General features: G+C 38.0%; 8 protein-coding genes across 8 annotated transcripts in view; 2 read left to right on the top strand and 6 right to left on the bottom strand.

Annotated features, from left to right (window-relative positions):
- Positions 1-1,538: 1,538 nt before the first annotated feature.
- Positions 1,539-7,063, bottom strand: LOC140232673 (nuclear transport factor 2-like). Its single transcript, XM_072312779.1, has 4 exons — positions 6,913-7,063; positions 5,225-5,296; positions 3,081-3,176; positions 1,539-2,174 (listed from the first exon to the last, which is right to left on the bottom strand). Exons 1-4 carry the CDS (start codon positions 6,997-6,999, stop codon positions 2,064-2,066), a joined length of 366 nt encoding a protein of 121 aa, XP_072168880.1. The 5' UTR covers positions 7,000-7,063; the 3' UTR covers positions 1,539-2,063.
- Positions 7,064-36,742: 29,679 nt separating this feature from the next.
- Positions 36,743-42,320, bottom strand: LOC140232827 (uncharacterized). Its single transcript, XM_072312942.1, has 3 exons — positions 42,075-42,320; positions 37,166-37,408; positions 36,743-36,940 (listed from the first exon to the last, which is right to left on the bottom strand). Exons 1-3 carry the CDS (start codon positions 42,318-42,320, stop codon positions 36,743-36,745), a joined length of 687 nt encoding a protein of 228 aa, XP_072169043.1.
- Positions 42,321-139,803: 97,483 nt separating this feature from the next.
- LOC140232555 (dynein axonemal heavy chain 5-like) lies at positions 139,804-228,985 on the bottom strand. The gene is made up of 75 exons (XM_072312651.1): positions 228,707-228,985; positions 218,694-218,828; positions 217,179-217,260; positions 216,451-216,483; positions 214,482-214,639; positions 213,243-213,383; positions 212,360-212,575; positions 211,552-211,728; positions 210,887-211,000; positions 210,305-210,412; positions 209,256-209,565; positions 208,828-208,964; positions 207,914-207,999; positions 207,243-207,564; positions 206,430-206,636; positions 205,575-205,746; positions 205,098-205,243; positions 204,457-204,616; positions 196,122-196,385; positions 195,268-195,452; positions 194,220-194,340; positions 193,606-193,742; positions 192,910-193,111; positions 192,185-192,420; positions 191,729-191,947; positions 191,183-191,484; positions 186,152-186,392; positions 185,296-185,495; positions 184,424-184,577; positions 183,736-183,899; positions 182,801-183,008; positions 181,793-181,954; positions 180,935-181,159; positions 180,464-180,636; positions 179,936-180,114; positions 178,950-179,137; positions 178,169-178,363; positions 177,587-177,721; positions 176,744-176,905; positions 175,957-176,203; positions 175,200-175,441; positions 174,526-174,666; positions 173,708-173,954; positions 172,837-172,979; positions 172,184-172,318; positions 171,514-171,636; positions 170,781-170,994; positions 170,150-170,259; positions 169,067-169,353; positions 168,334-168,526; positions 167,723-167,853; positions 167,090-167,243; positions 166,483-166,647; positions 165,812-166,038; positions 164,961-165,183; positions 158,526-158,627; positions 157,512-157,754; positions 156,885-157,013; positions 156,036-156,122; positions 155,119-155,256; positions 154,342-154,469; positions 153,417-153,585; positions 152,705-152,860; positions 151,789-151,944; positions 149,949-150,131; positions 149,008-149,251; positions 148,378-148,492; positions 147,835-148,025; positions 146,881-147,168; positions 146,022-146,251; positions 145,194-145,346; positions 144,513-144,755; positions 143,766-144,058; positions 142,809-143,331; positions 139,804-142,045 (listed from the first exon to the last, which is right to left on the bottom strand). The coding sequence occupies exons 1-75, from the start codon at positions 228,848-228,850 to the stop codon at positions 141,659-141,661; spliced, it is 14,040 nt and encodes a 4,679-aa protein (XP_072168752.1). The 5' UTR covers positions 228,851-228,985; the 3' UTR covers positions 139,804-141,658.
- A 7,054-nt stretch (positions 228,986-236,039) lies between these two features.
- On the bottom strand, positions 236,040-244,677 carry LOC140233020 (cytosolic iron-sulfur assembly component 2B-like). Its single transcript, XM_072313126.1, has 5 exons — positions 244,317-244,677; positions 243,285-243,364; positions 240,480-240,605; positions 239,906-239,951; positions 236,040-237,878 (listed from the first exon to the last, which is right to left on the bottom strand). Exons 1-5 carry the CDS (start codon positions 244,441-244,443, stop codon positions 237,781-237,783), a joined length of 477 nt encoding a protein of 158 aa, XP_072169227.1. The 5' UTR covers positions 244,444-244,677; the 3' UTR covers positions 236,040-237,780.
- An 8-nt stretch (positions 244,678-244,685) lies between these two features.
- On the top strand, positions 244,686-251,146 carry LOC140233019 (mediator of RNA polymerase II transcription subunit 10-like). Its single transcript, XM_072313125.1, has 4 exons — positions 244,686-244,961; positions 246,558-246,644; positions 247,530-247,632; positions 248,592-251,146. Exons 1-4 carry the CDS (start codon positions 244,702-244,704, stop codon positions 248,679-248,681), a joined length of 540 nt encoding a protein of 179 aa, XP_072169226.1. The 5' UTR covers positions 244,686-244,701; the 3' UTR covers positions 248,682-251,146.
- A 1,112-nt stretch (positions 251,147-252,258) lies between these two features.
- Positions 252,259-263,650, bottom strand: LOC140233017 (exosome complex component RRP42-like). Its single transcript, XM_072313124.1, has 7 exons — positions 263,475-263,650; positions 259,468-259,581; positions 258,511-258,690; positions 257,691-257,830; positions 256,365-256,488; positions 253,689-253,844; positions 252,259-252,983 (listed from the first exon to the last, which is right to left on the bottom strand). Exons 1-7 carry the CDS (start codon positions 263,529-263,531, stop codon positions 252,888-252,890), a joined length of 867 nt encoding a protein of 288 aa, XP_072169225.1. The 5' UTR covers positions 263,532-263,650; the 3' UTR covers positions 252,259-252,887.
- A 4,117-nt stretch (positions 263,651-267,767) lies between these two features.
- Positions 267,768-279,074, top strand: LOC140232873 (vesicle-associated membrane protein-associated protein A-like). Its single transcript, XM_072312985.1, has 6 exons — positions 267,768-267,971; positions 269,832-269,984; positions 270,453-270,556; positions 271,425-271,523; positions 273,375-273,521; positions 277,906-279,074. Exons 1-6 carry the CDS (start codon positions 267,914-267,916, stop codon positions 278,056-278,058), a joined length of 714 nt encoding a protein of 237 aa, XP_072169086.1. The 5' UTR covers positions 267,768-267,913; the 3' UTR covers positions 278,059-279,074.
- An 8,839-nt stretch (positions 279,075-287,913) lies between these two features.
- LOC140233154 (uncharacterized) overlaps positions 287,914-288,358 on the bottom strand; it is a 1,683-nt gene continuing 1,238 nt past the window's right edge. The window contains exon 2 of the mRNA XM_072313270.1: positions 287,914-288,358. This exon is cut by the window's right edge and continues 381 nt beyond it. Within this exon, the coding sequence (XP_072169371.1) occupies positions 288,147-288,358 (212 nt within the window). The 3' untranslated portion in view covers positions 287,914-288,146.

The following is a 288,358-nucleotide window of genomic DNA, read 5'->3' as shown; positions in this document are numbered from 1 at the left end:
TGGAAAGAATGAAATGCATGCATCATGCAATGATTTTATTTATGGTCTGGACATTAGCTAGCCAGGCAATGGAACAGTTGTATGCCGACTGGAAAAATACAAGAATTAGGTGCTCCAAAACATTTTGAGTAAAAGTGAATTTTGTAGTTGGTCTAATGTGCAAACTAGGAAAATACCGTTTCATACACCAACCAGCAATGACATCCACAGGACTAGTTACGTGTTACCCAACAAAGAAGCAAAATACCAACACATAGTTATCTATCTACAACACAAATTAAGCACAACGAAAGTAAAGTGTTTCATGTGCTTGAGGGTGTGGAATATGTCTGCATTTACAGATAAAGGTGGAGGGTTCAGGAAGAATTGAGCTCTTCGGACGACAGTATACCATATGTCCAGTAGATTCACACACAATATTAGAAAGTTGCCTAAATACATTGCCGGAAATGTCCACACATCTTTGCTTCCAACTGAGGCTTCTGAGGCGTTCAGCCGATTTCTGTACACCATCTCTTCATTTGAGAGCTGTTTAAATTTGTAAACAGCTCAAATTTGTAAACAGCTCTCAAATGCACTCTCTTTATAAAAGTGCATTACAAATTTCACACAGCTTTTTAAACAGCCCTAAATGAAAGTCTGCATCATACACTACAGGTGACATGTAACAGATGTCCAATAAAAATGCAGCAATATAGTAGAAATTCCCTTTATACATTCCACTGACACAAATAAAAATTTGCAAGACCATGGTATGCAAGTGCTTCAAATACTCATTCATTGTACGTACAGCAGGGTCAAATGTATCACAAGCAATGAGACTCTTGCTCATTACCATGTGTACTAGTGTGACATCATCAAGCAATTGAGAAATATGGTTTCAACATGGTGTTAAATCAGCGACAGGGTGCAATACCTTATTCAGTGTCCCTATCTTACCAAACACAAAAGAAAAGTTCCTGTAAACAGCCTATTATCTTGCTAACATGTCCACCCATCCATGATGCACTGAAATTTAATATCTTATACATAACCCTTGCAATAGTTGCGTGCTTGCTTTTTTTAATAGCAGTAATGAAGTGCAATATTAAACACATTACAATGATAGAACTGGTAACAGTCCTTTTTTTTTTCTTCTTTTTCTTCTTCCTCTTTTTTCAAAAGGAATATTAACAAAGGCCATTCAAATCTATACAAAACAAACATGCAGAAAAAGCTCTAAAGCCTGCTATAGATTACAACCACTTGATTTGGGACAACCTGTGCTTCAGATTATTATGTTTGTTTGGTTTTTCCTTTCAACATTTTTTTTTTTTTTTTGGGGGGGGGGGTGCAATTAGTGAATTCACATATACAATGTATGACTGTGTAGCACAACTAAAATAACTTGTAAATTTGTAAGGCAGGAAAGTAGTGATCGAGGAAGCAAAATGGGAGTATAGAATATGCCATTTCCTCAGACTCAAGATCAGTTTGATAATCGGGACTTTTCATAATATTTTTCTTCATCACACGGGTTGCATAAATGTACAATTTGTATATTAAACAGTAAATATCAATCCAGCAGATTAGATACATTTTCATCATTACCATGTATAATGTTGAGCAGGGGATTAATTTCTTCACATGCCATTCAATACTTAATATGTCTAAAGCACTGAAATGCACATTTGACCTGCTTTCTTTTCAATTCCAGCAAAAGGAAATGCACATAAAGAGAAGTCTTGCAATGTGCTGATGACTTAGATATAGCAAACTTCAAAACCAGTCCACTTCTGGGCTATAATTTCATTTTGCGTGCATGTGTTGTTTGTCCTGAGTGGACTGAGCAAAGTGTAATCTACTGAGCTGTGTATTTGTTATGATGCCAAATCAATGGCTGACATGAAAATCAGTGGAAATACTGCAGATACTGTCCCTTTCCAAATTCAACCAAACTTGCAGTAGCCGATGACACATTCATATCCAGATATTTAGGGAGAGCTGGAAAAAACAGAAATTAACCGATATATCACAATGTACATAAAAGTTTTACACATACAGCAGAGCAGAATGGGGCAGCTTTATACATTGTGAATCACTAGCCTGAAAATGTCATTCAGTACCACCAGCGTTTCGCCACTTTGCACCAGGACAAATGTCTGGAAGAAACTGTGTGGTGGATCGTCATCCGTCTGGACAGAAAATAGGAAAAGAAGTACAAAGGATACACAGTTTAGTGACTCTCCTCCTTTGTGTCAGACAAGTAGATACACAAACATCTTAAAATAAGTCATTGCTGCAGCTATTACTATTCAGTTGGAAAAAGTTGTCCTTTCATGGGCTTGTAAAAAAGAAAAATAATAATAATGAGCCTGTTTGCAGTGACATTTTGTGTACATATAGGAAAAGCACTTGCATACCAATGTGTTAAATGGCCTTTTATTTCCCCAAGCCGGTACCAATTTTTTGAGCCTAGACCAAGAAAAGGAATTCTCTGAACGCTCGTTGAGGTACACTTTGTGGTGATCACAGAAATTAATACAAGTTTGAAATCGACATTTGCCCTGGTTTCAAACACGTCGAGGTAAGGGACCACTGCAACAAAGTGTTCCTTCATATTTTACATCACTACCAAATTTTAGTGAATACTTGTACCATCACTGCCTGCAAAACTAAACCCTGACCTCTGTTGATACCCCAGACATACTACTTTCTCTTACAAGGGGTCGTTGCTCTCTGGCTCCCGAAACAATTTTACAACATGCAGTTTCCTTTAAATAATTTAAAACCAGATTTTGGAGGAAGGCAAAAAGCATGATGTAACACATCAAAATAGTTGAGGCAACTATGTAGGATACATTATCATCATCGTCACAAATGTAATCATTGTTATTAAATCACAGTTGTAATCACTACTGATTTTTGTTGACCTACACTGTATTTGTTCTGGCAAGCTTAATTCACCCAAGGTGGCCTTTTATCAGTGACTAAGCATGGTTTCACAATATCAGAAGAAGAAGAAAAAATGTTTACCTCTTTAAGATTGTAAGATTTAAAAAATGAAGCAAAACACTTTGCATATTTGTAAATGCTCTCACCTTCAACTGGCCAAGAACAGACACGAGGAGGGACTGTCCAGATACGTGGGAATCCACTGTTGTGATGACATGTTGAACTGCTTTGAATGGCAAACTCTGAATATAAAAAAAAAAAGGAGGGGTGAGCAGATATAAAAGGATAATAAGAGCAATCGTGACAACTGCTCTTCATGCGGCGCCTTTTCAGGATATTGCTGTGCCTTATTACAGGAAGCCAAAAAGTAAACCCTCACATCATATTTCCTGTGTCAAGTCATGGATATGTAAATGAATCAGCGAAAGTTTGAGCAAACCCAGAAAGGTTTGTAGAGCTGCATAACACAAATTATAATAAGCAGTACTGTAAAAGTGGAAATTTTCGCCGTGTTGAAATTTTTGTGCATTTCGCCAACCAGAAACTAGCGCGAAAATAAAAGCACGCGAATATTTTTGCTTGCCATATGTTCCTGTGCGTCATGTCTCGATTCCGCGGAATTAAAAACACACGAAACTCTTCTTACCCGGCCAAGCGCGAAAATATCCACTTTTACAGCACTTAGCATCAAACACACTATGGGAACCTAGAATGACCAACCATTCATATCTGTTACAAGTTTGAATGAAATCCACTGAGTAACACCCAACTTATTGCATTCCCAGGAATTCTTACACCATACAGTCCATGATGATATTTCAATCTGGTCAAACTGCAGGGCAACTAACACCTGTGTCTTTGTCTACCCACATTACGCCTCACCCTGTATGCAAAATTTTCAAGAAAATATGTTCAACAATGTCAATTGTTGACTCTGTAGACACTTCTGTAAGTGAACTTTACAAAGTTTAGTCACCTTCTTGCTTGCAAACGTCAGAACACTGAGCTCTGCCCCCAAAAGCTGTAGACTTTGCCACACTACATATTTTGTACTCCTCTGATACATTCCGAATGAAATCCACTAAGGAAAGAAGATGGATCTACATACAAGATATGTGAGGCCATGGCGAGGGCAAAAGTATTTATAAATAAATGCTATTTCCTTTCAAGAATACATGTTGTGAATGCTACAATTAAGCAGAGAATAAGGAAGTTACAGCTTTTTGAAATAAAGTGATCATTAGAGAGCAGTAGTTCGATTGGAAGAACTTGTGAACAACACGATATGCTAGAGGTCAATGAAAATTTTGGCTTTTCCACTCTCCATAAAGCCGACACAAATTTTCTCCCTTGAATCAAAATATGCGATGTTGAAACACATTCAATTGACATGTTTGAAATTGGGCTACTTCATACAAGTCAGTATCAAGAAAATCTATTCATAAATTCACAGAAATTTTGTGCATAAAACAGATCTCAGAGAATCATCACAACTTGTCCCAAATCAGACTATCATCCTTGATCGATTGTTACTCAGTACATCAAAAAATGAAAACTCTCCCCCCCCCCCTTTATTCCTCACCAAATTTCAATAACATTTTTACCACTTCATTAAAAAATTTAAGCAACAGTTTCATGCTAGTAACCCATAAGTGAGCTTTTTGGTTCTGTTCAAGTAATTTACATACAATGTATGTAGGTCCTACATTTGAGGGGGAAAAAATCACTGTTTTGGTTCATACAATAAGCCTACAACCCTCATGATCTTACCTCCACACTTCAGGGAGTATTCCAGCAAGGCAACCACAGCCTTAAATTGATGTCTTGTACAGATATCTCACAAGCATCATAGTGCTGTTCATGTGTCTTGCTCAAAATTTCTTATCTAATCTAGAGGTGGAGTATGACTGATTTTATACTTAAATAGCAGAGACAATGTCTTCATGTCTTGCTAACAACATGCGTTGGGCATATCACTTACAAAAGTATATATCCCACACGTTTTGAAACTGGCCAATCTAATTCTCTAGGCATAAAAGCAATCTGCAATTTTGAAACACAAATCAAATAAAAGGAGTATGATTTTGAGATTCTGATTCGCATGTGAATGTATGCTGGGCATACCTTCCTCCACATCTCCCAAAGACATACAGCCACACACCTCTCAACACAAGTGCAAACACAATGAATTATATTACTCGAATGACAACACACAGAAATCTTTGCAGTAGCATTTTGAAAAGCTCACATTGATTTCACCTCCAAAATGCACTTTACAAGTTTTTCTTACCTCAAGCTTGCTTACAATTGCGTCAGGCCCTACAAATTCTTGTCCCTCAAATGACAGCCTACTGTCTGCCATCTAAATTTTCATAAAAGAGAGAAGAGTAAAAGAGCAACAAAAAAAAAAAAAAATGATACAAGCCAAACATTATATGGACGCAAACAGAAGAGAGAAAAATATTGTTAGACTAATTAGACATGATTACACGACAGAGAAAACATCAACACAATTCACAGATACCTTGCATGACATTCTGTTGTGAAGTCTTGTAATGATATGCGATTGCCTTCTTGATGAATCTGTTACTACTTTGTAGTATACAACAGGAAAGACTGTATTTGGTATTGTGGTTCTGTTGAGATGGCAATATCAATTAACACCACATGGTTATCCATGATCTAATTAGTGCAGGGTGATGACCATGAGAAGTGGCCATCTCTCATGTCATAAAAGATTCTGCCATTACTCGTAGGAGATGTGTCTGTCTGGAATGAATGTCATTCACATACATTGTACAAATGTACTTGTACCTGGCAGGGAAAGACTTGAACATATCTGCTACAGTTGTAAAGATGAAGAAAGGGATTATAATTATAATTTCTAGTCATCCATATGTATGGTAGCCCTACTACATATCGACCACCCTTATTAAAACCGACCGCGCATAATTTGCGCACTGAACACTTAGTACGCACTTCTCTGCGCGCAAAGCACTGGCTTTGAATGTAGACGAGGATGGTGTGGGAAAACGCGATAATTCACTGTTCATTAATGGTTTTAATCAAGGACAAAATTTCGAATGAATATTTTCACCGAATCGTAATGACAGCACAATGTAAAGTTTCTAAAAGGCTTCTAAAAAGCTTCGTACAACACGGTGTTCAATACAACTCGGTTTGCGTGCATTGTCAATGCAAAAACAGCGGTCGATCCTAATAACGCGATTTACCGCGGGGAGCTGAAACGAGGCCACGCAAGTTCGTCGGCGATATTTTTGCACTGAAACTTCGAATCGAAAAGGGAACAACGGCATTTGATAGAGCTGGATTTTCTCAATCACGTAGGTCAAGTTTTTTACGTGAATTTCAGTGTTAAATATTCTTATCAAGCAAATAAACATTAGGCGGTCGATTAGTAGTAGGTCCAACCATACAACATAAATTCTGACTTCCTATGGTTTTCACTTTAGGCCTATATAAGAGTAAATAGTACTTAATACAATAGGCCAATGTCGAGGCTGCCTATTCTCTGTAGGTCTACCAGTAAATTCAATAAATTGATAGACCCTAAAATAAAATAAAATTCATGAAGAGATTCCCACACTCTCTGACCATGCTGACTATTAATATTATTATGGTCTGACATTTCCCGACGACAAGATACAGACCGATCTTTGGTGGAGTACAGTTAATTCTGAGTATACCGACGGAGCCGGAACAGAAACAGAAACAGAAACCAGAAACTGTTAGGCCTACAAGTACAAGCTCTTGATCACCGGGCTAGGCCAGACTGACCGACCCCGACCGTCCTGAACCAGCTCAGCTGCCGGTCGGTGCGGTGGTAGCCGCTATGAAACAGCAGCACCACGCCGAATTCTCCTAGTCCCACATGTGTGTATTTTGATGGTATGTAAATGTCCGGATAGTTTCACCACAATTCTTAAATGGATCAACTAAAAGTATCCACATACTTACATAAAGGGTTTTCAAGTTGGCTCTGTTTGAGTCAAATGTGTTGTAATAGTGCTGAACAAATTGAGTGGCGATAGCCCTTGGATCCATGTTCGGAAACTTTGGTTATAAGGTTGAAGAATTTGAACGTCGCTCCGCCGCGGCAGGACTGTACACGATAGCTTCCTTTACATTTGAGATCAAACTGAACACAGCATGATACACGAATATGTCCGTGTTTTACTCTGTGTGCGTGTGTGTACGTGTGTGTGTGCTGTGAGCGCGCGATTGATTGCGTTTGAACCTTACACGCACTTTTTACACAGACGTAGGCACTGAAGAGATTTTACAGGGTGTAAAATACCCCTAAAATCTCTATGGGTAGAACCTTCGTTGAAATTCTACACACGATCCTATTACGCTCACTAGCTCTTTCTCCTGTGTGAACGCACACGGAAGCAGTCAATCTTATGTGCAAGTAGAAAACTGGTTTTGTCGAGTATACTCATAGAGCTCCTATGCGATATGTAAATACAGCTCTATGAGTATACTATAGTACACCTATGATGTATTGCTTTATAACAAGTAATTCAGAAGCGTATGCACAAACTATCCTTGTCTGTCTGCTTTTGATGTCATTCAGGGCCTATTTCATACTCCCATCTTCTCCATTGCACAAGATTAAAGGGACTGTACAGTAGTGGTTGAGGTGGGGATTCATGTTTTGAACATTTCTAAGTGAGATAATGAGAAACCTCTTATGAAATATGAAAGAGCATGTGATTTTAAGAAGGATTCAACGTTTATTTGATGAAAATTGGTTTTGAAATGGCTGAGATATCCCCCAAAGTGATAATAATAAAAGGCGACATGCCCCACCTTTATTAGGATCTCTTTGTTTCACCTTGTTTTTGGATATCTCAGCCATTTCAAAACTGATTTTCATCAAATAAACTTTTGATACCCCTTAGAATTGCATGCTCTTTGACATCTCATAGAGTGGTTTCTGAATATCTCGCAAAACGTTAAAAGCTAAATCCTCACCCCGACCAGAACTGTACACACCCTTTAACTTTTGAAACTAAAAGTTTAATAAACAGCAACAAATAAGGTCTGTACAATATGAATGAAAATGGTTGACATTTCGATGTGGACCACCGAACTCTACTCCATAGAGATCAGTGATGTAGACTACTACCGCTCTGAGAGTGAATATAGAGCTCCATGAACCTACCTAGGTCGCGACTGTGCCTCTCGATCAGTCACCTTGACATGATACAATGAAGTGCATCAGTTCGACTCCAAAATCTTCTGTCACGGTCATGATAGCTACACTTCTGATTGATTTAAAGAAAAAAGAAAATATGCAAATATAGGCCCGCCTCCCGTTAGACAGATTGTGGCTGGTCAAAGTTGACTCAAGTTTAAAAAATATCCATCAACAAAACAATAGGGGCCTAAAATTAGAGCCTATAGATAATCCTTAGACAAGAATACAAAAAACAAACAAACAAACAAACAACCAAACGCACCTAATCTGTTCCAGCATAGAATATAAAATTATTATAGGTTGGCATATTGTGTGAAGGTTTGTTGTTGTTGTTGTTTTTTCTTGGGGCGGGGGGAGTTCTTTAGACATTGATGGGAACAAAAACATTTTACATACTTTCATGACTTTTGTTTTATGATAATGTTTAACTTTTTTATTATTATCGAAGGCTATAAATTAAACATACCATCCGCCTGTAGGCATCAGGTAATTCTGAATTCTGTATGGGGACGGTAAACAAGGATTTTTTCTTTTCTTTAACGGCTGGTCTTCTAATGGAAAAAGTTACTACGTTAGAGTTATACCGTATCCCCTAAACCAAATTCAATTCAAAATTCAAAATATCACTAGGTTACAATAGTGTGATTTTCTTGAAATTATTAATGACTATATACTGCTGCGGATATCAATAAGAATTAACGTTTATGATGATAATCATAATTCCACTTGTTATTTAAAAAAAAAAGATAGTAGTTAATCAATACGCAATCCAGACAGTAAATAATAGAAGTATATTTACAATACAAGTTTGAGTATCACGGGGCACGTCGATTTTTTCAACTTGTCAATCATGAGAAGTCGATAATTATAATGACTAATTTAAAAAGAAAAGTCAAAAGAACATCATAATGGGCAAATCTTAAGTCACCAGTTTCTCTTTGGATAACTTGTTTTTTCATTGTCATTGTTTCTTTGCTCGTGGAAAGCCTGAATAAGATTTTGAATCATACATTATACACAATTAAATCATGGTCACACAAAAAAAAAAAAAAAAAAAAAAACTTGACAAAATAATGGTCAAGCGTTTAGTTGTCTTCGTTTATTTCAATTCAAAGATAGCTTTTTACGATTTCATGTTTTAGAATTTAAGTTTCAGTTTCAGATTCAGATTCTGAACGTGTATTATTTTATTGTAAGAACTAAGTTTCCATATTGGTTCAGTGACTTGAAATGCACTTTCTAAGGGCACAACGTTCATATCAAAAGAAAAAAAAAAACAAACAAAATAGCTTGCATCGATGACGATAAAACATAGCTCCACGATTACAATGAAAGAGATTAACTTGCATATATCGCATCAACACAACAATGAAGAGCATACCTTGCAGAGTCCTAAGTGCAGAATGATTTCCTTTCTTTGCTGCTTCTTTTCTAAAGATGATATTCCCAGAAAATGTCTTTTCAGCATTTATTATTAGTTTTCACCCAGTCTATTTCATGAGTACCACGATACTTTTTTTTTGTTGGTCATTCATCGATCTCTTTCAAAAGGACTATCCACATAATGCTTAGACCTTCAAAGGTCGTTCGAGGTAGATCAGTTGGAGATAGTGACCGAAATGGACTCGAATTCCTGAATGCAGATGTTGTCATGGCTACAACATTTCAATAGTGGCGGTCTAAAAAGGGGACAAAGTTATTTTCTCCCCGAAGTTAGACGAAAATCTACCTGTTAATGTGCAAACTTACTTTGAATGAAGGCAGTGAAAGAAAAGAAAATCGAGGAGAAATGACCATTTGTTATCGTATGCTTTTTATTGCAGAAATGGTTTACAATGCATGGTTTTCTGACTGATGAGCTCGTATTTCTTGAACAAGCTAGAGTTTATTCGTTATGGTGTCAGATATTTTTTGAACATAAGCCATTTAGCGTTTAATTCATCATCCGTTGGGACCCCCTAAACCAGAGACCTCCTGTCTTGTTTACATTAGTTTTGTTTGTTTGTTTGTTTTTATTTCTCATGACTGATGACAGTGGGAACGAAATGGATAGTTATTTTGGAAACTAGTTTATCTTTGCAAGGGATTTCTTTACCAATGCTTACCTGAGTTTTTGTTTTACTATCTCTTGCATTACTGTTAGAGACAACGAATCTCACCGATGATAGCACAACTGAATAAGCTGGTATCTGTTTCCTTAATTGTTTTAGCAGGTTTAGTTGATTTTTATTCACCTGTATTGGTGTATCATTGCTTTATACCCAATAATCATTAGACAAGTCATTGGGAGTATTACGTGATTATTTGCCGACACTTATATATCCACACATAACTATAATACGCACATACCATATACGCACATGATGTATAGCATAGCTTCCGTAGAAAACAATCCATTTTCGTTTTATTTCAACCTTCCCTTTTTTTTTACTTGGACAAAATCAGAATGGCTTTACTGATACATTATCAATCAAAACATGCATACATAATGGTAATATAGTGCTTGAAAAACATAAAAGTTATTTATGTATACAGGCCTTTTTTCGATGAGCAATCTAACGTTCTTTTATAGTACAACAAAGTTACGCTTGTCTATTCTGCTTATTGTTCGTGACTTCAATATTCCTCTATAATAGCTGGACTCCTCCACGTCAGCCGCTAAATATTTCACTAACCTTTGGAAGGTATGCAAATCAGTCCAGTATGTTACAGAACAAACTCACAATCGTGGTCAGATGGTTAATTGATTTGCTCATATTCCAGAAGGATAATGTCATTCAACTTTTCAACATCAATATCTTTTCAATATCAATATCATTCTGCAACAATTTTACGTGAACTTCACAACCACTAAAGATAATCTACGAAGCAGTTTATATTAACAGGAAATTTGAAATTGATTAATATACAAGACTTTTGTCAATTATTCGTGTTAGCTCTCTTGAACGATTCTGTTCTCTTGCAAACTGTTCCATTGAAGCTTTGTTAACATTATTATACTCATCTTTTTTCTCAGCATTTGACAAGTTTGTTCCTGATTCCATAATAGGTATATGAGCGAGTCTCTGTCACAATCCATCCGAACATTTATTTTTATGGTTCGATTAAGAAATCTCAAAAATCTAAGTTAGATCGTTGACAGTTTAATAGAGTGAAGATGGACACCCATAAAAGCTTGAGATTTACAGACAAATCTTCTGTACTGAAAACAGTTCGTTAAGCATTAATTAAGGAGGTATAAAGACAAATCATCGCTCACGACAAGTTGAAGAATGTGGAAAGAGATGCTTATAAATTTGTTATTACTCTTCTAAACAGAAAATAATCATCTCCTCTGCCTGATGCAGCTGACAGACAGACTTGCTAACAAATTCAACCCATTTTTGTCATTGAAAAAAAAAATGTTTGGCAGCCGTGACAGTTGTAGGCTATTGCTGTCTTATGATTCTGACACTTGCCTTGACTTGATACAGTTACATCCAAAGCAGTTATATGGCCGGATAAGCGAGATTATTATGCCCAAGCACAACGCTCTTTAACGTCTTCTGTTAGACACTAGCCTTTGTCAATTTAGAATTACGATGATTATCTTCATTATATTTGCATGTTGTTATGATGTGGAAATAAAACGCAAACAAAGCAAATACACAAAATCACATTTCGATTTTTTTTAAATCACGCTGCGAAGTGCAGAATTACACACAAAATGTCTAACATATCTGTCAACGTACCCGTGTTAACCGTATTTGATTTAATATTCTTAAGTATTCATATTCAAAGTGAACGCTTGGATGTTGTCATGTATGCTTGATGAGATGTTTATATTAATTTTGTAAGATACTTGTCAGGAAACTCTTACTCCAACAAATAGCTCATGATTCATCTATCTATTTACCTACCTATTTATCTATCTATTTATATGTTTACTGGGGTAATACCCATCCGTATGTACTGCTTCTTCTGGGATCCTTAAGCAACCACATCACAGTTCTTTAAATAATATGCATTGTTCCTTTCATATTTTGAAATATGAACTAATGTTCCTTTAAACATTAAAGTATCATTTTCCTCTAGTCCTTGCACGTGCGGACATACTGCGAGCTAACAACCACCACCGGCGCTGTTTGAGATTGTTCGTACGCTCCGGCAGGCCTGAAACATTTCCCGAGCTGACGACGGAACTCCGTTAGACGAAGCCAGTAAATGGTTGGATTCAAGACACCATTAAATGAAAGCAAAAAGGTTGCAGTTTCAGCAAATGGTTCATACCACCCACCTGTGATGTACGGTGCGTAGTAAGATAGCAAGAGCACCACAAGCCACAAAGCCCAGCACGCAAATGTTGACGCGATCACCATCCCAAATGTGGTAAGCACTTTCTTTTGGTTCTTTGCACGGCGTCGAAGAGATATATCGGATAAGCCGATACCTTGAGCTATCGAGGTTACTCTTCTATATATTGCAATGTAGCAGAAAACTGCGATACTGACGGACATGATATTTACGATTGGGACTAATCCTAACGAAGCTATGATGTTTTCGACAAATCTAAACACCAGAGTGTAAGAGGCGATGACGACAATCCACATAGCCACGCAAAATGCGATTGATCGTTTAGCAGTCACGAGTCGCTGATTACGGAACGTATCGATTCTGAGGACGATCAGACGATGCACAGCTATGGCTAACGTACTGAGAAGCGACAACATCATCGAAGGGGGCAGCAAGTAGTAGAAGAAGATGGATGTGAGCTGAGGAGAAACCGTTAAGAAAGGGAGAGAAAGTACAGGGTGATGTTTGTTGTTCTTAGGGTCAACGCTGGATGTATTAAAAGATTGCACTGTTGAGCGTTATTTCAGAATGAACTAATATTGCCCGAGAAGATAACAGGACAGCAGTCAGTCTGTCTGTCTGTCTGTCTGTCTGTCTATCTATCTATCTATCTATCTACTTTATCTACATCCGTAAATACATTTATCGTGTTTATAAAGATATGTATGTATTTAAAGCATAAAATTATACAAATGCATATCGGTGATTGTAAAGTATAAGATATACACTACATCACACAATCACTATCTCTTTAACTTCATATGATGTGCTTGCATCATTACGATACGTGTTCAAAATCTTCCACTATTGAAATGTACAGTAAATGTTCTACAGGTTTACGGATTTGTGGCTACTGCTTTGCCTATTCATTTCCTCTTGAAAATCTATTTCATTTCTTTTAAAAGGCAAACATCAACTATTCCAAACTGCAAAGGATATGCATGTAACCTATATGCATATGAAATCAACTTAATAAAAATTGTAGCATTATACAAAGCATTAAAAACGCCAAATAAGATTTTGACATCAGAAAATTCTGGTCAAAGAATATTGAGGAAAATAGGTTAAAATCTTATTCAACTACGGTCATCGTGTGTGCTACATCTGAGAATGGAATACCCACCGAATTCCGCAAGAAATCGAGAAGCCCAACTGCATAGCAAAGAGCCAAGATGAGGTCCGATAGTGCTAGACTGAAAGTGAAGATATTTTGAGATTTCCTGAGGGCGGGAATCGCGAGAATGGCACACAGCGTAAGAAAATTTACGAACACCGCGATTGTGTGCAAGGCCAAGGCCGTCCCGTAGATAACTGTGACTCGTAGGGACAGGGATAGCGAACTGTCGGTATGGTTACCATCCATGTCTCCTCACAGATTGATTTGACAGTAAAGACCCGTATAGCGCTTTATTTCTACCCACCTGTTGGTAGAGCTGTGATAGCAGGAACATAAATGATGCAGTTTCTAAATGCAAGATGAAAACTTTTCGCATGATCCCAGTAATGCTCATGAAATATATTTCTCCTCGACGGGCAATGAGATTTCCAAACTGAATTTCCAAACAACACCGTTCGTATATATTTTACCTTTTCCACAATGAATATGTCATTTTCCCCAGCGCCGAAGTTGATCGCATCAGAGTGAGGGACAATAAAAATCTACCATTGTAACTGTTATTCCCGACCTGAAGAAGGCCCATCTAGCGCTCCTTTACTCTTATGGTGAATAATTCATTTACAATTATGTCATTTCGACCAATGAATTTGCTCTATTCGCCAATCGGCAGTCAGTGCCGAGCATACCTACATTGTATTGTCAATGAGTTTCTTTGGACGACGCTCTCTTGATTGGTTGCATGTGAGTTTTCTGACGCTGGGAGGAAAACTTGGAGTAACAGAAGGGTGTAAGATAGGAAATTACTACAAATCTCCGTAAACCCTGTCGCTAGGTCTCGACTCTCCTACAATTTAAAATTCTTGACTATAGTCTCAAGTATCGACCCTCTGCTTACTCCTCGTGCAATCACTATAGGGCTCACACGGGTAAATACTCCCCACAGAGACGTGTGTTAAAATTCAAATTTCAAAAAAAAAATAAAAAATCTGTAAAGCAGCTGGGAGAAATGAGGTGTTTCATCTTCACTAACCTGGACAAGTGAGCTATACCCTGTCATCCATCAAATTTCCAAGGCAGGTTCTTCGGATCAAACTCTGTCCAAGGGTCCGCAAAGCCAGACTACGAGTTCTTGTCACTCAAAAAAATCACCTATTTTCCGTACACGCATCCAATGAAATATAGTCCCTTCAAATTCCATGAGAAAAGCTTTCATCTTCAAACCAAAATGCAGTTTGTAGAGGAATTCATACTCAATATCTGCAGCTATTCAGTTTTATGCCAAACTGCATTAATAATTTTTAATTATTTTTTTTCTTCATTTATTTTGGTATCTTTGGTGCGAATTTGTGTCGGGGTCTGGGACATTCCATTTTATTTACAGGTGTGAGCCCTATAGCGGCATTCCTATGGCAAAAATGAAATGAGACATGTGATGGTGCCCTCTTTAGCGGTAAGTAGATCAGCGCCACTTACGACATTGGTAAAGAGAGACGTTTTAATAGTATGAATGCATCTTTTTTTCTGCACAGCGTTTTGTGTTTCAATATTCTTATCATGGTTAGCTTGAGAAGCCACTGATGCGACAAATATTTACTGAATACCGCTGCACTGACTTTTCTCGTAATTGTCTGCTTGGCCAGAAGGGTGTAAGTTAGGAAATTACTACAAATCTCCGTAAGCCCTGTCGCTAGGTCTCGACTCTCCTACAATGTAAAATTCTTGACTATATAGTCTCGAGTATCGACCCTCTGCTTACTCCTCGTGCAATCACCATAGGGCTCACACGGGTAAATAATTCCCCATAGAGACGTGTGTTAAAATTCAAATTTCAAAAAATTCTGTGTAACAGCTGGGAGAAATAAGTGTTTTATCTTCACTAACCTGGACAAGTGAGCTATACCCTGTCATCCATCAAATTCCAAGGCAGGTTCTTCGGCTCAAACTCTGTCCAAGGGTCCGCAAAGCCAGACTACGAGTTCTTGTCACTCAAAAAATCACCTATTTTCCGTACACGCATCCAATGATATAGTCCCTTCAAATTCCATGAGAAAAGCTTTCATCTTCAAACCAAAATGCAGTTTGTAGAGGAATTCATACTCAATATCTGCAGCTATTCAGTTTTATGCCAAAATGCATTAATAATTTTTAATTATTTTTTTTTCTTCATTTATTTTGGTATCTTTGGTACGATTTGTGTCGGGGTCTGGGACATTCCATTTTATTTACAGGTGTGAGCCCTATAGCGGCATTTCCTATGGCAAAAATGAGATGAGACATGTGATGGTGCCCTATTTAGCGGCTAGTAGATCAGCGCCACTTACGACATTGGTAAAGAGAGACGTTTTAATAGTGTGAATGCCTCTTTCTTCTGCTCAGCGTTTTGTGTTTCAATATTCTTATCATGGTATAGCTTGAGAAGCCACTGCGACAAATATTTACTGAATACCACTGCACTGACTTTTCTCGTAATTGTCTGCTTGGTCAGCCTTTATTTTCGCTTCTGCCTGAATTAATCTTATTGTTGCGTTTTTACTATAGCGAAAGATGTCTTTGAAATACAGTCTTTTTGCAATTTACTGGTAAAACTCGTCAACATTATTAATATCTCTACATATGGCAATATGAATAAAAATGCAAGATACCTGATCTAAAAATCTGAACAAGATGTGATACTATTAAACGAAGTACAATAGTATCGCTGAATTCAGCGAGGTGTACGTAATGCTTGAAAGCTATGAGTCTCATAAATACCTGTACTTCAAATCTAACGTTATTTCATTTGAAGACATAGTCATGAAACTACTACTCAGTATCACTCGCGTGGCAGCTTGCGAGGATGCAGTCCGCTCATGGAAAGATAGTAAATAGGTCTAATACCTCCCATTCCACAGAAATTTTTTTCTCATCGGAAGCAAAGATTGTTCCTTGGGGCCACCCCCACCGAAGTGTATTGGATCGTAGTCTGATGAATCCGACTTGGTTGGTCGAGTATCAGGTCAGAGTCAGACATGTCGGGAGGTGATCCGATGAGGCAAAATAATATTGTCCGATGAGGATCACGCGCGTCATTTCTGACACTCACCTGATACTCGACCAACCAAGCGATAGATTTTATCTTCCGGTGAGTAACCGATGAGAGAAAATCTCTGTGGAATGGGGATATTACAATACAAAATAGAGGGTTGCAGAGTTTGCTATGGGGTAGTCAGTGAACGGGGTAAAATCTTTGTGTGGAGGGGAGTAGTAAAAAGGTATACCACGGAGATGGCAGATACAAAGTACACAGTATTTGTTTTATCATTTACAGGTGGTCATACCCAGTGTTCCATTGTTGGCCTTTTGCTGTTTGTTTTGGAGTTTTGTTTTGCTCTGGGATTTTCGTTGTTGTTGTTTTGTTATTTTGTTTGTTTGTTTGTTGTTGTTATTGTTGTCGCTGTTGTTGTTGTTTATGAATGGCTACACAGTTCATATACAGATTCTACAGTTCCATAGGTAATTGCTCCATGAGGTTGCTACTCCACGTCTGAACTTTTATCCTTCTCTAACTGGCAGTCTTGTTCAAAAAAACAAACAAAAACAAAAACAAAAACAAAAACAACAACACCCCAAAAATGAAGTTCATCTGAAGCACGCATGCTACTGTACCAAACATAATAAGACGGCCGCCCCAGAGTGAAATTAAATGAAAATTTGCATTGCGTCGGATACATCGGCCTATATTGTTTGGTTTATTCTAGAAACAATATTATTATAACTATTTTTCACACTTTGTATATTTACCATTACTAAACATTGATTACACTGATTCACATTTTTACGCTGGTTGCTTCTATCCCTAACTCACATTTTAGAACTATTTTGAAGCACTAATGCTGTTTTGTTTTTGTTTTTTTTTTTTTGGGGGGGGGACTTGGGGGTGGTTGTTGGTAATACAATTTGTAGTTGGTAAATAATGCCTTTAATGTATTATGCATTAATTCACTTGCCTCTCTATCTATTTTCATTTCGTTTTTATAACAATAAAATTTTCTAAACTTCCACTGTACAGGAGATGAAATTACGTATATGATATTCTTTCACGAGTTTTACAAACTTTGAAGATATTATAGTCATAGGCACGATGTAATAATATCAAGAACAAAAACAAAATAGTCCACCAAAGTTATTTTTCTGCAAAGGAATAGCAGTCAGGAAATAAATAAATAAAAAAAAGCTCTGATCGAACAGAAGTAACACCACAGATATCAGCAGATTGTCGTGGGAGAATATCATGGAAAGAACAAAAAGTGTATTGATATTGTGCATGTTTTCACTGCCATATTCGCATGAATTGCGAACAGTAAGGTCCTATAATCTTATAGAAGCCGTCGTTGCGAGTTTAATACATGCATGCTTTACAATGTAATAGCACTGCGACAACATGGTGGCTACTTACAATGCATAAAACTTCCTCAAATTTTCCCAAAATGTAGATTACCTTGCTAAGGCCTATACTATACCTATTCTTAATCGACGATATTTTGATGCAATTATTTTTTTTTCCTCAAGTTCTGCTAAAAGGATTTTTTTTTTCAGATGTCACAACGCTACACATATATGGCGATGATATTCATAAACAAGAAAAAGGAAGGTATATAGACTTATCAAAACATGGATATCCAATTATTTTCCTTTACTTGTAGGATTCAATGCAATGGCTGCCATCGAAAAGGTTTAATTGTGTAAAAGATGCATACAAGAAGAGATGCGTTCAATCAAAGGAGAGAGGGATGAGGGGAGAAGAGAGGAGATGCTATTAGAGAGGGGAGGATGGGATATGAAAGAGAGAGAGGGAGAAGAGAACAAGTAAATGGCAGATAGGGAAAGCGACTGTGCCTACACAAATCATTGATGACTGTTAGATGTCATTTCCCTGGTATTGTACTTCAGTGAATGATCTGTTCGGTTCCCTCAAGCTGCTTTACCCTCACGCACTGACATATTTCACGAAAACACAAACAAACAGCTTCCATCGAAACCTTACCCACTCCATTAAAATCGGTAAAAATCAATTAAAAAAAATGCCCTGAACTTCCCATTCATTAATCGTGTAATCTATACATGTATATCAAAACACGCAATTCTGGAGTAAAGATAGTGTAATGGTGCCACATGAGTTTCTATAACACCTCTGACATCATGCTACAAACTATTCGTTTTGATTTTTCTGTGTCTGGTTGTATATAATAGTCATATTTTAAACTTATATGGGTCTGTACGATTTCAGTCTGCCATAACTACAGCCAATGGCAAAGTGTAAAGTTATCAGTGTCTCTATGCCTCGCTTTTGAGTTAAGTGTAATAAACACAGTGCAAAATCACTATGATGGGGTTTAACAGGGAGATTGTCATATTTTTCCCTTTCCTGATATTTCATTGGTATTGTTTGATTACCAAAACAAAATATAAGTGCTAGAAGAAAGTTTCACAGTTTTACTAGCTATAAGGATAGATTCAGGGTTGGAAAACTATAGGTTGTTAAACATTTTGTGAGAGGTACATAGTAACCACAGTGTGCTTCTCTTTAAATGCGTTCTACCTAAAACAGAGTTAATGGATATTATTGCCTCTAGAGAATACTCTCTCTTTAAAGAGGCAAACCCACCATTCTGAGAAAGCATGCAGATCAGCTTTTTTTTTTTTGTGAAATCATGCACAAGACCTAGTTGCAGACGTGTTGTTGCCAGGTATACACTGTCACAGGGGACTTTCCTCTGAATGTGGGGAACGAAAGTCCTCCCTGCGACTGGGATCTTTTCTATATAGTCAAAGGTTGACTCTCTCAAATGCAGCAGATTGTTAGCAGACCATTCATTCAATCAACTCTTTCGACTTGTGCAACTACAGTGCCTCGAAATAAGTAGCCAATCACACAGTATTCTTACAATATAACAATCAATGAGATTTATTATACTGGTCTCAAATTGGGGTCGTTTACAATAGTAACATAGTACAAACTTGAGTACAGATATCCAATTTCGCTTGATCTTGAGCTTGGTTGCTCTGCTCGTTGGTTTATTCTAGAAGCTCCCTTGCTTGGTTGCTCTAGGCTGTCGACGATGCCCTGCCTGAAGTAGCGGGTCGTCTCCCCTTTCTGGTCGTTTCGTTGGCTTCCCAACTTCTGGTCCTCTCTGGAACCCCAAACTGTGGTCCTCTCTGGAACCCTAAACTTGGTCCTCGCTGGAACCCTAAACGGTGGCTCTCTCCCTGGAACCCTAAACACCCTGTTAATTTAATAACATGATACGATACTTCCCTTATAATTTGTGGTCTTTGGTTATTCCTGATTCTATTCATATAACTTAAACAAAACACATTTATATTCCTACACATTACCACTGATTAGCCACACATAATTTTCATGATAATGTGTCACAATGCATCATTATCTCTCAATGTTGAGTAAGGGATGATTAATCAGCCCATTAAAATCTAAGCGTTGTTCTAGGTCTCTATTTATTTCACATGCAATTAAAATTCGGTTTCACATACAAACATTACACATACAATGCATATCGAAAATTACATAGCAACTTACAATGCACAAACAACTTTCAATGAAATGGTCAGGTACTTACAACAGTTGTTGGTGTTTAAACTCGAATCCTCTAGATTCTCTTCTGGACGGTCAGGCTGTCCAAACCGAAATGCAACCCTGAATCACACTGATTCCAATTAACACTCTGCTACTCTCTAACTTCGCAATCTCGAAGTACCGTAGCCTGGTCCTGAGTGTTCCGCAAATCATGTGGCATCTGAATTTTGTGCCTAAACTTTGCATATTTATACATTTGTTGGACCATAGGTCTCCATGTAAAATAGATTAAATGAAGTGACTTCCTAGAAAGTTTTTACAAAAGTCCTGCCCCTTTTCTTATTGGTTGGTGTGTTCTGTCTGTCAAAACTTTCCTGAGTATCTCATTTTACATTGGTCAAGCCTCTGCTTGACGTCATCATTTCCTGTCCACGGAAACCAAAATTCTTTGAAGTGGTCCTGTTTTGACCTTGCTAGAAACTTGTGTTCGACGTCGTGAATGACGTCCACATACCAGATAGTATGAGGCATACTACCAGGGATACCCTTTCTTCGTATTTTGACGTCATGTAGGGTTTAGTCATCCCCAAAACATTTAATTCCAAATCACTCTCTTTTACTTTGATTGTGCACCGCAAAATCTCCTTATATGGTTATTTTGATGCACGCTTTTGTCTTTAAAGCTGCACTTCTTTTGTAACCATTACGATAACATCAATTTCTTACATGAGCTACATAATAAACAGTAGTACAATGAGACAAATTATTACGTGACAAATACAAAATATGTCATATCATGACATACACTTTCGTCCAACATAGTTCTGAAGGACGCATCGACAATGGTGTCATGGCACCCGAAGTGATATGAATGGAGTTGATGACAAAATGAAAGAGATGTATTCGACCAAACAAAATACTCCCGAGTATACGATTTCGTTTACTTCACTACTGCGAGTTTAAAATTTATTATCAACGTGCATAAATCATTAGGCCTATACCTACGTGACCACAGCGTTAGACACTGCGTCAGTCACACAGGCAAAATCCCACACGGGCACACACGCATATTATATATATATATATATATATATATATATATATATATATATATATATATATATATATATATATATATATATATATAAAATATGAATCATCAATGTAATCAGGTATAAGTCACGTACAAAACAAGCAATTACTCATTTTATAGTAGCGAAAAGATTTGCACTAAAAAATCCAAGTGATTTTCACTGTGCTGTTCAATTAATGTGCAAAAGTTGCTTACCACTTTTTTTTTATTATAAATATCAAACGTAGTTTCATTATTTGATATGGCATGTTAACAATGCCTCAAATTGCATTGTTTTAAAAAATGCCTTAGATAATTGAATAAGATCATTTTACTTGTACAATAGAGTAATGCAGTATACTATAATCATTAACAACTTTCTCTCGAGTGCTACAACATGAACATTCGCGGATAATTGAATCAACCTTCAAATTGTAGGTTTTCCCGGCCAATTTCGCACTTTTGTCAGTCCATTTGATAGATGGTTCATTCAATTTAACAAAAACCCTCGTTAGCGCACATGCAGTCGGTCTTTACAAATTGCAACTTGTTCGTTCAATTTAGCATTTCGATCAGTGAAATTTGCACATGAGGCTTTCGAATTCGTAAAAAGGGTATTCAAATTGGTAGGTACTCTAGGTTCATTCAAATTCGCCATCAGTTGCCGAGACGGGTATTCGAGTCATTCAATTTCGCAAATGGCAGTCAAATTCCAAACATATTCATTCAAATTTACGTCATGTTATTCCTATTTTGAAAAGGTGAGAACATTTAAACATGTATTTCAATGTGACTTTTTGTACCATTACTAGAGATTAACTTCATCTTCTTACAGTCATGACAGCACAAGTTAGATATAAAAGTATATCTCAAGAAGACAGAGAAAGAATTATAGAAACATTTGACATGTTTGAGGATCATAAACTTGACTACCTCGAACTGGCCAACATACTTGCAATAAAGCGCTCAACGGCCAGATAAGTTGTTTCCACATGGGAGACTCAATAAGCACATTGAAAAAAAAACTGTTGCCAAAATCTCTAAAATGAGTACGAAAATGTGAAATGTTATGATGCTTATAAAACAGTAATTATGATGAAAGAAAGCAGAGAAAGAACCTAAGCGTAAACATATCTGCTAAATTGACTGTAGAACATGTTAAACTGGATGCCCAAAAATGAATTTGAATGAACGAGTACAGCATATACGTGATCACGTGACTATATCATTCTAAACTGAATGAACGAATCGCGAACTGGTGCTTGTTTTACGAATTTCAGTACAAAAAGTATTGATTAGAATGACGTTAAAAGTAATTCGAATGCTCCAAAATGAATTTGAATGAAGAGATCATAAAATTAAAATACCGACCATGTCATCTGTAGGGTAAATTGTGCCAAACTGAATGCAGCAATAAAGAATTGGACTGAAAGAGGGGCGAAAGTGGCCGGGAAAACCTATAACACCGCGATGTAAGATTCGTGATTCTTCTCCGAGTGTTATGAAGTAAAAGTGATGTACAATTCATTCAAAAAGACAGTCCGCTGCCAGCAGTCATGAATTATGTCTCAATTCATGTCTAACCAAAGAAGATTTTTTTTTTAAATGTCAGATTTCTTCTTGCATTATCCTACAATCAGCAAATATTTCATTTTTCTTAAATGCACGCTACACTCATAAAAGAATTAAATCACGTGTTTACCCTGCTTCTTTACTGAGTACTTATCACATGATATATGAACTATAATTGCCGTATCATTCTGACTACAGTTTATACAGTCCTTTATACCAACAAACTGGTTTCAAAAGGAACCGCAAGTTATCCTCTCTATGCTTTGGTACGTGCGGATATTTTCGATTCAACAGCCTCGACTGATGTCATGTGAGTTTCTTGGTCCTCTGCAGCCAAACTCCAACATTTCGTCAGCTGACGACGAAACTCCGTGAGACGAAGCCAGTAGATGGCGGGATTTAAGACGCCATTCAGTGAAAGCAGCAACGTGGCACTTTCGACCAATGGCAAAAACCACATGCCTGTCTTGTGCGGTGCGTAATGAGAAAAAATCAGAGCAACAAGCCACAAAGCCCAGCACACGAATGTAGACCCGATCACCATGGCGAATGTGATAAGAACTTTCTTCTGGTTCTTTACATGACGTTTAAGAGATAAATTGGAAAGACCGATACCTCGAGATATCGAGGTAATTCTCATGTATATCGCAAAATAGCAGAAAGTTGTGATAGTGAGGGATACAAGGTTTACGATCGGTATTAATCCATATGAAGCTTTGGTGTTATCGACGTATCGAAACATTAACGTGAAAGAAGCGATGACTATGAACCACATCGCCACACAAACTGCGATCAAGCGTCTAGCCGTCACCAGTCTCTGGCTACCGAAAGTATCGATTCGGAGGACGATCAGACGATGCACAGCGATCGCCAGAGTGCTTAGAAGTGATAGCATCCACGAGGGAGGTAACAGTTCGTAGGAGAATGGTGTGACCTGAAAAAAAAAGGAAAAAAAGTGCATGTTTAGTAAAGAAAAGATGTGAAAAGGGAAAATGTTTATGACAGAAAAGACGAGGGAAAGACATAAAAAGACTGAAAGCCGAAGAAGAACAAAATGTTTTGGAAAGAAAACAACAACTTTGAAACGCTTCCACACCGAACAAGATGTTCTATAAACCGGTCTTTTAGAAAGGAGGTATCTGGCAAAAGTTTCAGAGGCAGCAAATTAGGGTAGAATTAACATTGATCAGCAAAATGTGGAGAAAAAAACCCCAGAAGTGAAAATGATTCCAGTAGAAAACCAAGTTTAACAAGTCTGAATGTGTGACTGTTTAATATCCATGATTATGGCGAACGGTTGAGATATTAATTTCGGTCTTCCACAGCATATACTGCATTCTCTCTCCTCCTCCCCACCCCACATTCCCAGCTCCCTAAAATAAGGAAAGGACTAAATTTCTGCTGTCTGGTTCTACACTGAATGAATAAATGCGTGTAATTACATAATGTCAGTGATATGAATTTTGCTTGTCAGAAGGAACATAATACGATATGGGCGGCATCAAGCTTTGCTTACGCTGTACAGCCTCTCTGTTTGTCTTGTGTATCGCTTTAGCTTATTTCGCATTATCATCTTACACAAAAGAATTATGTTTCTACGATCACACGATGCATTTTGCATTAATTTTAGGTATGTATAATGATGCAGAAATCAATAAATCAAATCAAATCTAATCAAATATGAGCATAAGAGTGCACAAGTATGGGGTCACATTGGTATGATCCAATGATTATTCAAATACTCGCCCTGACTCCACATCAGTTCAATTTGATAATTACGTTATGTGGTCACACTATACTCTGCCAAAAAGGGTTGTAGAAAAACTGCTGAAAATCCACTTTCTCATTCACTTTATGATTTCAAACTCAAGAATAATGTAGGGGAAGAGTAGCTCTTTTAGAAAGTATGGAAAACTCAAATTGACTTGGTTGACCCGTTTCACCTTTTTTTAAGTCCTCACGTAAACTCAAGGGGTGCGACCTTTTTGTTGGTTTTGTGATGCACGTTCACATATGAACAAAAATGGTAGAAATCTGAAATGTTATTTCAAATTAAGAAAATTGAAAATTATATTTGGTTTTTGCATTTGTCTCATGAATTCGAAAATTCCTAAATTAAAAGAATGAAATACAGAAATTCTTTCCATTTTATCACCTTTGCGACTTACTCCCTATGTCCCTTGAATTTGAGTTGACAAAAAATTTCCTCTTTAGCTTCCCACTTTGCTTTCGTTTAAGGGTATAAAGAGAAACGAAGGAACAAAAACTTATTTTTTTTTTTTGCTATTCATTCATGTCTCGCATTGTGTTAAATGTTACCAATGCTATCGTGAAGGGCATTTGCAAATGAATGAAAAAAAATGTTAATTTGTGCTTTTACTGTTACTTTTGTGCCTTGGAAGACAAAAACGAATGTGTTCACTCATGCGTAAAATTTCCCCTTGTACTAACCTACTGGGTCGATAGCCAATTAAATAACCTTTAATATTGTATATATATAACAAAGATTTTTACCAAAATCCTTTTTACGAAAAATATGTAACGGAAAAGTGTTTACTTTTTTTTTTTTTTTTTGCTGAGCTGGTATATATATGTATATATTATATGCAAAATATGACATCAGGCAAGCACAGTATATCAACATTATTTGTAGATACCGGGTGTGAAATGTGTGCTAAGCTTATGAAGAAGAACAATTTGTGCACTGTCAGGAGATGATATTATACTCACCGTGTTCCACAAGAAATCGCTGAGTCCAATCGCATTGCACAAGGCCAGGATGAAGTCCGCTAGTGCTAGACTGAAAGTGAAGATATTCTGAGATTTTCTGAGGGCGGGAATCACTAGAATTGCACACAGCGTGACAAAATTCATGAATATCGCCAGTGCGTGCACAGCCAGAGCCGTCCCGTAGACGATTGTAATCCGTAGTGGCAAAGAGAATGACCCCCAATTCTCGGTGTAATTATAATCCATGATTCGATATCAGAATTGACCACGTTGGGGGAAAAGAGCTATAGCACTCTTTATTTGAACCCGGGTAGTTGTGATGCTCTGCCCCCAGAAGTGTAGACGGTACAATTTATACAGATATAAGATGCAAAGAGTTTTCCCATAATTCCATGCCAGTCAAGTAAATTTTTCTTCTAGACCAGCGAGAAGGTTTAAGAATAAATATTGCATACCTCCATTAGCTTTCAGTTATTTTTTCTCTCATCCAAAATGAGATACTATCAAATCCATTAGGAACTCGATAGCGCCGCATACGACAATGATAAATAAAGCACAGGCGTATCAATAGCTAGAGTACCCTGCACCTTCATATTTACTGAGTTAGTGCTTTCATGGTACAAACTTGCACGGAAGGCCGCAATATTTTCTCGTAGATCATTTCTATGCCAAACTATACCAGTGCTTACCGTGAACAACTTCTTTTACATTCATATCAGTGTAGCGTGTGTTTTTTTCCTTTTGTGGCAAAAAAAATGCATATATGGACATACAAGTTCGTAATGCCTTTCAAAATGGTCACCACAGTGGAAGGAATATTTATTCTACTGAATGGACGTAGGCCGAAAAAGAACTTATTGAAGGGACCAACTAAAAAGCAATGCTTCTAATACACATGTCCTTCAAATGAAATTGGTGTCACTATACTAAACTTAAAACTATATAAGGAATATCAAAAAGAGGACATTTTAAGGCGAAAAGACCCAAAACGACCCACTGACAGCTACAGAACAGTCATAATTATACAATAAAATATGCAGCGAACAAACTGTTGAACATTTCAAGAAGGATGGCCACGGAGACTGCAGGTAGGACAAAATAATTCTTAAATTATCTGTCCCCAAAACTTTAAGTGTCTTTAGAGTCTTTAAATGTCTTTAGATATGCTCTTCCAAAATCTAATCAAAGCCAATTTTTATTGCATGTTTCGAAATCGTTAAATACAAGAACAAAACAAGGTGCAAATGGCAGAAATGGCAGAAATCAAATTCTGAACAACTTTTGCACGCGAAAATGCATTTTAGTAAGCTCCTTTATAACACATACTTAGCCTTCCATATACAACGTTTCCATACATGTGAATGGGTAGGAAATTTTAACGTTGCATCACTTTTTTTGGTGTGTCAAATCCTAATCAATGTTAATGTTCTCTCTCTCTGCCTCACTCGTCTCTCTCTCTCTCTCTCTCTCTCTCTCTCTCTCTCGCCTTTGTAGGGGTCTTTGAAATATTCATGCTGTTGCTGTTTTATCATCCATCCTTGAACCTCCTCCCCATCACACCTATCCTGACACTTTTCATTTTTCTTTACGTTTATGTAAGCACAATTATGGGCGAAATGCCTATGCCCAACCCTCCTTTATCTGCAAAATTTCGTTCAGTTTGTTGAAAGGGATATCAGATAATGTAACCAATTATATACATGTAGGGGCTTCCATGTACTGCACATGTCGTGTGAACATAACACGTATCAGATACTGTAACCAATAATTACATGTACCATGTACAGCACATGTCGTGTGAACATATCAAGGAGTCGTGTTGTGGTTGAGTGTGCACACTGTGAGTGAAAATGAAGCAAGAAAGGGGGCCAAACAACTGATGATGAATTAGCAACAGCGCTTAAACATTCATCGGAAATCAAATGTTTCACAGACCCTCAGAATGACTTTTGTGACTATCGAAAAAGTGACCATGTTAGTCGTCTTTGATGTGCTCATTCATGCATGACTCAACAAATCTCACGCATTTTCAAGTGAGTGTAGGACTACTCCTACCAAATAACTTTGATCAAAATGTATTCGTTCCAAATCATAATATAATGTTGTTCTGATTATATGGGAGAGCTACTTTTGTGTGTGCATATATAATACATATATGCACACAAAAAAGTAAATCATATATATATATATATATATATATATATATATATATATATATATTATGTATATTATGATGTATATCATAATATACATGATAGAGTGACGGAGGTCGACCCTTATATATATATATATATATATATATATATATATATATATATAAAAGGGTCGACCTCCGTCACTCTATCATAGGTATATTTTGTATATACATATCATAATATACATGATAGAGTGACGGAGGTCGACCCTTATATATATATATATATATAAAAGGGTCGACCTCCGTCACTCTATCATGTATATTATGATATGTATATACAAAATATACCTAATTGATCCATCGGACCTTATGCATGCCTTGTGTCATGAGATTGGACTTATTTCGCAAAATCAATGGGTAAGCTATCATGAGATGTAAGACACGATTATGACAATCATTGATGATTAATATGATAATCATTCTAAAACATTCGTTTTCAAACATCTCATTCACCAATAGCGTCAGGTGTATCACAAGTTTGACTCTACTGTGAGGTTTGTGTACTGTTTATAAGGTAAGTACAGTTGTGATTTGTTATGTCATACATCGAATTGTAATGTTATCACTGCTATCATATCATTTTAATTCACAGGAAATATCTTTTGGAATTTGGAAAAGTTTAAGATCTACCAAAGATTTGCTTTCCGAAGGAAATGATATGACGACTTCAGTTTTTAGCGCAAAGGAAATGTGCATGCCAAAAGCAGCGACTGCGAAATCCTTTAAACATTTACTCTACATAGTAACATAGTGGACATTTTTCTGAAAACATTGCTATTTTGCATTCATGATAAAGCGATATTGATTGTGTAATCACGAATGTATATACAAAATAAGCCTGATATACCTAAAAAATGACAAGAAACCGAATCAATTTTGTTAGATTTTTTGAGAAAAATAAGAGTTAAATTTGCAGAGGCTTTCAGGAGAGTGATGAATAAATCTCACGAAACCGTCTGCTAAAGATGCGGAAAACTGTTTGCTGGAGAAGTGAAAATGGAGGGGTTTTTCATTGTAATTATACACAAATTGTCCTAAAATGAAACAGATTGCAAAGTCTTTGTCTGTTAAAACTTTGTATTTTGAGAACATAATAAGAAGTATATACAGCTGGGGTGTATTTCTTGGCTTTTTTTACGTGTTTTACAGGGTGTTTTTTTTTTTATTCCTCTACATTATCCAGCCATCTTGAAGATGAGTTACCATATCTCGAAATTCGGTAAGTAACAAATCAACAAACATAGTCATTATGAAGATGTAATCGGTTTCCATGTTCATATCACAAGAATAGTTAAAGTAAACAAGATTAAACATCACACGCACTGTCTTAAAGTTTTGAATCACAAGATTAGAAAATTTAACACTTGTATTATCACAGTATATTGTTATTACTACTGCACTTGTCGTCGATATGAGACGATGTTGAAAAACACAATCATAACTACAGCAAAATGGTGACGAGGATGGTGACCACTCGGGAGAGGAGCATACTAAATCAGAAAATTTCGCCAGCATTTTTATTTCGTGGATTTTGCGAGAGCCAAGAATCGCGAAATTAAAATGCGCAGCAAAGTTCTTGTCTACACCATATGCATTGAACAGAGGAATTCGCGAAAATTTCATGCCGCGAAAAAGGTCGTCGGCTCCATTTCGCGAAAAAAAAAACTCATGCCGCGAATATTTCTGATTTTAGAGAAAATGACAGAAGAAAATTGGAGTCAGAGTGGTTACATAGTTTACAAGTGCGATATGTCAAGACTTGCACATAGGTGTGTACAGTTTTTATACAACAGGGTAAAGCGACTTTCACAAGATCACAATATTTGAGGATCATCAAGGATAGGTGCTGCGTGATCCGTCTCCTGTATACTGGAGCATTTCACGCTTCATCAAGTATTTTGGATAGAGTCAAGTTTCTTTTTTTGTGACGTCGAAACAGCATGACATCCAACTGCGATAAAAAAAAAAAGAAAAGTGAACCATGCTGCTGCCTGGGAACTGCGTGGATTTCTTGTTTTGTCTTTTATTTTGCATGGGAGAACACGTTCGAGCTAACAGTCACTTGAGATTGTTTTTCATTCGCTCCAGCTCGACTGCAACATTTCGTCAGCTGACGACGAAACTCCGTGAGACGAAGCCAGTAGATAGTGGGATTCAAAACACCATTCAATGAGAGCAGCAACGTGGCACTTTTGACCAAGGGCGTAAACCACGTACCTTTCTTGTGCGGTGCGAAAAGGGAAAAAATCAGAACAATAAGCCACAAAGCCCAGCACACAAATGTAGACCCGATCACCATGGCGAATGTGATAAGCACTTTCTTCTGGTTCTTTATATGACGTGTAAGAGATAAATCGGAAAGGCCGATACCTCGAGATATCGAGGTAACTCTCATGTATATAGCAAAATAGCAGAAAGTGGTGATAGTGACGGATACAAGGTTTACGATCGGTATTAATCCATATGAAGCTATGGTGCTGTCGACGTATCGAAACACTAAAGTGAAAGAAGTGATGACTACAAACCACATTGCCATACAAACTGCGATCAAGCGTTTAGCAGTCACCAGTCTCTGACTACCAAAAGTATCGATTCGGAGGACAATCAGACGATGCACAGCTATCGCCAGCGTACTTAAAAGTGATAGCATCCACGAGGAAGGTAACAGCTCTATGGAAAATGGTGTGACCTGAAAAGGAAAGAAAAAGTGCATGTTTAGAAAAGGACAGAAAAGTAAAATGTTTAGCAGAAAAAAAAGACGAGGGAAAGACATAAAAAGACTGAAAGCCTAAGAAGAAGGAAAAAATATTTTAGAAAGAAACAAACGTTGAAAATACATGGAAGCTAACATCAACTTTGAAATGCTACTACACCAAACAAGATGTCCAATATTATAAATAACCGGTCTTTTAGAAAGGAGGTATCAGCAAAAATTTCAGAGGCAGCAAATTAGGGTAGAATTAACATTATCAGCAAAATGTGAAAAAAAAAAAAAACACCAACAGAAATTGGTAAAATGATTCCAGTATAGATAACCAAGTTTAATGAGTCTGAATGTGTGGCTGTTTTATATCCATGATTATGGCGAACGGTTGCGATCTTAATTTTGGTCTTCCACAGCATATACTGCATTCTCTCTCCTCCTCCCCCACCTCATATTTTTTCTTTTTTTTTTCTTTGTCGTCTGTTCAGCTGGTTCTATCCGCCATTTAGCAGGTTCATGGATGAAAGTTGCACTCTTCGATATTATATATGATTGTTCAGTGAGAAATACCTCTGTCAAAATTACAATTCCGATATCTTGATGCTTTCTAATTCATTCATGATCAGTTGACAGTCATTGTCACATTCTTGGCTTTTCCCGGACCCCCCCCCCCCAACAAACAAACAGAAAAGAAAATCCTTTTCGAAAACAGAATTCATTATATTCTAGTTCGTAAATGATTTCAGTAAGATGAAAAAGAGATTGGTCTTGGGGTTGCTAAGGATTTATTTTTCTGTTAGAAAACAGAGAGCAAATATTGAAAGTTCTTTGTATATAATATTATCTACAATGTTGCTCTGATTACTTTCTTGTGCATTACTTTCTTTGATCGTTTTTTAAAATCTCATCTGATTTAGTTGAAATCATAAATCGCAACAATTTCCCTACCGATTTAAACCCAATGAGACAGTTTATCAACCTTTGACTGTTGGGAAATTTACAGTAATACTATATCGACTCTCGATTCACGTGAAATGAATGTTTTCAATAAAGTAAACTCGATCATTTTTAAGACTTTACCCTAGATTACAGTTTATCCTAACATATATACATGTATTGATAACATAAGTCACATCATATCCGGGAATATTCGAATTATCTACAAAAAAAAGTACATCTTTCCTTGCTAAATGCTTGTCATGTCATACTCAACCTTGGTTTTTCCTTTAATGAACAAAGGTATTTCTCGCTCCTTTTTGTTATTGTTGTTGTTATTTTTGTTATTGTTTTAAAGAAAAAGATTCCGAGTATCATCATAAGTTTTGATTTTTTTTTTTGCCGACTGTACAGCCCGTTGCTATATGAAAATAAAAAGCTCATAAGGTTAAAGATTTACATGATTGCTTTTTAGGTCACTGCATAACATGATAACGCTCCTGTTATAATGGGCCTGAACGCTTGCAATCAGTAGATCAAACATTACAGAAAAAACAACAACATTTGAAACATTCAAACTGTGGATTCATATTGTGACTTGCTCACCCTTACTGTCTACCTATAGCTACATACACGTCAACCTATTCTTCACTTTTCCTCCTCTTTCATCTTATTTTTTCTGCCAAGTATTGTCTCATTTTACTTTTTTCCGTGTTTCTCTTTCTGTTCTGTCTGTCCTTTGTTTATATGCTGAGAGCACCTGTAGTTACCGTATTCTGCTAGCCACAAACTTTTCCCTTTCATCATTATCAAGATGAGTAGGATAGTAAATTAGTTTAAGTACACTGAAAACGCCACTGGTAATATAATCTTAGTCACGTTATCGTAAAACAGTAGTCTTTATTTCACCACATATTTAGAATCCCTGCAGTTAGCAACAAAACTGATTGATGTACAGTGATGCTCTGATGCCAGTTGAATATCTACACTCAGCAAAAAAAAAAAAAAAAAAGTAAACACCTTTTCACGCTCATGTTTTTATTAGAATATTTGGGTAAATATTGATGTCTTATAGACCATGTTAAAAGTAACTTAATTGACTATCAACCTGGAAGATCATCAAAAACGGAAACGTTAAGCTTGAATGAGTACATGCGTTTCTAGGAAAAAGTGTTCACTCTTTTTTTCTCTTCTTTTTATGCCGAGCGGGTAAATAATAATTGTATATATATACTTGCATATGTATGCAAAATATGACATCAGACAAGTACAGTGTTTCAACAAATTTTGTAGATACCGTGTGTGAAATTATGTGCTAAGCTAATGAAGAAGAACACTTGATGCATTGTCAGAAGATGGTAATTTATACTCACCGTGTTCCACAAGAAATCGATGAGTGCAATAACATTGCACAAGGCCACAAGGAAATCAGCTAGAGCGAGACTGAAAGTGAAGATATTCTGAGATTTTCTGAGAGCGGGAATAGCTAAAATTGCACATAGCGTGACAAAATTCACGAATACTCCCACTGCGTGCACTGCCAGAGTTGTCCCGTGGACGATTATGTCCTGTACCGGCAAAGAGGATGACGCCGAATTTTCGGTGTAGTTATAATCCATGATTCGAAATCAGAATTAATCACGTTGGGGGGAAAGAGCTAGCACTCTTTATTTGAACCCGTATAGTTGTGATGCTCTGCCCCCAGAAGTGTAGACGGTGCAATTTATATAGATATTAGATGCAAAGAGTTTTCCCATAATTCCATGACCGTCGTGTCATTTTTCTTCTCGACCAGCGAGAAGGCTTAAGAATAAATATTGCATATCGCCATTGGCGCTCAGTTATTTTTTTTTCTCAACCAAGAATGAGATACTATTCCATCAATTAGGAACTCGATAGCGCCGCATACGACGATGATAGCACAGGCGTATCAATAGCTAGAGTACCCTGCGCCTTCATATTTCCTGTGTTAGTGCTTTCATGGTACAAAGTTGCACGGAAGGCCGCAATATTTTCTCGTAGATCATTAAAATCTATGCCAAACTATACCATTGCTACTGTGCACAACTTCTTTTACATTCATTTCAATTAAGAGGGTTTTTTTCCTTTTGTGACAGAAAAAAAAGTATATATGGACATCCAAAATTCGTAGGCCCTTTTAAAATGGTCACCACAGTGCAAGGAATATTCACTAATTTTCAAACAATTCTACATTTCTTCTGCTGAAAAAGTCGAAAAAGGAATTATGGAAGGGACCAACTAAACAGCAATGCTTGTAATACACATGTCCTTCAAATAAGATTGGTGTCACTACTAAACTGAAAACTAAGGAATCTCAAAAAGAGGACATTATAAAGCGAAAAGACCCAATAGAACAGTCATACACAATAAAATATGCAGTGAACAAACTGTTGAACATTTCAAGAAGAATGGCCACGAAGACTGAAGGCGAGTCAAAATAATGCTTAAAATATCTGTCTCGAAAATTTTAAGTGTTTTTAGAGCCTTTAAATGTCTTAAGATATATTCTTCAAAAAAGTAATGTGAAGCCAAAATTTTATTGTATGTTCCAAAATCGTTAAATACAAGAACAAAACAAGGTGCAAATGGCAGAAATGGCAGAAATCAAATTGCAACTTTGCAACTTTGCATGTGAAAATGCATTTTAGTAAGCTCCGTTAGACCACATACTTAGCCTTCCAAATACAACGTTTCCATACATGTAAATGGGTAGGAAATTTTAACGTTGCTTTACTTTTTTGTGTCAAATCCTAATCAATGTTAATGTTCTCTCTCTGCCTCACTCCTCACACCTATCCTGACACTTTTCATTTTTCTTTACGTTTATGTAAGCACAATTATGGGCGAAATGCCTATGCCCAACCCTCCTTTATCTGCAAAATTTCGTTCAGTTTGTTGAAAGGGATATCAGATAATGTAACCAATTATATACATGTAGGGCCTTCCATGTACTGCACATGTCGTGTGAACATAACACGTATCAGATACTGTAACCAATAATTACATGTACCATGTACAGCACAACATGTCGTGTGAACATAACAAGGAGTCGTGTTGTGGTTGAGTGAGCTCACTGTGAGTGAAAATGAAGCAAGAAAGGGGACCAAACAATTGATGATGAATTAACAACAGCGCTTAAACATTCATCGGAAACAAAATGTTTCACAGACCATCAGAATGACTTTTGTGATTATCGAAAAAGTGACCATTTTAGTCGTCTTTAATATGTGCTCATTCATGCATGACTCAGCAAATCTCTCGCATTTTCAAGTGAGTGTAGGACTACTCCTACCAAATAACTTTGATCAAAATGTATTCGTTCCAAATCATAATATAATTTTGTTCTGATTATATGGGAGAGTTACTTTTTTTTTGTATATATATATATATTATATGTAAGGGTCGACCTCCGTCTCTCTATCATGTATATTATGATATGTATATACAAAATATACCTAATTGATCCATCGGACCTCATGCATGCCTTGTGTCATGAGATTGGACTTATTTCGCAAGTCGATGGGTATGCTATCCTGAGATGTAAGGCACGATTATGACAATCATTGATGATTAGTATGATAATTATTCTAAAACATTCGTTTTCAAACATCTCATTCACCAATAACGTCAGGTATAAAACAAGTTTGACTCTGCTGTAAGGTTTGTGTACTGTTTATAAGGTAAGTACAGTTGTGATTTGTTGTGTCATACATGGAATTGTAATGTTATCATTGCTATCATATTATTTCAATTCACAAGAAATATCTTTTGGAATTTGGAAAAGTTTTAAGATCTACCAAAGATTTGCTTTCCGAAAGAAATTATATGATGACTTCAGTTTTTAGCACAAAGGAAATGTTCACGCCAAAAGCAGTGACTGCGAAATCTTTTAAACATTTACTCTACATAGTACGAACATAGTGGACATTTTTCTAAAAACATCGTTATTTTGCATTCATGATATAGCGATATTGATTGTGTAATCACGAATGTATATACAAAATAAGCCTGATATACCTAAAGAATGACAAGAAACCGAATCATTTTTGTTAGAGTTTTAGAGGAAAATAAGAGTTTATGTGCAGAGGCTTTCAGGAGAGTGGTGAACAAATCTCACGAAACCGTCTGGTAAAGATGCGGAAAAACTGTTTGCTTGAGAAGTGAAAATGGAGGCTGTTTTTATTGTAATTATACACAAATTGTCCTAAAATGAAACAGATTGCAAAATCTTTATCTGTTAAAACTTTGTATTTTGAGAACATGATAAGAAGTGTATACAGCTGGGGTGTATTTCTTGGATATTTTTACGTGTTTTACAGGTTTTTTTTTAATTCTTCTACATTATCCAGCCATCTTGAAGATATGTTAGCATATCTCGAAATTCGGTAAGTAACATATCAACAAACAAAGTCATTGAGAAGATGTAGTGGGTTTCCATGTTCATGTCACGAGAACAGTTCGAAGAAAACAAGATCATACGTCACACGAATTGTCTTACAGTTTTGAGTCACGAGATCAGGAAATCTAAAACTTGCATTGTCACATTTATTCAAATTCATGAAATTCTTCCGTCGGGATGTTTTCATTGCAACTGACTAACAACACGTCGATGTAGGGCTGTTTGTCAATCAGTTGCATTGTCACAGTTGTTGTTGCCGCTGCAGTTGTCGTTGATGTTGTAGACGTATAGCGATGTGAGACGATACGGAATAACACAACCATACCAGAAGGAAAATGGCGATGAGGATGACGACCACTCGGGAGAGGAGCATATTCTCGTGTATTTGAATTCTCGAATTTTTCGTGAGCCATGAATCGCGAAATTAAAATGCACACCAAAGTTCTTGTCTACACGCGGCATGAAATTTTCGCGAATCGCCACTTGCATTCAATGCATATGGTGTAGACTCTACACCATATGCATTGAATGCAAGTGGCAATTCGCGAAAATTTCATGCCGCGAGAAAGGTTGTCGGCTCCAATTCGCGAAAAACTCATGCCGCAAATATTTCTGATTTTAGAGTGAAATGACAGAAGAAAATCACAAGTGCGATATGTCAAGAGGTGCACAAAGGTGTGTACAGTTTTTATACAATAGGGTAACGGAAAGCGGCTTTCACAGGATCACAATATTTGAGGATCATCAAGGATCGGTGCTGCGTGATGCTTCTCGTGTATATTGCAGCATTTCGTGCTTCGTCAAGTATTACGGATAGAGTCATTTTTTTTTCACTTTTGTGAAGTCGAAACAGCATGACATCCAATTGCGTTAAAAAAATGAAAAGTCAATGCTGCTGCCTGGGACTGCGTGAATTTGTTGTTTTGTCTTTTATTTTGCATGGGAGAACACGTTCGAGCTAACAGTCACTTGAGATTTTTTTTCATTCGCTCCAGCTCGACTGCAACATTTCGTCAGCTGACGACGAAACTCCGTGAGACGAAGCCAGTAGATAGCGGGATTCAAGACACCATTCAATGAAAGCAGCAACATGGCACTTTCGACCAATGGGAAAAACCACATACCCATCTTGTGCGGTGCGTAATGAGAAAAAATCAGAGCAACAAGCCACAAAGCCCAGCACACGAATGTAGACCCGATCACCATGGCGAATGTGATAAGTACTTTCTTCTGGTTCTTTACATGACGTTTAAGAGATAGATCGGAAAGGCCGATACCTCGAGATATCGAGGTAATTCTCATGTAAATAGCAAAATAGCAGAAAGTTGTGATAGTGAGGGATACAAGGTTTACGATCGGTATTAATCCATATGAAGCTATGGTGTTATCGACGTATCGAAACATTAAAGTGAAAGAAGCGATGACTATGAACCACATTGCCACACAAACTGCGATCAAGCGTTTAGCAGTTACCAGTCTCTGACTACCGAAAGTATCGATTCGGAGGACGATCAGACGATGCACAGCGATCGCCAGCGTGCTTAAAAGTGATAGCATTATCGAGGGGGGTAGCAGTTCGTAGGAGAATGGTGTCACCTGAAAAGAAAAAAAAAATCATATTGAGAAAATGAAATGACAAAATGAAAATTTTTTAGAGCAGTAAAGATGAGGGAAAGACTTAACAAGAAAATCCGTAGACACAAAATTGTGGAGAAATTACATAGGAAAAAAAGTTTTGGAAAGAGAAAAAAACATGGAAAAGATACGGAAGCTAACAACAACTTTTAAATGCTACGCCATGCGCCTAGCAAAATATTCTATGTATATAGGTTTTCCCGGTCAATTTCACACCTTTTGTCATTCAAGTTCCTTTTCGGAGCATTCAGTTTCACGCATTCCACGCTCGAAGCACTGAATCAGCAATCAAATTCAAAATCCGGTCATTCGAATTCATTATCGGAACATTTGAATTCACTGTCGGAGCATTCAAATTCACTGTCGGAGCATTCACATTCACTGTCGGAGCATTCAAATTAAAGAGAGGAGCAAGCATTTCAACAATGAGCATTCAAATTCATGTCAAGCTGGCGACGAAATCTCGTCGGTCATTCAAATTCGTGTATAGGCGACCAAGTTCCAAATAGTTGTATTCAATTTAAAAGAAGGCCTGAATTTAGTTAGTCTAGGGTTGTGTATGTGTGTCTTTTTCATTTAGCTTTGAATATATCGGGATTTATGATGAATATTGTTCATTTTGCAGTAGAGATACACCTGTACATTGACACATATGAGCTCGGGCTTCACGAAAAAGAATATACAGGCACATGTCCCTCTGATAGGACGTAAAATGGAGGTCCCATGTGTGACAAAGTCACAACTCATGTACACATAAGATTCCACTTCATTTATCTATCACAAAGAGCAGGGGGTTAAGTGGTCCCACCTTACATCCACTTACAGAACTAGACCCCATAGAAGACCAGATATATATTTCAGCCATCTTCTTAGATGGAAAATGGAACAAACAAACAAACAAACAAACAAACAAACAAACATGAGGTATTGTATATGCCTACAGACGAGCATGATACGGAAGATTGGTTGACTCCTTCAGAAAAAAAAAATGCAATTTTGACAAGGCCTACATTGAAACTTATAACATGAATATTGTATACGTCTTATTTCCCGTTTATCGCTATCTTATTGGTTTACTTTTGGGGACTATGCGAGGTCATTGTGTGTCAGTTTGTCTTTAAATTGATGCATTACCATTATGTGTTTGGACGTTGTCAGCATGCGTGCAGTATCATCAAGAAATATGATTAGATTGTCGTTGTGTTGTTTGGAGGCACTGTTGATTGGACCTTATTTAGATTTTTGTTTTTTTGGAAACAAAGAACACATGAACAGAGAACAATGTAGAACCTTTAAACAATAATAATTACACTATATGCAAGCATTCATGGGTTGTAAATGTCATTTCTCCTTTCTTAAAAAAGTCAACTCGTTAAATTGATCGCACGAAGCAGGAACTTGATAGCCTGAAAATGAAACTGAACGCTCCAAACAAGCTCATCGGGACTATCACATGAATATCGCGTGAATTTGAATGCACGAGTAGGAAATGCAATGCTCGCGTTTGGAAATTGGACGCCCAATCGTTAATTTAATTTCACAAAAACGAAATAGAATGCTCATAAATGAAATTGATTGCTCGGACTTTGAAATTGAATGCCCGAATATTTTCGCGTGCGTACGCTGTGTGAATTTGAATGCATATTAATCAATTGGAATGACAGGCTAATTGAAATTGACCGGCTAAACCTTTGTGCAAATTTTGCTCTGACTACTTTATTGTATATTGCTTGATTCATATATTGCTTCCTTATCTGATCATATTCTGACCTAAATTGTGATTTAGTTAAAATTATCAATCATGACCGCTTCCCACTGATTAAATCCCATCGAGACAATTTATTCATCCCTGACCGTAAAGTACCGTAATATAGGTTTTCCCGGTCAATTTCATACTTTTGTCATTCAGGTTCCTATTCCGAGCATTCGATTTCACGCATTCCACCCTAGCATCACTGAATCAGCAATCAAATTCAAAATCCGGTCATTCGAATTCACTATCCGAGCATTCAAATTCACTGTCGGATCGTTCAAATTCACTATCGGAACATTCAAATTCACTATCGGAACATTCAAGTTCACTATCAGAGCATTCAAATTTAAGAGAGGAGCACGTATGTCATCAATGAGCATTTAAATTCATGTCAAGCTGGCGACGGAATCTCGTCGGTCATTCAAATTCGTGAATAGGCAACCATGTTCCAAATAACTGCATTCAATTTAAAAGAAGTCCTGAATTTAGTTAGTTTGGGACCGTGTATGCATGTGTTTCTCATTTGGCCTTGAATATATTGGGATATGGAAGGCCAGCTATTGCAGCTGAATATGGGTTATCCAGCCATCTTCTTTGATGGAAAATGAAGCAAACAAACAAACATTAGGCACTGTATAGGCCTACAGACGAGCGTATAAAAAATACGGTGGGTTGGTTGACACCTTCGAGAAAAAAAAAAATCGACTATATTGAAATTGATACATGAAAATTTTATCCGTCTTGTTTGTGTGTATTGCTGTCTTATTGATTTACTTTTGCGGGACTATGTCAGATTATTGTGTGTCAGTTTGTCATTAAATTGATGAATTGTCATTATGTGGTTGGTGTTGGGGCGTTGTCAGCATGCAGTATATCATCAAGAAATATGATTAACTTGTCGTTGTGTTGTTTGGATGCACTGCTGATTGGACATAACAATTTAAAATTTATTGAGATGAAAAACAAGGAATACATGAAAAGAGAACAATGTAGAACCTGTAAACAATCATAATTACACTATATGCAAGCCTTCATTGCTTGTCTTGGCCCTTTTTCCTTTCTTAAAAGTCTACTCCATTTTCCTCGTTAAATTGATTGCACGAAGTAGGAACTTGATCGCCTAAAAATGATTTGAACGCTCCAAACAAGCTCATTAGGACTATCACATGACTATCGCATGAATTTGAATGCACGAGTAGGAAAGTCGGTGCTCGCATTTTAGAATTGAATGCCCAATCGTGAATTCGATTTCACGAAAACAAAATAGAACGCCATTGCCCCCACTTTTTGAAATAAACTCCCTCTTTATATTCAGAATGCCTCATCTGTCGAATCATTTAGAATTCTTCTTAAAACTCACCTGTTTAATCAGTTGTATTTTTTTTTTCTGGAGGCGCACACAGTTATCAATTATTGTACCATTGTATCACATGTATTTTTCTTTTCTTTTCTTTTCTTTCTTCTTCTTTTGTTACTGTTAACGCTGATTTTGTTAATGTTATTGTGTTTTCTAGTCTAGTTGTATGAGTAGCAAAAGTGCGCTTAGAAACGTCAGTATGAAGCGCCATATAAATGCAATTATTATTATTATTATCATAAATGAAATTGATCGCTCGGATTCTGAATTTGAATGCCCGAATATGTTTTGTGTGAGTGCGCTGTGTGAATTTAAATGCACATTAATGAATTTGAGTGACAAAAGTATGAAATTGACCGGGAAAACCTATAATATTCTGGTCCCTGTACATTATGTAAATGGTCTCTATGAAGTCAATCCAATTAATGTTTTGTTTTGGGTCTTATTTAACCACTTAGAGATTATGCTGACAAACATATTGATGATATGAGTCGAATCCTAAGATTACAGAATGCTCGAACTATCAAATCAAACATACCATGCATACCTTTCCTCGTACAATGTTTAACTTATCAAGTCATATTTAACTTTGGCTCTTCCTTCAATGAACCAAGGCATTCTTGCTCGGAGAAATCGGCAACACGTATACATCATGTTCGTTTACTAGTTTCTTTTAATTTTTTTATAAGAAAAAGGGGTCCCCGTAGCATTTTCAATCACAAATTTGGTCGACACCACAACTTATTGCTTAATGAAAATGAAATAGATGTACATGATTGCTCTTTTGGTCAATGCATCGATAACATTCCCATTATCTTAGCTTGGACTTTTGAATTCAGTCAACCAATTATTATTTTTTAAAATGTAAGCATTCGAATTTTCAATTGATGTTGCTACTTGATCATCCTCACTTTCACTCTCTCTCCCTCACCCCTCACCCCCCCCCCTCTCTCTCTCTCTCCCTATCTACCCACCTGCCTATTTTCTTACTTTCCCTCCTCTCTCACCTGTCAATTCTGCCACTTCGTCTCACTTACTATTCTCCGTGTTTCTCTTTCTGCTCTATACCTGTCCTTCGTATAAAAATGCTGAGAACACCTGTAATTATCATCTTCTCATCGCTAACCATATACTTTCCCTTCCCTCATAACCAAGATGAATACGACAGTAAATAGCTTAAGTACACTAAAGAAAGTCTCTGATAATGATTTCATCAGGGAATATCATGATCTTTATTTTAGCACATAATATTTCAAACTGTAACGACACAACTTACTGAATAGGCCTACTGTGGTGTCCTAATGCCCACTGAATATATATATATATATATATATATATATATATATATATATATATATATATATATATATATTTACATGTATATATTGGCAAATAACATCAGAACAACGAGTATTATATCGATAGGCTTATTTAGAGCTCGGGCTTAGAATACGTGCTAAAGTAATGAAGATTATGAAGAAAAAAAGATTGATGCCTTGTCAGATGATGATACCCACCGTGTTCCACAAGAAATCGCTGAATCCAATCACATTGCACAAGGCCAGAATGAAATCAGCTAGTGCTAGACTGAAGGTGAAGATATTCTGAGATTTTCTGAGGGCGGGAATGGCTAGAATGGCACACAGCGTGACAAAATTCATGAATACCGCCAGTGAGTGCACTGCCAGAGCCGTCCCGTAGACGATTGTGATCCGTAGCGGCAAAGAGAAAGACACCCAATTCTCAGTGTTATTATAATCCATGATTCGAAATCAGAATTGGCCACGTTGGGGGAAAAGAGATAGCACTCTTTATTTGAACCCGGATATTTGTGATCCTCTGTTCCCAGAAATGTAGACGGTGCAATTTATATAGATATAAGATGCGATGAGTTCTCCCACAATTCCATGCCCGTCAAGTCATTTTTCTTCTCGGCGAGCGAGAAGGTTTAAGAATAAATATTGCATGCCTCCATTAGCTTTCAGTTATTTTTTTTTTTTCTCAACCAAGAATGAGATACTACTAAATCCATTAGGAACTCGATAGCGCCGCATACGACAATGATAAATAAAGCACGCGCATATCAATAGCTAGAGTACCCTGCTCCTTCGTATTTCCTGTGTAGTGCTTTCATGGTACAAAGTTGCACGGAAGGCCGCAATATTTTCTCGTAGGTCTGTTCAATTCCAAACTATACCAGTGCTTACTGTGCACAACTTCTTTTAAATTCATTTTAGTTCGGCGTATTTTTTTTTCTTTCGTGGCAGAAAAAAAAAAAATGTATATGTGGACACAAAAAAATTGTAAGTCCTTTCAAAATGTTCACCACTTTTGCAGTGCAAGGAATGTTTATCAATTCTTACACACACACACACACATAAAATTCTTCTGCTGAAATGGACGTATGCCGAAAAAGGAATTATTGAAGGGACCAACTAAAAGGCAATGCTTGTAATACACATGTCCTTCAAATATAATTGGTGTCACTACTAAACTGAAAACTAAGGAATCTCAAAAAGAGGACATTATAAAGCGAAAAGACCCAAAACGACACCGACAGCTACAGAACAGTCATACACAATAAATTATGCAGTGAACAAACTGTTGAACATTTCAAGAAGGATGGCCACGAAAGCTGCAGGTGAGACAAAATAATTCTTAAATTATCTGTCTCCAAAACTTTGAATGTCTTTAGAGTCGTTAGAGTCGTCTCTCACTCCTCTCTCTCTCTCTCTCTCTCTCTCTTCTCTATCTATATATATATATATATATATATATATATATATATATCTCCTTTTAAGGGGTCTGTGAAATATTCATGCTGTTACTGTTTTATCATCCATCCTTGAAACCCCCCCCCCCCCATCACACCTATCCTGACACTTTTTATGTTTCTTTACGCTTATGTAAGCACAATCATGGGCGAAATGCCTATGCCCAACCCTCCTTTATCTGGAATGCTTCGTTCAGTTTGTTGAGAAAAGGGAGGGATGTCAGATATTGTTACCAATTACGTATAGCATGTATAGCAAATGTCGTGTGAGCATTACAAGGAGTCGTGTTGTGGTTGACTGAGAACACTGAGTGTAAAAAAATAACCAATGAAGCAAGAAATGCTGGCACGCACTGTCAACCCATCAAATCCCGAAAAACTCTTGCTGCAGAAAATATGATTTTGCCACCATTAAATTGGCAATTCTGAATTTCAATGTATATCTTACAGTCTGCAAATTGGGGAAAGATTAGATTTAAGTGGCTGATATCATGAAATGAGCACATTGTCAGAAACAAATCAGAAATGAATTTACAAAAATTGCCAATTTGCGAGAAAAGCGGGAAAAATATTCGTTTAACAAGTGTGACTATCCAAGAGTCAGGTAAAAATTCAGCCATGTAGTGGTTCTGAAATTTCTGCAATATAAACTAGCAATTATATATAATCAATACAGAACTGAATTGGAAAGAATTTGTACTCTACCTTGTGACACACAAACAATTAATATGGCGGAAGGAGGCCTAACATTTGATGATAAACAACAACAGCTCTTAAACAGTGATAGGAAACAAAATGTTTCACAGACCCTCAGAATGACTTTTGTGACTATTGAAAAAGTGACCATTTTAGTCATCTTTCATATGTGCTCATTCACGCATGGCTCAACAAATCTCTCGCATTTTCAAGTGAGTGTAGAACTACTCCTGCCAAATAACTTTGTTCAAAACATATTCGTTCCAAATCATAGTATAATGTTATTCTGATCATATGAGAGAGTTACTTTTTTTGCTGTATATACATATATATATATATATATATATATATATATATATATATATATATATATATATATGTATGTAAGGATTGACCTCCGTCTCTATATTATGTATATTATTATGATATGTATATATTATAATATATAAAATATACCTAATTTATCCATCGAACCTCATGCATGTTTTCTTTGTGTTATGCGATTGGATTTATTTCGCAAATCGATGGGTGTGCTATCCTGAGATGTAAGATATGATTATCACAATCAAAGGTGATTGATATGATATTTATTCGAAAACATTTGTTTTCAAACATCTCATTCACCAATAACATCAGGTGTAACACAAGTTTGACTCTGCCGTGATGTTTGTGTACATTATATACGGTAAATACAGTGATTTGTTATGTCATAGAGTGAATTGCAATGTTATCATTGCTATCATATAATTTCTGATTCAATTCAGTTCAATTCAATTCAATTTAATTCTATTCAATTCAAATGAATTTATTAGGAATTTTCTGCATTGAATATATATTACAAATGAATTACAGGCATTCCTTTTTATTTTCAAGACAATAAAGCATGCAGTGTGTACATGATTGAGATAAACGTGCACATTTTGAAGAAAAGGATAAGAAAACACGTCAGTTGGGAACCACTCGGGATGTAGCGAATCAAATGATCTGACTGAATTATGCCGCATGTATTGGGAGTGTGAATGCAGAAGATTGTCGTCAAATAAGCATATAGCTTGAAGACACGATAGCCTTAAAAGAGAGGGGAAAACAGTAAATGGGCAAAACATACATAATTCACAAGCAATATTTCTTGGAATTTGGAAGAGTTAAGATCTGCCAAAGATTTGCTTTCCAAAAGAAGTGAAAAAGATGGCTTCAGTTTTTCGCGCAAAAGAAATGTACGAGCCAAAAGCAGTGACGGTGAAATCTTTAAAACATTTCCTCTACTTCTTAATGGTGGGCATTTTTCTACAAACATCGTTATTACTCATATCATGATAAATCGATATTGATTGTCTAATCACGAATGTATACACAAAATAAGCCTAACATACCTAAAGAAACGACAAGAAACAAAATTGTTAGAGTTTTTAGAGGAAATATGCGTTTGTTTGCAGAGGCTTTCAGAGGACGGGTGAATAAATCTCACGAGATGATGACGAATCTGACGTCGATGTAGGGCTGTTTGTCAATCAGTTGCAGTGTCACATTTGTTGTTGCCGCTGCAGTTGTCGTTGATGTTGTACACGTATAGCGATGTGAGACGATGCGGAATAACACAACCATACCAGAAGCAAAATGGCGACGAGGATGGTGACCACTCAGGAGAGGAGCGTGCTCTCGTGTATTTTAATTTTGCGAATTTTGCGTGAGCCAAGAATGGCAAAATTAAAATGCACACTAAAGTTCTTTTCTACACCAAATGCATTGAATGCCAGTGGCAATTGGCGAAAATTTCATGCCGCGAAAAAGGTCGTCGGCTCCAATTCGCGAAAAACTCATGCCGCGAATATTTCTGATTTTATAGTAAAATGACAGAAGAAAATCTGAGGTCAGATATTTTACATTGATTACAAGTGCGATGTATCAAGAGGTGCACATATGTATGTACAGTTTTTATGCAATAGGGTAACGGAAAGCGGCTTTCACAGGATCACAAAATTTGAGGATCATCAAGGATCAGTGCTGCGTGATCCTTCTCGTGTATACTGGAGCATTTCGTGATTCATCAAGTATTTTGGATAGAGTTGAGTTTCTTTTTCATTTGTTGTGAAGTCGAAAGAGCATGACATCCAACTGCGTTAAAAAAAGATGAAAAGTCAATCGTGCTGCTGTCTGGGAACTGCGTGAATTTGTTGTTTTGTCTTTTATTTTGCATGGGAGAACACGTTCGAGCTAACAGTCACTTGAGATTGTTTTTCATTCGCTCCAGCTCGACTGCAACATTTCGTCAGCTGACGACGAAACTCCGTGAGACGAAGCCAGTAGATGGCGGGATTCAAGACACCATTTAATGAAAGTAGTAACGCGCCAGTTTCGAGAAGTGGCCTATACCATGTCGCTCCCCTCAGGTGCGGTGCGTAGTATGTAAGTACTGAAACCACAAACCATAAAATCCAGCACGCGAATGTGGATCCGATTGCTAGGCCAAAAGTGATGAGAATTTTCCTCTGGTTCTTTGCCCGGCGCCTAAGAGATGTATCGGAAAGGCCGATACCTCGAGATATCGAGGTCACTTTTATATATATTGCAACGTAGCAGAAAGAAGCGATACCCAAGGATGTGATATTCACGAGCGGTATTATTCCTAACAAGGCTAAAGTGTTATTTACAAATCGAAACGCTATAGTGAAAGAAGCGATGACTATAAACCACATCGCAACACAAACTGCGATCAAGCGTCTAGCCGTGACTAGTCCCTGACTACCGAAGGTATCGATTCGGAGGACGATCAGACGATGGACAGCGATCGCCAGAGTGCTCGAAAGCGATAGGATGACCGAAGGGCGCAGCAGGTAGTACAAGAATGATGTAACCTTTAAAACAAGGAGAAAGGTAAAGAAGATTTCGTGGTTAAAGGGAAAGTTCTTTCTTTATGTGCACAATTTAGGCTTGCAACATGAATGCAGACGTGAGCAATTCATCCGCTAAAAAGGGCAAAACATTCCATTACAGCACACTTTATCCATCATTTTTCATGCACCGCAACTGAAAATGCTCTGTTTTCATTCCATAAATTTTTATTCTTCTTCAAAAACAAAAACAATTACGAAAACATTGCTTTCTGTTTTGCAGCTTTTACAGCAAGATGATTGAAAAAAAGAAGAAAACAAATGAAGAAGTGGAAGTTTTTCTCATAAACACTTTGCAAATTTCTACGACGACATGACGGGTTCAAGAATCTACTAAGTAGAGATTATTAAAGAGGAAATCCGCTCAAAACAGTAAATAAACTTCAAAAGAAAGACAAATATTCCCTACAGAATGACACAAAAAAAGACAAATCTGCAGATTCTGAGAAATAATCGGAGCGACCTGCGACAAGACTAGAAATAACGTTGAGTTTAAAGGGATGGTACAGTATTGGTGGAGATGACAATTGGGCTTTTAACTTTTTGCAAGATACCAAGAAAACACTTATGATATAGTACCCCCCCCCCCCCTGCAGTACAGTATTGGTGGAGATGACAATTGGGCTTTTAACTTTTTGCAAGATACCAAGAAAACACTTATGATATAGTACAGAGCATACTATTTTAAGAGGATTTCAAAGTTTATTTGACGAAAATCGGGTTTGGAATGACTGAAACATCCAAAAACAAAGTAAAACAAAGCAATCGCAATAAATTGTGGGTCCCACACTTTATTAGAATCGCTCTGTTTTGGATATCTCAGCCATTTCAAAACCAATTTTCATCAAATAAAAGTTGAATTCCTCATAGAATTACATGCTCTTTCATATTTCATTAGAGGTTTCTCATTATTTCACAAAAAAATGTTAGAAACCTGAAATTAGGTCTCAACCAAACTGTACAATCCCTTTAACTGATTTGACTAGAAATAACGTTGAGTTTAAAGGGATGATACAGTATTGGTGGAGATGACAGTTGGGCTTTTAACTTTTTGCAAGATACCAAGAAAACACTTATGATATAGTACAGAGCATACCATTTTAAGAGGAATTCAAAGTTTATTTGACGAAAATCGGGTTTGGAATGACTGAAACATCCAAAAACAAAGTAAAACAAAGCAATCGCAATAAAGTGTGGGTCCCACACTTTATTAGAATCGCTCTGTTTTGGATATCTCAACCATTTCAAAACCAATTTTCATCAAATAAAAGTTGAATTCCTCATAGAATTACATGCTCTTTCATATTTCATTAGAGGTTTCTCATTTTTTCACAAAAAATGTTAGAAACCTGAAATTAGGTCTCAACCAAACTGTACAATCCCTTTAACTGATTTGAGCTGCTGAATCACCCAAGAGGCTATTTCGGGTTACCCCTTCATAGGGTATTTGTTTGGACTGCTCAAAAAAAGAAATACATCCCAAGATTTATTGATTTCCTAAGAAAGAGAAGAAAAAAAATCCTGCAGAAGAGTGCAAAAAGTGATCAAAATCGGATAAGAAATCGGATAAGAAATCGGAAGATATGACATTCTGAAACTGTACGCTTTTTCGGAAGACATTTCTTGACCAGTCCTTATAATATAGTCAAATGAGCGATTTGATGATTTCATACCCTCACAATTTTTCATGTATGTTGTATATAAAACGTGCAAAAATTTTTATTTGTAGCTAATACAAGTAAAAGCATGTTCCCATACGAAACACATCAGAGTTAACATTTGTTCTTCTTATTTTGGGTGGTTTTGATGCAAGTCTTGTATTAATACAGCTAAATATGAGATTTTTGTCATTTCTGAACGAAGTGGATAAGAAATTATGAGAGCATGATTATCATGAAATTTCTGATTTGTATATTCATAATGACTGGATGAGAATTGTATTCCTAAAAATTTCAGATGTCATAACTTTCTCATTTCTTATCCGATTTTGATCATTTTTGCACTGTTCTGCAGGAATTTCTTTTTCTTTTTCTTTTATGAAATTGACATTTTTTGGGATGGATTTATTATTTAAACGTCCAAGCAAGGACCCTATGAAGGAGTAACCCGAAATAACATAACTGGGCGATTCAGCAGCTCAACGAAGCGTAGCGATCGTTATCTCTATTCTTGTCGCAGTAAACATAGACAAACGCAATCTCAAAGCGAGTTGTTGCTATTACTAAATAATCTGACAAATTCAGAATGGATTGAATAAGTCTAAGTAGATACAATTTTAGAGCATGTTATGCATTGAATGACAAATTTCATGATTATTTTCATCTGTATATTTCTATTTTTATGATTTGAATGATTAAATTCAGCTGGCTTGCAAAGTATCTTGTAAATGGATCTATAAAAGGAAAGACTATTAACCTTCAACCTGAAAACAAATAAGCACACTTCGCGGCGAGACATAAAAAAAATAACGTTTGTACAGTATGTCCCCCCCCCCCCCAAAAAAAAAAAATAAATAAATAAATAAGTAAAATACAATTCACTTTTCACACTGATAACACCCAATATGACTAAACCGTCTAAATGCTACTTCAGAGTCTTAAAATGTAACATCTTAGCTCTATTTTGCAGAAAACCCCATTCAATTTGGTTAAGCGGTTACAAAGAAATGTGCATTGTTGTAAAGCATGTCATGAGTCTGATTTTTCCAAGTTTAGCACTTGGATGCTCTTGGAAATGCAAATTAATGTGTGAAAACAATAGAACTTGGAGGGAAAAGACTTCTGACATGCTCTACAAAATTCCTCATTTCTCTTTGACCACTGAAGCAAATCGAATGGGGTTTTCTGTAAGATGTGGGCAATGAGTTATAGTTTCATACCCTGAAATTGCATTTGGATTGATTCACTATTTTTAAAGGTACCGTTGCGGAGGGCACCGTTGCAATTTGTTTACACGTGGAAGCGAATTAGGTCGCTCTGAGCCAGATTCGGCAAAGTCGATCGGTCGTCCCGATTTATCCCGTATAGGGGGTTTCGGAGTTATCCCTCGTAGGGTATTTGCTTGAACTGTTAAGACCATGGCTGATAATGTGTTTTTAGAGGATGATATACCCACCGAATTCCGAAGGAAATCACCGAGTCCAACCGCATAGCACAAGGCCAGGATGAGGTCCGCTTGAGCGAGACTGAAAGTGAAGATATTCTGAGATTTTCTGAGGGCGGGAATCGCTAGAATTGCACATAGCGTGACAAAATTCATTAATACGCCCAGTGTGTGCAGTGCCAGAGCCGTCCCGTAGACGATTGTGGCCCGTAGCGGCAAGGAGAATGACACCCAATTATCAGTGCTGTTATAATCCATGATTTCAAATCAGTATTGTCGACGTTTACAGGAAAGAGCTAGTAATATCAAAGTTTGGCCGGAACTTAGGCGTACACTGTGCCAGCAGTAACATTAACATTGCAATATATACTACTTGGCGCAATAATTTCCCATAATCCCATGCCAGCGGAGTTTCTTGTCATCGCCTGGCAATAGAGTTCGAGTAAGTATTTAGTTAAATTCCTTTTGAGTTCACTTTATTATTCGTTGCTGAGGTGTTTTTGTTACTGTTATTGTTGTTGAGGTATGAAATAATATTCCGTCAGGTAAATCTCGATAGCGCTGCGTACAGCATTGTGAAGAGAGGCGTTATCAGTAGTATGAATACCCAATCATTCTGCTTCATATGACACATCACGCCGGGTGTCGCATCGTATAGAGCCATCTCATCTTTCGTTATTATTATGTGTATTGGCACACTGCAACCGTAGTGGCTAAAATTTAGCAGTCGGTGATAATAACAATAACAAAAATAATAATAAGGTCTTATTTATCCAAGGGTAGTCTCTTCAGTGCTGCCACTGCTCTATCAGAGAGCCCTGCCATTATCATTACCCTAGCGTTGCCATGTACCCATTTATACACCTGGGTCGAGAGGGACATGGTGGGCGACAAGGTGGGGAAAACATCTTGTCCAAGGGCGTAAGCACTGGCCGGGAGTCGGAAGTCCTATCCATTTTGCCACTGCGCCCCCACATGCATGACAGTCATGATAATGATCCCAATGCCAATTCAGCTTTGTCATTTTTTTAGACGCAATTATAAAAGCAATACTTATTACCGTTATTAAACTTTTTATGTTTTAAAAATATGTTATTACATTATTTAACAGTACAACTCATATTCATGTTTGTACATGAATGTGCATGTACAATGATGATACAGAAACCAGTAAATCAAATCAAATAAGAAAAAAAATCAAATCAAATTATTTGAGAATGAGATCATTTTAATTTTTAAAGTTGTCCTATGATTACTTATTTGACGTCTTCCGTGGATTGGATGCATAGTCAGGTGCTGCTGCTATATCTGTGTGTGTCATTAGCGCTGATGCGATGCTGCAGTATTGCTGAGCTCATTGTTGCAGCAAAACAAAAAATATATATTTTTTATTTGGTACCCCAGTGTACCAAAAAACGCCTGTGGTATCGATATCCAATGCTTTCATAGTGTTCTAGTAACTTGTAAAGCCACTGTGAAAGTTACTCCTTGCAGACATGATTTGCTTTGTCACACTACATCAATCCTATGTTGCGCACAGCAGCTAAATTTCTTGTGAGGTGGAAATCTTTGAAAATTAATGTATACACAGAATGCAGTTTGAATTGAATTATTGAAACTGCACCGATCTTAAACTCGAAACTCAGTGGACAGTTTCAGCACGTTAACAATATTACACTTTACACTGATTTAATGCATATATACTAAACTAAAACATGACAAACAAACAAGATACAAAATATAATATGCAGTGGATCATGACTAGAAAATGTGTCAGTGAACGAGATCTACATGAAATACTATTCTCAATAAGATGTGAAAGATAAAAGAACCGCAAAAGCATAGCTTGTAACTATTTCAATTATGGTTAAAGTCAGTGAATTATGTACGCCTTTCGAAGTTGTTACAAGAATATACCATAATTTTGACGTTGTGTTACCAATGTATATTGTTTGGAAATGAAAATAAAACAGGAATAAATGAAGTTTGGTATGCAACAACTTTGATAGAAAGTAAGGAGGTGTAACTCAACTCAGTTGAGTTCAATTTGTTTTTACACTGCCATCATCAATGATAGGTTCTATATAACATATCTACATTGCTACATGATTGTTTAAGCTTGAAACTTCAAGGTTCCGAACAACATTTTCATAATAATTATACCTATATCAAGCATTTACTCTTTGTTTGTTTTATTGTAGTTCAGCGATTTGTAAAAAAAAAAAAAAAAAAATGACTAGCATTATATAGCTTGACGCGACCTGAGAAGAAGATTAATACATGACAAGCAAGGAGAGTGTGCGGTGGTTTGACAACGGAGTGCCAGTGCAGGTACCTAAACATTTGCATTGTGAGACATTGTGAGATATTTGTCTTGTTTCGAATGAAGTCTTTTTTTGATTGAATATTATTATTATTCTTTTTATGGCAACAACATTAATATTGTGCTTTCGCCATGTTCTTCAAATGTGTGCGATAGTTCGCTCTATATTTCTTTTTTTTTTCCAATTACATATTAAATGACATTATATTGTTTTGGAAATGTAGAAATCGTTTGATTAAAATTGTAAAAGTTGTACTAGCTATTAATGGGACTATGCAATGCAAATGTATGTGGACTTGCATTCATTCATAATATCCTTATCATCACTAATTTGGCCAAATGAATATCTAATGTCCCACACTTTTTATCATACATTTTACAACTATCTTTCTTCATATTAATTGGATAGGCAAAAAATAAAAGAGAGAAAACTTCCAAACTGAGATTCTGCCAGTGACATCATCTGTCAGTCACTAGTAATGTACAAATACGATTAATAAAAGACATTGGAGTGCACCTTCTCCTAGACTGAGCATAATTTGCGTGTTTCCATGTTACGTATTTATGATTAACAAAATATATTGCAGAGAAACATGCAAGTTATGCCCAGTCTTTTTTGTGAGGGTATCCAAACAATCTAAAGTTAATTGTAGAAAAATTATTGTAAGACAATAATCGGCACATATCTAGGCCTACCTAGATATTCTTTCGGCTACATTAGTGATTATCAAGGTAGTACAGCATGAATCAACACACGTCAACAGGCATTTGTATTGCATACATGAAAGAATACATGATCACTAAAGGGGGCATCTCACTGAGCGACGAATGTTCGCGAGCGTATCCAAAACAGTATTAATCGTGGTAAACAGTTTTTCTTGTTGCAAAGAAATCTTGAACATGTTCAAATGAAAACTGTTTGCGAATTTGAGTACAATTGTTCACGAATTCGATTGCAACTATTAACGAACCCTGAAATTCCCTAGAATTTCCCGAGCTCGCAGACATTCGCATTTCAGTGAGATATCCCCTTAACAAGTTATTCTTTCAAGAGCGCTATACAACATGAAAGTCCATCGATTATTCACTTCCCCCGCAAATGGTAGTAAAACACCGCGATGTTGTAAAAGATCGTTGATTTTTCTCCAAGTGTTCAGAAGTAAAAAGCGACGCAGAGACAATTCACGATGACAGTTAGCTCTTTACATTCATGAATAGGTTGTTCATGGATTCATGTCAGACCAACGAAGTTGAAACGAATTTTGTCAATTTTCTCCTATTATCCTAGTTACATAATCAGTTTTAACTGTCGACACAACATTTTATCGCTATTTTATTATAAGAAAAGTGCTAAGTAACAGTCGTGCAAAAACTTTGTTTTCTTGGGAACCACATAATGTTATTCTCTTTCCGCTTTCGTACCTGCAGATATTTTCGGGGAAAGGTATCGACTGACTTCACTGGTGTCATGTTGGTTTCTTGGTCCTCCGCAACCAAACTTCAACATTTCGTCAGCTGACGACGAAACTCCGTGAGACGAAACTAGTATGGCGGGATTCAAGACATCATTCAATGAAAGTGGCAATATGGCAGTTTCGAGAAATGGCCCATACCATCTGACCATGTCCATCCTCTCAAGTGTGATACGTAGTATGAAAATACTGAAACCACAAACCACAAAATCCAGCTTGGGATGTTTTTTCTCAGAAACACTTTGCAAATAATCTATCTGCCCAAAACTATATTCTCTCCTGCTGCTATGTCCACTCTTCTGCATTTTTACCGGTTTATGTACACAATTCTTTGCAATATATTCAATCCAGGTTGCATTTCATCTTTACTCTTACATCATAGAATCCATCTTTGCTTGTGTCCACGATGGCACGTGTTGTAGTTTTTTTTTCTTTTATTTCCCCCCCCCCCTTTTCCTTTCTAATTTGATCTCATGTCAGTTGACATTGGTTCCTTTGATTTTGTTTTATATCTGTAGTTTCATCAATTCATTATCCCTTCTCTTATGTATTTTCTGAGAGACCCATGTATCGTACAAGTTTTGCTTTTTAGTGGGACCCACCATTTCCATTCCCATCCTTATTTTATTTGTACTATGCATATGTATATAAAAAATACAATTATGTTGGTATTTTAATTTTTGCAATCATTAAAATATGTACTGCGTATACATTTTATATAATGTTCTCTGTTTATTTGATGGACATGAAATTAAATTTAAACTTTGAACTATTAAGACATCAAATCATTAATATTACTTTCCTCGATGACATGCAGGGTTCAATAATCTATCAACTGGAAACCATTAAGAATATAGCTGTATCTCTGTCAGAGGCTAATACCCACCGAATTCCGAAAGAAATTGACGAATCCAATCGCATTGTACAAGGCCAAGAAGAGGTCCGATGGAGCGAGACTGAAAAAGAAGATATTTTGAGATTTTCTGAGGGCGGGAATGGCTAGAATGTCACACAGCGTGACAAAATTCATGAATACCGCCAGTGCGTGCACTGCCAGAGCCGTCCCGTAGACGATTGTGACCCAGGCGTAGCGGCAAGGTGAATGACGCCCAATTCTCGGTATAATTATGATCCATTTTGAGTGTTGACCTCGCTGACAGGTAAGAGTGTGTGATAAGTTTGTCCCCAAACGAACATACACACTGTGCCAGCAGTAACATTAACATTGCTATTCATATACCACTTGTCGCAAAGATTTCCTATAATCCAATGCCCGTTGGTTATCGCCTGTCGATTGAGTCCGAGTGTAAATTTCATATGAATTCCTCCCGAGATCAGAGTATCACTCGTTGTTGTTGTGTGTGCTGTGTTGTTGCTGTGTGTGTGTGTGTGTGTGTGTGTGTGTGTGCGTGTGTGTGTGTGTGTGTGTGTGTGTGTGTGTGTGTGTTCAGGAGTGAGGAAATGTTCCGTCGAATAGAAATCGATAGCTTTGGATGCTTACAACAACGGTGAAGATCGAGAAGCACATCCGCAGTATGAATAAACAGTTATTCTTCTTTACATATCGACATTCAACGCTTTCATGGTGCTCTAGTAACGTGTAAAGCGACTGCGACAGTTACTCTTTGCAGGCATGATTTGCCTGGTCGCACTACATCAACGCTATTGCACATAGCTAAGCTATTTGTGTAGTTGACGTCTTTGAAATACGTTTGTATATGCACAGAATGTAATTTGTAATCTTGTATTAAGGTTCTTTTGTGGTCAACGTTGGCATTGAAGTTTGGTATGTATGGTATGGATAAGAACCTGAATAAAAAGTAAGAAAATTCAGCAATACACGTAACAATAACAAAATGCTCCAATTCAAATCATAATGATGTAAATATTGGTGAGGGCCAAATCAATGATATATACTTTTTTTTTAGATGTGAACAATCCATCAGTATCTCTGCTGAATTTTGGTGTGTTTTTCATAGTTTCATTCCCTTTTTCAAGGTTTCAAGGTTTTGACACCTTGAACAAAACTTTGTAGTATTATATATTAAATTTCCTGGCATTTTTTTTTTAACAAAACTCATATTGAATACACGTGACAGACCACAAGGCAAGGGAATACTTTATTTATCTGATCAACCTTTCACACGACACATGAATACGGTACACTTGAATTAACTCGAATTAATTTTGTTCATTTATTTATCTCTATAAATATTAATTTCTATGCTAGAATAATCACATAATAATGTAACTACAACAAAACTTAAGGGGTTAGATCAGGAGATGAAACGGCAAACTGTATTGAGCTCATATTTCTAGCAAGGATTCGTCAACTTCATCACTTCATTTTTGGAGGAGGCGTCGTGACTCAGTCGTTAAGATCACTTGCAATGTCAAATGCGGTTGTGCCCTCAAAAATGACACTTCACCCGTATTCATTGGGAAAGGTGGACTTAAAGGCTCGGTGCGAACACAGTAAGAATAATTTTTAGACCATTTCGTAAGATTTTCTTCAGAAAGCCGTACGGAACCGGCGTTCGTAGACCTTTCTTAAACCGTAAGTTCGCAGCCTGGTCGATGGTCATGTCCAAATTTCTTTCCACATCGTCCGAAACCTCAGAATGGTAAGGCGGCCATACGAACGCCGTAAGAACAGCATAAGAACCAAGCAAGGTTTCTGTAGATTTCGCAGGGTCGCGAGACAATTCTAGAAGCTTCATTTTCTTGAGATGATCGTAAGAACGCATGTTCACAGGAGGCTCTTACGGCGTTTTTAAGAAATCCTTACGAACGTAGATACGTACAGCGCTCATACAAACGACTCATAACCTTCGATAAGACGTGCTTAAGCTGCTCGTAAGGAATATCATGTAATTATGATGGTAAGGATTTAAGTGATCCCGAGCAAATTTCTAAAATGTTTCATTCATATTTTGTTGATATACGTCCTAATTAAGCGTTTAAAAAATTTAATGCATCACGAGGAGATTTTAGAGGTTATCTTGATAAACCTTTTCAGACATCATCATTTCTACGACTTACGAATGACTTGGCATGGTCGTGTCAACAATGCATCTAAAGTTCAATATCTGGAAAACTATAGGTATATTACACAAATTTAAAGATTTTATATTTGTAAAGTATCTTTTCATGTAACACAATGTCATTATTCTTCCGAATCTGAAGTATCGCAACATTGTCTCGGGAACTGCTGCAAAGCAAAGATCGCAGCACTTTCATTATTATACAAAGGAAAATGATAAGAATATTAGAATATGCTCACAGTCCAACTACTTTAGCCATACCACTCCCATTTACCAAAAAAAAAAAAGAAAGAAGAATACACTCAGAGTTGGAAATATCCTATATTCCAAACATCCATTTTCGTGTTTAAATATGTCGCACATTTACTTATTTCTTCATTTGGAATGTTTTTCGCCTACGATGGAAGCATGCATTCCTACCCCACGCGACGATCAGCCGACTTCCATCTTTGATAGCCATAAAACTATGTTAGCACCCAAATCAATAAAACATCATTGCCCTGACGTGTGGAACTTATCAACCGACGCACTGAGCTCGCGACCAGCATTTCATTCTTTTAACAGTTCAAGGTAACTACTAAAAAAAAAAAATCCATTGTCTTAATACGTACATTGAATTTCTATCTGACGTCAGTATTTGATTTTCAAATTTTTCATTTGTATTACGTTTTCATGCAGTCATAGGTGCCTTATTCATTAATGATTTTGGGGGTAAAATCAGATTTGATGATAGAAGACATAATAAACATTTATTTCATTAATTCATATTTTATTTATAATTAAGTATTATTGTGAGGTCCATACGCATATTCACATACAACACGACGTACCTTGAACGATTTCAGACACAATATTTTCTTCTTTTTTTTTTTTCGTTTTCCCTCTTTTCACGATACCACGTTCTCAGGTCACAATCATTTGAAGCATACGCTCACGATGTGCAATCTGCTGCATTTTCCTTCATGAATATTCCTTGTATTTGACATCGATTAGATATCATTCATAATACATTTGCAAGTTCAGTTTGCATTGTAAGGTCTGTTGTGAGAAATGGTGAAAAATGGTTATCAATGACGTTATTTTGTATTGGAATGTTGAAATTTGCAGAATTGCCCCAAACCAACCAATTGACTAGGCAAAACATTGAATTTCTTCAATGGCTTCAACGTGAAATAAATCCAGAATTCCAAACTCCATTTCAAATTCATGTAAGCATTGACTTTGGCGGAGGTATACTTCCGGCACTCATCAATTCCAAGCATTTCTATCTTTGTGTTTTGCTATCATTAGTTACATGTCATGTATAAGTAACAGTGAGTCCATTTTTGTACCACACATTCCCAAAAATGATTCTCGAGCGAGAGCAAGTGTATAGGAAACACTAGGATGCTGACAACGATTGCCAGGTAATGATAATGATTTTCAGAAAGATGTAAGAGATGTTTCTCTGTTTCAAATTAAAAGATTTTCTTGATTGAATGTCATCAGGTATAAATCTGTCACGAATTACGTCATTACTCCTTTTATCGTAACAATATTGATCTCTTGATTTTGGCTGTGTTCTTCAATTGTGTGTGATTGTTCGCTATAGATATAGATATATAGGTATATATTTCAATTACGTATCAAATAATGCCTAAGTTTCCATCGTTTTGGAAACGAAGAAATCAGCTGAATCCAATTCTGATATTTATACGAGATATTGGTGCAGTATACACATAAAGGATGCAAAATGTGATCACTAACAAGATACTCTTGAGTGCTACAACATGAAAGTCCGTGGATAGTTCATTTCCCCTGCATATATGGCATTACCACACAGCGATGTTGCTAAAAGATTGTTGATTATTCTCTAAGTATAATGAAGTAAAAGTGACGTCAATTCCCAAAAGACAGTTCTTTACAGTCATGAATAGGTTGTTTATTGATTAACATCAGACCAACGAAAATAAAAAGAATTTTGTCCATTTTCTCTGATTATCCTGGTTACACATTAATACAGTTTTAAATTTCTCTTTAATAAATGCTACGTTGTGTTCAAACAAATTCGAATTACGTCTTAACTTACTACATAACAAATGCTTTCCATTGGACCCATATGTCATTCTCTTTCCGCTTTCGTACCTGCGGATGTTTTCGAGCAGACGGTCTTGACTGACTTGACTGATGTCATGTTGGTTTCTCGGTCCTCCGCAACCAAACTCCAACATTTCGTCAGCTGACGACGGAACTCCGTGAGACGAAGCCAGTAGATGGAGGGATTCAAGACACCATTTAATGAAAGCAGTAAGATGGTGATGTCGATAAAAGACATATTATACCATGTCCCTCGCGCGTTTGGTGCGTAGTATGAAAGCACTGAACTCACAAACCATAAAATCCAGCACGCGAATGTGGACCCGATTACTAGGCCAAAGGTGATGAAAATTTTTCTCTGGTTCTTTCTCCGTCGCCGAAGAGATATATTGGCAAGACCGATACCTCGAGACATCGAGGTAATTCTCATATATATTGCAACGTAGCAGAAAGTGGCGATACCCAAGGACATGATATTAATGATCGGTATTAATCCATATGAAGCTATGGTGCTGTCGACGTATCGGAACACTAAAATGAAAGAAATGATCACTATGAACCACATCGCCACACAAACAGCGATCAATCGTCTAGCAGTTACCAGTCTCTGACTACCGAAAGTATCGATCCGGAGGACGATCAGACGATGCACAGCGATCGCCAGAGTGCTGATAAGGGATAACAACATAGCAGGAGAAAGCAGGTAGTCGATGAATGGTGTGAACTGTTAAAAGAAATGAATAGTTCGATAAGATCGCGTGAATAAAGGGAAAGTTGTTGGTCCAACTGTTCTAGCTCGGCCATAAATGTGTATGTGTACCGTAAGTGTTATCAACCTGGGATTTCATTTGATAAATAATCTGCTAAAATGCAGAATGTTCCCTTGCACGGTAAAGAACGTTTTATCCAGTATTTGCCAGCTCTTGTCGTCGAAAATGCTCTTTCATCCTTTCATAAATTTACCTTAAAAAGAGCAATAATCAATGATGGTAACTAAATTTTCTCTTAGCAGTTTTCACATTAGGGTAATTGAAACAGATAGCAATCAAATAAGAAAATGTTTTACGTTATGTAAACACTTTGCAAATGATTTATCAGCCTAAAAGTGTTACGGCATCTACAGCCATGAATATTACTTCGCTGACATGAAAGAAAAGGGATACGTAAGAACATGCTTCTTGCCGTGTAAGCAGCTAATATACCCACCGAACTACGAAAGAAATTGAGGAGTCCAATCGCATTGCACAAGGCCAGGATGAAGTCCGCTAGAGCAAGACTGAAAGTGAAGATATTCTGAGATTTTCTGAGGGCGGGAATCGCTAGAATTGCACACAGCGTGACAAAATTCATGAATACCGCCAGTGCGAGCACTGCCAGAGCCGTCCCGTAGACGATTGTGGTCCGTAGAGGCAAGGAGAATGACGCCCAATTCTCGGTGTAATTGTAATCCATGATTCGAAATCAGGAGTGACCACGTTGGGGGAAAGAGCCAGTAATAAGTTTGTTTCCAAACGATCATACACTGTACCAGCGGTAGCATGAACATTGCAATATATGCTACTTGTCGCAAAAATTTCCCATAATCCCATGCATGTCCTCGTATATCTGTCCTTGTTTGGCAATAGAGTATAACCATGAATTTCCCATAATTCCTTTCCCTTTCAGTATTAGTTAAGACGTAGCTTTTTTCCTCTCTCTCTCTCTCTCGGTCATGCACTTTGTAATGTACCGTCAAATGGAAATCGATGGCGTCGTTTACAGCAGTGGTGAAGAGAGGCGTATCCGCAGTATGAATACCAAATTGTTCAGCTTTATATATCGATATTCGATGTTTTTCATGGCGCTCTATCAATAATTAACCTGCAAAGCCATTACACCGCGACAGTTACACGGGTACCGATTGGCAGACATTATTTTGTCCGATGCACTGTATCATGTGATATAAATGATAATGCGCACAGCGAGTCTTCCTGGGGAGTGTACAGCATTAAAATATAACACACAGAATACGCTTCGCAGATCACTTTGCAGTAGGTTCTTTATGATAAACAAACAATTTGGCGATGTATTTCAACTTCTCGAAGAGTGGTAAACATTGACTTGAATAAAACGTATGAAGATGTGCAACACAATTCAATAGAGTACAATTTCTTTTCACACTGCTAACGTCAGTGATAGGTTGTAATCAAATACTGAATTCACTGATGACGAACTGCCTCTAAATTTCGAAATATTCCCTTTTGTAAACATCGAGTAGTTTCTCTTTGCTGTTGATATAATGATTTAAGCAAAAGCTCGCCTAGCATAAACTTTAGCCTGTGGAACCTCAAATGGAAAAAAAAATGATAGTAGCCGCATTTACATGTACTACTTAGCGGGATGACGATCACGCTCAAAATCTCGAGTATATATATATATATATATATATATATATATATATATATATATATATATATATATATATTTGGTGGGGGGGGGGGGGGAAGCGTTCACACCCTCAAAATAACGGTATAGCGATCGCACTCCTAATCTCCAGTCTTTTTTTTTTTTCATTCAGAGGACAGGTATAGCCCGCAGGTTGCAGATCGATATATCGATAGAACTAATGTTCTTGTGCTTCACAGTGGTGATGTGCGCTTTGAATTATGGTATATGAAATCTCTAGCTTATAATTTTGGTCGAGCGCACCGTCACCGCTAATTAAGCCCTAGTCACATATAAATATCACATGCCATGAAATCCATGTAGACGCCTTGGGCATCCGTGGAGATTCATGGAGGTCCGTGGACGTCCATGGACGTCCGTGGACGTCCAGGAGGCCAACACGGCAGTTTTTGGAGGTCAAAAACGTCCGGCGTCTTCCATGGACTGCCGTGTTGGCTGAGCAATACTCAAAGGTTTTTTTTTGTTTTTTGTTTTTTGCTCAAATACAGGAAATAATTTTGCAGAATCAAACTCAAATTACAGAAATGTTTTTATACTTGGTTCTACAGAAAGCTCAAAGTGTTACAAAATGGTTTATTTGTATGCAAAATACTTTGTATTTTCTGAAAGAAATAAGAAATCATTACATTTTAGCCAATTCTGTCAATTTTTAAAGCAAGCGAAGAAATAGAGGAATATATGCCTGAAAAACTAAAAGTTTTGTATCTAATTAATTCGAATCGTATGCATATCATATAGACGTTTTGTAGATGCCTGTCAATTTTGTATTATTTGTCTGTACGTATTATATGTGACATATATTTTGTACCTGAATGTTTAAGTGAATAATTTGTGTGTGTGTGTGTGAGTAAAAATCCGGGATGGTCCGTGTGGCTACCATGTAGTTGCCGTGAAGGTCCGTGTTTCTGCCTGGGACGATCGTGTAGGCGCCGTGAGTATCCTTGGCAGTCCGTGACTTTTTTTTTCCACATCAAGGACCGCCACGGATCATCAAGGCAGCTACACGGACCTACACGGCAGCCATACATTCAAACACAGTATTTCAGGGATCGAACACGGATCTACATAATGGGTCTCTACGTGACGACAACAAGAAGGAGATGAACATCCAAATCAGTCCGCTTTTTGTGGAAGATTTTCGTCTGCCGGCGTGGTACGTGTAGCTGACATGTCGGTCCGTATAGATGCCCTGATGGTTCGTGTAGACGACGTGCTCTGCCGGCATGGACCGTGTAGATGCCGTGTAGATGCTGTGCTGGTCCGGCCTCATCCGTGTAGCAGCCGTGTTGATACCGTGTGTACAGTCATCAATGCTCGCAGACGCTCCATCCAGGGCAAAACTATCCCGGAACTCCCCGGATCATCGCCGGCATGATCCGGGGATCGCCGAGTAGATCCTTGAGGATCCGTGTTTATAATTATGTGACTGGGGCTTAACTCAGAATAATTGTCATTGGGTTCAGCATCGCGCTGCTGATCGTGCTAATTTGTGGGTGTTTCGTGTCCAAAAAGTGCAAAAATCTCGAACTGGCGACGGCGATGCAATCTCGAGATTTGTAACCCGCTAATTGGTGTAAGTGTGAACCCCCCCCCCCCCTACAGACAAGCAAGGGGGGGGGGTAGTTTGACAAAGAGTGCGCGCGCAGATGGATAAACAGGTGTGTAAAGTGCAATAGGTGAATAGTAAGGTGAATGTTTTTATAGCATATTATGTGCATAGTCACTGTTCTTTGCATGTCTGTTATATGATTTTGTATTCTTATTATTCAGGCCTACTTCGGCTAATGATAAACATCGTGTTATCTTGATATAGGTCATCATTGCTCTGAATTGAACATATACCATTTGTTTCTTGTCGTTTTTAAACTTGGTACACACGACCATGTAAATCAATCACTGTTTTCAGACAGGGAGAAGAAAATGATCATCTAACTGAGTGCGGGTGCATGAGATGCAGTGGGCTTGGGAAGTTGGGTTATTGTGCGTTAGTGACAAAATTATACGTAATCCATTCTTGGGTCAATGAATACTACACTGATGAGTGGCAGATTCTTTTGCTTTTGCTGTAACGATGCCCCCTTTTAAAGGGTCAAATGTTTGTGTTTTTTTTTACTAAAATACGATTGCGTTAATTAAATCCTGAAATATCTTCACTGAGGTAGAATGGGGGGTGGGGGAGAGATTCTAGGAAGAAAACTACTTTTGTCTTCACAGCTTTTAAAATGATATGTATTACGAAATCCCTGGAAATTTTTATTTCTTTTTGGAAGCTCATTACAACCACTCTGCAGAGAAAAGAAGAGAAAAAAAAAGGTATACTGAACTTGTTGAGGTCGTTTAATAAATCAACATTTGCTCTTCCATGCCCGCCTTAAAAAGCAAACAAGCAAAATCAATATTCCTGACATTCAATGAACATTAACGCATATCCCTGTCGATGCGACTTTGTTCGTCTTTACGCAAAAACTACCGCATGGACAAAGGAACCAGAGAATCAATCAATGAAGCAATTTAAAATACGACCTTGAAAGAAATGACACTATATTTCAGTAAGGTTCCGATATAACGAAATAATACTCCGCACATAATGAAATATACATGATACTCTCAACTTGACTGTTCCTTTGTACCATCTAGCACTACCCATAACAATGACAATGTATTCCCATTCAATGATAGAAATATTCGTGAGGTAAAAGTCAAGGGTGTATAATTTCTTATGAGTAAACAATGCATCTACAGCTCTGAAATTCTAATGTGCTTTTCAGAGTTCCATTACATTTCTACATTACTTTCAGTACACAATACACAATGAACAAAACCCTACAGCAATTTATCAGAAAGAGAAATTGTAGTATTTAAGGATATCCTATAGCATTTATGTATCATCCAAAACATTTGTTCTGAAAGTCATAGATGCTAATCTATTTACCAGATAACAAAGACCTGAAGAATTGATAAACTGCATGACAGTCAGTTGGGGTTGATCTGACAAGGCGCTAGAGAGGTCCCGATTATGATGTACTGTAAGCTTTTGGTGTATATGGTATTGATTCTTGTTGTGTTTGGCATAAAGATGCAGTCTCGTTCAGTCATGCATACATTATGTTAATGGAACTATAGGTAACCAAACATATCTTACTTTGGCAAGAGCGATATCTCATCCCTGCTTGACAGATTTTTGATAGATAGGAATTAAAATGAAAAGTTCTGACAGGAAATAACTGAGACTGACAGATCTGAGTCAAAATCAGAGAGGATAACTTCTGTGCATACATAATTATCATACATGAGTCCTCTAAAACTACTTGAATGCATCGTGTCGATGGCAATGAAGACAGTAATCAGAAAGATGGCGCGTCTATTTAGTTTCCATCACAAAACTTGACCAAATGAGGATAAGACCAAAAACAAATCATTAGTGCTCCTCTTATACTAACTTATTTAAAATCCCTGTGCAGTTTACAAATAATGATGAACACACAAAGCAAGGCCTCGTGTTATACAAACAGTAGTCACAGAAACCAAATACAATCGAATCAGATTTTCTTTGACACCTATCTAAGCGCATTTAAGCCTTCAATATGGTGGGATCCACATGACGCACACACATGCAAATGGGCTCCAAATGTTCAGGCATTGATAACACAAGAAGTTATCGTAATATGAATTTTAAGAATTGAACAGTTTTGCTGAGATACTTTATGAACTTCTGACCAGATTAGGCACAAATATTATCTAAGTTAACTCGCATACGATTGGGCCTTAGATGATTTCGTTTTGCTCTCTCTCTTTTTTTTTTTTTTTTTTTTTTTTGGCGCTTAGGAGGACCTCTAGTCAACAACAAATCTAATTTCAAAATACATTGTAGGCCTAAATCATTGTACATGTACTTATCGATCAATGCAATCTTACCCCCAGGAACCAAATCCTAACCCAAGTCATTTTCTTTCTGCCCAATTACTAAATAGTTAGATAAGGCCACATGTTTCCAAACTGACAGGACTGACCCACATCAAATTCACTTGGGGAAGCTAGACTCGATATTTTTCTAATGGCAAATTACAATCTGAATCTACCTTTCGGTAACCTTTTCAATTTTTACCTTAAATGAACATCATATTATACGAGCCATAGATCATTTTTGTCTCTTGGTAACGCTGGTGGACATATCATTCGAGCTGGCAGCAAAAATTGATGACACGCGTGTTTCCTCTTCAGGTTTAGAACTTCTGAAACATTTCGTCAGTTGACTTCGAAATTCCGTCAGACGCAGCCAGTACATGGCCGGATTCAAGACCCCGTTGAGAGAGAGCAACAATATGCTAACTTCCATAAGAGGTGTGAACCACGGCCCATACACTTGCAGTGCATAGTAAGACAAGAGCATGATCACCAGCCACAGAACCCAGCACACAAATGTTGATCCAATCACCATTCCGAATGTGACGAGCACTTTCATTTGGTTCTTCGCCCGACGCTTGAGGGATATATCGGAAAGGCCGATACCTTTAGATATCGATGTAACTCTCAGATATATCGCGAGGTAGCAGAAAGTCGCCAAAAAGAGTGAACAAGTGTTAACAAGCGGTATGAGTCCCCAAGAGAACATGATGTTGTCGGCATACTGGTACAGTAGATTGATCGAAGCGATGACGACGGTCCAAAGCAAGATGCAAACTGCGATCGATCGCCTTGCCGTCACGAGACGTCGATTACCAAATGGATCGAGACGAAGGACGAGGAACCGATGTACTGCAATCGCCAGTGTACTCAGCAGTGATAACATCATTGCAGGAAATAGCATGACCTCCACGTACAGGGTGAACTGAAATGAGGGCGAAATTGAGAGACAACTACGTCGGAATCGCTTACAGATCATTATTCCGCAGGTTCAAATGTTCAAAGGTTTCAAAAATGAAATAAGGTTCGTTGTTCCGAAGGTTCGTTATTATGAAAACGAAATGAGGTTCGTTATTTCGAAGGTTCGTTTAGCATGCACGCCTTCTTTCCATTTTCGGATTAACGAACTTTACTTCATTTTCGAATTAACGGACCTTCTTTCATTTTCATATTAACCACCTTTTGGAATAACATCACTTGTCGGGATTGTTCGGAAGGCTCTTTAGTCCGAAGATTCGTTATTCCGAAGGTTCGTTATTCCGAATTTCATTTTCGGATTAACGAATCTCTGGAATAACGAACCTTCGGAATAACGCCACAAATGTTCGGATTAACGAACCCTTTTTCATTTTCGGATTAATGTACCTCTACTAGGTGTAGGGAATTTGCGTGTTTCGGAATAACGAACCTTCGGAATAACGAACCTTTGGAATAACGAGCTGTAACCGTTTATTCAAGGAATTATTGGGTTACAATTGATTTCTGCCAGACGTACTTTTCTCTCTTCTCCATGTCTCCACATGCACCTTCCGCGTGGTATGTCTGTTAGTTTATTCTCTGTGCGTATCGCTACGCAAAAGCCTGTTCCTTTATATAATGATTATACTTGCATGTGGCATCTATGCTTTTTTCTCTCTTCCGTTGTCCGCTGTGTTTCTCCCTTAGGGTAAGACTTAGAAAAATAAGGCATTGTAATGTATTCTTCCGCCGTCCTTTTTGCCCCCCTCTGCGGCAACCTCTCTGCTCAAAGGAATTTCCCTCGAGAATTTATATCATAAAGGATCATTACCATCATGTAAATTGTCGAACCGTTTACTTCATATCTATGAAATATCTAATCTACACACACAAACACACACACACACACACACACACACATAAATAAATGGAATACAAAATTATGTTTTATGCAGAAATCAACCTCAATTTGACCCCAAAGTTTAAAGTCAACGTGTAAATTGAAATGCAATTCGTCCGAAGACTCATGAATCAAACGCACTTGTTTTTCTTTTCATGGTGTCTACGCGTGGCATAAGTTATGTTTATTTTGGTTGTATAGTCACAATATTATTCATCTTTTACTTAGCCGCCAACGTTATGACTAGCATTTATCACTTTTTTTGGTGTGTGTGCGGTTGCAATAACCAACTTCTCAACAATCAAGCTAAAGTACGACTATCATTGTTTGCAAATTTGGGCAGAAAGTACTCTAAGTAGTATAGCGTTTTCTGAAACCGAGGAAATTGGTTATAACTAATATCTGTATCTTCAACTCGTATGAGATCCATGAAAGGTATACTCCAGTATTAGCTTTTTGATAATCAACGATCATCCGAATAAGGTTTGTGACTTGGCACATCAGTTTTTGCTACTTCGTGATATTCCCCCAAATCAGAATACGTTGCGACATATGTAATAAAGCACAGCAATGAATCCAGCAATAAACTTGCACTACAAAAAGCTACGATAGAGCCAGACTGAAGATAAAGATATTTTGAGACTTTCTGAGAGCGGGTATGGCAAGGAGGGCAAACAGCGTGAAAAAATTGTCCAACAACCCCAGGAAGTGCAGAGCCACCGCTATCCCATAAATGGGATGGGCTGAGGGTTTTTTTTTTCTTTACTTTCGTGTTAATTCTTTTATTGAGACTTGAAAATAATCTATCTGCAAGATCACAAGAGTGTTCTTAGCTGACAGAAAGACGCGAGATAGAAAATGAAAAAAAAAATGTGACTGTAACTACAATGTCTAACACACTTCGAGATATGGAGTAATAAGTCAGAATGCGATACTTACTGTGTTCAGCAATGCATCGAGCAGCAAACTTGCGCTACAAAAAGCTACGAGGAAGTCCGATAAAGCCAGGCTGAAGATAAAGATGTTTTGAGACTTTCTGAGGGCGGGAATGGCAAGGAGGGCAAACAGTGTAAGAAAATTGCCTAACAATGCCATGGAGTGCAGAGCCACCGCTATCCCATAAAGAATTGAAGATCGCAGATGCAAGGAGGTTGAAACCCAGTCAACAGTGTAGTTCCCAACTTGATCCATGTTTTGAAACCTTGGTTGATGTGTATACGGTATACCTGTGACTCTGAGAGCAAAGCCTTGTGTTATACGCAGTTTTAAGCTGGTATAGCTGTGACTCTGAGAGCAAAGCCTTGTGTTATACGCAGTTTTAAGCTGAGGCATTTACCTTTATAAGGCTACAAGTCCTGCCTTTCTACATATGAATCCCAAGGCATATTGGAAGGTGATTGAGAGTTGCATTGGGTTTTTTTTTTTTCTTCGATCGATGCGCGCGCAAGCTAACAGTACTTTGTTCGATAGACACGAAACAAGGTAAACGTATCTCTCAAAAAGTAATGTAGTGGGGCAGATATGTAACAAAAATTGGTCGAGATGCTCACATCCGGCGGAAAGTATGAAATTTTGCAAACAGCGGTATTTTGGGGCGCTGATTTCAAAAATTGCTGGATCCAAGAGATCTGACCACAGGGTCGGCTGCCATTTTGAATTCCAATATGGCCGCCATCAGAAAATATGTTTAAAGATTCCGATTTTCAGTTGTAAATGACCTGTGGCACCAATATTTGGTACACAAGAGCGTTTTGACATGTTGAATTTGATGACAGATTAATATAACATGTCTGACAAACAGCGAATGGCCGCCATTTTGATTTCCAATATGGCCGCCTCATTGAAATGTTCAAAATCTCTATCTCGAGTTCTAAGTGATGAGTGACGCTGAAATTAGCTGTAAACATGTATTTTAACATGCTGGGTTAAAAGATGGAATAATGTGATGTGTCTGACAAACGCAATGCCCGCTATTTTAAATTTCAATACGGCTGTCAAGACAAACAACACGACTAACATTCACGGGCATGCCAAAAAGGGCTGCAAAAGCATAATGAACCTTTCACTGACGTCACAATGTAAATACAGCAGCGCGCAGTCAATCAGTAACAAACACGCGCTCAATTAGGTAGCCTAATTTTATACAAACCCGAGATAGAGATCCAACATGGCAACTACGAAGGAAAATTCAAAGTGGCTGCCGTGCGCGGCGTGTCAGACATATCAAATAGTTATTGAAGTAATTATATTACCACTCTTTTATGTATCAAATTTCAATAGCCTATGTTATTCAAAAGTGGAGATAGGGATCTTTAAATGTTTTGTGATGGCGGCCATATTGGAATTCAAAATGGCGGCCGATCAAGTGGTGAGATCTCTTGGATCCGGCAATTTTTGAAATCAGCGCCCCAAAATACCCCTATATGCAAAATTTCATACTTTCCGCCGGATGTCAGCATCTTTTTCATATATCTGCCCCACTAATGGTGCAAGTGCGCAGAAAAAAAAAAAGTAGGCTGAGGAAATTATGTATTTAACTGAATACGTGACTCTTACGTAAAACTCGAGTGTCCTTTATTTTTTTTTTTCTTCACTTCTCTTTACCTGATCGACCTTAACGCTTAATTGTGATTGTAATGTTATATAGATCTACGCCTAGTTTCCATCCGTATGCGTTCGTCCATTTTGATCGCAGTTGAACCATTCTTTATCCATTTAATGTATAGCATGTGGCAGTGCTCCTCGGTTGAGCAATTTGAAAACTGAAAGGAATGCCCAGCTACTCATGTACAAGGAGTAAATACTAATAAATTAGTTCTGTAAGAGTTTCTTTTTTTGTAAGTGTAACGGAGATTATGATAAAACTATATATGGGAGAGAAGAAATAAAAGATTTGCAGGGATGCATGCCTTTGTCACCAAAGGCTAAGATTACAGGATTGCTTGAAAGAAAGAGAGAGAGAGAGAGAGAGAGAGATCGGCGGTTTACACACAATAGGGTCGTCTTGTAGACAAAACCATTTAATGGGAGACACTATCAATTATTTCGTAATTTCGAACCCTTATGGCAATCACGCCATAATTGCAAGCTTGGTTTCCAAATAGATTGTACATTTCAGTTTACATCACATGTTTTAGCCGTCAGATCGTGAAGGTTTTTTCAACATAACAAGTCAAAACAGTGTATCTACACGTTCTACAGATCTGGTCTGTCTTGAGAAGTAAAAGCTCGTTCTTAGAATTGCGAAAGTGACACATTTAGCTTAACAAGTTTAGTTGACCATACAGGTTTTTTTTTTTGTTTTTGTTTTTTTTTTTTTAGAGAGAGAGATTCCTCTGCACTCACAAACGGGTGATGTTCATTATTGAAATAAGTGTTTTTATGCCGAATTTAGTTATTCCGAAACACACAAATTTCCTATACCATGTATACCTAGATGTTCGTTGATCTGAACGTGAAATAGGCTTCGTTAATCCAAACATTTGTGGCGTTTGTCCCAAGGTGAGTTTAATCCAATACAAAAATTATATATTTTTTATATAAGGTTCTTTATATTCCGAAGAATCGTTAATCCGAAAATGAAATAAAGTTCGTTATTTTAATGGTTAGTTTACCCGAAAATGAAATATGTTTCATTATTCCGAAGGCTCGTTAATCCAAAAGTGAAATAAGGTTCGTTAATCCAAAAGCAACAGGAGTTGTATATCCTGGCAATCCTTTTCGGATTAACGAAATGTATCCCCACAACATCAGTTAAGACTAAAACTTTAGATATATAGTTGTTTCCACAGAGTGTCAAATCCCGTTCGTAATCTATATGTTGTGAAGGTAAAAAAAAAAACAAAAAACAAAAAAACGGTGAAGAACATTAAATATATATGGATAAACAGAACAGATGTTACAAAAGAAGCAATTCTAAGCAAAATCGGGGAAAACATTGACGAAGAAAGTTGTAGACTTGGTATGAACAGAATTTTATTAAACACTGCTTTATGGGACTTTGTGGCGTTTTAGAGTAATGTCGTGTCTTCTTCAATCTGCTTTTAGACGGTGTCAGATCACATGAAACAACAAAAGAACAACTTACAAAATAGCTTCTGAATCTTTTTTTTTGACCTATCAAGTAGCAATGGTACTTCTTAAAGAGTAATTTCTTCAGTGTCCATGGTAAATGTTTACTAATGTCATGTGTTTTTAGATCCTCGAGACGGAGAAAAAAAAAATCATTTTGCTGAACTCATTAACAAAAACTTACAGAAGCGAACGTCTGGAATCTTTTATTTTTTTAATTATCTATGTAATAACAAAGACCAGAAGGATTTCATCTATTACATGACTGCCGTATATGGCAGTAAGGTTTATCTGACAAGGCGCTACAAAGTCCTGATTATTGAGGTAGGTTTTCGGCTAAAACTAAATCAATTCTTCTTCTGTGTTAGGTACGAAGATGCAGTCTCATTTAATAATACATTGATATGTTTTCATTACTGCAACTACAGATAACGAACTGTATCTCATGTTATGACATGAGAAGAACAATATCTTATCCCCGTTTAACAGACGTTTATTCTTATAAATATGAATTGAACATGATAATTGTTTAGATGAAGGAAACCTCTTCCTCTTTCCATTGATACCTAATTATGTTTACAAATGTCATGCATGACTGGGTACATGAACTTTAAAGACAACACTGGCAAATTGCACTTTTTCTAAGTTTGCGTGTCACATGAAGGAATATTTAATGCCTCCCTGAATCAATGATATCTGTCAATGAAAGTGGCCAAATATTTAGAAAACAGGCCGGCCTGTACGAATGAAGGTTTGTTTTTAGGGTTTCTTCTAACATTTATGGTCCATAACCTTTCATTGACAGATCTCATTGATTCAGGGAGATATTAAATATTCCTTCATGTGACACGCAAACTTGGAAAAAGTGCAATTTGTCATTGTTGTTTTAAGTTCATGTGCTCAGTCATGCATGATATTTGTAAACGTAATTAGGTATCAATGGAAAGAGGAAGAGTAGTTCTTCCCTCACAACTAATATTGTGCTCTCCATAGCTGACAATTTTGAAACGGTAGCCCTCTAAATTTGGACTACCTGTTTTGATGCGCACTATTATACAAGCCTAAATTATTTACGTCTCTTACTAGCATTGGTACTCGTCTCATTCGAGCTGGCACTGAAAACTGATGACACGCGAGTTTCCTCTTCAGGTTTAGCACTTCTGAAACATTTTGTCAGCTGACTTCGAAATTCCGTCAGACGCAGCCAGTACATGACCGGATTCAAGACCCCGTTGAGGGAGAGCAACAATATACTAACTTCCCAAAGAGGTAAGGACCACGGTCCTCTAACCTGCGGTGCGTAGTAAGACAAGAGAGTGAATCCCAGCCACATAACCCAACATACAAATGTTGATCCAATCACCATGCCGAACGTGACGAGCACTTTCATCTGGTTCTTCGCCCGACGCTTGAGGGATATATCGGAAAGGCCGATACCTTTAGATATCGATGTAACTCTCAGATATATCGCGAGGTAGCAGAAAGTCGCTAAAAAGAGCGAACAAGTATTAACAAGCGGCATGAGTCCCAAAGAAGCCATGACGTTGTCGACATAGTGAAACAGTAGATTGAACGAAGCGATGACGACGGTCCAAAGCAAGAAGCAAGCTGCGATCGATCGTCTTGCCGTGACGAGACGTCGATTACCAAATGGATCGAGACGAAGGACGAGGAACCGATGTACTGCAATCGCCAGTGTACTCAGCAGAGATAACATCATTACAGGCGGTAGTATGACCTCCACGGACAGGGTGAACTAAAATGAGGGCGAAATTGATAGACAACAATTTCAGGATCTGTTACGGATCGTTATTCCGAAGGTTCGTTACTCCAAAATTTAAATTCAATTCAATTGAAATTAAATGTTATTTTGCTTCACAACCTCATCCCTGACTTACTGTCTTCCAGAATTCTGTTTGAATCTCAGTCTCAGAGCTCGAACGAATGCTGGGAAACAGTCTTTTTCATACACCGGCGCACTCGAATGGAACAGTTTACCAATAAACTTAAGGCATGCTCCATCTAAACATTCGTTCTCAGCCCAATTTTGGAGGGCACTTCACTGTGCCCAAGTTTGTTCTGTTGTTGTCGTTTCTTTCTTTTTTTCTGTTTGTTTTTTTCTTTCTGAGGTAGGGGAAATTTAAGGATATGAGGATGTAATGTGTTGCATAATATTTGTTAAATTTTGAGTTTAATATATATCAGTATACAGATTTGATACTGCAAATATGATTTTGTTGTTGGTATTGTATGATTATCATACATTTTTGTGTTTATTTGTATGTATGTGTTCATGCAGGGCCTCCAAGAACAACAGTGTTTAACCCACTGACGGAGCCACCCTGTGAAAATAAAACATATAAATAGATAAATAAATAAAAGTCTTATAACAATTTCCGCAGCGATAATACTACTGTTGTTCTCCAAAAACGACGTACCAATTTTTTGAAAAGTACATTATACTCAGCTTCTAAGCTCTTGAATGATCTTCCTACAAGTCTTAGGACAATTAATGGTATCAAATTATTTATAACAGAAATAAAGAAAAGAGCTGTCTGATTGCAACACTTTACCTTCAATTTATATTCAAGTGCTATTTTTGTATCGTATACAAATATTTGCTCACAGACTAGGCAGTCATTTCATTTTACCCCTCCCCCCCCCCCCCCGTGTCTCGTTAATGGACAAGTCCACCTTTATATACATTAGGATTGAGAGAATGCAGCAAAACACATCAGTGAAAGCTTGAGGAAAATCGGACAATCCGTTCAAAAGTTATGAATATTTTAAGTATCTGCGCAGTCACTGCTGGATGAGAAGACTACTACAGTGTATGATGTCACATGCGTACAACTATTTATAAGGAAAATAAAAAGAGAATTTCACAAAATTTTACTTTGTGAATAAAGTGCACATTTCTTCGACTATACTGACGTATGTTAAGGGTAATTATTATTCCCCCTGCCTTCTGAAAGAGAGAAAGTCGTGTGTTCTTTTGTTATGCGAGAAAAATGGAAATATGTTGGATTTTCTTTATTCTTTCTTTATATCGTTGTACTCATGTGACATCACAAGCTTACTTAGTCTTTTCATCCAGCCGGGACTGAGCAGAAACCTCAAAAATTCATAACTTTTGAACGGATTGTCCGATTTTCCGCAAACTCTCACTGATGTGTTTTACTAATATTGCTGCATTCACTCAACCCACATGTCTATGAAGGTGAACTTGTCCTTTAAACGCTCGTCCACCATGTTGAAGCCTCTAAATCTGTTTGCATTGTGACGTTTTTCAAACCTTAGTATATTTCTGTATGTTATTCTTTCTTCAGTTCTCATTTTGATTTCTTTTTGTACATTGTATATACTTTTCATATTACACGTTTCTGATTACATTTTACTCATTATTAATCTGTTTGTAAACACATACTTTGTATTAGTGTTCACGGCCTTGCTGAAAAACCAGCTAACAACTGAAAACAGGCTTTTATCCGTGATGAAATAAATTCAAGCAATCAATTTAATCAATCAATCAAATTTTATTTCCAATAACATATACTTGTTATCGATACAGATTCAAAGAACAAAACCCCAAAACCGTATAATGTATTACAACAATAAATGAGCATGTGTACTTAAACTTAACTTAATTTTTCAAAATAATTGCGTTATTGGAAAAAAAAAAGCGACCCACGTAAAAGACAGCTTGTTGTAATGTGAGCCAGTCGATACATAGTACTTACAACGAAATAAATGTGAAGGTACGGAAAAACACACACAGGTACAAGACGCTCACAGTAAACAATAAACAAAGGGAAGGTACAGGTTAGAGGGAGAAGGAAGGAAGGAAAGAGAAGAAGGAAAGGAGGGAGGGAAGGAGAGGAAGACCATTGAGAGGAAGCAGAGGTCCGCAGCACATGCTGAGCTAGTGCCAGACACTATTAATTGGTATGAGCAAGGTAATTGACTTAAAGGAAATTTTGCAAACGAAGTGAAAAAAAAACAAAACAACCGAAACATAATCCGAATATTATCAAAAAATAACAACGAAAACTGCCTTCAATTTTCTCTTGAATACAGCAAGACTTAGCGCATCTTTTACATCATCACTTAATTGGTTCCAAAATTTTGGTCCTGTAAAAACAAAAGTATTCTGGGCAAGAATGGTGCGAAGTAAGGGTAACTGAAATTCATCGGATCTTCTTGTAGCGTACTTGTGAAAACATTTTTTTTTTTCAGAAAACACATTGTCAAATACTTTGGGCAACTCATATTTCCTGAAATGAAACATAAATTGTTCTGACTGATATGAAACTAAATATTTAGCATTTGAAATTCTCTTATCAAAAAAAAAAATCTTCAGTTTCGTCATATGATTGTTAGTGACAATATAGGTTCCCCACCCAATTTCATCAGGTTTGCATTCGATTTCACGATGTGGTCATTCAAGTTCGAGTGAATTTAAATGGTCCCCGAGATCGACATTAAAAAAGGTAGCTATATTTCATTCAATTTAGTTTCATCAGCATGCGATTTCATGAGTTTCTCACATAAGGGTGTAAAAAGGGCATTCAAATTAAATATGCAAGTGCACTTACAAATTTGCATCAGCACCGCAGTGGAGAGCGTTAAGAAATTAAAATTCACGATAAGGCAAAAAACTACAAGGTATGGGCCGTCCTTTTCGTTGTTGCTTTTATTCTTTGTAGTTCTTTGGAGTCAAAATGGATCAATATTGATTTGAACGTATAAGACCCTAAGATATTCTGTGATATGGCTATTTCCTAAATGCTACATCCATACTGCTAGAAGCAAATTGAAAGTGACAGAAAGGTCGACAGAAAAGAAATACATCCAATGCAATTAATACAATTAAATGAGACTTTGAAATGAAAATGAAATTGTATCATCCAATCGTGTGACAGTGAAGAAAGGTCCGTAGAAGTTGTGTACCGTATGTTGATTGAATTCGAACGTTCAAAGTGCGAAGTTGTGTTCCTATAAATGAAATTGAAACTGGTATTTGGCACAAATTTGAACGGCTATCCAGCTGGCGCAAAATTGAATGCCAACTTTGAGTCGTTATATTGAATGAATTTCTCTCTAAATTGAATGAAATAAATTTAAAAGAAATGACGTGAAATTAAATTGAATACTCAAATATTTAAAATGAACCGTGAGAGTAGAGCAGTGACCAAAATCGCTTGAATTTGAACGCCTTTTCATTAATTCGAATGCAAATCTGATGAAATTGGGCGGGTAAACCTATGATAATACATACAAGTTATCAATCAAATATTGCTGGGTATTACCCCAAGCGAGTATATATACCGTAGTTCAGATATGGAAATATGAGACTATAATATGGGTTTTCCCGGTCAATTTCATACTATGTCATTCCAATTCATGAATATGCATTCAAATTCAAACAGCGCACGCACACGAAAATATTCGGGCATTCAAATTCAGAAACCGAGAGATCAATTTCATTGATGGGAGTTCTATGTCGTTTTCGTCAAATCAAATTCACGTTTAGGCGTTCAATTTCCAAATGCGAGCATTGCATTTCCTACTCGTGCATTCAGATTCACGTGATAGTCATGTGATAGTACCGATGAGCTTGTTTGGAGCGTTCAATTTCATTTTCAGGCAATAAAGTTCTTACTTCGTGCAATCAATTTAACGAGGAGGATAGAGTAGATTTTTTTTTTTTTTGAGAAAGGAAAAAGGGCAAACACAACCCACGAAGGCTTGCATTAGTGTAATTATGATCGTTTGATCCTTGATGATACTGCATTCTGACAACGCCCCAACGCAAACCCCACAATGGCAATGCATCAATTTAAAGACACACTGACACACAATGATTTCACATAGTCCCGCAAAAGTAAACCAATAGGTTAGCAATAATCAACAAACAAATCGTATACAATGTTCATGTTATCAGTTTCAATGTAGTCAAATTGTTGTTTTTTTTTCCGAACGTATCAGTCAGCCTTCCCTATTATGCTCATCTGTAGATCTATACAGTGCCTAATGTGCCTGTAGGATACATATATTCCTTCTCGTGAAGCCCGAGTTCAAATTTTAGAATGAACAGGTGGACCTATACTGGAAAATAAATAACTATCATCATAAATCCCAATAAACCCCAATATATTCAAAGCTAAATGAAAAGACACACATACACGGTCCAAAAAGTAACTAAATTCATAACCTCTTTTAAATTGAATGCAGTTATTTGGAACATGGTCGCCAATTTACGAATTTGAATGACCACCGAGATTCCGTTGCCGGCTTGAAGTGAATTTGAATGTTCATTTCTGGAATGCGTGCTCCTCTTTTAGATTTGAATGCTACGATGGTGAATTCAAATGACGGATATTGGATTTGATTGCTGAGTCAGTGCTGCGAGCGTGGAATGCTCGGAATAGAAACTTGAATGACAAAAGTATGAAATTTCCCAGGAAAACCTTTATAAAGTAAGTAAAACATGGGTGGGGAAAATACTTCAACTTATTGATAATTCCTGTATTCTGAGATATCTCACAGCAATCGTGAACTGAATTTTCCATGACATCTTATTATTTATAAAAACGCCAAGAAAGAGATGAAACAATTTTAATCGGAGTATCATCAAGCAAAACGTCACCAGGCAGCATTTCAAGTGAAATACTTCAAAGCATAAACTTAGTCTTTTGCAAATGAAGTGATAATTTGTTTGCCAGTATCCATTGTGTAACATGTTTCAGCTCTTCATTGATAGTTTGTAAGAGAATTTCGGGATCTCTGTGAGAAATAAGTAGACTTGAGTAATCAGCAAATAAAATGAACAAGAGTGTAGAAGATCCATGAAAATCTTTGATATAGATGATAAATAAAAGGGGGCCTAATGAATTACCTTGGGGTACTCCACAAGAAATATCACACATCGTAGATGGATTATAGACGACAGAAACAAAAAAATGTTGCCTGTTGGTTAGGTAACTCCTGAACCACTCCAAGGCCTTTCCACGGAAGCCTTAATATATTGTTCGAAAATATATTACTTTAACTAAACTGTCTAGAAATCATGTAACGATGAAATCGGTCTTAATTATTACATACATCATATCTATCACCTTTTTCTATATCGGGTCAACTTTCGCAATTTTCATAATTGAACTAGGGCACCACTTCAGACGTCAATGGCAAATTTACTATGTATACAAAAGGGTCGACAAAACAATCAATTATATTTTTCAATAGATAATTTCCAATTCCATCATAACCAGGACTCTTTACTTTTTAACTGGAAATAATATAATAATCTCTTTCCTAAAGATAGGAGAAAAGAAATACAGGGTTCGGGTTTGGTGTACCCAAAAATGTTTTCAGAGGGGGTACATTCTGAGCAAGATTGATAGAAATAAAATGAAATTAAGATCTTTTTTTGCGAAGGTTGGTTAATCTGAACATGAAAAAAAAAATCGCTATTTTGAAGGTTCTTTAGTCCGAAAACGAAATAAGATTCGCAATTTTGAACGTTTGAACATTTTTGGATTGACGAACCTTGTTTCATTTTCAGATTAACGAACCTTCGGAATAACGAACATCACTTGTCGGGATTGATTATTGAAGGAATGATTTGGTTACAATTGATTTCTGCCAGACTTTGGTACTCTTGTGTCCTCTCCATGTGTCCACTTTACAGTTGGTGTGTCTGTTAGTTTAATTCCCGTGCGTATCGCTAGGTAAATTCATATATTTTTTAAAAGATAACGTTATGCTTGTATGTGTCTTATGTACTGTCTTTCCCTCTTCCGTCTTTCGTTGTGTTCCTCCCTTAAGCATGTTACGATTAGAGTTTGAAACACAAGGCATTGTGATGTATTTTCCAGCGTTCTTTTGGCCTGCTCAAATGAATTTCCCTCGAGAATCTATTATAAATGATCATTATCATCGAGTAAATTGTCGAAGCGTTCCCCTCATGTCATGTCAAATATCGGGAAAATATCCACACACACAAAAAAAAAAATAAGTTCAATGCAAAATTATGTTTACTAAAGAAATCAATATTAATTTGTCCCTAAAATTGAAAGTCAAGGTGTAAATGGAAATGAAATTTTGTCCTGAAGTCGCATGAATTAAATACACTGATATTTCTTTGCTATAAAAAACATTGGTAGAATTTTCATGATGTCTACGCGTGACATAAGTTTATGTATTCATTTGTGTTGTATAGCGATCTTAGACTGATAACGATCAATTTCATAGCCAGCTGCCAACGTAACGACTAGCATGCATCACTATTTTCTGCAGTTGCAAAACCCTACTTGTCAACAATCAAGCTACTAATGTAAGGATATCGCTGTTTGCAAATTTGAGTAGAACGTATTTTACCTACCTTGCCTTCTTCCCAACCTTAAGAGATTCTTTGGGACTATTATAGAATAAAATAATTATGTATTTGACTCGTATGAGTTCGACGAGAGCTACACTTGATTATTAGGTGTTAATCAAAGATCACTTGAATAAGGTGTGTGTAATGTTGTGTAAAAATGTCTAGTGATGGGCTGAGTTTTGGTTATTTTTTTTTGCTTTCATTTTTATGTTTTTGTTTTATGTTGAATTTTAATGTGTCGTGGAAATCATTCCTCTACAAGTCTCATAACAGTGTTTTTAATTTGACAGAAAAAAAGCGAGATTACAAGATTATAATTTCTTTTAAATTTCAACGTGACTGTCAGATGTCTAAAACATTTCGTGGTCTGGAGTAAAAGTCAGTCTGTAATACTCACTGTGTTCAGCAATGAATCCAGCAACAAACTTGCACTACAGAAAGCAATAAGGAAATCTGATAGAGCCAGACTGAAGATAAAGATGTTTTGAGACTTTCTGAGAGCGGGAATGGCAAGGAGGGCAAACAGTGTGAGAAAATTGCCTGACAATGCCATGGAGTGCAGAGCCGCCGCTGTCCCACGAATAATTGAAGATCGCAGATGCAAGGAGTTTGAAACCCAGTCAACAGTGTAGTTTCCATCTTGATCCATGTCTCGGAAACCTTGGTTGGTGTGTATACGGTATACCAGTGACTCTGAGAAGCAAGGTCGTGTGTTAAATACAGATTCAAACTGAGGCATGTACCTTTATAAAGCTACCAGGCACAAGGCTTGTCTTTTTACATCTGGATTCAAAGCATATTGGAAGGAGATTGAGAGTTGTGTGGGTTTTTTTCCTTCGATCAATGCGCGCGCAAGCTGATAGCATACCTTGTTTGATAGATTCAAAGGAAGGTAAGCCAATCACTCCCAAAGTAACATTGCAGAGCAGGTTGAGGAGTTTGTGTATTAATTTGACCTAGGTTTTCCCGGCCAATTTCGCACTTTTGTCAGTCCATTTGATAGAGCGTTCATTCAATTTAGAAAAAACCGTCGCTATCGCGCAATCTGTCTTTCAAAATTGCAACTTGTGCGTTAGATTTAGCACTTCCGCCATTCGAATTCGTACAAAGGGTATTCAAATTGGCAGGCACTATACGTTCATTCAAACTCGTCATCACTGGCCAAAAAGGGTATTTGAGTCATTCAATTTCGCGAATGGGCAGTCAATTCCAAACATATTCATTCAAATTTACGTTATATTATATCTGTTTATATTTAAATATGTGTATTTCAATGCGACTTTTTGTTTCATCACATATTTTTTACCCTATAGAAATGTAACTCGAGTTTGTTGTTCTGTAACTCCCCTTTTCTTTCACACATGTCATTATAGGCATAAAATGTACCAGTACTGCAGATTCACCTCATCTTCTTACAGTCATGATAGCGCAAGTTCGATAGAAACGTATATCTCAAGAAGACAGAGAAATAATTACAGAAACATTTGGTTTGGTTTGGTTTGGTTTAGTTTATTTCTGCATTTTCTTTCTCCAAATACAATAACAAATGAAAACAAAGTGATACAAAGTATGCAAAGAAAAGGAGAGTTTAACATACAAATTAATACAAGAAATGTCACATTCATAACATCAGTCTGTAATGACATATGAATCAAAACAACATATTAAGGCATATTGTATTTGTGAACAGAGGAGAAATCAATACAGGGGACCGTCATCATAAACAGAGCTTGACGTGGTTGAGGTCTTAAAAATACGAATATACTATAACACTAATTATAAATGTACTCATAAAACTCTTAATATACGAAACACATTTTGCTGAAGAAAGAAAAACAAAAACAAAAAAAGAAAAACAGTGTCTTGGCGCTTTAATAAAGAAAAGAAAAAAGCACGCAGCACCATTGACCACTAGTATAATAGAGAGGTGTGTGCAAGTGACAGTGCGTCGTGTGTGCAGGTGACAGTCATGACAGTGCAAGAGAGAATGAATGCTATAGTACGCATATTTTGGGCGTTAAGGTATGCGCTTTACTGAAAGGTATACAATATACAAATAAATGTCCCTGTGAAGTCATTATCAAAGAAAAGAGGATCATAATCTTGACTACCCAGAACTGGCCGACACATTCGGCATTGAGCGCTCAACGACCAGATAAGTTGTGGCCACATGTACATCTTCCGACAGGGAGACTCAATGAGCACATTGAAAAAAAAAAATGTTGCCCCCCAAAAAAAAAAACTAAAACGAATACAAAAATATGAAATCTTATGATGCTTACAATACAATAACTTTGATGAAAGTATAGATATAGAAATAACCAAAGCATAAACATGTCTGCTAAATTGACTGCAAAACCTGCTAAATTGACTGCAAAACCTGTTAAATTGGATGCCAAAAAATGAATTCGAATGAATGAGCGCAGCATATACGTGATCACGTGACTATATCATTCTAAATTGAACGAACGAATAGCAAAATGGTGCTTGTTTTACGAATTTCAGTTGAAAAAGTCCTGATTAGAATGAGGGTATAGGTAATTCGAATGCTCAAAAATAAATTTGAATGAAGAGATCATAAAATTGAAATACCGAACATGTCATCTAGACTAGATTTTGCTAAATTGAAAGTAGCAATAAGGAATGGACTGACAAAAGTGCGAAATTGGCCGGGAAAACCTATTTTACATAACTCTCCCGTAAAAATTGTGTGTCCTTTAGTGGTTTTACTTTTTCTGTTCCTGGTCGAGCTAAACACCTAAGTGTGATTGTAATGTTATACGTTTAGTTTTTATCAGTACGTTTGGTCTATCTGATGTCAATTGAATCATTCTTTATCCATTTAGTGTAAGTCATGTGGCAGCGCCCCTCGGTTGAGCAATTTGCAAACTGAAAGTAATGCTATGCTACTGAGGTACAAGGAGGAAATATGATGAACCAGTTCCGTAAGAGTTTGTTTTCTAGGTGTAACAGAGATTATGATAAAAATATGTGAGAGAGAAGAAATACAAGATTTGCAGGGGTGCATGCCTTTGTCACCAAAGGCAAAGATTACAGAATTGGTTGAAAGAAAGAGAGGGATCGGTGAATTAGGCACAATAAGGTCGTCTTGTAGACAATGGCATAATTATTGTATAATTTTTCAATTATTTCGTAATTTCACACCCCTCGCCATAATCAATCAATCAATCAATCGGGCCATAATTCCAATCTTGGTTTTCAAACACATTTAAGTTTGTACCACATCAGCTGTCAGATCATCAAGGGTTTTTAAGAAGACAACCACCAACAGTTATACCTGTTCTATATGTATAAAGATTAAGTCTGTCTCGAGATCTAGAATTACGTTTTCAGACAAATAAAAGTGACACATTAAGCTTCCAAAGTTATAAAGTGTAAAAAAAAATTAAAAAAAAAATCTGTTACACCCACAAATGGGGGATGCTCTTTATTCCAAAGTTTCTTAATCCGAAAATGAAACAAGGAAAAGTAGAAATTACGCGGTGCGTAATATATGTCCCCGCCGAAAGTAGCATTCTGTAGCAAAATGTGCAATACAGATCAAAAATCAAGGTCAAAGGTCAAAGATGTCAAAGGTCAAAATTCTGTGTAAAGTTTTGAAGCCCTCACCTAGTGCCATCACATAAAGCAAACGGAATCGAAGTCGGGTTAGAAATGGCGAAGGAGTAGCATTTTGTAGCCAATGTACAATACAGGTCAAAAATCAAGGTCAAAGGTCAAAGAAGGCAAAGGTCAAAATTCTGTGTAGAAGTTTTGAAGCCCTCACCTAGTGCCATAACATAAAGCAAACGGAATCGAAATCGGGTTAGAAATGGCGAAGGAGTAGCATTTTGTAGCCAATGTACAATACAGGTCAAAAATCAAGGTCAAAGGTCACAGAAGGCAAAGGTCAAAATTCTGTGTAGAAGTGTTGAAGCCCTCACCTAGTGCCATCACATAAAGCAAACGGAATCGAAATCGGGTTAGAAATGGCGAAGGAGTAGCATTTTGTAGCCAATGTACAATACAGGTCAAAAATCAAGGTCAAAGGTCAAAGAAGGCAAAGGTCAAAATTCTGTGTAGAAGTTTTGAAGCCCTCACCTAGTGCCATCACATAAAGCAAACGGAATCGAAATCGGGTTAGAAATGGCGAAGGAGTAGCATTTTGTAGCAAAATGTACAATATAGGTCAAAAATCAAGGTCAAAGGTCAAAGAAGGCAAAGGTCAAAATTCTGTGTAGAAGTTTTGAAGCCCTCACCTAGTGCCATCACATAAAGCAAACGGAATCGAAATCGGGTTAGAAATGGCGAAGGAGTAGCATTTTGTAGCAAAATGTACAATATAGGTCAAAAATCAAGGTCAAAGGTCAAAGAAGTCAAAGGTCAAAATTCTGTGTAGAAGTTTTGAAGCCCTCACCTAGTGCCATCATATAAAGCAAACGGAATCGAAATCGGGTTAGAAATGGCGAAGGAGTAGCATTTTGTAGCAAAATGTACAATATAGGTCAAAGGTCAAGGTCAAAGGTCACGACTGAAATTCTGTGTAGAAGTTTCAAAGCTCCCTTGTAGTGCTATCATATAAAGCAAACAGAATTAAAATTGGCTCATAAATGACAGAGAAGTAGCAAATTGAAGATTTTGATCACACACTCACGCACACACGGACACACGGACGGACACACGGACGGACACACGGACGGACACACGGACGGACACACGGACGGACACACGGACGGACGGACGGACACACACACGTACGGAGCCCGTTTCATAGTCCCCTGCTCGAACTCGTTCGGCGGGGACAATAAGGTTTGTTCCTCTATAATCACAAACGGGTGATGTTCGTTATTCCGAAGGTTTGTTATATTGAGGTATATTATTCCGAAACACACAATGCCCTATACCTAAATGCTCGTTAATCTGAAAAATATGAAATAGGCTTTAATAATTCAAACATTTGTGACGTTTTTCCGAAGGTTTATCATTCCGACTGTGCATTGATCTAACAATGACATAAGGTTTGTTATTCCGAAGGATCGTTAATCCGAAAAATGAAATATGTTTTATTATTCCGAAGGTTGGTCAATCCGAAAACGAACAGTCGGGGGTTCATATACTAACGAACCTTCAGAAAAACGAACTGTAATCCCTAAAAACAACAACAGGCAAAAAAAAAAGTTTAGATATAGTTGTCTCGAAAGTGTCATATCGTGTACGTAATCCATAGAGGAAGGAAAAATAAATGAAGAACACTGATAAATAAAACAGCTGTTTTAAAAGACGCAATCTGGAGCAAAATCTGAGCAAAAATTTACAAAGTGAGTCGTACACTTGGTTTGAACAGATTTTATTAAACACTGCTTGTGTGACCTTTCGGCGTTTTAAGTGTCGCATCTTCCTAATCTACTGAGTGGCCGTTTAAAGGTCCTGATTATCTTTGGAGCAGTGATTTAAAAAATGTTAAAGATCTCACTTTTGATGCTTAATGTGTAGGTCAGTTGTAATCAATAAAGCCTAAAATACAATCAGATATCACTATTTTTTTCTTTAAACCATAACTTAACAGTCTACATTTATGGTTTAAAGAGAAAAATATCTGTTCAAACCAAGTGTATGACTCTCTTTGTAAATTTTTCCTCAGATTTTGCTCCGAATTGCTTCTTTTAGCGTCTAGGGCAATTACCCCCTAGGCAATAACCCCGGACCCTTCCTCTGGCCCTTATCCTAATCCTAATTCTGAACCTAACCCTAACCCTAAACCAGTATCCCATCGCAGTAATGATAATGATAACAGTATGCCTGTATTTTTTTTATTGCAGATACCATTAGTCTTATCGTCAATTTACATATACGATACAATAATTTTGTTATATAAAGGAATCCGGTTAAGCAATTATTTTAGAGTTGGGATTTGAACGCCAATCTGCACAGATCGAACATTAATACTATCAGCTGTTTGCTCTCTCCGCCAATAAAATGCGTCCATGTAGGTTATTCATCAAAATTAAATCCGCATTATATGCGAACAATAGAAACAATGGGGTTAATGTGAATAGTTTTGTAACAATCTGGAGAATAGTTTAGATATATTAGCATTTATACACTTAACTCAAAGGAGCTTTGAACTGAGGTAGAGGGAGGTGTATCTAGAAAAAATTTCTTCATGACTTCACAGCTTTTAAAATGAATTGCCAAACCACAAAATTGTATTTCTTTTTGGAAGCCTAATGTAAACCCGCAGAGAAAAGAGAGAAAATAAAACGTATTGAGCATGTTAAGATTATTTATTCAACTTGTTCTCTTTAGTGCATATCTTACTAAGTAAACAAACTAACAAACAAACAAAATCGATTATCCGGGTCGATTTCTTTCTCAATACTTACGAAAGGGCAATCCCCACATTCTATAACTGGAAATCGAGCATGAATCTGTAGAAATGTAAATTACAGTATGTATGCTAATGCTACACTTGGGCTATATCGTGTCAAAGACAAAGAAAACTAGGAACGAAGATGGAGATTTTAAAAAGGTATCATATCTCCACTCGTTATCCTTTTGTATTTTCAAAGTTATACTTTCTTCTCACCCCAAACACAATGAACATAATCCAAATCTATGTCCTTATTTTCCTGCCAATACACCAATATAGTTAAGTAATTGACAACCAAGCCGGCCCACATTAAATTCACTTAGCGAAGCTATTCTAAATATCAGTCTACTGGCAAATCGCATTCTTAATCTTGTACCTTTTAGTAGTGTTCTCGATTTTAGCTGAAAATGAACGTCACTGCGTACAAGCCTAAATTATTTTCGTCTCTTAGTAACGTTGGTGATCGTCTCATTCGAGCTGTTACCGAAAATTGATGACACGCGGGTTTCCTCTTCAGGTTTAGAACTTCTGAAACATTTCGTCAGCTGACTTCGAAATTCCCTCAGACGCAGCCAGTACATGGCCGGATTTAAGACCCCGTTGAGGGACAGCAACAGTATACAGACTTCCCAAAGAGGTATGGACCACGGTCCTCTAGCGTGCGGTGCGTAGTAAGAGAAGAGCGTGAAGACCAACCACAGAACCCAGCACACAAATGTTGATATGATGACCATGCCGAACGTGATGAGTACTTTCATCTGGTTCTTCGCCCGACGCTTGAGGGATATATCGGAAAGGCCGATGCCTCGAGATATCGAGTTAATTCTCAGATATATCGCAAGGTAGCAGAAAGTCGCCAAAAAGAGTGAACAAATGTTAACAAGCGGTATGAGTCCCAAAGAGGCCATGATATTGTCGACGTATTGATTCAGTAGATTGAGCGAAGCGATGACGACGGTCCAAAGCAAGATGCAAGCTGCGATCGATCGTCTTGCCGTCACGAGACGTCGATTACCAAATGGATCCAGACGAAGGACAAGAAAACGATGTACTGCAATCGCCAATGTACTCAGCAGTGATAACATCATTGCAGGGGGTAGCATGGCCTCCACGTTTAGAGTGAACTAAAATGAGGGCAAAATTGAGAGATAACAACTTCGAGATCGGTTGCAGGTGGTTAATCCGAATGTTCGTTAATCGGAAAATGGAATTAATTTCGTTATTTCGAAAATTCATTAAAGGGATGGTACAGTATTGGCGGAGATGAGAATTGGACTTTTATCTTTTTGCAAGATACCAAGAGAACACTTATGATATAGTACAGAACATACCATTTTAACAGGAATTCAAAGTTTATTTGATGAAAATCGGGTTTTGAGTGACTGAAACATCCAAAAACAAAGTAAAACAAAGCGATCGTAATAAAGTGTGGGTCCCACACTTTATTAGAATCGCTCTTTTTTGGATATCTCAGCTATTTCAAAACCAATTTTTATCAAATAAATGTTGAATTCCTCATAAAATTACATGCTTTTTCATATTTCATAAGAGGTTTCTCATTATCTCACCAAAAAATGTTAGAAACCTGAAATTAGGTCTCAACCAAAACTGTACAATCCCTTTAATCTAAAATTAAATAAAGTTCGCTATTTCTGAGGCTCGCAATCCGAAAAGTGAATAAAGTTCGTTATTTCGAAGGTTCATTAATCCGAAAAGTGAATAAAGTTCGTTATTTCGAAGGGTCGTCAATCCCAAGAATTAAATAAAGTTCGTTATTTCGAAGGTTCATTAGTCCGAAAACGAAATAAGGTTCGTAATTTGGAAGGATGGTTAGCATGCACATCCTCTTCCTATTTTCGGATTAACGAACCTTCGGAATAACAAACATCACCCTTTGGGATTGATTATTGAAGGAATGATTTGGTGACAATCGATTTCTGCTAGACTTACTCTTCTCTCCTCTCCATATCTTCACCTTACGTTTGGTGTGTCTGTTATTTCATTTCCTCAGTGTATTGCTGCGTCAAACCATATTCTTTTATGTAATTACATTCCTTAAAATCAGCAAAGACCTGACGTGTCAGTATACGTCCCGACTTGACAAAAATCTCTAGCGATGGGATGAGTTTTTTTCATCTTTACTGTCATTATTAGTTTGTTTGTTTTATTATTGGGACGTGGAAACAATTTATCTAGATGTCTCACAAGAGTGTTCTTAGTTGACAGAAAGTCGCGAGACAAAAAAGAAAAATAATGCGACTGTAAGGTGTCTAAACACTTCATGATTTGGAGTAAAATGACAGTCTGTGATACTTACTGTGTTCAGCAATTTGTCGAGCAACAAATTTGCGCTGCAAAAAGCTACGAGGAAGTCCGATAGAGCCAGACTGAAGATAAAGATATTTTGAGACTTCCTGAGGGCGGGAATGGCAAGAAGGGCAAATAGTGTGAGAAAATTACCCAACAATGCCAGGGAGTGCATAGCCATCGCTATCCCATAAAGAATTGAAGATCGTAGGTGCAAGGACGTTGAAACCCAGTCAACAGTGGAGTTTCCATCTTGATCCATGTCTCGGAAACCTTGGTTGGTGTGTAAACGGTATACCAGTGACTCTGAGAAGCAAGGTCGTGTGTTAAATACAGATTCAAACTGAGACATGCACCTTTATAAACCAGGCACAAGGCTTGTCTTTTTACATCTGGATTCAAAGCATATTGGAAGGAGATTGAGAGTTGTGTGGGTTTTTTTTTTTTTTCTTCTTCCTTCGATCAATGCGCGCGCAAGCTGATAGCATACCTTGTTTGATAGATTCAAAGGAAGGTAAGCCAATCACTCCCAAAGTACATTGCAGAGCAGGTTGAGGAGTTTGTGTATTAATTTGACCTAGGTTTTCCCGGCCAATTTCGCACTTTTGTCAGTCCATTTGATAGAGCGTTCATTCAATTTAGAAAAAACCCTCGCTATCGCGCAATCTGTCTTTCAAAATTGCAACTTGTGCGTTAGATTTAGCACTTCCGCCATTCGAATTCGTACAAAGGGTATTCAAATTGGCAGGCACTATACGTTCATTCAAATTCGTCATCACTGGCCAAAAAGGGTATTTGAGTCATTCAATTTCGCGAATGGGCAGTCAATTCCAAACATATTCATTGAAATTTACGTTATATTATATCTGTTTATATTTGAACATATGTATTTCAATGTGGTTTTTTGTTTCACCACATATTTTTTTACCCTATGTAACTCGAGTTTGTTGTTCTGTAACGCCCCTTTTCTTTTACACATGTCATTATAGGCATAATGTACCAGTACTGCAGATTCACTTCATCTTCTTACAGTCATGATAGCGCAAGTTAGATAGAAACGTATATTTCAAGAAGACAGACAGATAATTACAGAAACATTTGGTTTGGTTTGGTTTGGTTTATTTCTGCATTTTCTTTCTCCAAATACAATAACAAATGAAAACAAAGTGATACAAAGTATGCAAAGAAAAGGAGAGTTTAACATACAAATTAAAACAAGAAATGTCATATTCATAACATCAGTCTGTAATGACTTATGAATCAAAACAACATATTAAGGCATACTGTATTTATGAACAGAGGAGAAATCAATACAGGGGACCGTCATCATAAACAGAGCTTGACGTGGATGAGGCCCTATGTATAATTATATGTAATACGAATATAATACAACACCGATTCTAAATCTACTCATATAACCCTTAATCTGTCGGAAGATAGTACATGGCCACAACTTATCTGGTCGTTGAGCGCTCAATGCCGAATGTGTCGGCCAGTTCTGGGTAGTCAAGATTTTGATCCTCTTTTCTTTGATAATGACTTCACAGGGGCATTTATTTGTACATTGTATACCTTTCAATAAAGCGCATACCTCAACGCCCAAAATATGCGTACTATAGCATTCATTCTCTCTTGCACTGTCATGACTGTCACCTGTACACACGACGCACTGTCACTTGCGCACACTTACACTTCTATTAGTATACTGTAGTCAATGGTGCTGCGTGCTTTTTTTTTTCTTTAAAGCGCCAAGTCACTGTTTTTCTTTTCTGTTGTTTTTTTCTTTCTTTAGCAAAATGTGTTTCGTATATTACGATTTTACATTTTATTACACTTTTTAGTGCAATTACAATTAGTCTTATCGTCAATATATAATCAGTGTTATCACTGTCATTACAGTTGTTATCGTTACAATGGTTTTGTCATAATTATAAAGGATTCAGGTTAAGCATGTTTTTTGTTTTTTGTTTTTGTTTTTGTTTTTTGTTTTTTTGTTTTTTGAGGTGGGAATCGAACACCAATCTGTACAGCTAGAACATTAATATTATCGGCGGTTTGCTCTCTCCAATGAAATGCGTTCATGTAGGCTGTTCATCAACATTTAAGTCCGGATGATGTGCGAATAATAGGAACATTAGAATTCTGCCCCAATGGGGTTAATGTGAATAGTTTTATAACGTTCTGGAAAATACTGAAGATATATTAGCATTTATACACTTAACTCAAAGGAGCTTTGAACTGACGTAGGGGGAGGGGTACCTAGGAAAAATTTCTTTTGACTTCACAGCTTTTAAAATGACATATATTGCCAAACCACAAAGTTGTATTTCTTTTTTTGAAGCCCTATGTAAACCGCCAGAGAAAAGAGAGAAAATAAAACGTATTGACCATGTTGAGATTATTATTCATCTTGTTCTCTTTACTGCTTATCTCACTTATTAAAAAAAAAAAAAAAAAAAAAAAAAAAAACTTCCACAGGTTAAACGAACCAGAAAATCGATTATCCGGGTCAATTTCTTTTTCAATATTTACGAAAGGGCAATCCACACAGACCTTTGATTTGATTGATATGATTTATTTCTGATTAATTCCGTTACATCAGATATGATTGTCTTCAAGTCATTTATGACAAACAGTATATCGACACATAGTTTTTAGTACAAAACAAAACAAGTGCAAACAGCTTAGGGAACTTAAACATTCTATAAATGGAAATCGAGTATGAATCTGTAGAAATGTAAATTACAGTACAGCTGTTATGCTGATGATACACTTTGGCTATATCGTGCAAAAGACAAAGAAAACTAGGAAAGAAGATGGAGATCTAAAAAGGCACCATATCTCCACTTGTTAGTTATACTTTCTTCTCATCCCAAAAACAATGCTGAATTCCTCAGTTCTCACTCGAGTTCTACTACAAATTGTTATTACCAAACATTATCTATTGATAAATTTCTTTCTTTGCCTTTAATTGATTTGAACCCTAAATAAAGTAAAGTTTTCTAGTATAAGTAATACTTTGTAATAATTTTTGTAGTATAATGAAAGCAACCACAGTGTGGAACCAGCATTTCATGGTTAGATTTTGAAATACCGTTGTGAGAACTCGTAGGCTTGGTTTTTAATAAACCGGTTAAACCATTACAAAGAAATTAATTAGAAATATTCATCCTCGATCAATGTTAAAATCTGCAGTATACGATCTTGACAGAAATGACACGATATTTTAGTGAAGCTCCTCGAACTCCACAAAGATAATCTGATAATGGAATACTATACAGTAGTACTCTTAACTTGACAATGTCTTTGCTCAATCAAGCACTGCGCATAATAATGTCAATGTGTTTTAATTCAAACATATATATGCTAGAAGTATCTGTGAAGGCCAAGTTACTGTAAATACGCAATATGCGATGAACAGAACTTTCTAACATTATTTTTATCAGCAAGACATTTTGCATTACTTAAATAATTCCTATAGTATATATTTGCGCATTTCTTTCACCCAGACATTAAAATTTGTTGTGAAAGTTATAGATGCGAACGTCTGAAATTGTGTGTGTGTGTGTGTGTGCGTATGTATGTGTGTTTGTGAATAACAAAGACCTGAAGGATTTCATCTTTTACTTGACTGTCAGTGACAAGCTGCTAGAGGAGTCCTGATTACTGACGTAAATTTTCGGTGTAAACTGGATTGATTCTTGTTCTGTGTTAGGCATAAAGATGCAGTCTCGTTTAATAGTACAGCAATAATGTTTCCACTACTGCAATTACTGCAACTACAGATAACAAATCGTATCTTGAGAAGAGCAGTATGTAATCCCCGTTTAATGAATTTTTATCCTGATAAGCAGGACCAATACAACGTAAACATTTATTAAGATGAAAAGTCCTGACAAAAAGAATAATTGATATTGACAGATCTGAGTTATATTCAGCAAGAATAAAATATGAGCAAGTTCATCTTAGTCCTCTACACGAAAAATGTATGCCGTGTCGATGACAATAATTAAAAGACATTACATTATCCAAGGATGGCTTTTCCATTTGGGTTTAATCACAGAACAAGATCGAATAAGGGTTCCGCTTATGCTTATCTAGTCAACAGCATATCTAATATCAAAATACGTCGTAGGCCTATAAAATCATCGATCTATTAATGCAATCTTTCCCTCAGGAACCTAATCCAAATCCATGTCCTATGTTTTCTGCCAATACACCAATATATTGAAGTTATTGACAACCACGTGTTTCCAAGCCGGCCCACATCAAATTCACTTGGCGAAGCTATTCTAAATATCAGTCTACTGGCAAATCGCAGTCTTAATCTTGTACCTTTAAGTAGTGTTCTCGATTTTAGCTGAAAATGAACGTCACCGTGTACAAGCCTAAATTATTTACGTCTCTTACTAGCGTTGGCATGGTTGGTGCTCGTCTCATTCGAGCTGACACCGAAAATTGATGACACTCGAGTTTCCTCTTCAGGTTTAGAACTTCTGAAACATTTCGTCAGCTGACTTCGAAATTCCGTCAGACGCAGCCAGTACATGGCTGGATTCAAGACCCCGTTAAGGGAGAGCAACAACATGCTAACCTCCAAAAGAGGTAAGGACCACGGTCCTCCAACCTCCGGTGCGTAGTAAGTCATAAGCATGAACCCCAGCCACAGAACCCAGCATACAAATGTTGATCCAATCACCAAGCCGAACGTGATGAGTACTTTCATCTGGTTCTTTGCCCGACGCTTGAGGGATATATCGGAAAGGCCGATTCCTTTAGATACCGATGTAATTCTCAGATATATCGCGAGGTAGCAGAAAGTCGCCAAACAGAGTGAACAGATGTTAACAAGCGGCATGAGGCCCAAAGAGGCCCTGTTGTTGCCGACATACTGGTACAGTAGATTGAACGAAGCGATGATGACGGTCCAAAGCAAGATGCAAACTGCGATTGATCGTCTTGCCGTCACGAGACGTCGATTACCAAATGGATCGAGACGAAGGACGAGGAATCTATGTACTGCAATCGCCAATGTACTCAGCAGTGATAACATCATTGCAGGGTAAAGCATGGCCTCTGCGTATAGGGTGAACTAAAATGAGGGCGAAATTGAGAGACAATTTCGGGATCGGTTACAGATCATTACTCCGAAGGTTCGTTAATCCGAAAATTCAATTTAATTCAATTGAAATGATATTTCTATTTCCAATAGCACATACCTTTTTATAGACATAGATTCAAAGAAATCAAAACTTACAATGGATTACAACAATGAATGTACGGAAACACACACATACATGTACAAGACTCTACATGACAGAACAAACAAACAAGGGGAAGGGACTGGTTAGAGGGAGAAGGAAGGCGGGAAGGAAAAGAAGGAAAGGAGAGAGAGGAGGAAATAAGGACTATTGAGAGGAAGCAGGGGTCCGTTAATTGGTATGGGCAAGGTAACTGACTTAAAGGAAATTTTGCAAACGAAATCAAAACAAAAAAACAAAAAACAAAAACAAAACGTAATCCGAACATTATCTAAAGAATAACAACCAAAACTGATTATGCCTTCAATTTTTTTCTTGAATACAGCAAGACTCGGTGCATCTTTTAGATCATCATTTATTGGTTCCAAAATTTTGGTTCCGTATAAACAAACTTATTCTGGGCAGGAATGATTTAAGAAGTAAGGGAAAATGAAATTCATTTGATCTTCGTATAGAGGTATACGTGTAAAAAATAACATTTCTACAAAATACATTATCAAATACTTTGGACAACTCACTTTTCTTGAAATTAAACATAAATTGTCCTAATTGATATAAGTATAACATTTTTACCTTTAAAATTCTATTACTAAAAAAAAAAAAAAAAAAAAATCTTCATTTTGGTCATAAGGTTGTACGTGACAATCATCAAGCGAGCATACCGTAGGGGTTCAGATATGGAAGTATGAGATTATCATATAAAGTAAGTAAAGCATGGGTCAGGAACATACTTCAACAAATTGATAATCTCATTATTCTGAGATATAATCTTACAGCACTCGTTAAAATAAAAAATTTAAAACGACATCTAATTATCTATATAAACACCAAGAAATTTAATAGATGAAACAATTACAATTGGAGTGTCCTCAAGGACAACGTTGCCAGGTAGCGTTTCAAGTGAATTACTAAAAAGCGTAAACTTTGTCCTTTGCAAATGATGAGTGATAATTCGTTTGCCAGGATCCATTGTGTAACATCAGCTCTTCATTGATAGTTTGCAGGAGAATTTCGGGATCTCTTTGAGAATGAAATAAGACTGGACAGCGCATGAATCAAATGCGCATATATTTCTTCTAGAATTTCCATGATGTCTATACATGTGGCATAAATTCATGTGTTTTGTATAGCGGTCTTAGACGAGAATCACTTTAAGCCACCAACGTAACGATTAACGTGCGTCAATATTTTTCTGCAGTTGCAAAAATCTACTTGTTAACAATCAAGATACTAATGTAAGGATATCATTGTCTGCAAATTTTGGTAGAATGTACTAGTATTTTACCTACCTTTTCTTCTTCCCAACCTAACGAAATTCGTTCGGTCTACTATAAAATATGCATTTCACTCGTGTGAGTTCGACGAGAGCTACACTTAATTATTAGGTGTGTGATAAGCAAAGATTGCTTGAATAAGGTTTGTGCGACACGGGTTTTGCTACGTCAAGTTATTCCCTAATATTGGTTTGACAGAAAAAAAAAAACCCGAGATAACAACTTCTTTTTCATTTTAATGTGACTGTAAGATGTCTCAAACACTTCGTGATTTGGACTACTAAGTATAAGTCAGTGTGCGTTACTTACTGTGTTCACCAATGAATCCAGCAATAAACTTGCACTACAGAGAGCTATAAGGAAGTCTGATAGAGCCAGACTGAAGATAAAGATGTTTTGAGACTTTCTGAGGGCGGGAATGGCAAGGAGGGCAAACAGCGTCAGAAAATTGTCCAACAATCCCAAGAAGTGCAGAGCTGTCGCTGTCCCACGCAGAATTGAAGATCGCAGATCCAAGGAGGTTGAAACCCAATCAAGAGTGTAGTTTCCGTCTTGATCCATGTTTTTGGAAAACTTGGTTGGTGCGTGTATTCGGTATACCAGTGATTAAGTGACTCTGCGAAGCAATGCCTTGTGTTATATAGGTTAAAGCTTAGGCATTTACCTTTACGAGGCTACAAGCTTGTCTTTCTGCATATGGATTCTAAAGCATATTGGAAAGAGACTGAGAGTTTTTTTCCTTCGATCGATGCGCGCGCAAGCTGATATCATACTTTGTTCCATAGATTCAAACAAGGTAAGCCTGTCACTCTCAAAGTAATATTGCGAAGCAGGTTGATGAATTTGTGTATTGAATTGAACGTGTGACTCTCCCGTAAAACTCGTGTGTCCAGTGTTTTTTTTTTTTTTTTCTTCACTTTTTTTTTTCTGGTCGCGCTCAACGTTTAAGTGTGATTGTAATGTTGTACATGTAGCTGCAGTATGCTTCGTCTATTTGATCTCAATTGAATCATTCTTTATCCATTTAGTGTAAGTCATGTGGCAGCGCCCCTCGGTTTAGCAATGGAAAAACTGAAAGGAATGCCCTGCTACTGAGGTACAAGGAGTAGATACTGATAAATCAATTTTGTAAAAGTTTTCTTTACTTTTTTTTTTAAGTGTAACAGATATTATGATAAAACTATTTGTGAGAGGACATAAAAGATTTGCAGGGGCACTTGCCTTTGTCAAAAAAGCCAAAGATTACAAGATTTGATATAGAGAGAAAAAGAAAGAAAGAGAGAGAGAGAGAGAGAGAGAGATCATTGGATTGGACACAATAGGGTAATCTAGTAGACAAAACAATTTAGTTGTGGCGTTCTTCAATTATTTCGAAATTTCACACCCCTATTGCGATCACGCCATAATTGCAAACTTGGTTTCAAGATACATTTCAGTTTGCTTCACATTAACCGTCATAATTGTCAAGGGTTTTTCAACATAAAACAGTGTATCAATACGTTCTACAGATCTGGTCGGATCTGATCTAAAAGCTCGTTTTAAGAAGTATGAGAGAGAAACGTTAAGCTTCCAAAGTTTAGTGGACTAAAGTGCTCATCTTACACGCACAAACGGATGATTCTTTTTTTAAAGAGGTTCCTTAATCCAAACATAAAACACCGGTAAGATTTATTCCTCTGCATCCACAGACGGGTGATATTTGTTATTCCGAAGGTTCGTGTACAGTATCCGAAAATGAAATAAGGTTTGTCATACCAAATTTCGTTATTCTGAAACACACAAATTTCCAATACCCAGATGCTCGTTGATCTGAAAGTGAAATAGACGTCGTTAATTCAAATATTTGTGCCGCTTTTCCAAAGGTGCGTTAATCCAAAAATTGAATAAGGTTACTTGAACATTTTAAATTCCGAAGAATTATTAATCGTCAATGGATGGTTCGTTTATCCAAAATGAAATATTCTTTCAATATTCCGAAGGCTCGTTGATCCGAAAACAAATGTTCAAATTTATATTTTCGGATAAACGTACCTGCGGAATAACGAAATGTATCCCCTCAACAACAGTTAAGACAAAAACTTTCAATATAGATGTCTCCATTGAGTGTCATATCCCGTTCGTTCATATAAATGAAGGTAAAATAGGTGAAGAACATTGAATATATGGATAAACAAAATAGATGTAAAAAAAAATTCTAAGCAAAATCTGGGCAAACATTGTCAATCATCCCCCCAGTTTAATGCCCCGTCACTGTACAGGCATGCTAACCTGGAAACATTAACCTGCACATTACTTGAATATGAGACCATTCTGAAGAAAATAATTTTCACACAACAATAGATGTATAATGTACTCTTAAATGAATCCCACTAGCATTCCCACTGATTCCCACCGATCAGTTACTAGCTATCCCCTTTAAATTAAATTGATTCTTCTGTGATATTCACGAAGATGCAGTCTAATTTGATAATGCACTGATATGTTTCCATTCCTGCACTTACATATAACGAACTGTATCTTATTTTATGAGAAGAACAATATCTCATTCCCTTTTAAAGGCATAATTTACCTTTTGCAGATGAAACAAAAACCTAGCATTAGTGCTTCAAAATAGTTTTAAAATGTGAGTTAGGGATAAAAACAGTCAATGTAAAATTTAAACAAGTGTAATCGATGTTAAGTATTGTTAAATATACGAAATGTGAACAATAGTTGTAATACAAAGTTTCCAGATTAAACCGTCTGCAGTTAATATATAGTGATATCTCCTTATAATCGGGCTTTATTGCAAAAATTTTATATGGTAGGATGTTTTGTGATACAATAGTGATATTTTGAACATTTTTTAAATCACTGCTCCCAAAGGAAAACAGAATATACATGAATTACACATACTTAACAATTATCGAGATGAAAATTTCTGACGGAAAATGATTGATATTGACATAAATAATCTGAATTAAATCGCGCATGAGTCCTTTAAACTAAATGAATGGATTTTTACAGTTTTACAGTTTACAAATGAACACACAAAAAAGGCCTCGTGTTATACAAACAGTGGTCACAGCAACCAAATACAATTGAGTGCAGCTTATTTTCACACCTATTCCAGGATGTTCAAACGTTCAATATGGTAGGCCCCGCATGCCGCATACACGTGCAAATGGTCCGAATGTTCAGGCATTGATAACAAAAGAAGACAGGATGCGATGATAAGAGGTTTTTTCTTTTAAATTTAGCATTTTAACTGAGATAATTTATGCACTATGCATCTGACAAGCTTAGGCACAAATGTTAGAGCAACTGGCATACGTTTAGGCCTAAGGCCTACATGTTATATATACATATATATATATATATATATATATATATATATAATTATATATATATATATATATATATAATTATATATATATACATACATATTATATAAATTATTGAAATTCTTCCGTCGAGCTGTTTTTATTGCAACTCATTGACAAAATTACCCTACATCAACACTAATGTTGACATATTATTATGTAGCAGGAAAGTCGCCAAAAAGAGTGAAATATAATTGTTTATGAGGATTTAGGTCAACGACAAATCTAATTTAAAAAATGATTGTTGGCCTACACCATTATATTGATCGATCAATGCGATTTTACCTTCAGGGACTTATAGTTCAAATCCATTTCCTTTTAGTTTCTGCCAAAACACTGATATAGTTAAATAACAGCCATGTGTTTCCATATACCCCCCCCCCCCCACACACACACACACACATACACGCACACACATTAAATTCGCTTAGTGAAGCTTTTCTCAGCAATTTAATGGCAAATCGCAGTCTTAATCTACGTGTACTTTTCAGTAGTCTTTTAAATTTTTAGCTGAATATGAACGTCACTGTATACAATCCTATATTATTTTTGTCTCTTGGTAACGTTGGGGATCGTATTATTCGACCTGTTACCGACAATTGATGACACGCGAGTTTCCTCTTCAGGTTTAGAACTTCTGATACATTTCGTCAGCTGACTTCGAAATTCCGTCAGACGCAGCCAGTACATGACCGGATTCAAGACCCCGTTGAGGGAGAGTAACAATATACTAACTTCCGAAAGAGGTAAGGACCACGGTCCTCTAACCTGCGGTGCGTAGTAAGACAAGAGCAACACCAACAACCACAGAACCCAGCACACAAATGTTGATATAATCACCAAGCCGAACGTGACGAGCACTTTCATCTGGTTCTTCGCCCGACGCTTTAGGGATATATCGGAAAGGCCGATACCTTTAGATATCGATGTCATTCTCAAGTATATCGCGAGGTAGCAGAAAGTCGCCAAAAAGAGTGAACAAGTGTTAACAAGCGGTATGAGTCCCAAAGAGGCCATGATGTTGTCGACGTATTGATTCAGTAGATTGAACGAAGCGATGACGACGGTCCAAAGCAAGATGCAAACTGCGATCGATCGTCTTGCCGTCACGAGACGTCGATTACCAAATGGATCGAGACGAAGGACGAGGAATCGATGTACTGCAATCGCCAATGTACTCACCAGTGATAACATCATTGCAGGGTAAAGCATGACCTCCACGTATAGGGTGAACTAAAATGAGGGCGAAATTGAGAGACAACAATTTTACTGATCGTCATTCCGAAGGTTCGCTGATCCGAAAATTGAATAAAGTTCGTTCTTTCGAAGATTCATTACTCTGAAAAGTAAATAAAGATTACTTCGAAGGGTCGTCAATCCGAAAAATTAAATAGATTTCGTTATTTCGAAGGTTAAGTTCTTTATTTCGAAGGTTCATTAGTCCGAAAACGAAATAAGGTTCGTAATTTGGAAGGATGTGTGACATACACATGTTCTTCCTATTTTCGGATTAACGAACCTTGTTTCATTTTCAGATAAACGAACCTTCGGAATAACAAACATCACCTTTCGGAATTGATTATTGAAGGAATGATTTGGCTACAATCTATTTCTGCAAGACTTACTCTTCTCTCCTCTCCATGTCTTCACCTTATGTTTGTGTCTGTAATTTCATTCCCTCAGCGTATCGTTAAGTAAAAGCATAATCTTTTATGTAATTATATTTCCTAAAGCTAAGACCTGACGTGGCAGTACATGATAAAAATCTATAGCGATGGGATGAAGAATCTTTATTTCTTCACTTTTATTGTTAGGACGTGGAAATACTTTATCTACAAGTCTCACAAGAGTGTTCTTAGTTGAAAGAAAGACTCGAGATGAAAGAAATAATGTGTGTCTAACTAAGATGTCTAAAACACTTCGTGATTTGGAGTAAAAAGTCAGTCTCCGATACTTTTTTCATTCATTCATTCATTTTTTCATTTCCAACAGAAACATATAAATATATTACAGAAATTGAATACATAGATTTCATCATAATACAAAATAAAGGATAAGTTTACAGAAAAATTGTAAGTATAGGAAAATGTTGGAAATGGGGAGGAATGCTAAAAAGCTGGGCTTGTAGGGTGCATTCCCCCCACACGTAATACAAGAAATTATATGATTGATGGACTTATATACATTAAAAATGGATGAAACAAAGAAACTAAGACAAAAAGACCTAAAACAAACCTAACTAATCCGAAACAAAAACCCTGAACAAACTCTATGCACTAAGTCGCTGTCATGCCGAAAGAGAGAGGAAAGAAAAAGAGACAGAAAGGGAGAGAAAGAGAGAGTGTGTGTGTGAGAGAGATGGAGAGGGAGAGAGAAACTTATTACGTGGAGTGAAGGCAAAATGCAAAATAAAATGAAAACTATAACAAGATGAGAGGTAGTGGATGGATGGAGCCGCTTAGCTGTGATTTCAACAGAATATAAGGTTGGATTTAACACTTCTTTGCAACCAACAAAGGATCAACACAATTTTTCAATTTCATGAAATAAATATACAAAATATTAATTTTCATAACGATATTTAGATAAATTCTTGTAACTGTTCAAAATATTTTTCTTCAGATTACTTTTAAAATAACTTAAACTTGGGGATGCCCTTCAACTGTTACAGAGGTTGTTCCAATATTTAGGTCCAGCAAATGTAAATATAGATTGTGTAAACATAGTTCTAGTTAAAGGCAGATGGATTCATCAGAGTGACGAGTCGGATATTTATGGAACGAGCGGTTTCTCGCAAACATGCTGGTGAAAACAGTCACCAACAAATTATTAGTGAGTTTGTACATAAATTGGCCAAGACAATAATAATACATGTTATCTTTAAAACTTACTCTTTTCAGCAATGTATCCAGCAACAAACTTGCGCTACAAAAAGCTACGAGGAAGTCCGATAGAGCCAGACTGAAGATAAAGATATTTTGAGACTTTCTGAGGGCGGGAATGGCAAGTAGGGCAAACAGTGTGAGAAAATTGCCCAACAATGCCAGGGAGTGCAGAGCCACCGCTATCCCATACAGAATTGAAGATCGCAGGTGCAAGGAGGTTGGAACCCAATCATCAGTGTAGTTTCCATCTTGATCCATGTTTTGGAATCCTTGGTTGGTGTGTATACGGTATACCAGTGACTCTGAGAAGCAGAGCCATGTGTTACATACAGATCTAAACAGATGCATTTACCTTTATAAAGGAACCAGGTACAAGGCTCGTCTTTATACACATGGATTCAAAGCCATATTGGAAGGAGATTGAGAGTTGTATCATGCTGTTTTTCTTCGATCAATGCGCGCGCATGCTAGTATTTCTAGCATAATAATATTTATGTGCGATAGATTCAAATAAGGTAAGTCTAACTCCCAAAGTAATATTGCAAAGCAGGTTGAGGAGTTTGTGTATTGAATTGAACACGTGACTCTCCCGTAAAACTCGTGTGTCCTTTAGTGTTTGTTTTTTTTTTTCTTCACTTTTTTTCCTGGTTGCACGCTCAACTCTCATGTATGATGGTGATGTTGTACATGTAGCTTTTATCAGTATGCTTCGTCTATTTGATCTCAATTGATTTATTCTTTATCCGTTTAGTGTAAGTCATGTGGCAGTGCCCCTCGGTTGAGCAATTTAAGAAACTGAAAGGAATGCCCTGCTACTCAGGTACAAGGAGTAGATACTGATGAATCAATTCTGTAAGAGTTTGTTTGGTTTTTTTCTTAAGTGTGACAGATATTATAAAACTATTTGGGAGAGAGGAAATAAAAGATTTGCAAGAGCGCATGCCTTTGTCAAAAAAGGCAAAGACTACAAAATCTGATGACAAGAGAGAGAGAGAAAAAAAAAAGGAAGAAAGAGAAAGATCAGTAGATTGGAGGCAATAGGGTCGTCTTGTAGACAAAGCCATTTAATTGTAGAGTCCTGCAATTATTTCATAATTTCACACCCCTATTGCGATCACGCCATAACTGCAAGCTTCGTTTCCAAATACATTTCAGTCTGCTTCACATTAACCGTCAGATCGTCGAGGGTTTTTCAACATAAAACAGTGTTTCAACACATTCTACAAATCTGGTCTTATCTGATCTAAAAGCTCGTTTTAAGAAATATGAGAGAGAAGCTTTTAGCTTCCAAAGTCTAGTGGAATAAAGTCCTCGTCTTACACGTACAAACGGATGATTCTTTTTTAAGAGGTTCCTTAATCCAAACATAATATACCAGTAAGGTTTGTTCCTCGGCACCCATAAACGAGTGATATTTGTTATTCCGAAGTTACGTGTATCTGAAAATGAAATAAGATTTGTCATACCAAATTTCGTTATTTTGAAACATACAAATTTCCAATACCCAGATGTTTGTTGATCTGAAAATGAAATAGGCGTCGTTAATCCAAGTATGTGCGGCATTTTTAAAGGTGCGTCAATAAAAAAAATTATATAAGAGTCCTTGAATTTCGAAGAATCGTTAATCATTAACGCATGGTTCGTTTATCCGAAAATGAAGTATTGTTTCGTTATTCTGAAGGCGGGTTGATCAGAAAACGAATCTTCATAATAACATTTGGGGATTAATGTACTTGCGGAATAACGAAATGTATCCCCTCAACAACAGTTAAGACAAAAACTTTGAATATAGTTACCTCCATAAAATGTTATAATGTACCATCCGTAATCCATGTATAGACTCAGCAAAAAAAAAAAGGGGGGGGGAAGTAAACACTTTTTCAAGTTTATATTTTTAATAGAATTTTCGGCGACTGTTAATGTATCATATACCATATGAAAGATAATTTCAATGGCTATGAAGTGAGTAAGTCAATAAAAAGGGAAACTTTACGCATGAGTGAACACTTTTGTTTTTCTCTACCAAGACACAAAAGTAAAAATTGCAAAATTGAATGTCATTCATGCGTATATGCTCTTCCATTTAACAGTAAGATCAAAAGACAAATTTAAGACAATAAAAAACATGTATTCAGTTGCAAAAATATACCTATGATATCTCTAATATCTTCGAATCCCCAAAGATCAATAAATGCTGATATAATGGAGGAAAAGGAAAAATTTTCTGTCATACCTAAATTCAAAATGAAATGATTTGAATTGAATTCTGAAATTAAGAAAATTCTAAATTATATTTGGTTCTTGAATTTGTCACATGAATTCTTAAATTATTTAATTGAATGAATGAATGACATTTTCTTCATTTTGTTATCTTCATGCCTTTACTCCCTATGCCATTTGAAGTTTGAGTTGGCAGAAATTCTTATATCCCCCTTAAGTTTCCAACTTTGATATTGTTTGAGGTTATAAAGGGATAAAGAGAACGAAAACTTATTTTTGTCATTTCATTCGTGTCTCTCATTGTGTAAAACTGGTCTTTCGTTATCATTCTTATCTTAAAGGGCATTTGCAAATGAAAGACAATGCAATTTTTTTTTCAATTTTTGCTACCGTGCCTTGAAAAACAAAAACACATGCGTTCACTCATGCGTAAAGTTTCCCTTTATCTTGACCGACTAGGTTGATAGACAATTAGATTCCTTTTGTATGGCATATAATAAATTGATTTTCATCAAAATCTACTATGAAAATTATGAACTTGAAAGAGTGTTTACTTTCTTCTTCTTCTTCTTCTTTTGCTGATTGTATTATGAAGGTGAAATAGATGAAGAACATTGAATCTATGAATGAACAAAACAGATGTTATAAAAGAAACAATAAAAAAAGCCAAAATCGGGGCAAATATTGACAAAGAAAGTTGTCGACTTGGCATTAACATGATTTTATTAAACACTTCTTTATGGGACCTTGTGGCGTATAAGATGTCGTATCTTCTTCAGTCTGCTGATCAGCCCTTAGATGGGATCAGACCACATAAAACAAAAGAACAACATACGAAATAGTATCTTTTTTAATATCCAATCAATGAATGGTTTGTTTTTTTTTTGTCCTATCAAGTAACAATGGTACCGTACTTCTTAAAAAGTCATTTTTTCAGTGGCCATGGTCAATGCTGATTATTAAGGACAAGTGTTTTTTGATGCTCGAGAGAGAGGTATATCATTTTGCAGAAAATTTGAAAAAAAAAGTCATCGATGCGAACGTTTGAAATCTTCTTTTTTAAGTATTCAATAAGAAAGACCTGAAGGATCTCATGCATTACATGACTGTCAGTGAGGTTTATCTGACAAGGTGCTAGAGCAGTCCTGATTATTCAGGTATCTATATATATATATATATATATAATCTAGGATTTAGTCAACGACAACTCTAATTTAAAAATAAATTGTTGGCCTACACCATTATATTGATCGATCAATGCGATCTTACCTTCAAGGACATATAGTCCAAATCCATTTCCGTTTTGTTCTTACCAAAACGCTGATATAGTTAAATAACAGCCACGTGTTTCTATACCCCTCCCCCCACACACCGAAGCTATTCCCAATATCAATTTAATGGCAAATCGCAGTCTTAATCTACGTGTACTTTTCAGTAGTCGTTTAGATTTTTAGCTGGAAATGAACGTCACAGTATACAAGCCTATATTATTTTCATCTCTTGGTAACGTTGGTGATCGTATTATTCGAGCTGTTACCGAAAATTGATGACACGCGAGTTTCCTCTTCAGGTTTAGAACTTCTGAAACATTTTGTCAACTGACTTCGAAATTCCGTCAGACGCAGCCAGTACATGGCAGGATTCAAGACCCCGTTGAGGGACAGCAAAAACATGCTAACCTCCAAAAGAGGTAAGAACCACGGCCCATACACCTGCGGTGCGTAGTAAGACGAGAGCATGATCACCAGCCACAGAACCCAGCACACAAATGTTGATCCAATCACCATACCGAACGTGACGAGCACTTTCAACTGGCTCTTCGCACGACGCTTGAGGGATATATCGGAAAGACCGATACCTTGAGATATCGATGCAATTCTAAGATATATCGCGAGGTAGCAGAAAGTCGCCAAAATGAGCGAACAAGTGTTGACAAGCGGTATGAGTCCCAAAGAGGCCATGATGTTGTCGACATACCGAAACAGCAGATTGAACGAAGCGATGACGACGGTCCAAAGCGAGATGCAAACTGCGATCGATCGCCCCGCCGTCACGAGACGTCGATTACCAAATGGATCGAGACGAAGGACGAGGAACCGATGTACTGCAATCGCCAATGTACTCAGCAGTGATAACATCATTGCAGGGGAAAGCATAACCGTCACGTATAAGATGTACTGAAATGAGGGCGAAATTGAGAGACAACATCGAGATCGGTTACAGATGATTAATCGGAATGTTCGTTATTCAGAAAATTGAATTAGGTACGTTATATCGAAGGTTCATTCATCTGAAAATTAGATAAGGTTCTTTAGTTCTATGGTTCGCAATCTGAAAATTGAATGAAGTTCGTTATTTCGAAGGTTCATTAGTCCGAAAACGAAATATTGTTCGTACTGTGGATGGATGAGTAAGTGACATACACATCCGCTTCCTATTTTCGGATTAACGAACATTCGGAATAGCAAACATCACCCTTTGGGATTGATAATTGGAGAAATGATTTGGTTACAATTTATTTCTGCAAGACTTACTCTTCTTTCCTCTCCATTTCTTCACCTTACGTTTGGTGTGTCTGTTATTTCATTCCCTCTGTGTATTGCTGCGTAAAAGAATAATATTTTATGTAATTAAAATATATTCTCTAAAATCAGCTAAGACCTGACGTGTCAGTATACGTCCCGACTTGATAAAAATCTCTAGCGATGGGATGAAGGATTTTTCTTTACTTTTATTTTTAAGGTGCTTTTTATTGGGACGTGGAAATAATTTATCTACAAGTCTCAGAAGAGTGTTCTTAGTTGACAGAAAGACTCGAGATTAAAAGAAAAAAAAGTGACTGTAACTAAGATGTCTAAAACGCTTCATGATTTGGAGTAAAAGGTCAGTCTGCGATACTTACTGTGTTCAGCAATGCCTCCATCAACAAAATTGCGCTACAAAAAGCTACGATGAAGTCCGATAGAGCCAAACTGAAGATAAAGATATTTTGAGACTTTCTGAGGGCGGGAATGGCAAGTAGGGCAAACAGTGTGAGAAAATTGCCCAACAATGCCAGGAAGTGCAGAGCCACCGCTATCCCATTAAGAATTGAAGATCGCAGGTGTGAGGAGGTTGAAACCCAATTGTCAGTGTAGTTTCCATCTTGATCCATGTTTTGGAATCCTTGGTTGGTGTGTATACGGTATACCAGTGACTCTGAGAAGCAGAGGCTTGCGTTATATACAGATTTAAACTGAGGCATTTACCTTTATAAAGCTACCAGGTACAAGGCTTGTCTCTCTACACGTGGATTCAAAGGCGTGTTGGAAAGAGATTGAGAGTTGTGCATGCTGTTTTTCTCCTTCAATCGATGCGCACGCAAGCTAATAGAATTATATATTTCTTTCGATAGATTCAAACACGGTTAGTCGGTAACTCCCAAAGTAATATTGCAAAGCAGGATGAGGAGTTTGTGTATTGAATTGACCACGTGACTTTCCCGTTAAACTCGTGTATCCTTTAGTGGGTGTTTTTTTTTTTTTTTTCCTTCGCTTTTTTTCCTGGTCGGGCTCAACTCTCAAGTGTGATTGTGATGTTATACATGTAGCTTTTATCAGTATACTTCGTCTATTTGATCTCAATTGAATCATTCTTTATCCATTTGGTGTATGTCATGTGGCAGCGCCCATAGGTAGAGCAATTTTAGGAAGTGAAAGGAATGTCCTGCTACTCAGGTTTAAGGAGCAGGTACTGATAAATCAATTCTGTAAGAATTTGTTTATTTTCTTTTAAAGTGTGACAGAGATTATGAAAAAACTATTCGGGAGAGAGGAAATAAAAGATTTGCTGCTTTTAGCTTCCAAAGTTTAGTGGACTAAAGTCCTCGTCTTACACGCACAAACGGATACTTTTTTTTAAAGATTTTCCTTAATCCAAACATAAAAACCAGTAAGGTGTGTTCCTCTGCACCAACAAACGGGTGATATTTGTTATTCTGAAGGTTCTTGTATCTGAAAATGGAATAAGGTTTGTCTTACCGAATTTCGTTATGGTAATAATCCGAAAACGAATCTTCGGAATTACATTTTCGGATTAACCTACTTGCGGAATAACGAAATGTATCCCTTCGACAACAGTTAAGACAAAAACTTTGAATATAGTTGTCTCCATAGAATATCATATCCCGTTTGTAATCCATATAGACTCGGCAAAAAAGAAAGTAAACACTTTTTAGGTGATACGCTAACGGCGTATCACACATTGTGTTTGCTCCAAATTTCCTTTCTTTCTGACGAATTTTGTGAACATTAACATGAAATTTTCAGTCATCATATCTCATGACAATATCTCAGTACAGCAACATTTTCATGACGGTAACTTATCTGTGACGTCATCTAGGCGCCATTTTGTGTTTTTCAATGATCGATCATAACTTCATAACTAAATACCATTTCTTTATCGTTTTCGGTAGACATAAAGTTCAAGTCACGTCTGATCTTCCTGTACTATGCTAATTACCCAGGTCACAATGACGTGCGCGTACGTGCGTGCCAAAAATTCAAAATGCTCAAAACGACTTTCCGACTGGTTTTCTCCAAGTTTCAGACAATTTAAGCGTTTCAAGAATTTCCGCGCGTGCGCGTCCGTCCGCACATTTTCGCGCGCACAGCGCGTAAGCAACATGAAAATGCACTTTTTTGACTGATTTGGATTCCTGATAAAGTAACAATATCCATTGATTTCCGATCGATTTTGACCTATAACAAAGGCATGCACTGGCGTCAAAGTTAAAATTCCGCGCGCGCGTCTATGTGCAAATATAGTGAAGAAACATGTCTTTATTTCGTCATAGCTCCTGAAAATGTCCGGCAACCCCATGTTTTTATTGCATATTACAAAAGCATATGACTTGTAAATAACATTTCAAGTATCAATATTTTGAGGAAAATTCGATGACGTCATCATATCGTCATCTAAAATGAAAAAAGAGGAATTTATATTTTTTGAGGTACTGTCTCTGACATTCATTTGCTGGTATCTCTGTTGTTTTAGCTCAATATTATCCCAAATTCGGATATGTTGTACTTTGAACATTTTTCTTTCAAGTCCATGTCATTTTTTTTTTTTTTTTTGCAATTTGACAACGTCATTATACTAGAAATTGTAATTAAAGGCAAAGACTCAAACTCAGCCAAGTTTACGTGTTATATCTATGGGAGGTGAGTTTAAAACCATGCATTTGCTTGCATGATAACGTTCATGCACCTTTACCTCAGCTGATTTTGCTCCATGTTCTCTGACACTTAAGTATGTTGTAGCTGAGACAATAAGCTGCAGTAATCATGCATTTCATTTTTTCAATTCTCCTCATCAGGTTGACAATTTTGCAGCTTAAAACTGAAAATGAGAATGGAATGTGGCCAAAACGATTCCTGATTTGTCTTTCACATATAAGCTTTCGTTCCTCATATTTTCTCGTCGAGACGTATAGCTGAGAGGCTAAAGGCGACGTCTCTGGCACCAGAGACGTGATGTTGTACACGTGCGGGTTCGAACCCCACAAGAACACGAAACAAATACTCCTATCTTTTACTTTTTTTCTTCAATGGAGTAATTACACCTTCGTCCATGTAGAAATCACGTTCTCATGCGGCCACATCGCCCTCTTGGTTATGCAAATAATGGTCAAAGTTCATATTTGATAATACAAATGTTAAAGTGAAGGTGACTCTTAAAAGACTTTATCGCCATGTTTGATTTCTGTTTGTTTGTTTGTTTGTTTGTTTTTACATTTTGAAGACCTATTGGTAAATATTCAGTTACATAGCCTGTCTAATCGACTTACTTGCACACGCCGACACACGCATGAAATTTCCACTTGGTTGCATGACAGAAACGATTTGGTCTGAATTATGAAGGACTGTATAAAGAATTAGATTTCACGAATGTTTCTCAATATAACTTCAAGGCATTCTTTTCTTTGTCGATCACGGATGACCGACATCTGATGACCTCCAGCGCATCACCTAACTCGTCTTCAGTGTGACGAGTTTCATATCTCGTTCAAGTTTATATTTCTCATAGAATTTTTGGCTAAATGTTAATGTATTATATACCATATGAAAGGTAATTTCATTGGCTATGACGTAAGTCAATAAAAAGGGAAACTTTACGCATGAGTGAACACCTTAGTTTTTCTTTTCCAAGGCACAAAAGTAAAAATTGCAAAAATGAATGTCATTCACGCGTAAATGCTCTCCCATGTAACAATAAAAACAAAAGACAAATTTAAGACAATGAAAAAAACATGTATTCTGTTGCAAAAATATACCTATGATCTCTCTGATATCTTCGAAATCCAAAAGATCAATTAACGCCGAAATAATGGAGGAAAATGACGAATTTTCTGTCATATCCAAATTCAAAATGCAATGATAGAAGAATCAATATTAACAAAGAAAGTCGGATTTTGAATTGACTTCTACAATTAAGAAAATTGTAAATTGTATTGGTTCTTGAATTACTAAATTGTATGAATGGAAGATATTTTGTTCCTTTTATCATCTTTATGCCTTTACTCCCTATGCCATTTAAAGTTTGAGTTGACAGAAAATATTCTTATATCCCTCCTTAAGTGTCCAACTTTGATATTGTTTGAGGTTATAAAGAGATAAAGAGAACGAAAACTTATTTTTGTCATTTCATTCATGTCTCTCATTGTGTAAACTGGTCTTTTGTAATCATTGTTTTCTTAAAGGGCATTTGCTAATGAAAGACGATGTGTATTTTTTCCCTGCAATTTTTACTACCGTGCCTCGAAGGACAAAAACAAATGTGTTCATTCGTGCGTAAAATTTCCCTTTATATTGACCTACTAAGTTGAAAGCCGATTAGATTATACTTTTACTATGGTGTATAATAAATTGATTGTCATCAAAATCTTCTATGAAAATTATGAACTCGAAAGAGTGTTTACGTTCTTTTTTTTTTCTTGTTTTTTGCTGAGTGTATTATGAAGGTAAAATAGGTGAAAAACATTGAATCTATGAATGAACAAAACATATGTTATAAAAGAAACAATTCTAAGCAAAATCCGGGCAAACGATGACAAAGAAAGTTGTAGACTTGGCATGAACAGAATTGTATTAAACACTGCTTTATGGGACCTTGTGGCGTTTTAGACTTTTTGAATTCATGTTCCATATTCCACATTTCATAGTCAGATTTCATATTCCACTTGATTTCGAAGTAAAATGTGTCTAACATAACAGTTAATTTTAGACATGATTTCACAAATGTATATATAAGGACATATATATGATGTGTAATATGAGGAACCTACTAAAAACAATGCTTGTAGGATGTAGGTTTCCAAATATCGTATGTTCTTCAATCTGCTCATCAGCCCTTAGACAGGATCAGACCACATAAAACAACAAAAGAACAACATACAAAATAATATCTTTTTTTATATCCATCAATGTTTATGACGTAGGCCCTATATATGGAATATAGCTTCTCAAACGTTTGTTTGTCCTATCAAGTAACAATGATACCGTACTTCTTAAAAAGTCATATCTTCAGTGGACATGGTAAATGTTAATTATCAACGACATGTGTTTTTAGATCCTCGAGACAGAGAAAAAATTATTTTGTAGAAATGATTAAAAAAAAACAGTTATCGATGCGAACATCTGAAATATTCTTTAAAATATTTAATAAGAAAGACCTGAAGGATCTCATGTATTACATGACTGTCAGTGAGGTTTCTCTGACAAGGTGCTAGAACAGTCCTGATTATTCAGGTAAGTTTTCGGCTTAAACTAAATTGACTACAGATAACCAATTGTGTCTCACTTATGAGAAGAACAACATCTCATCTCCGTTTAACAGGTTTTTATTCTCATAAACATGAATTATACATATTTAACAATTATTGAGATGAAAATTTCTGACAGAAAAATAAATTGATACTGACATATCTGAGTCAAATCGTGCATGAGTCCTTTAAACTAAATGAATGGCTTGCCTATGGCAATTAAAATTAAAACAGTAATTATCCAAAGATTGCACTTTCATTTTATTTGATTTTGATTAAAAAAAAAATAGATAGATTGTGAATCACACAAATAAAAAAGAGTCTCGTGCTACGCACATTAAACTAACTTACTAAGTATTTGAAACCCTGTACAGTTTACAAATGAACACACAAAACAAAGTCTCGTGTTATACAAACAGTGGTCACAGCAACCAAATACGTTTGAGTGCAGCTTATTCAGTGGCGTATCTAGGGAAAACGGCGCCCGGGGCAAGCACGAAAATTGCGCCCCTAATTTCTGAAAAAGACTGGTGTTCAACCCCAACCCCATCCCGGTAGGGACTTTAAACAAAGTCCACATGATGCTTTTTCAAGCACTTAAAAGGGATCTTTTGAGGGTGATTTAAATGTAATGAATTTTGATAGATTTTGGCGAGCGAGCGCAGCGAGCGAGCCGAAAATTTTTGTATTTCAGCTTACAAAACATGGAATTCTTGTCATTTTTTGCTTACCAAATCTTACAATTCTAATCAAGATATAGTGACAGCCTTATAGATATCGATTTATACCAAAAAAACTGAGGACTTTAAAAAATACTCTAGGTTAGTGCGCGCGAGTGAGCTGAAATTTGTAAATGTCCTCGTCATCATCACGTATTGTTCTTATCTTTTTTTTATATAAATTTTGGCGAGCGAGCGCAGCGAGCGAGCAGAAAATTTTTGTATTTCAGCTTACAAAACATGGAATTCTTGTCATTTTTTTGCTCATTGAATCTCACAATTATAGTGACGACCTTATAGATAACGATTTATACCAACAAACTGAGGACTTGAAAAAATAGTCTAAACTAGTACGAGTGAGTGAGCCGAAATTTGTATATTTCCGCGTCATCATTACGTTTTGTTCTTATCTTGTTTGATTTGTTGTTGTTTTTTGCGCCCCCCCCCCCCGTATGTTCGAAACCGTTGACGCCCTCTTTTGATCCAATTGGCGATCGCTTCAGAACGAATGAAATTGCAGCCGCTGCTCCGTGAAACATTTTGCCTGCTAAATATTATATGACATGTGTGAACACAATAGACACTGTCATTTTGTCACCATCACGTTTTGTTCTTACCTTCTTTTTTATATAAATTTTGGCGAGCGAGCCGAAAATTTTTGTATTTCAGCTCACAGAACATGGAATTTTGTGTGAACACAATAAACATTGTCATTTTGTCCGCGTCATCATCATGTTTTGTTTTTATCTTGTTTGATTTGGTTTCTGCCCCCCCCCCCCCCACCATTCTCCCTCCCCCTTCCGGGCGAGTTTTGTTTTTTTGCTTCTTCTTCTTCTTTTCTTTTTTTCTTCTTCTTCGTTTTTTCCTTCTTTTCCTTCTTCTTCTTCGTTTTTTTTTTGCGCCCCCAAGGAGTGGCGCCCGGGGCACGTGCCCCCCCCCAGATACGCCACTGAGCTTATTTTCACACCTATCCCAGCACGTTCAAACGTTCAATATGGTAGGCCTCGCATGCCGCATACACGTACAAATGGTCCGAATGTACAGGCATTGATAACACAAGAAGACAGAATGCGATTTTTCTTTTAAATTGAACAGTTTTTCTGACAAGCTTAGGCACAAATGTTTAGGGCAACTGGCATACGTTTAGGCCTCGGGCCTACATGCTTTTTATCTTGGAGGATTTAGTCAACAACAAATCTAATTTCAAAATAGATTGTTGGCCTACACCATTATATTGCTCAATCAATGCGATCTTACCTTCAGGGACTTATAGTCCAAATCCATTTCCTTTTTGTTTTTGCCAAAACGCTGATATAATTAAATAACACGTGTTTCCATACCCCCCCCCCCCTCCACATTAAAGGTCCTGTTTACCTTTGGGAACAGTGATTTAAAAAAAAAATCAAGATATAACATTTAATGCATATGTGCAATGCTGTTGTACCACAAAACATCCTATTATATAAAATTTTTGCAATAAAGCCTGAAATATAAGGAAATATCTGTATTTTTCTCAATTAACCGTAACTGTAAGACAGTTTAGTCTGGATACATTTTCATTATAACTATTGTTCACTTTTTTCATATTTAACAATACTTAACATCGATTTTACCGATTCAAATTCTTACAGTGGATGTTTCTATCCCTAACTTACATTTTAGAAATATTTTAAAGCACTAATGCTGAGTTTTTGTTTCATCTGCAAATGGTAAATTATACCTTTAAATTCGCTGGGGAAGCTATTCCCAATATCCATCTAATGGCAAATCGCAGTCTTAATCTACGTGTATTTTTTTCAGTAGTCTTTCAAATTTTTAGCTGAATATGAACGTCACTGTATACAAGTCTAAATTATTTTCGTCTCTTAGTAACGTTGGTGCTCTCCTCATTTGAGCTGTTACTGAAAATTGATGACACGCGAGTTTCCTCTTCAGGTTTAGCACTTCTGAAACATTTCATCAGCTGATTTCGAAATTCCGTCAGACGCAGCCAGTACATGGCCGGATTCAAGACCCCGTTGAGGGAGAGCAACAATATACCAACTTCCGAAAGAGGCACGGCCCACCGTAACAGTCCTCTATCCTGCGGTACATAGTAAGACACGAGCAACAGCAACAACCACAGAACCCAGCATACAAATGTTGATATAATCACCATGCCGAACGTGACGAGCACTTTCATCTGGTTCTTCGCCCGACGCTTGAGGGATATATCGGAAAGGCCGATACCTTTAGATATCGATGTTATTCTCAGATATATCGCGAGGTAACAGAAAGTCGCCAAAAAGAGTGAACAGATGTTTACAAGCGGCATGAGTGCCAAAGAAGCCATGATGTTGTCGACATACTGGTACAGTAGATTGAACGAAGCGATGACGACGGTCCAAATCAAGATGCAAGCTGCGATCGACCGCCTTGCCGTCACGAGACGTCGATTACCAAATGGATCGAGACGAAGGACGAGGAATCGATGTACTGCAATCGCCAGTGTACTCAGGAGTGACAACATCATTGCAGGAAATAGCATGACCTCCACGTATAGGGTGAACTGAAATGATTGCGAAATTGAGAAACATCAATTTCGGGATCGGTTACTGATCGTTATTCTGAAGGTTCGCTAATCCGAAAAAATGAATAATGTTCGTTATTTTGAAGATTCATTAATCTGAAAAGTAAATAAAATTCGTAATTACGAAGGATCGTCAATCCGAAAAAATTCGTTATTTCGAAGGTTTGTAATCTGAAAAATGAATGAAGTTCGTTATTTCGAAGGTTCATTGGTCCGAAAACGAAATAAGGTTCGTAATTTGGAAGGATGGTTGGCATACACAGCCTCTTCCTATTTTCGGATTAACGAACCTTCGGAATAACAAACATCACCCTTTGGGATTGATTATTGAAGGAATGATTTGGTTACAATCGATTTCTGCTAGACTTACTCTTCTCTCCTCTCCATTTCTTCACCTTACGTTTGGTGTGTCCGTTATTTCATTCCCTCAACGTATAGTTACGTAAAAGCATATTTTTAAATGTAACTATATTCCCTAAAATCAGCTAAGACTTGACGTGTCAGTATACGTCCCGACTTAATAAAGATCCCAGCGATGGGCTGAAGGTTATTTTTTTTCTTTACTTCCATTGTAATTCTTTTATTGGGACTTGGAAATAATCTATCTACAAGTCTCACAAGAGTGTTCTTAGTTGACAGAAAGACGTGAGATATTAAAAAAAAATATTGTGACTGTAAGATGTCTAAAACACTTCGAGATTTGGAGTAAAAAGTCAGTCTGCAATACTTACTGTGTTCAGCAATATATCGAGCAACAAACTTGCGCTACAAAAAGCTACGAGGAAGTCCGATAGAGCCAGACTGTAGATAAAGATATTTTGAGACTTTCTGAGAGCGGGAATGGCAAGGAGGGCTAACAGTGTGAGAAAATTGCCCAACAACGCCAGGAAATGCAGAGCCACCGCTGTCCCATAAAGAATTAAAGATCGTGGATGCCAGGAGGTTGAAACCCATTCAACAGTGTAGTTTCCATCTTGGTCCATGTTTTGTAATCCTTGGTTGGTGTGTGTATTCGCTATACCAGTGACTCTGAGAAGCAGAGCCTTGTGTTATATACAGATTTAAACTGAGGCATTTACCTTTATAAAGCTACCAGGCACAAGGCTTGTCTTTCTACACGTGGATTCAAAGCATATTGGAAGGAGCTTGAGAGTTGTATAGGTTTTTTTTTTTCTTTTTCAATCGATGCGCGCGCAAGCTGATAGCATAATTATGTTCGATAGATTCAAATAAGGTAAATCTAACTCCCAAAGTAATATTGCAAAGCATGTTGAGGAGATTGTGTATTGAATTGAACACGTGACTCTCCCGTAAAACTCGTGTATTCTTTAGTGTTTTCTTTTTCTTCACTTTTTTTCCTGGTTGAGCTCAACTCTCATGTATGATTGCGATGTTGTACATGTAGCTTTTATCAGTATGCTTTTTCTGTTTGATCTCAATTGATTTATTCTTCATCCATTTAGTGTAAGTCATGTGGCAGTGCCCCTCGGTTGAGCAATTTAAGAAACTGAAAGGAATGCCCTGCTACTCACGTACAAGGAGTAGATACTGATGAATCAATTCTGTAAGAGTTTGTTTGGTTTTGCGACAGAGATTATGATAAAACTATTTGGGAGAGGGGAAATAAAAGGTTTGCAGGGGCGCATGCCTTTGTCAAAAAAAAAAAGCTAAAGACTACAGGATCTGATGAAAAGAGAAAGAGAGAGAGAGAGAGAGAGAAAGAAAGAAAGAGAGATAAGTGGATTGGACACAATAGGGTCGTCTTCTAGACAAAGCCATAATTGTAGAGTCTTTCAATTATTTCATAATTTCACACCCCTATTGCGATCACGCCATAACTGCAAGCTTGGTTTCCAAATACATTTCAGTTTGCTTCACATTAGCCGTCAGATCGTAAAAACGTTTTTCAGCATAAAACAGTGTATCAACACGTTCTACAGATCTGGTCGGATCTGATTTAAAAGCTCGTTTTAAGAAATCTGAGAGAGAAACGTTAAAGGGGGTATCTCAATGAGCGGCGAACGTTTGCGAACGTAGCGAATTTGGGATTTCGCCAGGGTTCGTAAAGGGTTTTGAACATGTTCAAAATTTCTTTGCGAACCTTTGCGAATTTGTATTTTCGCTAACAGTTGCAAACATTCGCAAAACACGTGTAAGAATTCGCAAACGGTCGTAATACGGTGTCGCAAACATTTTTATTTGATTCGCCACTGCTAGCGAACAAGTAACCATATGGTTCCTATATAAAAGCTTCTGAAACAGACAAGGTTCCACTCTAAGAAAGTTCTTGAAGCTCTTGACATCTCCATCATGTAATTGCTGCAAGTCTGTCCTCTGCAACAACCACTCTCTGACCCAAACAGTCTTTCTTTTCTTCTTCCTTTCTTGTTTTTCTTTATTTTATTTCTCTTATGCTGCACAATAGCTGTAGCAGCAGCCTGACAAAGCAGCTCTTCAAGGATAGCAACACATTAGCCTCTTCTTGGCAGAAATTTATTTCCATATACTGGAAATCCATCTTGAACGGTTGCCACAAGAGATCTGAATTCAGTGGAAGGTTTTACGTTCGTTTTATGGGTCTGACTATACATAATCGCCTGGTACTTTTCTAGGTCCAAGAACATTCGCAAAATTGTCGCAAAGGATTTGCAAACAGTTGCTAATATTTGCAAAACTGTCGGTAACATTTGCAAAATTGTCGCTAACATTTGCTAACATTCGCTAATAGTCGCCACCTGTGTTTCGCAAACACTTTCGCAAACATTCGCTGAAGTGTTGCTAATTGTCGCTAAACATCGCTAAAAGTCGCTAACTGTCGCTAATGGCAGAAGCGAACTTTGATTTTTCGCAAACATTCGTCAGAAAAGTTGGCGAATCTCAAATTCGCTACGTTCGCAAACGTGAGATACCAGCTCAGTGAGATACCAGCTTTAGCTTCCAAAGTTTAGTGGACTAAAGTGCTCGTCTTACACGCACAGACGGATGATTTTTTATGAGGTTCCTTTATCCAAACATAAAATACCAGTATTAAAGGTTTGTTCCTCTGCACCCACAAACGGGTGATATTTGTTATTCCGAAGTTTCGTGTATCTGAAAATGAAATAAGGTTTGTCATACCGAATTTCGTTATTCCGAAACACACAAATTTCCAATACCCAGATGTTTGTTGATCTGAAATTGAAATAGGCGTTGTTAATACAAATATTTGTGGCGCTTTTCCAAAGGTGCGTTAATCCTAAAATTAAATAAGGTTCCTTGAAATTTCGAAGAATCGTTAATCGTTAATGGATGGTTCATTTATCCGAGAATGAAATATTTGTTTCATTATTCCGAAGGCTCGTTAATCCGAAAACGAATCATCGGAATTACAATTTCGGATTAACCTACTTGCGGAATAACGAAATATATCCCTTCAACAGTAGTTGAGACAAAAACTTTGAAAATAGTTTTCTCCATAGAATGTCATATCCCGTTCGTAATCCATATAGACTCAGCAAAAAAAAAGAGAAAGTAAGTAAACACTTTTTCAAGTTTATATTTCTCATAGAATTTTTGGCTAAATGTTAATGTATTATATACAATATGAAAGGTAATTTCAATGGCTATGACGCAAGTCAATAAAAAGGGAAACTTTACGCATGAGTGAACACCTTAGTTTTTCTCTTCCAAGGCACAAAAGTAAACATTGCAAAAATGAATGCCATTCATGCATAAATGCTCTTCCATGTAACAATGAGAACAGAAGACAAATTTAAGACAATAAAAAAAAATATGTATTCAGTTGCAAAAATAAACCTATGTTCTCTCTAATATCTTCGAAACCCAAAAATCAATTAACGCCAAAATAATGGAGGAAAATGAAGAATTTTCTGTCATATCCAAATTCAAAATGCAATGATAGAAGAATCAATATTAACAAAAAAAAGGTCGGATTTTGAATTGATTTCTAAAATTAAGAAAATTATAACTTGTATTTGGTTCTTGAATGACTAAATTGAATGAATGAAAGATATTTTGTTCCTTTTATCATCTTTATGCCTTTACTCCCTATACCATTTGAAGTTTGAGTTGAGAGAAAATTCTTATATCCCTCCTTAAGTTTCCAACTTTGATATTGTTTGAGGATATAAAGAGATAAAGAGAACGAAAACTTATTTTTGTCATTTCATTCATGTCTCTCATTGTGTTAAACTGGTCTTTCATAATCATTGTTTTCTTAAAGGGCATTTGCTAATGATAGACAATGTGTATTTTTTTTTGTGCAATTTTTACTACCGTGCCTTGAAGGACAAAAAACAAATGTGTTCACTCATGCGTAAAATTCCCCTTTATATTGACCTACTAAGTTGATAGCCGATTAGATTGCTTATATTATGGTATATAATAAATTGATTGTCATAAAAATCTTCTATGAAAATTATGAACTCGAAAGGGTGTTTACCTTCTTCTCTTTTTTTTTTCTTTTTTGCTGAGTGTGCTATGAAAGTAAAATAGGTGAAAAACTTTGAATCTATGAATGAACAAAACAGATGTTGTAAAAGAAACTTTTATTCTAAGCAAAATCCGGGCAAACATTGACAGAGAAAGTTGTAGACTTGGCATAAACACAATTGCATCAAACACTGCTAAATGGGACCTTGTAGCGTTTTAGATGTCGTATCTTCTTCAATCTGCTGATCAGCCCTTAGACGGGGTCAGACCACATAAAACAACAAAAGATCAATATACATAATAGTATTTTTTGAACATCCCATCAATGTTTATGACGTATCTATCGAATATACCTTCTCAAAAGTTTTTTTATCCTATCAAGCAACAATGATACCGTACTTCTTAAGGAGTCATTTCTTCAGTGGCCATGATACATGTTAATATTTAAGGACATGTGTTTTTAGATCCTCGAGACAGAAAAAAAAAATCATTTTGCAGAACTGATAAAAAACAATTATCGATGCGAACTTCTGAAATCTTTTTTTTTTTTTGTATTTAATAAGACAGCCCTAAAGGATCTCATGTTTAACATGAATGTCTGTGAGGTTTATCTGACAATGTGCTAGAGGAGTCCTGATTATTCAGGTAAGTTTTCGGCTTAAACTAAATTGACTACAGGCAACAATTTGTGACTCACTTATGAGAAGAACAATAGTTCATCTCCAATTAACAGATTTTCATTCTTATAAACATGAATTATACATATTACTGAGATGAAAATTCCTGACAGAAAATTAAACTGATACTGACATATCTGAGTCAAATCACGCATGAGTCCTCAAACTAAATGAATGGCTTGGCAATTAAAATTAAGACAGTAACTATCCAAAAATTGCGCTTTCATCTTATTTGATTTTAATCAACAAACTAGATCGATTGTGAATCAGTGAAAAAAGAAAAAAAAAAAGAAAAAGAGTCCCATAGTGCTCCGCTCATGTAACTTACTAAGTATTTGAAATCCTGTACAGTTTACAAATGAACACACAAAACAAGGTCTCGTGTCATACAAACAGTGGTCACAGCAACCTAATACAATTGAGTGCAGCTTATTTTTACACGTATTCCAGCATGTTCAAAACGTTTTGTAGGCCCCGTATGCCGCATACACGTACAAATGGTCCGAATGTTCAGGCATTGATAACACAAGAAGACAGGATGAGATGATACGATTTTTTTATTTGAACATTTTTCTGAGATAATCTATGTATGCACGATGCATCTGACAAGTTTAGGCAAAATTGTTTTGGGAAACTAGCATACGTTAAGGCCTCAGACCAAGACGACTCTTATACTAGAGGATTTTCGTCAACGTCAAATCTAATTTCAAAATAAATTGTTAGCCTACTTACAACATTATATTGATCGACCAATGCGATCTTACCTTTAGGGACTTATAGTCCAAATCCAGTTCCTTTTTTATCTGCCAAAACGATAATATACCTAAATGACAGCTGAGTCGAGGGGAAGGCGCATTCCAATGTCTTTTGTGAAACATTTCAGTACAGTACTTAAACAATGATTGACAGATGAGGTCATCTGAGGAATATTGGTTTGGAAGGATTTTTTTGTGGACGTTCCCAAGTACTCTGAAGGAAAATAGAAGAAAAATCGTTTAAACTATATGGAATGTTTCTAGATATTCATTTCACCGCAAACGTGATGTTGAGGGTAACATAAATCAACACAAATCAACATGCATTTGGATTTAAGGGCCCCTTTAATGGCAAATCGCAGTCTTAATCTACGTGTACTTTTTAGTAGTACTTTAGATTTTTAGATGAAATACAAGTCACTGTATAGGCCTACTAGTCGAAATCATTTTCGTCTCTTGGTAACGGCGGTGATGATATGATTCGAGCTGTTACTGAAAATTGATGACACGCGGGTTTCCTCTTCAGGTTTAGCACTTTTGAAACATTTTATCAGCTGACTTCGAAATTCCGTCAGACGCAGCCAGTACATGGCAGGATTCAAGACCCCGTTGAGGGACAGCAAAAACATGCTAACCTCCAAAAGAGGTAAGAACCACGGCCCATACACCTGCCGTGCGTAGTAAGACAAGAGCATGATCACCAGCCAGAGAACCCAGCACACAAATGTTGATCCAATCACCATACCGAACGTGACGAGCACTTTCAACTGGCTCTTCGCACGACGCTTGAGGGATATATCGGAAAGGCCGATACCTTGAGATATCGATGCAATTCTAAGATATATCGCGAGGTAGCAGAAAGTCGCCAAAAAGAGCGAACAAGTGTTGACAAGCGGTATGAGTCCCAAAGAGGCCATGATGTTGTCGACATACCGAAACAGCAGATTGAACGAAGCGATGACGACGGTCCAAAGCAAGATGCAAACTGCGATCGATCGCCCCGCCGTCACGAGACGTCGATTACCAAATGGATCGAGACGAAGGACGAGGAACCGATGTACTGCAATCGCCAATGTACTCAGCAGGGATAACATCATTGCAGGGTAAAGCATGACCTCCACGTATAGGGTGAACTGAAATGAGGGCGAAATTGAGAGACAACGTCGAGATCGGTTACACATGATTAATCCGAATGTTCGTTATTTAGAAAATTGAATTAAGTACGTTATATCGAAGGTTCATTAATCTGAAAATTAAATGAATTTCGTTATTTCTATGGTTCGTAATCCGAAAATTGAATAAAGTTCGTTATTTCGAAGGTTCATTAGTCCGAAAACGAAATAATGTTCGTAATGTGGAAGGATGGGTAAATGGCATACACACCTTCTTCTCTTCTCGAACATTCGGAATAGCAAACATCACCTTTCGGAATTGATTGTTGAAGGAATGATTTGGTTACAATCGATTTCTGCAAGACTTACTCTTCTTTCCTCTCCATTTCTTCACCTTACGTTTGGTGTGTCTGTTATTTCATTCCCTCAGCGTATCGTTACGTAAAAGCATAATCTTTTATGTAATTAAAATATATTCTCTAAAATCAGCTAAGACCTGACGTGTCAGTATACGTCCCGACTTGATAAGAATCTCTAGCGATGGGATGAAGGATTTTTTTTCTTTACTTTTATTTTCAAGGTTTTTTTTATTGGGACGTGGAAATAATTTATCTACAAGTCTCACAAGAGTGTTCTCAGTTGACAGAAAGACTCGAGATTAAAAGAAAAAAAAGTGACTGTAACTAAGATGTCTAAAACGCTTCATGATTTGGAGTAAAAAGTCAGTCTGCGATACTTACTGTGTTCAGCAATGTCTCCAGCAACAAACTTGCGCTACAAAAAGCTACGCTGAAGTCCGATAGAGCCAAACTGAAGATAAAGATATTTTGAGACTTTCTGAGGGTGGGAATGGCAATGAGGGCTAACAGTGTGAGAAAATTGCCCAACAACGCTAAGAAGTGCAGAGCCACCGCTGTCCCATAAAGAATTGAAGATCGCAGGTGTAAGGAGGTTAGAACCCAATCATCAGTGTAGTTTCCATCTTGATCCATATTTTGGAATCCTCGGTTGGTGTGTATACGGTATACCAGTGTCTCTGAGAAGCAGAGGCTTGTGTTATATTCAGATTTAAACGGAGGCATTTACCTTTATAAAGCTACCAGGAACAAGGCTTGTCTTTCTACACGTGGATTCAAAGGCGTATTGGAAAGAGATTGAGAGTTGTGCGTGCTGTTTTTCTTCTTCAAACGATGCGCACGCAAGCTAATAGTATATATACTTTGTTCGATAGATTCAAACACGGCTAGTCGGTAACTCCCAAAGTAATATTGCAAAGCAGGTTGAGGAGTTTGTATATTGAATTGATCACGTGACTCTCCCGTTAAACTCGTGTATCCTTTAGCGTTTGTTTTTTTTCTTCGCTTTTTTTCCTGGTCGGGCTCAACTCCCAAGTGTGTTTGTGATGTTGTACATGTAGCTTTTATCAGTATGCTTCGTCTATTTATTTATAGTGTAAGTCATGTGGCAGTGCCCCTCGGTTGAGCAATTTAAGAAACTGAAAGGAATGTCCTGCTACTCAGGTACAAGGAGTAGATACTGATGAATCAATGCTGTAAGAATTTGTTTGGTTTTATATTAAGTGTGACAGAGATTATGATAAAACTATTTGGGAGAGAGGAAATAAAAGATTTGCTGCTTTTAGCTTCCAATGTTTAGTGGACTAAAGTCCTCGTCTTACACGCACAAACGGATGATTTTTTAAGAGGTTCCTTATTCCAAACATAAAAAACCAGTATTAAAGGTTTGTTCCTCTGCACCCACAAACGGGTGATATTTGTTATTCTAAAGGTTTGTGTATCTGAAAATGAAATAAGGTTTGTCTTACCGAATTTCGTTATTCCAAAACATACAAATTTCCAATACCCAGATGTTTGTTGATCTGAAAATGAAATGGGCGTCGCTAATCCAAATATTCGTGGCATTTTTTAAAGGTGCGTCAGTCAAAAAATTATAAAAGATTCCTTAAATTTCGAAGAATCGTTAATCGTTAATGGATGGTTTGTTTATCCGAAAATGAAATATTGTTTCATTATTCCGAAAACTCGTTGATCCGAAAACGAATCTTCGTAATAACATTTTGGGATTAATGTACTTGCGGAATAACGAAATGTATCCCCTCAACAGTTAAGACAAAAACTTTGAATATAGTTATCTCCATAGAATGTCATAATATCCCATCCGTAATTCATAACGACTCAGCAAAAAAAGAAAGAAAAGAAAAGTAAACACTTTTTCAAGTTTATATTTCTAATAGAATCTTTGGATAACTGTTAATGTATCATATATCGTATGAAAGATAATTTAAATGGCTATGAAGTGAGTAAGTCAATAAAAAGGGAAACTTTACGCATGAGTAATACTTTTGTTTTTTTCTTCCAAGACACAAAAGTAAAAATTGCAAGATTGAATGTCATTCATGCGTAAATGCTCTCCATGTAACAGTAAGATCAAAAGACAAATCTAAGACAATAAAAAAGAACATGTATTCAGTTGCAAAAATATACCTATGATATCTCTAATATCTTCGAATCCCAAAAGATCAATAAATGCTGATATAATGGAGGAAAAGGAAAAATGTTCTGTCATATCCAAATTCAAAATGAAATGATAGAAGAAGCAATATTAACAAAAATGGTAGGATTTTTTAATTAATTTCTAAAATTAAGAAAATTGTAAGTTGTATTTGGTTCTTGAATTTGTCACATGAATTCTTAAATTATTTAATTGAATGAAAAAAAGATATTTTCTTCATTTTATTATCTTTATGCCTTTACTCCCTATGCCATTTGAAGTTTGAGTTGGCAGAAAATTCTTATATCCCCCTTAAGTTTCCAACCTTGATATTGTTTGAGGTTATAAAGAGATAAAGAGAACAAAAGCTTATTTTTGTCATTTCATTCGTGTCTCTCATTGTGTAAAACTGGTCTTTCGTTATCATTTTTATCTTAAAGGGCATTTGCAAATGAAAGACAATGCAATTTTTTTCCAATTTTTTGCTACCGTGCCTTGAAGGACAAAAGCACACGCCGTCACTCATGCGTAAAGTTTCCCTTTATATTGACCTACTAGGTTGACAGACAATTAGATTCCTTTAGTATGGCATATAATAAATTGATTTTCATCAAAATCTTCTATGAAAATTATGAACTCGAAAGAGTGTTTACTTTCTTCTCTTTTTTTTTCTTTCCTTTTTTTTTTTTTTTTTGCTGAGTGTGCTATGAAAGTAAAATAGGTAAAAAACATTGAATCTATGAATGAACAAAACAGATGTTATAAAAGAAACTTTTATTCTAAGCAAAATCCGGGCAAACATTGACAAAGAAAGTTGTAGACTTGGCATAAACAGAATTGCATCAAACACTGCTTTATGGGACCTTGTGGCGTTTTAGATGTTGTACCTTCTTCAATCTGCTGATCGGCTTTTAGACGGGATCAGACCACATAAAACAACAAAAGAACAACATACAAAATAGTATTTTTTTTAAACATCCAGTCAATGTTTATGACGTATCTATCGAACATAGCTTCTCAAAAGGTTTTTTGTCCTACCAAGTAACAATGTTACCGTACTTCTTAAAAAGTAATTTTTTTCAGAGGCCATGGTAAATGCTAATTATTAAGGAAATGTGTTTTAGATCCTCGAGACAGAGGGAAAAAATCATTTTGCAGAAAATTTAAAAAACAGTTATCGATGCAACTGACTGAAATCTTTTTTTTTAAGTGTTTGATAAGAAAACCTGAAGGATCTCATGTATTACATGACTGTCAGTGAGGTTTATCTTACAAGGTGCTAGAGCAGTCCTGATTATTCAGGTAAGTTTTCGGTTGAAACTAAATTGACTACAGATAACCAATTGTGTCTCAATTATGAGAAGAACAATATCTTATCTCTGTTTAACAGATTTTTGTTCTTATAAACATGAATTATACATTATCTAACAATTATTGAGATGGACATTTCTGACAGAAAATTAAATTGATACTGGCATATCTGAGTCAAATCGCGCATGAGTCCTTTGAACTCAAAACTCAATTATGGCAATTAAAATTAAGATAGTAATTATCGAAAGATTGCGCTTTCATTCTATTTGATTTTAAATACAAAACTATAAATCGATTGTGAATCAGACAAAAAAAAAAATCTCGTAGTGCTCCGCACATTAAACTAACTTACTAAGTATTTGAAACCCTGTACAGTTTACAAATGAACACACAAAAAAGGCTCGTGTTATACAAAGTGGTCACAGCAATCAAATACAATTGAGTGCAGCTTATTTTCACACCTATCCCAGCACGTTCAATATGGTAGTCCCCTTATACACGTTCAAATGGTCCGAATGTTCAGGCATTGATAACACAAGAAGACAGGATGCGATGATACGATTTTTTTTCTTTTAAATTGAACAGTTTTACTGAGATAATTTATGCACTATATATCTAACAAGCTTAGGCACAAATGTTTAGGGCAACTGGCACACGTTTAGGCCTCAGGCCTATATGCTTTTTTAATACTTTAATACTAATAATTTAGTCAATGACAAATCTAATTTCAAAATTGTTGGCCTACACCATTATATTGATCGATCAATGCGATCTTACCTTCAGGGACTTATAGTCCAAATCCATTTCCTTTTTGTTTTTGCCAAAACGCTGATAAAGTTAAATAACACGTGTTTCCATAACCCCCCTCCCCCCTTCACATTAAAGGTCCTGTTTACCTTTGGGAACAGTGATTTACATTTTTTTTTTCAAGATATAACATTTAATGCATATGTGTAGTTCTGTTGTACCACAAAACATCCCATCATATAAAATTTTTGCAATAAAGCTTAAAATATAAGGAAATATCTGTATTTTTCTCAATAAACCGTAACTGTAAAACGGTTTAGTCTGGACACATTTTTATTATAACTATTGTTCACATTTTGTATATTTAGCAATACTTAACATCGTTTTCACAGATTCAAATTTTTACAGTGGATGTTTCTATCCCAAACTTACATTTTAGAACTCTTTTAAAGCACTAATGCTGGGTTTTTGTTTCATCTGCAAGTGGTAAATTGTGCCTTTAAATTCGCTTGCGGAAGTTATTCCCAATATCCATTTAATGGCAAATCGCAGTCTGATAATCTACGTGTACTTTTCAGTAGTCTTTTAATTTCTTAGCTGAATGTGAACGTCACTGTATACAAGTCTAAATTATTTTCGTCTCATGGTAGCGTTGGTAATCGTATTATTCGAGCTGTTACCGAAAATTGATGACACGCAAGTTTCCTCTTCAGGTTTAGAACTTCTGATACACTTCGTCAGCTGATTTCGAAATTCCGTCAGACGCAGCCAGTACATGGCCGGATTCAAGACCCCGTTGAGGGAGAGCAACAATATACCAACTTCCGAAAGAGGTAAGGACCACGGTCCTCTAACCTGCGATGCGTAGTAAGACAAGAGCAACACCAGCAACCACACAACCCAGCACACAGTTGTTGATATAATCACCATGCCGAACGTGATGAGTACTTTCATCTGGTTCTTCGCCCGACGCTTGAGGGATATATCGGAAAGACCGATACCTTTAGATATCGATGTTATTCTCAGATATATCGCGAGGTAGCAGAAAGTCGCCAAAAAGAGTGAACAGATGTTTACAAGCGGCATGAGTCCCAAAGAGGCCATGATGTTGTCGGCATACTGGTACAGTAGATTGAACGAAGCGATGATGACGGTCCAAAGCAAGATGCAAGCTGCGATTAATCGTCTTGCCGTCACGAGACGTCGATTACCAAATGGATCGAGACGAAGGACGAGGAATCGATGTACTGCAATCGCCAGTGTACTCAGGAGTGATAACATCATTGCAGGAAATAACATGACCTCCACGTATAGGGTGAACTGAAATGATTGCGAAATTGAGAAACATCAATTTCGGGATCGGTTACTGATCGTTATTCTGGAGGTTCGCTAATCCGAAAATTGAATAAAGTTCATTATTTTGAAGATTCATTAATGTGAAAAGTAAATAAAATTCGTTATTACGAAGGGTCGTCAATCCGAAAAATTAGATATAGTTCGTTATTTCTAAGGCTCGCAATCCGAAAAGTGAATAAAGTTCGTTATTTCGAAGGTTCATTAATCTAAAAATTAAATAAAGTTCGTTATTTCTAAGGCTCGCAATCCGAAAAGTGAATAAAGTTCGTTATTTCGAAGGTTCAGTAGTCCGAAAACGAAATAAGGTTCGTAATTTGGAAAGATGGTTAGCATACACATCCTCTTCCTATTTTCGGATTAACGAACCTTCGGAACAACAAACAGCACCCTTTGGGATTGATTATTGAAGGAATGATTTGGTTACAATCGATTTCTGTAAGACTTACTCTTCTCTCCTCTCCATATCTTCACCTTACGTTTGGTGTGTCTGTTATTTCATTCTCTGAGCGTATCGTTACGTAAAAGCATATTTGTTTAAATGTAATTATATTCCCTAAATCAGCTAAGACCTGACGTAGCAGTATACGTCCCTAGATCCCTAGCTAAGATCCCTAGCGATGGGCTGAGGTTTTTTTTTTTCTTTACTTCCATTGTAATTATTTTATTGGGACTTTGAAATAATCTATCTACAAGTCTCACAAGAGTATTCTTAGTTGACAGAAAGACGTGGGATAGAAAAAAAATATTGTGACTGTAACTAAGCTGTCTAAAACACTTCGAGATTTGGAGTAAAAAGTCAGTCTGCGATACTTACTGTGTTCAGCAATGTATCCAGCAACAAACTTGCGCTGCAAAAAGCTACGAGGAAGTCCGATAGAGCCAGACTGAAGATAAAGATATTTTGAGACTTTCTGAGGGCGGGAATGGCAAGGAGGGCAAACAGCGTCAGAAAATTGCCCAACAACGCCAGGAAATGCAGAGCCACAGCTGTCCCATAAAGAATTAAAGATCGTGGATGCCAGGAGGTTGAAACCCAGTCAACAGTGTAGTTTCCATCTTGGTCCATGTTTTGGAATCCTTGGTTGGTGTGTATTCGCTATACCAGTGACTCTAAGAAGCAGAGCCTTGTGTTATATACAGATTTAAACTGAGGCATTCACCTTTTTATAAAGCTACCTGGGGGTGTTTCATAAAGCTGTTCGTATAGTTACGACCGACTTACGAGCGACTGGTGATCAGTTCTTGTGCTGATTTATGGAAATTCTGATAAGTATAGCACATCAGAACTGATTACCAGTCGCTCGTAAGTTGTTCGTAACTTTACGAACAGCTTTATGAAACAGGGCCCAGGCACAAGGCTTGTCTTTCTACACGTGGATTCAAAGCATATTGGAAGGAGATTGAGATTTGTATAGGTTTTTTCTTCTTCAATCGATGCGCGCGCAAGCTGATAGCATAACTTTGTTCGATAGATTCAAAACAAGGTAAGCCTATCACTCCCAAATTGATAGTGCAAGTGCGTAGGAAGAACAGCAGGTTAGGGAATTTGTGTATTAAATTGAATACGTGACTCTGCAGTAAAACACGTGTGTCCTTTAGTGTTTCTTTTTTCTTCTTCTTCACTTTTCTTTTCCAGGTCGAGCTTAACAGTTAAAGGACTGTTCACCTTCATAAACATGTGAATTTAGAGAATGCAGCCATACTAAAAGAACACATCAGTGAAAGCTTGAGGGAAATCGGATCATTTGTTCAGAAGTTTACAATTTTTGAAGTTTCAGTGCCGCCATCACTGGATGAGAAAGACTACTACAGCCTGTGTGTAGAACGATATAAAGAAGAGAATTTAACAATTATATGATTTTTTCTTTTCTCGCATAGTGAAAGAACACTTGACTTGTCACTTTCAAAGGCAGATGGCGGGGAAAAAATATTACCCTTAACATTCCTCAGTGACAAGTTGGGGGAATGTGTACTTTTTTTTTCAAATAATCATTTTTTAAATCCCCTTTATATTTTCCTTATAACGTTCTACGCATGTGACATCATCATCTGTGTAGTCTTCACATCCAGTAGTGACTGCTCAGAAACTTCAAAAATTCCAAACTTTTGAATGGATTGACTGATTTCCCTCAAAAACTTCCACTGATGTGTCCTTCTAATATTGCTGCATTCGCTCATTCCACAGGTACAGTATATGAAGGTGAACCTGTCCTTTAAGTGTGATTGTAATGTTATAGATTTACGTCTAGTTTTCATCAGAAACCGTTCGCCCATTTTGGTCTCAATTGTATCAATCTATATCCATTTTGTGTATGTCTTACGTGGCAGTGCTCCTCGGTAGAGCAGCTAAAAAAACAACAACCTCGAAGTAAATTGCGAAATAAGTGCATAAGGATGGTTGAGGTAAAGAGTTCTCTAAACACATCCAAAAGTTGTATTTACCTGTGACAGTTTCGACGACGGGCTGTCATCTTTCTCAAACGATGGATCAGGGAGGCCATTTGGATTAAAAGAACCCCCCACAACATGAACCGGGATGGGGTGCATACCAACTGTCTGACATTTACGATGGCGCTATCACTCGGATGTCACACCTGGGTGATTGCTGATTGGCGCCAAATCATCAGTTACCAATTAGCCATCGTTTGAGAAAGATGACAGCCCGTCGTCGAAACTGTCACAGGTAAATACAACTGTTGGATGTGTTTACAGAACTCTTTACCTATAAACCTCGAAGTTATACCTTGCTATTCAGGTACAATGAGTAAACACCGATGAATCAGTTCTGTAAGAGTTGGTTTAAAAGAAATGATGTGTCACAGAGATCTTGAGGAAGTTTTTGGAGATTGCTGAAATTCGAGATTTGCAGCGATGCATGCTTTTGTAACCAAAGGCAATGATTACAGGATTTGTTAAAGGAAATAGAGGCAGACGGATGGACAGACAAACAGACAGGTGGAGAGACAGCGAAATCAGTGGGTTACACAAAATATAGGGCCATCTTGTAGACAGAACTATTTTGAATATTGTGGAGCTCTACAATTTCATAATTTCACACCCGTAGCTATCATACAATAGTTGCAATTTTGGTTTCCAAATGTGTTATATGCACTCCATCAGCCATCAGATTGTCAAGGTTTTATTTTTTTTCGTTTGTTTTGCTTTTTTCAGCAGGACAACCCAGGACAGAGTAGCTACATGTTCTACAGATTGAGGATGTGTTTTGCCTTTCACCTTGAAACAACTCGTGTTTGCATTATATCTGCGCCTGTCTGTAGCAGAATTTGGTTTTGACCTCAAAAAGAAAAGAAAAGAAAAGCATTTTTTTTTTTAAAACTTAAAAGTGAAAAACTTTTAGTTTCCAAAGTGAAGTAGATTAGTAAAGAATGTCCTCTACCCCGGCAGGATTGTTTAACAGGTAAGACAAAAACTTCAATATACTAGTATAGTTGTCTCTTTAAAAAGGTGTCACATCTCGTAATCCATGCACAGATGAAGGTAAAATAAATGAAGAGCATTGGCGCATAAAACAGATCTTAAAAAACAAACAAAAATGGACAGAAGGAGTCGTAGACATGGCATGAACAGAATTTGATTAAGTGATAATAATAATAATAATAATAATAATAATAATAATAATAATAATAATAATAATAACAATAATAATATCTGGTTTTTATATAGAGCATTTCAAACTTGCTAAGTATCTATTCGCTGAGATATTTATTCATGCTTTGATTTCTTCTCGGTTGGTTTTTTCGAATTCGTTGTGTAATCTTCCCCACCCCCCCCAAAAAAAAAAACAAACAAACAAACAAACAAACAAAAACAAAAGGTGTCACAGAACTTCAACGGTTGCAAAATTCTGCTGCCCGGTTATTAACTTTTACTAAGAAGTTTGATTCCATGTCACCAATTCTCCGTTCCTTACATTGGTTACCTATATAAAAAAAGGGTTATTTTCAAGATTCTGTTATTAGTACATCATTCAGTTCATTCTTTTTCCCCCGTATACCTACGTGACTCTGTTCAATAATACAATCCGACACGAAGCCTACGTTCATCATCAGATGCATTGTTACTCAAAACACCCGGAGTAAAACGTGAAAGGGGTGATCGTGCGTTCTCCGTTATGAGACCAAAATTGTGGAATCAATTACCTTTTCAGTTAAGGCAACTGTCATCTACAGAAACATTCAAATCCAAACGTAAAACTTATCTGTCCCTCTCACACTGAGAACTATAATTGCTGTTTATAATGTTCGAAACAGTTGTATTCTTTTCTAGTATGTGTTTGTTTGTTGTTTGCCTTTTTCTTCTCTGTTGTCATGTTTGTATCATTATGTATACATGTATATATCATCTTTTCATTTTTGAAGCGCCATGAGCACTGAAAGGTGGACCTGTGCGCTATACAAGTATCCACTATTTTTATCATTATCATTATCATTATTATTATTATTATTATTATTATCATTATTATTGTTGTTGTTGTTATTATTATTATTATTATTATTATTATTGTTGTTGTTGTTGTTATTATTATTATTATTATTATTATTATTATTATTATTATTATTATTATCATCATAATTATTATGATTATTAAACAACGCTTTGTGTGACCCATTTGCGTTTTAGAAAATGCATCTTCTTGAATTTGCTGACCGCGGCCTGTACACGGGGTAAGACCACACAAAACAAAGAACAACAAACTAGTATCTTTTTTTAACAGCCCATCAATGATTAATGACGTAAATGTATTGAATAGCTTCTAAAAAATTCTTTACCTCTCACGTCACGATATTTTTTTTTTCAAAGAGTGATTTGTTTAGTGGCCACACAATGCATGTTGATTATTAAGGACTTGCGATTTTAGATCCTCCTGATGGGGAAAACGCTTCCTTTTGCAGAAATTATTCTGAAATCCTGAAATCTGATTAGGATGGAAAGTTAATTACCTGAACAGACGGAGTTGAAGAATGACTTGATTGTGGCATGATATACCGTCTGTACGGCGTCAGAAATATCAACACTGATCAATCAGAATTTTCTTTTTCGAAGCTTGTTCGCTCTTTCGAACGAGTCTCCGACGTTTACTTTACTAATTAAGCTCATTTCATACGCATGTGATGTCTTTTATTACAATAATGGTAATAATGACAGTATACCTATTAGTCTTGTTATCAATATAATCATTGTTGTCATTGTCATTACCATTGTTATCGTTACGGTGTGGCGTGATTTTGTTCCACAAAGCAATCAGGTTAAGCAAGTATCTTTTAAAAGTGGGAATTAGTCACCAATCTTCTGAGTTCCAACATTATGAGCAGAAAAGCAGAAAGCGCCATTTTGCTTTCTCCTGCCAGTGAAATGCATGCATTCATCAACATTGGAATTCTCATGATATGCGAATAATAGCAGAATCAGAATTTTGAATGGCTTAATAATCATCCACTTGGGGTTAATGTAAGTATAGTGTTGTGACGACCTGGTAAGACTCAAGATATATCAGTATTTATACATTTAACTGCAAGGGGTGTAATTTATTTTCAAACGGTCACTCTGTTATAGAAATTGTGCCTCACTGCACAACCAAAGTTGCATATGGATCCGTTGTGCTCCAAAGTTAATGAATGAATGATGGTGTTTTAAATATAATCATACAGGTGTCTTTATTGATATTGTAGGCCTATATTGGTTTGCGTGTCCGCTTCTTGGCATCTTAGTATCATATCTTAGTACAGATGTATTACTTAATAGCAGCTTAGAAGGCACTTAATAGTTCCGTATGATGCATCTCTTTCAACATCGTTTTCTTTTCCTGCCACGTATTAATGGTTTCAGCATGATAAAACCCTGTCATCTCTTACGTTGGTAATGACGGCAGTGCTATGCTTGCAGTACATTGTATGATTGACGCCAGATTTTATTTTGATGTTAGCAATACCATTAGCGAAAAATGATAATCGCGCTTGTGTTTTCTATAAAGCAAAGGTTTGTCAAAGAAAAAAATGGTAGTATCTTTATTATGCAATAGTTCATCCAAACACAATAACGTGTGAATTGAGATAATGCGCGGCAATAAAGGTTGAACACATCAGCGAAGTTTGAGGAAAATCGGACATTCCATTCAAAAGTTATGAATTTTCAAAGTTTCAGTGCCGCCACCGTCGGATAAATACACTATGGAGTGTGGCATCACTACAGGATATAGGTGTAAGAAAATATTCAGACAATTCCACTGTTTTTCTGTGAAAAGTACGCATTCCCTCGATGTGTATAACTGACACATATTAAGGGCGATATTGTTGTTCCCCTGTTTTCTGAAAGAGGTTAGTGAAGCGCTCTAGCATTTTACTACACTCTAAAAACACAAATGTTGAATTAGCATTTAAAAGGGCCGAGGAGTGACAACATTTTCAAAGTGTTGGTTTTCCTGCTAGATTCAACATTTAAAATGTTATCTTAAAAGTTGGATGCAACACTTCGAAAAATGCTGTCACTCCTCGGCCCTTTTAAATGTTGATTCAACATTTGCGTTTTTAGAGTGTAGAAATATGGAAATATGTTTAATTATGATAATCATTTCTTTATATTGGTATCAAGCAGTGACGTCACAAACTGTTGTCTTTTAAACCAGCGATTCAATTAAACTTAAAAAATTAATAACTTTCGAACGGATTGTCATATTTTCTTCAAACTGTCACCGATATTTCGTATGTTCAACTATTCAATGTTACAGCATTCACTCAATCCACACAAATATTAATTGGGTAAACTCACCCTTCATTGATTAATTAATTGATTAAAGAATTTATTTATTTATTTATTTATTTATCTATCTATCTATCTATCTATCTATCTATCTATCTATTTAGTATTCTTTATCCAGGGTATAGCTCCATCAGTGGTTTAAACACTGTTATCCTTTGATTATAATCAAAATTTCTACATCTGAATAATACTTTTGACTTCTTTTCTACCTGTTTATTAATAACTGTTCTTTTACTTTCAAATACAGCCGGCCTGTAATTCCTGTGAATTATAAAATCAAATAACTCCTTGAAGATGACTCTTATAAATGTCTTAAAACTCGGTTTATTCTTTTTTTTTTTAATGTACTTCAGGGCACATTGCTTCCTGAAGACTGTAAGAAAACAAACAAGTAGAAGTAGTCTTGGAAGAGTCTACTCCCACTGGTCAATGCGAATCATTTGAAAAGCTTTTTCTTCAAATAAATCAATACTAAGGTACATGGAGACAATCGTGCAGAACGTCAGCAAGATCCCATTTTAGTCTCTTTTTCAAAGAGGATTTTATCTAGCTGGACAACGTTCGAATGGCAGAGCAGTTTGAATGAAGTATGAAAGTAATGGTTTGATTCTATTACTGGCTTTTGTTGAAACCTCTCAATCGATATCGTGAACCTCCATGATTTCATAGAGTGGTGGGAGAAAAAAAAAGAACGGGGGCCATTATTCAAGCAGCACTGTTCGATCAATATGTGTTTGACGAGGCCATTGAAATCTCGCTCTTAAAAACTAATAATATAATTCATCTTAAAGTGATTCGCGTCCAATGAATTGACTGAGCAGCGTAATTGTGATCGGGATGTCTGGATGTGAAGATGTTTTTTGTTTTTTTTTTAAGTGGACTGATTAAGGAAAATAACTTGTGTCCACATTATTCTGTACATCCATTCATCTTTACTTGGATCCCCTGGAAATTCTGATGAAAAGGTTTTGCTCAACTCTGCTAAATTATATACCTGCAGGGAAGATTATTGATCTGAATTTCAAAAGAAATGTATGAAATCATCTCTATCGAAAAGGAAAGACTATTACTATAGATTTCAAGTTGAGTTCAGTGCAGATCGAAAGAAAATATCACCATCTCGCAATGCGTGCATGTTTTCGAAATATTTGTTCATCCTTTAGTTGAATGTCTGGGAATTCGTTTTGTTTGTTTGTTTGTTTTGCCCCCCCCCCCCCCAAGATAGCCATGGGTAGGATGAGATACAGTATATTGAAAAAAAAAGTGCATTACGTGCGCATTTAATCAAACCTGGGATCATGATTGGATTTGATAAGAGACCTTGAATTTGTCAAGGCAGGGTTAGTTTAGCAAAGAGCTCATGATCAGCTCGCGACTCCTTGTTATTTTGGAAGACATTCTGATAATGATTTGAACTCTGGCAAACCATGCATTTTGAAAAGTAATACTGATCTTGATGGGACGCAGGGTTCTAGTACAATAACCCCTTGACAATAAGCCCAGATCCTTTCCTTGACCCTAAACCTAATCTTGAACCTAATCCTCCTAACCCAAATTCTAACTTCTGACCCTAACCATAAATCTAACCCTAATCTTTACTCTAACCCTGTCACTAACCGGTATTTGGTGGGGGGGGGGTGGGGATACTTGTCCTCGGAAAGCAAGAGCTAAATTGAACAATATTCTTTCATAACTGCGCTATACAAATTGTCTAATTCTTATTATCATCATTGTTTATATATATATATATATATATATATATATATATATATATATATACATATATTGAGTAGGTTGTACACGTGTTGGCAAGATAAAAAGATAAAAAACAAAACTGGAACAAAGTTCATGCTGTATTCACCAACGGTTTTTCAACACTTGAGAAAGAGCGAGGGGCTCGAAAATTTGTGTACAGAAATAAACCGTTGGTGAATACAGCATGAACTTTGTTCCAGTTTTGTTTATATATATATATATATATATATATATATATATATATATATATATGAACTTAATAACACAACACACATTATTGAATTGAAATTCACTTACATGACTGCATTACACTTCGAGCAAGGGTACTATTGGTTCAAGTGGGGTGGGGGATCGTTTCTGTTTTTCAGAACCTTTCTTGGAGACATATAATACGAGCTGAGCTAGGGCACGTGGAGGATTATGATCAGAAAATTTGATCTGCAGCTTGAAGCTTTGAACTCTTCTTGAAGCACTGTCGTTGCTACTAGCAACATGTCTGAACACGACTGTGGCGTTTTACAGGGTGAGTTGACAACATTCGAGATATCAATTCTCTAATTCATGAATTATACGTATTACACACAAACTTGCTCTTAGCTTTTCGTGAAAAAGACACGAATTCAGTCACTTCAAGGAACGTTTCGAGTGATATATGACTTTGTTCTCTCTCGTCGAGTCCTTTGAAGTCCCTATATACCTTTCCCAATTTTCACACTCATATTTACATGCCATTTAAAGCTGGCTTATAAACAGTATAAAACAGTGTTTTATGTCAGTAACCGCATGTTATGCAAATTAGCTGAAGTGATTTGGCATGTGCAAAAAAAAAAAAATAGATAAAATATCGTACTGTCCGTAGCCATTTTGTGTAACAAATACAAGTATTCCCCTTTAAAAGTCAACTATGCTCGGTTTTCGCAATGCAGCGCATTTAATGCAAAAGACGTAAATTTGCTTTTTTATATTAATATCCCGTTGTCTTGAAAACGTGAGTTTTCATTTCATGTAAGATTTTAATGGAAGCAACTTCCGATATGACTATATGTCAATCTACTTGATACAGCAAGCTTGTAACATGGTGTGGAGTTGATTATGAAGTTGTTTTGTTTGTAGATATCTTCATCACGGCTCCAGGTTTCTGTTTTCTACATGAGGTAAGGCAACAGCGCAAACTGAGAGTGCGCCGAGTTTGCAGGAAATGATATGAACCAGGGTGGTAAACAAAATCTCCCGTTAGCGTAAACGCGAAGCAGGCTCATGTTGACTTCTCATGTGTTAATAAAGGTGAAGAATTAGGTAAAATATCCGCTCTATCACGCTTCGTGTCTTTGAATTCAGAGCAACGCCCGCCCGAGATGGCAAATAAGTCACGTACCGGTAATTGACGGCGTGATTTAGATGTTTTTTAAATGGTTGGTTCATACCTCCTTATTTTCCTGCATCCATTTCCCCATTACCTATTTCTTTCCTACAGTAACTCTTCAACAAAATGACAAGTTTCTATAGTAGTGTCGTCCCTATTATCAATATTTTTTCCCCCGAGTTACTCTTCAACAAAGTGACAAGTTTCTATAGTAGTGTCGTCCCTATTATCAATATTTTTTCCGAGTTACTCTTCAACAAAATGACAGTTTCTATAGTAGTGTCGTAGTTTCCTACTGTAATGGAAGGTGTATACTCTTACCGGTCTACCGCTGTCACGACTTCTTTACATTTCACTTCCTGACAGGCCACACATCTTCTCCCTTCTCGCTGCGTTTTATTGTGTTAAAGATTTAGCATCCGTATAAAGCACTCAAACCGGAATTTTTCAGAAAATTGACAAGAGCAATGAGCCTGCTGCACAGGACCGAAGCTAGCAATCAGATATAATGGATAGCAAAGGCCAAGGTATCTAATCAGACGTGTGGTGTGGGTTCACACGTTCTGCAAATGAACAAAGCTTATTATGAAATTTAACGTCATTCTGCATTGATTTGACAGAAGCATCACAACATCCTCACATCACACCACTGTACAAATCATAAACGACTACGGCAGGTATGAATTAGTCGCTCATAAGCCTTTAATATCAGTTCCATCATAACTTCGAAGGACGTCACTCAACCTTGGCAGACCATAAAGGGAAGAAAACGAGACACGCGAAGAATGGAGCGATCAAAGTCTTTTATTGGAATATTAGTTCATCAAATACGCGTGGCAAGAGCTACACGCCACTCGCGATGCTGTTAAATTTGGTTAGGATAAAGGCTTATCAATGCAAACTGCTGCACATCACACCGACGACAGAAAACCAACTAGAAGTTTTCTAGAGAGAGAGAGAGAAAAAAAAAGGCAGATACACTTTACCTGCTAACACACGCAAAATATACTCAACCACGCTCTCCACTTTTAATAGAGGACTTTTTGTTCACAAAATACGAAATGTGTGTCAGTTCGCACACGACAGAATCTCAACTATGAACCACATTCACATCATATTCTGCAAGAGTGACAACACTACAATATCTCACAAAGTAAGAAAGCAAAATACTTAAGAATTGTTTCCACAAGCATAGCAGAAACATCTATCTCCTCTCTTAACATAGAGCCAAGTAGTTCTGAGGGCGCACCACTTTTCTTAAGAGAACACAGAATTACACATCTTCAGTAGCTGCCTTGCTTTCACTATAAATTTTGTATGTACACAAACTCAATTTATAATAACATAATATATACTTCTACAGAAATTTTATTTGCGTCAATATAAGCTGATAAGATGATGTACTAGTTACAGAAAATTGCATTTCATTGTTCGATTTTATGGTCACAACGGGGAAAGCTATACCAGCTGTGGAGAGACAGACAGAACTAAATTAATGACACCAATTTCTTTCAGGCCATATATATCACAGTAAACACTCTCTTGTGATATCAGATATGATTGAAGACCTCCCAACCTTTCTGATATAAGATTTAGGGATGATTTGGCTCAAAGTAGGAAAGAAAGAGCAGTTCCCATAGGAGTGTTTTGTAAAATTATCAAGAAAAATATCAAACTCCTATTGAAAAAAAAAAAGCTGGGAATGGTCAAATTCCAATTCTTTCCTCAAACTTCAAAATGGTTGGGAGGTTTTTGCTGACTTATCCACTTATGCAATGTTTATGTTATAAGTAGAAGATAGAATGTACTCACTCGACATAAACACACAAATTTTATTTCAATTATACTTTCATGTGAATATCTACCTTTCAGATTCTAAGGACTTCTCATCTCGGCAGATACTATTCAATAATTTTGTTCAACTGCCCCTTTTTGCATAAAAATCCCACCTATACACAATAGATCTCTCTAGATACAAAATATAATTCAGTGCATTCTACTGAGAAAATCAAAGAATTTCCTCAACATGAAATCAGTAATCTTAGGTACATAAGTAGCATAGAATGCACACACAAACACACAGAGCAAATAAATGAAGAGGAAATAACATTCTCTTTGTGATACTTGATTACTTTGCCAAATTTGCATTTAAAACACATATATGTTGTATTCATTGTATCATCTACCACTAACAATAATTCCAATTATCTTGATTGATACAAACACTGCCACATAACATGGTTACTCATCATAGTTTAGTGTTCTATAGAATTTGTTCTCTAAACTTGATCTTTTCTTGGTGGCAGCTGCATAAACAATAGAGGGAAGAGTGACGATATATAGTTCAACTGGAATGTTAGTGTGATTCAAATCAATAAGAACTGGCCTTATCTTAGTACCTCATGACAATGTAGTATACTAGATGAGTCAATGTGATGTTCAACATTTTGTGACAGAAAATTCTCATATGTACACCTTTGTCATTGTCTTCAATCTTTTGGTTTATTCTTGTTCAAATGATATCACAATCTTTAATGATAAAGCATATTCTTATCAGTAAAAAATACCTGATATAAAATGAAAGACATTGCAGTGTTTTTTGACCCATAAAAGAAAATGACTTCTTTCAGAAAAAACAAAAACAAAACAAAAACAAAAAACAAACATTTTCCCCAACTCTCCTTTTCTTTCTTTATCAAAATTAAAGAAGTAAATGATATAGAAGCACAAGGAGACCGAAGACAAGCCTGAAACTCCCTTCAACTATGATGCCAGAGGAGTCAGATTACAATGTGACGTCAAGTAGCACTCTATATCCAGAGAAGGACTATGCTTGATAGGATAAGAGTGAAGTTCATGAAGGTGATAGGATGCTCAGCATGCACGTTTACTCTCTCAGAGGTGCATGATTTGCAAGAGTCGATTATATCACATAAGAGAGAAAGATGTCAGGCAAATGTCGTGTTTAACGTGACTGTTTGCATAAATACGTAGAAATGGCGCTTTAATGGGAAAGGATTGCATCAATGAATACAGAATGCAAAAACTGGAATACATTCTCACTATGACATGTTTGATATAAGGCTAGAAAAATCATCTGCGACGTGCGAGGCAAAGACAGGGACAGAAATAAATTCATAAAAGATTGCGATATACAAATTTCAAGGTGTGATTTCTTGAACATCAAATAGCAAGCTTTGATAAATACATTTGCCATGAAGAAAATAGGCACAAAATATGATCCAATAGCAGAGAATTCTAAACAGTATATACATCAGGAAAGTAGCACACATTAGATACTAATATACATATGATATGATGAGCAACACACTGGAATATGCATGCACTTCTTACAGCACTGCTTGCTCTACATGATGAGGCACAACTATAATTTGTTGCATTGACTGTCCTTATGAAGGGGAAAAACTAGGAAGTATATAATGGCTTTGTTACAAAATCAGGAATCAGACTGCATGAGCACATGATTGGTTATATGGGTTTTCATACTCACCTGTAAGATTGCAAACAGAATATGGATTTTCTAGGAAGCATTGAAGGATTGCTTTACAGTGAATCTACAGAGCAACATTTTCAATAAAAGAAATGTTGTTTACAGTCCAGAATACCAGGGGGGGAAAAAAGTTTTACTGTTGTTCGCTTTAAATCTGCACTGACACAGTACCTCATTTTGTTCATTTTATCACCTGACATCACTGTGTCTGTTAATCATAAAAGGTGAAAGCATCTTATTGACTATTGACAATTTTGGGACATCAAACGGAAAATATAGCTTTCATGCACATGCTGATGTGGATGCAGCACAAGAAACTTTTAAAATAGACATGCTGATCATAAGGCACATGCATTTGGCAATAATGTTGAACTGTTTTGGTCAGGTATTGAACCAGAAGGGTGTGGACATTGATGTGAAACTATTTGACATGAAAATTATGGCTGACGTGAACTTGACTGTAATTTTAGCTACCTGTATCTATGTTAAGGTCATATCAACATTTGTTTACCAGTCAAACTGACATTCCAATTCAATCTTTCCTAGATGTAAAAGGAAAAGAAATACGCTTCAGCACACTAATGACATCTTAACTACACAATGACCTTCATATGAAATGATGTATGATATTTTAGGAAATAAATCATATTTTTTGTGTTTATGACTCAGACAGAACTGCATGACAGAGCATGTGTACAAAGAAAATGATAGGTTTCTGAAGTGGTAACAAGTAATGTGGAGGCAAAGAGTGTACTACAAGAATATAATACATGCATATACAAGTATAAATATGTTCTATATTTGTGACCACGAGCTGAAGATAGCATGCATATACATATTTATGCTGCATAACTGCTGACAAAGATATAAACTGGATGCAGTGTGTGTGACTGATGGCGAGCATGGAATGCAGACAAGAGGGGGAGAGGGATAGAGCAAGGTTGAGCTGCAGAAGGTTGACCAGTGGAATGACCAGAGGGGTGACCAGAGGGTCTACTTGATGTCACAGAGCAAAGCCACTCCCCTGAGTATCCAGTGATCGGGGTTCTGCGTCGTCTTCAGCTCCACGGCCGCGATGTACGTCAGGTCCGTCCTGACGGGCTTCTTGTAGATGGGGCACTCGTACATGCGCGGGTCGCGCCCGGCCGTGCTGTTGATGGCGTAGATGTGGATGACCGGCAGCGGTTCGAAGAGGACCTTGGGCTTGGGCTCAATGAGGCGGCAGCCACGGCGGTCCCAGCTGGCGCCCTCCAGGAAGAGGCCGTAGACATAGACGCCCTCCTGAGGTGGCTGGTTGATGTCATCTCGTAGGAAACGTGTCACATCGTTGTGCAGCACCACGCTGTCCAGGGCCCAGCCCTTGTGGGCACGAGTCACCTCCTGAGGTGGGAGACAGATGGCCACAAAAAATATCTTTCAGTCAGTGCATGGTATAACAAGAGATGGTGTTCCTTCACATTCAATTAGTTGCTCACTCTCATTACACTGTTACCAGGGATGCACACTAAACAACTTCTTCTCCATAACTGGTCTGACCTGTCTGTCGGACCAGTAGGTACCCAGTTATTCCATTTTTTACTGGTAAATTCCTGAAAAAGTTACTGGTTCGACAGTGATTTTTACTGGTCGGGGACCGTTGCTGAATCTTTTCATGGAATTGTAAGACACTTCATCTATTATTGAAGCAAATAACAGATAACAAAGACAGAAATTGGCAACATCGCATTATCGTGGAAGAAATGCCAATGATACAATAGAACTTTGTTTACATTCCACTCATATTAACTTATGTATGCATCAGTCTGTATTGCTAGTGAATATTTTTACAGTGAATCAAGTGGATAGAAGACTGTCAATCACACTTATGAGATATGTATTTGACAAACTTCAATACATATCGGAGGTAGAATATCAACACTTAAATATTATCATTCACCACTAACACAAATTATTTGACAGTTCCTCAAGACATTTTACATGCATGATCTTAATTTCTCGTGACAAAGCATACAACATTTGGTTGAAGAAAAATCTGTATTTCTAATTTACCAAAAGTTGATAGGGGAGAAAAACTCTTCATTTTTGGAAACAAGGCCTCAGAGATCTACAGTAGGATGTTGATATGCCATGGGATTGTTCTCACCTGTCTCATTGCTGTCAAGAATCCCTGCGGGTTAAAGAAGCCAGTCATCCAGAAGGTGTTGGGGCGCCCATCGAAGCACCAGGTGAAGAACTGCTTGTTGCGGTCCAGCAGCTCAGTGAACCAGAAGCCAAGGGTGGAGGATGCCCAGGAGATCTTGCTCCAGGTGATGGGGATGCGGCCGTCGAACATGCTGTCCAGGGCGTCCCGCAGGTTCTCGTTCATGATGATGGTGCCGTCGATGGCCAGCTTGAGGTCAGTCAACGTGGAGCGCACGATGGAGATGACCCGCTGCATGCGGTCAATCTCCTGCCGGAGGAAGATGTTCATGGGCATGAGGGCGCCCATCTTCTGCAGCCGCTGCCGCACCTCAAAGGGGATGTAGTCCGCCGGCAGCTTGTCCAACATGTCGTCCGCCTGCCGCTTAACGATGACCTCGCGCGTCTCACCGCCCCCGCTGCCGCTGTCCTTGGGCTGGATGCTCAGGATGGTTCCCAGCACTGTCTTGGCTGTATTACTCTGGTATCTGGTGAAGTAGCATTATAATTGTGGAAAAATATCATATGCAATATCGTGACAAACCTACTGAATATATTCAACATGCAACTGAAGGAGGACAAATTTCACTTATTCACCTCATTCTACAGCCACTCCTATGTTCGCTAAGACTCTTTGAGAAAACTATTACCATGAAAATATTTATCAACACTCAAGCACAAATAGGCAAACCAGCCACAGGGAGGACAGGTTTAAAACAGGTTCACAGGCAGTTGCTATGGTAAGTTTAACATGATATCCATGTAGTGAGTGACATATTTACCGTCATTAAAAAAATAAGAGCAGTATGATTTTGCACTTTCCACTTACAGTGTCATGGTGAAAATATGGAGGATACTTTTGTCTTTCTAACTGCCCGAAGACTGAACGATAATGAGTGACAATGGCTTTGTGATTACGTACGTGATATCAGCGTTGGGGTGCAGACCAAAGGCCTCTGGTGTGTCAGCAAGGGGCAAGCTGTTGATGTACTCAATGTACTGTGGCGGGGCGGTGCACTTAGGGATGGCGTAACCCTTGTAAAACACAAAGTTGGGGCTAAACATCTGCTCGCTGAACCAGACTTTGGCAAAGGTGTTGAGGAGACGCTTGTCGTAATCATCAGTGACACGACCACCGTACTGGATCTCACCAATCATGTAGCGGACTGTGGACCACGAAACCCCCTTCTTGATGTCCATGTCGTCCAAGTGATTCTGGAAGTGAAGAAGTCAAATTATGTCATTCATATATCAAATTTGTCACCATGTTTTGAGAGAGACCTTTTAATTCCACATTTTATGCACAAGGTAGCATGAACATAGAATGTTTTATTTATAATATGCAGGAATGAATATTATAAAACCTTTTTTTTTTTTTAAACAAATGCACATGTGTGCTAATTATCAAGCCATTTTATGGGCATCCTATCAATTCCCCTCCCTCAACTACAATGAAATAACTACAATCAAATGACCAGTATAGCTACACACCACTGCATTACTGCACAGAGGCTAACATAATAGGGTTTAGAAGGACATGAAGGACAATAAGATCTCTATTAAGTGTCAACTTGTTTTGGGGCTCCTGAGCTGATGAGCACAGAAAGGAAGCCAGAAGGCGTGCCAATACTGATATAAATACACCTCATCCTAAGCTGGGATACCTCACCTGCATGAACTGGATGGTGGAGCTGAAGTCAGCAGCATTAAACTCGTAGGGGATGTTCCAGCCGAGGGGTCCAAATTTGCGCCTCTCCTGCACCGTGGTGTGGAGGAAGGCAGTGGCATAGAGCATGGGCTTCCACTGGGGCATGTTGGACACGTCCAGCTGGTCCTGGGAGATGCCGGCATAGGTCCTCTTCAGCCCCGCCTTGATTCCCTGGGGCGGCTCATTGGTGAACTTGATACACATCTGCACAATCGGTCCAATAAAGAATGGCATTTCATTATAAACTTGAAGTACCTTTCTTATAGAATGCATACCAGAGAAAAATTGTATAGGATACATCTACTCTCTTTGATACCAAACAAAAACAAGGACAAGCATCAATAAGTGGGATCTGAAATCGTTGAAATGATATCTAGTCACTTTGGCTTTTGAGTATGAGAATGTTTATATCTATTGACTAATTGCAACAGTTTCATCCAGAGCCACAAAAATGATGGGCATCATTTTAAACCTATGAATCCTTTCATTGAAGTAAGACTGGGTGTGACATGTAACAACTGTTTGGGTAATTTTGACAATGTGAATCCAATGGCTTGAGGATGGCTGAAGAACATGTGTCTGATTGTCCTGGATGTACTTTAGGTTGTTGTTGGGGTTTGATTATTTTTTTTTTCCACTGACCTGGAGCAGACTGATGGGGAAGCTCTTGTGAGGCTCTGTGGTCATCCAAAGCCTGAAGTCATCATGGATGGTCTCTGTCTCCACGATGGTATCCATCAGCTCTTCCAGGAAGTCCAGCGACAAGTGGCAGTTCTGGAGCAGCACCCAGCCACCCTGCAAGACAAGGAACAATGATGGTGTAAGTGGTAATTCTTGTCATGCAGTAATGAAGCATTGAACCTTTAGACACTAAACAATACTGATACTATACAGTATTATATACAATACTAATAACTCCAAAACAGTTAGCTTACTTTGATAGAGATCGCTCAAGTACTGTTTCCTTTGATGGTGTGTACCAGATCTTATAGACTTATTGTTTGTTTGCATGTGTGTGGAGATCTAAACTTCAACTGAATTCTCCTTAACAATTTTGGCCATTGGAGAAGAGCCCCTACAACTGGATTTTAATTGAAAATCATGTCAAATCTTTCTTGTTTTCATCCATCCCGCAGAAGATAATAAAGCTGATTGATAACAGGTTTTAGGAAAAGACAGATGTAAGAGTAATGGTGCACAAATTTCAACCACTGGTTAAAATGTCCCATCAACATGGAAAGGTGTCTTTGATACTGGTCACATGACTGATAAAAATGTAAATATTTTGTAACTAAGCATCAACATCTTCATCTATTCTCCATGATAAGAGCAACAACCAATCTTCAAATTTTCTACAAGCATCATGATAACCTTTCATGTTCTTTTCAAAAGGAATTTCTCAAAAAAAAAAAAAAGTTGTCTGCTGACACATAAGTGAGTAGGCAAATTGAGGGGGGAGGGCATTCTCACATTTGTCATGAACTGCTGCAGAAGCCGTCGAGCATGGACCTCCTGGCCCTGGCCCATGGAGATGGCTCGGCAGTCAAACTTCCTCTTCTTGGCCAGGCTCTCAATCATGTTGGTCGGGTCAGAACCCATGGACAGGAAGCAGATGAGTGGGTTGCGAGGGTCGGACTCCTCAAACGTCCCCTCCAGGTCTAGGATGACACCCTCAGCATAACGCTGGCCCATGGAGTCAGCTGAAGAAACAGGGGTGGGGGAGGGGAAGGATTAGCAACTTGATGGTATGAATTCCATGTGAATTTCATTCAAAGGCATGAAAACTAAATCAAACATTGCAACAATCAGGATTTAAAGAAAGAGATGAGCTTGTCACTAAAGCCAGCTAGCAAAACAGGATTTATATCATTCATTTGGGATGAAATTATGATATCAAGAAATCTTCTATGGCTTTTCATGTCTAAAAAGAGGACAAACGGAGTTTGATTTGCACGCTCCAAAGTGCCGAACTAAATAGATTTCTTCTTTTTTATTTTTTAACCCAGGATTCTTAATCAGATGTGTCAAGCCTATAGGGTCTTGACTTTATCATTTACATGTTTGCGAAAGCACCATGGCTTCAGAGACAGATTTAAATATCACTTACAGTGTAATAAATGTATTGTATAGCTTAATAAAATGTATCCAATATGAGAGTTCTTAACACCATGCCTCATATCTTTGGTCAACATTTGGTTATATGTATGCATGTCTGTCATGTCATGCCTAAAATTTCAAAAAATTTAAGGAGTCACTGTGGGTAAGAAGTCCTTTCCCAATGTACATGTGCAATTGAGGAACAAGGTCTTACTGAGGAACAATGTCTTACCAATGTACTTGCGAGCCTGAGCCAGGGTACGGTCGGGACACCAGGAGCGGATGAGGAGGAGCTTGCGGAAGACGTCCAGGGACTGCTGGTAGCCATCGGGGATGGTCTCCTCCTCTGGCGCCTCCTTGTCGAACCAGTGCTTCCACTGCTTCTCGTTGCGGCTGATCTGGTTCAGCACCTCGGAGAAGTGCTTCAGCTTGCTCAGCTCCACCAGGTTCAGCCATGTGATGTCCAGGATCCACTTGCTGGGCTTGGGTGGGCAGGCGTTGAGGTCCAGGGAGGCACCACCTGGTATAGGGGGTATAAGAGGGAGCAGATGGGTGGTTTGGGTGGGTGTGGTCAGAGTCAGGAACATGAATTGAATATTGTGTCACTCAATTTAATGGATCACATATAAATGTTAACACTTAGTCGTGGTTGGGTCAGTACGCTGGCTGCACTCTACATGCAAATGATTGGGGTGATCTTACGCAACTGTGTGTAACAAGCGGAGGTCAAACAAGGTCAACACACTTTCAGGGTTCACTTGTGCACTTCAAATAATGTGGAGTTACTGTGCAGGCATGGGCAGAGCATTTGTGCCATAACCACATCTAATTTTCCCCTTTTTATCATTACTACAGCATTGTCACTCCACCATAGGAATGCATTTTTCAGAGTTTACAGTTGATATTTCTTTTTCCAACATGTTACAATTGCTAAGAAAACTATATTGTAGTTTCGAGATAAAGATAATGCTCTGTGTTTTTCGTGTAGAATCATATAGAGCTTGCATTGTGCACGAGCACATCATTGTCAACTCCTTGTTATGGAAATTAGATAGCACAGCTGCCATTTGAATTTTTATATGCAATAGTGAGAATTACAATTTGGTAGTTTGTGTGGCAATGCAGTGCACCCATTGAGTCTAGTAGTTACTATGAGCCACAATAAAATTGTTTGACCGACACTCACCCTTGATGAGAGTCATGAACTCGTCGTGCTTGACCTTCCCATTCTGGAGGTCAATCTTGATGGTCAGTAGCAAGGTGAACATAAACTTGTCTGCCTCGTAGAGTCCCCTGGCTGCGTACTTGAAGACGGCAAATGTCATGTAGTCGATGATGTTGGCGATGCGTTTGCTGTTTATGGGACTCTTGGCAGAGCTGTGTATAAAGCAGAGAGTAATATCCATGCCAGTTGTTAATACGTTGGGGTCACAAAATGAAATCATAGGCATACTTTGGAACTACAGTTAACTGTAAAGGGCTTATAGACATTAAACAATCATAATGACAATCTCTGAAATTTTCTTAAATGCAAGTAATACTTGTAGCATCATTTACACTCACTTCCATATTCATATGCTTTTTAAATCAATGTACAATCAATTACTTCTCTTCTCGCACCTTTGTCAACTTTTCAAACCATGTTGTATACTTTCTTACTTGAATTGCGGCAATGAAGAAATCAAATGAATATGATAAATCTAACTGATCTCCCACTGATGTTACTCACTTGGCCATGGAGATGTCAAAGAGGCCAAGGAACTGCTTAAGGGAAGTCTGGTACATGACGTTCACCATGCTCATCTCAGTGATCAAGAAGTAGAGGATGCTACCACGAGTGGCGACTGTGAAGCATAGAAGAAGGGTGGGAGCAGAAGTTCAGTATAAAGTCTAATCATTGCACATAACATATAGAAAAGTCTTCTGATTTAAGTGGACGGAATGAAGGTGAGTACATATCACAACCAGATATTGGTCAATAAAAGAGAAGAAAAGTTCACTGTTCATGAAATATGACGACCCAGCCACTTGAATACAACGCACGATACTTCAACACTGCAAAATTTTATCTCAAACTATCAAGGGAAGAAGTTTCAACTACATGGATGTCAGATTCAATGTTTTCATTTATGCTTTAACTTTTTTCTCTCTTTTTTTAGAGGGTATTTATTTTTTATCAATTCTGGAGGAAAATGAATAAAATGGCGTGAGTGGGCAAAAACAAGTTTCCTGAACAACCTCCCATTAGCATGCAAGCCATGTTCATCATTGGGACTTGACAACTGATACTTAATTGTTACCATGACAACAGGAGTTTCTGACTTCGATGCATTGGCTACAGTCATCCCTGCCAACCCACCTGGTCTGAACTCCTCCCTGGCCGAGTTAATCTTGATCTCCGTCTCGGCAGCGATCTGCAGCTTCTGGCTGACCTCCTCAGCCGTGGACTTTGTGACCTGAAGCACGGTGATGAGCGACTCGTCATCCACAAGGGAGCCCTGCGTGCTGGTCAGGCGGTAGAGGAGGTTGTCCTCCAGCTCCTTCATCTTGCGCTTGTTGGAGGTCACGTCTTCCACCAGCTTGGTCCGCTCCGCCTCCAGTTCCTGTTCATGAGAAAGAATGCTAACTGTTTCTCATCCCAAACATAATAATACTAGGCAAAGCATCTCTCTGATTATGATGACATTAATACAAACATGCTCACCTGTGAGAATTGCGTTCAATCTCACACACAATTAGGATGTTGTACTATGACAGATTCTAGATCAATTGTCACCCTCTCTACAAATGTATTTGGAAGATGCAACTGCTGATCTACCCTTTCACAAACATGCTGGAAAAAGGAACCACTAGGATTTAAACCTGTCATCTTTTGCTTTCCAGGCAGCAACACTACCACCAGGCTATCCCTTGTTGCCAACAGTTACACAGTGACCTTGGTACTAAATATCTGGGGGTGTTTCATAAGGCTGTCCGTAAAGTTTTGAACGACTCATGAGCGACTGGTGATCAGTTCTTGTGCTGAATTATGGAAATTCTGATAAGTATAGCACATCAGCACTGATCACCAGTCGCTCGTAAGTTGTTCGTAACTTTACGAACAGCTTTACGAAACAGGGCCCTGGGCTCCTTAAATTTAGACAATATTACACTAAATAACCCGAGACAGAAAAGACTTCTTAAATAAAAGAAAGAGATTATGAATTAATTATCTTTTTTAACATTTGATTGGAAGTTCTTATCATTCTACAAACTGCAATGAAACTGTTTTGACGATCTGTGAGGACTTTCAAAACTTACACTCTTCTCTGTAAGGATGACACGACCCAGCAGCTGGTCCTCCAGTCCCTTCATTGTGACGGTGAAGTCGATAATGGAGGTCTTGGCACTGATCTCAGGGGTGTAGGCTGGGTTGGGCAGCTTGGTGGTGACATACAGCCGGAATCCATCCATCACATCCACTTCCTTGTCTCCTACTTTAACCTGCCGCAGACAAGGATGAGAAAACAAACTAGACTAGAAATGTCGCTTTGGCGACTGGTATGCCTCCGCCATAATGCATGATTTTCCCAATAGGTCTAGATAGTACATGTGGACAATGTGTGATTACATTTTCACAAAATTGGTAAAATATTGAAATGACAAGTTTGTCACAAATGTGTTGAATGTTCACCTTCCTTAACCTAGGTTTAATTGGATGAATAGGAGAGCATGTATCTAGGATTTAAGGACTTTAACTTGACTTTGACCCATTCATACATTTAGGCATTGAGTAATTTTCAAGGTACAGGTGTGGAGAAAAAGTGCAATTTCTGAATTGAATAGTAAATTGTTACCATTTTCATCTGGCCCTTGACCCTAAAATTCATAAGATAATCACTTTCAGGTATAACATGCATAATATGTACTAAGTTTCAAGATAACTTGAGCCACTTCGAGATATGGAGGAAAAAGTTAGTTCAGCACTTTCACTTGATCTTTGACCTCTTGACCTTTGAGGCAAAAAAAGAAGAAAAAAAAATTTCCAGAGAATTTCTATTAGGTTACACATGCATATACCAAGTGTAAAAAAATAATAACCCTGCTTTTGCATAAATTTGCACAAATATGAGGGAAATAGTAAAATTGTGAAGTGTTGCACTTGACCTTTGACCCCTGACCTTTGACCCCATGAACCCTACATTCTCTAGATAATCACTTCCAGTCAGTACATGTATATACTATGTTCCATGAAGATACCTTGAACAATTTTCCAAGGCACGGAGGAAAAAAAAGAAGTTTTGATATTTTTACTTGACCTTTTGACCTTTGACCTTTGACCTCATGGCCCAAACTTTCACCAGAGAATCTTAATTGGGTAATACATGTATACACTAAGTTTCAAGAAAATATCTTCAGGCATTCAATAGATATGGCGAAAATAGTGAAATTTCATGTATTTGACCCTGACCTTTTGACCTTTGACCTCATGACGTAAACTTTCACCAGAGAATCTTAATTGGGTAATACATGTATACACTAAGTTTCAAGAAAATATCTTCAGGCATTCAATAGATATGGTGGAAATAGTGAAATTTTATGTATTTGACCTTGACCTTTTGACCTTTGACCTTGAGCATGTGCACCCAAAAGTTGATAGGCACAACTTCACCCCCTAATACACATACATGCCAAGTTTCATTAGGATACCTCAACAGGTTTTGATAGTTACCTTGTCCACAAAATTCATTACGGACGGACGGAAGGACGGACGGACGGACGGACGGACGGACGGACGGACGGACGGACAACCCGAAAACATAATGCCTCTGGCACCACTTCGTGGCGGAGGCATAAAAATGGTGGTGGTATTCTTCATTTCATCCTAATTTTGATAGAGTTATCCAATCATTCCTGATGGCTTAGTTTCACAGCAACATCTAGTAAAGTTCAGTATGTATGTCAGCGAAAATGTTGATAGACCTAACCTACTGAATCTCACCACCAACAAGTCTGCATAGACTCTGCTTGAGCAATACAGAGTGTATTTGCAAGGTAGCAGAATTCTTGTAAGTAAAAAGGCTCTTCTTTTTTTTTTTTCCAAAGTTCTGCTTCCGCTGGAAGTAAGGATGACCTACCAACAAGCCCACTGGGGCCTCACCTTGAATGTGCTGCCGCTCTTGATGTAGTTCTTCTCCAGGACGTTGTCCAGGGCGGGGTCCAGCTCTTCCCCAACGTCCTCAATCATGAGAGGGCGCCCAAGTGATAGGCAGTCCTCAAGATGGGTCCTGAAGTACTTGTGGTTCAGGGATGTGACCTAGAACAAGAGATTGCACACACAGGCAAAAAACATACTCAACATTAAGACCAACTAAACAAACAAAGAAAAAAACAAAGGCAAATAAACTGTTGACTAGTTTCAAAACTGAGTAAGATGAAAAATTGGAGTTGTGATATCTACCTCTTTGGGAAATTATAAGAAAGCATATGCTTACTAGCACCTGTCAATGACAGGACTATCATATGTTTCAATGCATTGCATGCATTCTCTAATCATTTTCTCTTAAGAGAATGGCATGACAGTATATAACTGCACAGTGGAAGCGAACTGGTTCATTCGATGAGGTGCTGGACTATTCATAATCACATCAGTGTGAACTACATGGAGACATTTTGCCGTGCGAGAATAACCTTACCACAGCAAAGCATGGCATATGCTAGTAAAAGCTACATAGAATTACTGCTTGAGTTTACCGAGCTGTCATTCCTCAGATGCAGCAAGCTTGGTAGTTAGACTACCAGTAGAAACTGGTGTTGTGTTGGGAAGGAAGTCCCTGATTCCCAATTCTTTCATTATGATACACAGAGTACGCTTTGCCCTAGTCAATGGGTTGGTTTTTATTTTTTAAACTCTTCTACAGGATTTCATCATTATGAGAGTGTCATCAGCTTCATCACTATGACTTTGGTCTCCAAAATGCAACTTCTACATGCTTGGGATGATTCTAAGCTTTGAGACAACGCGAGGGATTGACAGTTTATCTGTCACAGAAGTAAACAATTGTGGTTATACTGACCTGCAGCTCGTTGGCTGCCTCCCGGTTTTTGATCCAGATCTTGCCCTGGCCCTGGGGGTCAATGAGGAGGGGGAAGCGGGATGCCTTGGTGACGATGATGCCGTTTTGGATGGACAGCTCGTCGTTGGGCAGGCCCTGTATGTTCCACTCCGCAATCTACGAGCCAGAGAAACAAAAATGAAAGTGTTAAAATGGATGTAATACACAAGAATGCACATTAGTCTCACCTTGAGCACCTCAGCTACAATACCTATGATGACATTGGCTGGTTGTTGTCTTCCACAGCCATCAAGAAATACACTCTCATAGGGGCTATTTGAAATGCTGGCAACAGCGCTGTAAGAACAGCCTTTAGTAAGTAAAGAGACTCTTGTCATGACCTTAGCACTTTAGATAGAAAGTTTTCAGCAAACTCAAGATAACAGCCGCAGAAAATGATATCACAATTTTATCTACAGACTTGTGAAAAATTTGGAGAGATTTAAAGATTTCATTTTAAAGTTAAACAAAAACAGTGAATGAATATGCAAGTCCATCCAGTGCAAAGCAATGAATCTCAACTGAGCAGACTAAAGTGAAAAAAAATGAGAAACACAAAGCAAGAGGACAGATAATGATTCACAATTGTTGCGTTATGACACAGAGAAGGCCTACAGGATATGCTCCAGTTTTTCTGACACTCCATAATCAAGCATGCCCCTCGGCTGCTCACCGTAGTGTTGTCCACCAGCATCTCAATGAGGTTGAGGTTGGCTGTGAAGGGGATCCTCCTTGTCTTCATCTCCTTCTGCCAGTCCTTGAGGAGTTTGCTGCGGAAGGCTTGGTTGAAGGGCCCCGAGTAGGACAAGAAACCGGTGGCCATCAGGACATCACCGACGAGCCTGGAGGAGGAGGAGGAGGAGGAGGATTGGTAAAAACACACTCCTATGTCACACCCCCCTTATTTCCAGTCACATGCAAGGCATCAGACCAATTTTTGTGACTGATGTTGGCTAGTATTGTCCTATAACTGCACTAGAAAAAGTATCACTGGTACAGAACCAAGTGGGATTGCACTGAATGGACCTGTGCAGCACTACAAAAACTCAAGTTTTCAACTGATAGTGTGGTTTTGCATTGGCAATTCCCATGGACCCCACAGATGAAGCATTGCTATTGTGGTGCTCAAGCTCAGCACAGATACACATAAACATCCCTCATTCAATCTAAATCCTAAAACATCACGATCTTTTCTTGTAGGACTTTGTCCTAAGCAAAAAGGAATAAATAAATATTGCAAGTCAATCTAATCATTGTACACTGTAGAGTGCATATCCAAGTCACATTTTAATTGAGCACATAAGAAAGTTTTGAACATGAACAGAAGTGCAAAATAAATTTGGAAAATATGACATGACCACAGCAACAACAACAAAACAAAAAATATATGCTATTTTATCAAGTCTCTTATTTTGCCCTTTGTTAGGTGATGAATGATAATGAATACCTTTCCCATCATCCCACTTTTCAAGTTCGAATTTTAGTTTCAAGATGAACAATGACAAGGGCATTATCTGTGCCAGATTTCAGCAAAAATCAACACCAAAGTGACTGTGAGTCAACATGGCAGACACAAAAGCTCTGACTGACTGACTGACCTTCCAATCTGAGCCTTGAACTCCTTGTTGGCCTGCGTCCAGCGCTCCTTCTCTCCACCCAGACCACTGATGAGAGTGGAAGCAGCTTCCATCTTCCGCCGGCAATTATCCGCATCATCCAGCAGATCCTGCAGAAACGAACGGAAAAGTTTCGGTCAGAGTCAAGGTTGAAGCATTCAGTGCAAGGAGAAGGATTCTGATCACCACACAAGGACTCACAAGGAAATCGCAAGTAAGATACACTTTTTGGATAAATGTGTTTTGGGGATGAAACAATCATCTCATGTATAGACAATCATCTCATGTACTTCTTTATCATCCTTTTCCGTGGGTGTGTAGGCAGTCTTTGCAACACGCATTACATCTAAAATCATAGATGCAGCATTCACATCACATATATATGGTACGTCAATGCCATAAAGTTCAAACCTCAAAAGAAAACCCCCAAAATCTGTGCAAAGTATTTTTTGGTTTATCACCTGTGCTTACCTTCCATAAACGTACCCCATCATTCAAATTATCATAAATTTCACAGTCATCATCAGTATCAGTACCACCATAGTCATCTTGATAATTGTCATCACTACTATAATTATCAATAGCACCATCATCGTCTTACAGTATAGCAATATTTGCTACATAAAACCCTTTCATCACCATCATCATCATCATCATCATCATCATCATCATCATCATCATCATCATCATCATCATCATCGTCATCATCACCCTCATAATCCTCTTCATGATCAAAAGAGCATCAGCCTGATCTCTAACCTGTTTCTTCTTCATGGCAGCGTCGTACTCTGCCTGTGCCTCGTCCAGTTCGGCCTGCTTGGCGTCCAGCTGTGCCTGGGCCTTGGACAGGTCACTGTTGGCCACGGCTAGCCTGGCTTCTTGGACAGCCAGATTGGCCTGGACGTTCAAGAGAATTGTCCAGTGAGGGGAGGGGGCAGGGAGAGATGGATAAAAGACAACACAAAGAGGCAGCGAGAGAGGAAGATGGAGATAGGCAGAACAGAAGAGAGAGGGAGATATGGAGAAAGGGAGTAAGGCAGGGAGGTGGGGTGAGGAGAGAGAGAACAGAAAACAACATTATAGGGTCTTTCATGGAATATTAATAGTGAGCTTATCAATTCTTTCCAAAGAGTTATTGTCCACACTGAAAACAGAAACACCCAACCATTTCATACATTATGTTTAGATTAGGCAAGTTGTCTAATGATAAACAGTAAAGTTTGAAGTTCCTTTTGTAATTTTTCTCTCCTACAAAATAAGAGGTGAACTTGAAATATGGATGATATTACAGAGAATGAAAGGCAAGAGACAATTTAAAATGTTGTGCTGATATATTTTGCATGCTAGTGATTCATAGCTGGAATCAAACTTGAATTCTCTTCACCTAAATCTGACAGTGACTGCACAGTAGGTTTTATTGCTGATTACAGTAGAAAGAATTATGTTGCATTACAACATGGAATGGAAAATATTCACTGAATATCCATTTCATCACAACTATCAAGGAGAGAGACTTCCACACATTTCATCTTACACACAAAAGTGCTTTAAATAAAGATATGCATGCAACACAGAGTGAATATGATTCTACTCTTCATTAAAAGTACATGGGTAGTTGTTTGTTTCTATACTGTTGTTATAGACCTCAGCCCCTTTTCTGGGTTATGTTTGCATACCTTGAGTGGCAGTACTTCCTTGTTGATGCCGTAGAAGAAGGACATTGCCTTGGCCCAGCTGCACAGACCAGCAACATCACCACACACCTGTGTGAGGAGAGAGATTGGAGGGTTAAACAGCCTTATTTCACTTAGTTACAGAAGTACAATATAAAGGAAAACTTCTAAACTCAAACAAATGTTGTATGGGTGAAAATAAAGTGATAAAAACAAAACATCTACACGGTATGATATTCCAAACCTGATATCTTTAGTAAGCTTGCAGTCTGTCCCCATGTCATGATATTCAATCTGAATCTATCTTGATAAATCACTTGATGACTTTATGGATCATCTAATTTCTCTTATCCATTTCAGAGTGATTAGAAGCACTGAAAAATATCAACTAAACATATAACCACAGATTCCTTGCAGGATGGCAGATCTTTCACATAGCTTACCACAAATGGCATTAATAGGACCAACAGCTGACTACTGAATACAATCGGAATTCATCATGTAGATGAACCAGAGATACAGATATCTCGTATCTACATCAGAACACAGTTTATTTTCTGAAATGTGCTCATGTAATCATGTGCTCACAGACTGAATAGATATACAAATAGAGAAATAAAGATGGCATAGTGAAATGTTCTATTATAGTTAATTTTTGCATTCACACAGGGAAACTTCATTCTGTGAAGGATTTATTAATCTACACGGCTCTGATGAGAGAAGCATCATCTTTTTCATGAAAGTTAGTAAAAGAGTTGCAGTTCTCTGTTTTTGCACTCTCCTTGTGGTACTTTAGTATGAGCTGCTCTGCCGGCAGCCTGCACTGTGTGAAGAATGTGAGATATGACACACCTTCTTGGCTGACTCCATGTTGAAGTCTTCCATCCTGAGGTAGGGTTCTAGCAGCTCCACAGTCTCACCATTGATGGAGTCCTTGGGAAAGGTGAGAAGACCCTGGAGGAAGCCGGCACTTCCCATCAGCTGCAAGGGGGAGGGGTGAGGTGGGGGAAGGCATGGTGACTACTCAACATCAGAGCTCTCAAATGTAAGGGTGGACTTTTTTTGCACGGAAACACACCCCCATTTCAGCCCACTGAAGAAATTCACGAAATTAAAATTGACATGAACATTCCTCATTTTACAGTATCTATCTGTCTATCTATCTATCTATCTATCTATCTATCTATCTATCCATCTATCTGTCTATCTATCTATCTATCTATCTATCTATCTATCTATCTATCTATCTATCTATCCATCAATCTCATAATCTCTTTATCTTTATATAACACCTAAATGGATCCTTGTCATTTGATTGGTGGTTTGATATTGATCATTTGTTCCATTTTACTGATTACTGGTTAGATGTTTCATCTTTTACCTCATGAAATATTCGGTCCATTGCACTCATAAACATTCATTATTTGTATATTCTTCTCCACTCTCCATCAACCCCTCCATCTGTGTGGGAATACACACCTTGAGCGACTCTGCCCAGGACGGCACCGGGCTGATCCTCTCCGGGTCGGGGGAGGTCGTGCTGATCTTACGCTGGAAGAGCAGCAGCACGCAGTCCATGATGCGCATGATGAGGTGGGGCGGCTTGCCCAGCTTGCGCACGGTGGAGATGTGGGCTGGCTTGATGGTGTTCAGTGCTGCTTCGGCCTCAGCGAGGGCGGGCTTCGCCGCCTCCAGTTTCTCCTCGGCCACCACTTTGTCAGCCTGTGGGAGAGGGTTGGAGATCATTGCAAAGTCAGATTTCCATGACCACACTATTTGCCTTTTGCTAAGAGAAATTCATGATCTGCACATTTGAGAGGTTATCTTAAGTAACTTGCAAACAAAAACTGTCACTAAACCATCTTGTAATCACTACCATAAAGTTATGACTTGCAAAGTTGGATTTTATGCTCACATACATTTCTCTCACTCTCTTGGTCTATACATCTTTTGTATATAATCTGGTTTCAAAAGTAAACCAAATGAAATGAAATATTGTTTTGAAATTCCAACATAACTAAGATGCCATCTTGAGGTCCTTACTTAACACCATTATTTCTCGATTAGCTGCCATTTTCTTGCTAAAGATTGTATTCTTTAATTGCCGTCTTTACTTCTGCCACAACATGAAAGGTCTCCATCTTGTGGAGCAAACCTCTACGGTCTACTCCTAGTTTCATGGAATCTTAACCTTTTGTGTGCCCAAGCATTTAGCTTAACGTGCCAATCACTTTTTTTTTTTTAGCACTCAGTAATACATCCAAACTTGAATCAGTAGTAAATTGGCAAGCCAGCTTGGGTACAGCAATGTGTCACACTTTGACTGGAAGGTCTAAGTGATACAGCAGGGATTATGGGGATTAAGTAATCTCTATCCACTGAGATTTAGTTTCCAGATGTGCCAACAGCGTGCTCTTGTGTGTAAGGGTTAAGCTGTAGTGGAACTGTCAAAGTACTTGAGCTGCTGCCACTGACAGACACAGAAATACTCACATTGATCTCATCCACAATGGCCTGGGCCTTGTCCTTCACCTTCTGGACCTGAGACTTGACCTTTTCGGCCGCCTGAGCTTTGACCGTCACAGCCGACAACACCTGGAATGAAAGGTAGATAGTATATGTGAAGAGTCATGGTGTGGCTGTGATATATACAATATAATTATGATTATATACATGCATTTCACAATAAAAACAAAAAATACCTAGGGAATCCTCTTCACAGCAAAGCCTGTTCCCTAAAAGGGTCCCATAATTACTAAATATATAGTTTCTCTTTTTGAAAATATATTGGATTTAGACTGACAAAGAAAATTATAGATGCAAGAGTGGACAGATTTTAGTATGGAAGCAAGATAACAAAAGAAAAAACAAATCAGAATGTAAAGGGTTTTGCCAACATTATAACCAGACACCACAGTAAGGTTATTGTAGTGTTGTTGACCACTAATGTGGTCTAGCGCCCCCTGTTGTTGAAATGTAGTGTGAACACCAGAAAATGGCAGAATAAACAGCCAGAAGTGAAACGCCAGATTCACCGTGATATTTCTCTTTATTGAGTCGTCCGAGCTGGTAGTCAGTAGATTTGTTAGCCTCTGACACAAATCACACAACTCTACAATGGCGACGAGAAGTTTGTAATGTGCTTAAGAGCCCATGTTTGCTGCAGATCAGCGGGCCCCAACGAATGCTTCCAGTACATGATAGCAATGCAGTAATTCATCCCTGTAGTCCCATGCATTGTCTTCCATGGTGTCAACGAGTGCATGACGTCGTCACAGTGCAGTGAGTGAGTGAGTGAGTACCAGTAGTCTTCGTGGCAAAATCGTGAAATAGGCCCCACCGCAGTGCGCGTGCACCCGTGCGTTAGCAAGCAAGGTTAGGTTAGGGTTAGGGTTTAGGGTTAGGTAGGGTTGTATTTATGGTTAAATTGGCCATTAAATTAGTCAAGGGACATTAGGGAGTCCTTCCGAGAATTAAAAGTAGAAGACCAAAGAAAAAAACGGGAGAAAGGGAGGACGAAAGATGCTATGCTGTGGAAATCGGCCCCACCGCCGTATGCATTTCGCGTAAACGCCGTTTGGTGGGGCCGCATTCACGAGTATTATACTGTGGAAGAAAGCCCCACCGCCGTGCTTACCTACCGATGAACGCCACACGGTGGGGCTGAATTCACGAGTATAAACAGGCGAGCCGCCGTAGTATTTGTACGGACACGCAGTGGTGGGGCCTATTTCACGAGTATGCCGTCTTCGTTTGTTTTTAAATACAAGTAGGCCTACACAAGTAGAATGAGTGCCTTACCAGCTTTTCCACCGTTTGTTGATACCGACAACAATCCTGGCCCTCAGTGGACCAAGTGGCTAAATCGCTTTGAACGGTTAATGGTGGCACTAGACATCTCATCAGCCAAACGAAAAAGAGCCCTCTTGCTCCACTATGCTGGACCGAAGGTGGACGAAATCTTCGATACACTCCAACACGTAGGTGACGACGATGACTATGACAAAGCTGTCGATGCCCTAAACAAGTATTTTCAGCCAAAGTCCAATTCGATGTATGAAGTGTACATCTTCCGCCAGGGAAAGCAAGAACAAACCGAGTCCCTTGACCAGTATGTCACTCGCCTTCGCATGCTTGCAAAAAACTGCAAGTTTACAGATACTGACAGGGAGATAATGGCTCAGGTAATCGCCCACTGTCAGTCTCCTAAACTCCGTAGGCAAGCCCTCAGCAAAGGGGACGATCTAACACTGACTAAATTGCTGGATATTGGGCGGGCTCTGGAAGCCAGTGAAGTACAGGCCAGAGCTTTCGAATCAACAGACACCACTCACAATGCTGTCAACGCTACAAGAGGTCGCAGTCTTCAGCGGAATAGAGGCCGCAGACCCCCAAGGGCGAATAAGTCATCCCAATTCAGAAGTTACAAACAGGACGGCCAGAAGCAACATGTCCATAACCAAAATGCCACACGTCCTCAAACGACACCCAAGCCTTCTGGGACATGTTATTACTGTGGAGGCCCATACCCCCATCAAACGTCCTGCCCAGCAGCAGGAAAGCAGTGCAAGGCATGCAACAAGACAGGCCATTTCGCCAAAGTATGCCGTTCCTCATCACGGAGAGGGAAAATCAACAATGTAAAGGATGGCGATGATGTGACTGGAACCAGTGTCAACCAACCAGACGATGAATATTCATTCACCATTCGAGACAAAATCTACAGTGCTCAGAACGGACACAAGCACTTACCCACTACACAGCTGACGGTTGGTGACAAAGGAATGGAGGTGATCATCGATTCCGGGGCGACAGTGAATATCATGGATGCACCCACATTCCATGACCTGAAAACCTCGCACAAGTTCAAACTGCATAAGGCCCATTCACATATTTTTCCGTATGGATCGGATGAGCCCATTCCAGTCATTGGTGTTGTGAATGTGCCTCTCCAGACGAAACAACACACACGCTGTGATGCAGAATTTTTTGTCGTGAAGTCCAACACAGGCAATTTGCTGAGTTTTGAGACTGCATCTGTGCTCAAATTGATCACTGTCAACCAGGTATCTACCACTCGGACTGACGAGATCTTCACGAAGTATGCAACTCTATTCCAGGGCACAGGAAAGGTGAAGGGAAAACAAATCAAGCTACACATCAATCAAGAGGTGAGACCAAAGCAACAGAAGCATCGTCGTATCCCGTTCCACACGAGAAAGGACGTGGAGAAGGAACTGGAGAGACTAGAGAAAGAGGACATAATCGAGAAAATCGATGGACCTACCCCCTGGATCAGCCCCATTGTTGTAGTACCAAAATCTGATGGACAGGTACGCATTTGCATTGACATGAGAGAAGCCAATCGTGCCATAGAACGAGAGAGACACCCAATGCCGACGCTGGATGAACTCATAGAGGACATGAATGGTGCAACAGTCTTCAGCACTCTAGATCTCACAGCAGGCTACCACCAGTTTGAGTTACACGAAAGCAGCAGATACATCACCACATTCAGCACTCATGTTGGCCTCAGGAGATACAAGAGACTGATGTTTGGAGTCAACTCGGCTAGTGAAATTTTCCAGGCTGCAGTGGCTGAACTCCTGAGTGGACTAGATGGTGTGAAAAATGTGTCAGACGACATAATCATCTACGGGAAAAATCAGGCTGAACATGATTCCCGACTGAAAGCAGTGCTAGATCGACTCAACTCCCACAATGTCAGACTCAAGAGAGAAAAGTGTCAATTCTCACAACCCTCTGTGACATTCTATGGTCATGTCTTCAGCAGGCAAGGATTGAGCCCAGACCCCAGGAAAATCGAGGCCATAATCAATGCTGACGCCCCTCAGAATGCTAAAGAGATGAAGTCACTACTAGGCCTGGCATCCTACATATCCAGATTCATCCCGGACTATGCTGCACTTACAGCACCCCTTCGAGCATTGACTCATCAGGATGTACAGTGGACTTGGGGTGAGCCGGAAATCAGAGCATTTGAGAAACTGAAAGAGGTACTGACAAACGCACAGACAATGTCATACTTTGATCCAACCAAACCCACAGTACTACTGGTGGATGCGAGCCCCAAAGGCCTTGGTGCGATGCTCTGCCAAAACAACCGACCGATTTCGTATGCAAGCCGATCTTTGACAGACACCGAGACCAGATACTCCCAGACGGAGAGAGAGATGCTTGCTGTTGTGTGGGCAGTGGAACGATTCCACCTCTACTTGTACGGTGCTCAATTCCAGGTCATCACAGACCATAAACCTCTGCTCAGGATCTTTGAGAAGCAAACCCCTATGTCTGCCAGAATTGAACGGTGGAGACTGAGACTGATGCCGTATAACTGCAAATTGGTGTACCGACCTGGCAGAGATGAGGAAAACCCAGTCGACTACTTGAGCAGACACCCAGACAAAGTAGAAGTACGCTCACCAGACAGAGATAGCCAGTACCTGAACTATGTTTGCAGCCATGCAGTACCCAAAGCAATGACATTGGCTGAAGTGACGCAAGCCACACTGGAAGACGAGAATCTCCAACTTCTGATGACAGCCATTGAGACACAGAGACACGAACATTGGAACAGGCCAGAACTGAAGCCATACCAGTCAAGCAAAGAGCAATTTTCGGTGCATGAAGGCGTGATCCTCAGGGGAAACAGACTAGTACTCCCAACAAAATTGGTCAACAAGGCAGTAGACCTGGCCCATGCCTCACACCAAGGAATTGTGAAAACAAAGAGCCTCCTCAGAGAAAAGGTTTGGTTCCCAAGGCTGGATCAGATGGTGGAAGAGAAGGTGAGGTCATGCATACCCTGCCAAGCTGCCGTATCAGATGGAGCTGAGAGACCAGAACCCCTCAGAATGACGGACCTCCCAGATGGACCATGGCAAGAAGTCTCGGCTGATTTTCTCGGTCCACTACCATCAGGTGAATACCTGCTAGTTGTAATCGACGACTACAGCAGATACCCGGAAGTGGAAATAGTTTCTTCGACATCAGCCAAAGCAACTCTTCCTGCCCTCGACGCAATATTTGCTCGACAAGGTGTGCCGGTTACCGTCAAAAGTGACAATGGACCTCCATTCAGTGGCCATGAGTTCAGTGCATTTGCCGATCACCTGGGATTCAACCATAGAAAGGTGACGCCGTACTGGCCTAGAGCTAATGGAGCTGTTGAACGGTTTAACAGAGCCCTTGTGAAAGTTATCAGAACAGCTCATACTGAGAGACGAAGCTGGAAGCAGCAACTCTTCAAGTTTCTCAGAGCTTATCGAGCTACACCCCATTCGACAACAAATTTGTCACCGTGCCAAGCCCTGAACAGACGAGAGATGAAGTGTGAGCTGCCACATATCACACTCCCCCTGCATGAAGTGGACTCAGAGAGCATCATGAGAAACAGAGACAGCATCCAAAAGAAAAGGATGAAACAGAATGCTGACAAAGCTATGAACAGCAAACACAGTGAGGTGAAAGAAGGTGATGTTGTACTGGTCAGGCAGCCAAAGTCGTCAAAGGCTAGCTCTCCATTTGACCACAGACCACTGATCGTTGTCAGCAGAAAAGGCAACTCTGTCGTAGCCAGGAGAGGTAACTACGTCACAAAGAGGAACATTTCGTTCTTCAAGAAGGTGAATGCTGAGGTACGCCATGATGACGACCCTCCTGACTCTGATGTCGACGACATCGCAGACCGACGAGACGACATTGCAGACCGACGAGACGACATCGATGACCTACCTGCAGACGACAACGCAGGCGATGTCAACCAACCCCAACGACCGTTCCGGAGGACCCCAGTGCGACGATCCAGTAGATGACGTCGACTGCCGGTTCGATCCTACGACCATGAACCTTGAGCGGTTACTGTATTATTTTTGTAGATTTTAGACCTTTTGATTTTACTTGTTTGGTTTTTTTCTAAAAAAAAACAACAAAAAAACAACAAAAAACAAAAAAAAAAAGAAACATAAGGAAAGATTTGGTGAACTAAAGAGTTTGAACATTCAGGAAGATTGAATAGAAACTATATGAAAGTTCATGCTGGACTTACAATTGCATGATACGAACTTTGGACTCCACATTCCGCGGTCATTTTACGCTATGCTGATCCGGTTGCGAGTATCCTGCTCTGTATACCACAGGAACTCGGAACTCTGAACTCTGAACTCTGAACTCTGAACTCTGAACTCAAAATGCTGAGCTCTTTTTTTCTGTGAACCCAACAATCTGTTTTATTCACCAGATTGTTACATATTTTTACACTCTCAAGACATGGCGCTTATGTTAGACAATTACCGGACTGTGAAGTTTTTGGAACGTGAAGTTCACCCTTATGCTGTCAAGTGTTTCAAGTGTTACAAGCATTTCGGTGTTTTAAGAGTTATCATGTTTTAATTGTTTCAAGTGTTTCAAGCCAAAACTTCTGGAATTCTGGAGTTATCTCGAAAGAAACTTTTGAAAAAAAAATGAAGAATTATTTGGAAACCATATTTCTGATAATGTGCATTACAGACACAGCACAGATTTCATATGTTTCTGAAAGAATGGTTTTGGATAAGTTTTAAAACAAAAAAAAAAATAATAGGATGTTTGGAGTTAAAACAGAACAAAGCAAAACAAAAAAAAAGGAAAAGGGTGATGTAGTGTTGTTGACCACTAATGTGGTCTCGCGCCCCCTGTTGTTGAAATGTAGTGTGAACACCAGAAAATGGCAGAATAAACAGCCAGAAGTGAAACGCCAGATTCACCGTGATATTTCTCTTTATTGAGTCGTCCGAGCTGGTAGTCAGTAGATTTGTTAGCCTCTGACACAAATCACACAACTCTACAGTTATTTTTGTGTTTCTTATAAAATCTTTCCTTCAAAACTAGCAAGCCTGTATTAAATAAGTTTGGGATGCCTTTACGCACCTCCTCAGCCTTCTTTGAGGCCACAGCAAGGTCCTTCTCTTTCTCGGCCAACTGGACGCTGAGCTCAGCCACAGACGCCGAGGCCTCCACCAGCTTGTCCAGTCCGGTGGTCATGCGGCGGGACAGCTCGTTGATCTCCTCATACTTGCTGCGGTAGATGTCCTTGTAGCCGGCGATGAAGGACAGGTAGGACTTGGGTGTCACGTGGGTAGCACGACGGAATCTGCATGAAGAGAGAGAGAACAGACAGAATAAAAATTACTAAGTTCTCATATGGCACAGTGTGCCTGGTTGATACTGTTTGCTTACTATTGCTAGTCACTTGGGATGATCAAACCACAAGGGAATGGCCTCATTCGCCTGTTTTTCTTGTGTGGGATAAGAAATGAACCACTTTACCTTGCACCCTGCTGTTTGCAATGAATGAATGAAGTGGGATCTTTAACGTTCCTCAGTCGTGAGGTAATAGAAAGTTCAATCACTATTTGCTATTCCTGAAAGGCCACAGCAACTGGGCTGATACTTTCACAAAGATCTGAGAAGACATTTCATATCCTTGATAAGAGAATGCTGTTGGTTGCAATTACAGAAACAGGTCCTTTAAACATATCCTTCATTTACAAAGAGGAAATGATGGAGATACTATGGTCCTTAACACTCCCCCATTGGATGACTCTGACTGCACAACTATCATCTAAACAATGATCAAATGTCTAAGATTTGCAAGAGGTATGGCTAGTGATGAAGAAGAGCCGCATTTTACCCTCTATTCATTTCAATGGAAATCCTTATTTCATCAGAGGTCTGAAATGAAACATGCAAGCTTTGTCAAAGGGCAGCATCAGACTGACCTCTCAAAGTAGTCCACGCAAGACTCAGCCACCCCGTCCTGGAAGGTACCCATGGCCTGCTCCACTTGCTTCTTGGTGTCGTCCGTGCAGACGATGTCGAACGTCTTCAGGAAGTGGTGGGAGACAGCAATGAGGGCGTCCTTCGGCCAGCGGCTGAACCAGTCCATGGTGCAGCCGGAAATCAGACCGGGGAACTTGAGGGAACGGTTGCGGAATTTCTCTCCAACCTATAATTGTAGTGGGAGGGGGAAAAGGAGAGTGGGAAGAGGTCAAATAACATAAGAAAGTTATCATTTTATGCAGGCACTGAATATGTAGAAAGAGCATTGTTACATTAATTCTATACTATGGGTCAGCCACAATATCTAAACTTTTGTCTTAACTCTGCCAACATTGGACAAGCAAACACATCATAAATTCAATATGAGCAACCAGCTACTGATTATTTCTTCAAATCATATTGGTGAAGTCCCCTTAAAGAAAGCAAGAAAAAGTTTCCTTTACAGCACCTTTATTTCATGTCAAATGAACACTTATGCTAATTGTTGTGCTGACAGAATGTAAAAATCACACATATAAAACCAAAAGCACACCAAAAAAGTATTGTTCCAACATAGTAGCTAAAAAAAAGAAAACATGTTAGGAAAGTCCTGTGGTGGCAGTCAACTTACAGGAGAGAAGCAGAGGACAACGTGAAGGTTCTGTCTGGATCTCGTGATGAAATAGTCGTAGAGATTCTCGCCCGTCGGCGGTCGCCGTGGATACTCCTTCTTCATGACGGGGATCAGCTCCTGCGTGATCTCATCAATCTCATCACGGGCAAACAGGTTGGAGACCTTTGGGGATAGGAACAGGTGCAGGAGAAGTTAATCCATGTAAGTTGATATTCCAAGAATGAATGGAATGACAGGAATGCTTGTGTTGCATTGTAAGATAAACAGTGTGTTAGTGTGTTGCCATTAACATCGCAGAAACTTTTTGACAATTATTACCTGATAATGTCTGTTTCACTCTAAATACTCACAACAGTAACAAAAATTTCTCTTCCTAACCATGCATTTTGTCAATGTCATTGACCAAATGGAACTTTGTCTGAACTATTACAATTTCCACTGTGTGGGTTCAGCTCAACTACTATAATTCAAGGTCAGTCATGGATGTGCAACTTGTTACTGGTACTGGAGCCATTCTTGTAGCAAAGCAACAAACAGTTAACCATTCATGAAGTTGAAAAGTCCCTCATTAATGGATGGTCGCATCCAGTCTCCTCCTCCTCACCTCTCCTGACGACAGGACATTGTTGAGGTACTCGAGGAAGCTCTCATCCTTGATCTCATTGTCGGTGAATATGAAGGTGATGCCTTTACCCTGCTGGCCAGCAACCCTGTACAGTGTCTTCAGATCCTCCATAAGGTTGGATGTATTGTACGACCTGAAGAGAGTCCACACATGAAACACGAGTCATTTACCACAACTACTGCTGTGTCAAGTTGAAGTTTTACAACTCCATACTTTAAACATTCAGAAAAAAATAAGTTGTATTACCTACAAGGTTCAATACTAACTTATCTTTTGTTGGTGGACCATCAAAGAATATTTTTTTTTCTTTAAAAAGGTTGGTCAACATCTATTTCTCTTGTAACCCAGGGCTATCAGGCCACCACTCATGTAGAGCCCTGCCTACAGGATAACAGGAATTAAACATTTGTAAAGACTAGAAACCTATGTTTACTTCAAAACAAAACACGAAATACACATTTGTGCAGGAAGGTTGTTGATTTACAGTTGATTTCTTGGTGAAAGTGGGAGATGAAATCATGTCACACACTGCCCCCCATACTCCAGTTCAGTATGGCGGCTTAATTCAGATTCACCATGGTTGTTACGTGATCTCACAACACCAAATCTCACCTGGTGAGTGTGATCTGGAATGTCTTGTAGCCAGCAATGAAGGATGCCAGACGAGTCAAGCTCTGCTTTCCCGAACCACCAACTCCGACAAGAAGGGCGTTACCACGAGCAGTACGGATGATGCGTGACACCTACAGAAACAGAAGAAAAGTAGTAATGTTCATTTCAACTGACACAAAAAATGTCAAATTGTTTATTTACATTTGCCAGGTATCATGGGTGGATACTAATAGTGAAGTACACACTGTTTTAGATACATTCTATTATCACTAATATAACATCCCCTGTCATATTTAAAAGCAGAATCTTGAAAATTTGAGAGATGAATACAGAGTCATGAAATTCTAGGCCACGAAGGCTTTCCTCTTATATCTGCTTTCCTTTTTTTGTTTTTTTTTTCAAAATTAGTTGTATTTTCTATGAGAGCAACACAACAGCGGATTCTTGAGTTGCATAACACGTACCTTTTGTTACAGGTTAGCACAAAAACATCCCATGCCTATACAACCATCAAGTTTTTGTGAGGATTGTCTGGATGTCAGGAAGAGGAGAGTTGGGGTGATTAAACCCAGGGTGGGTCACATCTATCAGTTTAAAGTAGAACGTCTCACCTTGACCAAATGAATCATGGCGTCCTTGAAGAACACCAGGTCCATGCCGGCTCCACGGATCTGCTCGTTGTACTGGGACATGAACATCTGGAGGCGCTCCTCCAGTCCACTGAAGGATGGGATGGGCTCGTAGATCTTTGGCATGTCAAAGTCAGCATCATCCGGCTCGTCTCCTGTGGCCTCAGGAGCATCACTGTTCAAGGAAACAAACATGCAAAGGACCCATCAAATACTGTTTCGGCAAAAGAAAACAGTGCCAGAAATACAAATAAAGTCAGATCTGATGTCGGGTTATTTGTATATTTGATGCATCTGTGGGAACACTGACCGACTGCCTTTGAAGCTTGTTGGTGCATTCTTTTACAAAGAAAGCGGTGCATTGGCTCATTATACAAATAAACACATATCTGATGTCAGGATATTTGTGTATTTGGTGCATCAGAGGCTACACTGACTGCCTTTGCAGCTTGTTGGTATACATTGACAACTCTAATGAACTTCATAGATGACACACAGAATTTTGAAAATTACAAAGGATATTACTGCATTGAAAATGAATAAAATAATCTAAATTAAATGAAAATGTCTACAACGTAGTTCTGATGTACTTTCTCAACCAAAGCCAGTACTTTATGATGCAAACTGTTAAAAAACTATTTGCGTTCTGAAAACAATGAATGCATCTTTGATTTTCAGCTGAGTGACCACTGACCACTGTCCCCTTTCTACTTACCGGAGGAAGTCCACAAAGTAATGGTCCTCCTGGCTAGTGTGGAACAGGTCATCCCCAAGCTCTTCCTGGACAACACGGCCGATGGTCTTCTGGAACCACTCGCAGTCCTGCGGGTTGGTGAAGCGGTCGGCGATGACCCGCATGCACTCGTGCTTCCAGAGGGAGAGCAGGATCTTGGGGGAGGTCACGACCTCGCTGAGGGTGTTGATCATGCCCTGCCAGATGCGGGACAGGTCGCGCAGGTTGAAGATGTAGTGGAACTTGGCTGGTGTGGGCAGCATCTTGATCTGATGGGGAAACAGGGCAGGACGGATTAGTCAGCATTAAGGACTGAATCATTTCACTTGCTAGATAAATTCAATTTGTTCTAATATCCTATTCAGAAATTCATTACAGCATGCCGCCCATACCACGTTTGGATGCAAATTGTTAAAAACATGATATAAAAGAAGTGATGCCCTGACTTCCAAATTATCAAGAGTACAAAAATCTTGGCATGAAATTTGTGCAAACTGAGAATATTTCACTTATGACAATTAGCTAAAAATTGCAGTAGGACAAATAGCTTATGCCCAGTCTGATGACAGAGCCCTGAAAAATAAACCATTATCATCCAGCCATTAAATTGGTCAGTCATGAAGCAATGCAGCTTGAGATGTACTATTATGGTTCTGTGAGTCACTTTATTTCAGATCAGTGTAAACAAATTACAAGACTATACAAATCTAGTTTTTAATTGTCAATAGAGGTAAAATTGTTACAGGAATGCAGTTCAACAACATAGTAAATGTATGCATACTTTGATATGAAATGCCACATGGCGATGACAGTTCCATGACATTGGCTCCTGCAACAATTGCTCCCATGAAATATCTGCATGCTAAGTCAAACATAAAACCTACCCACAAACATTACCCTAACCCATATCCTAATTCTCACATGAAACTAAACCTAAAACACTATGACAACCCTAACCTTAACCCTAAGTCCTTGGAGACAATTGTCGCAGGAGCAAATGCTGTGTCACCGTGGGAACGACAACATACTTGATTGAGACAATATAAATAGATAGTTCTGTCCCACCTTCGTAAGTTGCCAGAGACGGCGGGTGACGGGGACCAGGGCTTTGGCCAGTTCCCTGACATCAGCACTGAATCCTCTTTGCTCACAATAATGACCAGTGCTTATCACACCTGTTTGATGAAAAGACAATTAGAGAGATATACCATCATCACTCCATACCTCAAACTTATCTTCAGAAAGTGCAATGAAGCAGTTGTAATTGATGTTGCAATACAAAAGTGGCAAATGGCAAGAATGCCTACGATTCTCATGAATTTTAAGAGATTAGGGGCATTAAGAGTAATACAGCAATTTTACTTTGATTAGAAAGAAGAAAAACCTGAAAAAAAGAAACTGAGAAAAACAGCCTTATAATGCTACTTCTCACCATATACTCAGATATTTCGGAGAAAGTGCAATCTTAATTCCTAGACTATTTGTTCAAACTTGATGAAAGCCTTTCATTAAGTTGTGAAGATGATGCTTTTGATACATTATTCTTCCAAGCAGCACTACAACCACAACAACAAGAACATCACAAATTTCATTCAAGCACTATGTTTTGACATTTCTACTGAGTAAGTGTTCACTGGGACTAATGACACAAAAGTGTTGACATTTTAATCTCCTCTGCATTGCCCCGTCTTCTCACCAAAGATCTTGTCAATGGAGGGGTTGGAGGGCAAGGTGCAGTTGAAGATGGAGAACTGCCTCTTGAGGCGCTGCGGGATGTCATTTCGACCTCCTCCGGGCTGAATCATGGCAGCCATCATCTGGATGTCAGCAATGATGGTGAAGTCTCCGGGCTTCTCCAGGTTGTAGAAGCCGCTGAACTCCATCATCTGGCGCACGATCTCGTTCGTGATCTGGGATTTTGCATCAAGTCACAAAAGAGTCAAATAGAATAGCAAGGAAACCGAAGCAAATGATGACTGTTGGCATATTGTGAGGTGATCAGTGCTTTGCTCAGGGTCTTGAGGTGACCTGAAATTTATTCTCGTTGTAACAAACACCTATGAACCTCCAAGCCATTTAGCATGCTGGTACAGAGTTGTGCAAGATTCCAACACACAATACCAGCTGGCAACTTGACGCTCGAACAATTACTACTATGTACCAATAACATAACTGCTGACAACAGGGCTAGTGAATGAGCTTTTCATTATGACTTAAAACATAATCTTCAATAACTTTCCTACCAAACTGTCAGTCTGACTATACATCCACCTACAGGGCATAGTGAAAAGGTATTACTTGAAATTGGCAGGCATATAACAAAGACTACATGATTACATCTTGTCAAATCAGGTCAAGTTAAGATAGCTGTTAAAAAAAATAAATAAATAAAATGAATCTATTATTGTCATATAAGATATTCACAGTACCTGGTCTCCCCACTCATTGATGATGGGCATGTTGATGTCGTCAACAAAGACAGTCATTTTCTTGCCAGCAGGAGGCCCGTAGGTGTTTCCAACTCGCTTGTCAACATAGCTCTCAATGGTTCTCTGTATGGACAGAAGAATTATCCTTCTAATGTCATTCAAGTCAGTGAAAGCTGCAATATAACGATACGGTCAAACAACAGTGAGAATGGCATTGGCTTAATATTACCAAGGGTACTGGGTTTTGGAAGGGTGCTACATTTTGCTGCACTCTGTTTGTAAGTACATGACTCACACACACAAGACAACAGCACTGTAGAAGTTAATAAAGACTTTCATATTTGCCAACATAGAGGTAAACAGGTAAAACTCTTTTTGCTCTTAACCTGTGAAACCTGAACTGTATGACGACTGCAGACTCTAAATGCATCCTTTATTTGCATACAATTTGTGACACCATTAAAGTGTGATATGACAAAGGATAAATGATCACTGACTCACAACACTCTACTTCAATCAATCTCTTCAAGTGCATGACCACTCATTAATGGCTGAAGCTGATTCAGGTCTGACTCAAAAAAAAGAGGGGGGGGGGTGCCTGATAAAGGAGCACATTAGTAAATCTTGATCAACATCCTTGTTTCTTTTTTTTTTTTTTCTTCCTCCTTACCTGGAACATCATTGGTGTTGTGGCGGATGAGAAGTTGAAGCTCTTGGCCATGTGCACCTCAGGGTTGTATTTATCCATGGAGCCCTTGATCATGACGGTCTTTGCCGTACCCTGCTCTCCAATCAGCAGCACAGCCTGAAGATCACACACACACACACACATGAAAAGCACATGATTACAACTTTGGAGGAATCAAACTCTTTAGGATTTCATCTCCTATAATACAGATGATCTCTACATGAAGGAATGAAAGCTCTCATATACAAAAGAACAAGGAGTATCGCATTGGTCAGTAACTACGGTGTATATATGTATTTATTTAAAACAAAACAAACAAACTTGCTACAAATCATTTCAACATCATGGCTTGCTGACAACAAAAGAAATCCAAACTGTAGAGTGGATTTTTTTTGCATGAGTAATTTTTTGCTCTCAGCACAGTAGAAAGAATTTCAAGTGTTTTCAATCCCTCAGAATCAAAGCGAAAAAAAAAATATTATTTCAAATCACAATTGGTAAAAATACTTGCACTTCAATTTTTGCACTAGCTTCATGTTGAGCATAAATTGCCCCATCAGAAAAACTTCCCACTTTTACATTATTATGAGAATATTGCAAGCAAAATCAGAGACTGCACCCAGTGAGCTCATTACCTTGGACTGCTTGGCAATGGTCTGGATGAGGAAGTCTGTCCTGACGTTGTCTACGTTGGGGACCAAGATTGAACCATACTCTGGGGTGGAATCTGGAGGGTAGATCCAGTCCTCAACACGCTTCTCCCAGTGCACCCAGTTTCCTAAATTTTTTTTTATGTGCGTGTGAAAGAAAAGAAAATAAAGTTTGAGTACTGAGCATAACTGAGTATTAAGTATCTCAGTATCTATCTGGGTACAAGTATCGAGTATCAAGTATTGAGTATGAAGTACGTGTCCAAGTATAAGTATTTGGGAATGTTGTTACAGCCACTCTCATTAGCAATGGGCGGGACAATTATCTGATCATATGCATACAATCATAATAGACTGGCATTTTATATTTTTTGTCCTTGATCTTACACTGACTGCAAACTGGCACTGCAAAAAGAGGAAAACATAAATTCACAACTATCTCAGCTAACACGAGCCGACTCCAATAATGTGACATATTCATACTTCTGTTGTGAAATCTACATGAATGGCCCTAAAAACAAAAAGGCATGAGAATGTGAGAGTGTGTGTGTGTGTGTGTGTGTGTGTGTGTATGTCTGGATGTATTCTATGTGGCGACTGAGGAAGTATTTGCATATTTATGAGCAAGCTACCACAGGATCAACTGCTTTAAAACTCCCCTTATAGGTCTAGGCAACGAGGGTAAAGTTCCTTGCCTAAAAGTACAACCATTGCTGCCAGGGGACTTGAACCAGCGACCCCATAATTGAGAGGCTGTGGTCTAATCTACTGAGCAACAGCGACTCCTTGATCATAATAGAATGATGATGAAGGTACAAAAAAAGATAGGGGAGAGGGGAGTGACAGTTGATCTGACCTTCGTTGTCAACAAAGTAGTCGAACATTGTGTCCTCAGAGGATTCTGGGATATCCGGGAGGTTGAGCTTGATCTCCTCGTCAGTGCGGATGAACTGCTCCAGCTTGGAGCGGTCGTCCAGCTCCAGCAGTGCTCCCACACTCCACATGACGCAGAAGATGTAGATCTTCTCCAGGTGCTCGGGGCTGGGGCCCTGCGCCTCCTTGTCATCCTTGTTCTGGATCAGTCCCTTGAGCAGACTGATGGCCTAGTCACATAGAAACAATGTCGACAAAAACAATAACAAAGTGCACAGGTGATTCATTATGCACTTCAGTGACTAAAGACATCAGGAGGCAGTCGTGGCATGGTAAAAAGTTGTCTGGACAGGTCAAACCTGAGTTTAATTCCTAAATTTGAGCTTAAGACATTCTGTCTCTGGGTGACTTCTTTCTTGCCTGCATTGTCTCTCTTGTTCAAGGTGGCAAAAAATGGCTATTTTGCAAAACCTTGGCAACTAGAATGACAGAGCCTTCATAGCACTGCATTCATCTCATTTGGAATAATCTACAAAGTAGCAAATGATCCCAGTTTTACTATCCCTCATAGAAATCCTTCAAGAAAGACATATTTTGGAATGCATCAACCTTTGTATAATCAAAACACTTGGAGTCATGTGTCATGAATATATGCACTAGCGGAAGATGTGGGGAAATACAGAATTCAAAATGCTAATCTAACACAGTATATTGAGTCTTAACACTATTGTAACCACTAATAACCTTTAAATGCAGAGGTCAGGGTAATAAAATGACAGCAGACATAGAGGTCTCACATACCTGTGCGATTATCATACACTCCAGCACATTCATCTTGAAGATCAGGTTCTGGTTGGTGAACTGCAAGATGGCGGCAAAGGACCCTTCAAACAGAGTGCGTAGACATTCGGCTTCTGTAGGATTCCTGCTCATCAACCAACCCTGGTGAGGAAATAAAAAAGAAGATAAAGCATAAATGGGTAAAATGACATTGTTCATTTGCGCTTTTCATTTGCTTGATTTCAATGATAAGACATTCTAATTGGAGGTTCAAACTTGGAAAAAAAAGACTTCATTGTTGTCCCCAACATCACATGACAAAAAAAGTTCAATGTCATGAAGGTTTACGTTCACGGTCCTTATTAACAAGATTATAATATGCAATGCCAAGTGTATTTAGCTTCAACTGCATTTCATGAACTATAATCTTGCTGGTTCAGTTAAATTTTGAAAAGCATTGCTGGTTATCCCCATACCAGGCAATAGATAATTGTTTCTTGGTAATGCTCCTTGGGTATACCTCTTCATTAATCTATTGACGTAACTGCAGAACTTTCTTATTATAGTGTGTGTAAAACCCTATTCTTCAGACGCCTTAACTACAGATGACAAAAACAAAAAATGTTGTTGTCTTATGTTTTAATAGTTTGAGAAAAGAAAAAGGTCAGTGGTCCTTAAATTAAGCAAAAACTCACATCAAGAATGGGCTTCCAGTCCAGGGCGGAGCTGCTCATGTAGACCATGCCATTGCGGGAGACGGTAGCTGGCGAGGCATTGTCGATATTGTGAGGCTCGAAGACAATCTTGCAGTTGGGTGCCATGGGGATACGATCCCCGTTGGCCAGGGTCAGCGTCTTGTTGTCGTCCAGCACGCTGTTGAGGTTCTCGATCCAGATGGCATCCACCGGACCGTCCAGTACGATCCACACATGCTCACCTTTTCAAGAATGGGGTTACATAAATGTGGATTACTCAAGATGGAAATTTCTCTGCAAGACATTAAGTTTCTGATATGTATGTATGCACACAAAAAAACTCTAATAACAATTGAATCCCTCTATATGAGAAAAGAAGTCCCTAAAGGTGAACACAGAAGAAGCAGAAAGCAGCCTCCATCCAATCAAGGGAAATATTATGTGGTATTTTTCTGGAAAGTAAGACTACACATGGAAAATGACACCAACAACAACAGCAAAATATCATGCTACAAGAAATTTTCAGTTCATTGATCTGCACAGCTTCTGTCTCATAACAAGCTTTTTTTACCTTTCCTGTGACCATGTTGAGACACAATTTATTCAAATGACTTTTACAGTGCAAGGGAATATTCTACTTTGCAGTAGGATATGTAAGCCATCAGAATTAGGAGGTACTGAGAGAAAACAAGACAACACAATGGTACAAGCCTGGGACAAAAAGCTTCTGAGTAGCGCTGCTGGTTGCTCTACACACCTTTCTTGGCCCTGAGCGTTCGGCGCCACAGGGTGGAGAAGATACCGTCCGTCCAGTCGTTGGTGGCCACGTCCAGTCGGCCGAACATCTGAGGGGCCGTGATGGCCTTGGGGTTCATGCGCATCTCTTTGTGGGGTTCGCCACAGTCTGTCATGGCCTTCATCAGGTTGTGGATACAGCACGTCTTGCCCGCCCCACTGGGGCCCAGGGCCATCATGCCATGACGCACACGCTGGGTCTCGTACAACTACAGGGGAAGATACCACAGAGCGAAGATAGGGAGGAATAAAATCAGAACACATTTTGGTCACACATATATTTGGCATCTACAGATGTAAGTGGCATGGCTGACTAATGTGGAAAAAGAAGAGGGATTGCTTAAATTGTTTGCTTGTAAGATGCCTATACTTTTTCATATGTCGTATCATCATGCTTCCAAATGGTAACACAGTGTAGTACTGACAGCAAATAATTTCCATCTATGACAGGGGGCAAGGCAAAATATGGGACATATTTCAATATACCACAAAGTGATGTTTTCGGCACCATATTACACTATTTGAAATAAAATTACATGTGTGATGAAAAATCATTGGGAATGTTGCAATTGAACTGACAGAAAATACAATCATTTCTTTGATTTCCCTACTTATAGTGAAATGGGAAAATAAAAATATCAATAACAAGAATGTAAGTTCAGGAAATCCTTCTTTCAAGAGAGATTGAGGAGAGAGAGAGAAAAAAAGAAAAAAGAAAAAAAAAAGGGGAAATCAGCGTCTGTCTCTACCTGGATCAATTTGAGTGTCCAGGGTGGATGGTTGACCAGTCCAGCTTCCTCCACCCTCATGGCAATAGCCGCCTCCAGCTCTGGGTAGCCAGCCTTGTCAAGGACGATGCCAGGGAAGAGATCGTTGATGAGGGACAGGAAGAGGGGCTCGTCCTCATCCACCTGTTGGGGGCAAAGGGGAAATATTCAATTCAATTCAATTCAATTCAATTTAATTCGATTCAATTCAATTCAATTCAATTCAATTCAATTCAATTCAATTCAATTCAATTCAGTAATTCAATTCAATTCAATTCAATACAATCCCATTCAATTCAATTCAATTCAATACAATACAATCCAATTCAATTGATTCACTTCAATGCAGTACAATACAATTCAATTCAATTCAATTCAGTACAATCAAATCAAATTCAATTCAATTCAATTCAATTAATCCAGTACAACCCAATTCAATTTATTTTCTCTGCAATAAAGTTATGACAAATAAGTACTAAAAAAAAAACACACACACTGCAATGTATAGTTAATACAGAAAAATCATGTTCTGTCTCTTTTACTTTGAGAGCCATGACAACAAAAAGCAAAAATTTTTAATTTAGAGGAAACAGGGCATCTAACTATTGTAATCCATGCACACAACTGAAAGCCCAAATTTATACCGATTGTACCCTTTATTATGTCATACTAGCCCGTCCTCCATTTTGCGCCGAGCACCTAAAGACCAGTGAGTACAATTATCTGCACTCATCACAAATTGTAACTTTCTAACTTCACTATATTTTACTACTGATATCAAAAGAAAATGCAATCTCTAACAGTCTAATTGTAGTTTGTTCTCACCAGTTTAGAGAGGTTCATATCCCTCAAGACTCTCATCACAATGGTGTTCTCACTGTCATTGGGGTTGGCTCTCTTTGCTGCTCCCAGAGTACGTAACACGGACAGGATGTTACGCAGACCAAAGTCATAGTGAACCTGGTTGGAACAAAGAGTGTTGGAGAAGTGAGGCACAGACATGTTATTGATGTAAAACTGAACACAACATAGCACTAAAAAGTAGTAAGCTGACATATAACCAACCATCTCATTAACTTTTAAACTCTCCCCTGGATGATGGTGCTTCTCATGGCATTTCCAATTCGGGAACAACTGACTCAAGAAAGTTGACAGCTTATACATCTTTTATATTTATAATTTTTCCCTATTTACTAGAAATTACCTATAACAGATAAACCAAATAATGAAAATTTCCTGTTATGTGCTTGCTGTATTACAGTAAACAGAAATTCAATGTATAGGATATCTGCTACTACACTGTGTGAATATAGCAAGAAAATGTAAAGATGAACATTGTCACAGAGATATCATTTAAACAGAAATAATATAAATATAGTAAGTGCAGAGATGAGCAAAAGCCCTTACCTGCTTTGTGAGCTGTTCCTCACACAGCTTGTAGAGAGTGTAGAACTTGCGGGCCAGGATGATGTTGTCAAGGAAACCACAGCTGGCGAGTTTGACACGGATGATGATCTGTCTGTCAGGTACCATCATGGCCACCGTCCTAAAGTTGATCTTCAGATTCTCTGGCAGCTCTTGGCGGCCAGCGTACCCCGGGTTCTGAGTGTTGGGAGAAGGGCAGATTGAATAACCAGATATTACAGACTTAAAGGTTTACGTTCCAAAGAAATCACTGCAGCCTTGACGAAACTGTATCATGCACTTCTTTTTATATCTTTTCATCTGTTTCAAAACATGTATTTCTTGTTTTACAATAGACTGATGAGACCATTAAATTCAAACAGTCTTATGGTATTTAATATCTTAAAAGAAATCCCTGAAGTGAATCAAAAGTTTCATGATAACAAGTATTTCATAATACAATTACAATGCTGCCTCTTCCTATTTCAACTAGATGAATTATGCACAAGGCATTCATCTTTTCCGAGGGATAATAGAGATGCTGAATATATCCTTAATTGTGTTTAATGTAAAGCTGCCTAAGTCACACTGAATGATGACACTTTTCCCGTACACATGGCGCCCAACCAGTGCACTCATGTCATTCGCTGATATCGATCTATTCATGTCTTGTTAACTTGGCAGCAGAAGGCATTAACTGCACTGCCTCCCAAGCATCACCACCTCCTCAATGACTCCCTACAGCATGTTATGATGCCACTCATTACACCATCAGTGTCCTTACCATGGTCAGGAAGAGACCAAACTCTGGGTTGAGGTCCACCAGGTCTCCGTCGGTGAAGATGAACTGCTTCTTCCTCTCCTTCTTGGCCGTAAGGACAATGGCAATCTGCTGAGCAGCCACGGAAAGCACTGGGAGGTCGATGCGGTTAAACTCATCAAAACATCCCCAGCTGCCAGACTGGGCCAGTCCTAGAGGGGGAAACACAAGTGAGAGATGGAGTTCCCATCACAAAAATCCTCTAACCAATTACCTGTTTGTTTTTTGTTTTGTTTTATTTTTGTTTACTCTTTTACTTTGACCTGACAAGAAATGACCTTACAAGTCTGTCATCTCTACCTTTGTATGACCTAACCCAGTCACATAAATATATAACATACTGTAAAAGTGGAAATTTTCGCGGTGTTCAAATTTTCGCGCATTTCGCGCAACGAGAAACTAGCGCGAAAATAAAAGCAGGCGAATATTTTTGCTTGCCATATGTGCCTGTGCGTGATGTCTTGATTCCGCGGAATTAAAAACACGCGAAACTCTTCCGACCCGGCCAAGCGCGAAAAATTAGTAACGCGAAAATATCCACTTTTACAGTAGCAGAGACAAATTTTCATAAATTTCTACAAACTATGGTGTTCATCTGCAGAATACATATCCTATTGATTGTCTCAAAACATTGCATTACCTTGTAACATTCTTCAATAACTAGGAATTCATTTTGTCACTTTCTATAATCTGGAGATTACATGTCATACTCAAAAGCACAACAAGAAAACGGAGGAGAGGAACTTGTCTTGTTTTGTATGGCAAGTCTTATACTTTTCTCAATCTGTCATGTTTTGTTTCCTTCAGTTTTGATGATTTATGTATCACTGTGATAACAGTGATTGTGAAGTAATGTCAATATGCAGGTTTGACAGGCCCTGAAATAGCTTTATGTCCAGCTGCTACAGACACATCATGGGCACGTCCACTTGATTGAGCAGTAAGCCTACCTTTGTAGATACGGCCAAGCCCTCTGTAGTCCATCTGATCAGAGCAGTTGAAGACGACGACGTACTTGCCGAGGGAGCGTCCCATGTCCTTGGTTGTCTCTGTCTTACCGGTCCCAGCAGGACCAGCTGGGGCCCCACCCATACTCATACCCAGAGCCTGGGACAGGGTGATGTAACATCTACAGAGAAAACAAAATGGAGCAATCAATCACAAAACTCAAAATTCAAACAGTAAGGCAGTTATATATTCAGTACCCAGCAACTCCCCCACTGAGATTTAGCATGCAAGATTTGTCAATTTATAAAATTAAGGACAGCCAAATTAGCTGTCAAGAGGACTGCTTTCTAAGGTAACTTGTCACACACATATTTCACTTGTTTGTTTGCCTGTTTTGTTTTGTTTTGTTTTGTTTTGTTTTTTCTTGAATGACCACACCAAACATCCCACATAGCTATCCCCAGCGTAATAAGTTCCAAAGGAGAAAACAAGTCGTTCTTCATGTGGAGGACACAGGAAATGTGACCTACCTGTCAGTGAGAGGTGTAATGACAAGACGCTCTGTGCAACCCAAGAACTCATTTTGGTAGATGAAGTCAACATCTGTGATGGAGACAATCATCTTGTCGTTATCCTCATTGAAGTAGAAGCGACACTGCTTGAGCCACTCAAAGTCAGAGGGAGTCTTGATGTGCATACGCACCTGTGCCGTACGAAAAAGAAAAAAAAAGAGTTAAAAATATACAGTGTGAAAAGGGTATTAGGGCCAGTTGTGAGAACATTGCTTGTGCCAAAGAGGCTACCCTAGGAGACTCAGACACATCTTAACGGTCAACCGTCATCACCATCATGATCATCATTATCATTGTCATCGTCATCACCATCATCACCATCATCATCATCATCATTGTTATCATCACCATCATTATCATTATCATCATCACTAGTATTTAGTATGTCTATTAATGAAAGGGAGATGACCAAAGTGGGCAGAGTCTCACCAGGTCATCAAAAATGTCCCTCTGATGGACGTGGATGGTGATGAGAGTCTCAAACTTGCGGCGCTCCACCTTGGTCAGGTTGCGGGTCGTCTGGGCGATGAGGAGGTTGAGCAGGTCCAGGAATCCCTGGTTGGTCTGTTGCATCACCTTGCGGTCATACTTGGCATTGGTCAGCGCCTCTTGGGCATCTCGTGTCCAGATCATCTGGATCCCCAGCAGGCCAATCTGTAGAGAGAACAAAGCACTGGAGCTGGTCAAGCCAGGCACTTAAAAAAGCAAAAAGCAAAACCTTCCACTTATTTGTTTTGATTTGCACTTTGTGAATCCCTATCGCTTCTTCTTTCTTCATTGGCATGATATGTCTGGGTGAAACCATTTGCAGACTATAAATAGTCACTTGGGAAGAACTACAGAAGAGACAACACAATGCACTCTCTCCTTCGAAATAAGCTACACAGATCTCTCCATTAAGGTTTCGATCCAGCTCTGAACGGGAAGTTATGTGAGACTGCTTCCAAACAGAAGTTGAGACTGTTTTTGAACATGAGACCTTCAGATTATGTCTTTTTAATTTGTTTAGGGTCTTCTTCTTTTTTGTGTGTGTGTCTCAACATCAAGGATAGCATTATCAAACATATTGGCTGAGCTTGTTTCACCAGGTCTTGAACCCAAGACCTTTTGATTCTAAGACAGGCTATCCACAGAACCAGCTCACTATCTTTATCTCAAATGCTAGCTGTCAGCTATACATGAGATTTGCAATTACTGAAAAGGCTTGCAAAAAAAGGAGGGCTACTAGCTTTTTGGATGTGTCCCCCACAGGGAAGCAACATCAAAACCAACAACAAAGAAACTTACCTGAGCCTGGTAGGTGTTTAGAAACTCAATAATCTCCAGACTGGAATCCTGGACAGCCATGGCCGCCGTGCGGATCACGCCGTGAAGCGAGCGCTGGGCGACCACCATCAGGTTCATGAGCCACAACTCCACATTGCCTGATGCCATCACTGCCTTGTCCAGCTGCATGGGATGACAAAAATTGAACATGGTGATTTATAGCTCCAGCGGCAGAGGAGGTTTTCGTGATAATGCTGAATTAATACACTTCAAGGCTTTCCCATTCATAACATGTTCTGCTCTAAAAGCATTGTTACCTTATCCTTTGGTCCCAACACATACTTAAGACTGACTATGGGATTTTCAGAATGTGATAAAAAATCTGCAATTTTCTTCCAAACACAACAAGAAGAGAAAAAAAGATGCAGAATCATAACAATGCACATTCAAATCAAAAGAACAAAGCAATAACAAGATTGTAGGTTGTACAAATGCTGTGTGTTGATAAAAATCAACACTTACAATATCGAGCAAGTCTAACTCTTTCTTTTTCAAAGCCTTGATGTGTTAAGAAACACTCTCTATCACAAATGCGATGCCACATGCACACTTAAAGGGTGTGTACAGTTCTGGTCGAGGTGAGGATTTAGCTTTTAATGTTTTGCGAGATATTCAGAAACCACTCTATGAGATGTCAAAGAGCATGCAATTCTAAGGGGTATCAAAAGTTTATTTTATTAAAATTGGTTTTGAAATGGCTGAGATATCCAAAAACAAGGTGAAACAAAGAGATCCTAATAGAAGGCGTGGCCTGTCGCCTTTTATTATTATTACTTTTTGGGATATCTCGGCCATTTGAAAACCAATTTTCATCAAATAAACGTTGAGTCCTTCTTTAAATTACATGCTCTTCCATATTTTCATGAGGTTTCTCATTATCTCACTTAGGAATATTCAAAACATGAAACCCCACCTCAACCAGTACTGTACAGTCCCTTTAAGATTCAACGACCACCACAACATCCTTACATCGACCACCTCTCCCTCTGAGGACTGGATGGAGAGGATGCGGTCGTAGTCCTTCTCATGGAAGCGCACGGTCTTGGTGTTGTCAAAGATGCTGAGGAGGTGGGCCTGGATGGTGTGGGAGTCCGAGGCCTGGCCCAGGATCTCCAGCAGGGCGGGGTCCGACACGAAGAAGAATCGAGGGAAGAGCAGGCGCTTCTTCTCGAGGTATCTGTGGAGAATCCATCACATTTTGTTTAGATGCGAGTTCTTGTTCAAATGGCAAGCGCTGAGAGTTCAATCATTGATGTGAAAGGGTGGTAATTTTCAAACTGTTGATGGACCACGTCAAAATAGGTTTGGGAAAATAGAGGGAAGACAGCAGATGACATGCACACAGTTGGACATGAATGGAAGAGAGAATTTGAATATTTGATATGTATAACTCAGAATGAAAGAAATCAGTTAAAGACTGAATCAAGGAATGTTACACACTAGTTGGTGGACCTATATGTCACTTATTATCAAGAGGATTCATCTATACGCCTACAATCATACAAAAAAGATGGTACTACAATGAGACATAACACGCAGGTCGTTTTTTTCTTCTTCTTTTTTTTTTTTAATCTTAAGGAAAGACATTCAGCTAGTGAAATCGAAAATATATCTATTGGAAGAAAAAACATACAGCAGATTAATAGAAAATAAGATAAGTCTGAAAAGGTGTAGTTTAGAGAAAGAGAGAATTACATAAAGATATATGGAAAGAGAAGAACAAACAAGGTGAAGGAGAAAAAGAAGAGGAGATAAAAGAAAAGAATAGGGAAAGGAGCACGAGGAGTCATTTTGAGAGGTACTGAGCAACAAAGAGTGACATACGGAGGGAGATGGAGGAGGAGGAGAGAGGAAGGAGAAGGAGAAGAAGGAGGAGAAAGAGGAGGAGGAGGAGGAGGACTAACCCTGTGAGAGACTTCTGACACAATTCTAGCTGTTCCAAGAGGTGAGGCAGAAGCTGTCCCATTGTCTCGTCTCCAACGCAGCACTGCACCACATTGGTGTTCTCATGGGCACGCACCATGATCTTCACCCATGACTTGTCAATGTTGCTGAAACGCTTTGCTTCCTGTGGGTTTGAATGGAACGTTACATAGCAAGTATAATATTGATTGCCATTCTACTTTATCCCTGACCATTCTATTTGTTCTTCTCTCTTTCCCCTGAATATACTGCAGTTTTAAATTTTCATTAAGATATGGCTTGCTATTATATACTGCAGAGCTGCTAAATTTGACCACCCTGTTCCCAACTACCTCCATATTTTGCAATCTTTGATAGCACCATGGTACCACTGTCATGTACCAGTTGAAAAAAATATGAAAATAAATGTGACATTGGCTCTATATGCAAGCATCATATTCAGTTATCCCAACATTACTGAACACAAATATCACAAGTACTAGGAGGCTATACACGTTTCTCATTCATACTCTTTTGCACTTGCTACTACAAGGTAGATTGATGCCACTTTCAAATTTGAAAATAAGAACATAAAAATATGCCTTCTCGACCAACAAGAGAGACTGCAAGGATGTGGAAGTCCTGTTTGTCCCAAATTGGCCATGGGTCACTCTGGCACAACCGACTGACCTTAGGCAGTTGCTTGGCAATGTCGCCACCCACAAAGACGGCCTCCAGGTAGACCCACAGGTTCTGGACCTGCATCCACTGCTCAATGATCTCACTGGTGTTGGACAGATTCTGCACCCACTGCTGGATGTTCTTCTTGAAGGGAGCATTGTATCTATGATTTGTGAGAGGGTTGTGAAAAACACATTGAGTTATCCAGTGAAATCTTTGCTCACTTCTGGGCACTGTTCCATCAAAGTTGCCAGCCCTGAGAAGTTGTCATTCTCTGACAACTACTATAGTAACAGTCAGTGACCAGAGCCTCTCAGCCAATCAAAACCAAGAATTTTACTGAAATTGTCAGATTTTACCTGAATGCAATTTTACCTGAATGTTTTCCGCAAACTGCTCAGCAGGTCTTGCACACAAGTCATTACAACGAGGCATACGGCATAACATAAAATAACAAAATTACATTGGGTCAAGGAAAGATCCTCTTAATTGCAATGGCATCAGCTTGTGATATAATTTAGTGCAGTTTCAATCTACTTCTATAAGTGGTCTCACAATTGATAACATCCCTCATAATGCTCACTTATTTTGTCGTTGTCATACCCATTTCAAAGCAAAACTGAGAAGACTTCTTTGCCCAAATTTGAAAGGAAATGTCTGTAACGGTTAAGTTCCCTGTACATCACACCATTTTCCCCCCAGGTCAGAGGAAACAAGCTGGCATTTTGCCTTTAATTCTGATGGGAAATGTGGAAGGACTTGAGTACCTGACATACAATGTACTTTCAGCCCTGTTAAAACAGTGCAAAAGGTGTTACATCAATGCAGTTATGTTGTTTCTAAAATTACAAATGTAAAAAAAAAAAAACACCAACACCCACCTGTTACTCATGAGTGATCCCAGCACCATCAAGCTGTCCTCCATGAGTCCAATGATCTCCGTGGTGTTGTCTCCACGCAGCAGCAGCTCACCTCGGTTCTTGAAGTTGCCAAAGGTGAGGTCGCGCGCGCTCCACTCCGCAATGGTGACCTTCAGCTTGGCCTCAATGTCCTTCTCCTTCACCGCCGAGATGCAGATATCCTGGAATTCAGAGATGAAAAATCAAATTTCTTACATGATTAAAAAACAAGCAGCACTTTCTATAAAGCAAAAGCAATCAATCAAACGAACAAACATTTTAAAGGTTTCAGTCACCTGAAAACGGTTTATCAGTATTGAAGAAAAAGTCCATTTATACAACAAAAATGGATTGGATTATACAATTACATCAATCACAATTACATCAATATGCTGTTCAGCAAAGAGGGAGTAAAGGTACAAGAAAGTAGTTTTGGATATAGAAATAAGTAAAAAGATAAAAATAAACAAAGTTTGCAGTAAGTGAGCTGATTCATTCAATACTGAATTAAAAAAAAACAACAACAAAAGTGCTGTAATCTTTCATTTCTACATATTTGATAACTCCCCCTAACACCAAGAAATCCGAGTCCCATAACAATCTGCTCTGCGGATCAATCTAGATGGAGAAATGATAAAACCAATACCTCAGCAGCTCCTTAACAGAAGATGGTCTATTACTTGCATTACACTAGGAAAAACACTGACAGATACTATAATCTGATTTAAACTACATACTTGTCAATCCTAGCTTTCTCTCTCTCTAAAAAAAGGAGAAAGTCACTTCATCAAATAATTGGTTTAAAAAAAAAAGATAATCAAGGAATTTCTTCCCTTACCTCAATATCTTCTTTGTTCTCCAGCAGAGGTGCCTCCATGATGTTTCGCAGACAGAAGGACTCGCTCTCCACTTCAAAGACGTGGCCGGTGGTGTCGGCCATGCGCTGCCAGTGGCGCGGCTTCATGGCCTTGTTGGTCATCAGCTCCAGGAGGGGACACGTCTCGTTGAAGTCGTCGATGGTCTTCTTGAGGGCATTGAAGGCCGGCCACTCCTTCAGTGCACGCGGCAGCTTGCGGCATCTTTTGGTAGGTTGTTGTTTGTGACAGTGTTGAGTTTTCATATCTTCTTAATGAGCTTCCTTTTGTTGTTGTTTTTTTTTGTTTTTGTTTTTTTTGTTTCATGGCAAATAACTTTTTCATAGTTTTCCTATTTCTTGTTGTGTTTTTTTTTTAAATCTCTTCGTGGCAATAGACATGCCATAGTTTCAATATGTTTTTTTTTTTCTTTTTTACTTATCCCCTCTCTTACTAATACAAAGTTCATCACACTGCAGAATGTCAGTTGGGATAACATGTCAAAGATTTGTATGTCTTTATGATGCAAATAAAATCACCAAAGTAATAATGTCATCAATTATTTACTTGAGATTTGTCTGATTTTCCATTCAACATTTCAACATTGATGAAAACAAAAGAAAATTTGTTCACAGTTTAACTTAGCACCTAACAGATATTTCTTTTATTGCAATTTTTAAAATTTGATGACACCGATACAAACAATCTGCCCGTTTGGCTCAAAGATCATCGTGATGTAAACATCAATGTTGTTGATAACTGACAGCATTGCATTCAACACATAGCTTTGCAACAGAAAATACCCATGCATATCTCGCTTTTCACTCTAAAAAAAACATGCAACTTTTGCTGGACAAGGTTCCAAAGACTCACTGACAACAATTTTCACAATGTTAGCATTAGTCACGATCTGTTATAAAACCAAACCAAGCAAGTCAACAATTACACTGAGTTAAATCCATACCACATAAACTAATGTTCAATATGTCTTCACCATCTACCATCCCCAATTTGAATCTGTATGAAGATAGTTGCTTCTTCGTTACCTCCACAAGGGAGGTTATATTTTTGCCGGAATTGGTTTAGTTGTCTGTTTGTTTGTAAAACTACTCAACAAGTTATGAAGGGATTTGGATTTAGATTTCAGGATGAGTTGATAATGTCACAAGGAACAGATGAATATATATATATATATATATATATATATATATATATATATATATATATATATATATATATATATATATATATATATATATATATATATGTATATGTATATATATATATATATATTATATATATATATATATATATATATATATATATATATATATATATATATATATATATATATATATATATATATATCATATATATATATATATATATATATATATATATATATATATATATATATATATATATATTGGTAGTGATCCAGATCTCTGCCTGGATCCAGGAATTTTGTTGAATTTTTTTAAAGCATTCTTTATCACTGGAAAATAGGGCCATTTTCAGCATTATATGTGAACTAAACTCCACAATGAATACCCAGATTACTGAGTATCATGCACCATCACTCTTTTGTATACTATATCATGATGATGGCCTGTAATTCTTATCACACAGTGGGAATGCAGGACTATAATATAGGATGGAAATGAGCTGCTGGGTGGAGGTATGTGGCTCTCTGAGTGCTTTTCTATTTCCATAATTTGTTTCTTGTTGGTATTTTTTGTCCTTGATGGAGACTTTGTGGGGGATATAATAAGTCATGGCAAATGCAACTGAATGATTGTATGACTGTAATATATACTTGACCAGGTGGATATGAGTGAAAATAATGCATGGGATACTGTTGAGTATGAGCAGTGATATTGATGATACCCTTGTCTGATTCTGAAGGAAAGGGTTAATTTTGGTCCAAGAGGCACCATATGCATCAAAACTTTCTGAGCCTTCTTGATATTAAGCATCCTTGATCATACAAGCTTGCAGGTTGATACGAACTTTGATATTTTTTTTTTCTCATTACCATCCCCAATTTTTTATTTTAATTTATAATGATGATAATGTGATGAAAAAATAACAATATTAGAAATACCAATAATCACCATTGATGTCATCATCATCAAAATCATGATAGCATAATGATAATGACAATAATAAATCATCAGAGGGATTTCTTTTTTTTGTATATATATTGCATGCAGATTGCTGGGCATCACTTACACAACACCCTGCATAAATTTAATTGCATACCCAAGCAAAAAGATTGAGTAGTTTCACTGCATGGTATGAATTCTAAGAATATATAAATTCAACTTAAGCACCAGCCAGTCAGCTAGCCAAAGAGTGTAAGATTCTACTGTTCATTGTCTGGCTTTCTATCATGAAAATCAATGACCCCGATCAACAATGAGTGGATTTGCATCAGTAATGCATCTTATCATGAGTGTATGTGTATGTTGTATGGATGTGGTATTGGTCAGTACTGCACAAGTGGAAATTTTCACACAAGTAACTTTTCACGCTAAGTCAAGTAAGATGAATTTTGTGTGCTTTTGAATTCCACAAAATCAGAACGGAAAATAGGGTTACGCACAAGAAGCAAACAAATTTGCGAGCGTCTATTTTTACACTGCTTTCTTGTTGCACAAGATGCGTGAAAACTTCCACTTGTACAGTAGTGGGGTCGGGATATGGACAAGTCGCATGGCATGGTAAGTATTATACATGTTCAGATTATCAAATGTCAGCATGTCAGGAAGGTTAGGCATTGTTGGCTCTCATTCAAACAACAACCTTTTTTTTTAGATTTAGTGCAACAGGTCAACCACGTGCATGAGGGTAGTGGGAGGTTAGAGGATAGCAGGCACATTATAAAAAAAAAAAAAAAAAAATGAAGGCTGTAGCAGCTCCCTCATCATGTCAACATGGCATATAGGTAGCAGATATTTCATGATTTCCTTGGGAAGATGCCTTCAAAGTGCTGTTAAGAGGTAGATTCTAATGTGATAGTTTCACAAAGTGGGCTAATCTTGTATCACACACCAGATACACTATAAAGAACATAACAGATTGAAAAGAGAGACACAAGCAGAGATGGCTTGGGGTGAAAGTAAGAGAGAGATGGAGATGGATAGAGAGCGAGAGATGGACAGCAATAGAGAGACAGACAGACAGACAGACAGACAGAGTGAAAGGAAGGCAGGCATACAGGAGGAACAGACTTTAAGAGAGACATGTATCAGACAGACATGTACACTGAAGTACATAGACATAGAGATATACATTGTATAGATATAGGGATACTTAGATACATACTTGATATGTAGATATAAAGATATATACAGAATAAACAGGAAAACAAAGTGACAAAATGTCAGCTTCAGACAGAAAAAGGATCAGAAAAGTTTTGTCATGATGACAATTCCTCAGAATTACTTCAAAGTACATCTTCCCTTTCAAAAACACCTGCTCCCTATATTTTCTGTTTAACACCTTGGGCTACTTCAACCTCCCATGTGCACAATACAAAAAAAAAAAAAAAGGAAAAGTAGAAGGATGACATGGTAGCAGCAATAACACCAACCTTTATTAGAAGAAAAACAACAACAACAATACAGAAAACATGAAAAAATCAACAATCAATTATAAACTCACATTCTGGGTTAATGCATGCCATCTGTAACTTCCTAATCACATATTTGCTGCCAATTTGTGGATACCTCTACATACAGCGGATCCAAATGTTTGACTCAAGGTAAATTCAGATGAAGGCCGCATTAGTTGTCTTACCCCTGCTCCTCTTTCTGTCAAAAATTTGGATATCTTTCTTTCTTTGTGAATACATATCACTTCCCCTTCCGTTCACATTTACATATAAAGATCAGTAAAAGGTTACTACTTGGATGCCAAACAAATTCTGAACTGTTGTGACAGTCTCATGCATTCAGATTTGAATCAGTTTGTTGATTTCATGTTAAAAATAAATGCAGCACTTTGTGATACCCACATTGCATTTCACCAAAGCAAAGATATAAAGTCCTAAATCAAATGATGTGATTAATTTCCACAGATATATTTTTTTTTTTCCTCTTCAAATTGGCCTTGATGATTTCCCACAACCATTTGGGTATCAGCAATTTCAGAATAAACTTTGCAGGTAGTCTTCAATAGGTACCTTCAAGAAATAAATGTCTGAGATGAAATGACATGGATAATCAAAGGGATTATATACAAGATATATATCAACCAATGTCACCATGAGGTATGTAAACGCTTATGGTAAGGAATGCAATGGCATAGTGACTCATGGATTTCAGAATTGTAGCAACATATTAAGCAACTCTCTTTGATGTTAATTATTCTTTCTTTCAAAAATGATATCAAAATAACTTTTGTGCTGAAAAAAGGCAAGATCTGTTTTGTGTCGTTAGCTAATCTTTGTCAGAGTTATCTTGTTAGCAATTAGTAAGCACATACACTTGAGTTATAATTTGTTCCAAATGCAAAGATATTAGAATTTTAACAAAGTAATTTTGTATGTTTAGTATTGTTGTGCATTGGCCTGGTAGTGAGTTATCTTTCAAGTAATGAACTTCTACTATTCATCAGTATTGTCACACACAAACACAAAATACACATTGCATTTACTTGTTATATAAAAGCAAATGTACAGAACAAAAAACAACATTGTTATAAGGCGACAATAAAAACAAATACATATATCAGATCAGAAAGCACTCTCTCACACTCACACAGTACAACACACAGCCTAACACCAAAAGGCAAGCATATGTGCACATATGTCTTTAATGCACAAAAATCTTCCTTCCTCATGAAATATTGTAAACTTATAAAATCCTATACACAATAAAATCAGACGTCATGCTTTCAGACACACAGTGTACTACAGCATGCAAAAAATCAAACCACAAAGCAAGCTTGCACACACAGAAACTGCACGCCTCTCATGCAAAGAGCTAGAGTGAACGCATAAAAGAACTGACCTGTTTTGGAAGTCGATGAGTTCGTTGTTGATCTTCTCGATGTCCACGTCCAGCCAGAGGATGTCATAGTAGCCGTTGACGCGGTCGATGACGTCGTTGTAGAGGCCGTACAGCTTCTGGAGGAGGTTCAGCTCCTTGCGGATCTGGAGCAGCTCCGGGTACTCTGTGACGGAGAGACCGAAGAGCTCCTCCCCGCCGCTGTAGGTGATGTACTTGCGGTAGAGATTGTCAAAGTGGTTCTGGTAGATGAGAAGCCGGTCGCTGGCCTCCTTAGGGGGCAGGCCCGTCACCATGGGACCATTCTGTGGGTGGAGGATTGGTGACAATGGATTTATTGGCACATTTGGCTTCCACAGCTTACCATCTCTTCAACAGTAGAAAACAAATGCAGACTTTAGGCTAGGCTTGGGCTGGTTTGTTTCCATTTGAACATCCCTTTTAGCCATCATAACATCTTAATTTTCATTTTTGCTACACAGCATGTGCTATTTTTTCATATTACCACATGGGTTTTATGCATGATAAAAGTATAGAGTAGACACTCACCTCCCTGTATGAAGTGTAGAAGTCATTACAGTCAACGATGAACGTCTGGACGTTGTCGACCAGCTCGCCGCGGAAGTTGGGCTGGATGGAGAGGAGGTGATGGGCGGTTTCTGTGGCCTGCGTTGCCAATTTGGCCCAGCTGTAGCGCAGGGTGTCCACCCGCTCTGCGTCTTCCTTAGCGACCAGCAGCTCGTACTTGTTCAGCAGATTGTACGATTCCTGGAAGAGAAAGAGAAATCAAAATTGTTTTAATTCTCTATCAGACTTTCACAAAGCTCCTGTAAGTCCACAACAATGTCTAAACATCTCTTATGCACTGATTTCTTATTGGAGAGGAATATTTACCAAGATGAAAAATAAAAAGACTCCAAAGAATATGGAACCTTAATTCTAATGAATAAATTCACTCTGGACCAAATCCACCACTAGTATCAAATGTCATCTCCCAAATATTACCTCGATGGGACCGATGGCCATGTCGATGCGGATCTCATTCTCCCGGACATCCTTGAGGGCCTTCATGGCCAGACGGATGTCGTCAAGGTCCTTGATTGGGCGGTTGAGCTTCTTGGTGATGTCATCAATGAACTCGATGATCTCTTCCATCATGGTACGGTACTTCTCGTTGCACGCCTTGCCAAACGCCACGCACCAAGCCTTTGTCTCCGTAGTCAACGACAGCTTCAGGTTTTCTGAGCAAGGGTAGCAATTAGATGGTACACAAAAATCCATCACAATCAATGTGACTTTTTAACCATCCACTAATAAATGACAAGGATATTACTATTTGTGAAATCATATAACCAAGCAGTATTATAGAAGAGAAGAAGTGATAAAAGAGAAAGAACAATCCAGGGATTGAACCCTGTCATCCACTGCCTAGCTTCATGCTACGATGAATAACTGCAATTATTGCATATTCCCAGTGCTGTAAAGTACTTCATAAATGAGAGAGCTTGGACAGGTTCATGGATACTGTAAAATCAGAAACATTTGAAGCATGAAACTTTCGCAAATTGGAGCCAATGGTCTTTTTCACATATTGTCACTAGCATTCATTGCATTGCACAGGAAAAAAAAACCTCTCGCATGCATTTTACTTTCGCAAATCTTTACTCCTCACAAAAAATCATGAAAGTTTCATGCATGCAAAAATTTTTGACTGTAAAGTATGCCCTTACCGGTGTAGAGTGCGATGGCACCGACGTTGTAGAACTCTGGTTCGCCCATAATCGCCTCCTCTAAGTCTCGGTAGTGAACGATGGTGGCCTGGAAGTCTCCCAGCTTGGGCTGGCTGTCCAGGAACTCCTGTACCGTCTCGTCCCGCTCCTTCTGCCAGATCGGGTGGTAGCGCTCAAAGCGCTCCAGTGCCGTGGTCACTTCCTGTGGGGGCAAGGAGAGTCTCATTTTTATACTAACGTTGTTAGGGGTTTGTCATCAATAAAAACAGACAGGGTAAATGAGATGTGTTTGATCGCTTATGCACTCAGGCACTTAGTTTAACATGCCAAGCTTTTCATCAGCCTTCTGTAATCTATCCAAACTTGACATCATCAACCAAAATTTATTACAAAATTAAACAAAAGTGATTCTAGTTGTGTGCTATTAAGCCCACTCAAGTGTAACAATGTATCTTGGTCTAACAGGAAGGCCATGGTGACATGAGAGAGATTAGGATGATCAGGTAATCTCTACTCATGGACATTAAGTTTCCATACATCTGAGCTATCAATCTGTGACCAAAGCACAGTAAAAGTCAAAAGGAGCTCACATTGACATCGAGAGGATATACAGACAGCTTTTTGCCAATTTGAAAGTAACTGGGAAACTATACTTCGTCTAGAAAGAGATGAATGCCATGAGAAAAGTCAGCTTACCTTCTTGGTGGACATGACACAGGTGGAGAGGAGGGACACAAGCTTGGCAATTTCCTTGTTTTCACTGACGCTCTTGAAATAGTTCTTTATCTGGACCTGGGGTACCAAGGTGCTGGCAATGACGTCATCCATGCGACCTGCGACAAGAAAAAACAATCAAATCAAAAATGAGGCCTGTTTTAATTTCAGACATTCTTGTAAGCTTAGTTAATTACCTGCAAAGGCAATGATATTCATAAAGGCGTTAGATGTCGCTGGCATTGAAAATTCAAATTACTGCCACATTCCATCAAACTTTGTTGATTAGCACAAGAAAACTAAGTTGAAGATGGACATAACAGAGAGCACACACATGTGTCTGTCATTTAACATCACTCAAGAGAACAAACATAATGAGCAAGGCGGTCCGCGATATTGAAACATTTCCCATCAAGAACTTGAATATTGAACAAGTCTGGGGGGCATTTCATGAAGCACTTTGTCTGACCAATTTGTCAGACAAATTTGCTCTCAGCCAATCAGATGCAAGGATTTTGGTAGCTTATAACAGTTTGTCAGGGGAAAATATCTGACAAAACGCTTCATGAAATGCCCCCCAGATCCGCGATACTTGCCTCCCTTCTTGGTGGATGTGATGTCACTGCGAGAGCTCTCTGAGGCTGCCATGCTGGAGATGCTGCTGCGTCGGGCCGAGTCCGCCAAAGCATTGGCACGCATGTCTGCTTCCTGCTTCGCCTACGACAGTGAAAAAAAGCAAAACCCAATTAGCCATACAATTACTTGTGGTGAGAGCATAACAGAATACTGTATACGCTTTTATTTCCGTGAAGGTTTGATTTTCTCTAATTTCACATATCACTACATATATAACAATACCGATATAACAGCACACGAGTATGTCACCAAATGCTAGGGCAATAATGCACTTATGACAGTTTCGATGTCAAATCGCAAAAACGTCCGTAACCTCATTCACGGAAATAACAGCCTATGCAGTAACTTTTCTTGTGAAAAATGGTCATGCAAAGGATACGTCGCATCAAACAATGGTTTATATCAACAACTAACAAATGCTATCAAACTACATAGAATCAATGTCTCATACAATCAAAGACTGTTAGAATCTAACAATGTTAAAATCTATGTAGTAATGCCAAAAAGGCTGTGTCATCTATAATATTAGCCGACCATAGATAAAACATAGATACCATTGAAAAGGTTTTTTTTTTATGTGAGATAGTTTTTTTTTTTTTTTAAGATTAAGCCTCTCATTTCAATAGGCAGCATGTCTCTACGATATGTAAATGCCACTTGTGGATGGTGGTCCTAGTATGGTTAAAGACCCGGTAGTGTGGGACACCATGGAGTAGAAAGACCAGCCTGGCTGCGATATAGTCGAAAATGCTCATAATTAATTGCATACAGCAGCCTCGTCACTGATCTCTTTGTAAGTGCACACACAGCCACAGAATCTTAACTGGAGTCAACAGTTACTAATGAGCAGACACTTTGATGCACATATTCGTTGACCGGCACTAATCATGTTTTTTTTTTTTACGTACCCTGATGGGCAGTGAATGAATTGGGCCACCTATGAGTCCCCATAATACCAGGACTTTACAGCATGTTAGTAATAAAAGAACATGAGGAGACCAAACTCACCTTTGACTTCCGTTCCTTACTCCACTGGGCCACACCCTTGGCCACACCCAAGACCAGCTGTGCAGCCTTGTTGACCGTCTGCTGGACCTCATCCAGGGCAGGCTGCATGGTGATGTTGGGGATGGCCAGGGTAACCGCGCACCGGAAGAACGGGCTCTCCTTTCGCTTGCTGTCTCCTTGATCGACTACACCATTCAGAAACAAGAGAGATATAAATGTCAATTGGATTTAATTTGATTTTATTTGACCGGTCTGCTCAGAGTTGTTGGCACCCTGCTCCACTTGCATTAATCACATACTTTATGCCATTAACTCTGACCCTCATTTTTTACCAGGCATTCAATTGCCAACTCTCTTGGAGGAGTATGCGCCTTTGAATGTTTCTTTCACAGATATATGGCGCTATACAAATGCTGTGAATCATCATTATCATCATCATCTCTGCTTAGGGATTCACTTTACCATAATCTCCATTCACATAGCTGTACTCTGCTAAGAGTAAAATAGTTCTATTCACATTGATTGCATGTTAAGGTTCTTTGTTGGTGGTGGTGTTGCTCTGATGTTTCCATTTGTTTTTGTTTTTCCTTTTGATTTTGATAGCTTTTCTATTCTTTTGGGTATCTACTCACACTTTAAAATGTTTCTCGCTGTTACAGCACATAAAGCACTATACAAGTATGAATGTATGTGCCCTTATGTTAACTATGTATATGTACATGTGTATGTATGTATGTACAATGTATGTATGTACCACATGTTATTATGTATGTATGCACATGTGTATGGATGGAAGAATGTATATACATATGCGTAATGTTTGCATAGGTCAATATGCCCAGAGGAAGACTGACCTGTGATGTAGCTGAGGGAGGAGCCAGAGGTGATTCTTTTACGGATGGCGTCCAGGGTGTAGCGGGTGACCTTGAGCAGGGCGTCCAGGTTGCGGTGATTGAAATGGGCCAGCAGCTCCTGGGCCGACTCCTCCAGGTGCTCGCGCTTCTCACGACGCTTCTTGGCCGCGGTCATCGCCGCTGCGGACTGGGCCCTCGAGGCGATGCTGCGGCTGCGTGCGCTGATGCGTGAGGGTGTGGGGCTTGAGCGCCTCTTCTCTCCATCTTTGACAAGTGTAAACAAATGGAAAAGAAATTGAAGCATTAACTTCCTTGCTGAATTGTAGGAAAGTGTAACAAATGAGCTCTCCAAATTGAATGATATTGTACCCAGAATAGGGGTGGACACATTGAAGTTTATTACAGCATCCACCTTTAGATATATATATATTTTTTTTTATGCAGAAGGTATGCATCTCATATTATCTTCTGGAAAACCAGTACAGTAATCAATCCTGAACTTTCACATGTGTTCTACAAATAAATTTGCATAAGGATTAGGAAAAACTAGATACATCACTACGGCGACTGATATGCCTCCGCCATAATGCATGGTTCTCCTAATAGGTCTATAGTACAATGTCTTGACAATGTGTGATGACAGTTTCACACAATTGGCAAAATATTAAAATGACAGGTTTGCCACAAATGTGCTGAATGTTCACTTTCCTAGAACTAGGTTCAATTGGATGAATGATTAAAAATGTCAGAGTGCAGGTATTTGGGGAACTGATGATTTTTACTTGACTTTTGACCCTTTTATAAGTTTATGCATTGAGTAATTTTCAAGGTATTGAGAAAAAGTATAATTCCAGTATCAAATGGGAAAATAGCATTATCTAAACCTGGCCTTTGACCTTTGACCTCACAGTTCCAAAGAGAATCACTGTTACGTTGAACATGCATAAATATGTAAGTTTCATGATGATACCTTGAGTTACTTTTGAGATATGGAGGAAAAAGTGCAATTCAACACTTTCACTTGACCTTTGACCTTTTGACCTTTGACCTTTTGGCAAGAAACTTCCCACAGAATATATATCGGGTAATACATGCATACATCAATTTTAAAAAAAAAAACCTTCAGGCATTGCATAACCATAAGGAAAGTAGTGATATTTTGAGGAGTTGACCTTGACCTTTGACCCCCTGACCTTTGAACCATGACCCCCAACTTCCCTAGATAATCACTGCCCATTGGAACAAGCATATATACTAAGTTCCATGAAGATACATTGAACCATTTGCGAGATATGGAGAAAAACATGAATTTTCAACCTTTTTTTCACAAAATAACCTGTGACCTTTGACCTTCGACCCCGTGATCCTAAAATCCAAACAAAGTATTATCCCCCCAGGATATACCCTCATACCAAGTTTGATGTAAAACCACCACACGGTTCTTGAGATATCGACAAAAACAAAATGGGACGGACGTACATACGGACGGACGGACGACCCGAAAATATAATGCCTCCGGCCACTTCGTTGGCGGAGGCATAAAAAAAATTGGTCACGAAGCAAGGCCAGCGTCGCACACACAAACAGACCCTGTTAAAGTTACTTTTTCATGTATAAAGACGGAACAAGCGAGGGCACCATCACCAAAAACAATAGGCGTCTTCGTTTTACCATAACACACCTTCATGCCAAATTTGAAGATGATCTAAGAAGAACTGCAGCCAGTAGAGTGCTCACAAGAAAATCTCTGCGGCGGACGCGGCGCAACGAGGCCAAATCCATAGTATCCTCCGAACTCTGTTCGGGGGATACAATGAGTGGATGACCTACATGTCAACACTCAGCATACTTTCACACCCCATGATAGCATACTATGCAAATGATATGCAAATGAGTACATTATGCCCATTGCATATGGATATGAAAGATTGAAAATACTGAAAAATGTGAAATACATACACTTTGTATGACTACGTTCCTCTTTAACTGGAACATTTTCTCTGTGTGTACAGCTATAATTGTCATCTACAGAAACATTCAAATCCAAACTTCAAAACGTTACCTATTCCTCTCACACTGAGGACTATAATTGCAGTCTATAATGTTTGGAACAATTGTATTCTTTATCTGGTATGTGTTTGTTGTTGTTTGCCATTTTCTTTCTGTTGTCATGCTTGAACATGTGTTATATCTATCTTTTCATTTATGAAGCGCCATGAGCACTAAAAAGCGGACCTGTGCGCTATACAAGTAGCCACTAGTATCATTATTATTATCATTGCTACTTCTACTACTATTACTACTACTACTACTACTAATAATAATAATAATAATAATAATAATAATAATAATAATACTAATTAAACTCTGCAATACATCTTGTAAAACTATGTCTGCTGATTTTTTAACTCCTTTACATGTATCAGTGTTTTTTTTGTGAGTGAATATATGCTACTGTCATACATTGTATAGTACATGTGTGAATAATGTGCACAGCTATTAATATTTACCAGGTACCATATTTTTTCCTTTCATTGATTTCACATTTTTCACAGAGGAAGACATTCAAAACTACAGAAGCACTCTGAGATGCGAGCGCAGACCTCCGCCAAGCATGCAGCTCATTTCCACCACTGATCTTGTTCTTCCATAGAAGTGATTTCCACCCATACATACTTATAGCATTGTGTGCTGAAAGTCGCCCAATTTCCCAATATAGAAGCCTTTGTTACGTCATAAACCCTCAGCTGCACGGCGCACCTCGCCCTAGCAGAAACTAGAGCACACACTAGTGCGCGCATGCAAACCTCAAATACGCGCAGCCTGAACTCCCAAGTTAATTGACCCTACCTGCCAAAATATCAAAAATCCTTCATAAATTCCTCCAAAATTCTCAGATCACTACAAAAATTTGATCATCTGTTACTTGTATCAATCTAAACCTTTCCTGCAAGTTTCATCAAAATTTGTTACCTACTTTTTGAGTTATTTTGCACACAGACAAACTAACTAACTAACAAACAAACAAACAAACAAACATACAAACAAACAAACAAACAAACCAACAGTAACGAAAACATAACCTTCCCCCTGGGCGGAGGTAATAACACAGTAACAGCAGATTTGTGACAGAAAAAATCTACTTTATCTGCAGATTATCCTATCATTGTTTTGATAGCAGAAATTCTAAAGAATTTGATAGGGTTGGGGTTTTAGGTGGTATTTAGGTGATCCGAGCATCCTCTCGGATCACCTTCTGTATCTGTACTGATTCTTTGTTCTTTTTATTTTCCTTTATTTCTAACCAAAATTTGTGCAGCGGTTAGCTCAGAAAGTGCATTTCCTTTCAATGTCAAACTTATACCATATATGTATCATGACCCAAAGACGGCAGATCAAGTAAAATCATAGTGATCAGTCGACCGTGACGTCACTATGACGTCATTATATGAAAACACATTTTCATTCATATCTCATTAATGGAATGGAATTTTTCAATGAAATTTACGTCACATACATTTCAAGTTATGCGCATTTTACTCATATTCTCAAAATTCATATTTTCTCTTAAAACGTGCGCGCACACGCGCATTGAAATATTTGTATGCTCAAATCGAGCTCAAATTTTTTTTTGCACACGTTTCAGACCATTTGGAGCATTTTTTGAAAAATTGAAAAAATTGGATGGACGCGTACGCGCGCGCACATATACGCACGCACAGCTCATATGCAATAGAAATTTCCCGTTTTTTTTACACTTATCGGATTCCTAAAATGTCAAGGAATATTTCTACCACGTTTCAAGTCAATCCGACTCAATATGACGTCATACGGGCCCGTTAAAGTTAAAATTCCGCGCGCGCGTCAATGGCGATATACAGTGCAACGATGCCAAAAAAACGCCAATTTTAAATCCGATTTTACTCGGCAGGATGGACGGTAACCCCCCATTTTCTTTACGTATTCTAAAAGCTGATGAGTTGCACATGTTATTTCAGAGGTTGGCAATGCTGGCAAAATGATTAAAAGATATGAAATATCTTAATAAAGTAAAAAAAGTAAATTTTCAAAATGACGTCATCAAATTTCAAGTTCACTCAAGCGTATCTCACTTATCCTTTGCCAATTTACACCCAGATTTCAGTATGTTGTAGCTTATTATATGATCTTTCATTGATATAATTACAACATTTTGATTGGATGACGGCATCACCTTGTAAAAATGGATTGAAAGTAATATTGTCAAATTTGACCAGTTTACGTGTTATCTCTATGGGAGAGCAGTTTTTCTGGCAGTGAAAATTGACATGACTCTCTTTTTCGAGCACTAGCTCACTTATGCTTCGGTGAATTTTTCCCAGATTTTAGAATGTTGTAGCTGAGACTTTGGGCTATCGTAAGTGTGCCCTCCATTTTTTCATACGATGTCGGCATCACGTCGAAAAACTTGGTTGAAAATGGCACGAGGCTTCGATGCAGTGTCATTTTGCTTAATACACAGGGCCTATGGAGAATGAAATAGGTCATTGCGTAGCGCATCCGACTCGTAATCCTAAGGTCCCTGGTTCGAGGCTCACCCCTGCCAATATTTTTTTACATTTTTTTAAACACTTTTTTTCTTCTTTTTCCTTACTTAATCTTAATCTCCCTTTCCTTACTTTATCTTTTTCTGATTTTTTTATGCTTCTCCTTCAAATTTCTATAAAATAACATAATTTTTTCTTTATTTTTCTTTCTTTCTACTTTCTGTGCAATAGATGAACAACAACAATGGCTATCAATCCCATATTTTGCACATGTTTAGTACATGTCACGTACAATATTTCATAAAATAACAACTACTTGATCGGACACCATCTTGGGTATGTAAATTAGGGTCAAAGGTCATAAATGTTTCATCCTGTATCTTGGTGAATACATGTCCTATCTTTCCCATATTTTGCACACGCAAAGACCATGTTACAACAATCATTTCAGAAAATAATCACTTTTTGCTTAGACGCCATCTTGGGTGTGCAAAGTGAGGTCAAAGGTCAAATATACTTCATTCTGTATTTCCGTTAGTGTATACGGAATTCGGTACCAAAGATGGCAGGTCTCACTCCCTTTTCTAAATGAGAATCCAAACATCACACGGCCAATGTCCCGTCAACACAGATGAAACCTGTATGGTCATGAATATTTGGATCAGGACTCAAATCATTGATTTTCGAAGAGATCGGATCACCTAATTTGTCAGTGTTGACAAATTCCGGTTCTAGTTGTTAAATGGTATTGTTAAATTCAAGTATCAGAATGGCTAATCACTTTCGACATCCAGCTGAATCCCTGCTTGGCAAACTGCTTGGCACACTCTCTTATTGCCACAAACTAGCATTAGACAAACATGAAAACATATGAGTGGGACTGTTAGGACAGCAGCAATTCTGCTTAACCCACCACCTAGGCTTCAGTTTCTGTACCCGTTCACATGGGTGAACCGACATTTAAGAATTTTTAAATACATACATTGCTTTGAAAGTGATTGCTATACAGAATCAGAGCATATGTGAGTTTTGTCCTGGCAGCTCATATTACAGGATATAACAGTAGTTGTTGAATTCATGTTCATGGAATACAGCAGTGAACACAGAAATGTACACATGCACGTTACATGATCAGGAGTTGATATTTTCACATGTTGTTAGATTTGCGAATAGTACCCAGATCGGAGAATTCCCACAAATAACCCCAGGAAAACAGGTACGGTATGAGGTCTCATTAATAAAGATTGTCTTTGATGCATTTGAGGTGACAAAAAATGATGTCAAGTATCAAAACTAAATGCAATCGTAAAATTTGCTTTGTGTTTGCTCTGTGTTGTGGGCTGCTCAGGTGCAGCCCTGTCGCGATTTATACAGCGACTGGGCTGTGTATAGTTAGTGTACAGTGTATTTACATAATATGCACAGCCCTGTACAGTGTATTTACATAATATGTGTATGCACAGGCCTGTCACATCATTATCACAGCAAGTCATGACTGTGTATAGTTAGTGTACAGTGTATTTACATAATATGCACAGCCCTGTACAGTGTATTTACATAATATGTGTATGCACAGGCCTGTTACATTTGTACATCATTATCACAGCAAGTCATGACTGGTACTCTTTAATAGTGGTCTCAGTCTGGTGGCCCCTGGCTGGGCCCCCTGCCTTGGGCCAGCACTTAGGCTCCTGGCCTCGGCCCGGCCTTGGGCCCCTGGGCCACTGGGCCTGGGCCCACTTGGGCTATGGGCCCCTGGGCCACTGGGCCTGGGCCCACTTGGGCTATGGGCCCCTGGGCCTGGGCCCACTTGGGCTCTGGGCCCCTGGTTCCGGGCTAAGGCCCGTGGCCTTGGGTCCGGCCTTAGGCCCCGCCTTTGGCCCGGCTGTACTTTGTACATGGTCTATGTGAAATCAGGCTTGTCTGTAACTGTATAATTACAAATAATTACAAATAATCACAAATGATCAACAGGTCCATACTACATATAGGACTATATGAATATATGAATATATGAATATATGAATATATGAATATATGAATATATGATTATATGAATATATGAATATATACAATGTATGTGAATATATATATCATTATATATGAATATATAAATGTGATCAGGCATTCTGTTACGGTGTCAGATCTGCGGTCGTTCATATATATAGCAAATTTTATGCATGTATAAATGGCATACATTCATGTGTACAGTATGCTACTTGATTGAACCAGTCAATGGAGAAAGATCACACTATTGAACAATACTTGAAAGACATGTACAGTTCAATGACTCATTGCTTGTTATTATGAACTCTGTAGAGGTATGCAGCCCTCTTCAGATGGAAAACATACAGTTGGCTATCAAACAGAGCTTGCAAAACCATCAACAATTTATTGAGTTGGATTTGTGTGTGTGTGTGTGTGTGTGTGTGTGTTAGAGCTATTTGGCTTGTTTCCTTTGCATGCATCATCACAAATTCCCGAAGTCTGAATAAAGTGAAACCAAGACCTTCATATAGATGTGCTGCATTGTAAGGTGCTGGATCAGAGCACTACCATAAGATTGACACCATGGCGGGAATTGTGCTAACAGTGTACTATCCTTCCTGTGCATTTATGTTATAAGTGTACCAATACCCTGAAAATCACATTTTAAACTAGAAATGTCACTATGGCGACTGATACCTCCACCATAATGCATGATTCTCCCAATAGGTGTATAGTACAATGTCTTCACAATGTGTGATGACAGTTTCACATAACTGGCAAAATACTGATATGACAGGTTTGTCAGAAATGTATTGAATGTTCACTTTCCTCAAACTGGGTTTGCTATAATTGTCTAAGAGTGCAGGTACACATATTTGGGGGATTGAGGATTTTTACTTGACTTCTGACCGACCCTGTTATAAGTTTATGCATTGAGTACTTTTCAAGGTATGAAGAAAGAGTGTAATTACAGTACAAAATAGATTTTTTTTTTTCATTTAAACCTGAACTTTGATCCTTAACCTTTGACCTCTGGAAATTTCCCAGAGAATCTCCATTAGGTAATACAACATGTATATATTAAGTTTTAAAACTAATAATGCAAGCATTGAATATACACTAGTATATGAGGGAAACAGTAAAATTTTGAGGAGTTGACCTTGACCTTTGACCCCTGACTACATACTGACCCATGACCCCTAAATTCCCTAGATAATCCCTGCCAGTCAGTACACGCATATGTACCAAGTTCTATGAAGATACATTAAACCATTTGCGAGAAAAGTGAAATTGCAACATTTTCACCTAACCTTTGACCTTTTGACCTTTGACCTTATGACATGAAACTCTATCTGGAGAATCTTTACGCAGTAGTACATGTCTACACTAAGATTCAATAAAATACCTTCGGGCATTGCATAGATATGGGGGAAATAGCAACATTTTTAGCATTTGACCTTGACCTTTTGACCTTTGACCTCTTGCCAATGTCACTAAAATCTCCTCAACTAATTTCCCCATCATACATCATCCTTGGACCAAGTTTGGTGAAAGCTACTTCATCCAGTTTTGAGTTATCACATTATCATTATGCCTCCGGCACCACTTCGTGGCAGAGGCATAAAAATGCATGGATATTAGAATCTCAATATTTCATTGCATGAAGGAACCCTTGTCAAAGTGTTGGCTTTACTTCAATATCAAATATAGAAATTACAGCACTTTTCCCCCAATTTTTCCAGCTACAGATCGATATCCATACTGGAAACTCTGTCCAAAGATGTGACTTGCGATCAGGGCGCATTACAATGCTCTCTTACTCTCTTCCTCCGTCTCCTTCTCCCTCTCCTCATCGTCCTCCTCCTCGTCCTCCTCCTCCTCCTCACACTCCACCAGCAGCATGTTGATGAGTTCGTTGGCCGCCTCCTCCACCTGAATGCTCTTCACCTGGAGTGTCACCATGCCCTTGTTGCACAGCTCCTGCAGGAGTGACGGCAAAGGCAAGGAGGTGAGTCATTGGACACTTTCCTACAACATGTAAACTCTAGAAGTCAAACATCAATGGCAAGACTAATACCCCAATCTATTCAATTCGTGTAAGGAAGTCAGTACCTCAGGGGCAAATATCTCGCTATTATGACATCTTTAGTACTTATTTCTGCTTACAGTTTCAGTGAACATGTACTGATTTAACTCTCCTGTATTTGTCCACTTGTACATTACTCTAGTAAAATATATCTCTGATATCCACCTCGAGCTGTATAGTTACTAATTGTGCAGGAATTTCAATGACACATTGCGCTTCCTTGCCCAATAAAAATAACATGACAACAACAAAATATAAATACACACACCAAACAACCAAACAAAAGAGGTGCAGTTACAGAAAATGGCATACTTTACTCTTCGAGCCTCAAAGGAGCGGGGAAGAGAAAACATGTCTCCTCCAATTCAACCTTACCTGCGTCCTCTTAATGAACTGGTCAGTGGTCCAGGGTTCTTCCTCCGGGAGCTCACACAGCTGGGTCTCGCTCATCTCCCTCAGGACGGCGTTGATGCGGAACTGGCACAGGTCATTGGCCCTGTCCATCAACAGCTCGAGGTCAGCTGTGCATGAGATGAAAAAGAGAGAGAGGGAGAGCAAGTCCTTAATCTTGATCGATCTTGAGTGCACTTCTTCTGATATACTGAGCATATGTTACATGGCATGAAATCTTTACTTCAGAGAGCTGAATAATATGCACTTCAGAGTATCGTGAAAGCATATTATGCTTTCATGATGTTCTGCAGAAGAAAACGTACCACTATACAAAATGTATTGTACTTCCCTCATGTAAAATATAAACCAAGCATTGATTGGTCACAAGGTCTTTGAATTTATTTGTCTATTTGACATTGTAGAAGTGAGTAAACAGAAACAAAAGGGAAGAGTACATACCTAGGGCTGCATAGACGTCGTCCACATAACCATCAATGCTCATACTGGTCCAGGTGAGGGTGGTGAGACCGGGGTCGATGACTTTGTTCAGTTTGTCCAGATGAGTCTCCATCAGGGGTTCAAAGGCGGTCTGGATCTTGCTGCGCACTCGCTTGTTTTCCTCCAGCAGAAGCTATAGGGCAAATAGAACACACATGCTGAATTCTCTTCCTCCCCTTGACCCTGAGAAAAAGATCTTGGTCCACTACTAAGGTTGACATTTAGTAATGCTAACATTCAGTCGTGCCATAGTAATGTATGCAAACAATATTCAAGGTGTGCACTGTGCAATACATTTTACACTGCTTTCTATATTAAAGGTGAAAATGCAGTGGACACTTTCTTCCCAAACAAATCTAAAGCTATTAATGCTATCATTATGTCTCTTCAAGAGCTCTCTTTCTTGGAAAAGATTGATATCTCAAAATGCACACTGATGAAGAATTACTGGGGGAGGATATGGATAAGAAGCTGACCTACATGTGAAAATATGTCTTGGTGTTAACTCTGTTTGCAGGTGCTAAAATTAATAAGTGTGGCGTAAAGACATATGCTTTATAATCCCCTTTAACACAAGAAAATAGAAATAATGCTAAGATCACATTTGCATTACAAGCATGCAGCAAATATACACAACAGTTATATCTGCTAATATGTGGACATGGGATAGGATTGATCTGCATATTGAAAGCTTAATATTTATGTAGCTCCTTCTCAAAAAAGGAGTACAAAGATTCGGGTAGCTCGGGTAGCTCCTTCTCAAAAAAGGAGTACAAAGATTCGGGTCTGAATTCCAGACTGTAAAACTGGACCTACCTGGAGCTTGTTGTAGTGTTCCTTGAAGAGAGCCTGCTTCTGACGGATGGCCCGGGCTCCCAGGGGGATGTCCAGGCCCAGCCGGTAGATGCACTCCGTCTCACGGATCAGGGTCAGGATCTGGGGGTCAAAGTTCACATAGAGCTCCTGGGTCTCCGGGTGGCGGACCAGGAGGGAGGCGTGAAGGCCTGATTTGATGGCTTCAACCTGGTTTGTGGAAATGGACAGAGAAAAAAAGAATGATATGAAAAAGACATATTCATAAAATGCTTCAAGTATATGTCTATTACTATATAGTGCAATTTCCACTATTGCAGTATTTGACTGTTCTATAATGTGATAAATGTGTATCACACGAGTAGGAACTTGGAAATATTAAAGCTACAAGACATCACACTTCTACTTGTCAGATGATATATTACAAGCCAAGAAGTTATGTTATTTGGTAGCTATTTTAATGGAATTGTTTCTTTGTGAAGAGACGAAGCTATATTGAATCTCTCACTTTGGTGTGTACCAGTGACCTCATCTCTTCAGATTCCACTGTAGGTTGGAGATTTCAGGAGATAACCTCACCTTCATAAACCTGGCTGAACAATAAAGTAGAAATTGTATTGGTCACAAACTCTGTGTACATTCACTGGTGCTGCTATGTACATGTACCTCTACTGCATCACATGGACTGAAAATATTTGGAGGATAATCAAACATGAACTCAATATCCTTTTGAATGACATCTTGCCAAACTTTCTTTTCTGAGTTTTCTGTCAGCATCTTGTATAAACTGAACACACACACAAACACGATGCTCACCTGACGAACCCAGGCACGGTAGTACAGCACCTCAAATTCCATCAGAACCTTGGCCAGTTTGTTGTAGTTCTTGATGATGCGCCTCGCCTCGTTGCCATTCAGCAGGTGAGGGCGCTGCTGGAAGGCGTCCATTGGCTCCTGGATGCGGCGGAACATGTTCCGCGCCCACGTGATCTTGCCCGCCATCGGGGGCAGGTCGCGCCCAATGGGGGGATCGTTCTTGTTGCGCTGGTAGTTCTTGGAGGTGTTCTCGATCTCGCGGCCAAAGCGAGACAGGACCTGAGCATACTTCTCTTGGATTCCCAGATTGGGTACATCAAGCCTGTCAGGAACAACATCATGAAAACTTACAAGAACTGATCCAAAACTAGTTCGGAAATTGTTTTACTCCAGTTGCTGTTTGTTTTTTCTTCCTATATTTTTTTCAGGGGGTAGGGGAGGGTGGAGGCAAGGAGCAGATAAATATCAAACCAAAATAGTGAAAGCATCTCAAAGCAAAACTGAATAAGGTTGACGTGATAACAAGACATGGGCAACCAATTACTTTATTTTAAAACTTGTTAGTTGTCAGTCACATATATGGTGACAAATTCATCATGCAAAAGGGCAAGGAAATTCACTACCAGCTTCCTGAAATTTGAAGCGACAGACTGAAATGGTAGGATCCTCACCTCTCAAACTTGCGGATGGTCTGCAAGGCCCTGGGAACATTGTAGATCTTGTCCAGCATGTTGTCCATGAAAGTCTTTATTTGAACCTTGACAAAAGAAAGGCAAATAGGGCAGTATTGATTAGGTGTCCACTTTCACACCCACATCATACACCAAGCACTCCATGCATACCAAATCACCTAGACTACTGCCTGGAATATGCAATCCACATATTTTCCAAGATATTCTTGTGTCTGGATTTTGTTTTATATTTTCTTTTACCTTGACAAAGCAGGACTCTGTTATGAAAAGAAGAGCAAACTACTATGTCTGAAAATCTTGTTAACAGAGTGTTATATCTACCTGAATATCTTTACTAGTGCATTTTATTTAGGGCGGTGAGGATGATAGTGTATTTTCTTCACACCCTTGGCCATAACATGCTATCTTACACAAAAAGCTGTTGCAAAGAAAACAAAGACACTCAACAGAAAATGTAATCACAATGTAAATATAACATCACTATGATTATAAAACCTCCTCTGGCAACATAAAGAGTTAAAAGTAGGTTCTACATACAACTGTATTTCAATACAGTAGCATTGCCCCATCTTAATCAGTAGTCATTGATTTACACAATAAAAAAGAGAGAAAAAAAAGAGGAAACCTTAATCATTTCATTGGGTAGTAGTTTAGTAGTTGGTGTCTCTCTTGTATAATGTCGCAAAGTTGTTCTTTTTTTTTTCAGGGTAAGCAAGACTTTCTTTTACCAAAAAGGAGCTAGTGGAGTTAATAAGGTCAGAGCCAATGTTCACTTTGATGATCAGTTGTTTATCTTCTCTGATCACCTCACTGTATGTTGTCGTTTACCTCTTCCTGATGCTAACATAACTAGCGTCTTCAAACATCAAGCTCATGCAAGACTGGGCACTTACCAGGAGGTCATTGACGGAGCGCTTGAAGTCGGAGTAGTCGGAGTCGAATTCTGCCTTTCTCTGGTCTAGTGGGTCATAGGGTTTCTTCTTCATGGATGTGTAGATGACGGTGAAACGGTTCGCCATGGATTCCATCCCTGTGTGATGGATGAAACGGGAGGCGAGAGATAATATCACAGCAAGTTCACATGAGGATCGCATGTATTCACACAAATGCTGAAGTACAATGATCAACACTGCCTGAAGTTGAGTTACAGCACAGAATGGATGTGTCTAACCACAATTGGACTGGACGCCAGCAAGACTGCTGTGCATTATCATATCCAGTAATATTTATAGGACGAGGACTATGTCACAGGATGCTGTACGCATTATCATGATTACTGATTTCACTATGGAGGGAGGAACCCTGCAACTCTTTCTCTTACCTTCAATTCGTGAGTCGGCAAGGTGGGAGTAGCGCTCAATGATGTCGAACATGTCGATGATCTTGACTAGGCGGCGCTCGAAGGTGTCGAACTTGCCAAAGATGTACATTTCGGAGAACTCAAACTGGCGCTCGGATGGCATGCTCTCCAGTTTCTGCTTGGTCTTCTGGAAAGACTGCTGGTACTCATGGTTCAGGGTGATGCAGCTCTTGAGCTTGGGGATCAGCTCATTGCGTGGCTGCTCCCAGATGGACATGGAGCCGCCACAGGTAATGTAGGACTTGCAGGACGTAATCATCTGATTGGTCACCTGTGGTCAAAATTTCCAAACAGACACCCCAGTTTATTCACAGTTTGAATGAACATGATTTATTCCTATATGTGTCTGTGCACTTAGCTGTCACTCATTATACCACTTCATTAACATTTGGGTACTATCTTTACCACTTTAGCAAGAAAAAAAAAGAGTGATCAGCTTACAAAAATGATAGTAATTAAACCAGCTGACTCAGTTGTAACTTTCCATTACAGTGCTTAATGTCATAGAATGGAGACTGGGAAAATAATATATTTCTTCTTATTCAATAAAACTTGGTTCCATCATTCATTTAAATATAAATCTTGTGTTATTTCTATATATCTATGCATCATAGCATCTATTTTCGGATTCAATTTCTACGTCTTCAATTGTATTTTGATCTTACTACGGAATGCAGCATTTTTTTTTTCTTTTTTAGGTACTATGCCAACATTTTTCTTTGAGTTAAAAAAATACATATACTCCTTCACCTTAAACAAAAAATACTGGGAAATATTTTGAAGATATGAAAAGCATAAGAACACTTTTGACACAATTCGAGACACATTCTTTCAATTTGATTAATACAGTCATATTAATTCACAGAGCCAATCGCAATAGATGATTTTTGTAGAATTTCTGGACGTTGGCATAGCATGATTGAATTAAGCGGGGTTAGGGATGGGTATTTTGCATTGCAGGGAGGGAAGGTTGAGATGATTCCTTATCATCATCTTTGACTCTTTCTCACCTTGACAAAGAGTGATGTCATCCTCTCTGAGGTGTTGTAGAACCTGGAGATGCTGTGAATCATGCGGATGGAGTTGATCAGCCCAGGGATGGTCTCGACCATGCCAACCTACAGGAATGGACAATGCAGAGACCAAATGAAGTGCTTTATGTGCTTGAATGCAAGAAAGAGGGTTAAAACAGTGCATAATATGTATCACCTGCAAGCATCTATAGCTCTTGAAGGGTATGACACAAGATTAACACAATACTGTTCAATGAAGTAATATCCGTCACTAGCAGATAGACCTAAAATATTATTACTAAAGAATGCCATCAACAACAACAAAAGAAGCAAAACATACTGCTCTACACATTAGCATTGAACATCAGCTGTTTTCAAGATTGGCCTGCTTGTCAAAGGTTAGATAAACAAAAACAAAACAAAACAAAACAAAAACACCTGCTGATAATAATAAAAAATATCAGAGAAATGCTGGTGAAGAGCTTCTTCTTCTTCTTTGAATGGTTGGTATCATATTCTGTCCACTTTATCAGAAGAAGAAACAAAAACAGCAACAAAAGGGTGTGTATACATGCTTACCGGGTCACTGTTGTACAGAGGATCACAAAACTTCTCCAGTGTGTAGAGGAACTTCACATTGTCTTTGGCCTCATTGGCTGCATCCGTGATCCGACGGTCTAACTCCATCCATTTCTGCAGGGACGAAGAACAAAAACAGAAATGGGAAACATAGAATTGTCCTTTTCTAGATCATTTACTTAATGTTTTCTAGAAGACAGTCATTTTTTTTTCCATACTCAATGAAGGCTTCTATGGAATAAGAGCTGCATTGTGTCATCATGCACAAAGATGTTTGTTACATTTAGGATTAAAAGACACACAAGCTGATTGTAGAACATTTTAACAAATTCAAGCAGACGAATACTAGAAAGGAGAGACACTATCTCACTTGTGTCAAGTACTCTGTGATTCTTCGTCATCTTTATGACTGACAGTGTAATACTTACATATTATAGAAAGACTTGGTCTGTTATCTCACAAAGATAACATCTAAACAACAATGTCATACCTACTGATGTGACTCATATACCTCAAGCGATCAGTACAGGGTAAACCTAACTGCAAAAAATAATAATAATAATAAACAAATAAATAAATAAATGAATAAATAAACAAAGATTTATAATCTGTTAGCTACAGTGGAAGAATAGAAAGAGCCACTTTGAGCTCCTGCATCCAATCACCTTGAGGGTGCGAGACTTGGCAGCCTGCAGCACTCCTAGCACTGCCTTGACCTCTGGCCCCTTGATCTGCTCCAAGAGGTAGTTGAAGCGCGACATGCGTTTCTTCCAGTGGTCCAGCTCGGCCCGCGGCCCGATGTTGTCAGCCTCCTTGCGCATTTGTTCGCTCTCGGCTAGCACCTGGAAGAGGGTGTACAACAATAGAACAGGGATAGCAATATTGTCTTGCACTGCAGTCTGAACAAGGGCTGCCAATAGGCCCTATAATCCTGTGTATTCTAACTTTGCAATCACATAGCATCAAATAGAACTTTATCATTACAACTGTGAACAAGTTCCTGACATATTTGATACTACAAATGAGTATTTCAACTTCACTTGGATTTACAAGAGATGACCAAAGTTACAAATTAAGCTCCTTGTCAATTTGTATGTGTCTCGTGTCACTCATAAAATTAACAAGTCTTTGAAAATATAATGCATCATCATAGAATTTCAGAATAATTCAATGTCCTTTAAATGCCTCTACCACAGAGTTTTTGAAGATGCATGTGCCATGTGTGTAAATATAAGTTTAATAAATATACTGTGATGTGTAGGACATCTTCATGCAAAACGATATTCACAGAAGACAATGGATATTTCTTTGAACTGCTTAGTATAAATAACCCTTGTCACTCATATCAAGATAAGAACTGAAAACAAGATTATGAAATATGACTTCAACCTTTGCCTCATCCGTGCTCTAATGCATTCCGTGAATGATAAAAAAAAATCATAATTGTCATCTGTAAGTTAACGCGAGTCACACCTGTTCAATTTGTTTGATCCAGACGGCCATGATGTCTTCCACTTTCTCCAGGTCGTGGGTGCTGTTGGCCACCGCCATGTAGTCAGCCGGCTTGGTCAGACGTGACACGTCGTACGTCTGGCACTTCTTCAGCTCCATACGTTCCCCGAGGGAGTTCTGTGCCCCACCCAGGATCGACACGAAGGCCTCCAGGCTCAGCAAGAAATCATGGCGGGCCTGACAGAGATTCAAGGCAAAGAGAACTCTAACTATAACAGCTCAATACACTTTATGAACCTAAAGTACTTCCCACCACAAGTCCGCTCCATCATCAATCAAATGAAATCTTGATGAATGCAATAACAATTGACAACCACAGTAACAGCTAATATTTTTGTGAGGATTTCATTTTCGTGAATTTCACAAACCATTTTGGGGCAGCGAATTTAAAACACATGAAAATATCACCACCTAATCTCAAAGGCATTAAATTTGCGGGATGGACGGGCATTAGAGCACTTACAATGACCTTGGTGACAAATCACAAATACAACATCTTGCTAAAATATCTGTGATCTTCTCATTGGAAAAAATATCTGTACATGAAAATAACAGCTTTTACAGTATGATGTAACCTGTACCAGTACACATATTTTGTCTGATTTAGAAAATTGCAATATCTATCAGTTGAATGAGCAGTAGTTGCTAACACAATCAAAGCATCACAGAAGGTGGGAAATCTTCTCCAAGTGAAAGTGCATTCATGACTTATATTCTCACTTGATGTCAAATCTTCTATGTACTGCCTATCTTTTTTAGATCGCAACACTGCACACAATGCGCCAATTGCCTGACTGTGCAAACTCTTCAACAAGCTGCTTCCATCAGTTTGAAAGAGTCGCACCTGATGGTTTGCTGCCGAGCCAAGCTGCCCCCATCCGTTGGTGTTGGTGCGCAGAAAGGGAATGATGACCTCTGCCAGGTACTTCTCCACTGCGTTGAGGAGACCGATCCCGTTCGTGTCCAGGACTGTAAAAATTAGTTCCTGTGGGTGGGGTCAACGGGAGTCAATGATGAACACGGAGGAAAAACCTACTGCAACACAACATTTTATACAAAGAACATCAAGCATCTACATCTTGTAGCCACAATTCATATTTCAATTCCAGTTCATATTTGTAATTGCATTATGCCTTGCCATATATCAGACATCAGTTCACCTTGCATCATGACAGAAATTTAATAAGTATGTGATTTGTGTATGTGATATGTGTAAGTATACACCCACATGCTTCGTATATCACCTGATTCTCATCAGCAATGATGTGCATGTTCCCTTTAAAACATTACAAAATTTCATGATGATCATGATTTTTCAACATACTTGACTGTCTCAATCAGGAGATATTGAAAAAGAAAATATCAATTTGGGCTCAATCAGAACAGAATACAGTGTACCCGATATCATTTGCGCAGTGGGTGATCTTTGATTGCGGATGCCCATGCTGGGATAAACTTACATCATGATAAGGCTGCAAGCAAGGCAAACATATCCCAATACTAGCCCTCATACAAAGGTCATGCAATATTGTGATTATGAAGTATGGCATTATGTACATGATGTACTTGATTCTCATTATCAGCAATGATGTGTTCCCTTTTAAACACTAAATACATTCACGATGATCATGATTTTTCAACATACTTGCCTTTCTCTATCAGGAGATATTGAAAAAGAAAAAGTTAATTTGGGCTCAAACAGAACAGAATACACTGTACCTGATATTATTTGCTCTGTGGGTGATCTTTGATTGCATATGCCCATGCTGGGATAAACTTGCATAAGTCAAATACGAGTGCAAGACATGGCCCTAAGTGAGGCAATATTTCCATATATGAGCCCTCATACAAAGGCCAGGCAATATTGTGATTATGAAGTATGCCACTATTCACATAATCCTACCAGCGAGGGGAAAGAGCAGGCAGTGTGCAATACTGCAGACAATTTCTGCAGCATAGCGAATACCTCATGAATAAACAGAAGTGCTATATGTACACCTCTGTGAGTTTCTTTTTTTCACAGCACTGAGTTAGAAGGTATATGATACTCATAATCGGAGGTGAAAAGTGAGAGGGAGCGTACCTTGTGAATGGTTTCTTCCGTAATGGCTTTGCTGGCATTGGCCCTCAGGAAGAACACACAGACTCCGTTGAGTGGGATGTCCTTTCCGTCGGTCACATAGACCCTTGGTTTGTTGCTCTTTGCCTTGGTGCCTTGGGGACCCAGTCTCATTGGCTCGCCTATTCATCAGATATTCACGACAAAGACAGAAGCACCACCATGAAGACAAAATTCTAATAGCATATTAGCCACTAGCATGTGACTCTTGGTAGAGTTACAGCTCACTGAAGTAGTCCAACACAATTAGCATTAATAGCTGAATTATGGAGGCCATTGTTTTTGCAAAAACTTCCCAGCGTCAAAAAGTAAATTCATAAACATGATTTTGGTTCAAAGTGTATACTATAAAACAAGAAATATTCGCACGCCCTTTAATTTTTGTAAATTTCACAAGAGCCATGATTCACAAAAATGAAATGCATGCGAAAGTACGCATTGAATGCCAGGGGCAATTCGCAAAAAATTCACGCCATGCAGAAGGCTGTAGGATCAAATATCTTGCTTTGCAGTATACTGTCAGCATTCAAAACAATCAAGAAGGAGCAGTGACTTGATTTACTGCATGAAGCAAAAAAAAAAAAGATTATTTCTCTTTACAAACAAAACTAACTTGTCAATGATTTACATGTCTTCGAAACACACTGCTGAATAGTTTTAACAAGTTTTTGACATCATAGCTATTAAAAAAAAAAGCCTCTGACAAATTGTGAAAAAAAAAAATGTGTGATTGTAATTGGAAATGTACATCATTTAAATCATCAAGAACTTATAGAGATTCCACTTTAAAAAGTTCATTGATGTGTGTTAAGCAGTAAAAATGGTATCGAACATTAAAAACACTTCTTGAGGTATTCTCTTTCCTGCCTGCATGCAGGTGTTCTGGACAATCAATGCCAGAGAAAACACGCTGGTTTTTAAATCCAACCATGATTTATACAAGCCGCACTGATGAAATACTTCAACATGCAATAAATTACGGCAGAAACTTGCAGCTGAATTCAATACAAAAGAGCATATTCATTCAGTTTCCTAGTGAGCATTTTATTCTCTATATCTTGTATTCTCTTTTTTCTCTTCTTCTTCTTCTTCTTCTTTCGTCCTTTCTGTTTGAATGGACTGATTTTGAGGAAATCAATCATGTGAATGATTGTATTTAAAAGCAGGTGACACAAGGACTTGCATGCTGACGTAATAGTTCTTTGAGGCACACTTGCTTGACGTAGACTTTAATACCACCCACTCATCCAATACAAGATGTACTATGAGACACCTGGCCTCCCTGTCCTATTCACTGGATCTATTCAGTAATGTCATATTCAACATTCAATCATTCTGAATACTCTTGCGGGAGGCATAAGAAAGGGGAACAAGACGTTTGTTCTGTCACAGGCCTATATGACATCTCTCATCTTCTAAATGGAATGGTGTGTTACAGTACGTTACAGAAATAATGAAATATGAGGTATGAGAAATAAGTTCACAGTCACACGTTGCTTTTGATCACAACTCTTTGCTTGCATGAGTGCTCGGTTTAGGCTTGCTTACATCTGTTAACTCTGCTCCAATATATTCTGCTGCTTTGCAGGGAGCCAAAAGATTGATAAAGTATTGCTAGAAAGTTTCACTGCAGGTGCATCACAATTCAGGACCGATAAGTCACAAGACATAGGAATTCACCATGAATCTGACCACCTGCCAACCCCCCCCCCCCCAAAAAAAAAAAAAAAAAAAAAAATCTTGTCTTTTAGAAAGTATAGTTCCCACTTCACAACACGACATAAAGAATGCAACAGTCAAGTCTACATTTTTCGTTTTTCTTTAATAGAGTTTACCCAGCATATTGAAGGAAGAATTAATCGCACAAAATAGTACAAACTATTGTTTGTTGTGGTGATGTTGGGTTGTTCACAATTCAGCCTTTTTATCTTACCTTGACTGTCTTGCATCCATGCATGACGGCCATCTGAAAAGAAAGAATATAAGAGAGAAAATCTTAGCCATGATATTGATCATGGTATCTCAGCAGAATTAAATTGTAATGTGACAATGTACATGTATCAGTTTTCCAACTGTCAATCTGAGGATAGCCTTGGCAAAAACTGTGGACATATTCGACAACTGATGTAACAGTTTTTCACATTCGTAATACATGCTACACTGTGCTAGGGATCTCTCTCTCTCTCTTTCCCTCTCTCTCCTTTTCCATCTCTCTTTTTCTATCTATCCATCATCTGCCCAATATCTATCAGTCCATTTCTCTATGTTTTTACACATATATGTCAGTTACTGTATGCGCCATATCAACAGCAAGTCTAATTTTCGGCGAATCGGGACTTTACGATGATTTCTCGAGTGGTTAAATTCCCGATCTTCGAGTACAGTGTTGAATGGAGAAAGGTATGCGTGTACGTCACATTCATGTCAGAATCAGAATCTATATTTTCGCACGTTTTTAGATCCACGAATAGCACCTGACTCGCGAAAATGGAAACCTCACAAAATATTTGCATATCACATGAGATGCATTTATCACATTATTGAATAAATCTTTTTGAACTAAAGTAGCACTAACTGAAGTTGATGTATGTAATTTACTTAATATTAAAACAGCATTATTTTGCAATAAAGATATTAGATTTTATCTCTCTGTACACTCACTTTCTCCTGTGTCTGGCTCCTGGTAGAAAAACATAAGATGGGTGCTGGTTTCTGTCTCAAAGAACTTTGTCATTTTGTCAATCTGGAGAAAATACAAAGAAGGTAATAATGTTAAATTTCGTAATCACTTGAGACATCTGAGTAAGGTGCGTTTGTATATATTACACAGCCACTAAGGAAGAAATCAAATGCCTTTACTAGATCAATCACAGGAATAAGGCTTCAAGTCCCAAGTGTCTTGCCTAAAAGGCACACCTGCTGCTGAATGGTGGATTTGAACCAGGGACCTCCCAGTTGAGAGTCAGTGGCTTGGACTATGCTCTGAGCCTCCTTTGAAGTGTTATTGTGATCAGCTGCATTTCATTGCTAGTAAGCAGGGTGCTAGTAAACTGAAAGTCTCATTAGATAATGCACAATTTTAGCAGTTTGAACGTCAAATGATTTGTTTCTTTTGGATTCTGGCTTGAATTATTTTCAAGTCTAGTTGGCAGCAAGGGGAGAATGGATTTGTGTAATACTGCATGGCACTAGCAAGATGTTTTATATGTATAGTGAGCACTGCAATTCTGTGTTCTCACAATCATTCAAGATCAAACAAAACAATCAAAACTGCATCAAATTCTTGACTTATTGATGAAGTGGCAAATCTTTGATTACAGCCTCATTTCCTTTCTTCCTGAAAAGCAGCATCTCCATACACTTGGACATGTTCACACTCGCAGAGTTTTAATTCAATCAAATTCAAATATCAGCTACACAGGGTCCTGGTTATTCATCATGCTTGCATGCACCTGTCACTGTTCTGCCCAATGAGAGAGTGATTCTGCTGCATTTGGATGGTTTTATCTTGAAGGGGGAAAAAAGCTCCCGTTTGAATAGGAGAGTGAATAGCGAGCACTCTAAGCAACATCAAGAGGGGCAGGTGCTGAAAACTGTGCATCAATCAAGCAGAGGCCCTGTACGCCTGGAGGAAGTCCACCTACATTGTAATTATCAAGCTACAGTTTTGGACTGCAGTCGAAAATTATTTTAATAGCATAAACACTCTGGGAGGCAGTGCTGATCAACACTTCCAGACAAAATTCACCAGTGGCAAAACACATCTTGATCCTATGATGTTAAAAGTTTGCATCATGACATCCTTATCATAACTGATATAGTGATAATAATATTCCCAAACATATTTAATGTACAAGTGAGGCTTTATGAGCTAAGAAAAAAAAAATCAATCAGCAGAAAACCCTATTTCACACCAAACTTTTTTAACAAAAAAAGTAGAGTCACACAAATAGAATGCTAAATGTTTAAGCATATTCTATATATATGAAAAAAATATCAAAATTTAAACATATGATGTGCACATTGGACGACGTGATGACATCATGCCTTAAAACCCTCTCATTGGAGGATCAACACGTATGTGAAGGTGTCTTTAACTTGAATACCATACCAGACTTTAAATAATCATCCCTACAGGGAGGAAAACCACCACAGATAGGTGTAAAGCCAACTTACATTGTTCCCCTCAAGCACCGCATCTTCAACATCCGCCCTCTCCAGGAGGAGGGAGTTGGCCACCGCCTCCATGACGAATTCATGGCGGGGATCAAGCTGGGCCCGCTTGGCCTCCCGCTCCTCCTTCAGTTTTTGCTGGAAGAAAAAATTGACAATTCAAACGAGGCATCAGCAATGTTAATCCTTTTAAAATACAATGTATGCAACAGAGAAGTGGGATGTAAATCACTACGTACAAGGATACAGTATACATGATGCATTGTTACTCAAAATAACCATCATAGCCATTGCACAAACGATTCATATCCAAAGAATGCTCACAATGTACAATGATGTCACAAAAATCACTACATTTCAACTTTACACCTTTTTCTCAACATCAAAATGATCTTAAATTGCACAATTCCATTTGTCTTGTAAATTGGATTAAGAATGTTGATGAGCTTCATGATAAATATACCTTAATCCTCCCCTCAAAATGCTGGTACGCTTCTTCCGATGGCCGTGTGTCCATGACTACTGACTCAACAACACAAAAGGTTGTGTATTTCTACCCCCTGTAACTGGTATCAATCTGTGGTATACAGGTATACACTGTATCCTCCGGCACCCATGGTAATATTTTTGATCACAGACACTCATACCAAATTAGTCAAAACCAGAGGGGGGGGGGGGGAGGGGGGGGGGCTCCACATTGTAATCAAATGTAGGGAACAACACAAGGATTATGGTACCTTGAATTGTCATCCATCATGACATATTACATTCAGATGTATGGATATTCCAAAAGAAAGCCATATGCATCCATCATCAAAATTATGTTTGTCATCACTATCTTCAACTCAGAAATCTCCCATGCTTACTATATTTTGGTCATCACCTTCACCTTTGCTATCACCCGCACAAAAATGGGCAGGTCCACCATAAACAATTCATCATATTACATCTCTGATGCCTCTAATTAGTCAATATTCCAAAGGCACTTCACGCATCACTAGTTGTCTCCGCCACTCTCATGCATTACTGCTACTGCATAGTACTTCCATTGTATACTCAGGGAGCATACCTTAGTGCATAGCTCTGTTACCTGGCAACTGCAAGCAGAGTTAGTCTACACCAGCAGACACACCAACTATGTAGTCTTTAATGTTCGTACTGAAGCAAGTAGATTGGCTCTCCTTGTTGACAGTAAATACTTGACAGTGTCTTTCTTTCTTTCTTTCTTTTGTTTCTTCTTCTTCTTTTTTCTTTTTCTTCCTCCTCCTCCTCCTCTTCTTCTTCTTCTTCATTTTCTTTTTTTTTCTTTTTCTTTCCAAAGTAGGTGTATACAATTTGTATCAACATTGGTCCAGTCCAGGATTTTTCTATTGATAATGGAAATGGTATATTGCTGAATATGTGGCTGAGGGAAACCACTGACGTTATAGGCTCACACATAAAAATTGCCTTTATTATCATAGAGACTGTATGTAATATGAATAATTAATCTCTAACCACATCCTGTAACCAGGTTCATTAGTAAAAGACAATTGCAATGTCATTATTGGAGTTCCACTAGCTTCATATTCATGTATATCACTTGGGATTATTATATTTTTATCAATTTTTCAATTTTTTAAGTGATCGAATCAAACCGTTTATCTACTACTTTACTTCACTTTTTGTTTTCATTTTCATTTCATTCACTTCTTTAAAGAAATGCAAACAAAAGCCCACAAAAGTTATCATTCTACACTAACAGTATCCGTATATGATAGTCAACAACTTTCAAGAATATTGCCACCTACGCCCAACTTACTCACTTTTTACAAACATTGTTGTGTCATGACTTTTTATTTACTTCTAAAAACTTGTAGAAAGTTCTACCAAAGTCATTTGAAATTTTACAGGTCTTTATAATCTTGGGTTATTCTTGACTTTATATTTGATAACTGGTGAATTTTGGAATATTCCAGGTACACTGTATTACCCTTATATGTATGGGCCAACTACTGTCAAAGTGGAAACTTTTGTATGATTAACTCTTCATAATGGGCAAATTAAAGTGAACATGGCTAGAATTCAGTAGGAGTAAATTTCTGTATGAATGTTTTTACTGCAAAAAAAAAAAAAAAAAAAAATAGGTGCATCCTATTCGTCTGGTGATGACAAAATTCTTGACAATTTTCCACACAGCAAAACATTCAAATTTTACAGTATGGCTGCCCCAAGGATGAACTTTTTGACCCTTCAGTTATGAGTGACCATACAAACAGTGCTCCCTCACTCACTGGAATGGACAGACGACTGTGATATGCTGTATTCAGCTTCAGATTCAAACTCCACAAGCAAGACAGAAAATATGGTAGTCATCACAAGATGGCATGACAATGATTTTCAGCCTATAAAGGTAACACAAGTGCAAACAGGGTAGGTTCTTGACATTTCATTTTAAAAAGAACGAGGAGTCATTCTCAGCAGTGATGCTACAGTTGCTCTCACAGCTTTACCGTCAGTACAGTCATATGTCACTTCATTGTCAACATTAAAATCCAACAAATCACAGACATTTCATTGGGCATAAGAAAAGGGATTGTTCGGGATTTTCAAAGTTTCACATCATTTCAGGAAACAGTGACAATGGTCAAAATTCAAATTATATATTCTCATTTTTCCCCTCCTGCTCCTCATCTTCATCTTCTCCTCCAGAGAGCAAGGTGAAAAACACTTGTGAAAAGTTCTACAACTTTCAGAGATTTTGACTTTTGAGTTATGGTGATAACAAAATGTACTTCAAAACACTCTTGCAAAATCTGTGCTAACTACATAATAGGCCACACCAACATGAAAAGAAAGAGAAAAAAAAAAACACCTGGCAGCATAGCAATCAACATTTTACCTATTTAACTGTATGTTCTATGGTTTCTTTGCAACATAAAAACACGGAAGGTTGCTACCCAAGCAAACCCAGCCTTGGGAGTGTTTGATCTTCTCATCAGCATGGATTCGGCAGGGCTTGTTCAAATCCGGGAACAACTGTACGTGGGGTCTTGACAATGCAAACTGAGAGCAATCAATAGATGGCTAAGTACGTACTGACATAGGGACCGCAGCTGCATCGTAGTTGGAATTGGCGTAATATGCCAACAGAAGATGGCTTCGTTTATACGGCCAGGGTAGGCAGGCAGGCACTCGGCCAGCTTCATTGTGGGGAATGTAAATCTGCCTGACAAAACTAAGTAAACACTGAGGATTACAAGATAATACCTTTGGTGTACAGACAATCCCCGATTCCCTACCCTCCCTCCCCCCCCCCCCCCTTCATCTCGGCAATTGTCATCAGAAGAGGCATATTCAGTATGAAGTCAAAACTTCTAAATCATTATCATTTTCTCTTGTTTTATCTCTTATTTTTCTTGCCCTTTATTTTCCAGTCAAAACATGCTTTATTATCAGTATGTATAGAAAAAAAATGAATTAAATGCCAGGTTTAACCTAGACAACTTAAAGGGTGTGTACAGTTCTGGTTGAAGTGAGGATTTAGCTTTTAACGTTTGGCGAGATATTCAGAAACCACTCAATGAGATGTCAAAGAGCATGCAATTCTAAGGGGTATCAAAAGTTTATTTGATGAAAATCGGTTTTGAAATGGCTGAGATATCCAAAAACAAGGTGGAACAAAGAGATCTAAATAAAAGGCGTGGCCTGTCGCCTTTTATTATTATCACTTTTTTTGATATCTCAGCAATTTGAAAACCAATTTTCATCAAATAAACGTTGAATCCTTTTTAAAACTACACGCTCTTTCATATTTCATAAGAGGTTTCTCATTATCTCACTTAGGAATGTTCAAAACATGAATCCCCACCTCAACCAGTACTGTACAGTCCCTTTAACAAAAGGGACAATATGTTGAAGAAAAAAAAATCATATGGATTGTTGGATTGTTGAACTGGCAAATGGCTGAATTACAGCTCTAAGTTTATTGCCATGGGTCCTTTCTCCAATCAATTGTAGTTCTTTACACAATAGAATTCAGATTTTTACACAGCAGTGCACTTTGCAGTCTTAAGTGACTAGAAAGAGGAACACAATTATTATATCTTTGTTGTCATTGTTGTTCCTTTTTATATGCTGACAGCTGAAACCTGATTTTTTTTTTTTTCTTACTTTCAAAGTGATTTATGGACTATATTGTTTATCCGGTATGCCTAAAGTACAACTTATGTCATCATTCCAATTTCATTTTAGACCACTGTCTAAAATACTTTGAAAGTGGTTGCGTGGTAGTCCACTACTTTCCTCAGAGTCATTCCATAAAATATGTAATAATGTGCACAGCAGCTACAGGCAAATTGTAAATCACATATTGTTTTTAACAATCTTCATTTCCAGTATTGGATGTTCCTATTTGAGTATTTGTATTTAGATTCATGGTGTATTTGCAGCACACAAATGATAGTCTTAGTACAAAATTGTATGTTGGGTGCAATCGTGAAATTTGATGTAGAAATGAAAATATGTGATTTTTGTAATGGACATATTCAGTGTATGATTTGAGTACATGCACAATCCCAAACAAATGTCTCTAGGTTTTCGTAATGTAATGTGCTTCAGCAAAGAGCAAAATTAGTTATGCTTGATGAGCCACAGTATGACTAGAGGACACATGCTACCATAGCACACAATTCGTAAAGACAGTTACGGTGATTGTCCTGTTTTCTAAACCATGATCTACCACTATAATACTCAATAGATCTGCATACAATATGGTACGGGTATGTCAAACTGTCAAATTTATAGATCAAACTTGCCTAGCAAGTCACAAACCAAGAATGTGAAAATGTTTAGAAAAATAATTCATGAGAGGTTCCTTCCACGCTTTTGGGCACCTGCCTGATACTCTGTGACTAAACATTCATTTTTATAAGTTCCTTGCATTACAACAAATGCATACACTGTTTACAACAGAAAATCTAAAGTTGCGTGTTTGCAATTATCATCTCCAGGTATGCAGTGCACTTATTCTTTCTTTGCAAGAGCCTTCCCATGAACTCACCAGTTGAACAGCAAAAACTAATACAAGCAGCACTTTGTAAAAATAAAAGACCAACTACTGTAAAACACAATAGTTTCAAAGCATGAAATTTTCACGATCGGAGCCAACGGCCTTTCTCACGACACAAAATTTTCATGAGGTGCCTCTAGCATTCAATGCATAATTAGCGTACACAAGAACTTTCGCATGCATTTTAATATTGCGACTCTTGGCTCTTGCAAAATTCATGAAATTAAAATGCACATGAACATTCCTCATTTTACAGTATTCTCAAAACTATATCAAAACTAAGTGCGTTATGGGTTAAAGTTTGGATTCCTCTGTGCAAACATGGTATTGCACAGTATCTGTCGCATCACCAGATATGTCTCACACACACACAATCAACAGTTTACATTTGACTGCACATTGATGGGGTAGAGTAAGTTGGAAATCATTAGCTTACAAACACACAATCTTGCAGTCAGTCCGCAGCACCCGATAATTCGCTCGTATTTATTCAACTCGTATGCAAGCCCGCTTTAGGCTTGCATACGTAATGAGCTGCGTAAGGGGATTTTGTCCTTGGGCTTTCGGCTACAAAAATACACCTTATGTTCACAAATTTGGTATCAAATTCAAGGAAAATATGTAAGCTATCGTCACATGTTACTCAAATTATTGTAAATGAAAAATATCATAGCGTAATTTGAGCTTGAAAAATGATGAAAAAAGTAATTCATGCAGTACACTTTCAAGACGTCAAAAAATACCAAATTCACCTTGCGTCTCAATGAAAATGCTTTATTTGGTAGTCCATCTCCTAATCTTTGTATCCATGTAAATATCTTGACAATTTGTTGCTTAATCCGGTCAGGAACCAGTAAAATATACATCGATGACAGTGCTGATCAGCTTGAAACCGTGCAATCTCAAGAGTAAGCTCTCTCATTGGACAGCGCCTGCACTCAGCGCTTGCATTACGTCATTACGCTGCTACATAACGGTTTCATGCCACAGAATTGCGGTTTCTTGGCACGCATGTAGTTCAAGCGCTGAACGCACGCACTGTCCAATGAGAGAGCTCTTTCGCACCACTGTACACTTTGTGCGGAGCATACTTCTGGCTTAGGAGAGAATTTTACAGACATTTCAAAACGGAAAAACTAGTATAAATCATGCTTGCGTCTCCTTGACTCCAATGTATGATGAGTATCTAAGTTTCCTCTCTACGAAAAAGCCAAAATCAGAAACAACAGTTTCTTAATCCGGTCAGGAACCAAAAAAGAACTTTAGATGACAAAATCTTCCGTGAAAAGCAGGTAAAATTTACGCAAATTCAACTGATTATATAGTCATGAAAAGATCCGATGTTATAGGCAAATTTAGTATCAAAATAAAGATCAAAGTCTGGAAAACAATTTACCGTGACTTGTAGCCATGACGAATGTATGTACAAGTCGCTACACTGTGAAAACCATAGCCCTATCAAAGTCTCGCAAAATCTCGCACAACGAGACACTTTTCGAACGCAAAGATCGTCAACGAGAGTGCTGAATAAATCTTGCCGGATCGGCTCATTAGCATACGTGCTGCGGACTGACTGCTTGATGTTACAGATTATCTTTTGATATCTTCAAAATGTTTTCATAAACATAGGACACAGAGCAAACATGTATGGCCTTCCTCCACCTATCAGTATTCACAGGATTGGTCAATGCTGCTACTTATACTGTATACGCTATAATTTTTCGCGTACATAAATTTTCGCGAATTGCCGATGTCACACATTTTCGCGAGTGGTTAAATTCGCGATTGGGGGACCAGAGAAAATATGAAGTGGCAAAGAAAGTGTGAATTTTCAACTTACTAGCAACGAATGCTACCACAGCGACTGGGCTGTGTATACTAGAGATTCTAGTAGTTAGACGTGGACATGCTATATGTACGTAAACAAGCTTAGCCAGTATGGTCTGTTCGCGAATAGCTCCCGACTCGCGAAATTCGCGAAAATAAAACCCACGCGAAATATATAGTGTATACCCCTATCATGATCTTTGGAGAGGTACAATGAAGGATTGTACAAATTGCAGTGTGACAATGTAAAAATATCAATATTGCAGTCAGAACATTTCTTTCAATTGCATGATTGACACTGCCACTCTCACATGTATGTCTGATATCTTATACAGATTTACAGCAGACTATATACCTCTCACAGTTATGAATATAGAAGAATAACATTTTCCTTTTTTTTTTTTACACACACAAAAAATGACATCCCTACAAAAGTAGCACTTGGTTTTTATGTGTTCCATCAACCAATAGCGTTAATAATTTGTTATGTGGTACTCAACATGTAACATGTTGTTGCTTATAAATGTGTATATTTTTCTCATTTTCAACACTGAACATGCAGGAAATTAGCACAATTGATTTTCAGCACTGAGCAAACTTCTGTGAACTTCACTCGCTTATAATTTTGTGAACGAGAGCACATTTGTTCAAAAGTAAATACCTCCTAAAATATTAATGTGTTTCTTTTTTTTCTTTCTTTCTTTCTTTTTGATGAAAGTTCTTTCAGTTGTGAAATTCATTAAAATTTTCACACCAGCTGGGTACCAGTTCATGAAGATTTAAACAACTACTGTAAATGTGCAAATATTTGCGCATTTCGCGTGACAAGAAGCCTGCAGAAAAATAAAAGCACACAAATATTTTTGTGACATACGTTCCACTGATTAGTGTCTTGATCACGCAAAATTCATCTTATCCTGCCAAGCACAAAAAATTACCAGAAATAATATTATTCACAAAATGAAACTTTTGCAAATTGAAGACGACAGCCTTTTTCGCAGCATGAAACTTTCGACCATTGCTGGCCATGAAAAAATTATGAGTACGATACAACTGCATACAAAAACTTTGATGTGCATTTTACTTTTGCGAATCTTGGCTCCTCGCAAAATTAGCAAAAAGTTTAATGCATGCAAATATTTCTGGTTTTACAGTTCGTGTAGAGATAAAGAACAAATATTCTACAAACAAACACTCCCCTTTCAAAAGGAATTAATGGGTGAAAAGTAAAACAAATGATCCTTTTTTTAAAACAATTCTTGGGCCGGATATTGTCGCGTGAAAAAGTACTCCTTTACCATAGGTTTAGATAGTGACATTGTGACTTCTACGTACGTTGAATACTAAAAAAGGGGTGTTTTGTGAATCAAATGAATGAAGGTGTGTTCCGATAATGCATATACATTGTAATTGCCAAAATTATGAGACTGCTTTGTCTTATCTTATCACCGATTTGTGTCTACATGTCGTAGCGCGTGGGTACTTGTTGCTATGGTTATCGGCGGGTTTGATTAACTCTGCATGGTTTAGTAAATGCGCACATACTGGGCTTCATGTTGTGTGTTTTGCACAGGCCAATATCAGCCACCGCTTAAGCAGGAGCACTGGAGAAAAACTTGTTTCCAGACCCCTCCTGATTTAAGCAGTGAGCACTGTACTTGAAAGATACATTGCATAATATTTGGCGGTTAACTTCAGTTTCAGATTACAGTGCAGGCAGCGTACACCACAATCGCAAATTAGAGGCTCACAAAGAGTTGTTTTAAGCGACGACATGAAAGCTGATGTTGATATCAATGCTTTATCATGCTTCCTGATCTAACCAATTTGGTTCCAATTTTTGTGTGTGATTGCAAATAAGCTATTGTATTAATTATAACCTGTAATTTTGAAGCAGAGTGGTTTCTTGGTAATAGTACATGGATACTAAAGTACATTAGTGCCCAAGATGGTTGTATACAATCCCAATGACATTTTAAAGTGGTAGGTCCACAGACTTGAGATGGCAAAACAACATATGTCAAAAACTCATGAAAATTGACTTATTGTAGTAACATATCTAAGTTTGTTTTAGTGTAATCTAACACTGAAACAAATGAAAATCTTGAAATCAGAATGCAGTCCGTTCCTGAGATACAGTGTACTGTATGACACCCCCTCTCAATCAGAATTGTTACAATTTTGTTGGCAAAACAATGTAAGAGGCGATACACTTGCCCCTTCTCAACACGCGTCCTACATGAACTTGGCAAAACAACATAGAATTAAGAAAGCTCTACAAGTGAATCATGATCTTCATGAAATACGTTGTTTTGCCATATCAACCCCTTTGCAAAACTTTAAATTCAATTTCCTAGAAAAGAGGTTGCATGCACAAATGTAGATTATTCTAACGTTAGACACAATGTTTTGCCATCTCACGGCCGTCCAGACAAGATAATATAGATTGGACCTAGGCCTAAGGCCTAACCTAGGTAATGTGCGCTTAGAAACGTCAGTATGAAGCGCCATATAAATGCAATTATTATTATTATTATTATTATTATGTGTGAAAATGTTGAACTTAAAGAATTCTGCACACTTGCAAAGCCAACCTCTACCGTATCAGTGACAGAAGGCACCAGAATAATCAGCAAGTTGGTTGTGGTCTCACTCAGTCTTAGTCTTACCATGCTTACCACTAGGTAGAATCTAACAGCTTAACACAAATAAGCAAAAAAAAAAAAAAAAAATAGTTAGGACCTACCTAACAATAACATCCTCGTGATATGGATGGAATGGAGCTAGAGAGGAAGATCAAAGATGCTAGACCCCCTCTACAGATCTAGCTACGTTAGTAAAAAAGACAGAATTGATAATTCGCTTTGCGTTAGGAATCTTTACTTTACTGATCACTGAGTGATGGCATGCAATCATTCCTCATCTTTCTCTTCTTAATCTTAATATTGAAAGGCGATGAAGGATAGAAGCCACAAGGATATATAGATCTATAACGTTAGAGTGTAAATTCTAATATACAGATAAAATTGACTTTAAATATGCTGACTAAAATGCTCTACAAATGAACTTTTACTATAGGATCTAGCGTGTAAACATAGTTAGAATGCGATCTTATGTCGTAGATAAGATTATGGTCTACCTGTTTCTCCTTCAGGTTCTCGCCGGGCGCAAGGGCGGCTAGCCGGGTCTTGTTCTTCGGGTCTGCGCTGCCGGGTCCTCCATGTCGTTTTGTCCCGGCTTTTATGCGATTTGAGGACGTTTTACTCTGCTCGGTGTCTGCCATGATTTATGACAGTAGGCAACCGTCGGTGCCTAAATATTATTCTACCCAAATGTCACGGTTTATATGGTATAAGAACGTCATGCAGAGTTTAAACTGTAACTTCTTCAACACAGTTCTTCTAAATAGTTTCACCAACTTCACTCCGCCATGTTGAAATCGATTGTGTACGATCTCCAACGAAACCGATAAATTTGCATAATAAAAGCAAATAGATTCGTCAACTTCAACAAGGGGTAGGAAAATTAAATCATATTATCTTTCGGGTGCCACAGAAATTTAGGGTTTTGTATTCATTCTTGCAAGTACAAGATAGATGTAATAAAATCAATTTTGATTTCAAGTTAATATACAATAGATTGTCAAAAGGCATAAAAATCTCAAATCGAATTATTTTTTTAACATTTTCCCCCATCTACTATAATGAACTCGTCCAAACTTACAGACCCTGCTATGGGCCTGCTTCGAGTGCCCTCCCTGTGCCGAGATTACTAAAGACGCTATTGATTGAGTTGAAATGCCTGTTTAGCATCTCAGGGTCACCGAAATGAATCGCAACTGCTTGGAAAGATAAAATCTTCGGTAAAAATGTTCAGATGTTCAGATGTTCAGATATTGCCATGAAAAAGTAAGGCAAAAGAAAGTTCGAAAAATATGATGAATTGAAATGATCGCGAAGCACTGTGACTCACTGCGCTGCACAACACAGTTGCTGCGCGTGTTCCGTTCTTTATCGCAGTCTCCAAGTTGCTGGGAATCATGTTGAAACGCGAACAACAAACATGTACCACAATGTTTTACATGATCTGATACATTTGTAACGAATGACATTTATACAAAGGACTTCATCGATTTGCTATAAACCTAGTAGGTTTCTTTGATGGTGAAAGCATGGAAAATCAATGTACCTACTTTTAAAAAATGGACAGCAGAGCAGGAATCGACAATCTAAAGATAGCTTTAGTCAAAGAAACACGATGACATGAGACAGATCCCTCCATATGATATGATACACAATTTTCCAGGCATTCCTGGCTATATAATCTTACACTATAAAACAATCAATAACAAAATGCGAGATGTTATGGCAATAGGAATTTAGTTTTTCGAAGCCAATTTCGGCCAATCTATTGTGTAATCTATTAATCATCATTATCTCGTACATAAATGGGCAGGTGGGCATGTACTAAGTACATTGCGTTCATTATTAACAGATCGTCATGAGCGGGAATCGCCCATCATGCTAATTAATAGGTCTATCCATGCACATCCTTGTTAATACAACCAAGACAATTAACGTTAAGAGGTTGGTGGCGTGAAGGTATACCCTCCTGTACCTATATTCGTTTATATTAATTGTTGTTCATTTTATAATGTATTTCGTCAGTGCGTGATATCATGTAAGGACGCTGAAGAAGTTCATTTTTTATACCTCCGTTTATCACAGTTTTTTTTTTAATGAAATAGTGAGTGACTCAGTCCATATTTTCAAGTTTCAAGTTTCAAGTTTCAAGTTTATTCAAAGTTTCCACAATACAAAAATTACATAAGAATAATAATATGTAACAAGGAATACATTGTTGAATATATGCGATTAAAACAATTTGCAGAATATTTGAATATAAATTGACAATGCATGTAGATGCATTATAGATGTAAAGTGGAGGGGTCTTAGAAAAGCAAGCTTGTATAATAAGACCCCTGAAAAGGCAAGTTAAAACATGTAATATAAGAACTCACTAACATATATACAAACATATTAAAGCCATAGAATAATTCTAGTGGCATCCCTCAAGAAGCGCAGCAACCACACCCCAGAGACAAAAAAAAAAAAATGACACCAAATTTATTGCCCCCCCCCCCCCCTCGAGTCAATTTAAAATTTATTTTATCGGCTAGTAATATATGACCACAAGAGGGAGCAGCAGTTTTTTGTTTTTGTTTTTTTTTTAACTTTGTGGTATGGTCTCCACCCTCACTTCTCCACAGGTAAGGACCCTTTCTAAAGGAGAGTTTCTAATTTTTACCATAAACCAGAATTTTACAGTCATGCTGGCTTTAAAGGGAAAGTAAACCCAAAGAGCAATGTGGATTGAGTGAAAGCAGTAATATTAGTAGAACACATCAGTGAAAGTTTGAGGAAAATCGGGCAATCGATGCAAAAGTTATGAATTTTTAAAGTTTTGGTGTTGCAACTGCTGGCTAAGGAGACTACTAGAGGTTATGACGTATGAGTGGACTACAATATAAAGAAAATAAAAAGGGAATTCAATAAAAATTCATTTTTCATGAAAATTACACATTCCGTCAGCTTGATACTGACATATGTTAGGGGTAGCACTTATTCCCCCTGCTTTCTGAAAGCGGTTAATCAAGAACTCTTTCATTTTGCTAGAAAAGTGAATTTTTGTGGAATTCCTTTTATATTTTCTTTATATTGTGGTCCTCTCATACGTCATAACCTCTAGTAGTCTCCTCATCCAGCGGTTCCAACACCAAAACTTTAAAAATTCATAACTTTTGCATCGATTGTCCGATTTTCCTCAAACTTTCACTGATGTGTTCTACTAATGTTACTGCTTTTACTCAATCCACATTGCTCTTTGGGTTTGTGTTCCCTTTAACATACATGGATGGATTCTAAGTGCACACACACACACACACACACACTACTTATGGAATTTTAAAGCAAAACATAATTGGCATTTAGACTATGTTACTCAAATGGAAAGCGATGAGATGAAGTCATGTATCTAGAATTTAAAAAGAGCAGCATCAATGAGACTGAGAATATCGATGAAGCAAATACTTCTGAGTCAACACTTTAAATCTGGAAAAAGTGGTACTATCTTTAACATCTGAGGGTACATGTTCCATTCTTTAATGCAAGACACATAAAAAGAATTTAGGGCAATACTGATAGCTACATAAGGTAGATGCAGAAGGTTTTTCTGACGTGTATTATGGGAATGAACAACTGAGTTTTTGACGAACAAATCCAAAAATAAGGAGGGAGAACTGGACATGTGAAGCTTGTACATGAATGCCAATGAGTTAAAAGACACTAACTCGTTTAGAGGTAAACAACGCAGCTGTAAGAACTGGGGGCACTTGGCCTAGTAAAGTGTGAGCTTGTTATTAGCCTGATAGCTCTTTTTTGTACAATAAACAATTTATGAAGATGGCTGTTATAAGTATTACCCAAAGCAACATTACAATACATCAAGTGAGGCATTATGATGCTATTATACAGTGTAGTCAAGACACTTTTAGGAACAATAAATTTTAGCTTATGCATCACACCAACACCCCGAGAAGTATAGATGGAACATACATTTAGAATGTGTTGCTTCCATGACAGAAATTCATTGATAGTAATACCAAGGAATAATACATTTTCGCTTGTAGCTACCTGATGTCCACCAATAATGAGAGAAGGGGTGTTTAAAGGTATCCTCTTATTCCTTGTTCTGAAAATAACACATTGTGTCTTCTGAAGATTAAGTGACAATTTATTACAACAAAACCAACGACAAAGTTTATTAAGTTCATCATTTGCTGAAGATATTAAACTGCACACATCCTTGTGGGAGGACAGAAGACTTGTATCATCAGCAAACAGTGAGTAAGTAAACAATTATGTAGCACTGATGATATCATTGATATAGATAAGAAATAATAGTGGGCCTAACACTGAGCCTTGAGACACTCCACAATCAATGTGGGTGGAAAGCGATTTGGTCCCATTGACAACCACAAACTTGCTGAAGAAAGCTCGTTATTATTGTCTATATTGTAGCTACCTCCGTTTATCACACTTGTTTTGTTTGTTTGTTTTTTTTTTCAATGAAATAGAGCGTAGTTCCATTGCGCGAATTTGTAAAGCAGATTATCGGACCTTAATGTGCAATACAGCTGCGGATTTACCGAAAGCTGCCGGCTTTAACACATTACCCACGCATCTCAGGCAGGCGGATACAGCGTACGTGTTTTGTTTTTGTTTGTATGTGTGTGTGTGTGTGTGTGTGTGTGTGTGTGTGTGTGTGTGTGTGTGTGTGTGTGTGTGTGTGTGTGTGTGTGTGTGTGTGTGTGTGTGTCTGTGTGTGTGTGTGTGCCTGTGTCTGTGTCTGTATCTGTGTCTGTATCTGTGTCTGTATCTGTGTTTAAAACATCCTCTTTAACATATGTCAATGAACCTGTATGTCAGTTTTTCATCTTGTTTTGTCTCCTTTTGGATCTTCTCTCTCACACACACACACACACACACACAAACACATGTCTGTTTCCTCTCTTTCTCTATTTTTCTTCCTTTTATGTGCATATAGGGGCATTAATCTCTCTCTCTTTTTTTTCTTTTTTTTTTGATATGCGCTATACAAATCCGGTTTATTGTATTATTATTAATGTTTGTTTGTTATTTTAAAGATCGAAAGAAGAGAGAGAGAAATGGGGCCCTATACAAATAATTTGCCCCAGACAGCACTTATAACATAAAACAAACATTATTATTATTAAGCTAGCTGATAGACAGCCTCCAAAGTAAAATATACGTATGAATTAGTGGGGGCGCTGTGGCATAGTGGATAAGACTCCCGACTCCCGATCGGAGGACCCGAGTTCGAATCCCGCCCAGTGCTTACGTCCTTGGACAAGATGATTTTACCCACTGTGTCCCTCTCGACCCAGGTGTATAAATGGGTACCTGGCAACGCTAGGGTAATAATAATAATAGCAGGGCCCTCTGGTAGAGCAGTGGCAACACTGAAGAGGCTACCCTGGGTAAATAAGACCTTCGCCAACTCTACATTTCAGCGATGTCCGTAATAATGTTGTAGTCCATGCACATATTTTTTTTTTCTGTAGTTCTTGTTTGCATTATTAGTACTATTTAATCTACACAAGTCATTAATGATGACACTTTGGAGCGGTAGGAGACTACACACGGAAGATCATAGAGTGTCATCAACTCTAAATCTATATTCATTATCTACATTTTTTAACGTAAAAAGAAAATAATTGTGATCCTGGATAATACTCGAATAAGTCTTTTCAGTCGGGGATAAGCATCAGGTTTAGCTATTTCTGCAAAATGAAAACATAAATCGCAAATAATATACACTTGCATTGAAATGGTAATGGTAATGGTTAAGATATAATAACAATGATGTATTAATGGTATCATATATAAGCAACAATACACTAATCATCATCATTACTTTAGGCCCCATAAATGACGACGCAATACTGTATATGGTAATGGTTGTCACAATGATGTTGATAATGGCTGTCATAACACTGTTTCTTGCGAGGCCATAATTATAGCCCATGTTTGTCTCTCCCACCGCCCAAAAATGACGGAAAGGAGCGGGTGCTGCATGTGAAAAAAAAAAAAAAATAAATAAATAAATAAGTGGCTTCCCGTAACTGCTTGTTCACTAACGCTAGATGGCGTTCTTCTAAGGTTGTCATGCAGTGAACACCATTCATGAAAGTACCCGCTGCATGCTATGAGGATTAGAACCAACACTTGCTGTCGGGCAGAAGCTCGGTCAGTGGTCTAGTGGAGATGACGCCTGTCCGGAGGTCAGGAGGTCTTAGGTTCGAATCCTGCTAGAGTATGTACGTCCATGATTTTCTTATCGTGGCTACTACTAAAACACTGATCAATTCAGTGCTTATTTACGTCGATGTAGGGCAATTTGTCAATCAGTTGCAAACATGAAATGAATTCCGTTACATGAAATCTTTGAAGGCTTCCGTGGCGGCCCGGAGGAACAATGGGTGGTAGAAGGCTTAACCGTGTACCATGTATTCTTTCTTAAGAGATGTGGCCCTGAAAGGGGGCCTCGGCACTCTTGACATTTCGCCAAACATGTTCCGGTCGTTTTCAAGAAAATTGTTTACATTTTCTTGGAAACCTTCTACCACCCATAATTTAGTTACATGCACATCCTTACAGCTCATAAATCAATTAACAATTTGTCTTTTTTTTAGGACCTATTATATGATTCAATGATAATAGATTAATCTTCAGCAGATACACTCAATGAAATTACAGAGCATGTGATTTGTTTTAATTATCTTATATATGTATGAATATATATATATATATATATATATATGTGTGTGTGTGTGTGTGTGTGTGTATAAAGTTGTTATTAAAAGAAATGTCAGATTCCTCTCCTTTCTTCAAGCAAGTATCATACAACTGCATAGTAAAATCACTCATTGTCACTCTATACTCTCTTTATTTCCACTTATCTTAATGCCCCCAAATTAACCCATATTACAGCATACACACAAAAAATGCACACACACAGACATAATACTCATCCACCTATTCATACGTTTACTAAATCAGCCGAGGTTCCCTTCTCCTCTCTGCATTCCCAACTTAAATATTTTGTAGAGCACAAAGAAACAACAAAAAACAGAACATACACACTCTTGCACCCACACACAAACAGACTAACAAACAAACAAACAAACAAAGCACATACATGCATTCACACATAAGAAGGCTTTTCTCCAGAGGACAACCACAGGTGTGTGTACTTTAAATGCAATTCCACTGCATGATAAAGTTGACTTTAATAAATACAGCTGTAGAGTAAAATCAAACATATAGAATTGTACATACAAGTAACAGCCACATCAAAATTGGCTCTGAGGCTATACAGTTCTGGGTTTTCATAGTATCAAACAGTTTCACAGAACAATGATGATGGTTGCAACCACAAAAATACACACATAAGATGAGGTGAGAGTGTCATTTACTAACGTCACAAGTCTCACTTTAGTGTGTACACAAAAAGTATCATACAAAAATCACCTTTTGTATTTGTAAATGCTGCTTGAAATAAGAATGGCCCTAAAAGCCAAAAGCATCATCTATGAATAAGAAATATTGAAGAATTACAGGCATCCTGACCCCAAACACTGCATTTGCTGATTTATCATATGTCATATGGTCGCTAACATAAGTACTGTATTGGTGTAGGCACATTAATCATCACATTGTAGGACTTTAAGGTTGTTACATTCTTGTGAAATTTTGCAATTTTTCCTTGATTTTCTTTTTTTTTTTAACCCTGGGGTTCACAGATACTGTATATCATCATCAAAATGTGCAAGTTCATTGTCTATCCTTGTTAATACTCAACACAGGTTTGAATATTTTTTTTAATCGAAGAACTTCAACATGTGTAGCAATTGATTTTTTCTAGCCAAGGCAAAAATTGAAAACGGTCCGATTTCAAACAGTGGTCTTAATAACATCCATCAAAAAGGTGTACATCTTTATGGCTAATGAATTAAACAGAACATCACCTACTGACATACCTCTTAACCTGTCGAAGCATCGATAGGAAATGTGTGTTGAAACAAAATCAAACCATCCTCAACGGTTTAAGATATTGCTACCTCCACCACTGAGGTCATGTTTTTGCCAGTGTTGGCTTGTCTGTCTTTTTTTTTTTTTTTGCCAAATAACTCATGAAGTTATAAACAAATTTAGATAAAATTTTCAGGAAAGGTCGAAAATGACACAAGGAAGAGATAATTACATTTTGATAGTGATCTGGATCACCGTCTGGATCCAGGATTTTTATTTCACTTTTTAAAGAATTCTTCATCAATGAAAAATATGGCTATTTTCAGCATACACTGTATGTGTATTTAACTCCACAATAAATACAATGTAGCTAGATTATTTAGTATGACTATCACTCTACTGTACACGATATGCTGATGATCGTTAATCAATTTTATTGCTCAGTGAGAAATCACAATATGGGTGGAAATGAGCTGCTTGGTTGAAGTCTGCAGTAAGTGCTTTTCTAGTTTTATATGAAAAGGAGTCTTTAATCTTCTATATGCAGCCTTTGACCATCTGCTCAACCATGTATTGTCATCAGTCATACACATTGTCATTGTGATGCATTCAGGAAATTATGGCATAAGCATACTGCCAAAATAACAATACAGACATAGAAAAATAATGTGTACCTCTGCCATTTATGGGGGCGAGGTATGAAAAGTAATATGCACAATCATATGAAATGTAAGTTATCTTTAATTCATTTGAAATCACAGGCAAAACTAAAATAACCTTCAAGAACTCACCCTACTTATTCCTCCACAATCTATTTTTACTTATTCGTCTATAAAATTGTTAAACAGTGTCAGTAAACAATAGTCACAGCAAATCAAGTGTGAATTGCTGGATTTCTATAAAGAATACCACAGTTATCCCTCTCTCAGCAAAAATGCATTGCCTACATAAAGTTTGGAAGCTGGGTAAATTACATTCATTTTCATGATATCATTTCATCCCTAATCCCATCATCCTACCCTTCCACCCCTCTTTGCATGCCTCACACACTGCTCTTTATCTGAACACAACCGGGACCCCATGCAGAAAGCATTACTCTGCTCTCAGAAAATGCTGAAAGCACAGCAAGTTTCAAGTCAAAATATCAACCCTAGAAAAAGTCAGACACTTGCTGCTAGAGCTACTGTACAATGAGGCATGGAGTGGTTGCACATTGAGTGCAAAGATTTCTCATTTACAAGGTTCACTGTCTTGGTTACATACGTATATATATTAGATGGTTTTCACTGGGAGAGTGGAAACTGCTTATATGTTAGACTTTGTTTGTTTATTTGTTTTTCGCGACTCCTCCAGCATCAATGCCCACCACAACCTGGGAAATTTGAGGACAGACTTCAGACCCACAACTGCTACCAGGCTTCATTTACAAGCTGGAAAACACAACAGTAGCATGTCTCTCCAGTCTGGTGCATATGCGCTCTTCGCACCGAGTAATCACACTGCTATCCCCCTGTGATTGCCATCATGGCCCCCCTGTCCAGGCACCTGGGACTGGACATCGGCAATGGACACCCGGGTGTAACCTCACTGTTGCCGCAGCTCAGTTTCTCTGCGTTAAACACTGGTTGACGACTTCCAGGAGATGATTGTTCTCAAGGGCAGCTGCTACACGCTCCTTGTCCGCTAGCTGCTTGTTCACTAATAGCAAGGCAAGACAAAAGTGGGAGCAGAAGTCACAGCTTTTTGCCAAGTGAGTGGTGCTCGCGATTGGCTATCTCTCACTGTACCAAAATGATGTGTTACTATTCCCCACTGCTTCATCTGAACATCTTTAACCCAGTGACTTTTGTTCTTGTTTCAGAAGTACACATCAAATATTACTTCAGCTTTTAAGCACTTTAGAATTTGCCATGCCGTCAATCTCTCGTTTGAAGCGAGACCCCAGCCGAATTTTTCCAAAGTGGGGTGCGTTTATTTGTCGTTTGAGAGTTGGGAGTCGAAGTACTTGTCCATTGCAAGCTCAGCGTGACAAACCTGGAGGCCAAGCCAGGGTTTGATGACTCCAGCAGCTGTCGTATTACGTAAGAGCATGATAAGGATATCTGCCTGTGGCAGACCATTCAAAGTGAACTCAATTTTCTCTATCCTTTTTAAAGTTTTCAATTTTATATTCTATTGAGAAATTCTATGGTCATCCATTTTACATTTCGAACGAAAAAAATTGACCCGTAAATAACGAAAATACAGGAATAAGAAGGAGAGCATTGCCAGTTTGCCGGTGCTGACAATGTGCTATTTGGCAGTGAGTTACAACGGGGAGGTGAGACTACCTCCCTGGTTACAATCAGCCTGCTGACTGGATCATTGAGAAAGCAGCTGTCGTATTACGTAAGAGCATGATAAGGATATCTGCCTGTGGCAGACCATTCAAAGTGAACTCAATTTTCTCTATCCTATCTAAAGTTTTCAATTTTATATTCTATTGAGAAATTCTATGGTCATCCATTTTACATTTCGAACGAAAAAAATCGACCCGTAAATAACGAAAATACAGGAATAAGAAGGAGAGCATTGCCAGTTTGCCGGTGCTGACAATGTGCTATTTGGCAGTGAGTTACAACGGGGAGGTGAGACTACCTCCCTGGTTACAATCAGCCTGCTGACTGGATCTAAAGCAGCTGTCGTATTACGTAAGAGCATGATAAGGATATCTGCCTGTGGCAGACCATTCAAAGTGAACTCAATTTTCTCTATCCTATCTAAAGTTTTCAATTTTATATTCTATTGAGAAATTCTATGGTCATCCATTTTACATTTCGAACGAAAAAAATCGACCCGTAAATAACGAAAATACAGGAATAAGAAGGAGAGCATTGCCAGTTTGCCGGTGCTGACAATGTGCTATTTGGCAGTGAGTTACAACGGGGAGGTGAGACTACCTCCCTGGTTACAATCAGCCTGCTGACTGGATCATTGAGAAAGAGAGAGAGAGGGAGAGAGAGAGAGAGAGAGAGAGGGAGAGCGAGAGGGAGAGAGGGAGGGAGAGGGGGGAGAGATGGGGGAGGGAGAAGGGAAGAGCAAAATGGAATGACAATAGTTCCGGTCACTACAGTACAGGCATGCTCTGTCTGCATACGCTGAATGTCTGCACTCACACACACACACGTACACACACACACACACGCACCATGGAGCTACATGGCCCATGCCAAAACCAAAACAATCTCCTCCTCTCGCGGTGCCCCCCCCCCCCCCCCCCCTCCTGTGGCGCTGTGGCGATGACTGATGTTTAGATTAGGCCAGGGTCAAGAAACAGGTGTTTTATATCTTTGACTTTAAGTCATTGATTGCCAAGATATGCACTGGCATTATTTACTGGGGTGTAGCCTCTTCAAACGAGAGATTTGCGTCATTTCCTTACATCAATACTTTCAGACGACTTGTGGAATTGAAACAAATGCAACAAATGGAATTTAAACTTGTCCACTTACACAACTTTTCTGGCTTTACTTTGCTGTAAAAACTGCTGGCATTATATATAACTTGTATTATTTCCTTTTTCAATTATGAAATAAAAATGATTAGTACCACAGATTCAGCTGACCTTACATGAAATTTTTAACTCTAGCTCTCTGTTGGAGTCAGTCTAGAGAGAAAAAAAAAAATGACTTACTCTAATGAAAATTTTATGAGTGTCAAAGGTTAAAAAGTAAAATCATATTTACCTGCATTTTCAGAGACATGGGTGCCTGGCTTTATGATGACATCAACCTATTTCATGGAGTAAAATATGCCAACAGTTGCTATCACACATGTCATGTTTAAAAAGATCTAGATCCCAACAGTCCTTATATAAAACCCTATCCATGACAATAACAAAAAATATTTAGATTTACATGTAATTAACAACAGAATAAAAAGAAAGCAACCTCCATAACTGTATCCACATTTTCAAATATAAGTACTTCATAATATGGTACATTTAAATCTTTTCTTCAAATACATTGAACATGGCCAAATGATTTGGTTTTATCCACTAGATGTGAAAATTAGGTGCCTGCATTAGTTAGTGTCCAATGATGCACCATAGTTTGAACCTTTTGCAAGCATTTCAAGCATGACATAAATAGAAAGTTGATGGATGAGGAAAACACCATTATCATTATCAGCGGTGATACAATTTAATTGCAAACTCCACACAACTCCAGTCTCTTATAATGTATAACTCTATGAAATGCACAATTTGTCATGACATTTCAATCACACATAAATTGTGTTCAGCTGCTATTTTTTTCATACCTTAAATCTAGACGGCAAAGAGCGGAGTAGTTTGACTCTGATTGCAAGTCCTATAAGAGTAGCCATGCTGCAGTGTGGAATAGTTGGGGTGAAGGTCACTTTTACTGCGTTCCCCTCGTCATCAACCTAAATAGAACAGAGAAGCAACGAAGAGAAAAGGAGAAAAAAAGAATACTGTAAAACGAGGAATGTTTGCGTGCATTTTAATTTTGTGAATTTCGCGAGAGCCAAGATTCGCGAAATTAAAATGCATGCGAAAGTTGTTGTCTCCACTATATGCATTGAAATTAGAAGCTCCAATTCGCGAAAATTTAATGCCGCGAAAATATTGTGTTTTACAGTGTGCAATTGTGATGAATGAACACTGTGCCTTGCAGCAATAACTTGTTGCAAATACAAACGTGCTCTTTTACTATAAGTAATAAAAAAACTGTAAAAAATAGCAAAAGAAAAAGAAAAGCATGACTAAAAGGATATTGGAACATTTGGGTTTTAAGATCTATGACCCCGTTTACAGTGCGGGGCCGGGCTCGGCCGTGGCTCGGCCACGGCCTAGTCCGGCCTCAATTGCGCGGCCGAGCCTCGCAATTTTGTACGTTTACACTGCTGGGCTCGGCCGCGCTTTTAATTCAAACCTTTCAATATTTTGTCGTAGTGGCGCTCTGCTTGTAAACAAACGCAATTTGGTATAGCTTGGTTTTCAGACCCTTTGCCAACTGGATTCCGTGGCGACGAAGTCGCCGTTCAGGCAAAGGCCTCTGCCGAAGGAAAAATCCTTTGCAGGACAAAACCACCTTAAACTATACTAGTTTTCCACGTTGAGGGGGTTAATATCGTGAATAGCGAAATAGTACGGGCAGAGGGTCTGGAAGCCAGACTAAAATTGGCCGCGCATTTGGCCCAGTTTGCGTTTACACCAAGAAGAGGCCGGGCTCCTCCAGAGCGAGGCCAAATGCGAGGCCAATTTTGGCCTCGCATTTGGCCTTTTGCACGTTTACACTGAAGCGGGGCTGGGCTCGGCCGCGGCTCAGCCGTGGCCGAGCCTCGCACTGTAAACGGGGTCTTTATCCCCAAATGGGTAAGAGTAAATATGATGTGTTCACAAAATGGCCACAGACTGCTGAATTTTACCTCAATATATATTTGTCACTGTTTTGACAGACTAATATGCCGAGAAAAAAAAAATGTAGAATGTGGCCACATCTACTCAGCAAATCCTCATCTCATGCAGCATACCTGAGGTAACAATGGCAATACAGCCATATTTTATGCGCAAAAAAAAAACAAAAAAACAAAAAACAAAAAAAACTGCTAAAAAGCCGGTCCTGGGCTTGAGGGTTGTGATTACGATTAAAGAGATGCATAAAAGACAAATTGGCATGGAAGCAGACACAATTATACATTAAGGACTGAATACTTAATCCAAAAAAGAAAAGAAAAGAAAGATACTCATAAGAACAGGGGCAATTCCGCAGTTAGGTGGACATGACATGGATAAAAGAAATGTGCCTCTTTGTCTTACTCTTTAGGTATCAACTAATGCCATGGATGTTCACCAATCATTAAAGGTATTAGCCCACATTTGTAAACCTGCCGCAATTGGTCTCATAGTTAGCATGGAGTTTGGGTATGATTGCAGTAACACCTGTGCAAAATTTCGTTCCAATTAGTCCATTACTTTCATAAAAATAAATGAAAATGCACCGTAATCCGTATGCATGCGTATAACGCTCGCTAGCTCCGGTCCACGTACGTGTTACATGTACAATGTACGTAGCTATAGCCCGCGCTCGTAATTCGATTTTGGGTCGGGTTGACCCGGTTTGAAAATTGATTTTAAAACGATGATTTTCTCTCTTTTATCGAATGGTATAGACAAAGAGCGACAGGTGAGGCATGTTACTGTCATAACTTGTACTTGAAGTCATATTGGACCTGTTTTATGCAGTTTTGATTTTTGTGGGTTTGCAAATGTGGGCTAGTACCTTTAAGGTCTTCCAAATTCAGTAGATTTTATTTTCCGTACTTATTGGTTTTGCAAGATCTAAAACCATCATTAAAAATGTACATGTGGGACTGGGGATGCTGAAATTCACTGAATGCAAATTACAGTGGGTTCCTTTGAAAATATTTCCTCAAAGTTTTGCTAAAGGATAAAAGATGAATACATTTAAATATTCCAGAAGTCATGTGACATTTTGTCAATTACGAAAGGGTGAAATGACCTGCGGAATTACTCTGGACAAATACTAACCATGCTTTGGGGGCCTAGCTGATTAATTATTGGTCAAACTGCTAAAAATATTTGCGTGAACATTTGTCATGATGCAATGATTGAAATTAATGCAACACTTTGTTTGAAGTAATTTGAATTTTTGCACACTTTTTGTCACATTGATTTTTTTGTCATGTCCTTTTTTCGTAACATTACTAACCAGCCCTTTTAGTTGCCATAACAATTCTAATATTTGTTGGATTGTATTCATTCTTTTCTATATCATGAACCTGGGAAGGGTGAACATGTTTTAACCAAGATTTTGACTTGAAATGAATAAATGGTGATCTAGTAATAAAAATAAATATCTGAATTTGCTTAAATGGAACGTTACTAACCGCGGAATTGCCCACAGAACAAACATAAATACAACACAAAACAGAAAGTCATGAGTACCGTATATATTGCTCCTAAACCTTGATAAAAACATGATTTCTCATAAAATTCAAAAATATATTGTTTCAATTTCTCATAAAATTCAAAAATATATTGTTTCAATTTTAACTTTAAAAGATTTCTTCAGACATTACCTCAACTTCTGCTTGTTGAACGACATTTAACTCTTCAAGAGTAAGCGGATGCTCAGGATCGTTGATGTGTCTGATCAAATGTGGATACAAAGTGTGTTAAGGAGGAAAGAATTTGAAGACATTGGCCTACATGGTGAACTCACTCACACCCTCTGGTTTCACCTGGGCATGGGAGAAGTCACAGAGCCTTGAACTATAGTCTGGCAATACAAACAACCCATCTTTGATTTGTTTTGCAACAGTGGGTGACAGTATCCTTATCAGACACAGCAGTTTATAGACTCAGCATCAAGTGTTAATCAGTTCAAAGTCATCCTTACAAACACTGGAAAATCCATCCCATAAAGTAAAGTCCACATATCAGAGGAACAGTGACATGGTACCTGGAGGAGCAAATACGCACTGCTTTCTACATCTCTCTAGACTCTACATCTATGTATTAAAACTCCAAGTAGTAAGTACTTTCTACCACGTATTATGTATGCTTTGTGGTGATATGTTTCTGCAACTGCAGACTATCCAGTATCAGGCACAGTTCTCGGCGCTAAGATCAGCACCCCCTCCCTTGATAGGTATCGTAATACACATGCATGAATTTCACAGTCTACGTCATCTTCATAATTAACTAAGCGGATGTGTAACTGAACTGTTAGTTTAGTTTGTTAGTTTGTTTATGAGTTTGTTTACATCTCTTCGCTTTTATCATTTTTGTTGCTTATGGCGCTTAATCCCACGCATTGTACCTTTTCGTTCTATACGCCGACAGCCATGATACGCAGGGTACCTTTAAAACGTTTAAAGGTACAGTACCCTGCTGATGCATGGCACTGGCACCCACCCTTACCATACTTGACTGTTTCTACTCTACATGTACATCCTATCCTACATACACTTTGTAAACGTTAAGTCAGGACTGGATAATCCAATATAACATTAAGACTGAATAGAATTATCAAAATATTTTGCACTGATAAAAGAAAAAAGAAAAAAAAAGTGTGGTCACTTTTGGTGGTAGCACATCAAAAAGGATATCAAAGACTTCTCTTGTGTCGATAGCATCTGCAATGTTGTCATCTTCTTCAGAAGGCAAGACCTGTCTGTTGTTAAGTTTCCCATGAACCGTTGGATTAACATTATCCAGCCTTTCTCGATTGGCCATCCTTGCTAACGTTAGAGCTCTCTTCTTTAATAGCACTGGTCCACTGATAAACTTATGTGTTCATGCAGCTATTGTAGTGCAGTGTTGTTGTCTATGAGACTTTAGGCAGCAGATAAATGTCCCACTGATCCGACTATGCGTGTGCAACACATGTACAGCCGTCTAGCGCCATCAGCGACGGCGCGCGGTCCCATACACAGAACTCTGTGTGGAGTTAAAGTTACGAGTTCTGTGATCACATATCCATTCACAATATGCATGCTTTGTAGGTTCATGGTTGTAAATGCGTGCATGGTCATCATCAAGGGTCATCGCGGATCACATCAATACCGACAAAAGGCCCTCCACCGGCCCCACATTCCCTCAGCCTTTTTATCACTCATTATGTCGTCCTCCCAGTCGGAGAAGTTTGACCCACTGGTGGAGAACCTGGAGAGATTTATCGAGATCACTCGCCAGCTTGGTGTTGCGGTCAGCGACTTTCAGCAACAGGGGCAAGCTCCTCTGAATCAAAAACTGTGAGTCAGTCAGTCCCATGCTTGTACATCAATGTATAGTAGCCCGACCAGAGACAGGCTGTAGTGCAGTGTAACGTTATCGTTAGTTTATAAATGCTTTTGACAGTTTAAGATGTTCACCATTCAACAACTTTTTATGTTCATTGTTTTGTTGTTGACGTTGTGTTTCTTAGACCCTATAAATATCTATTATTACCTCCGCCAAGGAAGGAGGGGGTAAACTTATTAAAATACCATCGACGTTGGTTTGTCTGTTTGCAAAATAACCATTGATAACTCAAAAAGTTGTGTGCGGTTAGACATTTATTGAGCGCCTTTTCCACTGGATACAAAGCGCTATGACGTGTCATCCCTGGTCGCCATAGGAGATAAAATATATACAAAATACCAGGCAGCTACAGTACAAGTCCAGTGCACAGATTAAAATGAAACTTGTATAAAATGTCAATATTGACGCAAGGAACACCTTATTCAATTTTGGTAGTGATCCAGGAATTTTTATGGATTTTTGAGGGATATTTAATCTTTCGGCATATCTACATGTAAGGTCAACGAACCGCTTGGGGTTCAAAGGTGCGTGTACTGGATGTTTGCATACGCGCACTAACAGGTGACTAAAAGTAAACGCGTGCTCTCCTCGGGCGAGGCGCTGTGCAATGACGTAAACAAAAGGCTTATATTTTGGAAAATGAGTTGCATGCTTGATGGAGGTCTGTGCTCTTCGAGTGCTTTTCTAGTTATCATTTCTTTTTTCTTTTTTGTAATAGAGGAGACAAGCTTCTTGTGTAGGAGCTATAGATTGTGTAGGTCAGGACTGAAGATTGAGGAGAGTGGATCATCATATCACTGGACCCTTTTGTTTTTTTTTTTTTGTTCTGAATTCCATTATCAGAGGATGAAATTTTGGCCAAAAATTAGCCATATTCACAAAGTCCTGAAATTGTTAATTTTGCAAAATTATGTTAATCATTTGCTCCTATTTTTGGAAAATAGAATTCAAGTCAACTCTTCTGCGAAAAGTTTTCTTTTAGGCCGGTGTATTTCGTAATGGAATTATTGACGTCTTTCACATTTTGTCCATGAACCAGAATCACAATTCATACCCATACATGATTCACTGTAGACATTTGTACTGAGCCGATGACAAAGAGAAAATCGGCAAATGAGGCTTGAGGCTCAGATTTCGTATTGTATGGTAAAAGGTCTAAACATGAACATTTTGAACAATTTACATGATAAACATTGTGAGAAATCTACGAAATTTTTTTCTAAATGTGAATTTCTTAGCATTTCTACATTTTTGTGACACATTTTTGGTGATTTTGGCCCATACAACACTCTGTGAGGCTAGTCTAGAAGTCCAGCGCATACTGCATAATTGCATAATTCATGAATTGCACAGTTGCATAATTGCATAGTTGCAATAGTAAAACCTACTGGTAGAGCGCTTCAGAAAATGGCGGGGGGGGGGGGAGGGGGGTAATATTTTGCGATGGTGATTTGTGATCCTGATTTGTTCACTTGTCTGTAATGATGCGGCCCCTCACCCTGGATGTGTTTGTCCTGAACTCTTTGCACACCTCTATCTTATCCTAGGAACTCACTGGTCACTGTGCTTCAGGACCTTGACAAGAATAAAAGTCAGGTCCAGGATGTCCAAGTACCCCTGGAGCTCATCTATGAGTAAGTTTTTATCATTTTAGGAATAGTGGCCCACAGCAGTAAAGCATCTCACTGAACTGAAACATTATTTAATACATATCACTGAATTGAAACCATTTAATACATGTAATACAGATCTTGAAATGAAAAAGCAGTCATATGCTTACTGTAAAACGAGGAATTTTCGCGTGCATTTTAATTTCGCGAATTTCGCGAGCGCCAAAATTCGCGAAATTAAAATGCACACGAAAGTTTTTGTCTACACTACATGCATTGAACGCCAGTGGCAATTCGCGAAAATTTCATGCCACGAAAAAGGCTGTCGGCTCCAATTCGCGAAAATTTCATGCCGCGAATATATCATGTTTTACAGTATATCTATGGTGGCATATTGGATTCAGAATGGCATATAGATAAATTTCAAATTTTAGCTGAAATGACTGGTTGCAATGTCAGCATTAGCAAAAGAAGGCATGGATTGGTTTAATCAGTATAGTAAGTTGGCCTTTTAAGAAGTCTCAGTTGGGTTTGATGACCAGTGAAACTGAGCCATTGTTGTGTGTTGCCATGCCACCTCCTTTTTGTAAGAGGCAAAACACCACCCCTTGCACAGGATAAAGAAAAGGAAATTATACAATTTTTTGTAATGATTATTTTTAATTTTTTTTTGTGGAGGTCATGCATGTAAAAGAACCAACTAATCTCTTTACAAAGATTGGAGTTGAATACCATGGAGGTGGTGTGTTTCACACTCTGTACAAAAAACAGTTCATAAAGCTTTTCCACATTTCTTATGTGACATTTAGGACTATTGTTTGTCATAAAGTGTGGCTCTGATATCGTAGTTGTGTTTCAGGCATGTTATTATGTATCTGCCACATTTCTGATGGAATCTCTCTCACACAGGTATGTTGATCAAGGAAAAAATCCGCAGCTGTACACCAAAGATTGCATGGAGCGAGCTGTGGCAAAGAACGAGCTCGTCAAAGGAAAGATAGAAACATTTAGGGTAAGACACCTAGTGATTGTCATACCCACATGTGTGGGCATTCAGGATCCTACTGTATACTGTATACTGTATACTATCTCTGCTGAAACAGTAGTAAACTTGCAAGTTGTTTAGAGTTGCTTTTGCACTCTGTTGGTTTAGATTCTTCATTTGTTGTAATCATTTAGCAAGTCTCCCCATACAAACTCCATGTAGACTGATTTGGGGGGCCTGGCAATAGTAGATGTGAGTGAGAGCAAGTTCAAGTCAGCCATTTGAAATATGTGCAAAAGTTATATTTCAGTGAAAAGTGGCAAATCATTTTGCCCATTATGTACCTTCAAGCACTGTGTTGTAGAATGAGAGTTTTGATTGATTTATCATATCATGACAAGTTATAATCTGTGAAGAAAAGAACAAAAACAGAGAAAACATAAGAGATGTGTTCCCATGAAAATATTACGTAATGCTCTCCAATTATACTTTGGGCCATTGTGTACTTTACTGATTTACAAAGCAAGTGCAACAGGAGTAGGTGTAAATTGTGACATCATAGGAAAGATCTTGAGAATGCCTTTTCTTTCTGTATGCTTCATCAAAATTGAAGTTTAGGTCCAGATTTGTAAACCAAGATTATGATACCAGTATGTCATTTTTTTTTTTTTTTTTTTTTTGGATAGCTTAATTGCAAAATGTAAAGTATAGGATAATGTTTTTGTGTCTTGGAATAGGTGAGACTGCTGCATGACTGAAGCCGTTTCTTTCCCCCTCTTTTTGTCACGTGTTAGTGTGTTTGTATGTGGTTGTTTGTGTGCATTGTGACTGCAGCAAATGATTTAAAGCATCATATGTTCATATTGCACTAAAATGTGTGCTTACGTCGACTTTGTGAAGGCATGTAATGCCACCGTGCCAAAGACTTCCACTTCCACTCACTTCAACTTGCATCATTTCCTTTCCACGTCTCTATCTTTTTCCAGAAATTCAAGAAGGCACTCATCACAGAGCTGGGAAAGATGTTTCCTGAGGAGATCGAGAGATACAAGTCAGCGAGAGCTGGGGATACATGATGCAATCTACCCTCTGTCCTCATCAAGCAGTGACTTGCACCCATTGTCATGATGTGGAGTTGAACAGTGGCGTGGAGGGAAGAGAAAACACTGTGTAGGATGGAATGTTTTCCATCAGGATTGATAGTGAGGAAAACCTTGTATAGTGATGGCAATGATCTGCACTGGATGTGAGCCAAAATGTTGAAAGCAGCGTTACGGTGTCGTGAGAAGGGATGACTGGAGGATAGTTTGAATGATATCAAGTGGGACACTACATTCAGCAGTCCCTCAATAGTAGACAGACTCTGACAGTGGGAGGTGCTCTGGAATGCTCTGAAAACCTTTTATGCATTGGTGTACAAATAATTCATATTATTGAGGGCTGTCAGTAGAATTCACTCCCCAACTTGTATAACAAGACACAACAGGAAGTTTTACGTCTGTCAGAGTATGCCCAGATTGTTAAGGCCAGATGATGTCCGCTGACAACTGATTGCTAATGATGATTATTTGTTACGTAAAATATTTCAGGTTGTGGTATTTCATGCAGAATTAAGTTGTATTGAGATGACATAATGTCCACCCAAAGTTCAAAGTATTTCTTGTGTACATTTCTATGGCCACCTGTTTTTAGAAACTGAAAGACCTGCCATGAGGCAGTATTCAGTCAAATGTTGATTCTCAACCATGTAATAGTAATACATGCAACAATTTCATCAGTATTTGATGACTCTATTTATTTTACAGACACACACATATACACACATGCACATGCTATCATATGCACATGTAAACTTTAATCCCAAACTTACTTTGTGGGCTGTTCATCGTAGACTACATGTATTGAGCCATCAGTTTACTGCATAGTATTGCAGTAAGATGTTAAATTTCTTCCAAAGTGAGCAGGCCAGTTTTCAGGAAGCATTATAGAAGTGTAATGGCCCCAATTTGAATGTGCGACATTGTGTACAATGTATATTGTGACTGAAGACTTGTGTTGCTGTATTCACTCAGAAAATCCATCTATATGCAGTATAACCAAACTGCATCTTGCTCTGTATAGATGCCAGGGCAAAGTTGGTGTTACTTTAGTACAGGTGTGCCGATATAGGTTAATGATATTTTGATTACTGGTATTTTGATACACTGTGTATGATATGAACTGGGGAATGGCTACAGTGTATGTTTAGCCAATTTTCATATTTGGTGACTACTTGATCAATAATATACAGTGTGTAGGGGATATGAAAGTAAATTCAATTCATGAAGCCAATGTTACATTTTTCCTCATTTAGAAAAATCTTTTGTGTATGAAATGGCAGATTGATACCTTTAGAACTTGAAGGAGATAAACAAGGCATTATGAAATAATCGCTCATGGTTGAGCAGATCTACTGTAAATGGTATGCAGTATACTCTGCAGTGCTTTGTGTGTTTTGTTTTGTTTTTTTTCCAATTTTTTGAGTCCACTGAAATATTCATGATATTTCCAACTTGTGAAAATAACTACAACTGTATTGCAGTCAGTAACACAAATGCACTATATGTCATCTCAAAGGTAGAACATCACCAACTTTTCTTCAGAAAAAGAGTAATAATGCTTTCTTTTCTCAGTCTCCTCATTGTGGTTCCTGATCACAATTAACCACTTTTGAAATTGTCTTATGGATGAGTCTCAATCATGTAATATATTTATAAACTCTGCCCCATATACAGTGTTTGAAGTTGATATTTGGCAACGATGTGATGTGTCAGTACCATGTTTAAAGATGATTTGGTGAAATCGGAGGGACTTGCAGAGAGGCTACACCCTTGTTATGTAGGAATTAGTCACTATTGGGTTTTGTTGGGGGAGAAAGAGTTGTGCTGTACATGTACTGTGACTCAAGTCAGCTCTCACGGCTTTGCGTAAAGACAAACTGCCTTGGACCATTGAAATTTACTTGTTTTATAGGGTATCATGTCATATCAGGTCTAAAAACAAGACAATATTAAAAGAAATGGACATGCGAAATTGCCTTGTGTCAGGCATCTCCCTATATCCATCCTTGTTATAACAAGGTGCATTATCCTGGTCTCTTTGGATACACAAGAGACATGTAAAGAGACCACATATGTCCTGTACAATGTACACACACAAACATTCAAAGAATCGATAACAATGGTGTATGTTTGGTGGGCACTTTGTCCACTGTGAGTACAGGTTCTGTACTCACATAATGTTTATGTACTGCAAAATACAATGTAATCTGTATAATAATTAAAGACTACCTGGCAGGAATGAATAAACTCGATAATAGGTTATCTTGTGTCCTTTTGGCATGTGATGTTTTCATGTACTATTATATACACCATATATTTAGCAAGTCTAAATTTTCACAAATCGGGGCTTCCTGGAAATTTTGCGAGTGGTTGAATTAGTGATCATGGCGTACAGTACTGAACAGAGAAATGTATATGTGCATGTCACATTCACGTCGGGATTAGAGTCAATATTTTTGCATGTTTTTTGATGTGCAAATAGCACCTGACTCGCGAATTTCATAGAAATAAAAAAATTCAAGAAATATTCGCCGTACGCAGTGTACATTGTTACATCATGGAGCTGGGTTCTGGGTTATACACTGTATCTCCTACCGGCCTTGTTCCATGAAGATATGACTACCTTGGCCCTATTTCATAAAAAGTTGATATGATAGCAACTTTTGCTGGAATGGCAATTGTCATGGTAACAACAAGAATCCAGCTTCCTGATAGGCTGTTGCTATGGGAAGTTGCCATTCCATCAAGAGTTGCTATCCTAACATCTTTTTTGAAATGGGGCCCAGGTATCTGCTGAAGTTATTAAGAGTGTGTGTATGTGTAGGGGGAAGAAAATGAGGTGGGTAAAACCAACAAGTGTGCTGAAGTTGAGCTCATTTTTCAAATCACTCGCATGAATATGAATCTTTGAATAAAAAATTACATGGTAAACTTAAGTTTCAAATTGTGCAGGCAGCGTACGCTGCGATTGCAAATTAGCTCATGAAGAAAGAGTGGTTTCGAGGAACAACATGAAAATCGATGTTGATATCAATGCCTCCTGAAAACCATTATGGTTTGAATTTATGCAAGTGTTGAATATAAGCTACAGTCAACCTTGCCTAAGTTGAATCTATTTTGACTGAAGAAATAGCTTCAACTTGGAGAAACTTCGACTTCTGAGGGATTAAAATCAAGAGAATATAAAGAGGACTTGAAGAGACCTTCGACTTAGGCGATTATTTGACTTATAAATGCAAGGTCGACTTGAGCAAGGTTGACTGTATATGTAATCAGTATTTTCTGTAATTTTGGTGCAAATTGGCTCTGGAATTTGAGATATCAACATGGATACACAAGTATATTAGTGCCAGATAATGCACACTCGGTGCTTTGTATCACAGGTTGGACTGCAGTTACTTTCAGACATTGGACAGGCAGAGTACTATGTTTCATTATTGAGCAGTACAACAGTGAATGAAGATTTTCATATTCAAATGCTAACATCAAAGGATGAAAAATAATAGTCATACATTATACATGTATCGGAAAGAAATTGACCAATATCCAAACCTTGCTTTTCTACAAAATATTTTATTTCACTACGTGTTTCCATCTTTGGATAAAGAGTAGTGCACCTACATGAAGACATTACAATACAGCCTTATAATGTTGCTGCCCAGTGCCTTGTATGCTCCAAAAGGGTAAACAAGCAGGGATCACTTATGCATCTTTAGTATTAGAAAGAGTGCCTGGTATGAAGCTCATCAAGGTGTGGGCCATGGAGCAAAATGTTCTAAGCCACTATATGATCGTCACATCATCTGAGAATATCTGTGACGCATTGAACACATGACCACAAGCTGATCTGTTAATCCTGACACACAACCTTCTTTGCAGGGCAGGGTAAACTGATCGGCAGCCGTACTGGATTGTGTGTTTTTCCAGGTACGTGTACAGGGAAATCTGAGAAAGTCTTGTAGGAGCAAGTGAATGGCAATAACGTGTCACATCTGATGCCATGATCAGCTTTGATGAGTCTGGAGTTTGACACAGGAGCACAAAAACCATCTTTTCCCTTCCGCCTGTCGACAATGAATATGGAAGACATCCTCGCATGACTACTCCCTACGTTATCAGTCAACAGACCGCCACTCCATATAAACTGACAATAAGGGCTCTCTTGCACTGTACTGTCACGCATCAAGTCAGAAATCCCTTGCTGGACGTTTTGTCCCCTTCCTTCTTGAGAAACTGTTGTAGATGTTGGTTCAGATCAGTTCCAATCTGTTTCGCTGTCTGCAGAGAGATATACAAACATCAAGAGAATGATAAGCATCTATAGAAAAAGAGAATGATATAGTCCAAGGTGAGGGCATACTAATCTTAAAAATTATTTGAACAGAGATTTCACATTCCACAATACCAACAAGCATCTCCAATACAACATTCAACAATGCCATCACATGTGACATTTCACTACTGTCAACCCCCCCCCAAAAAAAAAAAATAAACAAACAAACAAACAAACAAATTACTCAAATTCTAAGTCAGGACTGTACAAAAGCCAGCTTGTAATTACATGCAACAGCTTGTGGCAGGAGCATAAAGTACAAGTCAACTCCCTACTGTGGCTGGCTTTAGCAAAATAAATAGAGAAATACAAAAATTCATTTGACATGAAACCAATATCATGGTTCCATGTAATGTGAAAATCAAAAATTCAATAACCTTATCATCAGTGTAAGTCCAATTTTAATGCACATTTCAACCATAATGTTCGATTGATATTACCCACTTTGCTAAATTCAAAATTCCACAACTTTCTCATAATGTATGTCCAATTCTAATGAACATTTCTACAATTACATGTATGTTTGTTTGATTTTTACCCACTTTGATTTTTCAAAGTCAGCTTGCACATGAAGTGGGAATTGCGATTGTTTGATTGTTTGATTGTTTGTTTGTTTGTTTGTTTTGGGGGGAGTTGAACTGGTTCCTCACCATCAGCATATCATGGATGCTCTCCACAGCTAAACTCCCAGAGCCCTTTTTCACAACACCATCAATAGCGCCCTCTGTGGTGACAGCCACCACAAGACAGGCCATGCTGCAGGCTTCCTCTTGGAGGGTGGCGTCAACGATGTGACCCTGGCCGACCTGGAGGGAGAGAACCAAGCAATGCATGCTCAACTCAATGGCCATAATTGTGTTGCATGGAATATTTCGTTAGAAAATCAGTCATTTCTTCGATTGAATTATGATTTTGTAACGAAATGACAACATTTTGTAACTGAATGAACATTTCGTCCACGAAATAATTTCGTTAACGAAACAGTCATTTGTGACCGTGCACCTCAAAACGAACATAAAGTCGCACACACTGATATTGCGTGAGGACTGAAAATAAGTGAAATTGGTCAACCTAGCCAAACTTGACTTTTTCATATTTTCTGAAAGAGCGGGTCTTCTCTTACATTATGCTAAAATTTGGTATCATAAAACGGGCAGGAAAGTGTGTTTTTTTTTAGCAGTTTATCTCGAACGTTTTTTTGTAGAATAGTGTGATTAGGTGTGTCCTTAGAATCCCTTTTTCATTTCTGAAAAACCTTGTCCACACTCTTCACTTTCAACTCTAATAACTTTTGAAAGGATAATGCTACTGCTTTGAAAGTTGGCATTTATTATGGACAGAATGTGTTAATGAGGTATGCTTAATTTCAGTTGAATCTGATAATCCCTTCATTGTTGTTACTCTGGTGGTTTACTTCCTGTTTTTTGTCCCATTCATCGCACAGCCAGCACGGTTTGGTAAAGATTAAGCGCTTGAATAGACACTGTACTTCAGAGCCTCTTTTCTCAGTTCACACTTTTCCTGAGTTTGTGCTTTCTTTCCAATATTTAGATAGGTTAGGAGAGTCCATTTGATTTGAGTTATACATCATTTTAAAGCTTAAAGTCTGCTCTTTCAGAATATGGTCTTAACTAAAAATTCATGTCTGGCGACTTTTTGTTTGTTTTGAGGTGCAGGGTCACATTTTGTCGATGAAATGACCAATTTCGTAATGAAATATATTCCATGCGACACTTGACACTCCATGGTTTTTGTCCTTGGTTTAAACCATGGTTTCATTTGTACCACCTTCGTGAATTTGGGCCATTGGGACACACTCACTGAACTCTATACGTAGTGTTGGAGTTCAGTGAACACACTCTAGGATTACATCAGGACAAGGCAGTGTCTGATCAGCTGTCTGTATAGAATCCGCTCTGCCTGGTATTAGTCCCTGCCATCCTTTGGTCACTAATCGGCATATCCCCTGTGGTGCTTTCATCAAGGATTCGGGCAGACTTCCTGAAAAATAGCTTTACTTCAATAGGGCTCATTCAATCCCTCTTATTCTCCTGTACAGTACAATGTACATCATAATGCCCTTTATGGGGGACGGTCAAATCTCAGTCACCTGAGCGGGTTTTGTTCAAATTACATCACATGCAAATGTGCGAGTTTTCATTTTTACTTAGCTTTGTTTGGTTTTGTTTGGTTTTCTGAAAATGCATTAACATAGCTGTGCAAGTGACTCCCAAATGAACCAGAAAAAACTATTTTAAAGGATGAACAATGATTCAAGCCACCACCACATTTCATTGCTGGTATTCAGATTAATTTGACTGAAATTATTACAGCATGCATTGATATTTTTCTCAGACAATCAAAAATAACAGTAGAAAGTCAAAGTGCACAGCAACGACCGATTCCCTAGATCTACCCTGATGTTAGAGCCATGCTGCACTTTTTGTACAAAGACAAGGGTAAATTACCTTTAGAACTGTAAAACCAGAAAGTTTCATATGCATTGCAAGAGCCAAGATTTGTGAAATTAAAGGACACGTTCACCTTCATTAACATACGGATTGAGAGAATGTAGCAATATTAGTAGAACACATCATTGAAAGTTTGAGGAAAATCGGACAATCCGTTCAAAAGTTATGAATTTTTGAAGTTTTTGTGCAGTCACCGCTGGACGAGGAGACTACTGCAGTGTATGATGTCACATGCATACAACAATATAAGGAAAATATAAAGAGAATTCCACGAAATTTCATCTTTTGAAAAAAGTACACATTCCCTTGACTCGTTACTGACATGTTATGAGTAATATTATTCCCATTGCCTTTAGAAAGAGGCAAGTCAAGTGCTCTTTTATTATGCGAAAAAAGTGAAAATATGTTGAATTTTCTTTACATTTTCTTTATACTGTTGTACTCATATGACATCACGAGCCTTAGTAGTCTCCTCATCCAGCGGTTCCAACACAATTTTTAAAAATTCATAACTTTTGCATCGATTGTCAAATTTTCCTCAAACTTTCACTGATGTATTCTACTATTATTGCTGCATTCTCTCAATCCTTATGTTAATGAAGGTGAACTTGTCCTTTAAATAATGCACATGAAAGTTCTTGTCTACACTACATGAATTAAATGCCAGTGCCAATTCACAACAATTTTATGCCACGAAAAAAGCCATTGGCTCCAATTTACAGAAATTTCATGCTGCAAATATTTTTGGCTTTACAGTATGAATCAGTATCTGCTCATATTTTAATAAAATCGTAAACAGCAACATGTATCTTGAGTGATTGTATAAACAAAAGTGGACTGTTCAACACTCCCCACCTTGCTGACTGTTACCAGGAGTGGAAGCTGCTGGGTATCCAGCTTGTGGTAGTCGTGAGGATTGTCAGAAACTTCAATGTCCTCTGTACCGTCCATGTCTCTCTGCACACGCACATCTGGTATTCTATATCATATCCAAGAAAAGTGTAATTTGCGATGAGAACCCTTCAATCAGGAATGAAACTTTGGCAAGTATACATAAGGGAGAAAACTGCCAATACAGGTAACAATTTTTTTTCTTTTGTTTTCTTTTTTTTTGGGGGGGGGGAGATTTATTTTAAATTATGTATACATATATATATATACATATATATATATATATATATATATATATATATACTCCTCCATGTTTCCAACATTCATGCACTAAGGAAAAAAAAAACATTGAAAAAGTGCATTACAAGTTACAACTACACCTTTCACCATTGCACCCATAATGCCAAAATTTCTATCTAGATTAAAGACGTATCCACCCGGTAGTCTTTTGGTAATGTGGTTTGAGTATCTAAAATTCTAGACTTCTATACACCCAGAGTGCAGAAGAGATAAGTATGTGTTTATGTTGAATTCAAGTCTGGCATGTTACTGGAGCCAATTACTGTAACATTCACAATTTTTCATAACTTTCTGTCCCTGAGCAGTATGCAAATTACTGAAAGGAAACATTGTCAAAACATGAATGTTAATTTTACAAATCTACCCAACAAGCAAAGTTTTATTGCATTGTCACAGACGAGGATTTGAAGTACCTGTCTAACATTGCACAATGAATCACTAAAAGCTTGGACATAACTGTAATGTCATTGGGCATTCACTCATTGCATATTCAAAGCTACCATACATACAACCATTTGATTGTATACTGTATATGCCATTAATATTTCGTGAGGTTTTTATTTTCGCGAATTACGCGAGTCAGGTGCTATTCGCGAAATCAAAGACACACGAAAATATTGACTCTGATCCCGATGTGAAAGCGACGTATGCGTGTACACTTCTCTGTTCAGTACAGGACTCCATGATCGCGAATTTAACCACTCACGAACTCGTCGGGAATTCCCGATTCACGAAAATTTAGACTCGCAAAATATATGGCGAATACAGTACATTGTATTGTGTGATTGAAAGGCATGATACAATGTGGCACTCAATAAACGATGCCACAAACATGTCAAGGTCTAAAACATGCTGTAACAATCAACATTATGACAGCAAGTGCCCCTTTGAGGACAGGAAAATTCAGGCCTTCCTCACATACATGTACATATATGTGTTTCAGTGCATTCAATAAAGTGAGAAAATGATACTAACTATCATTTCATGTACCTTGTATTGAAAAGAGCAGCTTTGACTGCAAGAGCAATGGCATCAAATAAGTTGCCTCCACATTCGAGTACCACTATGTCAACATACAATGTCCAGCAGCATTGCCTTGGAATCACACAGAGAGACTTGTAATCCAGTTTCTGGGAAGGAAGAAAAAAAAAGAAATCACACATTTTCGTACACAAGACTTTGCTTTGGAATGAACTCAACCAATTTCATTTGAACACCATCCAATTTGTGAGCACGTTTCGTAAATGAATAATGTTGAAAATACCTTGAATGTAGATATATTGTGCATGTACTGTAAAACATGATATATTCGCGGCATGAAATTTTCGCGAATTGGAGCCGACAGCCTTTTTCGCGGCATGAAATTTTCGCGAATTGCCACTGGCGTTCAATGCATGTAGTGTAGACAAAAACTTTCGCGTGCATTTTAATTTCGCGAATTTTGGCGCTCGCGAAATTCGCGAAATTAAAATGCACGCGAAAATTCCTTGTTTTACAGTATTCAAATGGATTTCGAAAGTTTGATTCTTATATTTGGGCTTTCATGTTGAATTTTTTTGAGGCTGCAAATGTGCAATCACTGACTCGTGACTATAACTGTAATAACATCTTATCCAGTATTTCCTTTCAAATGCAACTGATACTAACTGAATGTGTCCAAAATTGCAAAACTTCACTGAATTGTTGCTCTGTATGACACTTATTCTATTTACACCAGAATTACTTTTGACATGTGTGCTCAAAGAACAATTACACTGGCAGTCATCTTCAGACAGCATTAAAAACAATTGCACCTACATTCATATCTTACCTTCTCATCCTTGTACACCATCCCCAGCATATTGGCAATCTCTGTGGCCAGCTCGGTGCCTCCCCTGCCCTCGAATTTGGGCGAGGCATTTGCTGAGAAATCAACAAAGAACTCAATGGAACCCTGGTGTGGACACGACTCTGCTGGGGGTCCCATCTCTGCTTTCACACCAACCAATACCTGTGAAGTAGACACCATGAATTTATACCATAGAACTACGTGGTTCTGAAGTGACAACCAATTATTCTGAGTTTTGAATCTTGAATTTTGAATTTAAGTATGTATCCTTCCTTACTGATCAGAATTTCTTCTGTTTTTCTTTCTTTTCAATTATTGCTGATTCACCTGGAAATTAAGGCAAGAAAGTGTGAAATATCTGTAGATGTCTTGAACTGCTTATTGCAAAGGACAAATTAGGACTAGTACATAAAGACCACAACCAGTATTCAATTTTGACTTAACTTATCTGAGTATTGGAGTACATTTCCCCAAAACATCAGTAATTCATTACCATGCAAGTTATCAATAGAACCCACATATTCATAACATTACACAACACACAATCTATTAGTTTTAAAAAGAGAGGGTAAAACAAATATAAACAGCCTGTTGTCTAAATGTATTTCCTATGAATGTCATTCTTACTTGTAGTTGTATCTCCAAGGCCTAATTATTTGCTTAAATGATTGATATCACTGTTCATCAACCAAGAAATATGAGGTGCAAGCTTGCTTTATAACTGCCAAGTTCTGAATGTCTTGATGTTATGTATGAGTATGTACCTCTTGCAAAACAGCAAAACAACAACAACAACAACAACAACAAAGGAAATTTTTGTCACTTTAAAAAAATAAAATAATAATAATATGCTCTGGTTTCAAATAGTATTGGAAACCAGAACAAATGAAAAGATGTGACAAAGTATACTAAATCAAAACCTGTAATATCATATCTTACTTGAGTATCTGACAGAATCAGTCTTGCTGATCCACTCGTATTGGATACCACACCACACTCCAGCTCCATGTTGCGATAAGATCTGCAGGATCTGCCATCAGATCTTAAGTTGTCCTGTTGTGAAATGCAGTATCAAGATTTGTACTTGTAGAGTAAATATCAAATCAACACTATAGTATAAGCAGCAGAGTCATTGTAACAATTTGTAACAGCAAACTCTCAACACATGATATCCCGTGCAGGATAGGTTAAAGAGTAACACTTTATCAAGAATCGTTTTCATAAATTCTCTGACCATATCCGCTCGTGGTCACTCCACAATCAGGAGCAATTTTATGACTGCTTAGTCCACTGTGTTGCAAATACTTGTGTATCTAAAATTCTTCGTGAACGACATAATTTCACCTTTGGTCACCGCTCGGGTCACCACAGCAATGCGAGATGGACACTATTTTCAACCAATCTCCTCCTTCCTTCCCTCTACCAGCTGCTCTACATCTCGAAGTTTTGTATGCCTGTTACAACTTCTCCAAAAAAGATAAATAATTCATAAAATTCAACAATTCACACACATTATGCTTCTTGACTAGCTTGTCTGGGCCAGGGTCTGGAATTATAATGCAGAAACTCCAACTCTCCCGTTTTCGACGGGAGATCTCCCGCCGAAAGCCCATTTTTGCAAAATCTCCCGTTCTCCCGCTTAGGATTTGATTTCTCCCGCCCTGGCTCTGTGTCTCCCGGTGGAAAGCATTTCTTACTTATTGCTATCGTATGTTTAAAAAATAAGCCTTAGATAGAACCAGAGAACATCTAGAACTCTAGGAACTTCGCGCTTCGCACACATCAACTTGGAGTCTCCCGTTTGCTAGGGATTTCGGGCGGGAGAATCTCCAGATCAGAAGGTACTTGGGGTTGGAGTCTCTGATAATGCGATATTACACCGCGCTATTCCTGAAAGATACCTTTTTGTATGTAGAGGGGTAAATTTATACTGTACGTGTATAAGTAAATTTTCAAAACTCAGAGTGAATAATTTTCATAACTTTGCGAAATTCGTAATTTTCAGGACTTTGTAAATAATTGGTTGGGTGTTATTTTTGGGCGAAATTTCATCCTCTGAGACCGGAATTCAGAGCCACGAAAAAAAAAAAAAAAAAAAAAAAAAAAAGCGTACGGTGATACGATCCACTCTCCTAGTCCTAGCTCTCTGATCTCTAATGTTAAACTAAAATAAACTTTTATACCCGGTACTGAGTAAATACTAAGGCAAAAGCTTTATGAAGAGGAGATACCTCTTCAAATTCATGAAATTCTTCCGTCGAGATGTTTTCATCGCAACTGATAAATGACAAATTGCCCTACATCGACGTAAATAAGCACTGAATTGATTAGTGTTTTTAATTTCATGAATTTGAATAATTACGCAGTAAATCTAACAGTTAGGTCTACCTGCTGCTACAGCCCAGTCGCTGTATAGCGTCTGATCGGGCTAAACCCGCTGTAGAAGTAGAACCAACAATCAACAACTGAACACTTGCTGTCGGGCGAAAGCTCGGTGGTCTAAGTATAGCGATGTCAGCGGGGTCACATTTAACACATTTCCTATTCTGCCGACGTGTTAAAAGGTCAATTTTCATCAAAGCACTGTGGCTATATATACAGCTTTAATTCTTTTAAGAAATATCAATAAAATGCACTATAAATTACTAAAAACAAAAAGTTTAATTTGGATCAGCAAAATTATCAGGACTACTTGCATTCGATGACATTATCGTGGAGCTCCACATTACACGAAGTACGTCATGCAAGTAGCCATCTTGAATAAAGTGACCCCAAATTATTCCTGCTTCCGGGTTGTTTTTTTCTCTCTTGCCTAGTTATATGACGTAGGTGTTTAGAGATATTTACGTCGGTACATCTCCACATGTTGCACATGCGAAATGACCAGTCAGAACTCGACGAGCAGTTCGTTTTCCCCCTAAAAATCTTGTATTTTGGTGAAGTTTGGATAAAGAGGCATCAATTTTGTGACTTTGGACTCTGTTTTCTATGGCAAAATCTCAAGGGTTTAAAAAAAACCGGTCTTTATTTGATTTTTGTGGATGTTTTTAAACTAGAAACCACTTGCATTTACAGTAAAAACCTGTCGCATTTTGTCGCAACAAGGATAAGCAAGCCGGTGTCGGGAGATCTCTCGGGCATTTTTCGGGACGCAGAATCACGGTTTCGGAGGTAATTACGTAGGTTCGTATTTAAGGCCACCTTACGTGTAACCGTTACAAGTGAAGGGCCTGCTACTACGTGTTGTGCTAATTACTTCATTACTCTACCGTTTTTGCCCATAGAATTTAATTGATTTCCACAATGATCGTTTCCAAAATAAGTTTTCGTTGTCAGCCGGTTGTTCAGTACTTGTAAAGTATGTTTTTTTCTTTCAAACCACCTTAACACTAGTATAACACTAACACTTCCAATAGTTCTAACCAGTTACTAAATAGACTTTTTAACGTCAGGTCTAAAGAAAACTTTATGATAATGTATGTTTCACTTTTCAAATTCAGATCTTTAAATTCTGACATTACACGTAACAGTTAGACAAAGTCCAAGTTTAAATCGGCAAATTACAAGTAATTCAATCTTGTCTTGAGTTTAATTTGATGAAGAAGATGTTGGGTTTTGACTTTGAAGTACAAATGTTTACCAATGCCCCTCTGGATGTATGAATATGATTGTTGTTAGATAGGTTAATCATTAATTATTATCATTGGTCTATTGTTATTATAATTATTATTATTATTCAATATTTAACATTAGTATTATCATTAACAACTGCAGAATATCTCGCCAAGATTTTTGAGGCATGCACGAGATTTTCTTGTGCACTGTGTGCGTAGTATCCCGGACGAAATAAAGCACAGTCAGTATAGTCGAGAAATCTCGTCTGGAGATCTTGGCGGGGTATTCTGCAGTTAAGCCAATTATTGTTAATATTTATCTTAAGCTTATTAGTAATATTAATATTTTATTGTCAGGCACTAACTTGGTTAATCATAACATTGGCATAGAGTCTATGCCTAATTGATTAGTATTGATTAGAATATTATGATTTTAATTTAAAATGTAATTTTGCAATAATTTCAGGCCATTTGTGATATTATCCAGCAGTGGATCCAGGATTTGAAAATTGGAGGGGAGGGACGAAATTCAACGAACTTCACTTGTAAAACTCACAAAGGAATAGTGGAATACCCACCAACTCCACTTGACTTTTTGGAGTCTTCCTCGGTCAGTAACATTAACAATGTGAATGAAAAAAAAATATAACCGTATGAAAAAACAATAGAATAAATTAAGATGAAGTATACAGTTAACTTGCTACTTAACATTTTTTTTTTTGTCTCTACATGTCTTTGAAATAGGTTCATTTTGGTGCATAAAGCCATCTTTTTTTGTTGTTGTTTCGAAAACCTGCATTGGGGGGTAATAGAGAAAGGAGAAGCAATTCTCCATAAATTGCCGCAGAAGACATACAGTTGAGTGCGACATTTGACAAGCCATAACTCAGTAAATAAATATCCAATTTCAATTATCTCTTCACCTTTGGATTTGTCTCGCTGAGACCTTTAATATGATATATGGTTTGGCCATATTTCATGAATCTTTTTTTTTTTGGTCTAACATAACTACTAAGTAGTGGAGATGACGCCTGTCCAGTGATCAGGAGGTCGTCATGGACGTAGGTTCGAATCCTGCTCGAGTATGTACGCCCATGATTTTTTATCATGGCTAAGTCTACTAAAACACTGATCAATTCACTAAATTCAGTGCTTATTTACGTCGATGCGATGTAGGCCTAGGGCAATTTGTCATTGAATCAGTTGCAATGAGCTACCGCTTGGTAACATAAAAAGACGTTAATGGGACTGTGACAGTAAAGACTTCGGGCACGGCACATGGTATAAAAACGAATGGAAAGAACACGACAAGAATGAGTTTTTCACACTCACTTTTACGCCGTGTATTATAAATGTCTTTTCCCCATCACCGAGCTGCACAGATGCCATTTTGTAGAGTTTTCAACCTGTTCACGCTGGATATTCTGTAGATGGACTCACTAATCGTCGCCAGTTCTACGCTCACAGCTCACTAGACATGCATTCGCTCCGATCCACAGTGGTAGCAAAGAGCTCTTTGGTAGTAGTACACATGATGACTGCCCTCCGCGGCCCTCCCCACCCCACCCCCTCCCCCCCCCCCCCCCCGCCCCATCATCATCATCATCATCATCATCATCATCATCATCATCATCATCATCATCATCATCACACGCAGCCCAGTCGCTGTAGTGGGGTTATTTGCACAGCGTATACTAACAGCGTCTGGTCGGGCTACATCATCAATTCATCATCTGATATCACCGCACCACCACCACCACCAGCACAACCACCACCAGCAGCACCACCACCACCATCATACCACCAGCAGCAGCAGCATGCAGAACATGCATGCAGCGCCGCCGCATTTTACCCTAGCACAGACGAATTACATTAATACGAGCGTGGACCTACTACACACATGGACTAGTATGAATGTCTTTCTTTGATCCCATCATCACCGCCGCCACCTGATTATTTAATGAGTACTTCCAGGTGCTTGGATAGTGACGATTGTGCAATCGTGCATCGTCACTCTAGCTGACAAAAGAACCATTTCCCTCATTGCAGTCTCATTTTGCTTAGGTGCCTTTTCAGATTCAACTGCCTTTGAATTAACGTACACCGATAAAAGGGAGCAGCAAACCCGAAAACATGACAGTTTTCGTGTCACAAAATTGAAAATTACTGAAGTGGACACTTGTCTTGTGGACAAGCATGTAACATGGCTAAATGACGGGACATACACGCATCTACGGTTACAGTCCATGTTTACTCTGCGAAGGTGCGAAAAATGTGAAAATTAGATTACAAATAAATCACACATCCAACCTGCCAAAATAATTGCTTTCTCTTGTAAAGTACGCGCATTTCGCGAATGGAATTACTTGAGCGACAATATCCCAATGTACACTACAACTGCACATGCATTTTTCTTGATTTGATAAGATAAATACTATCTTGCGCATGTACTTTTTATAGTTCTCAAAGCGTCGTCTTGATTTTATCCAGGCTGGCTCTCGGCGATGATGATAAGATCAAAGCAGGAAAGCATGCTTAAAATGCTTTTGTGCTACTTTTGACAGAAACAGGTGCATGAATAATATTAAACGAGCGATGAGCGTCCATGTGTAGTAAGTCCATGATACGAGTATGAGTATTTATGGTTTATAATCCTGTTATTCAATATTGAAACATAGGTTACTTATCAGTAGGTCCTATATACTTGCCTCCTTGGTGTCAGTAAAAATGGTCTTAATAAGATGGCTATCGAAAGGGATATTGCAAAGAATGCTTCCGACTGTTGAGCGATTGCCATTTTCAAGTGGAATTGTGCATATTATATTTTTTTCCAAGCCATCAGATTTACTTTACGACGCCATTGTAATCTAAATGCACTATCATATTGACAGTCATCCTTCCTGATCAAAGATAGTTTAAACAAACAGTTTCACTGAACAACTTAGATCTCATAACAAAAGAAAAAAATTCCGAATAGTGTGAAATCAGTTGTCCTCGCACACGGAAATCTCTGCTTGTCAAATCACTAAGTACAATAGTCCAAGATAGTTGTCCCCCTTGGCAGTAAGTTAATATCTTAAGATACAAACAGACTAATGGAAAGTTCAGTTATACAAATAGAATTACAAAGTTTCGAAATTCACTACACATACAGTGATATTGATCACAAACATTGTTTGTATAGCACTTTATACATGTATACTCATATATCATTAAATTCTATAGATAGGTTATGACTCTCTCATAACGCTCTTTCCGTGGTTTGTTTGAAAATGTTATATGAGGATAATGCTTTATCAAACAAGTTAGCAACCTTAACTAACTTTTAACAGTCATAATATTTATGTTATAGTATATTGTAGCACATCTGAGCAATGCTTTCATAAGCCTATACAATCTGTCTTTTTAATTTCATTCTGAATGAAAATTAAATTCTCTGAAGATTTTGATTGTTCATGAGATTGGAGACATATTAATAGCGTTGTGGAATTATTCTTGTAAAAGGGTGGTGTAGCACCCTCCACCTTCCGGCAAGTTTTTTATATACCGATGTTCTTGTTTTGTTTTGTTCTGTTTTGTTTTGTTTTGTTTTGTTTTGTTTTGTTTTGTTTTGTTTTGTTTTGTTTTGTTTTGTTTTGTTTTGGGGGTGGTTCATATAACAGCATACTTTTATACTCATTTTGATATGTTGGTTGTCACTCCTCTTAAAAGAAAACTTCATCATGAAGTGAATACTAGCACTAAAAAGTCAAAGGAGCATATGACGACCCTTACCTTTAACCATCACACATGTTGAGGTTACGCGGCGTTATAGTTCATCTTTATACGAGTCTAGAGCGCAGATAGGGCTTTGTTGCAGTTTTAACCATCCTACATTATGTCTCACCGCCCCCCCCCCCATACAATCGGATTTTCTTATTTGATAACTTTAAAGATTATTAAACAATCTGAATGCCATTGCAGGGTACGAACCTATAACCTTTTACCAACATCATTGCAGAAAAACCCATTCAATTTGGTTAAGTGGTCACAGAGAATGTGGTTCGTTGTGAAGTATGGCGGAAAGCATATCATCGTCATGGGTCCGTTTTTTCCAAGTTCAGCACTTATGCTCTTGGAACTGTGAACGGACAAAACCTGGAGGGAAGGGATTCCCGACATGCTCTAAAAAGATCCTCATTTCTCTTTGACAACTGGACAACTGAAACAAATCGGATGGGGTTTTCTGTAAGATGCAGCTAGACGGTAAGTTATAGTTAATTCACTCCTTGAAATTGCATTTGGATTGATTCAATGGTATCGTTGCAGAAAGTCCGATTGTTTTTTTTTCTCGTTTTTTTTTTTTTTTTTGGGGGGGGGGGGGGGGCATCCGGTTTATATAGGGCCTACTCTCTTTCATTGTGCTTATAAATAATCCCATCATTCTGACTGTTGGCCGACAAGAGGTGACAATTTTGTTAACAACATATAACATGAAAAAAAAAAAGATATTAACACAGTATTGTCAAGTCCGAGTGCAGTTGCTTTTAACCGATTTTGATATTGATGTAATAAAATGACTGAATGGGAAATTAAATCAATAAACTGCAAAATGGTGTTTCCTGTCCTCACATTCTGATCAAATTAACACTCGAGGAAGTAAAAGTCCCTCAATCACAAAATCAGTTAATCTACAATGAATAAAGCGATATTCGATGGCGGACCACTAGGTCCATTTTCCCCATTCGCCTACGTCAGTTTTACCCGACCCCGTGGGTAAAGCGGACCTGAATTAGTTTATATTTTTATCGACGTATAGGGCCTATGTCTATGGTTCTAAGGAAAATTAAAGGCTTTGAATCTCGTGTTAGAAAACAAAAACAAAAACGAACAAACAAACCCTGGGACATCCTACAGATATAATGGTTATGACGAGCCATTGACATGACACCCGTTTTACCCCACTCTCCTCTAAGTCTAAAGAAATATAAATGATCGACTCTAGTTAATTTTGAATGTGTAGGCCTATATATATAACTGTCCAACAGAAGACGAAATTTTCCATCGAATTTCTCTAAAGAAACATAAATGATCGACTCTAGTTAATTTTGAATATGTAGGCCTATGTATATAACTGCCCATCAGAAGACGAAATTGTCCATCGATTCTTGCAAAACGCGTCTCATTTTAACATTGAATCTCATTTTAACATTGAAATTGCATTGTGACCTCACAAATGATGTGGACGTTCGCTAGTCATTGAACTTGAAAGTTCATTGAATTCTGAAAGTTAGAATATGAAAAAGTAAGCTTTGAGACAGGGTTGTACTTATGAGATGGTTGATGTTATTATACGACTTTTTATGGTCATTTATTCTCGTTACAGCTTGCACCTAGATTCTCAACTCGGATCTAGCACACGACAAATACCCCGCGCCATCATCACCCAACCTCACCCACAATGCATTACTGTATTGCCAATAATTGATTCGCTGGCTCACTACTGTGTTTCACACAACGTCGGCAAGTTTCGCAGCGAATTCGTTGAATCGGAGAAAAATACAGTTGCTGCTGCAGCTTCGTGTACTGTTACTGCACACTCACTGTGTATGGCCGACGTGTACATTTGATAGATTGCATGTTGTGTGTAAGTGGAGATTGGACAGACCTTACTACTATTACTACACACGGCGTATAGGCGTTATTCCCAGTGATTCATGTTCTAGGACCTGTGCGAAAACTGAGGCTCAATTGCTGTCGGTAAGGTCGTAATATATCGGAGGAAAGCAACGATGTCGAAGCCTGATCAACTACTAGAAATCAAACCTCCAACGGAGCTGCGTTTTCGAGGTAGGGAAGTCAGTTGTGTTGAATGTACAAGTAACTCGGTCAGTGCTGTGCATTTTATGTGTGTCTGTGTGTATGCTCATGCACAGTTCGTGCAGAAAGAGGTGCAATTCTGTATGTGTCATTTTCATTGTCGATTTAGTGTACTACTGTATAGTAAATTGTCTAGAGCTAGTGTTTTTAAGTAGTGACTTCCTTTAATGTAAGACGTACAATGTATGGCCCCAATGTATTGAGGTAGATTCTGATTCAGACCTTTACAAAGATATAAATAATGATCCACTGATTGCAAGAATCCAGTAAATTTAAATTAAGTTGTAACGTTAGACCCAAGTAGACTTGTGGAAATGCCAGGGTAGCTCCGGTACTACGGTAGTAATTTACTGTAAAAGTGGAAATTTTTGCGGTGTTGAAATTTTCGCGCATTTCGCAATTTCGTGCAACCAGAAACTAGCGCGAAATTAAAAGCATGCAAATATTTTTGCTTGCCATACGTTTCTGTGTGTGATGTCTGGATTGATTCCACGGAATTGAAAACGCGCGAAACTCTTCTGACCCAACCAAGCGCTAAAAATTAGTTGCACAAAAGTATCCACTTTTACAGTACTTGTACTCGTAGTACGCAGTAGGCCTAATGGTAGTAATGTTATCATTAGTTGAATGCCCTTCCTGTGATCCACTTACTTACACTATACCATATGCAATGTACCACTTGTACAGCTGATAGGAAGGGTCCATACACGTATGGTATTCTATAATGTATAACATTATCGGACAGCATGGTAATTCCGGAAGCACACATCTCTGCGTATTAAACATAATAAAGACATTCAATGGTCCATGGAACTTTGTCTTCGTATAGGCTAGCCAACAGAGCGTTGTATGGGCCAAAATCAACAAAAGTGTGACATTAGAATGTCAAAACGCTAAGAACTTCACATTTCACCTCAGAGTTAGAAGAAGATGTCAATTTATCACAAGATTTTATGCATGAATTGTTCGAAATGTTCATGTGATATTAGACCTTTTAGTTTTCAGCACCTACATGTTGGTTGCATTACTTGCATGATATATGACTCACATTCTGATTGATTCACAAAGAATATTCAAGTATTTTAACCATACATTGAGGGCAATGAATTGATAACTGTATGGTCAAAACAGCATGGTTGAAAAACAAAATAACTATACAGATTACAGCAGCAAAAAGCATTGTAACTTACTGCACATGAAATCTCACAAATCAGAGAAGAGACAACTGCTGTTGCAATCAGAGTGTAGTTTATTAACAATTTGAAGCTGTTCATATTCGCTGTCTGCAGTCTGTATCCTGTACTGGCTGTATGTTTAGCTTTCTATTAAACTTAAATGTTGCATTAGTCACAAAATCTGATCAGGTCCTAGCTTATAAAAAAGTGGTATTGGTAATCATTCTTTTTAGCTCAATATTATGAAGTCAAATCTACTCAGTTTGACAAATTTCAAATGAAGATATATAATGCAAAGCAAATGCCTTGCTTTCCTTGTCCCAACACAGATAAATGCAAACTGGAAAGTAAAATTACAATTTTTCAGCAGCATGTCTTCCCGGTAATACTGATCAATAAAACTTTTTCCATCCTCAAGTGAAATATCCACAGGTGTTAGGAAGATCACTTGCAACACAATACTCAATATCATGCAACCATTTCACTCTAGTTTACCAACTGATGTCCCTTGGAAAGATTACCTAAGGCCATACCTCAATTGCCATTGATAGCATATTTTTTCTTGCTCTCTCCAAAGTTGTGTTTCTCACAGTGAGAAAGAATTGATGAAATGGACATGGTCAACAATAAACATCTGCATCTCTCTTGTGTACAGGACCCTTCACTGATGTGGTTACATCTGAGCTGACGCTATCAAATCCCTCCGATAAGATACTATGCTTCAAAATCAAGACAACTGCTCCCAGGAGGTACTGTGTGAGGCCAAACAGTGGAATCATTGTGCCCAAACAAACTGTTACCGTACAAGGTAAGGAAGACTCACTGGCTTACACTTTAGTAGAGAGCATTGTAGGCCACAAAATTTGCTAGCAGCAAATGTCATGATGACTATCTGTTTCTGAATAAATGGTAATTAATGCTGTCCCACAGGTTTGAGGTATTCATACTGTACATGGGCTAGTGCTGTGACAAGTTTTGCTTCTGGTTATTTCATACTATGCATCTTGTTAATGAGATCAAATCTATTATCAAATACCTCAATCCCCTTTGTCATCCCCACCCTGTCTTGTTAGATAGACCTGCCCATAGGTTATTGAAGAGTTTTGTTATCTTGAAAAGAAAATAATTAAAACAAATAGGTTTACCAAGTAAAAAGAGAAGTATTAAAAGTGTTCCCCTTTAAATATTTAACTTCATGCATTGCTTTCTTCCTGCTGAAATTTGAATGAGTGATTGTTTTCTTTGTGTCTTGTTTCCTCTTTCTTCACTTGTGCAGTCATGCTCCAGCCATTTGACTTCGATCCCAATGAAAAGAATAAGCACAAATTCATGGTTCAGGCCATTGTAATACCCAATCAGGAAGTGGATATGGAATCAGTAGTAAGTACATCAGGGCGCTTATTTGCTGCTTGAAAGTTCTTTACCACAAATGAACTGTAAATTGTTGTCCTGTCAGGGAATAATTTTCTTGGTATCGCATCGCAATTTGCTGTGCATTTTTACACCACTGCTACACAAACTAACTTTTGTATAGCAGTTTTCTTCCATAGAAGTGTACAGGATACCATGTGTAATATTGTTTATTAGCTGAAATTGCTAATCAAATTTTAGTTCGAAAATTATTCCCTGCCTGTGTAGTTGGTGTGTTTGCTTGATCCTATCCATGCACTAGCTGATCACAAGAAGTAGGAACAATTAACATATTAGCTCTGTGATTGATTCTTGTAAGGAATTTGTCTGAGAGGTTTCATGAAAAACAATACCTAATAGCATTGGCTAAGTGCCTTTAGATGAAAGTCTAGTTTTTAGTTCTCTTAGTAGATTTCCACCAGAGTAGAATTAATGTTACAATGAGTCCATTAATTCAAGATATCCCATAATACTGTCACATATATGCAAAACCCATGAATGCAATATTTTCAAAGACTGTGCCATAAAGATTTACTTCTTTCCAGAACTGCAGGGCTTATATTTGCTGTGATAATTAGAACACAAACTTTATTATATACTAAGAATGTGGACAAAAATCATATTTTTGATAGTGTATAAGAAGCACCTTCAGCAGGTGAATTCTCTTTGAACAGACAATACTTTACACAGTCAATTTGATTACATTTTTTTAAACTAGATTTATTCATAACCCAGTGCTTCTTAATGCCTTCTCAATCAGAGCCTCTTTCTGTGCAAGTCTGTAAATCCTTTCATATGAATTTAATCTCTAATACTTGCAAATTATTTATATTTGCAGTGGAAGTCATCCGATACAAGCAGTATTATGGATACCAAACTCAAATGTGTATTTGAATGGCCCACCAGCCAGACAGCAGCTCCTGCAACATCAGAGAAGGTGAGCAGATGCCATTCCAATTATGATGTTAGGGTCAAAATGATGTTTCATGAAAAATTCACAGCACTAAAGAATTAGTAGAAGTGAACTGGAAAAGACTCACAAATTATGTACTGTGAGTTTTGGCTGTTTCTATAGCTTTGCAGAACTCTTCTTGCTGGGACATTTAGTGAAAATTTTTGAATTATTGACCACAATATTAGACACATCATTTTGCATTGTTCCATGTTGGAATAAAAACCTTGACCACATTGTTGGAGTGACCAACCATATCTGTAACTTGCAATAATTCTTATTGCCTTGAAAACAGCTGGACAACAAATGGTTAAATTGTTAGCTTTTCACTTATTGCCAAGGTACATACAACGTGTGTGATAGATTTATGTCACTAATACTATCAATCATCAATGAAATGATGTTGTTTAAAAAAAAAAAAAAAAAAATGTGTTCCCTCCTGTGTATTTCTTTACCTAGAGCAATTATTTGATTGGCCCCCTCCCACCCCCCCCCCCCCCAAAAAAAAAGAAAAACCCACAAAACCCACAAAAACAACGAAACAGGACTTTACGACTTCATAATGCCTGGTGGTATTTTCTTGAAATGTAGTATAAACATGTATTTTAAGATAAGGATTCTCTAGGAAAAGTTTTGAGTCATAGAGTCTAAGGTCAAAGGTCAAGTGAAAATGCTAAAATTTCACTCTTTCTCCATATCTCGGAAATGGTCTGAGGTATCTTCATGAGATTTAGTACATGTATGCATGTACTGCCTGACAATGATTTTCTGGGGAATTTCAGGGTCATGGGGTCAAAGGTGAAGGGTTTAAAGTCAGGTTAAAATGCTAAAATGCTATCATTTAATGCAGAAATTACACTTTTTCTCCATACCTTGGAGATCACTCAGTGCATGAACTTCATCAAACCAGGTACCAGTATGTGTACATGCATTACTGCACAATGAGTTGGTATTGAAAGATTTGGGCCATGGGGTCAAAGGTCGAGTGAGAATTTTAATATGTCACAATTTTTTTCCCATAAGCTCAAAATACTGTCATGAAAATGGATGTTACCAGTCAGTGATCATTTGAAGAATTGTAGGTCATGGGGTCAAAGGGCAAATTCAAAGGTTAAAAGATGCTCAAATTCCTGAATACTTGCTCTCTTAAACAATTTAGCCATCCATCCCAATGAAACCTGTGGTACGTAGTTCAAGGGAAGCAGACACCCAACACATTTGTGATAAATAGCGTAATGTCATTATTATTATTTTTTTTCCCCAATTACATGAAACTGTCATCCCACATCGTCAGGACGCACTGTAGACCGACTGGGAAAACCATGGGATATAGCTGAAGCATACTAGTCACATAGTGACATTTCTACCTATTTTATTTCACTTCTAACTCTTTTTTTTTTTAAATGGAATTGTTTAGTCTACATACATGTACAATGCCATGAGGTAATTGTATGTCAGTTCCGAAAGAGATTTTTCTGCTCAATACAGGGACTGGTGAAAGGAGGATGGAATATCACTCAGCATATGTCATTCTGTTTTTAGAATATATAAGTGAAGCAGATAGAGCAATAAAATGCATACTTACACCACAGTCACTTCCCTACAGATGTAAAGTGCTGTAGATGCCAGCATACTTCTGAGTATCCACCATATGCTGTGTAAACGGAAAGAGACCCACATTGAGTGGACGTGTCATCAAACAAATCTGCTGACAAGTCTGTGCACATGTGGTGGATATTTGTGTGTGCATTACATTGTATATCCCACAGTGTACACAGTATCATCCAATGTGAACCACAGACATTTGCATCCATATGCTTTCCTTCTGTACGGCAGGAGGGGGCCCCTGCTGAGACCAAGCCCTCAAAGCCAGTGTCAGCTCCAGTTAGCGAGGAGAAAGTCGAGTCGAGAGACGGGGATTCTAAAGTCGCCCTGATGAGGAGAGAATTGGCCAATTTGCAGGCAGAGAACTTGAAATTAAAGGTGAGATTCAAACTCTGGGTTACCCTCCCCCCCCCCCACCCCTTCAAAGTGAGACTCCATACCAAGTTCCAAAATAGAAAATAAACAGAATAGAGTTGGATGATAAGAGTGATGGAAATTTTATGGAGATTGGACAGTAAAAAGTCATGGAAATTTATGGAGATTGGACAGTAAAAAGTCATGGAAATTTATGGAGATTGGACAGTAAAAAGTCATAGAAATTCATGGTTTCACATGTTTGTTATGAACACTGATATCTTGTCTCTATTGCAAGGTAATTATGGGAATCATGATGTCATTGCCCCATGACATCAGCTTGCACACTAAACTTCACTCAAGTTCTCTCTACACTGTATCTCTCCCGTTTATTTGGCATTTTTTTTTCCCTCGTAAAACTGAATGCAAAAAGATTTTTTTTAAAAAGATAACGTCTTTGCATCAAATCAGTCTAGAGGTAAGATGGTCTAGCAGTAGTATTTTCACGAAGGGCAGTATATAGTTCTTCAATATTTGATCAAAAGATGATGTTGATTATATTTTGATGATCCAGCTGGTACTTTTTCTTTGCACAATTGTAGATGAGAGCAATGTTTTATTTATGCGTCTTTCTCAAAGATGCTGGAGACATTATGGTTTGGGGGATTTGATTGTCTTTCTGTCCATTCTACCCACCCTGATCTTGTTATTGCCCTGTGAAGAAATCATTTGGTGGACTTTCTCTATACTTGGCCTTTGTAATTGTATGCTCTACATAGGTCTGTGATGCAACATTTTTGGCAAATCTTTCAAGGTTACTGAACTTAGAAGCTGCATGTCCTTTTCCAGCTTTAACTGTTGGTAGTGAATTTCAGTGCTAAAATATAACTCGGTAGGAACGATGGAAGTAGCCTTTTAGTCAATTAAAGATTTTTAGGTCATTGGTCATGGGCAAATGTCACAGAACTTTGGCCAAATTGTTGATGTTGTTTGTTTATTTGTTTTTTTGTGGCCATAACTTAAGCTAAGAGTGTGCAGTGGTATTCAGATGTGTTAACAAGATCAGAGTGTTATAAACAATCATTCAGACTATCGTAAATGACAGGGGTCAAAGGTTACATTACATTAAAGGACAAGTTCAACTTCATTAACATAAGGATTGAGAGAATGTAGTATTTTGGTAGAACACATCATTGAAAGTTTGAGGAAAATCGGACAATCCGTTCAAAAGTTATGAATTTTTGAAGTTTTTGTGCAGTCACCGCTGGATGAGAAGACTTCTGTAGTGTATGATGTCACATGCATACAACAATATAAGGAAAACATAAAGAGAATTTCACAAAATTTCATCTTTTGAAAAAAGTACACATTCCCTTGACTCGTTACTGACATATGTTATGGGTAATGTTATTCCCATTGCCTTTAGAAAGAGGCAAATCAAGTGCTCTTTTATTATGCGAAAAAAGTGAAAATATGTTGAATTTTCTTTACATTTTCTTTATACTGTTGAACTCATATGACATCACGAGCCTTAGTAGTCTCCTCATCCAGCGGTTCCAACACAAAAATTTTAAAACTTCATAACTTTTGCATCGATTGTCCAATTTTCCTCAAACTTTCACTGATGTGTTCTACTAATATTGCTGCATTCTCTCAATCCTTATGTTTATGAAGGTGAACTTGTCCTTTAATGTGGCTGACAATGTCACTTTTCAGGCCATATATGTATATGGGCAATTCCATGAAGTTGGGGCAGTGTCCATGTAGCATCGTGATATTTGAAAAATACATTTCAGCATAACTCAATATTAATGATGCTATACATTTATTGTTTGTAGGCTTTACATTTGCATTGAGGCCACACATTTTCCTGGAAATTGTGTGCCATTCAGACCCAATTTTGATGAAGTTATTAAACAATACGTAACGGTGTCCTGTAGCATCGGGATGTGTCCATGTAGCATCGTGATATTTTAAAATTTGGTCCTAAGAGACTGTCACAGAATTTGCCCGATTTCCATCCTTTTATATGGAAATAAACGGAACAAAGAAATGTTCATAGCCTCTGAGAACTGTTGGCAGGCTGTAACTCATACAAGATGAAACGGAGGAAACAATGTGCATTCAGTTAACTCAAATATTTTAATTGTCTATAACTGACTATTGGTTTTACAGCAAATTATAAAAAGGAAAAAAACGAACATAAAATTCTTTCTATTCAGTGGCTTTCTGGCTCTTAGGACTTTACTATGTTTAACTTAAATTGGACTTATTTCACCTCGATTATGCAACTCGCTGTCACGGATGTAAGTTGTTTGACGATGGCTTATGAAGACGACGTATGACGATGACGTACGACGGTGACAATGTAAGTCGATGACGATGTCGGTCGACGACGGGGCCCCATTACGATGGTGCTGGGATGGACTGTCGCGTGGTCTGTCGTAGCAACTCTTCGCGATTGCCGTTCGCGTGGTCGCTCTCCCGACGGACGTCTTAGCGGTGTCTCCTCAGCATCCAGGAATGAAGTTCAGTCGACAGTCTATGCTCCCTTACTGCCTCGGAGCTGGTCGACAGTTGACGCCTTTTATGCGCCTGCCTCTTGCAGTACCAGTGGGTCCTTGACCCTTCGGGAAACCCGGAAACCCTTCAAATATTAAAATATTCAGATCACTTACAGCCAGAGCACTTGAGCACATTCATATTATCCTAATCAACGTTCCAATTACATCATTATAAATATACAAATGTATCTCAGCTCATGCAACCATAAATAACAACCATTCTATATTCTATATCACATATTAACTTGAGCGTTTAACAATAACCTCTCAATCCGGATATCCATTACACAAACGAATTATACCAATTGAATACATAAACATTTCAGAATTAATGCACTTACCACTATCTGTGGGTATCTCTAGTTAGTACTGACTGGGGTGGCGGCCCCTGTCACCGTTACCGAGTGGCCATTCTCATGCAATGTGTCACGGAGACAGCACCACAGCGTGATGTCCCCTTCAAGGCCTGATGTCATACTGCCGCTCCTTGCCACACATAGCACTACCGTGGCTCTACCGAGAGCGGTCTGGAATTTCTTCTATTGAAATGCTAAACAGTTTGCATCAATTTACATGCTTAAGTGCTTATTTACAAATTCTATGCAAATTGACCTCAGTGGAGGAGAGCGTCTGTCACTCCACTCGTGACAGAGACAAATTATGGCAATTAGCTTGACCAAAATTTGATGCAATATGCATATTTACTAGATTAGTCAGATAGCTAAATATCTCAAATTTCCTTTACACAGTTTTGATTTTAAAAGAAAATTACAAAATGTATCACGATGCTACGCGGTGTCCTTCTTTGTTACATTTGGTGGACACCGCGTAGCATAGTGACACATTGTGTAATTTTCTTGTAAAAGTAAAACTGTGGAAAGGAAAGTTAAGATATTTAGCTATCTGACTAATCTAGTAATTATGCATATTATATCAAATTTTGGTGAAGCTAATTGCATTAATTTGTCTTTTAGGACCAGATTTTAACTATCACGATGCTACATGGACACGTCACGATGCTACAGGACACTGTTACATTTTTTAAAGATAACTTCATCAAAATTGAGTCTGAATGGCACAAAATTTCCAGGAAAATGTATGGTCTCAATACAAATGTAAAGCCTATAAACAATATATGTATAGCATAATTAGTATTGAGTTAAGCTAAAATGTAACACTTTGTGCCCCAACTTCACGGAATTACCCATATACATTGTAACACAGCTTCAGTAAGGAGTATCAATGCAGTAATATAATGTGGTAGGCATGGAAAACATATATCCAGTTGCTAAGATGAAATGATACTGGTGAAGGGTTGAAGGGACAAGGTTAGATATCATTGCCTGTTGGCCAAGAGTGTCATTTTACAGCCAGCACTTCGGCTTAAAAGTCTGATGTTCATGTACTTTTGAAATGCACATGAAAGGGTTTGTCTACACAATGCATTGAGAATGCTAGTGGCAATTTGTGAAAGTTTCATGTCATGAAAAAGACTGCTGGCTCCATTTCACAAAGGTTAAATGACACAAATTTTTCTGGTTTTACAGTACTGTGGTCACATGAGAAGGCGCAAACTTCCAAATTGACTGCTAGCTGTAGTTGAGTTGCTCAAGTTGGTTAAGGAAAAATAAAATTTCAGTTTGTTCACAGTGAACAATTTGAAGTTATGACTGTGCCAATCATTCAAAATTGTGCTACAGTGTTTAAAAATCAGCATTGAGTAAGGAATGTCAAGGTGTTTATGCGGAAAAATGAAAAGAAGTTAGGGCAAGTAATGATTGTTTAGCCTCTTGCTTATTGTTTGCAATAATAAGTTATATCTTGTGATTTGCTCACACCCGCAGACTGAGGGTACAAGGCAGCGAAGGCCCGAGGGTAGCCGACCAATGACGTCTGTGACACCGTCTATCACGGAGACAAAACCCATGCTGCCTTCCACCGTGGTACTCGTGGTAATCTTCATCCTGGGTTTCATCGTCGGCAAATACCTGTTCTGAGGGCAGTTCTGCAGTTGGAGACTGCTGCAGAATGCTGACATCATGTTGCGATTGTGAGAGTATAATGTACAAAGATACTACCTACTGATCACCACTTTGTTGATAGGAGACTGATGTAAGTGTCTAATTCCCAATGTGTTTGTGTACCTGGAAAGATATAGAAACAAGGATCAAGCATTAAAGCTCCTGTAGCAAGAGTATCTGCAGTGGAGAGAGAATTTCAAACATTTATTTGAACAATTTTCACCTTTTTTTTTTCATTCCATTATCATCTTTCAATATCATTGATAGAGTATGACTGTTTATTTCTGATAAAGTGAAATAAAGAACAAAGTCAACAAAATAGTTATTTCTTCATTAATCTTTGCAAATGACAATTGTGATTTGAAATAATGAAAATGCTTTGAAAAGGTATTCAGTATTTAACAACTAAATAAAAGCAAGGCATGTTATGCAGAGGTATTGGCATTAAAGAAATCCTCGTAAGATACAGTAAATTGTAAACTGCATCATTAGTTAATTTTTGACTTGTTCTCTGTTCATTGTCATCCTTAATTAACAACTCCTCCCCTGTGTCCTTCTCTACACATTTAATTACTTTTCAAAATCATGATATGTCGTATCATTAAACGACAAGCTGGTGATTTTTATATTGAAGAATGTGAACTCAACATTGTGATCGAGTAGAATTTGTCAAGCAAGTAAACCACCATCCCCAAATCAAGGATTCAGTTGAACCATGCAAAAAGTGACATTTTTGTTGTGTGACTTGCTGTAATCAGATTTTCTAGAAATCATGAATAACTACACACCATTTATTATTATTTTTTTTAATGGCATCACAGTTTTACATGGCTCCAGTCACCAAGATAAGCCCTGCAGTGTATCTCCCACTGAAATGTCATATATTCACTGTGTTTTACCAGTTTTTAAAACCAAAAAAAATTGTTTCCTAACTTCTACATGTTTAAAAGTTATTCAGGATTTGCTTTGCCTGTGCATACACGTTTCATAATTGATGACAAGTATGACATGGTTGATGTTTGTTTTTGTTTTTGTTTTTGTTTTGTTTTGTTTTGGTTTTTTTTTTGGGGGGGGGGGTTGTGCATCTAAATTTGATACAGTTCAAGACTTAAAAGCAAATTCATTCCAGTTCATTATCATTTTCTGTGGAAAGTAAATTATATTGCAAAGGGGAAAGGAGTATTCTAAAATTGAGAGTTGCTATCTTTACAACATATAGTATGTATTTTTTTTTTCTTTGTATAGGCTTCCACACAGACACACACTCAGACACAGACACAGACATACAAATAGACATGAATATTCATATAAACATGATGCATAGTGTTTGAAGCCATGCATCAAAGCAATTTTCAATGCTGGAAATGAAAAGAAATGTACTGAAAAGGTAGCGATATTTTAATTGTGGCATGTGGCCATTGTTTCATTTGTAATTCAAAATATATTTCTTTGCTATTGTACTTGTTTTTTTATGTAGATGTTCAGTAAGTATGTTTCATCTGTGGCTGTATTGCTTGGTAATTGTGGTTTTATTTTATACAGTAGTCCTATTCAGATATTTCAAAGGGGCCACTTAAGTGATTTAGTGGTGTGAATATAAATCATGACTTCCTTGTGTGTAGAAGACATTTTGTGGCCCATCCAGTTGACCCTTAAAGAAAGAAAGCTACAAATTGAGTAGGTTTACGATGACTCGCTGGCATGAAGTGACCTATGTAGCTTCGTATGTCATCACTGTATAAAACTGCATGCCAATCAGAAGGGGAAGTGCAAATGAACCACAAAATATTTTTGTTATTGTGTTATTTGGATGTAAGAAATATGAAATCGATCACATTACAGCACATATACTAAAATTACTTCTATTGTCTACCCACTCTGCAGCATTTTCTGGTGCATCCAATCTTGTTTTGTCTTGTTTGGTTTTTGTTGTTTTGTTGTTTATTTTCCAAAGTGTCTTTTCATGCTCTTATATCATAGTGGTGTATGTCACCGCAGTTCTTCAGGATATTTATGTTGCTGTTGTCCGTCTTGCATGAAGACATATACTGTACCATGCCTTGCTCGCTGATTAGGATAGCATGGATATCATTTTAGAGAGAGCGTGAGTTTGAGTCAAGATCGGTCAAGTCAATTCACAGTGAGGACCTCCTGTGTATACTTTGTAGTGTATAGTTTTGAAATAAGGAGGGGTGACTGTGGAGAATTCAGCTTTCTCTGTTTCTTGGCCATGTTCGGTAAACCTTTATTTATTGTTGTTCTTCCCCCCCCCCTTTTTTTTTTTTTTTTTTTTTTTTTTTTTGCTCTTCTGAAAGCAAGTTGAGCTGACTAGAAAATTCTCAACAGAACTGATTCATTTTTGGGGTTATTTTGTTCCTTTCCTTTGGCACATCACTTGGTGCAAATAGATAGTCATGCTTGGTTTGTAGCTACATGTATTTACTGGTTATCATGGAGGGATTTATAATTTTGTTTACACTAGATGAATACAATTATTTACCAAAATGGCAATCTCCAGCGTGAGATGTTGAAATGGTTTCATACCAGCAAGTGAGAACTGTCAAGGATAAAACATAGCTTAAAACAAATTGTATTTTTCATGTATAATCTCTATGTGTTTAACCTTCTGGCACCAACAGAGTAATGATTCTTTAACTCAACTGTTCCCCGAGTATCACAGATTGGGACAAGGGGACTACCTCCTTAGTGCCACATCTGTTGATGTAAAGTGTTCATTTGCCATCAATTCTTACATGTTTAATATGCACAAGTCAGGTTCCTAATTCCCTCAGTGTAATTGTGTTAATAAAAGACTATCTCGAGAGAAACTCTAGCATTTTGTTCTTGGCGGTTGATTACACGGTTGTCGGAATATTTAGATTTTATTGACTACTAAACCAAAAGTCTACTTGATATAGAGAGAGGCACTCTGATGCACATAGATAGATAAAAATTTGAAAGAAATAGATTGACATGGATATGAGTATGTGGGACTAGCAATTATGGATGCAGTTTGTTTTCATGAAATGGATTGAAAAAAGTCCATAGAAGCTTGTCCAAATATGATTCAAACAGGATTTCATTGTCTGCCGTCTGTCATCTTAACCTTATCTACACTGTTGTTTGAAGTCTCTTTTCACATGACAGAATTGAAATGAAACTGTGTCATGTTGTGGTTTCCTGAGAATATCCTCTGGCTTAAAGGGTGTCAATTAAAGGTAGCTGTCCTTTGCATCTTTGCTAGTGTCACTGAACGTTGCATCCCTTTGTTGCATGATGCATCTCTTCCTTCAAAGCACCAAAATAGCACAACATTTTTGATTAAGCATTCTTGAAGAAAAGGGAAAACAAAAACAGCTATAGATTTCACCCACCATTCAGAATTCTGATTGTATCTTACAGAGGTGGGTACCCACTCACAGTAATATCATGCTAGTAACATGGTACACATGTAATGTTTGATAATTGAAATGGTAACAATGCTTAAGCCGTTATTCAAGTGACAGCAGCATGCATACAATGCCAAATTCCAGCTGCTGTGTATGTGAACTGACTTTTTTTTTTTTTTTTTTTTTACTTCAAGCTATCAGACTCTATTTGATCCCATTTGAAAGCAAAAAAGTACATTTTACGTGCCCATGCTTGTACATAAGTGCTCCCGTGCAAGATGGCTTATTCTTTGCTTTTACTGACAAAAAAAAAAAAAATGGTTTACGTTTTTGCATAATTTTCTTGCCAACTTCTGTTATACAAATTCTTCAGAACAGCAGTTATTCAGCATTGTGCTTAACAAGTCGAGTTGATTTACCTCGAGATTTTTACAGATGTCCAGAGAGCAGCAAGAGAAAAAATGTCAGTTGGCAAAGTGTTGCTACTAAAAAAAGAATGGATATGATTCACAGTATACTCATTGGTGATTGCTTGACATATCCTAAGTTTCATGTGTACATGTATCAGTTGTATGTACAATATAGGATAAGAGAGAGAGAGAGGGAGAGAGAAAGAGAGAAAAGAGAGATAAAAACAACAACTAAAAACAGATTTGTATATTATTGCTCTGTACATACATGTATTACAATAACCAGATGACTGTAGATGTAGACCAAAATATGGTGTTTACACAACACCCCTTGCAGTTGTACATTGCATAATTGTCACCCGTGGTTCTTGGCATAATCCTGCAAGTTCCTGAAGTAGAGTGATTGTCAAGTCAATGCAACCAACTTGGGTGATATTATTATTATTATTATTATTATTGTTATCATTATCATTTTGTCTGTATGGTGAGTGTGTGTCATTGTCACGGTATGTCATGAACAAGTTTTATTTCGATTTATTCAGGGAAGTCACAGTGAGCATGTACGAAATTAGGGGAAGGGGGGGACTGTCATTTGCTCTGGACATTTCATGTGTGGCATAAGTCAGTTGACTGAAGATAATTGCTGAGAACCCTTATCAGAAGGCTGGATTTCATACATTTGTGTGATTATAATGTATTGTGTATGATTGATACATGTCTTTAAACAAATTATAATAATATTTTATTCTTTCTTCCTGTATGATAGTCAGTCATACGCCAGCTGTTATAAAGCTCTTTTTATGCCTCCGCCACGAAGTGGTGCCGGAGGCATTATGTTTTCGGGTTGTCCGTCTGTACGTACGACCGTACGTACGTCCGTCTGCATTCGTTTACGCGATAACTTAAGTAATATTGGCTGGAATTTTACCAAACTTGGTCCAAATGTAAATTATGATAGGGCAATTACTTGGTTAGATTTTGGGTGAAATCGGCTAAAGGTCAAAGGTCAAGGTCAAATCATGAAATTGTATCCGTTTATGCGATAACTCAAGACTGGATCAGGCAAATTTCTCCAAACTTTGTCCGAGGATGATGTATGATGAGACAATTACTTGATTAGTTTTTTTAGTGAAATCGGACCGAGGTCAAAGGTCAAGGTCAAATCCTAAAATTTATCTGTTTACGTGATAACTCAAAATTGGATGAAGCAGCTTTCACCAAACTTGGTCCAAGGATGATGTATGATGGGGCAATTAGTTGAGTAGATTTTAGTGACAATGGCAAGAGGTCAAAGGTCAAAAGGTCAAGGTCAAATGCTAAAAATGTTACTATTTCCCCCATTTCCATGCAATGCCTGAAGGTATTTTCTTGAAACTTAGTGTAGACATACACTACTGCATAAAGATTCTCCAGAGAGAGTTTCATGTCATAAGGTTAAAGGTCAAAAGGTCAAAGGTTAGGTGAAAATGTTACAATTTCACTTTTCTCGCAAATGGTCTTGTATCTTCATGGAACTTGGTACATACGCATGTACTGACTGGCAGGGATTATCTAGGGAATTTAGGGGTCATGGGTCAATAGTCAAGGGGTCAAAGGTCAAGGTCGACTCCTCAAAATTTTACTATTTCCCTCATATACCAGTATATGCAATGCTTGCATTATTAATTACCTATTGGAGATTATCTGGGAAATTTCCAGCCAGAAGGTCAAAGGTCAAAGGTTAAGGGTCAAAGGCCAGGTTTACATGCAAAAAAAGTCTATTTTATACTGTAATTACACTCTTTCTTCATACCTTGAAAATTACTCAATGCATAAACTTATAAAAGGGTCGGTCAGAAGTCAAGTAAAAATCCTCAGTTCCCCAAATACGTGTACCTGCACTCTTAGACAATTATAGCAACCCTAGTTCAAGGAAGTGAACATTCAAGATATCTCTGACAAACCTGTCATTTCAATATTTTGCCAGTTATGTGAAAGTGTCATCTCACATTGTGAAGACATTGTACTATACACCTATTGGGAGAATCATGCATTATGGCGGAGGCATCAGTCGCCATAGCGACATTTCTAGTTTTCACATGTGTTTTTGGAGCAGACAATGGCTCAAAAAGAATAAAACAATAAAGAAAATGCTCAAAGTTTTTCCATGTTGCATGAATAGATATATCATTGCTATGAGTTTAACATTAACAAGGTATACAAAACTAACTATCTGAATGACATCACGATTCTTATTCCCAAGGTATAGAGGGGGTTATTAGTGTAGTATGGAGTTATAGTAATGAGTTGCTTGTCCAAAGACACTTGCTTTTCACTTCCCAACATAAAGGATATGCTGTAATTGACGATTTGTTGTAATGAACAGGTCAAAAGAAAAAGCTAGGGTTGATTATACGTTTATATTGTTCTATTAGACTTGAATATTAATCATTATGGTTATTTATAAAAACAAAGCAGATGTGATATGAGTTTCATACATAAATGTTGGTGGATTGCACAAATTGATTGGTAGCTGTTTGTAGGAAATTGTGAGGTTGAGCTTATAGTCTATGTGAGCATAAGTGATATCACACTTTTCATATCGGTATCTCGACAGTGAAGAATGTTTTCTTTTATCCAGTTCTCAATTCAAAAAAAAAAATCAAAACAAAACAAAACTGTCACTCCAATGTAAACCAATCTGTTGGCATAATTTCTCTAATAAAGCTGTAGTGTAGTACTATCCATACATATTGCATTGAAATAAAGCAATTAATTCTAATGTGAACATTTTGTCAATGTGTCTTTAGCACCATCAGTGTGTCTGTGTGCTGCCGAAAATGTTTGACTGACAATGTGGTTGATTATATCATGTTGCTCTTTATCTAGTGTCAATGCTAAGATTCTGATATAGTGTGTCACTCTGTCAAATTGTGACCAAATCCTGTATGCTCTAGTGGAAGTCTTTCCTTTTCCAACTTGTTGTGTTGTTAAAGGGATCGTATAGTTTTGGTTGAGACCTAGTTTCAGGTTTCTATCATTTTTTTTTTTTTTTTTTTTGGTGAGATAATGAGAAACCTCTTATGAAATATGAAAGAGCATGTAATTCTATGAGGAAATCAACATTTATTTGATGAAAATTGGTTTTGAAATGGCTGAGATATCCAAAAAGAGCGATTCTAATGAAGTGTGGGACCCACACTTTATTACGATCGCTTTGTTTTACTTTGTTTTTGAATGTTTCAGTCATTCCAAACCCGATTTTCATCAAATAAACTTTGAATTCCTCTCAAAATGGTATGATCTGTACAATATCATAAGTGTTTTCTTGGTATCTCGCAAAAAGTTAAAAGCCCAATTCTCATCTCCACCAATACTGTACCATCCCTTTATTAAGGATCAAGTTTCCTTGAAGATAAAAATAGTTAATCACATAAACAGGGCTTGCAGGAAGAATCCAAACAGACAGATTCTTGTTTTCATTTGTTTCTTTCTACGCAAGCAATTGTGTCATAGTAGCTAGAAGTGACCCATCGAGTGTTGTGCAGCCGATAAATTCATATCCATCATTGGCCTGCAAAATGTGTTTTGCAGTATGTTCGAAAATCGATGAGAGCAAGTATGTACATGTAGTGTGCTCGAGTCTGTAATCATTTACTGGGCCTGACACATCGGGACGTGCACTGTCTTTCAGGATAAAAAAGAAAAAAAGAAAAAAAGAAAAACAAGAATCTGAGTTAAAAAGAAATGGAAAAATGCAATAGGATAAGACGGAATAAAATGAAAAATGATAAGACAATGAATAGATAACAACCATCTCAATGAAATAAAAAAAAAAAAAAAAAATAAATCATCTTGCTATACCAGAGGAATGGTAGATGAAATATAATAAAAGACTTCTGTCTTAATGTTATACATGTCCAAAGGAAAGCATGTGCAAAACAATAAATGGGTATAGTGTCCTCTGGAGGTAAGCAACGTCAGTTTGTGCCTTTTGTTTATTTTGTCTATTGCAGGGGTTGTTGCGTTAAATGGGATACAGACGACGTCGTAATGCTTGCATAAGTGACCAGACAGATTATGTTGATTATTGGGCAAGTTAATTAATGATATTATACATGTACATGCATCATAATACAGTAGTTGTATATTTGGTGCTTTTGCGTTTGTTAGTTTATTTATTCATTTATTTATTTATTTATTTATTTATTTATTTATTTATTTATTTATTTATTTATTTATTTATTTATTTATTTATTTATTTATTTACGTATATATTTATTTATTTACTCATTCATTCATTCATTCATTCATTCATTCATTCATTCATGAATGAATGAATGAATGAATGAATGAATGAATGAATGAATGAATGAATGAATGAATGAATGAATGAATGATGGAAAGGAGGTTGATAAGACAACATTGGATGGCCCCTGCTGAAGATTCCCATTGCTACATAGCGTTATGAAGGTGAGGTGAAGGAAGGGCTTTAAAACCGACAAGATGAGTCGGCTTTACGGGTTGCTTCATAGAGTTGCGTCATCGACAATTCTGGCTGGTGCATGTAGACATAACATCCATTAAAAAGAAGAGAAAAGAAGAAAGAAAAAAGAAAGTATCAGGACCGCAAGTATCCTGTACTGGAGCGCTTCCTGGCACGCAGAACAATGTGAAATGCACCGGAAGCAGAGAAGCTGTGTTCTGTCATTGTAGACCAATTACGATACGAATATGAGTACATAAGAATGTGGCAGTCACTCTTCAGGGGCCGCGGAACCGGGGGGGGGGGGGGGGGTGTGGAGAGGGGCGCTGGGGCTGCACCTGGAGGCTGCACCCCACCCCCGGACTGTTGCGGTCTTGAAAAATCGGGAAAAACGGAAACAAATCTAAAAAGAATCGTATAAAGAACTAACAACGCCCATGACTTTCCCAAAGTTCCGTCTAAATAGATTCTTAACGTCTATAAGTACAGAGTAAGATTAAACTTGGGGATTTAATTGGACTAGGGATAGAATTTGTAAGTTTCACATATTTTGATGAAACAGTAAATTTAGATGCAATCACAGCAGGCAATTTATCTCATGTGATGATATCCTTATCAATTGCTTAATCGTGCGACTACATTCCTCATGAGACTCAATTTAACTGCACACATAATTATATCTTCATTAAGTTCCTTTTCTGAAATAAAATCAATTTAAGTCTGCATCAAATGATTTCATTAAGTTACAAGGACTAAGCAATATTTATATTTTTTAAGGGAGAGGAATGCAGTAATGAGAATAATCGCAAACAAAAATGGCTTGCTTTTTTTCTTGAATGTATTAAAAAAAAAAGAAAAAAAAAGGAGAGGTGTGAAGAGTCTGACGTTATTGTCTCATCTGATTTGTAACACTATTATGAATAATCATGTGATTGCGACCGGTATCCCGGGTCTTGTGACTTCATAATGATAAAATTCTATAAATCCGTTCCTATTTGTTCAATGTCGATCGGACTTAAAGCGTAAGTAGATCTGTGTGTTTGACTTATTACATTGTATTGTTTAAGTCAACATGAACAGCGTGTGGAGTTTCCCTGTGAAAGACAGGATACATTAATACGTTACTTTGCGGGGTGGGGGGTGGGGGTGAGGACAGGTCTTCACATACCTGGTAAATTATGCCAACTCTGGCATCGTTGGTCACGTACACTGACGTAGGGCCGAGCCCGAGACAGAGTGCTAGGAACTTAGTACTTTGTGGGTCTGGACACATGATGGCGTTTTTCTATGCACTTCACATCTTCGCTTGGCAGCCCAAAGTGGGGTGGGGGGGGGGGGGGGAGGTCGAACCTCCCCCTGCGCCACTGCTTTGATATACATATCACGGAAAGTCTGTGTAGAAGTTTGACGTTGCTTTTGTCCCATTAGTGTAATGTTATGTCTGCGCGATTATTGTATGAAAAGTGAACATCAGGCAATGGGTGGGGTGGTGTGTGTGTATGCGCTCGCGGGTGTCAAAGAAATAATTAAGGAAAGAAATACAATATGTACACTGTAGCTGCATGGAAGTGTGGAATCGTTTATAATACATCAGAAATTAACGAATCGGATTGTTTGTTTGTTTGTTTTTCACTGTCAAATTCAAGTGGCATTCAGCCTGTGTCTCTTTAAGCCGTCATACACAATACCCTGGCGTATTGTAATATTACCTGATTCATTTTGAGTGTCTGTAATGCATGGGCTCCCCAAGTAGAATTGCATCAAGCGATGTGGTCGTTAATAATCGTAATTTTGTCGGTATCAATAAACTCCTGGAGGGACGTTTGTAAAATCGAAACACGCCATGGCAGGTCTGACGTAGATTGCTGAAAGCTTCTTAGTGGGTTTCGTCAAATCAGATACAACCGGTATGACATCGTACGTCGGTTCGACCTCATCCTCAACCGAGATATTGCTGATTCGAATCACGCCTGTCTGCTTTTCGTCATTCTGCTCGTCCTTTTGTGTGTCGT

Source organism: Diadema setosum, chromosome 9 (genome assembly GCF_964275005.1).
Source record: "Diadema setosum chromosome 9, eeDiaSeto1, whole genome shotgun sequence".
NCBI lineage: Eukaryota > Metazoa > Echinodermata > Echinoidea > Diadematoida > Diadematidae > Diadema > Diadema setosum.
This window is presented reverse-complemented; position numbering and strand designations above follow the sequence as displayed.

Bases quoted from the DNA above. Each gene is read 5' to 3' on its own strand.
- LOC140232673 (XM_072312779.1), bottom strand. From the start codon at position 6,999: ATGGATCCAAGGGCTATCGCCACTCAATTTGTTCAGCACTATTACAAC. The intron at 3,177-5,224 runs GTAAGAAAAACT...TTTTATATTCAG, and splicing joins CAATTGTAAGCAAGCTTGAG to AGTTTGCCATTCAAAGCAGT. The intron at 2,175-3,080 runs GTGAGAGCATTT...TTTTCTGTCCAG, and splicing joins CTGTTCTTGGCCAGTTGAAG to ACGGATGACGATCCACCACA.
- LOC140232827 (XM_072312942.1), bottom strand. From the start codon at position 42,320: ATGGATTATAATAACACTGAGAATTGGGTGTCTTTCTCTTTGCCGCTA. The intron at 37,409-42,074 runs GTGGGTATCATC...TTTTCTTTTCAG, and splicing joins GCGATTTCTTGTGGAACACG to GTGACACCATTCTCCTACGA. The intron at 36,941-37,165 runs GTAAACCTTGTA...GCACCGCACAAG, and splicing joins CATATGGATTAATACCGATC to ATGGGTATGTGGTTTTTCCC.
- LOC140232555 (XM_072312651.1), bottom strand. From the start codon at position 228,850: ATGGCAGACACCGAGCAGAGTAAAACGTCCTCAAATCGCATAAAAGCC. The intron at 183,900-184,423 runs GTCAGTCGGTTG...TCAAACCCACAG, and splicing joins TTGCCAAGCAACTGCCTAAG to GAAGCAAAGCGTTTCAGCAA. The intron at 174,667-175,199 runs GTGAGTTTTTGC...TTTCCTCACCAG, and splicing joins ACTGGAAGCCCATTCTTGAT to GGTTGGTTGATGAGCAGGAA.
- LOC140233020 (XM_072313126.1), bottom strand. From the start codon at position 244,443: ATGGCCAATCGAGAAAGGCTGGATAATGTTAATCCAACGGTTCATGGG. The intron at 243,365-244,316 runs ATATCCTTTTTG...CTTTGTATCCAC, and splicing joins CGACACAAGAGAAGTCTTTG to ATTTGATCAGACACATCAAC. The intron at 240,606-243,284 runs GTAATGTCTGAA...TGTTCTATTTAG, and splicing joins TTCAACAAGCAGAAGTTGAG to GTTGATGACGAGGGGAACGC.
- LOC140233019 (XM_072313125.1), top strand. From the start codon at position 244,702: ATGCTTTGTAGGTTCATGGTTGTAAATGCGTGCATGGTCATCATCAAG. The intron at 244,962-246,557 runs GTGAGTCAGTCA...ATCTTATCCTAG, and splicing joins GCTCCTCTGAATCAAAAACT to GAACTCACTGGTCACTGTGC. The intron at 247,633-248,591 runs GTAAGACACCTA...ATCTTTTTCCAG, and splicing joins GAAAGATAGAAACATTTAGG to AAATTCAAGAAGGCACTCAT.
- LOC140233017 (XM_072313124.1), bottom strand. From the start codon at position 263,531: ATGGCATCTGTGCAGCTCGGTGATGGGGAAAAGACATTTATAATACAC. The intron at 258,691-259,467 runs GTAAGATATGAT...TCTACTTCACAG, and splicing joins TGATTCTGTCAGATACTCAA to GTATTGGTTGGTGTGAAAGC. The intron at 252,984-253,688 runs GTGAGGAACCAG...ATCTCTCTGCAG, and splicing joins GCATCCATGATATGCTGATG to ACAGCGAAACAGATTGGAAC.
- LOC140232873 (XM_072312985.1), top strand. From the start codon at position 267,914: ATGTCGAAGCCTGATCAACTACTAGAAATCAAACCTCCAACGGAGCTG. The intron at 267,972-269,831 runs GTAGGGAAGTCA...TCTTGTGTACAG, and splicing joins AACGGAGCTGCGTTTTCGAG to GACCCTTCACTGATGTGGTT. The intron at 273,522-277,905 runs GTGAGATTCAAA...TCACACCCGCAG, and splicing joins CAGAGAACTTGAAATTAAAG to ACTGAGGGTACAAGGCAGCG.